The following is a 288358-nucleotide window of genomic DNA, read 5'->3' on the forward strand; positions in this document are numbered from 1 at the left end:
CAGTCTATTACAGGTTAGCATAAGAAACTGAGTCAGTTTTATCACATGCAACCGAAAGCACCTTTGTTAACTATCATCCTGGTGCTTTTACCTATTTTAACACGCAACACACTGTTTAGTAATTATAATTGCATGGTTATTGTATTTGTCCGTATCCCCCACTGTAAGCCCTTTATTACAGGACCCACACTTGTTCACCATTTGGTGCCCAGTACCTAGCATTGTGCCTGGCCAGCATTGGGCAGTCAATAGATACTCAACTGAAATTACATTTCTGCCTTTCTTAAGTCCTCCCATCACTCAAACTCTTAGAGTCCAAGTCATTTGTGGAGACTTCCACATCAAGTGAGAGAATCCATGTAAAATGTCCAGCACTGTGTGCAGCACTGATGTGTGAGCAAGCTCTCATCAGAGCTGCATCCTTCTTGCCCCTAATTCCTTGAGTCGGAAGTAATATCTCCCTCCTTTATCTCATTTAATCCAGTGCTTATACTGGAGTTATTTGCATTTTTCTTTTAAATTTTCAAATATTATAAATGCCAAGAAGCAAGGACCTGGCACGGTGCCTCATACAAAAGAATCTCCAGTTGTAGAATATCCAGCTGAATGCATAATGATCAATACTTTAGAGGTGACATAGAAGCTGGTGGTCTGTTATTAGCTATGGGAGTCCTCATGTTAAGTGAGCCATGGGGTACATCCAGAGGAACCTGAAAAAAGGGGAAAGCTGAATCATGCGTTTGCAGAATGTATGGATGAATGCTGTTTAAAAATCTAATTAAGCTGTGACAACTGACCATGGCTGAAAAATAGCTGTGATTATTCCCTATCCCCAACATCTCACTACTTGGTAAAGACTGTTAACTTGTCCAAACTGAATACTTGGAATTAGAAATGAGGCACAAGGGAAGTGTAAGTCAGAGTTCATAATGCCTTCAGTTCTGATAAGGGGAAACTGAATGTTGCCAAGAGGCTGGAAGCTCTGGGTCCAGAACTAGGTTTCCTACCTCTCACAATTGGCCTCATACCTTTCTTTGGCTGTATATTCCATATGTGGTTAGTATAGTCTGACCGGTTAAACCTTCTGATAGAATGTAAACTCCAAAAGGCCAGGGACTTGGTCTGTGTTGTTCAGTGTTCAGTCTCCCAATACCTGAAACAGTGTCCGATCACTATGGGGCTGTAGGAGGAACTCTGTTGAATTCGTCTCTCTACTGGAGACATTTACTGGCCATATACTGGATACAGCTTTTTTACCTTTTATGTACCTTGCTGAAATATTTATGTGCACAGATTGCCTTATCTGATCCAGATGTTAAAAGAACTTTCACATCCAAGTCCCATGATGTCAGTGAATTCCAGTATCTTATTCACTAAGGTAACTCTAGTGCCCCAAACACTGTGTCAGTATTTATGGAATGAATGATTTAAGTATTTGTTGAGTGAAGCTTAAATTGAGCAAAGAAACGGAAGTGAGTGGCTCAGATTTAGTAAGAACACTATACTACATTTGTCTGAACAGTGTTAGAGTTTACAAATGCTCTCATAAATACCCCCTCATTTGAGTCTTGCAACAGTCCTTGAAGCTTTATTTGGTAAGTTTTATAGATGAGCAAAAAGGCTCAGAGGAATCAAAGGGATTGTCTAAGATGGCATAGCTTGCAGGTTGGAACTGAACCCAAGACTTGACTCCAGTTTTCTGATCGTTCTGCTTTTTCATGGAGACCAATAGAAGGTGAGACAAGGGTAATAGAAAACAACATTTTATAATTGGAACTGTAGAATCTTGGAAATGGAAGTGGCCTTGTACATCAACATTTCCGAACTCCTCCCTCATTTTTCAAAATAGGAAAGTAAGATTCAGAGAGGTCCTGTGATGTATCCAAAGGGACACCTCCAGCTGAAGAAGGAATTACACCTTAGCTGGCTCCTCCTCTTACTGCCTCTGGTTTGTCCTCAGGTTTCACTCTCAGCTGGAGAGAATGGATGGAGCTTGCAGGAGGCCAAGCTGCCCTCTGCTTCCCTGCATCAGAGCCCCTGGAAGCCTCTGGAACTCCAGCCCCTCTGGAAGCCTCCAGCTCTGACAGGAGTGTGGCCCTGGCTGAAGGTTCTTCTGTCTCCCTCTTTCTGTCATTTCTTTTTCCTTCTTTCTTTTTTTTTTAAATTTTTTTTCAATGTTTTTATTTATTTTTCGGACAGAGAGAGACAGAGCATGAACGGGGTAGGGGCAGAGAGAGAGGGAGACACAGAATCGGAAACAGGCTCCAGGCTCCGAGCCATCAGCCCAGAGCCCGACGTGGGGCTCGAACTCACGGACCGCGAGATCGTGACCTGGCTGAAGTCAGACGCTTAACCGACTGCGCCACCCAGGTGCCCCAACTTTTTCCTTCTTTCTTAATTACCTTGCAGGTGAAGGGTGAGAATTGTGGAAGAGGCATCTAGCCAAGGTTCCCTGCTCCCTCCCCTGGTTTTGATAAAGGCTGCCGAGAGTTAGTAAAAGTAACCTCATTTCACTCTCCATTTATTTACTGGCTTTGAACTGTTCACAACTCCTAACCTAACCTAGTTTTGTTTTTCTTTCTTTCTCTGATGCCCTCTGCTGTAGACCCTGCATACTGAGGGTTTGCGTTGCCTGGAATCTAATGGAATCTTGCCTCTGTCCAGTAGGAGTGACTTTACCAGGCCTTAGAGAAGATAATTCCATTGATTGGCCTTGTACGTCACTCTTTATGAGTGAGAACCTGACAAACAAGAGCACAAGCCTCAATCTTACCAGTAATCAGAGAAATGCAATGAAATGCCATTTTTCAACCATCCAATAGGCCAAAAAAAAAAAAAAAAGATAATATTTTTTGCTGGCAAGAGGGTGAGAAAATGAGCACTCAGATATTGCTGCTGTAAACATGAATTGCTGTATCTTTTGGGAATGCAGCCTACTATCTATTAAAAAAAAATACAGAGATTACATTCAGCAGTGTTATTTTTGTTCATTCATCCTGTGGAAGTCAATGTTCCAGTTTGTAAGGTCATGTGTTCAAGAAAGTTTACCACAGCATTATTTATAATGGCAAAAGCCTAAACACAATTTGAATTTCTGTCAGGAAGTGTGGTTTATCTGTAGTACAGAATATGTCGTGCAATTATTTTTTAAAAACGGAATTAGGCTTCCTTGTGTGGACTAAGAAAGCTGTGTTATCATGTGAGTATAGTAGTAATAGTTGCAGACTAATATTAATGAAATGGTCTTACATTTTGGGGAAAATAAATCTTCATACGTGTGTCTACATGATTACATGAGTATGGAGAAAGAAGTGACAGGATACCATCTCAGCTAGACTTGTTACAACAAACATGCATTGATACTGTGATTTTTTTTTTTAATAAAGTGAAAAAATATGAGAGAATGAGTTTGAGAGATAGAAACTAGATTATAACCCATCTGTCTATCCCTTACAACTTGTGAGAGGTTTGGTCAGTTACCTAACCTCAGTCCTCATCGGTAAAAAGGAAATAATATCTACCTCAGTGTGTTTGATTAATGGACGTATACAAAGCATGTCTCACATTGTAATCCTTCTGTTTCTTTTTCCTTCTACACGAGCAGTTTGGAGTAGAATATTAGAACACACATAAAATGTGTTGGCAATGTTACCAGGCTGTATTATCCCAATGTTCTCAACTTGACATGGGCTTACCAAAGAGGTGGATTAGTGCTTCTCTGGGAAAAAATATCCAGGTGATAATCTCTCTTTCCCTCCTTAATCCTTACAGAAACAAAATAAGAGTAATGCATGATGTTGTCTTGGCCCTCTGGGGGTTATTTACCTGGAACCTCAGTCAGTAACCCAGGTGAGAAGTAGGAAGGGGTGAAGGCCTCTGAATAGCCAAAACAGATGTTCTAAAGTTCAGGCTCTTACTGGATCATTTATTCTTATTTTAGACAACCCCAATAAGCTTTTCCAGCCCTAACACATTAGTGAGGACGCTATGACAGGCAGCACCCTGACAGCAGCCAGGAGGGACAGCTGGTCTGAGCCCAGGGGTGCCTGGAAGATACAAGGACTGTGCAAGCTGGATGGTCTGGAACCAGGCCCTGTTTTCACAATGCATAACTTATCTTCATGGTGGTGATGCTGAATTATTAGGGAGAAATTAATTCATGCTTAACATAATATTTTTAGAATTCTTCATTTACTTAAATAATCTCTATACCCACCATGGGGCTCAAACTCATGACCCAGAGATCAAGAGTTGCATGCTCTTCCTGCTGAGCCAGCCAGGCGCTCCTCATCCTTTATATGATCTTATAAATGCCCTAATTAGAGTGTAATGCAGTCCAGAAGTATTACCACCAGAGATGATTAAACTTTTTCAGCTTTGCTGCTTAAAAGGTAAGTTTTGGGGGTGTCTGGGTGGCTCAGTTGGTTGAGTGTCCGACTTCAGCTCAGGTCATGATCTCATGATTTGTGGGTTCGAGCCCCACATCGGTCTCTGTGCTGACAGCTCAGAGCCTGGAACCCACTTGTGCTCGGTCTCTCCCTGTCTATCAAAAATAAATAAATGTAAAAAAATAAAATAAAAAGTAAGTTTTGGTTTCCTATTAGTGACAGAATATAACAGAGGTCTTTATACTGTGAGGGCAAGATAGAAAGCTGCATAGTCAAGAGTGACAGGCATTAGAGATTGTTCAAAAAGGATATTGACCTGGAATAATGGAATGATTTCCTACAAATGAGTTATTTGCTTTTTTGCTAAAATACGGTCCACAATCTATAATCCAAAATCCTTGGGACCTGGGGGGTTTTGGAACTCAAAATTTTTCAGATCTCTTGAAAGGTAGCATGTATATAACATTGTATGTTATATAATAGCCCCAGCAGGGTTTAACTCAGCAAATCATAATCAAACATACTAATACTTCTACAGTGAAACATCCATTAGGACAAATAGTATGTAGTTTATGTAAGTAATAATAAACCAGTAAATGAAACAGTGGGATAAAAATAGATTGTAAATACTCCAATGTTATTTTTTTTTAATTGTTTAATGTTTATTCATTTTTTAGAGAGAGAGAGAGAGACTGAGCATAAGTGGGGGAGAAACAGAGCACACAGAATCCAAAGCAGGCTCCAGGCTCTGAGCTGTCAGCACAGAGCCCGACGTGGGGCTGAAACTCATGAACCGCAAGATCGTGACCTGAGCTGAAGTTGGGTGCTTAACCGACTGAGCCACACAGGCAACTCCTAATACTCTTATTTCTAAGAAAACATTTTATAAGTCTTTTAAATATGCCAGTTCAGATTCAGCTAAATATGCCTGTACATGTGCAAACCATGAACATCTATTACATCTGGTTGTCTGAGCATCCAGAGGAGAGGAACCTCAGTGCCTATTGCTGGCAGCAGGCTAAAAGGAGCTGGGTTACCGATGACATCAGGAGCTGGATCAAGGGAAGCACTCTAACAAGGGCTTCTTTAAAGACTTCTCCCATGTCAGATGGTTAATTAATTTAGGTTTCCATTTAAGCAGTTCCTCGTTAATTACAAAAACCAACATAAACTCACGTTCATTGATAAATGTGCATGGTTCAAGGCCAACTACTGACACACCACACATTTTCACCATATCATTTAGGTATTTTTTCCCACCTGTTTACAATTTCACGTTCATCATCACCATTATCCTCATGATTACCTGTATTTAACATTTTTTTAGTGTTTATTTTTGAGAGAGAGAATGCAAGCAGGGGAGGAGCAGAGAGAGAGGGGGACAGAGGATCTGAAGCGGACTCTGCACTGACAGCAGTGAGCCCAATGTGGGGCTCAAACTCACGATCCGCGCAATCATGACCCGAGCCAAAGTCTGATGGTTTACCGACTAAGCCACCCAGGCGCCCATGATCATCTACATTTAAAACCGTTTCACATACCCATTAGGTTGGCTACCATTAAAAAAACAGGTATGGGTGACGATGTAGAGAAATCTGAGCCCTTGTGCACTGTTGGTGGGAATGTTAAAATGATGTAGTCACTGTGGAAAATAGGATGACATTTTCTCCAGAAGACAGAATCACCACATGGTCAACAGTTCCATACAGTCAGATTTCTGGGTACTCAGAAGAATTGAAAGCAGGGTCTCGGATATATATGCACCCATTTTCATAGCAGCATCATTCACAATATCTAAAATATGGAAGCAACCCAAGTGTCCATTGATGAATTGATAAGCGAAATGTAGAACATACAATGGAATGTTAATTAGCCTTAAAAAAGAAGGAAGTCCTGCAATATGCTACCACATGGATGAGCCTTGGGGACACTATGCAAAATGAAGCAGGCTAGTCACAATAAAGATAAATACCTTATTATTCCGCTTATAGAAGGTACTTCAAGTAGTCAAAATAAAAAACAGAAATTTTAATAGTGGTTGCCGGGGGTGGGGGGTGGGGGGTGGGAGGGAAGAATAGGCAGTTACTGTTTCTAGGTATAGAGTTTCCATTTTACAAGATGAAAAGAGTAATGGTGAAGCTTAGTGGCAAAGGTTGCACAACAATGTGAACGTATTTAATACCAATGAACTGTGCACTCAGAAATGGTTAAGATGGTAAATATTACATGCATTTTTTTAATGTTTTCTTTACTTTTTGAGAGAGTGTGAGCAGGGGAAGGGAAAAGAGAAAGGGACAGAAGATCCAAAGCAGGCTCTGCACGGACAGCAGAGAGCTCGATGTGGGACTTGAACTCCCAAACTCTGAGATCATGACCTGAGCTGAAGTCGGACACTCAACAGACTGAGCCACCCAGGCACTCCAATTTTATGTGTATTTTGCCACAATTATAAAACTTTTGTGCACACAAAATCTTCAAAAACACTTCAGCAATTTTCTCACTCAAGACGTACAACAGGAGGACCGTTCGCAATGAGGAACATTCTTTGATGTCAGCCTAATACTTTTAGCTGAGCTGACAAACTTTTGGCATAAGGTGGTCTTCTCATTAGTGATATGAAATCCTTCAAAGTTTTTATAGATTTGGTTTCAAACATCACCCGAAGCCAAAGTCCATGCCAAGCATTTTCGAAAATCAATTTCTATTTTTGAAGTAATCTTAGATTTACAGACAAGTTGCAAAGACAGCACAGAGTCCCATGTGTTTGGCACCCATCTTCTGCTAACATTAAATAACCATGGCACATTTGTCAAAACTAAGAAATTAGGGGTGCCTGGCTAGCTCTGTCAGAAGAGCTTGCCACTCTTAAGTTCGGTGTTGTGAGTTTGAGCCCCATATTGGGTGTACTTAAAAATAAAATATTAAAAAAAATAAATAAAAATAAAGTTTACTCAGATTCACTAGTTAACATTTTTTAAAAAGCTAAGAAATTAATAATGGCACAGTACTATTTACTAATGTCCACATTTTATCAGATTTCACCAGTTTTCCGCTAATGGCTTTTTTTTTTTTTTCCTGTTCTGGGATCCCGTCCAGGACATTTCACTACATTTAATCATCGTGTCTCCTTTGCCTCATCAAGTCTATGGCACTTTCTCAGTCTTTCCTTGTTTTCCACAACCTTGAAACTTTTGAGGAGTGCTGGTCACATATTTTATAAAATGTCCCTCGATTTGAGTCTGTCTGTTTTTATGTTTCTCATAATCAGTGTGTGGTTATACATCATATCAATGCCAAGCATTAAAGAAAATTTTTTTTGATGTTTATTTATTTTTGAGAGAGACAGAGTGTGAGTGGGCGAGGGGCAGAGAGAGAGGGAGACACAAAATCCGAAGCCAGCTCCAGGCTACTAGGTGTCAGCATAGAGCCAGACATAGGGCTCAAACTCACGAACTGTGAGATCATGACCTGAGACGAAGTCAGATGCCCAACTGACTCAGCCACCCAGGAGCCCCATCAATGCCAAGCATTTAAAAATATATAATTTTTTTTTTTTTTTTTTACTGTTTATTTTTGAGCGAGAGAGAGAGAGAGAGAGACACGGAGCGTGAGTGGGGGAGGGGCAGAGAGAGTGAGGGAGACACAGAATCTGAAACAGGCTTCAGGGTCTGAGCTGTCAGCACAGAGTCCGACACCAAGCTTGAACTTGGGAATAACAAGATCATGACCTGAGCCAAAGTCGGATGCCTAACTGACTGAGCCACCCAGGTGCCCCTAGCATTTTTAATAGTAATTTATCAACATCATTCCAAGCTTTAGTTAACTGTATTAATGGCATCCCGAAGGCAGGAATGCTCCAGCCCCAGGAAGTCTTTTTATTTCTTTTTTTAAGATTTTATTTTTAGGTAATCTCTACACCCAACATGGGGCTTGAATTCACAACCCCAAGATTAAGAGTCACACGCCTCCACCCACTAGCCAGCCAGGCACCCCCTCCAAGAAGTCTTTGACTCTGAGGCCCTTATTAACTGCAGCAAGCAAGCACCTAAGACAGTTTTAATGTTTTAGGTGCTTTTGCTTCATCACAGAGGATACGATTGCACATCAGCATCACGAGAAGTTATGGCGGTTGTGGGGAGCACCTCTGTAGGAACAGTAAAACTTCACAGGCCTTCCTGACCAGCCTGCCTTCAGGAAGTCCCACTCCTGCCATACAGTCATTATTGACCAGTGGGAGGATTTCTCTGGTTACCGTGTTTTGTTTGCATAGAAAAGCCCAGGGAAATTATATACACCTTTTGAATATTTTGCCTGTTGCTCTTTCTCATTCACTGGTCACCCGCCAGTGTTATTGAGGTTTTTCCAGGAATGCAGCTTCGGGAAAGAGCTGTTTCATCAGCATTGTCCATTTTCTCAAGAAAAATGTTTTACTCAGATAGGATTTTATCAGATTCATTAATATAATTTTCCGATGCTTCCTGATCATTAGAAGCTTCTCCCAGCTGATTTGCAGATTATTTTACACAACGATGCCTCTTCAAGTTCTGTAGCTACCTTGATGAATGTTCAGACGTACCTTCAAGGTGCAGTTCCTCAGGGTATGTTCTAGCTGTATTCTAGTTACATATTCACTTTCACTCAAGCAAAACGTGGTCAAGATCTTAAATTCTGGGGGGGGGGGGGGGCAGCTGGCTGGCTCACTCGTTAGAGCATGTGGCTCTTGATCTCGGTCGGGGTTGTGAGTTCCAGCCCCACATTGGGGGTAGAGATTACTTTTAAAAAATCTTACATTTTTGTCCTATGCAATGTTTTCTTATTTTTATTGATTCTTATTCATCCATCAGTATAAAACTTAGCTTCTGTTTCTTCAGCTCATATGTAGTAATGACTCTAGTCCATTATCTTTAGTAAAATGCCTCACAAACACATCAGGATCAAGCTTCTATAATAACTTCACTCTCTGTGCTATTGTGAATGAGAGGTGCTTCTTTTCTTCTTTTTGTCTTCTCACTATTACCAGAAAGGTGTCTTTGACTCTGATGTTTCATGGTTACCAAAGAACAACAACAAAAAAAAGGCAACAGAATACCAGCACTCAGCAGATATTTTGAGAGGGATGTTGTGACAGCTGAGTCTTTGGTCAGTTCAAGCCTGTTTTGCTGCAAAATAAGTTTTGGTGCCAAACTTATGGGATAACTTTTGGTTTTAAGAGCTTTTCAGATCATAATTTCAGATAAGGAATTGGGGGCCTAATTTTTTTGCAGAGAATTTTTTATGCAGTGGAAGAAATATCAGTTTCCTGATATATGAAGAAATGCTTCCTGAGCACTGAGGACAGGGACTCCTAATTTTTTTAACCAGAGACCCCTTTAGTCTTGGAACAATGTATACATAATGGTCAAAGGTTCTGATTTCCGTGGATAACCAGCCTAATCACACTGAAAGGTTGTCATTTATAGGAAGAAACATTTTGACTGGCATACCAACTCAGGTTATACAGAAAATATATTGGCTTTATATTGTAGTTTAAATTTTTTTAATGTTTATTTATTTTTGACAGACAGACAGAGTGTGAGTGGGGGAGGGATAGAGACAGAAGGAGACACAGAATCCGAAGCAGCTCCAGGCTCTGAGCTGTCAGCACAGAGCCCGACGCAGGGCTCGCACTCACGAACTGTGAGATCATGACCTGAGCCAAAGTCGGATGCTTAACCGACTGAGCCACCCAGATGCCCCTGTATTATAGTTTAAATATATATTGAACATAACACACATTCCTTTTTACTAATCTTGCTGGAAGTCCGAGGGTGTTAGGCTGCAAACTTCCACATATGTGTCAGGCTCTGCACTCAGAAATAAACGTATGGCCCTTACTGGTGCCTGGGTGGCTCAGTCAGTTAAGCGTCTGACTCTTGATTTCAGCTCAGGTCATGATCTTATGGTTCATGGGATCGAGCCCCCCATCGAGCTCTGTGCTGGCGGCATGGAGCCTGCTTGGGATTCCTTCTCGCCGTCTCTCTCTGCCCCTCCCCTACTCTCTCTTTCTAGATAGATAGATAGATCTCTCTCTGAAAATAAACATTAAAAAAAAAAAAAAGGAAATAAATGTATGGCCCTTAAAAGTACAAAAGTGAGTAACATAAGAACTCACACATACAAAGGTGAGTCATAGGTGTCCATGGTTCAGGACTTACAATTTAGAATGAGACCTGAATAGAACCCAGATCATGTCATCATAGGGCAAAACGCAAGTAGAGATAAAAGGGGGACTTGAGAGCAGTGAGTGGTGAAGAGTTTTCCCAGAAGAAGCAGGGAAGACCCGTCGGAAGTGACGCCAGTACTAGACCTTGTAGGATAAGGGGGATATGGGGGATCCCCCTCCCCTGACACCTGTCAGTAATACATCTAATCCAGCTGCAATAAAGACAGTTTCCCATTCTGCCTTGCAGCGAGGGGAGGCCACTGACTGATTTTGAGTTAGTGCAATGTAAGCAGAAATGGGGTATATAACTTAGGCATGAAAGTGTGCTATTCCTCACAAAATAGCAGAGGGAAGTAGCAAGATCGGTATAAAAAAAGAGAAGAAATAAAGCCTTGTGCAATTTCTTAGAGCCTGATGCAATGCTTTTCTCTCTGTGATTTCCCAATAGCAATTCAACACTGAATCTGAGGTGGTCCTAACACAACAAACAACACAGAGGCAAGCCAGACCCTTGTCCCGTGAGATCAGTACCACTCAACAACTAGAAACGTCCTTAATAGAACCATTGTCCACTAGTCCACCCGCCCAAGGGGAGGGCCAGTGCCCTGCCTCATAAATGGCCCAGTCCCTTTTCTATCCCACTGTCATCCTGTCGGCCACTTAGGTTTTATTTAGTATTTACATGTAAAAGAATTACTACAGAATAGGCCCAATTTCAGCTTACTCTACCTATTAAACAACAGCCACAAAGAATGGACGCAGAAGACAGATCACTGGACAGTGTAGTATCAGCTTATAAACTCCTGTGGTAAAACTTAACCCCACTACAATAATCTAAGGATTGCAATCCTCTGGTGCCTACCTTTTCCAGAGTATCCCGTATGAGAGCGGCAGAGGCATTTACTAACATCTTTGCATTAGCCGCACATCCTCTGGTACTTTAACACCTTCCTGGAACACCATTCCTGGAACTTCAGCTACAGCAGAGGCGTTGCTATGGTATACAACAGGAACCCACATCTCCCAGTTTCCAGATTAGTGTATTTTCCTCCAATATAACAACTGAGAGAAGTAAAAGTAAGCTCTGTCAAAATTTGACAATGAAATGTATAACGCTTTTGGTCTGAAATGGATTATTTTTGTGTAATGACAAGATGGTTGAATTATAAGTATATTGACAATGGCACCCCGCCCCCAAACTGGCTCTAAAATAGAAAATGCAAAAGGGATGTCTGGGTGGCTCAGTTGGCTGAGTGTCTGATTCTTGATTTCAGCTCTGGTCATGATCCCAGGGTCATGGGATCGAGCCCTGCATCAGGCTCCACACTGGGTGTGGGGCCTGTTTGGGATTCTCTCTCTGCCCCTCTCCCTGCTCATGCACTCTCTCTCTCTCTTTCTCTCTCTCTCTCTGAAAAATAATAACAAATAAGCAAAAAGAAAATGCAAGGATAAAAAGGAAAAGAAAATGCAAAAAAAAAGTAAATAAATAAGTAAAGGAAAAGAAAATGCAACCACAAAGAATCTCTAAGAAAAAATTTAACGTATCAACACTATAGAGATTTTAGAAAACATCAATAAGTGTAAAAATTCTACTTAAAAAGTAGGGCAAAAATTCAGTTGCAACATAAAAGTAGGTCATCCACTCTTTGTCAAATCTTCCCCTAAAGTTTATAACCTCATGTGTTAATGGTTTACCAATCCAATTTTATAGCAAGGGTATAAGAAATAATTCTTAAGTTTATTCACTTTCCTTTAAGAATATACATCAATTTTGGGGTGCCTGTTTGGCTCAGTCGGTTAGGTGTCCGATTTCGGCTCAGGTCATGATGTCTCAGTTCCTTGAGTTCAAGCCCTGTGTCAGGCTCTGTGCTGAAAGCTCAGAGCCTGGAGCCTGCTTTGGATTCGGTGTCTCCCTCTGTTCCTCCCCCGCTTGCACTCTGTTTCTCTCTCTCAAACATAAATAAATATTAAAAAAAAAAAAAAGAATATACATCAATCTTGTTCTCATGTTTGCTACTTAAGTACAAGGTATCAATCAATAGCAGCCTCTCTGTGCTAATAGCAATCCCGTTACCCCCACCCCCACCCCCACCCCGGGAATTTCTGCAGCACTCTGGGGCTGCAAATGGACATTCTCTAGCACATGTTGTTGCCAAACGCTTTCTTTGTCATATGTTTTAGGATCAGCAAAGCTGTCTCTTTGTTTCTTTTCAGTTGTTTTTTAGTTGCAAGGCTTTCTAACTTGCTCTGGATTACTGGATAAATATCTGTAATCTTTCTTCCCCCCCCCACCCCCCCCCCCGCCTCAGAAAAAATATTGCCTGACCTGTAAAACTCAAGAACTTCTAAGCATGTTGGACTCCCCTCCTGATCACTGCCATCAACATGATCCAGGCTCATCTGGGAGAAGCCACTCTTCTTCGTGTTCCCTGGGGCCCAGGCTTGGTTTGAAGCAGGTAACCCTGGCCTGGGCCTCCCAGGATTTCCAAGGCAGTGGTGACAGGGTAGGTCCTGGGAGGCTGGCTGAGAAAGAAGTTGTCCGGGGAAGCCACCACAACAGGCTCTATTAGTGTTATTTTAGAGGCTTTGTTTGTCACAGATAAAGCCTGGTCAGCTCTTTAATTACCAATCCATTTTTCACCTTTGTAAACTTCTCTAGAGGCTATTTTTAGCCTATGAGATAGCTGTATAAAATATCACTTCATTGATTTCTGTATGATGATTTACTCTTGAATATAGTTTTCGAATGTTTCTTTGACACGAATAATTTTATTCCTGTAATTCATTGTTCAGAGCACCCCACATGGAGGTTGGTAGAGTGTATCCTTTTTCTGTCCCCAGGCCTGCCCTAACTAAAAAGCCTCCTTTTCCTATCCTCTTCACCCCCACCTCTATTACACACAGTTCTGTCCTCACAGGACCCCCAACACCCTCCTCTCCAACGCATACTCCACATTTTGCCCCAGGGGGGTGTTCAGTAAATGCCGAGCAACTGATAACATCCATCTCCCTTTTCATTCCTTATATTTGGATAGGAGATTAATTTTAATTTAGTTAAACATTAAATTTTATGCAAAACCACCAGGCCAGGGTGTATTGAAGCAACTTTAGGACATATTCTCTTCAGGTAAATCATTCAACATCAAAAAAACAAAAAACAAAAAAAAGTTCAAAGTTTTATTCCTCTTATAGGAAACAAACCCCTCACTTCTTGTAGGAATCCCTTTGGTTCCTATCCCTTTGAATACGTAGTTTTAGCTTATAGAACTTGAAAATAAAATATCACCCCACTAGATGCACCAGCATAATCATTTGAATAAAAGCATTTAAAATACCCATCACTTTCCTCCTTATCAAATGGACCCCATAATTACTGATTGTTACTTATTCTCAAGTAAGAAATCGAGTACTTGGGAATGTCATTTGTTTGGTGTAGTCGCCATGATTTGCCCTATCATTTTCAGGGAGACCAGGCATTCATATCTTTGTGTCCACCCACTGCTTTTGTCTGTACTTAGTCCATCCCAGCGGCAGAGAGGATCCTGTAAGACCTTTCAAGAGTGATGTCCCCTCTTCCCAATCCACCAGGCCCCCCGACCGGTGCGGAACAGTACTCGGTCTCCCACAGGCCAGTGTTCTGCTTCTGCAGACATCCTGAGTTCCAGATGGTTTGTATTATCTGAGTTCATTATCCACAATCAACACTATAAACCAGTCAAGTTAGCGACAAAGTCTAAAATACAGCAGTGAATTTAAAAATAAATAAAATATAGTAGAGAAACATTCAGAAGTCTACACTTGGAGCAATATATTAGGACCAAAATTTCTAAATAAAATGGAGCTGATTCAGGAAGTATCCACGGAGATGATAGATAGATAGATATTTTTTTAATATACAATTTCTTATAGCCTTACTTTGGCAGGTCACACTCCAAGTTTAGAGGAGGTAGCCAAGCAAGAAGGATGAATCTTAATAGTCCCGTTTTCAAATGAAAACGCGAGTTAAGGTCATGTTGAGGATCTGCTAAGTGCAAGACACTGGCGAAGATCCAGTGAGTGACCACCACCTGTGGCTAAGCTCCAAGAACCCCTAAGTGAAGCAGAGATCAGCTAAGTGTTCGCAGAGATCAGCGTGCTGCCCAGAGAAGGGCCTCATTGCATCGGGTCTCACTGCATCTAAGATACCACGAATTGTAAGAAAGCCCGTTTTATGTGTCACTAAGAAAGAACAAACAGTCACTTATGCTATGGCATGCCACTGACTGTGGGACACATGTGGATATCACAGGTGTTAAAGCGAGAATCAATGTGCATCTTAAAAGTGGTGGAACACGGAAGTTTCCACAACAAGGGGAATGGAAGGAAAGAAATGTAGACAATTCAGAGGGAATACAATATACCTAGGAGGAAAAACAGATTTTTAAAAAACTTTTTTTTTTAATGTTTATTTTGAGAATGAGAGAGAGGGAGCAGGGGAGGGGGAGAGAGAGAGAGGGAGGGAGAGACTCCTAAGCAGGCTCCCTGTTAGGGCAGAGCCTGACACGGGGCTCAAAGTCACGAACCATGAAATCAGGACCTGAGACGGAATCAAGAGTCGGACGCTTAGCCAACCGAGCCACGCAGGTGCCCCAGGAGAAGCAGATTTAAACAAGAGCAGCAGATAAAAATTTTGGACCACATAACACCAGATGTTAGGACATTGCAAGTCAAATTTAGTGAGCTCCAAGCACCCCTTCTACTGGCTTACGAGACAGCCCCTTGTGTCCCTCTCCCAGGATCAGGCAAGAATGCCAGCAGATGGTACAATAAAAGGGGGGGGGGCAGCTGGAGCTGGATCCCACTGTGGCTGCCGTCACTGCCAGGCAGCCCCACGTTGCAGGAGCTCCAGTGCCCTTCCAGAGCTCTGCCTCCCAGCTCTCAGCCCCTTGCCCTCAGAGAGCTGTTGCCTCAAGGGCTGGGTTTTACACTGAACAGCCTCTGCCAGCAACCCACAGCAACCCCCCATTTGGGGTACCACACTCAGTGGGGGCTGAACCTCCATAAACAGAGGTCTTTCACTCCTGTCCCTGCTCATGGTCTCAGCCACGCTCCTGGGCTCCCAGCACTCACCTCTACCCATTCTCTAGGGCATACACAGCTTAATCCTGGTCAGTGAGGCTGAACTAAAAGCTCTTTGATTGCTCTACTAGGAGCCAAGAGGGCATAAAGGGAACCCAGCCCAAATCAGTTTAAGCAAAAAGAGAAATCTTACTCACCTACACAATAGTCCAAAGGTAGAGCTTGATCAAGGCAGTAGAGTGTATCACCAAGCAGGGCCGTCTCTCCTTCCCTTCTTCACTTCCTCCACACGGGCTCTGCCCCCAAGAGCCTCCCCGTTTCTGGGCTGAGAGCATGGTTGTAGTTCTAGGTTCAGGTGTTCCTTGACTGAAGTCAGGTGGAAATGGGCCTCAGACTCTCTCTCTCTGCAGGCTCAAAAAGAATCTCAAATGCATCTCATTAGCTTTGGGTAGCTCACAATCCTATCCATGGGCTCACCGCTGTGGCCAAGGGGAGTGCATTTCTGCCAGGCCAGGCCTCATTCATACACTTACTCCCAGATGTGGGAACGTTCAGGCCATCTGTAACTAATGTGGATCATGGCAGGAAGAATAGAGGATCCCTAGATGAAAATAGGGATGCTACCATCAGAAGGAAAATGGTTGAGAATTTCCACAAAACAACCTATCTCTGCTTCACTCGATGTTTTCCCTTGTAGACGTATTCTTCCTCTTGATAACATCCTCCAGTGGTGTGATGATGGCTGCAGTAAGGGAAGGGTGCCACAGGAGCCCACGCAGGCTTCTCCCTTGCCTTTGTCAGAGAGAAGACACAATCATCTGCTGAGAGATCAGGACAGCTTTGGGTTTGAGTGGTCTCTCAAAGTGTGTTCCCTGGACCCACAGCAGCAGCCACACCTAGGAACTTGCTAGAAATACACATACTGGGGCCCCAACCCAGAATTACTGATTACACACTTTGGAGGTGGGACCCCGTGATCTGTGTTTGAACGAGCCCTCTAGGTCATCTTTTTTTCCCTCCAAGTTTTTATTTAAATTCCAGTTAACATACAGTGTAGTATTAGTTTCAGGTGTAGATTTTTTTTTTAATTTTTTTAATTTATTTTTTATTTTTTATATATTTTTTAACGTTTTATTTTTATTTTTGAGACAGGGAGAGACAGAACATGAACAGGGGAGGGTCAGAGAGAGGGAGACACAGAATCGAAACAAGCTCCAGGCTCTGAGCTGTCAGCACAGAGCCTGACACGGGGCTCGAACTCACGGACCGCGAGATCGTGACCTGAGCCGAAGTCGGCCGCTTAACCGACTGAGCCACCCATGCACCCCTGTAGAATTTTTTAAAATAATTTTTTAAGTTTATTCATTTAATCTCTACACTCAACATCGGGCTCGCACTCACGACGCATGCTCTTCCGACTGAGCCAGCTAGGTGCCTGTCAGGTGTAGAATTTAGTGATTCACCCCTTATATATAACACCTGGTGCTCATCACAGCAAGCACACTCCTTAATCCCCACCCACCACTTATTTAGCTCATCCCCTGCCCCTACCTCCCCTCGGGTAGCCATCACTTTGTTTTGTATAGTTAAGTCTTTTTCGGTTTTCCACTCTTTACCCCCACCATGTTCGTTTCTTTTGTTTCTTAAATTTCACACGTGAGTGAAATCATATGGTATTTGTCTTTCTCTTGACTGACTTATTTTGCCTATCATTAGACTCTCTAGCTCCACCACATTGTTGCAAATGGCAAGATTTCATTCCTTTTTATGGCTGAGTAATATTCCATTGTATATATATACCACGTCTTCTTTTTCTATTCATCAGTCCATGGACACTGGGGCTGTTTCCATAATTTGGCTATTGTAGATAATGCTACTATAAACACAGGGGTGCATGTATCCCTTCAAATTCGTATTTTTGTATCCTTTGGGTAAATACCTAGTAGTGCAATTGCTGGATCATAGGGTAGTTCTATTTTTAATATTTTTTTAATGTTTATTTATTTTTGAAACAGAGAGAGACAGAGCATGAATGGGGGAGGGGCAGAGAGAGAGGGAGACACAGAATCCGAAGCAGGCTCCAGGCTCCGAGCTGTCAGCACAGAGCCCGACTCGGGGCTGGAACTCACAGACCGTGAGATCATGACCTGAGCCGAAGTTGGACGCTCAACCGACTGAACCACCCAGGCGCCCCTATTTTTAATTTTTTGAGGAACCTTTATACTGTTTTCCAGAGTGCCTGAAGAGCCCTCCTGTAATTCTGATGCTCACTCAAATTTCAGAACTGTTTGGTTAGAGCTTTGCTACTCAAAATGTGGCCCATGAACTCACAGCATGGACATCACTTGGGATCTTATTAGAAATGCAGCATCTCTGGGCGCTTGGGTGGCTCAGTCGGTTAGGTGTCTGACTTTGGCTCTGGTCAAGATCTCATTGTTCATGAGTTCCAGCCCCACATCTGACTCTGTGCTGACAGCTCAGAGCTTGAAGCCTGCTTCTGATTCTGTGTGTGTCTTTCTCTGGCTCTTTCTCATTCAGGCTTTGTCTCTCTCTCAAAAATAAATAAGCATTAAAAAAAAAAAAAAAAAAGAAATGCAGCATCTCTGGCTCCACCCTAGACCTACTAGATCTGAATCTGCATCCTTACTAAGATTGCCCAGATGGTTCGTTTGCACATTAAAGTTTGATAGCATTGGACTTGGGGGCTCGAAGAGAGTAGAGAAAGGGAAGTGCATAGAGTTGATCAGAGGCATGCAGAATGGCCAAAGAATGGCACTTGAGCTTGTATACCCTAAGTATCTCATGGTCCTGCTCCCCACAATTGTGTGATTTTGTACAGTAGCTCTTGAGCAGCTCGATCATAGGAACAAAGTCCTAGACTGAGGTTGACATGAAGTCATGTCATGAAGTCATGACATGAAGTCATGTTAGAAAGATGAGATTCAGTTGAGCATGTAGTTGTGGGAATGGCCAAATGGTGCAGAAAGAGGTGTAGACTGAATGGGGGGATGGTGGCCACAGAAAAAGTGGGTGGGAGCCTGAATATTTCTAGTAACTTGAAGCAAGTAAAGTGGGAGAAACAGCTACATGGAGGAGTAGTGGTACTGGGTTGACCCAGTAGTGGTACTGGGTTGACTGAGGAAGGATCTGCCCCCATGTTCTCTGGGTCACTGGCAGTTGGCTTTCTTTGTGACTGTAGAATTCATAGCAGCTGTCTCTTTCAAAACCAGCAGCAAACTGCTTCAAGTCCGTGACCCCTAGAGTCTCTTTCAAAGAGTTTGCCTGATTGGTCAATCCCATCGATGAGAATCTCTTTTTTTATCTTGAAGTCCACTGATTAAGGCTGTGATTACATCTGCAAAATCCCTACCTTTGCCATAGAATGTAACCTAATCTAGGAGCAACATCCCCTTTGTCATATTCTACTGGTGGGAAGCAACAGGTTCAGCCCTCACTGAAAGGGAAGGGATTGGTTGTAGAAGCTGTAACTTACACAGGTCGTCTTAGGTGGGTGTCCACCACAGACTGTGAGAAACCCGGCTCTCATTTTCTATCACACATTCACTGTTCAGTCCTGGTATACACACAAAATAATGACATAATTGCTATGTCTCACTGCTATGTCTGTGAGAAATAGATCTACTAATCAGAGCAGGTTATTTGTGCAGTTTTGTCCCAGCTTTACATACCTGGTCAAAATACTGACTTCCTGTTGCTTAGTTCTCCCCCGCCCCTTTCCTTTCAGTGTGGTTATGTACTCATTTCTAATAGGTTCAATTGCCCTTGCTTCACTTTTGGGGTTCTTCCTCTCCTCCAAACACCCTGGTTGATTTTCATTTTTTATTGGGAGGTATTGGAAGCATTTCTATAGTTTTTTGTTTGTTTGTTTGTTTTGTTTTGTTTTGTTTTAGCATTTCTATGGTTCTAAAAGCTGAAATTGTACAAACGGGGATGCTCAGAGAAATGAGGCACTCCCTCATCCTCAGTGATCCACCTCCTCCCTTGTGTCCAACTCTTTTTTACCCATCCTCTGTAGGTGACCAGTCTCTAGCTTCTGGCTTATTCTTCCAATATTCCACACAAATAGATATGTGTGTGTTTTCTTACATTCTTTCTTACATGAAGGGTAACTTACTATACTCTTTTGCACTTTGCTTTTTTTTTTTTTTTCATTTAAAAGTCTCAGAAATCAATCCAAATCAGTTCGTAGAGGTTATCCTCATTTTTTATTTGGATTGATATGCATAGACCTCCATTGTGTGGATGTGTCATAATTTTTCCTTCTATTTTTAGCACTTAATATTTATTTTATTTATTTATTTATCTATGTACAAGTTAGTTAATATACAGTGTAGTCTTGACTGCAGGAGAACCCAGTGATTCATCTCTTACATATGATACCCAGTGCTCATCCTGAAAAGTGCACTCCTTAATGCCCATCATTCATTTAACCCATCCCTCCACACACCTCCTCTCCACCAACCCCTCAGTCTGTTCCCTGTATTTAAGAGTCTCTTATGGTTGGCCCGTCTCTGTTTTTGTCTTATTTTTCCATTCCTTCCCCTATATTTATCTGTTGAGTTTCTCAAATTCCACATACAAGTGGAATCATAGGATAACTGCCTTTCTCTTATTTTGCTTAGCTAATACCCAATTCCATCCACGTGTTGCAAATGGCAAGATTTCATTCTTTTTCATTGCCAGGTAGTATTCCATTGCATATATGTGTCACATCTTTTTAATCCATTCATCAGTTGATGGACATTTGGGCTCTTTCCATAATTTGGCTATTGTTGATAGTGCTGCTATAAACATTGAGGTACATGTGCCCCTTTGAATCAGCATTTTTGTATCCTTTGGATAAATTCCTCATAGTGCAATTGCTGAGTCATAGGGTAGTTCTATTTTTAATTTTTTGAGGAACCTCCATACTGTTTTCCAGAGTGGCTGCACCAGTTTGCATTCCCACCAATAGTGCAAAAGGGTTCCCCTTTCTCCACATCCTCTCCAACATCTGTTGTTTCCTGAGTTACTTTTAGCCATTCTGACTATTGTAAGGTGGTAGCTCATTGTCATTTTGATTTGTATTTCCCTGATGAGTGATGTTGAGCATCTTTTTATGTGTCTGTTTGCCATCTGGATGTCTTCTTGGGAAAAGTGTCTATTCATGTCTTTTGCCCATTTCTCCACTAGATTATTTGTTTTGGGGTGTTGAGCTTGGTAAGTTCTTTATACATTTTGGATACTAACCCTTTATCTGATAGGTCATTTATGAATATCTTCTCCCATTCTGTCGGTTGCCTTTTAGTTTTGTTGTTTCCTTTTCTGCTCTTTTTGTCTTGATGAGGTCCCAATAGCTCATTTTTGCTTTCATTTCCTTTGCCTCTGGAGACATGTCAGGTAAGAGGTTGCTGCCTGTTTTCTCCTCTAGGATTTTGATGGTTTCCTGCCTTACATTTAGGTCTTTTCATCCATTTTGAATTTATTTTTGTGTATGATGTAAGAAAGCGGTCCAGTTTCATTCTTCTGCACGCTGCTGTCCAGTTCTCTCAGAACCATTTGCTAAAGAGACCTTTTTCCATTGGATATTCTTTCTTGCTTTGTTGAAGATAGTTGGCCATATATTTGTGGGTCCATTTCTGGGTTCTCTATTCTATTCCATTGATCTTTGTGTCTATTTTGGTGCCAGTATCACAATGTTCTGATTAATACAGATTAATACAGATTAATACAGATTAAAGTTCAGGATTGTGATGCTTCCAGCTTTGGTTTTCTTTTTCAGCATTACTTTGGCTATTTGGGGTCCTTTGTGTTTCCATACAGTTTTTAGGATTGTTTGTTCTAGCTCCGTGAAGAATGCTAGTGGCTTTTTTTGATAGGGATTGCATTGAATGTGTAGATTGGTTTGGATAGTATTGACATTGTAACAATATTTTTTTCTTCCAATCCATGAACATGGAATATTTTTCCATTTCTTTGTGTCTTCTTCAATTTCTTTCGTAAGATTTCTATAGTTTTCAGTGTACAGACCTTTTACCTCTTTGGTTAGGTTTATTCCTAGGTGTTGATGATTTTTGGTGTGCCATAATATTTTCAATCATTCTCCCCTGTGTAAGGATTTAGGTGGTTTTCAAGATGCTGCATTCACAGACAATGCTGAAATGAATAACCTTCTGGTAAGTACAAAGGAACTAGATAATCTTTTTTATTTTTTAATGTTTATTTTGAGAGAGAGAGAGAGAGAGAGAGAGAGAGAAAGGGAGGGGGAGAGGCAGAGAAGGAGGGAGAAAATCCCAAGCAGGCTCTGCGCTGTCAGCATAGAGCCTGACTTGGGGCTCCATCTCGTGATCATGACCTGAGCCAAAATCAAGAGTCAGATGCGTAAATGACTGAACCACCCAGGCACCCCAGGAGCTAGATAATTTTTTAAAAAAAAATTTTTTTTTTTTTCTCAACGTTTATTTATTTTTGGGACAGAGAGAGACAGAGCATGAACGGGGGAGGGGCAGAGAGAGAGGGAAACACAGAATCGGAAACAGGCTCCAGGCTCTGAGCCATCAGCCCAGAGCCTGACGCAGGGCTCGAACTCCCGGACCGCGAGATCGTGACCTGGCTGAAGTCGGACGCTTAACCGACTGCGCCACCCAGGCGCCCCTAGATAATCTTAAGCCACATGTCAAACTGAAACTTTGACATGCCCATCCCCACAAAACACCTTCACTTCTAACTTACCTTACAGAATCCATGTAGTCACTGCCTTTGAGATGTGAAGGAGCTGCTAGATACCTCAGTCACTCCTTTACCTTAAGTAGGCCTGGCAAACACTTCTCAGCAATGACTACTCACCTGCTGTTCCAGGGTTGGGTCTTTCATTTCAACATGCTCTTTCCACCTTTGGGGTGACCCCTCTTCATTCCCAGTCGCAATCTTTACCTCTTTCCACCTTTGGGGTGACCCCTCTTCATTCCCAGTCGCAATCTTTACCTCTCAGCTCAGAGTCTCAGAAATGATAAAAATCTGTCTTGAAATAGGCTAGTTCTAGAATGAAGAGCTTCCCCAAGGATTCATTAACATGGGAGATATTCTTTGGGTTGTCTGAATGTTTACTGGCCTAATTAAACTAGAGCTCCACAATAATGGTATTAATGGACACGAGGAACGTTCATATTGCCCTAAAATGTTTGCATAAGCTTGTGTCTGTATTTAACTGGGAAAGAGCCATTGAGAATTCGCCAACCTAGCTTTACAAAGGCTAAGAACTAGTGTATTAAATTCTGTATTAAATTCTCTATTTGGGGACACCTGGGTGGCTCAGTTGAGCATCTGACTTCAGCTCAGGTTATGATCTCACGGTTTGTGGGTTCAAGCCCCGTGTGGGGCTCTATGCTGACAGTTTGGAGCCTGGAGCCTGCTTTGGATTCTGTGTCTCCCTCTCTCTCTGCCCCTCCCCTGCTCACGCTCTGTCTCTCTCTCTCAAAATAAATGAACATTAAAAAAAAAATTTTTTTTTAATCTGTATTTTTTTTTTTTTTTTAAACACACATTGGTCGGAAGGAAAAGGTACTGGCTGGAAGTCATTCTCAAATTCATGTTCACTTAAATGTTCATGCATTTCAGGTGAAAAATTTTAACATACTAATTTTATACAAGTTTCAAAAACAGTATTTAAAGTGAATAGTAAACATACATTCTGGGCAAGTAAAACTAAACAGCAAGTAATTTCATTCAGTTGTATCTAGTTTTAAGGCTGATGACCATAAAGATAAAATAAGAGAATCAGACGAATGTGAAGTTAAAGAACATTTTATTTACTGACAGATTAAAAACCACAACTCCAAGTAGTGCAAAACGCACCACTGAACTCAATTACAAAGAACTGGTGTTAATACACAATGTTTAAGCAATGCTACACTTATTTTTGGCAAAGTGCTGTATTGTTTAGTCTGTGTATAAAACTGACCATCTATGAACCAATCAGTATAAAAAATTCTATAAAAACAAATTTAGACAGTGGCTCAAGAAAACAAGCTGCCATTTATGCATAGATGATGTACAGTATGTAATCTAACCAAATGTCCCTTTTGAGTTTTCAAGTTGAAAAAAATTTGTGTTTAGGAATACATCAAGAAGGCACATAGTACAATCTACAATACTCTTCAGTCTCTATAACTGATGCCCTGTCTTTGAAAAGCAAATGTGTTCACAATTTTACTTGAGACAAAAAAACCAAGCCACTCAAAAAAATAATAACAACACACAATTACTGATTAAAATTCCAAACTTCTGGAGGAAAATGCAACCAAAAAGCAAGCAAAAACCACTCATACACATCAAGCTCAGATACACACACATCTAGCTCCCCAAGTACTGATTTGGTTTTTAGAAGTCCATCTAGAAAACAAATACTAAAACTTCAGGCAAATACAGAGCAAAATGGGGCATTTAACAATTATACAATTAAAAAAATATGTTGTAAGGAAAATTCTAAACGATATATAAAACATCCACTGAAGCTGCCTTCCTTTGAATAGTAACCTCTCCTCCCCCATAAAGGATACTGTTGCAAAGAGAAAGAAATATCCTTATCTGTATGCTTTCCGGTCCCTCTTTCTCCACCCCAAACCACTGTAATTGGTGTCATATTTCAAGTGAAATCGGTACATGGCAAGGCTGACACCACCGAATTAGGTAGGTTTCCTAAATAAAGCATTTCATATAAAATTTTCAGCATTAAAATAAGTAGATAAGGATGCCACTGATAATGCATCAACATGGCTGATGACAGTGAAGCCATCCATGAGAACAGCCCAACTTTTAAAAGAATTTAGCCAGCATGAATGGGCATTATAAAATGAAGATAGTTTTAAGGTAACATTACAAACATGCTAGTGTCTCCAGTACAAGGAGCAGTCTCTTAACCGATTCTAAAATCAAAGATACTTGGAAACTCTTAAACTTTCTCCACTAACCTATTTAAACTTAAATGTTTGTCTTCTAGTTGGAGTCCTTCATTTTTTTGTTTGTTTGTTTACAATTCAAAGAAAAACAGGATAAGAAAGACACTTTTTTGTTCTTTTTTTCTCAAGATATAAAAAAGACAATATATTTCCTTGAAGAAGAGGATAGTGAAAACACTTAGATTCAATGAAGATGTAAAGATAACAAACCAGTGTACTACATAGATTTGAGAAGGAAAAACAACAGGCGATGCTGAACGCCCTCTCAAGTTTTCAGTAAACTGCGTTCTCACTAGAATCAAAGCACTGATAAAACAGAGAAGGTATGTAAACAGGAACAGCCTGCATGGGAACTGGGAAAATGCACAGGAAATTAATGTAGAAACAGTTCGCTGGAGTAGAAAGTCAAAAATCCAATCACTGTGAATCTTTCTGTAAAAAAAATCCCCCACCTGCCCGGCCATATAAATGCATTGCCACAGAAGATAAATAATGCAGGGTTAATCTTCAACTCACAGTGCAGTACATAATTAGTGGAGAAAGAAAAAGTAACAAACATAGAATACACATTATAAAATGTTTTATTAATGAAAACACAAACTTTGAGAAACACGGTGCATTATAAAAACTAAGGGACTCATCCATGAAGCACTCCTTGTGCATCACACATTCCAGACTTTTTCCAAGTAACGTTCTATATATTATCAGTTTAGAAGTAGAGCACTAAATTCGGAGGGGTCTTATTTCTCACTGCTTGAATTTTTAAGAAATATGCACTGAAGCACATTTATGTAAACCACTAATATTTACAAGAGCAAAAATAATAATTAACTTATAATAAATTGCATTTTGGCCATGTTTCAAGGAATACTTAACAGGTCAACATCATCCCGGTACCACACGTAGTAGATGCCTAACAAACCCCTAATGACCAAGAATTTCAAATGAATTACGTAACCACTTTCTTCCATTCTAACATGTGCCAATTTAAGACAGAAAACTTAGATACTGATACAAAAACCACAGTATGATATGACAGATGGCATGATAACCCTAAAAAAAATCCCAAGCCTGAAAGTATTTGTTTTCCAGGTATAAACCATAAAAAACTAGGTCCAGAGAAGGCCAGAAAAAAAGTCAATAACTGACAGAGATGTAGATGTATTTCAGGTATCAGGAAATTTGAAAAATAACGGTAAAAAAAAAAAAAGAAAAAGAAAAAGAAAAGACCCTAGCTATGTTATACACAAATCTGTTCATGCTGCCAAACAAATTCTCATGGCTGAACTTCTGTAGCTTGTGAGGTACTAACAACTTGCATGTAATATATGAAAAAAGAGACCCCCACGTAGTCAGAGGCTTATATCCAGAAAACATTTAGCTGGTCTATTTTCAAGTTACCAACATATGGCCCTAGAGACAGACACGATGTAAAACATACACACCTTCATGAAAACTCTACCTCACCTCTCAACTCTCGTAAACACAAGTAGTAACAAAATAACTTCTAGCTCAGTTTGACAAAACTTTACAGACTTGGCCCCTAATTAGAAAACAAATAAATAAAGGGGTGGTTCAAATGGAAAGGGAATAAGGAAAGCATGGGGTCTAGACTCTTGTTCTAAAGAGACATTCCTGGCACTTCGTCACAGCCAGTGGAAGAACCACCTATCGCCACCATCTGACGATGCTGTGTGACCTCTTCCGCCTCCAAACTTCCCAGCCCTGGTCAGAAAAGAGCTCAGCTCTTCACTTGAAAAGTCTCCCATAGTTCCCTGCATCCAGCTGCTACAGGGTTATTAGAAAATATAATACTTCACATAACTATATGCTGCTTTTTCCCTTGAAAACCTTGTATAGACATGTATTCACTTAATTAGGGTTGCAGAGGCATTGGAAAAATAAGCTCTTGGACCACAAAGGTGATACTACTGTTTGTCAGTAGAATGTGCTTTGGATTGTCTATGTTTAGTTTAGTTTGAGAGGAAATTGGTGAATATGGATGGCTCAGCAAAACCCATCACAATCGCTAAAAAAATAAAGTGACCGGCTAGAGGTAAGACAGATTTTCTCTAAATGATAAATAACTGGCCTCCATGTGACTCAAGCCCTGAACCCTGGCCTCATTAGCACCAACACTCTGAAGAACAGTTGTGGCCCCACCCCCACCATCAGATTCAGTAGAGAGGCCCCTGGAATTTCACACAAGGTTCAGTCCTGGACAGCCCACTTCCATCAGTACACAGTGCGCACAACGACCGTGAGGGAGGTAAATACTACTACTGTCCCGTAGGTGGAGGAAACAGAGGCCAAAGTGGTTAAAGATTCTGCCTGAAGCCCGAGTTAGAGAAAAAAAAGAGAACTCAAGGAAGCCAACCCGTCACTCTTCATCTAGATGCTAGGAAAAGTTGTCACCAGGAATTCCTTCTCAGCCTCGCTTGCCACTCAGCAGGGCAGGCTCCACGGCAGATGATCCGTCACCGTATCAGAAATACAAAGCCTACCTCTTTTTCCTTGGACAGTTATAAATAAGAAGTCACTAAAGTGCCTGGACAGGTACTTCTGAATTTACAGCTGATGTGAAGTGCCAAGTGGGCAGAGCCGGCAGGAAAGAATCCACACAAGTCAAATGGTGGACTAATGGGGTAGGTGGAGACATACATTTTCCCAAACACAATTTCACAGATCTGACGGATCCCCTCTGCATGTGAGACAGCGCTTCTGTCCCACGATCCTTGTAATGTCTCTGTACCACGTCACACAGTCACATCGGAATTACTGAAAGCACTGTTCACTAACACTTGATGTACCTGAATTCCAAAATGAACTGTATGGCTAATCTGGAAAAAAAAACAAAAAAAAAACCAAAAAAAAAAAAAAACCTGTACACACAGAAATATATCAAGTTTTCTTTCAAGAGAAAGTTCAGCCATAATTCCATTATATCCATGGCAACTATCACCTGTTAATGCTCATGTTAGTGTGTAACAATGTATTCGCTATATACAGAAAAGATTATCAAGTACTGGTCAATAAAGTGTATGGCTGACCCTGAGAATAAATTTTTGCTTACTTGAAATATTGATTAATACAAAATAAAATGAAATTGAAAGATGCCTATCCTCATACTTGGGAAGAAATGTCTTTAGAATGCTAACTCATATACACCTTAATAGATTTAAAGACATCCCCAAACACCAAACACTGTAACTGTATTGATATGTTTCCAAAAATATTCTGAAAGAATTTACAAAAAAGTAAATGTTAAAAGCAAGGCATTATGTGATACACAGCATGTAAATCTGGTTTTCAAGATAGTGTCTAAACACATTGATAAAACTATGTGATTGGTCATCAGTTGGCTGAAACAGCATCTTCATTGTCCGTACACACACATCCACACACATATGCACAAACCAAGAGAAACCAATCAACCTTGAAATTCTTAGTAATTGTACTGACGTGGGCAGGGCTGATGGACGGCCCAGCCACTGTGCTTGACTTGCCTAGAGTGGCAGTCCCTGGTAAGATTTTGGCGACGAAGGCTATTTCTGTTTAAAGACTGTCTTTCACTATGTTCTTTTATCCACTGGGAAGGGCGAAAGCTCTTGGGTTGTTCCAGAAAAGCTGTATGAGCAGCAAGAGCTGCAACATAGCAGTGAATGTGCTGCCCCATCTCATCCTGAGCTTCCACTCTGAAACAGAAAAACACGAGGATGCATTCAGTAACAGAGTACGTTATTCATGAACTTGAAGAAGTTACTTAGTGATTCAATTTGCCACAGTGATTTGTGGTTGAAAGAGATCTTACTGTCTGATGGCTGACAGACAAGTTTATATTTTGTGACCACAATGACTGATAATGTTAGAAAGGAGAAGCCACCTTTTCACAGAAATATGCCATATAATCCACAGCGGGGGTTGGGGGGGATTAAGTAGACTGTCTTTTAAAAAGTGCTTTACATTTTGAGTGAATTTCAATTATGCAGCATTAGATAAGTTTTTCTGTGAGGAGAACTAACATTTACTGCATATCTGTATTTGCAAATATAATGTATTTAATTCTCGACATAATCTTAAAAGGAAAACATATTAATTCTCAAATTTTACTGATCAGGAAGCCGAGGCTCAACGACGATAAGGTCACAACTACTACCTCATACAACCAAGATTCTAATACAGGTCTTACTCCAAAGACTGTTATGAAGCAGGTTGACACTGGTGAACTATGCTAATTGCACCTTCACACGTTTTCTGTCTCTAAGTAACAGTTCCAGGAAATAAGCTGCAGGTCTGTATGTAATAGAAACATGCATAGAAAATTCTACTCATTTAACATTTTTATAGATAAAAAGCTACCTGCTTACTATAAAATTTATATCACAACAGGGCACAGTTTGGAATGGCATTTGCATAGAAATGTTACAAAGACCTGAGGAGAACATATCTTAAAATCCGGCTACAAACCATGTGGTTATTATCTGTCTTATATATTAAAAGCTAATTTAATAGGATAGATGTAAACTAAATTAACACATAACATGAAGAGTTTTAAGAGTTTTAGGGTTATTTTACACAACACGGGCAGTTATAAATTGTGGCTATAATCACTAGAGGAAAATGCTATCATTTTTTAAACATTTTTAAAAAAATAGTAGAATTAAAGGGGGTCACATTAAGAAACTAATAGAAAGAAGTTAATACAAAGAGAACAGTTTTTAAAAGGTGGGCATTTTGAGTTCTTAACCTTCCTGTTCAGACTGATAACACATATCACACAGTCTCAAAGGGAATATACTTACTCTGTGCCAGTGAGTCTTATAAGCAGCTTTTCCTGGCCCTACAAATGTTAAATGGTGAACTATTAAATCACTAGTAAGATTTAAAATGCTACTTAATTTTACTGTTAGGACATGGTGCATTTTCTATATTAAAACTGGCTTACTATGGGTCATTAAAGGCACATGTATTACTTGAGATTATGATAGCACATAAACCTTCATAAACAATACTTATAAGGTCAAAATGCAGGGGCGCCTGGGTGGCGCAGTCGGTTAAGCGTCCGACTTCAGCCAGGTCATGATCTCGCGGTCCGGGAGTTCGAGCCCCGCGTCAGGCTCTGGGCTGATGGCTCAGAGCCTGGAGCCTGTTTCCGATTCTGTGTCTCCCTCTCTCTCTGCCCCTCCCCCGTTCATGCTCTGTCTCTCTCTGTCCCAAAAATAAATAAACGTTGAAAAAAAAAAAAATAAGGTCAAAATGCAATAAAACACACACTCTGAAGCCCATCTACTGTAATTATGAAGCACCTTATTCTTACATGCTTTATGTAATGCTTTATGGTAATATTCCCAAGGATAGACAGGATGAAAGCAATCTTAACTTCTGAAAGACATGATTTGTTTCCTGCTCAGAAAATACAGATATTTACTACATAGCCATCCTAATGTTGGTAACACCTGATCTATCTTGATTTAGTGGGCTTTTGTAAATAAGAATTTTAAATCCAGAAATAAAGATGTTAAAAACATTTAGTTTTTATAAAACTAAGATAGTTTGCAGTACTTTCCTATGTTCAGAAAGAATTCATATAAAGTTAAGGGTATTCTTTTGATCCTATATACATGGAAAAGCACGTATTTGTTTAACTTTCTTACATGTTATACCAAAACATATAACAAGATATAAAAACAAACAAGATACAGACAATGAACATAATGACTGCATCAAAACCTCAAACACATAACCAGACGCAGCGCATGGTCTTGGACTGGATGCTTGTCTGGGCAAACTAGGTGAAATATTCTGGGCTCTGGTGCAGAAAACAGAGTATAGTTTGGGTAGTAGATGAAATGAAATTTTACTGGGAAAAAAAAAGGTGCAGACCATTGCCTAAAGAAGCAGATTACACAACTATATACGAGTATATACAACTTGATCCCTTTAGGTTAAAAATGTGTGTGTGTGTGTGTGTGTGTGTGTGTGTGTGTGTGCGCACGCATGTACAAACTTGTGGGCATATAGAGAAAAAACCACCTGGAAGGATACACTCTAGGGTGTTAACAGTATCCATCTCTAGGTAGTACAAGTGTCTTTTTAAATTTTTTAATTTTTACATATTTGCATTTTCTAACTTCCTGCAATGCATATGTACTGCTTCTGTAATAATGTTATTTATAAAGTGCTGTATATACATACACACATGCTTTAAACACTGAGAAGTAAGTACACAAATCCCAGTAAGTTTATAGTGACTATGAATCATGGGAAACTCTTGAGTCCAATTCCACAGAGGTGAGATCAGAACCAGGTGGGAAGGATTTCTAAGAACTGAAGAAATTAATTTGAATAGACTATATGGCAATTTAATCAATACCATGTCTAAAAAATCTTATTTTAAATTTTTGTTGAAATGCCTGAGACACTGATCTCTTGATAAACTTACAGCATTGAACAAAGTGCCAGTTAAAGTAACATTTCCCATCAAAGATCTTACCCAGTATAAAGCCTGGGTAACTATATAAGCAAATTATTTTTCAATTTGGTAAAGGATATGTTTATCCTCATAGAAGATGATGAGATTACCTACAATATTAAGACTTATGAGTGCAGCAAACTCTGGAAAAGTTAAATTAATGAGCTGCCTGGGTTTTGTTTATTATCTGGCAAACAGGAAATAGTAGAAGATATACACAATGATCCAGTTAGTCAAGGTAGAGCCTGGACAATCTAAAAAGAGGCCCTTTGGATTATAGGACTAACTACAGGAACATTCTGAGCTGCTCCAAAGATTCCAATTCACCTGTAGCCTTCACAGGTATTTAGGGAATTAAGTCGGTACCAACATCACCAAAACATCGTAATACCACAGGCACAGCCCACTACCATGCATCATGACTAGCCAGAATTCGAGCTGATTAACAAGGCCATAGACTTTATTTTAGCAGGTGGGAGCAATCTTGAAAATGCTCGCTGGATAAAGGTGACAGTATTTCTGTAAGTTTGCTTGGGAACATGTCAATCTTTACTGGCAAGGTACTCTCTCCCTGAACCTTTCCAAGCCCTCAACCCACCTGCCATTCAAACAGAGCCTTTCAGACCCCTTGAACTCCACACAACAAAAAAGTATTGTTTGGGTATGAAGCCTTTCCTCTGTAAGACAGAAAACTCATACTTGAGATCTGTCAGGTTTTTGAGGTTAAGTGCCATTTGATGCAACCCAGCTAAGACCACTTGGAAGAAAATAAGAGTTTTATTTTAAGATATACTATTCTTGTTGAATTTGATACACCAAATAACTCAGTGTATAAAGTGCCAGAGTTATATTCTAAGACACTTAGCAGAAATGCTAGTCTTTTCTTTCTGGTCACCAGCAGAGTACTGGGGTGTGTGTGTGTGTGTGTGTGTGTGTGTGTATTTAATGTTTATTTATTTTTGAGAGACAGAGACAGAGAGTGGAGGGGTGGGGGCAGAGAGAGAAGGAGACACAGAATCTGAAGGAGCCTCTAGGCTCTGAGCTGTCAGCACAGAGCCCGACACGGGGCTCGAACTCACAGACCGTGAGATCATGACCTGAGCCGAAGTCGGCCGGCCACTTAACCGACTGAGCCACCCAGCCGCCCCAACCAGCAGAGTACTATAAATGCAACAGTTCTGCATTATATAATTGGGGCTGTGTTCTAATGAATTTTTTTGAAAATGTAAAATGAACACTTTTTTTTATACCATCCACTACTTTGTGCACTATAGACATGCCTTCATAAATCTCTAATATTACTCTGCATCTTCTAAAGAATTAGCTTCAAGTTGTAGTAGAAACAAATGAAATGCATGCCAAACAGACTGCCCATGGACAGAATAAAATACAGTTGGCCCCTGAGCAACTCAGGGGTTAGGGGCACCAGCCCCTGTGCAGTTCAAAATCTATGTACAACTTTGGACTCCCCAAAAACTTAACTGCGAACAGCCTACTGCTGACTGGGAAGCTTACCAATAACATTAACAGCCAATTAACACATATTTTGCATGTTATATGTATTACCTGCTGTGTGCTTACAATAAAGTAAGCCAGAGAAAAGAAAATGTTAAGAAAACCATAAGGAACAGAAAATACATTTACAGTACTGTACTGTGTTCATAAAAAAAAAAAAAAGAAAGAAAAAAAAAAAAGAAAAACAACTCTGTGTATAAGTACACCCATGCGGTTCAAACCCACGTTGTACAAGGGTCAGCTGCACTTACAACGTACCTGGGGCTACTTGGATTATGAAATTCATCAGCCCCACAGCTGGCCTCACTGACAGCAGGGCAGGAGTTATGCACAGCATAGACAGACATGCTGGGATGTTCGATGAGAAGGTTTTCCATAGGACTGGTTTCCACCTTGAGAGTGGTTAATCCACCTGCAGTAAAACATGGGGGAGGGGTGATAAACCAGCTCTCCTCCATTGGACAGGACTCAAATTGGAGGAAGCAGGAATCGCTTGTATCAGCCAAGCACTCAAGAGATGCAGGTAAACAGGAAAAGACTGAAGGGTGCTCAGTAGGTGACTCTTCACTGATGTCTTCTTCTTCATCTTCTGCTGCTGAGAAACCAGTGCAAGTGTCTACATCACAGTCCACATACGTTGGTGAAGTCCCACGGGAGGACGGGCATCACAATGACAGCAGATTGAGAGCACAGAAAAAGAAGAGATGATACTGTTAGCTGATGTTCACATTTCTCCTTTCATTTAGGTCAGACACAAAAGCATTTACATTCACTCAATGATTATAAAAGAACTTCTGAGCACCTAGTGTGTGTGTATGTGTGGTGTATCACTGCATCAGATGTATTACGGTGGCTTTGCAGGAGATGATTTTTCTATCCTGCTAAAGTAAACATGATGAGCAATGTGGGTTACAAGGATTTCCTATTAAAGTGCATCTGATCTGAGCAGGGTATGAGAGTTGCAAAACTGGAAGATCTGACGTCAATCAATTTCACTGACTGATTATCTGGCACAGAATGTTTCCTGCAATTATTTTAGACAAATTCTTGCTTATTTACTTTAAAGGCTTAAAAACCTTCAGAGTTACTGGTTTACTTCTGCAAAAACTAAGATGCAAGAGTTTCCATTTTTGCTGTGATGATTAACCGCTGAGAATACCTTACCTATGAAGTCAACAAGAATCCATTCATCATCTTCTTTCTCACTAAATTCTGGTTCTTGATTGGAAGAAGTATTGACTTCACCCACAAACATTTTATTCAGTCTCTGGAACATCGTTAAGGCAAGATTGAGACTTTGGCGGGATGTCTTTATAGCTGAGATTTCAAAACACTGTCTTCAGTCAGCCTGATGGCACGACAGGAGATTAAAGTGCACGAGGTGCTTATTCAACTTAGGTGGGAAGCAAGAAGAATCATTATCCCTAAAATAAAACAGGAAAAGAAGGTTATTTCAAATCAGTATATATTTATATAATATGTGTGTGTGGTTTTCAAAGCATGTGCCCACACACACACGTGCACACCCCTCTAGAAGAAAGCTCATGCCTCAGTCTACAGTTACAGCCGTTCCCTTCCGGCAGGCATCAAACACAAGAAATGCAGTACCTTTCATCTATAAACCATTATGAATTGAGTTCTCAATGCAACCTGTGAACATCTTACATGTGAAATGAAAGGCTCTTTTCCACATCTGTGCTTTTATAAGGGATCAATCTGAATTATGTATTTCAAGGTGACATACTCCTTTCCTGTAAGAAGAGAAAAACTAGATACTAAACGGTCTTGCTATATGATATTCAACTGCCCCAAAGCTGCCAAAGGAAGGCTGCAGCAGGACCAGATGTCTGCCATGTTTCCCTGGCTCATTTTCTCTTCTGTTCTGTTCTTCTACAGGGCTGCAAGCAGACCCAATTCCATTTAAAATCAGTAGGTACAGCATGATTTGGCCTTCAAAACAATGTCTACAGCTGGCACAGGGAAATTTATACTGTAGAAAACTGAGGACGCCAGCAACTAGAACTGGAAACCATTCACTGCGTGGTGGCAAGCAGGAAGGTGTTGTAGTCAGTGTGCCTGGGTTCAAATGCTGTCTCTGCTGCTTACGCTCTGTGAGTTAGGAAGTTACACTACTTCAGCTGGCAATAGTTCTACCTCATGGAGTTCTGTGAGTTCTAAATGAGGAACTCCAGGCTTGTCTGATCTTATTCCAGAAATCCAGATTTATATATCCATTTCTCCCTGGTTACTTGATAGGCATATCAATCCTAACACATACCAAAGAGAACTTTTAATTATTTCCCCACAAACTTACACTGTCCTTCTTTCTCTTCTCAGCAAGGAGAAGCAGCAGCACCCAGCGGTTACCCTTGACTCCTTCCACTCCCTACCCAACCCCTCAACCAAATTCTTACCAAGTCCTGTTGACTCTAGCTGAGCACGTGCCTCAAATCTGCCCACTTCTTGCCACCACTTTTATCCTAGTTGAAACCAATCTGGTGTCCCTTTGGACTTTGCCAATCACCACCTCCTAGATGGTCTCCCTGACCCCACTCTTGTGAAATGAGATAATGCAGGCAACCTACTTAGCAAGGCACTTGGCACAAATTCTCAGTCAGTGTCAACTATTATTCTACAAATATTTACCGAGTACGTATTATGCATCAAGCAGAGTGCTAAGCACAGGGGAAGACAGGTAATGTGATGAATGCCATGGAAAAGTACTGAGTGTTCCTCAGATCTACACAGGTAGACGTCAGGAAGGATTCCTGCAGTAAATTACTTTGATCTGGAGTGGTTGAGAAGATCAAGAATGGAGGAAGGGGGAGAAGGAACACCGGAAACCTGCAGATGAGTGAGAATGTGGCACCTTCTGTATGGCTGAAGATACAGATGTACAGGTGTGCGAGTGTGCTAGGGGTGCTAAGCAGGAAACAGATCCTGTAGGACCATGTAAGCCAGAAATGAAAAGTCAAGGATGACCCAGGTTTATGGCTTGGCCAACTGGGGAGATGGCGGGACCATTTAGTGGAAGAGGCATACTGCAGAAGGCATAGGCTGGGCATCTTGGACATGCTGAATTTGGGAATCTGCAAGTCATGAACCTGGAGATGTCTAATAGACTGCTGGATATAGGGCTCTGGAGTTCAAGGGCACGGTCTCAGGTGGGGGCACTGATTTGGGAGTTGTCAACAAAAGGGAGTGACAGAAACCATGAGTAGAGACCATCCAGGGATAGTGAAAAGCATCTTCCTAAATGATACTCTTTCTCACCAGCATCAGCCTTGAATCTAACTTCAGACTCTTGACATTTCACTTTCTTTTATTTATTTATTTTGAGAGAGAGAGAGAGAAGGCGAGCACACACACAAGCATGTGTATGCACACGAGTGGGGGAGGGGCAGAGAGCAAGGAGACAGAATCTTAAGCAGGCTCCGCTCTCAGTACAGAGCCTGATGCGGGGCTTGATATCATGACTCTGAAATCATGACCTGAGCCAAAATCAAGAGCTGGATGCTCAAGCAAAGGAGCCACCCAGGCGCCACGACCCTTCACTTTCAAACAATCATCATTTTTAGCAGTACATGTAGTTACAATCTGTATTTGATGAGATTCTTGGTTGAATTCTTCATGTGCAAATGGGAGTGCTACAACTGTTTGGCATGCTACTACGAATGTGTAATACTACAAGTGTGTGTTCAAATAAATGACATCTGAGCACTGTTGTGGTCACAATCCATCATCATCAGCCATTAATTATTAAAAGAGAGTCAACAGGAAATGTTACTTGCATAACCAGTCTTCCTGAAAGCCTTCTGGAAAGCAGCAGGGCCAAACCATGAAGGCTGGAGCTCTAGTACAGAATTCAAATTCAGCTTTATGTTCCATGTAAAAGAAATTAGGAGAAAAGTGGGCTTGTGTAGTTTGCTGGACCTACTGTAGTGTAGGTGATGAGCTACCACAAGTTCTGACGTATGTAAAGGTTTTGAGCATGTTAAGCGAGGAGGGAAAAAAAGATACTTAAAAAATCCCCCCTTATCTTAAATTACAAAGGCATACATTGGTCCCAAGTACAATTCTGTGTGTGCTGAAATAGTTGAGAGAATAATCCCAGTTCTCCAGAGTATAGGGCTGACTGCAGGCCCTGCATCAGCTAGGAAGGTAGAGCTGCTGGGCAGGAAGCAGAGCACCTCACAAGAAAACCCTTGCTCATCCTGAATGAGCAACTTGTCCCCCAAGAGCGATGCCACACCAGGGTAACTTAACAGGGCTCAGGCCAGTTAGGTGGCAGCGAGAAGGCAGAGAACAATGCTGGGGCCACTGTGGTCGGGCAGCTAGCTGCAGGTTCCTGACTGCAAATTGCGCTCCTCTAGCTCCAGCTCCAAACCCATGTGATGGAAGCCAGCTTACGCCTGGAACATATACAATTCTGCCACAGGAAAGGTGTCTCTGGAGGAACTTTCCACAGGGCAGCACAAGTCAATCTTCTTTTGGTTTCCTGAAGTAGTGGCTGCCTTAAGATATCCCCTATTTCCTGCAAGAGCAACCATCCGTGGGTGGGCAGAGTATTCAGGAGCCCAGCCAGGCAAGGGAAGAGCTCATTCTCATCTGTCCTGAGTCAGAGCTGGTATTTACATGACACACCTTTTGAAGCCTGAGGGCAGGACACAGAGTCGTCTTAGGGAAGGAGTGCTGGCCTGGGCCCCTGCAGTAGGGGGTTCTGGCTTTCCCCCTACCACAGGTGGCTCAGACTAAACAATTTAGCCCTCCTGAGCCTCAGTCTTACCACTGGAAAAATGGATCACATCTTTACTCTCTCCACAGACCTCTAGCACAATGAAGAAGTGGGGTTGGGCTAACTATGCAAAGTTCCTTTACCCTGCTTTCTGTAGGTGTCACAAAGGACAAGGAGCTGTTGGGAGAGACCCCAACATGCTAGAACGGCTCATGAGGTGGCTGCAAGGCACCCTGGGTGGATGAACACTTGAAATATGACTTGTATGACCAAAAAACTGAATTTCAAATTTAATTTAATTTTAACCCATTTAAAATTCAAATTTGGAAGTTGACAATTGAGCTATTTTTGGAAAAATTTCAAGTATGTTCAGAACAATTGATTAAGCATGTCCAATGAAATTTTTATATGTGAATTAAGATGTGATATAGGTTAAAATATATACCAGAGTATATTTAAATTTTTTTTTAAATCTTTATTTATTTTTCGGAGAGAGACAGAGTGTGAGCAGGGGAGGAGCAGAGAGAGAGGGAGGCACAGAATCAGAAGCAGGCTCCAGGCCCTGAGCTGTCAGCACAGAGCCCGATGTGGGGCTCAAACTCACGAACCGTGAGATCATGACCTGAGCCAAAGTTGGACGCTCAACCGACTAAGCCACCCAGGCGCCCCTACCAGAGTATATTTTAAAGACTTAATACCCCCTCAAAAAGAACATAAGATAGCTCAATAATTTAAACAGGGTACCTAGGTGGCTCAGCTGGTTAAGCAGCCAACTCTTGTTTTTTGGCTCAGGTTCTCACAGTTTGTGAGTTGAAGCCCCACATAGGCTCTGCACAGATAGCATGGAGCCTGCTTGGGATTCTCTCTTTCCCCCCCTCTCTCTGCCCCTCCCCTTCCCTCTACTCTCAAAATAAAGCAATATTTTAAAAAATTTAAACATACATGTAATTCACATTACATATTATACTGGACAATGCAGTTCTAGAAAAATCTCTCCAGAATCTTGAGAGCCTATCCTGCTGACGGCCCAGGGACCGTCCCTCTCCAGTCACTGCTATTCTTCACCTTGGCTCCTGCCCAGGAATGGAGGCTCTTGATGGGCCTGGTTCTATGTGAAGCCGTTAAGTCAAAGCAGAACTTCAGACTTCAGTCTTCACTACATGTCACAGACTTTTAAAAAAATTTTAAGTTTTTAAAAGGTAAACCCCCAACATGGGGCTCAAACTCATCCTGAGATCCAGTTGGATGCTCTACTGGACTGAGTCAGCCAGTCACCCTGTTGTGGACTTGTTGATATTTACAACTCTAGGGCAATGGATAAAACTAAAATGAAAATTCCAGAAAAAGAAGGTGTCCCAAGAGGACAAATTTACAGATAAAATTCTGGAATTCAGCAAAGAGGGAGGGGCAAAGAAAACTGGTAAGAGGGGCAAAGAAGTACTGCTGTTTGAGGCATGTGCAAGCTTTCCACATGATAACTAACCAACATCAGCCAACCTGCCAGGGCAGTTTCATCCCAGTGGAGAAAAGAAACAAAGTATCTGGGCACCAGCATTTTAAGAAGGCAGCTTTGTCCCTGTCACTCACTCACACACACACACACACACACACACACACACACACACACGTCTTTTTCCTTATAAAATTAACTACATTATAGGAAGTTTGGAAAATAAATAAGGAAAACAATTATTCCACTGCCTTGTTACAATCACTGTTGGTGTATTATGCATTTCCTTCTAGCTTCTTCTACACATAAGGTTTCTTTTTACCATAAAGTCTAGTGAAGACACAATGCTGTTTCCTGCTTTGTTACTTAACATTTTATCATTGTTTTTCATATTATTACATGAGTTAGAAATGCTCAGTGGGCAGAAAGGTGGTTTAATACCTTTAAGTTTAATACTTAAGAGGAAGAGCATTCTAGTTCGAGAACTCAGAAAAGGCGTTGCTAGTCTAGAAGAGCTTGTTAGTATAATTTATCTTATTTTTGAGACAGGCAAACAACCAACAGGCAGTGTGGCTCTGGAGTTACCCTGCTGTGTATGAAATCTTGGCTACGCTACTTGCAACTTGTATGACATTAAGATATTTAGTAACCTTTTGGTGCCTCAGTTTTTTCATCCCTAAAATGGAGAAGATAGTGCCAATGTGAGGATTAAGTGTGTATCCCTTAGAATAGAGCCTGCCACATAGCAGGCAGCCAGTAAGTATTAACTCAGAATATGAAATATAACTTGGAATATTTAACTCCATTCCATGCCAGCTGTGTGACTGTAAGCCATTTAGCATCTTTGGGTCAGAATGCCTTTATCTACAAAATGTTTATATAATAATTACAGCTACAATCTACTGAATACTTGTGATATATAACAGTGAGTTGAGGTACTTATTTGTCACATTTTACTAATAAGGAAACTAGGCTCAGAAATTAAGTAACTTGCTTGAGAGTGATAGAGCTGGTCAGGTGTGGAGCCAGCAATAGAGCATACGTCTGTGTGGTTCCAAGTGTCTTGCTTTTCCCTGCACATCATTTTGCTCAGGCTCCTTCCAGCCTCAACTCCGGCTCTATGAATTTCAGAGAACAGTGCTTTTGAGTTGGTTTTGGCTGCCAGTAGGCGGCTCCAAAAACAACATTTTTACATTAAAAAAAAAAAAAAAACAAAACAACCCACAACTTTGATGATCTAACTTCGAACTATGTGTACAGTTGTGGCTTCTTGACAGTTTCGAAATATCAGGTGGCTGAACCAACACGTCTTCACTGAAAAGCAGCCTCAAAATGATTTTTCTCTTTATATCCCACCCTATTTTACAAAAATAAATACGCTCATTCAATTTAAAATTTATTTTAAACTGCAGAAAAACCATGCCAAGAAAGCTGCCCTTGCTTGCTCCACTCCTACTCCGCCTATTCAACTGGTCACAGGGAGCTTTTCCTCTCAGGGACCCACCGCTGTCTGCCCTGAAGGCTGAATGCCAGTGGACAAAGACAGCAATAAGCGGTAACTCCTAGCCCGTTAACCTCAAATTTTGAAAGTAGGACCATTCCCAAGAGAAACAGGAGGGAACAATTGAGTGAGCAAACAAGCGTTCACAGAAAAGAACAAAAGAAGGGATGAAAAAACAAAAGAGACCTTGGTCATATAAATTAATGAGGTCTTGGTTCCAGATAGGAGCTCTTAAAAATTATGCTGCATATTCAGAATTATAGTGGCTGTGACTTAAAAATCAAAAGCTTCCCAGGGATTTTCACATCTGCAATGAAAAATGTATTTCAATTACCACGCAAATGATTTCAGGATCTGGGGGTACCTCATTATTACGACTGTTCAATGACCCTATGGGTCACTTTCTCCTCCCCTTTTCGGAAACTACTCTGCATTCAGAAAAGGCTCTTTTAGCAACAAATGCCCAAGTTCTTGGAAGTTACAGATGGAAAGGGGCTCTTCCTTAACCCACTCTAATTTGGAATTGGCACAGAAGATGACGAAAGAGGTAATTGCGAAATACAATACAAAATGAGGAATGCCCACATATAAATTCATCTGCAACTTTGAAAGAGAAAACACCGTTTCCTTTTAATTGGCTGTGTGGCCTCGAGTAAAATAACTTAATCTCTCTGGGCCTCGGGTTTCCTATCCACAAGATAGTAAAGCCTACTTCAGAGGGTCTCTGCGAGGAGCAACGGAGATAATGCACGTAAAGCCCTCGATGTCGTATCTGGCACAGAGTAAGGTCCCAATCGGTGTCAGCGACCAAAACGATTAGGATTTTACTCCTGACGGGCAAGTACAGTGTCCTTTCCACAGGTGCAATCTCATATAGTGATGTGTAAGATCAGGCAGGGTCAGGGGACATGCGGCGGACAGGCGGACACCTGGGACACTCAGGCGCTGGTCGCTGGGCAAGAAAGGGGGGTTCCCCGGCGCCGCAGGACCCTTGGTGCTACCACCGGGAGCGAGCCGGTGCCGCGAGGGCTGGCGGAGGAGGCGAGGAGCGCAGGGCCGCCGGGCCGGCGGAGCGGGGCGCCGAGGTCGCTCCTCTCGCAGCCCACGACGCCAGTCCAACGGCCGAGTGCCGGAGCAGGAGGAGGAGGAGGAGGAGGAGGAGGAGGAGGAGTAAGGGGAGGAGGAGGTCCCGCCGCGGCCAAGAAAACAGGCCAAGCTCGCGGGAGGAGACAGAAACTGAACACCCACCCGCCGCCCAGCTCCGGGCTCGTCCGCCTCCGCCCGCACCCGGGGCCTCGGGCCGGCCGCCGCCAGGGGAGGAGGCGGGAGGCGCGGAGGGTGCCCGGCCCGAGGCCCGCGGGACGGCGGGAGAGAGCGGCCCGGGGCGCCGGCCCCGCCCGCACTTACGTGGGCCCCACCGGCAGCGGGGACCGGCGGCGAGGGAAGCGGGCGCGCCGCTCGGAGGGGACCGGCGCGCACGGGCGCGGGGCTCTGCTGAGGTAGCTGCGGCTCCCCGGCCGGCGGGCGCAGAGCGCGGAGCGCGGGGCGCGGGGCAGGTCCGGCGGTCGTGGTGCTGAGCGGCTGGCCGCCGGCCGCCCGTCTCGCTCCTTTTGTTGTTGTGCAGCGCTCGGAACAGCTGATCGGCCGCTGCGCCCGCCCGTCGGGCCCGCCCGCCCGGCCGCCCCGCCCCGGGGCCGCGCCAGGCCCGATCCCACCAATCGGCGGCGCGGGGGGCCCGGGGCCGCCCTGCGAGAGGTTGTCACTAACGCACGTGACCTGGCGCCGAGCCGGGCGACGCTCTCAAGTTAGAAACAAGCCCGGGCAACAAAAGCCGAGGGGCGAGCGGAAGGGAGGGCGAGAAGGGTGTGAGGGGGTGGGTGCCGGCACTGGGGCCACTGGGAGGGGAGGGGAGGCCAGGCGGGCCTGGGGGCGAACAGAAATGGGAACCCGCGGGAGTGTGAGGAGAACGGGAAAGGTGAGAGGAAGAGCCCGACCCCAGTCGCCTGTCTGCCCCAGTAAGGGGGCAGGGGCCAAGGGGTTGGGGCACTGAGGGACACAGCAGTTTTTGCTGTGAGCAGAAAAAAAAAGAAAAAGGGCGTTGAGAGTGATGGAGGCCAGAGACCCCAAGAGGCCTGTTCAGGCCAATATAGGGGTAAAGCCTTAGACATGGCTCTGTAAAGGCAGCTCCAGGCCCGCTTCTTGGCCTTCTTGGGAAGGAAAGTCTGGCTCTAGGTACAGGGGATGCTGGCCCCCTTAGCCTCCTTTTTGAGCCAGGCCCAGCACCCTGTGGTGACTGACACTGGGAGCTGACCGAACTTGCCTGCAGGCTCAGGATCCAACCTGCAGGCAGGCAGAGCAGAAGAGGCCATGAGACCAAACCTGAAGGCAGTGAGGTCAGTGATCTGGCCAGGCTTCTGCTCCAGCAGACTTGAAGAACCCTGGAGGGAGGAGAGCGTGGAGAGCTGCTTCTTCCCTAGGCTCTGCATCCACGCTCGCCAGTGACCCACGGAAGCTCTGACCTCTTACTGTTGTCATACCTGCATACCGTTGGCATTCACATGGGGCCTACCTGCTCACCGGTTATTTATAGTGAGAAGAGAATGAAAGGGTGAGCTGACAGATGCTTTCCAAATCAAAGTTCTGTATGCAGATGGATGGATTAACTGTGTCTGGCAGAGACAAGGGAGTCATGTTGATGCATCTCTTCTCTCCTGGTTCCTGTTTGGACTGAGATGCAATTCTCTGACCCAGGGCGAAATTTATAGCAACTGCTCACAGGTATAATCATACAGTGTCTGAAGGGCTCTCACCCTTCTGACTCTCACAAGAATCCTGGTTTTAAAGGATGTAACTCAAAGTTCAGGGGATTTTCTGATACCCAGAAGTAATAACAAAAATAAGGTGGCCATTTGAACTTTCCTCAGGAGGTAGACTGAGGCTGTAACTTGGATTGGACAATCTCATGGAATTGAGTATGTTTTAGATTTTAGGTTTTGGCAAATCAGGCTCACCCCAATATTTTCTAATATCATTGCTATCTTTGGAGCTCCATAAACTCTTGCTCCTTCTTAGGAATCCATGAAGAGACTATCTCCCCATTCAGAATAAAGGCACGATAATTCTAAAGGTCTAATTTGTAATTTGAGACCTACCTTTTCCAATCTGATAAGGTTTATCACTGTTAAAGAAAAAATGTGAAAGCATACAATACTTTGTTATGATGGAGAAAACAATGTGAGGTAGATGATGCTTCCAAAGAGGGTCACAACAGTATTTCTTGCATCATGAAGTGGAGACTGTTTTTCTTCCCCTTGAATCTGGGCTGGACCTGTGACTGCCTTGACCAATAGAATGTGGCAGACATAATGTTTCTAGCATGTCTAAGACCAGACACTAAGCAAACCTGACAACCTCTGCTTTGCATTCTGGGGAAAGCCTGCTACTGCATAAGAAGAGAACACCATGCTGCGAGGAAACCCAAGCTAGTTATGTGGAGAGGCCACATGGAAAGAGAGACATGCCTGGCCAGCCCCTAGATTATTTAGCTCATGGTACCTGAGATCCTAGACATAGGGGTGAAAAAGCCCTCTAGGAAGTTCCAACTCCAGCAGACGCCACAGGGAACAACGATGAGCCATCCTCACTGAGCCCTGTCAAACTGCAGAATCACAAACAAATAAATGACTGTTGTTTTAAGGCACTAAATGTTGGCATGGTTTTACAAGCAGCAATAGATAACCAAAATGCAAAGCTAAACAATAGGAAGGCCCTTGGCAGACAGATCAACCTTCTCTAAACTCCACAAAGTAGAATTTAGGGGATTAAAAAAAACTTCTTATCTCAGGGGTCATTTGCTTTTTGTTTACCCTCTCACTGATTTGTAATCTCCCCACCCAGTGCTTGTTTATCCCAGTAGCGTACCAAGGGGGTGAGAGAGGGGGTGTGGGAGAAGTCTGCCCCTATGAGGGAGAAGTATTCTATCCCTGTACATTGTTTGGAACTGTTGGAGCATGAAAATAATAAAAAGCAAACTGACTTTTACTTAGTTTTATTATTGTTTGAAAATTTTCTACAGACAAGAACACACACAGAAATTTTCTGCTTACTCTCTGCACTGGGAGTGGATTGCTCCCACTGACTCCCTCCTCGGGTATGCCACTGGTTTACATAGATGCATGCGGTCAGGCTCAGGAGTAATGTCATCTCCACAACATAGAGCTGTCTGAATACAACCAAACTGTCAAATCACACAGCTGCACACCAGCTTCTCGTCTGTCTGCTGACAAAGACCCAGCCAGGTTCCCTGCCTGGGCCGACCCAGTGAATCCAACCATCCTTTAATAGGCAGGATAATTCTCAGCAGGTTGCTATAGTACCCACGTCCAGGCTGACTCCCTGCTGTGGGGGTGACCCTTTCCCCATCTGTCAGAGTCCTCCTGTCTGTTTTCCATGGAGCTCAATACACTCCCTTATCTACCCCAACAAAAGGGATTCAACCTCAAGTTTTGTTGTGAAGGACCATGGGGCAGGGCCACATTTATGCCAACATCCAGAAACAATACAGTTAATGCCCCTGCCTCCTGCTTACAAAGGCAGGCTGTGGCCATTGCCCTGCCAGTTGCTTCAAGGCTGCTAAAGAATGTTGCTTCCTATCAAGCCACAGATGGAGAACCCCACTGGGTGGCTACTCAGGGCAAGCTCAGAACAATAAAGCAACAAGTCGCCCAGTCTATACTGAGGAGGGTCTGAAAGTGAAGTCCGCTCAGGCAGTTTACAATCGGTCCATCAGCAAATGCAGCCTGTTGGGCTTGTATCGTCCATCCAGCATGCTGTCAAGTGTCTGGGAAAGACAGAGAGTTTTTGTTTAATTGCATTTTAGAAGAGCAATCACTTGGAATTCCAGTGAAATCTGTTCTAAGAGAAGAAAAGAAAGGGTCTCTCATGGTCTCCAGAAAGCCTGAAACAGAGGGAAGCCAGAGGTTTGGTGCTCTACTTTCTGAAATAAAAAACAGAAAACAAACCTAACTGGGATGCCCTTACCATCTCAGGAAGAAGTCAGAAATGATACCAGGGCCATAGGTATTAACAGCTTTCCAAGCCCCTGGAACCTTATAACTCTTGCATATTCATTTTTTTTAACCCTATATCCTACCTATGTTCACATGGTGATTAGAAACAAAATCCTCAAAATGAAAAGAGCCTGTGTTCTGGCTGAGGCACCAGAAAGGAGAAGCGAGGTGGACCTAGCCCATTCAGCAGCCAGTATTTGGGGAGAAGAGCCCTTGGGGCTGTGGTGGCATAGGCTGGATTATGAGTGATCGATGACAGTCTCCCAGACACACAGTGCTCTCTCCAGTTCCTCTAAAGTCCTGAATTTAAAGGCTTCTTAGTTTTTAGGTGAATGCAAAAATAAGTACTCAATTATTTTAAACTGTATTAAAACTTAGCTGCAGAGCAGAAAGGGAATCATCCTTATGATGATTATCCTTAATCATATCCTTAATACATATGGCCTGGATACATGATACAGAATGTCCCTGTATATACCATCCCAGCCCTAGGGAGCCGCAAAGCCCTAGGGACAAGTTACGTGGGGTAGACCCAACCGGGTGAAAGGGCAGTTGCAGTGGCTACCTGTGTGAGTGCAGGTCAGGTCTTCTACAACTCCTGCTGCCAAAGCTAACTCTTCACTCACATGCCTACTTCTGGGTCACTGCCCAACTGTTGCCATGTGCCAGAGGCAGCCCCAGGTGGGGTCTGTAGCCATGAATTGCTCTATTATGGGGACAGCTTGAGTAGAACGTGTCTTTCTGCTCTTCTTAAAAGGATGATGCGGGGGCGCCTGGGTGGCGCAGTCGGTTAAGCGTCCGACTTCAGCCAGGTCACGATCTCGCGGTCCGTGAGTTCGAGCCCCACGTCAGGCTCTGGGCTGATGGCTCAGAGCCTGGAGCCTGTTTCCGATTCTGTGTCTCCCCCTCTCTCTGCCCCTCCCCCGTTCATGCTCTGTCTCTCTCTGTCCCAAAAATAAATAAAAAGGTTGAGAAAAAAAAATTAAAAAAAAAAAAAAGGATGATGCAGATAATATGATTGGTACTTACATAAGCTATACACCACTTACATAGTCTTCCTATTTAAGGAAACTTGTTTTTGGGTTATTCTTTTTGCTGGAATTAACTACCTTAAATATCTACTACATTTTGCAAGATTAATTTATGTTCTTAAATGTCCAGATTGTTCATGGCTTTGGCAAAAGACCTAAGCATGTTGATAATCTGAGGCAGGAGGGTTTTTGGTTTCTGTTCTTTTGGGGCCTCTTCTGCTTTAGTTCTTTTTGGTAGGAGTAGCCATTTCTTTCCCTTTGTAGCTCAGGAAGAGGGAATACATAAATATATAGACCTGTAGTGGTTAAGCCCCATCCACCCATTCATTCAGGTCTATTGTATTCACAGAATCCATTCATTCCTCCAATAATTATTTAATGAGCACCTAGTTTATGCCAGGCACCAGAGACTCAGTAGTGAACAAAACAAAGTCTCAGCCATCAAGAAGTTTCCACCTAGTGGAAGAGAAACAATAAGCAAGTAAATATATAATGTAATGAGTGCTGCAAAGAAAAACAAAGCTGGGTAAAGGGTTAGAGAGGCTGGTGGGGACATAGGATGGTCAGGCAGGCTTCTTTGATGAGGTAGCAACTTGAGCAGCCAGAACAGGAGGGCAGACATGAGGGGAAAGGGTAGCCTAGGCAGCCAGAAGAGCCACTGCAAAGGCTGGAGGCAGAAGAGTTTTTGTGCTCGAGGAATAGCACTGTTCTTGAACGAAACAGTGTCAACTGAGAATTGGGTGTGATCTGGTATCTGTTGGTTACCTGAGCAGACCCACAGATCTGTGAGAATTTTAAATTCCTTTGCAGTCTTTTGGGTTTCTGCAACACTTCCAGAAAGGCACATAGGTCCCTAGGAAGTAACTTTTCATGTTTACTATAGCATGGAACTAAATTTCAGAGCCCGGAGAACAGGAGTCATGGAATGGGCCTCAGGTAATCAATTACATTGCATGCTGGGAAGGCAAAACCACTTTGGAGCATGTGGTAAGCAAGAGGAGGAAACTGGGAGGTTCCTGCTCCATATGGGGACATTACTTACCTTCTGAGTCCCTCAGTGTCCTCAACTGGAAGAGCAGGAAAAAAATACCAACTTGGAGAGACAATGAAATGTCTCTGGGACAAGTGTCTGGGACATTAGGTGTTCGATAAATATTTGTTTTCACCAGCACACAGACCTTTTTCTAAGGACTTTATTGTAAGGGTTTTGTTTCTAATCACCTTGTGGAAATAGGATTTTTTTTTTTTAAAGGAAAAATCTAAAGCTTAAAAGCTTTAATAGCTTCTCAGAACTTGAGCCTAAAAAAACCCAACAAGGTTAAGGACAAAATGCTCTCATCTTCTTTAATAAGTCTATACAAGCAAGCCACAGAGGTCTAGACCCATGTTTGAATTTGTCCCTACTTAACCTGCATTTTGTATTATCTGAACGTTTAAAGCCACACTTTGGAAAATAAGCCCTTCCCCAACACACACCGATACCCCTGAGTTACTTTACCTGCTCAAACACAAGTGCAACTGAAACCAATCAAGCCTGAAGGCCATACCGTCCATAATTAAGAATAGCATTTAAAGTGAGAAGCAGCTGTTTCTCATGGTTAAGAGTGCTAGTTTTGGAATCAGACCTTAGTGCAAGCTCTATGACCTTGGATTTGACCTCTCTTAGCCTTAGTTTTTTCATTTTCAAGTGGAGATAAGATTGTCTCTACTAGGTGGTCCTGAGGATTAAATGAGATCATGCATATAAAGCATTTAATATAATGCTTGACACTATAGTATGAGGTTATTAAAATGTTATAAGGGTAACCTGAGAGTACTGAGTTCTACAACCTTTAGGAGAGTGATATGTGAGACAGTGGGTCGAGAAGGTGAATTTTGAGCCAAGCCCTGAATGATGTAAAGGAGTAAGTAAGCTCTGTGAGGCTCTATCCAGTGACTAGTAGTAGAGGCAGAAGGAACAGTAAGTGTGTGCATAGAGGGCCAGCAGTGTGGCTGGAGGGTGGTGAGGGAGGAGGGCAGTGGAAGATGAGGTCAGAAAGGTCATGAGGAAATGTGCAAGCAGGGATGAGAAGTTTGGATTTCATTCTAAATGTGATGGGCCATTAGAGTTTCAGACATGTTGAGTTTGAGATGCTCTTTGGAAATCTAGGGGGCAATTGCATATTCTTGTGGGCAATTGCATATTTGAGCACAGAGCTAAAGGCACAGGTAGGGGCTGGTAACATAAATGTGTGACTTACCAGCTTTTAAATAATATTTAAAGCCACAGAATTGGATGGAATGACCAGAGAGAGGATCTGAACAGAGAAGAGGGCTGAGGCCTGGGCCTAGGGCTCTGATATTTAGAAGAAAGAAATAAGGAATATTAGCGGAGAAGACTGAGAAGTAGCAGCTGATTAGGTGAGAGAAAAATTAGAGTGAGGTAACCTGGAATCTAAGTGCCAAAAATGCCTTTAGAAAGGAAATTGGGACTGAGTGTGGAGAAGCCAAATATGATTAAGGACAGTCAAATGGTCTCTGGCTCCAGCAAGATGGTGGTCAGTGGTGCTAAGAGTATCAATTTGCTACGGCCACCATAACACAGTGCTGCAGAAGTGTGACTTAAACACCAGGCATTTATTTTCTCACGGTTCTGGAAGCTGGAAGTCCAAGATCAAGGTGTTGCAGGATTGGTTTCTCCTGAGGCCTCTTTCTGTGACTTGCAGATGGCTGCCTTCTCCCTGTGTCCTTGCATGGACTTCCTTCTGTGTTGTCTGTGTCCTAGTTTCTTCTGGTAAAGATGGCAGTCAGATTGGGATTGGGCCCAATCAGACTGTCTTGGTTTAACCTAAACCTCTTTAAAGGCCTTGTCTACAAATATAATCACCTTCTGAGGTGCTGAGGGCTAGGGCTTCCACATATTAATTTTGGGGTTGCAGGGGGGGGTCACACACAATTCAGCCTGTACACTGGGCAATTCTTTTTTTTTTTTTAAATTATTTTATATAATAGCGTGAACAGGGTAGGGAGGCAGAGGGAGAGAGAGAGAGACTTTTTTTTAAAGTTTATTTGAGAGAGAGAGAAGGAAAGAGGGAGGGAGAGAGAGAGAGGGAGAGAGAGAATCCCAAGTAGACTCTGTGCTGTGAGTGCAGAGCCTGACGTGGGGCTCAGTCTCACGAACCACTTCATGACCTGAGCTGAAATTAAGAGTGGGCACTTAAGGGACTGAGCCACCCAGGTGCCCTGAGAGAGAGAGAGAGAGAGAGAGAGAGAACCTTAATCAGGCTGCACTCTCACACGGAGCCTGATCCAGGGTTGGATCCCACCACTCTCAGGATCATGACCTGAGCCAAAATCAAGAGTCAGACAGTCAACCAACCGAGCCACCCAGGTGCCCCTAAGCAATTCTTTTTTAGGAATTTTGTTGTGAAGGAGAACAGAACAAAGGATTAAGGTGGAACTAAAGACATTCTCTCCAAATGGGGAGACAGGGAGGTTTTGTATTTATTTTGGGTTTTTACTACGGGAGAAGTTCCAGTCGCTGGTATTGCTGGTGAGAACGGCACGATAGAGAATCTGAGACTGTGGCTGCAGGAGAGAGAGGGTTATTTCAGAAGCAAAGTTCTTGAATACCAGAGAAGGGATGGGATCAAAAGGTGTTAAATGACTTACCCAGGTCACTAACTTGTGAAGGGTAGGGGTTGCACTTGATCCCAAGGATCTTAACCCCACAACACACAGTCCCACTGACTACATTTCAATACCCGTTCTTGGGAGCAGCAATAACCAGAACAATCCCCTAGGAAGGAAGGAGAGTAACACAACAAAGGAAACGTGTTCACGTATGGAATTATAGCTGTCCTGGCCACCTATTACCACTTGCAGGGGTGAGGGAGGTTGTGAGGGGTTCACAGAAGGGGAAGGAGGAGAAACGGGTGAGGCTCTATTTGACTGATTGATGAACGAAAACACCCTCAGGAAGTCCAGTCCCCAAAGTGGTTGGATATTTCTGATCTGTGCCCTGGAATTGGCCTATTTATCTGGACTAAGCTTGGCTTCAGGTCACCACCAGTTTCAGACAGTTACATCATCAGCCTTCCGTATGCAGATTGCTACCCTCTTTCACCAGAGCCAAGAAGCATGTGGCTTTGTGATTTTGCTTCTACAAACTCTCTTATCATAGCACTTGCATGCTGGTTCCCAGATGTTAAACAAATCAATCAGTAAATAAACCTTGGCCTCACATTTTGTACGGACAAATTTAACACACACACACACACACACACACACACCACACAGTGTCTCTTAGTGGCTGCACAGCCTCCCAGTCACAGGATCTCTGCCTGTAAACACTTCATTCTCTTTTGCTACCTTCCTTCCTTCCTTCCTTCCTTCCTTCCTTCCTTCCCTCCTTCCTTCCTTCTTTCCTTTTCTTCCTTCCTTTCCTTTTTCTTTCTTTCTTTCTTTCTTTCTTTCTTTCTTTCTTTCTTTCTTTCTTTCTTTCTTCTTTATTGAGCTACAACTCACCTGTTACAGAATCCACCCATTTGTAGTGTACAAGTCCTTGTCTTTCAGTGTATGTTTTTTGTTTTGTCAACACTTCATTCTTGACACTGTGGTTTTCACTTCAGCGGACAGGTCAATCTCCCGCTGTTGGGATGGCTCTGCTATTTCAGTCACAGCAATAACCCAACCTAAGGAGTTTATCTGAAGGCAAATGTCACTCTGTGACTTCCCTGGGGCCTAGTGAGCAGCTGATGAACCATCCCAATTCACCGATGAAATACAGTGCTGGTTGCATGGGCGACTGCTGTGGAATGAATAAACATGGAACTGAATGAGCAGGTTTTCCTACAGTGAGGGACGGACAATCTACTTGGTGCTCAGACAATGGCATCTCAGTATTTTTAATCCAAATGGTAGAACACCAAATCCCTTACATTTGTCTCATATCTTCTTACCAACCCTTTCCCTTAAATACTCCATCTCATTATCCTCCAAAGTGTTTGTTTTGAAACCACGAATGTCCTCTTTCCTCTCATGGAAACCACCTGTAGCAGCAACAACTGGGGCTGATGCAAACATTTGTTTTTGATAACAGTGTATTTTGAACGTCTGTGGTTTCAATTTCTATTTTCGTCCTTTACTGTCGTAATTTTTTGATCTCTTCATACTTTGTACAGATAGTTTTGCTTTTCCCAGGCTTTTCTACTCTGCTGAATACATCAGTTACATAAACTGAACTCAGAACTTCTAAATTTCCAAAATCAGTACCGTTGTCCCATGACTTACATTTTTCAGTATGTTTTCATCTGCAATATTTATTTTATTTTTTAAAGTTTTTTTTTATTTTGAGAGAGAGAGAGAGGGGAGGGGCACGAGCAGGGAGGGGCAGAGAGAGAGGGAGAGAGAGAATCTCAAACAGGTTCTGTACCATTAGTGCAGAGCCCGATGCTGGGCTCCAGTTCACAGACCATGAGATCATGACCTGAGCTGAAATCAAGAGTCAGATGTTTAACTGACAGAACCACCCAGGTGCCCCTCATCTGCAATATTTAAATTGGTCTTCACAACAATTCAGTGAATAAAGTTGGGACAACCTTTATTATTCCCATTTTATAGATCAGAAAACGGTGGTCTCCTGGCTGGCCTGTAGCAAAAATTATATTTAAAAAATGGGCGAGGCACCTGGGTGGCTCAGTCGTTAAGTGTCTGACTTCGGCTCAGGTCATGATCTGACAGTTTGTGAGTTTGAGCTCCAAATCAAGCTCTCTGCTGTCAGCATGGAGACTGCATCTTTGGATCCTCTGTCCCTCTGTTTTGCCCCTCCCCTGCTCACTTGCTCTCTCTCTAAAATAATAAATAAACATTAAAAAGAAAAAAAGGGCGATTTCAATTCCAGTCTAGGACTTTTTCCTTACCATACAACTGGCCATAATATAGGACTAGGGTTCTCCAACTTCAGCTGAATCGGAATCATTCAGAGGCTCATTACAGCACAGAATGCTGGGCTCCACCTCCAGCATTTGTGATTCCATAGGCCTGGGGTTGGGCCCAAGGATGTTCTCATTCACACCCTTGCTCCTCCACTTTCTCCCTTGCCTACCCCTCCCTTCTCAGTTTTCCTTGCAGCTTGGGGTGGTCATGTGACACAGTTCTGGACAATAAGATATAAGCAGAAGTTTTCTGGGAAAACCTGTGTTTTCCTGATGCAAAGGGTTATACTTGGCTCTTCACCCTTCCTAATTCTTCCTGCTTAGAACTGATATGTGATGCTCAGAGGTAAAGTAGTCATCTTAGGACCAACACATTAAAACCAGCAGGATAGGGATGCTGGGTGGCTCAGTCAGTTAAGCATCTGACTCTTGATTTCGGCTCAGGTCACGATGTCACAGTTTGTGAGTTTGAGCCCTGAGTCAGGCTCTGTGCTCTGTGCTGAGAACACTGAGCCTTCTTGAGATTCTCTCTCTCCCTCTCTCTGCCCCTCTCCTGCTCTCTCTCTTTCAAAATCAATAAATAAACTTAAAAAAAAAAACCCAGCAGGATAGAAAGATATGAAGAAGCTTTGTGTCTGACAGTTCTGAGTTGCTTACCTATAGACTTGTTTCTGTGTGAGAAAAATAAATCTCTATTTAGGCCACTGTAGTCAGGGTCTCTGTTACTTGCAGCCAGATGCATCCCTACCCAATACAGAGGAACGGGATAGAATGGTGCATGAGAGTCTAGGGAACCGCATGAGAAATGACGTTTAACAAGCATTTGTGAGGCCTTGTTCTTCAGCTGACACTGTGCCAGGTGAATGAGACATGGTTCCTATCCCCAAAGTGTTCATACTCCAGGTGAAAAAGCCACAGGGTAAATACATGAATAACAATACATTGTGACAAGCACAGAGGTATGAGCAAGATCCTGTGAAACCCAGAGAAGGAACCCTGCCTAGGGAGGTCAGGGGAGGCTCCCAGGAGGTGACATTTGAGCAAAGCCCTGAAGGATAAGTAAAGTTCTGCCAGGTAGAGAAGAGAAAAAAAGCTTTCTGGGCTTGTGTCCCTTCTCACCCCTATCCTTCAGGCCCAGAGGCTGGCCTAGCTGGGTGGGGGCATGCTGGAACAAGCTGCTGGCAGAGTCAATAGCTCTGCAGGAAGCTCAAAGTCCAAAGAACCAGGAGGGAAGTTGTGAGGGTTGGCCAAAACCCCTGACAGCAGGTCTAGGGAGCCAGAAATCTGGGGCAGAAAGACAAGAGCAAGAGATCACAGGGCAAGTGGGGAGGGGCAGGGCAGGAGCCCAAGAAGATGGGTCAAGGCTTGCTTCTCAAGGAAGAAATTCTGAGCACTAAATACCCCATTTCATTTCTTATCATTCAGCTTCATTTCAGCCCCAGGCCCTATCTTATTAGGCTTGTATGAAATTAATCTTAGTCCTTCCTGGGGCTTTCCCCCACACCCACGGCTGTGCTAAAATCCTGGTGTGCTATTCAGCCTGCAGGGCCCTGCACCACTGTCTCAATGACACAAAACCCTGGCTGTAGAATCCATTCTCCTTGGTGTATCATGGGTAATCCCACCAAGTGCCTGCTATACCTTTTGGTGCATCTAGAAAGCAGGGCACAGGTTCCCTGATGCTGGTGGGTCCCAGAGACCTCTTTCCTCTCCCCAGGCCCAGGCATCTCATCTTGGTTTTAGGGAAATACCTCCCTCTGGCCCTGCTTCCTCCAGGGGCACACTCTCACCTATTCAGCTCAGTGGGCTTAGGGCTTGGGAAATGCAAGCCAGGAGGGCAGTGTCTCCAGGCCAACTCTGCTGTCCACCTGCCTAACCTCCCCTGAGACTAAGAACAGATTCTTTTAGAATGGGTGGAGGAAAAGGGGGAAGTGCAGGGAGTAACGTTTTAAACTTTCAAACTGTTATTGGGCCACCTATTGATGGTGACGGTGTGGTTTAAAGGATCAAGGGTGGAACATACACATCCCAAAAGCTGTGAAGACAGAGTCAGGAAATGGCCTAATATGTCTGGAGAATGGTGAGTTCCTGGGGAGAGAGGAGCAAGAAGCTGAATGGGATGCGATGGGACAGCCTCGGATGACCGTTTCTTGAATCTGGATTTTATTCTGTAGGCAACAAAATTCAGGAGAGGTCCATAAGCTATGCAGAGACAAGATCCTGTTTTGTTTTGTGTTTTGTTTCCCAAAGGGACAACTCTGATAGAAAGGTGGAAGATTACGTTGTGAAGAGCCTATGGTTGGCCATAGAAAGAAGCCAGGTAAGGGCTGGTAAGAGTAACACTGGAGATAGAAGAGCACGATCACAGTTGTAGGATAAAATCAACAGAATCTGGTCACTGATTGGCTATGAGGGAAGGATGGGGACCGACAGAAGCTGAAGAAGATTCCGAGATTTCTATCTTGGGAGACTGGGTAGTTGGTGAAGACATGTACCTGAAGGTAAGAAGAAGAGAATGGACATGGGTAAGGGGTGGAGATGGGTGACAGGAAGGAGAGAATTAAAGGTATTTAGGGCTGGTTATATGACAAGCACTGTTTTACATATATTTGTTTCAAAAAAACCCTATGAAGTAGTATTACTATGTTCATTTCACAGGTAAGAAAACTAAGGCTCAGAGATGCCGTTGCTCACTCCAGGTTACTCAGAGTTGTGGAGTCAGGATTGGAAAAGATATCTACCTGACACCACAATCCATGCGATCCCCCCAATGCTTCTAAAGTGCCATCCAGTGGCGATATCAGGAGTCACTTGTGACTCTGGGTCTGGAGTCTGGAAAATTGGCAGGAGGCACAGGCATCAGTTTGGGAGTCTTTATTACATAGAAGTCATGGAGATTCTTGAAGTCATGGGAGCAGATGAGGTCAGCTGGGAAAGGTGTGTGCATGAAAAGAGAAGACAAGGACAGATTCTGGGGAAGTTCATATTTAAGGGTTATGTCAGCTATGCTATAGAGAACAGAAAAAACAAGATTAGGATTTGTATTTCTCTCATCACAGAAGTTCTGAGGTGGGGTTCTCAGGGTTAGTATGTTGGCTTCATTAGAGACATAGGCCCTCTGTTTTCTTCCACCATATTTAGTGTGTGTGTGTGTTTCATCCTCAAATTTGCTTCAATCATAAAATGGCCACATCAGTCCCACCATCACATTTCAGGCAGTAGGAGAGCGGAAGAGGACAGCCAAGTGAGCCTCTTTTAAGAATGTCTTTCCAGAAGACCCACCCCGTAATGTTTGCTTACACTAGCCAGAACTCAGTCACATGCCCTATCTTCAAAGGAGGCTGGGAAATGTAGTTCTTTAGCTAGGCCCCTTATTCCTTTAAGCAAATCACGTTCTCTTGATAGAGAAGAAGGGAGAATGGAAACTGCATACACAACTGTAATTTCTGCCATTAAGGGGGTAGGCAGAGGAAAGAAAAAAAATAAAGAATATTTTGGGGCAGGGGAGAGAATGATGCTATAAAAACTGTAATAGTTAGGATGCTTTTCATTTCAAAGAATTGAGAACTCAGCCCAAGCTAGTTTAAACTTTGCTCAAGTAACCAAAAAATTTCCCAGGTAGGCCAGGTGTGTTCCCTGGGTCTCTGACTCTGCGAATGTATTTTCTTGGCTCTGCCCTCTCTGTATTGGCCTTGCATTCAGGATGGCTTAACAAATGGTAATTAAGTGGCTGAAGTAGTTTCTGGTACTCACATAGGCATACCTCACTGTCCTGAGCAAAACAGACCGTCTTCCCAGCACAACTGAAATTCATTCATTCATTCAGAAAAATCCTAAGTAACTACTGTGTGCCTTTTCTAGATGTTGGGGATAATGTGAATAAAACAAATAGTAATCCTGCTCCATTGGATCTTGTTTAGTCAGCTACTACTGTGTGACACATTTCTCCAAAACCCAGGGCTTAAAACAAACATTTATTATTATTATATAAATAATAATATTTATTATTATGTTTCTGTGGATCAGGAATTTGGGCATGACTTGGGGACTCTGGGTGCCTCTGACTTGAAGTCTCACATAAGGCCATAGTCATCTCAAGGTCTGCTAGAAGAGGATCTATTTCCCAGCTCACTCAGTGTAGTTGTTAGCCTCATGTCTTCCTGGCTGTTGGCCAGAGACATCAACTCATTGCAATGTGGGCCTTTCCAATGGGCTAGAGGTCAAGAAGCAGGATAGCAGTTAGTCTTTTGTAACTTACTCTTAGAAGTGATGTCCAATCACTTTTTCCACATTCTGTTTGTTTTGAAATAAGTCACTAAGTTCAGCTCACACTCAAGGGGAGGGGATTATCTAAGGGCAGGAATACTGGGAGGTCAGGATCATGGGAAACCACTTTAAGGTTTCTACCATAGAGCTATATTCTAGTCAGTGGAGAGAGACAATAAACAATATATACATCATATGTAAGTGACAACAAGCGCTATGGAGAAAAATAAAGCAGAGTAAAGGAAGGCCTCTTTCATGGGATGACATTTGAGTAGAGACTGAAGCAGACGAGGCAGCAAGGGTATCTGTGGAAGAGCATTTCAGGTAGAGCGCAGAACAGGTGCAAACCTCCTGAGACAGGAGCATGCTTGGTTATCTTGACTGACTCATACAACCAAGTTGGCTGGAGCAGAGTAAGCAAGGGAGAAAATAGTCAAAAAGGTGAGGTGGGAGACAGATTATGTGCCGACTTACGGGATGTGGTAAAGACTTTATTGGAAGGTTCCAAGCCGTGCTGTGACACCTCTTAAAAGGCTGTGGTATGGGGAACAGATGGTGAAAGGACCAAGAGAGAAAGCAGGAAGACCAGTTGAGATTCTACTGCAGTAGCCCAGGTGATAGATCTTGGATTGGGTGGAAGTGAAAAGTGATTGGATTCCAGATACATTTGATAAGATTTTCTAATAGACTGGAGATTTAGGGTATGACAGAGTGGAGTCAAAGATAACTCCAAAGTTTTTAGTGTATCTATAAGGTTGAAGTTGCCTTTTGCTGGGATAGGGAGGACAAGTCTAGGAGAGTAAATCAAAGATTTGACTTTGGTCTTGTGGCCACGTGTGAAGTTTGAGATGCCTGTTATATATCCTAGTAGAGATGGTGCAGAGGAAGTCGGGAGTATGGAGTTGAGGGGTGAGGTCCCGGTCGGCAATGGAAATTTGGGAGTCACCAGCATGGAGTTGGCATTTATAGCCAAGGACTAAATGAGATTAATCACCTGGGGAATAAGACTTAATGAACAAGAGGAGACATCTCTCAGAACCTTTGGAAATGGGAGGATTAGGAGGATAAGGAGGGTCTGGTGAAGGGGACTGAGAAGGAGCAGCCCATGAGAAACAGCAGATGATGCTAGGGAGGTAAAATCAACAGGGTACACCTGGGAGGTCACGGGGAGAGGTGCTCTCCACCTTCCAGATGCTTCCAGGTCACGTGGGGGCCATAAGATTTCAAAGGTCGTAGAAGATCATTGGTGAGTTTACAGAGAACAGCTTGTAAAGAGTCCTAGACTCAACAGCTGGATGATGGTGGATTTTGGAAAATAGTGGAGTTTAAAAAAGCAACCTGGGTATGAGCTTCTCTTCCAAGAATTTCTTCTTTTTTAAAAGTTTATTTATGTACATTGAGATAGAGATAGATAGAGCGGGGGAGGGACAGAAAGAGGGGGAGGGAGAGAATCCCAACCAGGTTCTGCACTGTTAGCATGGAGCCTGACATGGGGCTCAAACCCATGAACCATGAGATCATGACCTGAGCCAAAATCAAGAGTTTGATGCTCATCTGTCAGAGCCACCCATATGACCCTCTTTCAAGAATTTCAATGTGAGAAACAATAGAAGTACAGGGGAAAAGCACTTATTAAGTTATACAAAGTAGAAAATCTCTATATCAATAAACAAACACTATAGCATTAAAACCCAGGCCACAGAAAGAGGGAAATTGTTTTCAGAAAATATGATAAGGTTTAGAATCTTTAAAATGGAAAAAAAAAAACTTGGGGCACCTGGGTGGTTCAGTCGGTTGAGTGGCCAGCTCTTGATTTCGGCTCAGGTCATGATCTCATGGTTCATGAGATCGAGTACTGCATCAGGCTTTGTGCTGCTGGCACAGAGCCTGCTTGGGATTCTCTCTCTTCTTCTCCCTCTGCCCCTCCCCCGCCATTCGTGCTCTCTCTGTCTCTGTGTCTCTTAAAATAAATTAATAAACTTAAAAAATTTTTTTTAAATGGAAAAAAACTCATGCAAATCAGTAAGAAGAACATTAAGACCCTAATAGGCAAATGGACAAAGGACACAAACAGACAATTCACAAAGGAGGAACTATAGCTAGTAAACAAAGATAGAGAAAAATGTCTGGCACCATTAGCAAGGAAAGAAATACAGACTGAAACCACAAGATGACGTGTTTTAAACTATCAAATTAGCAAAAGCTGTTTATTCCCTTTAACCCGGCAATTCCAGTTTAGAGAATCCTAAGAAACTAAGCCATACTGCAGACGAAAGAGCTGGCCACAGTTTTATTTACAACAGTAAGAGGAAATAATCCAAATGCTGAACATCAGAAAAATGGCTTAGAAAATTTTGGTACCTTCACACAAATGTTAATATTAATCACATGCACACCACATGCACACACACACAAAAATGGGAAGAATTTATGGTAACACAGTATCTTAGTGCATTTGGGTTGCTGTAAGAAAATACCAGAGACTAGGCTCTTTAAAAAAATTTTTTAACGTTTATTTATTTTTGAGAGAGAGAGAGACAGAGCATGAGCAAGGGAGGGGCAGAGAGAGAGAGGGAGACACAGAATCTGAAGCAGGCTCCAGGCTCTGAGCTGTCAGCACAGAACCTGATGCAGGGCTCGAACTCACGAATCGAACCGCAAGATCATGACCTGAGCTAAAGCTGGATGCAAGTTGGACGCATAACTGACTGAGCCACCCAGGCGCCCCAAGACTAGGTTGTTTATAAACAATGGAAATTTATTTCTTACAGTTCTGGAGGCTGGAAGTCCAAGATCAGGGTGCCAGCATGGTCGGGTAAGGGTCCTCTTCAGGTCGCACACTTGTGATATCTTCACATTGTAAAAGAGGAGAGCAAGCTGTCTGGGGATTCTTTTATAAGAACACTAATCCCATTTATGAAGGCTCCACCCTCATGGTCTACTGACCAAAGGCCCCACCTCCTAATACTACCACCTAGAGCATCAAGTTTTCAACATGTAAATCTGGGGTGGGAGGCTCAATTATTCGGATGATAGCACACAGGAAAATGCCTGTATCACATTAATTGAAAGCAAAAAGTAGGATTGCAAATTGTACATACTTTATATGCTCACCCCTGGGAAAAACATTTATAGAAGAAAGGAGACCTATCAAAATGTTCCCTCCAGGTCTCTCGGGAAGACTGGCTACCTTTCTTTCTTTGTTGTCCACTGTGCTGGCTTCCACGTGTCAAGTCCTGGGATTACAAAGATAATTCAGAAATTTCTGCCCTTGAGGAGTCTGCATCTAACCAAAACTTAAAAAACAAACAAACTGTTCTTTGGGAGTAAATAATAAAGTCTCAAAAGGTATGAACATTAATTGGGATCCCAAAATATCAGAGCAAAAATGAGCCACCAAGTGAACACCAGCCACATAGCTGGCCTTCGGGGGCCCTGCCTAGACCCGCAGCCCTAAGGTCCAAGTGATCGGGTTCTGGGTGGGCAGTCGCAGCTGTCAGTTGAGTTCTTCTTGGAGACCCCAGCGCTGGAGTTGACGTGGCCCTGACCCCCAAAGGATTGAGAGTCAAGGAATAGCTAATGGAATTGGAGGATAGAGCTGAAGCTTCCAAACAATACGTGTTATCTAATTTCCTGTAACAGGTTTGGCGCAATCTTGCCTCCACAGGCCTTTGCTCAAAAGCACTTGGGCAATAACGTATGGGTCATTGTTGTCCTTTCCTTTCCTCTGCGGTTGCTTCTCTATGCTACTGATTTGGCAAAGACTGGCTTTGGAGGTTCTTGCTGTGATGTCAGGGTCAGGCTGGTGGGAATGCTTCTGTTTTCGGGGTTCTCATGGATGAAGAGCGCAGACAGCCATAACTTCTATTTCTCTAGTCCTTTATGTGTATTTCACATATGTTTTTAAAAATTCTGACTCACCTGAAAATTGAAGAATGGTGTTGTTAGTTGTGAAACCAACCAGCTATTATTTATTTTCTGGCAAGTGTCACCTCAACCTTGCTTCCCCCACGTATCAAATTGCAGCCATTTGACAAATGCTAAATAAGAAAAATAGTGGCTCTGATAGCATCAGGGAGAAAGCTCTCCTGGAAAGCTGTTTTCTGAAAAGATGAAAGAGGTTATTTTTCAAAATGATTAAGTGATTTTTAGTCAATAGCATGCAAGACAGATTTAGAGAACAGAGACGTGATCTTTAAAATTGGTCATAAAGGTCAAGCTAAAGGAAAATGAGCTTCTAATTACAAAAATAAGTACATTTAAAAAATTCAATTCTCAAGAGGAATTCTCAGGAATTGCCATTGTAATTAGGATTGCACTGTTTAAAGACAAACTGGGTTCAAATCCTGGCTTTGCCACTACTAGCTGTGTGACCTTGATTGAGCAAGTTACTTAATTTCTCTGTGTCATCGTTTTTTCCTCATCTGTGAAATGGGGACAATTATAGGACCTACCTTATAAAGTTGCTATGAGAACTAAATGGGTTAGCATTCATTTTTTTAAATGTTTATTTATTTATTTTGAGAGAGAGAAAGAGAGTGTGCACTCACACAAGAGGGAGAGGAAGAGGGAGAATCCCAAACAGGCTCCAGGCTTTTAGCACCGAGTCTGATATGGGGCTTGATCTCACGAACTATGAGATCATCACCTGAGCTGAGATCAAGAGTTGGGTGCTCAACCGACTGAGCCACCCAGGTGCCCCAAATGGATTAGTATTCATAAACAGCTCTGAGCAGCACCTGGTATATGATACCTGCTATATATGTTGCTTGTTAAACAAAAATATTAATAAAATAAAAGTAACTGCTGATTTTTTCTTGCTATCACTTGTTAATAAGGCAATCATCAGAAGTAAAAACTAGCATGTAAAATAGTTCTGTGGCAAAATACTGAAGTATTCATTTATGTTTCCTCTTTCTCTAGGCATCCTTCTCTCCCCCTTTCAAGCAGGGAGCCAGGCTCGCTCACGCCTGTGGCTTGAGGGATTCTTGCGGGTTGGGAAGTCCATGGGCGCCTGAACCCAGTAGCTCTTCCATTCTTTAAGGAAAGCCTAAGCCCAGTGAAGTGACAGATGATGCTGAGTGTCCCTGGAGAGGTGGAGGTGAGTGAGGAATGTGGGTGCAGGAAGACATTTCCTGGAGGAGCCCTATGAGCTAGCATGCCCCTGCAGGGCCCCAAGTGGTGGCATCCTCTCAGAGGGATGGCTGTGCTGTGCTGCAAGGAAGGCACACCCTTCCTCCCATGCCTCGTGGCCCAGATAACCTTTTCAACAAATGTTGCTAGAACAATTAGAAATCACAGACCCAAACCAAAAAAGAAACCCCCAAATCTTGGCCTATGTCTCACACCTTACACAAAAATTAACTCATGGACTTAAATGTGAAACTACAACACTTTTAGAAAAGAACATAAGGAGAAAAATCTCAGAATCTAGGATTCTCTGACTTGCACCAAAAGTATCATCTGTAAAGGGAAAAATGGTTAAACCAAACTTCATCAAAATTACAAACTTGCTCTGAGAAAGACCCTGTTAAAAGAATAAAAAGAGAAGCTACAACACAGGAGCAAATATTTGCAAATCACATATTCCACAAAGGACCAGTATCTAGAATATAAAAGAACTCTCAAAACTCAACAATAAAAAGTAAATCGTATTATAAAATGGGTAAAATGAAGAAACACTTCACCAAAGAGGAATACAGATGGCAAAGAAACACATGAAAAGATGTTCAACATCATTAGCCATTATGGAAATGCAAATTAAAGCCACAGTGAAATATTGGGGCACCTGGGTGGCTCAGTGGGTTAAGCATCCAACTTCGGCTCAGGTCATGATCTTGCAGTTCGTGGGTTTGAGCCCCCCATCGGGCTCTGTGCTGACAGCTCAGAGCCTGGAGCTTGCTTCGGATTCTGTGTCTCCCTCTCTCTGTCCCTCCCCTGCTTGTGCTTTGTCTCTCTCTTTTTCTCAAAGATAAATAAGCATTAAAAAAAATTAAAAAAAAAACCCAGTGAAATATTATGTACACCTATCAGAATGGCTAAACAAACAAACAAACAAACAAAAATAGTGACAATAACAAATTCTGATGAGGATGCAGAGAAACTGGGCCACTCATACATTGCTGGTAGGAATGTAAAATGGCACAACGACTCTGAAAACTAGTTTGGCCATTTCTTTTAAAACTAAACATGTAACTATCACATGACTCAGCAATTGCACTCCCAAGCATTTAGAGAAATGAAGACTCATAGTCACACAGAAACCCACACATGAATGTTTACAGGAGCTTTATTTGTAATAGCCCAGACGTCTTTCAATGTGTGAATGTTTAAACAAACTGTGGTGCATGGAAAACTACTCAGTAGCAAAAGGGAACAAACTATTGATAAAAGCAATGCCCTGGGGCACCTGGGTGGCTCAGTGAGTTAAGCGTCCAACTTCATTCAGCTCAGGTCACGATCTCATGGTTTGTGAGTTTGAGATCTGCGTCGGGCTTTCTGCTGTCAGCACAGAACCTGCTTCGGATCCTCTGTCTCCTTTTCTCTCTGCCCCTCCACTCTCTCCTGCTCTCTTTCTCTCTCTCAAAAATAAGCACTTAGAAAATTAAGAAAATAAATAAAATCAATGACCTGGATGAATCTCCAGAGAATTATGCTGAGTGAAAAAAAAGCTAACCCCAAAGTTACATACTGTATCATTCCATTTATACATTCTTAAAATGACAAGAATGAAATTATGGACAAGAAGAACACATTAGAGGTTGCTGGGGGTCCTCTGCTGGGGCCAGAGGTGGGTGTGGCTATGAAAAAAGCTTCAAGAGGGATCCTTGCAGCAATGGAAATGTTCTGTATCTTGACTCTTTCGAAGTCAATATCCTAGTTCTGATCCTGTACTAGAGTTTTGAAAGATGCTATACCATTGGGGGAAACCGGTAAAGGATACCGGAGATCTATCTATATTACTTCTTATAATTGCATATGAATCTACAGTTATCTCAAAATAAAAAGTTTAATTAAAAAATCTTTGCAAGGAGTGTCTTGATATACTTCCAAATAGAAGTCTCATGCAGATTAATATTTTATCAGCAAGATCCCAGCCCAAGATCCTTCAGAGGCAAGTTTATCGGTGGATGGAACTATCTTTTTCAGAGGGTCTTTGTAGACTGAAAGTGCTAATGGTCCCTCCCAAACTAAATTCACTCCCTTTATTGTGGATAAAATGAAATCCAGTGTATATAAAAACATCTGGAGAAAGTTGTATAAATCCAGATATTTTTACACCCCTAAAAATAGATATCCATAGGGCATTATAACTATGTGAAACATATGTGCATAGCAAGAGCACATGCTTATAAATAGTTTGGAGAATATTACAGATCTCACCTGTGTGTTTCAGCTCTCAGGTCCTAGAGAGAGAACAGCTTCTGGTTAGTAACTGAGACTTGGTTGTAGGGATTCCTTCAGAAGGGCAGAATGACTGACCTTGTGTACCTCCCCTGTGCTAGGGGCTTTACATTATCTAGTTTAATCTCTAGCCCTATGCTAGGAGGTGGGCGATATTATCACCAGAACAGGTACTGAGTCTCTGAATGCCTCAGTGAAGACATTTGCCTCAAGCATTGACCTGAAATTGAAACCCAAGGCATTCAAGGTCCCAAACGAGTAAGTGGAAGCCAGGAAGTCAAACCCAGGTTTGTTTCCAAAATTCTAGTTCCTCACTGCTGTCTTTCTGGCCTTCCAAATTTACTGTGTGGGGTGCTTGCCAGCCCCACCTGTGTCATGCAAATACTAAATTGTCCGTAGGATAGAGCAAGCCTTTCTCTGCCCGCCCTGATGCTGCTGGGGCCAGCAGAGACAGAGAGGGGGGATGGGTGGGATGGAGGGTCCCCTTTCATCCACATGCTGCAGGTGGCTTTCTTGAGTCTATTTTCCCCATTAAAGCTGTCCTAATTGATTATTTTTGCCAGATTTTATCTTCCTAGGAGGGAGGTGTGGGAGGAGAAAAGAGTAGATGAAGGCACAGTGAGATGTCTACTGAACTATTCCTTCGTTCAAGGCTTCCCCATTTGTACCCTCACTGAAAGTTCCAGGTGTGCCTCCCAGGCCCTGAGTTTGAATCCCACCAAGGCTCAGGCAAAGGGGAGCCAAGGCAGTTAGAAAGAGCACACTTTCACAGTACTCCTGTGACCTGCAGCTGCTGGTCTCCTAGAAACTTTTTTGTTGCTCGTGTTTGCTAGACTTTTATATGGTGCTCTTTTGACTGTATTTACAGGATCTAAGATTGGGAATAGAGAAAGAGAGGGAGGGAGGGCTTGGGGGAGGAAAGAGGCAGAATGAATGCTGGGACATGGCTCATCTGAAGGGACTGCCTTCAGGTCATTTCCAGTCAGATATTCAGGTTATTAATTTTTTTCTGTCTACGATTTTATTTTATTTTATTTCCAGCATCATTAGCTGATTCTTTCTTAGGATCATGTGTTGTTGTTTTATAGCCTCCTGTTTTCTTTTTTTAATGTTGAGTTTTGAGAGAGAGAGAGAGAGGGATAGAACACAAGTGGGGGAGGGGCTGAGAGAGAGGGAGACAGAGGATCTAAAGCGGGCTCTGTGCTGAGAACAGACAGCCCAATGAGGGGCTTGAACTCACAAACCACGAGATCATGACCTGAGCCCAAGTTGGACGCTTAACCGACTGAGCCACCCAGGCGCCCTAAGCCTTCTGTTTTCATTTCATGAATGTGATTCCCTACTGGATAGCTGAAATTAACCTTGCCTGCACACTGGAATCACCTGGAAACTTTAAAAATACTGATGCTTGAGTCCCAAGAAATTCTGACTTAACTGGGGATTGGTGAAGTCTAGGGAGCAGTTAAATGTGGTCTGGGGAGCAGTGGGTATCTTGATCTGCAAAAGCTCCCGGGCTATTCCAGAATGGAGACTGAGAACTGTGTCTCTGAGGATCTGAAATCCCTAATTTTCACATCCTCATTGTTCTGGTATCTGTGTTTTCTCAAGTGCAAGGTCCTCCTTTTGTGGAGGTTTCTGTCTCTTTTGGATGGTGCTGGCCTTTTTCAGAGGCTGGGTGAGCTCACCTGCTACCTGGACTGTATCTCTGCCTCCACCCTGAGTCCACTGTGGCCTGGCTATGTTAATGCCCATGTGGAGGTTCCAGGATGGGGGGCCTCAGCTCCTCACATGGTTTCCCATCTCCCCTTCCTTAAGGAATGCTGCTCAGCCATTATGGAGAGGGGCCTTTCTTACTTCCAGGAGTGGCTATATTGTTTTTACTGTTCTCCCTCCGTCCCTTCCTTCCTTTTCGTATCTTTAAAATTTCTTCTCAGGGTCTTATAAGGAGGTAGAGATTTCAGCATGAGTTTAGGTCACATTCTTAAACCTGATGATTTTACTTTTTAACTTTACACACTTCTGTGTTATTTGAATTTTCCCCCCACAAACATATTACTTTTGTAATAATCTTTTGAAATATATTTTTAAAATATTTATTTATGTATTTTGAGAAAGAGAGAGGGAGAGAGCTCGGGCAAGCATGGGGGTGGGGGGCAGAGAGAGAGGGAGAGAGAGAGAGTCCCAAGCAGGCCCTGCTGCTGTCAGCTCAGAGCCCAACATGGGGCTCGATCCCATGAACTGTGAGATCATGACCTGAGCCAAAATCAAGAGTCGGACACTCAACCGACCGAGCCACCTTAAAATATTAGGTGCTCCTTAAAATATTTTTATAAAAAGGTGCTCCTTAAAATATTTTTATAAAAAGGTGCTCCTTAAAATATTTTTATAAAAAGTTATTACACTCATAAAGTCTATGTAATAATCTGGAAAGATGTTTATGATATAATGCTAAGGAGAAAAGTAGAAATATGTGTAGGAGGATGACAATAATGTAAAACAAGGCAGTGACAAAAACCAAACTTTATCCATGGAAAACAGACTGGGATGAATATATACATATATATATATGTATGTGTGTATATATATATATATGTGTGTGTGTGTGTGTGTGTATATATATATATATATATATATATATTTATTTATTTTATAATGCTGGGGAAGTCGAACTACTCATGTTGAAGGAGTTTAGTCCACTGCAGAAATTGCCCATGTTAAGAAATGGTTTGTGAGAGATACCCAAGCTCAAAGAAGCTGACTGGGGTACCTGAGGAAGGTGTGCCTGTGGTTATTGTCAGAAGAAAACTAACATTGTCACCTGATACCTTAACTGTATTGGGCATGAAGCCATAGTTTAGTTGATCTTTGTTTACCTCTATTCCCATTTTTTTCAGCAAGAGTGCCTTTTATTGGTTTGGGCATCCATCCTTCCATAGCCCATGAAGTGTCTGGGGCTCCACCTTTGCCTCAAGAGGAATAGCACATGATCTAAGCCCACGCCAATCAGCATTTCACATTCCTCTTGCCTCATGATTGGTTCAAAGGTGAGCAAGTAATTTAAGCGAGTTAAATTGAAGCCACTGTAAAGAGGCTCCTTTTCTTTCATGTTGTACTTGGACCTTGTGGCTGCAGCAACTGTAGCTGTAGCCATCTTGCTTCCACGTGGAGCCTGAGAATTACGCAGTCCATGGAAAGCAGCAAACCATTTGAACCCCAATCTGGCCATGGTGAGGCCAGATCTTCTGCAACTTAGATTTTCAGTAAGCCAGGTGAGTTGGGCTCTTAGATGCTTATAATCAAGATAGTTTTACAAACTGTGCTTATGGAGATTTGTTTAAAAAAAATTTTTTTTTAACATTCATTTATTTTTGAGACAGGGAGAGACAGAGCATGAACGGGGGAGGGTCAGAGAGAGAGGGAGACACAGAATGTGAAACAGGCTCCAGGCTCTGAGCTGTCAGCACAGAGCCCGACGCAGGGCTCAAACTCACGGACCACGAGATCATGGCCTGAGCTGAAGTCGGATGCTTAACCGACTGAGCCACCCAGGCACCCCTATGGAGATTTGTTTTAAAAGGAAGACTAGAAAATAAGAATTGTTACCTTTTTTCAGTGCTTTCTTAAGAGAGTTGATAAGAGCTCTGTTTCTTGACCTCCACCCCTATTGGTTGGACAGATGTATCCCTCCCATGCAGAAACAGTCATTTGTTTGCTTAACCTAGCATGATGAAAATATTGCCGCATGGCATCCCACTCCTATTTCTGATTCCAGATTTACCCAACTATCTTCTGCCCTGTGATTTAGTCCCTTGACTGGGTTGATATTCAGGTAGGTACCCTCCCATTGTCCATGAACATACTAGCATTACATGTGCTTGGTCAGCCTCCTATGAATTTGGTTAAGCAAGTAGTTGCTAGAGTTTGCATAAACTGGAAACCTTGAGATTCTGGCTGCAAAGCTGAGAAGAGTCCCAACTCACTGGTGACCCACAGTAATACAGAGGAGCCAACCAACTTAAGACTCATTATATCTCTAACTTTAACAGGCTCATTCACATCAAGAGAAGATTCATAAAGGCAGAGTGTGAACATTCAGTCTTGTGGTTCTGACAACACTAGTCGGCTCTGGGACATAGCACACCTGGATTTCCTGGCACTGCTTTCAATACAATCTTGGGCAGGTCACCATCTCCCTCAGCCTCTGTTTTGATTCTCCTACTATAAAGTGGAGATAATAACAATTTTCTCATGGGGTTGTTGCAAGAACTAAGTAGAAGAATATACAAGAAGCCTAAGCACAATAAAAGCTACTTAGCAGCGGATTTTACAGGAAGCTAATGAATCTTCATAATCTGCAGGCCAGGCAGTCTGCATCCAAAGGGTGTCCAGGGCCCAGGGTTTATTCATTCCACCTGGTTCCCTGAACTTAGCTGGGCTGAAGAATCACCAGAAGGTTCTTATTAAAGTGGAAATTCCATGGCTCATCTCAGAGCTACCAAATTAGGCTCTCTAGAGGAAGGACTTGGGACTCTATTCTTGGTATTCTTCCCAAATGAATTTGGTGAGTAGGTAGATAATTGCTCTTCAACTTGTGGCCTCTGGTATAGTAAGAGTTCAATACAAGTTGGCTAAGATTGTAATAATTGTTTTTATTACAATAGAGACCTCAATCTTGGGTTTCACAGAGGAGGCAGAATTTAAACTAAGCCGTGGAGGACAGACAGAACTTTGTAAAAAGGGAACAAGGGAGGAAGCTCTGCTGTGTATATCTTCTACAAAAAAATGTGATAAAATGCAACCTCTGTAGTTCCTTTTATATGAACTGAAAGACACATTTACTGAGATCACATAAAGAGTAAAGTTGTTATCTCACCTAAAAGAATTTTGTTTAATTTTGCCTTTGGTTAACTATTGTTGCCAAAATTTGGTGTCAGCTGAGTCAAAGGTCTTTTCTTTTTTTCTTTTCTTTTTTCTTTTCTTTCCTTCTTTCTCTCCCTTTTCTTTTCTTTCTTTCTTCCTCTCTCTCTCTCTCTCTCTCTCTCTCTCTCTCTCTCTCTCTCCCTTCTCCTCTTTCCTTCCCTTCCCTTATATGAAAGCTCTCTAGCTTACTTAAGCAAATGTGAAACCATCGCACTTGGAACCCACCTGACAAAGACCCAACATGGCCACAGAAGTATCTAATCAAAAGAAAAAAGTACATATCAACAATAAAGAACATTTTAAAAATGTTTATTTTGAGAGAGAGAGCATGCAAGACAGGAAGAATGAGCAGGGGAGGGGCAGAGAGAGAGGGAGAGGGAGAGAGAATCCTAAGCAGACTCCTCGCTGTCAGCACAGAGCCTGACATGGGGCTCTGTGACCTGCGATTATGACCTGAGCTGAAGTTGGACACTTAACTGACTGAGCCACCCAAGTGCCCCTCAACAGTGAAGAACTTTAACATCATTGACGAGCTGGCACATGTTCATACTCTGCATTGGCACTTTTTTCCCAAAAGTAAATGGAAGAATAAAGCTTCATGACTCATTGAATCTGGGGAAGGAAAGAAGAAAACCCTACCAAAAAGACTGCAGATTTTGCGTCTGAATTGAATGGAAATTAATTTCCCATGTGTAATATTTGAATATCTACTATACTTTCTACTAAATACATAACCATAAGCTTCAAAGGTTCTGAAACATGGAGAACCAATTAGTTTTTAATTTTACTTTTGGAAATTCTAAACACACACAAATGTAGAGTAGTGTAATGAATTCCCGTGCACCTACCATCCAACTTCAACAACTATTAACATGTTACTAATTTTGAGAAGCAGGTTAAAAATTGATAAAAAAGTGCTTATAAGTTAAAGAATTTGAAAGGGTGAAAACAGTCACTCCAATAATTTGGGAGAGGAAAACAACTGCTTTTAGGTCAACTTCCTAAATAATTTGTGCAAGAAATATTTTTATAGTTAAAGCACAGTGTAAAACAGAAAAAGACAATGTTAAACTTTTAGTGTGGCTCCTTTGTGCAATATCACTTCACTCAAATCCCCTCAAATACTATAATATGAAGAGAAACTTGTTTTCTATTAAATTTCCTTCTTCAGCTCAGAGGGCAAAACAGTTCAATTCAATTCGCCAGAATTGTTGAACCTTTGTAGACCCTTTGCTAGACCTTGTGTCGGGGAATTTCCCCATGCTATGGGAGACCAGAGGAAAGAGTTGCAAAGAATGACCAATTATTTGGAAGGCTTTACTGAGACAGTGGTGTTTGAGTGGCATCTTCAAGAGTGGACTCTATGTCTAAAAGCAGATGGGGAAGGGGACAGAAGCCCAGGCTGAGGGAACTGAATGTGCAAAAGATGGGAGGCAGAAAGGCATAGGGTGAATTTGAGGGTGTGGTACATTACAGACTTTGTGATGAAAAGACCATTTAAGAACTGGAATAATCTTAAAGGTGACATCATGGAGTAAAGCATTGGTTATGTCTGCTGATAGACCTGACTGGTCACCTACTACCTTGGCTGACAGTGCTGGTTGCCAACCCAAGAGCCATTCCCATCGTGTTTTCCTTGCTGGTAGAGCTGCCTCCCTCTCTAAAGGCTAAAAATTAACCAGCCTCTCTTGCAGCTAGGGGATGGCCACGTGATCCAACTCTGGCAAAAGAAACCTGAAAGGAAATCTGCAGGTAGACTCCTGGAAAGAGTTTTCTCCCTAATAAAAAAAAGACTCTAAAGCAAAAACTTCTTTTTGCCTTTGAACACAGTTACATGACACTGAGTTTTAAAGCTATGGCAGCCATCTTGTGTCCAGAAGGCACAAGTTCAGGATGAACGCCAAGACGGTAAGGATGGCAGAGGAGGAAGATGGAAAGTGACTCAGACCTCAAAGACATGTTACTCTACATGTGCCACCCTATGTTTGGAACTCTATGTTGTATGAAATAATACATTTTCCTTATTGTTTAAGCCATTTTGATTTGCCTCGCCCCTGGGTTAACATCAGCCCAGAAGACAGAAAAGAAGTTACTCTCCTACTTAGATTATTTCTCCTTATTACAGCCTTTTCTTACTTTTAAAATTTGTTTAGAATATACAAGTATATGTAGACAGCAAGAACAATTCTTCTGTAGTTTTGAAAAACCTCATACCAAGCCAAATCATGCATGACAAATAAAAGGGCTTATGGGAAGAACAGAGTTAAGAACAGGCACTCAAAATCTTACGAAGTTTGTAAGCAGAGCCCTAATAAAAATAACCATCCTAATAAATATCCTGGCACACTTCACTCTCCATTCACATTTGCAACCAAACACTTGGCCTTTCTTTGCAGCCTGTATCCTGGCACCCCTGTTTCCTCCTTAAAGGCATTTGCTTCCAAAGCAGATGCTCATCACCATAATTAAAAATACAATCTAGTTGTATTTTTTACAACTAGAGATGAGGGTCCTTAAAGGCATTTGCTTCCAAAACAGATGCTCATCACCATAATTAAAAATACAATCTAGTTTTCTTGGGGCTCAATTGGTTAGGCGTCCAACTCTTGATTTCAGCTCAGGTCAAGATCTTGGGGTTTGTGGGTTCAAGGCCCGTGTTGGGCTCTGCGCTGACTGCACAGAACCTGCTGGGGATTCTCTCTCTCCCTCTCTCTGTTCCTCCTCTGCTTGCTTGCTCTCTCTCAAAATAAATTTAAAAACTTATAAAAAATACAATCTAACTTTCTTGAATCACTTTATTTAAACATAAGAAGGGTCTTCATAATTTGCCATCTGCACTGCCAACTTCCCCAGACGGCTTCAGGCAGTGGAAAATGCAGCGGTTCTTGAAGCCACAAAACCAGCCCCTATAACCACTCAAGGAAGGCACTGATGTGGGATTTTCAGCTCTTTCCTTGGGGTCCTCAAATATGATGAACACTTCCTCTTTGTGAGAAGGTTTGCCCTGATCATTTCAAAATACTAACATACTGGAAAAGTTGTGTATGAACCAACTGCATTTCTGTGTCATGTTGATATTCACCTGTCACATGTGAGCCAGTATCATTAAAAGAACACCTGTGTGGTTAAAATGGTAAATCTTAGGTATATTTTACCACAATTAAGAAAAGATGCTGGGGCGCCTGGGGGCTTAGTTGGTTAAGCATCTGGCTCAGGTTCATGGGATCGAGCCCCGCACCAAGCTCTATGCTGACAGAAAGAAGTCTGCTTGGGATTTTGTCTTGGCCTCTCTCTTTGCCCTTCTGCTTGCATGCATGCACACTCTCTCTCTCAAAAAAAAAAAAAAAAAAAAAAAAAAAGACTAACTGGGCACATGAAACAGACAAATTGAGGACTGGAAAGAGTTCTCATTTATGTGGTGGTGTCTCTCAACATTTACTTTGTTAATCGTTAAAACCGACAAACTAAAAAAAAAAAAAAAGGAACTCCATTGTGAACAGATGGTGCTCCTAACACTCCTGTACCCATCACTCAGCTTCAGAAATTAAACTCCTGATACCATTGAGTTCCTTTGCCTTTCCCTGAAAGCACTGCTTCTTTGTCACCTAGGAGTAACAACTATCCAGGATGGTGTTTACATTCTGATGTATTTCTTTACTGTATTTCTAAATTTGGATATATCCCTGGGGACATATAGTTTTAAGCCAATGTAATCATACTATATGCAGTATTCTTCAACTTGTACTGGTTATTCTCGGTTTGTTCGCCCTTACAGATGAACAAGCAAATCAGAGATGCATTCTTCCTAGTACTGTATTAATATGCCTTGATGTTTTGCTCCTAGTCTCTTTCAGAAATTATAGTAGGACATTGTGAGATAATAAAAACTATACACTGATCTCTGCTCTTGGTTCCTGACACAGGGCTCCTGAAATCCTTGCAATTTCCTGGGTGATAGGAGTGTCTTTTATTCTAAGAAGGCAACCCTGGGTGCCTCCAGGTTGAGGGCTGGTCACCAGAAACATCGAGCCATGATTAGAAGTTTGGAATTTTCAGCTCTGCTCCCCTCCCCCATTCTTTTGAAAAGGGAGAAGGGCTGAAAACAGAGTTAATGACTCATCATGCCTACGGTGATGAAGCCTCCAAAAAAATCCCAATAGTACTGGGGGTGGGGGTGGGGTTCAGAGAGGTTCCAGGCTGGTGAACACATCCATCCCGGGAGGATGATTTTGCACCACAACTCCATGGAGACAAAAGTTCCTGTGCACAGGATCCTCCCAGATCTTGCCTTATGTATCTCTTTATCTGGCTGTTCATCTGTATACTTTATCATATCCCTCAATAAACTGGTAAATGTAAGGGTTTCCCTGAGTTCTGTGAGCTGCTCTAGCAAATTAACCAACCCCAAGGAGGGGGTCACTGGAACCTCCTATCAATAGTCAGTAGTTCAGAAGCACAGGTAATAACCTGGGCTTAACAACTGGCATCTGAAATGAGGGTGTGTCTCTGGCTAGATAGTGTCAGGATTGAGTCAAATTGTAAGACATCCAGCTGGTGCTGGAGACTTGCTTGTTGTTGTGGGGGAACCCCTCCCCCCACACATTTGGTGACCAGAAGTGTCAGAAGTGAAGTGTTTTGTGTGAGTAGTAAAAGAAACACTCAGGAGACAGACTGAACTGAGGGTTTCCTCCCCTCCCACAACAGGAGGGAAAGACCAGGTTTTTCATTTTAGACATACACTCACTCCTCTCCCTTGGAGCTTCCTGCCCTGAAGGAGGTCTGCTGTCCAAGAGCTGATTTCTGGGTCTCGTTATGTCTCCAGCCACGCCAGGACAGAGCAAACCATTAGAATAGGAGGTGCACTGGAATTAGAATATGTTTAGAATTAGTTCTTAGCACACAAATATTCATAAGAGGAGCAGCAGTCACTATTGACTGGAATAGTTCCCGGCTGGCAGATGTACCCAGATTTAAGCTGGCTAGCTAACTGAGTCCTGGAATAGGAAACCCCAAGAGAGGAAAGCTGGAGACAGAGGGGAAATGAGAGATGAACTGCAAAAAACTCACTGGGCTTGAAACATCAATTTGGTATTCTGCACAGTAAATTCTGACATTTTCTTGTTTATATCAGCCTCCTTCTCTTAGCCTGGCTTACTACGCTGGTATTTAATTGTGATGTTTCTGAGTTAATTTATTCAATGTTATTAGCCTTACTATATGCTATAGACTAGATATTTGTGTCCCCCCCCAAATTCATATGTTGAAATCCTAATCCCTAATATGATGGCTTTTGGAGATGGTGCCTTTAGAATGTGATTAGGTCATGAAGATGAAACCCTCATGAATGGGATCAGTGCCCTCACAAAAGAGACCCCAGAGAGCTCTCTTGCCCTATCATCTGCTGTCTGAGGACACAGTGAGAAGATGGCCGTCTACGAACCAGGGAGTGAGTCCTCACCAGACGCTGAATCTGTCAGCACCTTGATCTTGGACTTCTCTGACTGCAGAACAGTGAGAAATTTCTGTTGTTTATAAACCACCCAGTCTATGATGTTCTTTATAGCAGCCTGAACAGATTTTCACAGTGTTGTGATTAATGTATTGAGACTGTTTTCCTAGTAGATCCAGGTTAGAATCTATGCACTGTTTCACTTGCATATACAGTATATTGATTTTTATATCATAGAGCGTTGGTTGACAGTTTACACAAGACTCACCACATTACTATATGTTACAGTAAAGTTATCTGGAGAGAATACAAAAAATGATTTGGGCTTACCATTAGAGAAACCATTTGTAAAACTCAAGTAAAGCTTATCAAGGAGTCTGGATTGGTTTTGTTTTACACAATATGGGATGAAGAAATGTCAGTGGAGCTCATTAAGGCCAGATGCTCTGGCCAAGCTACTGAAAAACAGAAGTTGGCTACTCTTGGAATCTGATCTAAAGCTGGACAGATTTGCTTTGTTATAGGGTCTTAAGTTGTTTTCTTTTAAAATTGAATAAAATCTCCATATACAGAAATAATTATTATAATGTAGTAGCCTCCACTAGAATATCTCCCCACCAAGTGCCTCATCTAAGTGTATAAAACTAGTGGGTAGACAAGAGTAATTGGGATGAATTTCTTAACATTTGCGTATGTGGCCTGTGGATTCTGGAGCCTGTGCCTTGGCAACTGAAGTTGAATGATGATGGTTGTTGACCTCTGATGTACTTCTTTTTAATCAGGAACTTTTTTTCTCAGTCTTAGCTCTCACGGGCCCATTCTAATGACCGATGGCTTGTTCACAGACAACAACATAAAAGAGAGACATAGAAAAAGAGAAAGGGACAGGGGCAAGAGTGAGAACTATGTTCGGCAAAGGACCATTTTTTTATTGACTTTTCTTTTTTCCCTGGAAATTGGGAAAAACCTGTAAAAGGCAATAGCAAATAGTGAGGAGGCTGCTGAGGTGATGGTCCTAGAATCTATGTTGCATTTCTTTTTTTTTTTTTTTTTTTTAATTTTTTTTTCAACGTTTATTTATTTTTGGGACAGAGAGGGACAGAGCATGAACGGGGGAGGGGCAGAGAGAGAGGGAGACACAGAATCGGAAACAGGCTCCAGGCTCTGAGCCATCAGCCCAGGGCCTGACGTGGGGCTCGAACTCCCGGACCGCGAGATCGTGACCTGGCTGAAGTCGGACGCTTAACCGACTGCGCCACCCAGGAGCCCCCTATGTTGCATTTCTTAGCTTCATTCCCTACTGCACAATCTGATTGATAAATATGTTTTAGATAGAAATGAACATGTACTTTTAAGTTATGGGACCTAGTGGATTTTCTGGAATGAGCACTGGATTGGGAGCCAGGAAACCTGGCTTTGAACGATCCAATTATCTGCATTAGTTTCTTCACATATAAAATGAAATACTCCAAAGTATAAAATGAAGTGAAATACACCATCTATTAATTAATGGATAAATAAAATATGAAATATCAACATAATGGAATATCATTCAGCCATAAAAGGGAATAAAGTACTGACACATGCTACAACATGCATGGGCCATGAAAACATGATGCTAGGTGAGAGAAGCAAGACACAAAAGGTCATATTTTATGATTCCTTTTTAAGAATATGTAGAATAGACAAATCCATACAGATAGGAAGCAGATTAGAGGTTGCCAGAGGTTAAGGATAGGAGGAAATGGGGTGTGATTATTTAATGGGTACAGGAGTTCTGGAATAATGAAAAAGTTTTGAAACTACAGAGAGGTGTTGTTTATACAATACTGTGAAAACCCTAAATGTTACTGACTTTATTATTTTTTTTTTAATGTTTTTATTTATTTTTGAGACAGAGAGACAGAGCATGAGCAGGGAAGGGGCAGAGAGAGAGGGAGACACAGAATCTGAAGCAGGCTCCAGGCTCTGAGCTATCAGCACAGAGCCCGACGCGGGGCTCGAACTCATAGACTGTGAGATCATGACCTGAGCTGAAGTCAGACGCTTAACCGACTGAGCCACCCAGGCACCCCTAAATGTTACTGACTTTAAAGTGTACTAAATGTACACTTTAAAATGGCTAATGATGAGGCGCCTGGGTGGCTCAGTTGGTTAAAGTGTCCAACTTGGGCTCAGGTCATAATCTCACAATTCAGATTTGAGCCCTGCATAGGGGTTTCTGCTTTCAGCACAGAGTCTGCTTCTCCCTCTCTCTCTGCCCCTCCCCGGCTTGTTCTCTCTCTCTCTCTCTCAAAAATAAATAAACATTACAAAAATAAAAGCCACTGAATTGCATACTTTAAATGTTAAGTTGTATGGTATGTGAATTATGTCTCAATAAGGCTGTTATTTAAAGAAAGGAAGGAAGGAAGGAAGGAAGGAAGGAAGGAAGGAAGAAAGCAAGCAAGCAAGCAAGCAAGGAATTTCCACCCAGCTCAAATATGTGGTGAGGCTCAAATGAGTTGTTTTCCAAATAAGAAAGGTATTTCAAACTATATAATGGTGATTATTTTTAGACTTCACTACTTCCTTCAGCTGGAAGCTGATAGGCTAAGGGCTCTCCAGTGACAACTGGCACTCGTGCAGATGGAGAGACAGAGCTCTGGCTCTGAAGCCTGAAGATCAGGTGAGAGGGAGCAGTTTGAAGTTTGGGAGTGGTGAGGGAGAGAACTACAGCTGGACCATAAGCTCCTTGAGGTCAGGGATTGCTTCTCTGTCTTGTTCTGTTGCAAGCGCAGTGCTTAATACGATGTCTGGCTCAATACATACGAATGAATGAGAAAATGAGCAATGAATAAGTAGTAAAATTAATGAACTGAGGGTCCCTGAATGAAAACAGTGAGATACTGCCCAGCCAATAAACCATTTCACCAGCCAACACATTCAGATGTTTGCTTTGATGCTGACAGTGGATTGGGGGGGGGGGGGGGGGGATCTGGGTGTCATACTTAATCCATTACCAAGGGAGTGCTAAGTCTCTTTCAAGTGTTGCAGATCACAGTGGTTCTTATTTCCCCTTAAGACCACAGAGAAGGAAAGTTTTATCCTACATTGACTTTAGCAGTGTCATAGCTAAGATTGCTTCATCTTCTATTAGTTGTCATGAGCCAAGGAGAGGCTGGTCTCCAGAACAAAAGCACCACAAGGTGTGGTCTAGTCATGCTGGGAGTACCAAAGGCCCGTGGGCCAAGCCCGGATGTCAGCTTTGCTGCAAGACAAAGGCAAAGTATTCATAAGGTAGTTTGGAACTAGGGCAACAATTTTGTGCGGTCCTTGCATTGTAAGTCACTACAGTGGGGACAGGAGTCACCTCAGGAAGAACCGACTACTCTATTATTCCATCTTTATCAGAGAACTGAGACATGGAGAACCCTCCACTTTCTACTATGGGTTCTGAAGGTTCCCCTCTTTTTCACTAAACTTGAAAAAAAAATCCTTGCCATTCAGAGAGTTCTAATTAGAACCCCTCTGAAGGACCACTCAGGTCTTACACATAAATAACAACCATGAATATGTAACCAATGGACTTCAGGATGTGAACTACTCAGAGTAAGAGCTACTTCATTCAAGGCTTGGATATTTCCATTTAGAAAAGGATTCTGGCCTAAGAGAGATTTCCTTATGACATGGAAAAAAGGACACAGTTAAGAAAAGATCTAGAACACTCAGTATAACTTAACTGGGAGCCAAAACCTTCTTGTCGTTGGATGAACTCCAGACTTTTCCATTTATGCTCAGACAGTAAGTCCTTTCTACCCAGAAGACTTGTAGCAGTGATAGCAGAAGTCTTAACCAGGAAGGGACTTTTCTTCACCTTTTATTTCCCTTCCTTTATCTCCAGGCTTTCTTGGACCACATGTACAGGAGCTAAACAGCACAAATGCAAAACTTCAAAAGCTTCAAAAACATTATTTGCCTAAGGAAACTGTATATACCACATAAAGTAGATCATCTTTCCATCCCCTCCTCCACTTATTGCTTCCAAACCAGACATCTAAAAAGCCAGGAAGCCAACAAAGGAACAAATAAACAAACACAAACCACCAGTAAAACCAGCCCCTCTAATAAAAAAACATCTCTCAATCTCTAGCCCCTTGTATTTGCATAAACATGTTAAAATATGTTTGGCTATTACTTTTGATTATTCTGCCTTTGATGTCATTTATTTTAGATCATAAATCTGAAGACCAGAGGCCTGTGTTTATTTGGGGAACAGTTTGAACGATGTTACAGCATGGACTTTGGAGCCAGGCAGAGCTAGACTGGAATCAGGCTCCTTGTTTACCAGCTGCCTAAACTGATAAACAAGGCAAGTGACTTAGTTTTTCTAATCTTCATCTGTAAAATGGGGATAATAATACTTGCCTTAGATTTGTTATAAGGATCTAATAACATTGTATATAAATGGGAAAATAATCTAGGATGATCCTCTGTCCCTATCTACACCCTTCTCTCCAGGTAACCAATTCTATTTGCTTCTTATCCCTTTGGAGTTTATTTATGCAAATATAAGCAAATTTAAAAATACATATATTATTTGTATACTTATAAATGTATTCTTCTTTTGCCTACTTACTTACATAAAAGGAGCATACAACTGTTCTGTATCTTATTTTTTTCATTTAATCTATCTTGGAAATCTTTCCATATCAGTACAAGAAGACCTTCCTCATTTTTTAACAGCAGGATAAGATTCCATTGTGTGTCTGTAGCACAGTTTATTTAACTGTCCCTTATTGGAAGACACTTGGATTATTTCCGACTTCCTATCATAAAGCTGTAGTGAATATCCTTGTACATAGTGCCATTTTGTATGGGTGTGCGTAAAGGATTTATGCATTTGTAATGTTTTTTAAACAAGTTTATTAAAGTGTAGTTAACTGCATTTATAATTTTGATTTTTTTTTATTGCCAAATCGCCCTCCAAAGGGGTTCTTCCATTTTGCACTCCCCAGCAATGTATAAGAATGTGCACTAAACTCCTGGAAGTCTGTACTTCCAAAAGGTAGGGGTAGAGGGCCCAGAGAGGACTTCATTTTCTTTCTTTAAAAATTATATGAGAGAGGGGCACCTGGGTTGCTCAGTTAAATATTCAGGCTCTACACTTGGTGTAGAGTCAGCTTAAGATTCTCTCTCTCTCTCTCTCTCTCTCTCTCTCTCTCTCTCTCCCCCCCCCCACCCCTCCCTAGCTCATGTGCCTGCATGTGCACTCTCTCAAAAAAAAAATTAAAAAAAAATTAAAATGATTATATGTTAAGAAAAAATTTACATGTAGATATATCCTTAATGTAAAACATATCAAGCAGTAGAAATATACGGTAAAAATGGAAAATTCTCCTTGGTGAATTTCTTCCCTGCCACCCATCTCAGCCCCTCTCACGCTGCAAACTATTTGGTGTGTCAATTACCAATTATCAAATCCGATGGCCATTTCCCAGCCCTCATCCTTCTTGAGATTTCCAAAGATCTCTTGCCAAGATTCTCTTTTTCTTTGGCTTCTGTGACACAAACATTCTTCTAGTTCCCTCATATTTCTCTGATCCTTTACCATTTTCTCTGGCTTCTCTTTCTTCTCTTGCCTTGAAAAACAGGCTTAATAACATGTAATATTTATTTAATGCCAATGATGCACAAGAACAACAGAATTCCAGACCACAAGGAACATAAGGTCTTGGAGGGTGTGGCAGATTGTCAGATAAGCTATAGCTGCAACAATTCTTCCGGTCTAAGTGCACTAGTCTGCTGGGCCTACTGTAACAAAATACCACAGATCAGGGGCTTAAACAGAAATTTATTTTCTCACAGTTCTGGAGGCCAGAAGTCCAAGATCAAGGTATCAGCAGGGTTGGTTTCTTCTGAGGCCCCTCTCCTTGGCTTGTAGAAGGCTGTCTTCATGTTCACATGGCATTTGTCCTTCTATGTGTATCTGTGTCCTAATCCCCTCCTCTTACAAAGACAACAATTATATTGGTTGGTGCTCACCTTACTGGAAAGGACAGCAAAATGACCTTGGAAAGGAGCATGCTAGTTGGTATGAACTGATCCTGCTGTGCTCCCCCAAATTTGTATGTTGAAATCCTAACCCCCAGAACCTCAGGATGTAACTGTATTTGGAGACAGGGTTTTTAAAGGGGTAATTAAGTTAAAATGAGGTTTTCAGGGTGGGCCCTAATCTAATATGACTGGTGTCCTTATAAGGGAAGGAGGTTAGGACACTGGCACACACAAAGGGAAGATGATGGGGAAACACAGGTAGGAGAAGATGGCCACCCACACACCAAAGAGAGGGGCTTCGGAAGAAGCCAAGCCCACTGACACCCTGATCTTGGACTGCTGGCTGCAGAGCTGTGAGCAAATAAACATCCGTTGTGTAAGACACCTGGTCTGGGGTACTTTGTTATGGAAGCCATAGCAAATGAATATAGAGGATCATGCCATTTGCTTTGCAATAAGTCTGGAAGATAACTTGTTTCAGAAAAGAATGTGTGTTTGAGAACATTAATCCGAAAAGGCCCATCTCAGGGCTCCCTATGTGGAGTCCATCCTCCATGCTGAGGAGAGGAACCAGATGCAGCACGAGGGAGCAAGTTCCCTGCTGCTTTTGCACACAGCTCTGGGGCAGGCCCTGACCTGGGGCCAGGGTCACCCCTGCCAGGATTTCAGCAGGCACTTCAACAAAACAGAAAGAGGGAGGGAGGGAGGAAATGGAAGAGACAGGTTTGTAATGTAATGTAAAAGGGAAAACTATCTTTTCTTCCACAACAGGTATGCTTGGAACACCTCAATGATACTCCTAAAGTAGGATGTATTTTGACTCAGAATCCTTTCAGTGACTTTAACAGAGGATGTTTTGCTAGGTTTTAAGAAGTATGCAGATCTCCACAGTCATTCTTGTTATAACATGTAGAGTAGCTGGCTCTCAATTAGTTGTTTTATTAAAAGGATTCACAGGGTTACCTATTATTAGTGTATATTATTTTTCTCAATGCTTCAGACACTTGGGCATTTATTTTACTGTTGTCATAGAAACCCAGGTCTGTAATAAGCAGCTCTTTTAATTCTCATAATTAGCCTTATATAAAGGAATATTTTAATGAGGTGAAGAATTTGGAGAGCCCCATCAGAGGAATGCAGGAAGAAGAACCCTATTCTCCAAATGCTTACAAAATTAGCTTAGATTCTCCTTTGTTACCATTGCCTTCTTTGACAATTGCTGAGTGTTCATTAGTCAGGCTTTCCTAAGGACCTGTGGTTTTCCATAAAGGTTGGAGGTTTGCTTATTTCTGGGCAACTGCAATTCCATTCATCCCAGTCTCCCCCTTACACCCAGGCTGTCCTGTTAGACGGAGAGGCAACTTCTCCTTTTTGCTGTAAATCAGAAAAAGTCTAGGTTTATCTTTAAGTGTCACAGACGATACAGGCTTTTTTTTTTTTTTAAATCAGTCGAGAAAAAATAATTATGTCTTTCTACATGTGGGATATTTGGAAGCCATGAATCTTGTCTTTTTTTTTTAATCTTGTCTTTCTTATATTCACTGCTTATAAAAGTATTTTGGAGGAATATTTATTAATTAATTTTCATGACAGGTAACCCATGCACACAGCACAAAAATCAAGAGGCAGAGTGAAATAGTGTCCTTTCTATGCCTGTCCCCAGGTGGCAACCACTGTTACTTAGTTTCCTTTGTATTCTTCCAAAGCTACTCTCTGCCACCAAACACACACACACACACACACACACACACACACACACACACACACTGGCAGCATGTTATCCACACTGTATGGCATCTTGCTTTTTCACTTTCTGCTGAAAAATTTGGATGCTTCAGTTTGGATGCTATTCTATTTTATTACATAAAGAACTGCTTTGTTCTTTATAAAGGCTTTGCCCTGTAATTATTTGACAGTCATGTACTAAGTGCTGCAGCCATTGTGTGGGGCCCTGGCATATGAGGTAAGGACCATGAAGTCCCCATTCTCAGGAACCCACACTAGTAGAAGAGGTGACTACCTGTCTAGTGAGCAGCACTGTGATGAATCAGGTGGAACGGGAGGGGGAAACACCTGGTAGGGAGTCTGGATCTGCTCAGAAGGATCACAGGGGTTCACAGGGGAGAGGCTTCAGTGGCATCTTGAAGAGAAAGCCAGGGGCCCACAGGTAGACAAGGAGAGCAAGTATGTTTCAGGTAAAGGAAACAAGAAGTACCAGGTCCTCTAGAGCAGAAACTGGCATGACATTTTAGGGAACTGAAAGTGGTTTGTTATGGCTGGGGAGCAGGGTGTGTGTATAAATTAGACCTGACCAGTGGCTCTCCAACTTTTTGACTGCAACCCAGAGTTAAGAAATACATTTTACATCACCACACAGCATGTGCAAAACGGAAACAAAATTTCATGAAACAATATCCTCATTAAATGTACTGTTTTTTTTTTCCTACTGAATTCTTTTTTTTTTTTTTTTTTTAATGCCAGCTGTGATTCACTAAACTAATTTCACAAACCACTAATAGACACTATCTGCAAGTTGGGAAACTATGGACTATAGTGTCTAAAGACTCTGTTGACTAAACAGCCTTTCCCTAATTTATATGACTGTGAACACTTTTTAAATTAGAATAGAATGACAAGAGTAAAGAAGCTTATTTGGAAATTCATTTGGCACCTACAGCATCTTAGACATTGTGCTATGTGCTAGAGGTACAGGGTCAAGGAAAAATAACATGGTCTCTACCCTCACAGAACCAAAATTTGGTCTCACAGATGAATTATGTGCTGCAATAACTTAAAAATGTGCATTTTAGTTTAACAGTAAAACATGCCTATTATAAAGAAAAATTCCAACTATGTAATAGTTGAAATAGTTAATCCCCTTTTCTTACAAGAAAAAAAAATCCTTAGGTGTGATATTGCCACTGTGACTATAAAATGTCATATTTTGAGATGTATAATGAAGTATTTTGGGGTGAAATGACATTTAATGTCTAGGATTCACTTTAAAATATCCTAGCCAAACCAAGAGGGAGATAGGAAACAAGACGGCAAAATAAGATGCTTATTGGAGTTAGGTGAAAGATTCATGGGGGATTTTTTTCGGGGGGGGGTTATTTATTTATTTTGAGAGAGATAGAGTACAAGCAGGGGAGGGGCAGAGACAGAGAGAGAGAGAGAATCTCAAGCAGGCTGTCAGCGCAGAGCCTGAAGCGAGGGCTCAAAGCCACAAAAGTAAGATAATGACCTGAGCTGAAATCAAGAATCAGAGGCTTAACTGAGCCACTCAGGTGCCCATGGAGGATTATTATACTTGACTTTTGTGTATGGTGGGAAATTTTCACAATAGAGCCTATAAAAAAAGAAAATATGACATGATGTAGAATGTGGTTTATAACTCAGGTTTGGTGTTTTATACTAAATGCTAATATGTGTTCATTTTTTTTTTATTTAGATATAAGTAAATTTTTCAGTAAATATAAGTAAATGCACCAAAGGGATGATGGAGTCCCAACAAACCATTCAAAGCACTAAGCTTTTCCTTCACAAAGTGCCCAAGAAGCTTCTTCTAAAGAGCAAGCTTGTGTCTACAGAGCACAAAGTAAAGCAAAATCATATAATCATCTGATGACAGGGAGTAGGGTGCACAATTCAGATAATTCAGTCTTTCCATGTATATTCTGACCTGAATTGTTCAGTTTGGCTGTTTCAAAACTTACAGTGCTTTAATAATTGTACATTCTTGGGGTGCCTGGGTGACTCAGTTAAGCGTCAGGCTCTTGATTTTGATCTCAGGGTTCGTGAGTTTAAGCCCCACATCAGGTTCTGCGCTGACAGTGCAGAGACTGCTTGGGATTCTCTCTCCCCTGTCTCTCTCTCCCTGCCCTGTTTGCTCTCTCTCTCAAAATAGATAAATAAACTTAAAAATTTTTTTTAAAAAGAAAAAAAAATCCTCTGGCCTTTTTGTGCATAAAGTTTCTGTATTTATTTCACTAGGGTAGAAGGACTAAATTTCTGGTTGGTTGAATCTCTGACCCATTGGGAACTGTTTTGGGGGAGTGTGACTTAGTTTCCCAGAGTTTGGTCACCCTTCTATGATGGTTAATTTTATCAACTTGATTTGGCTAAGGGAGACCCAGACAGCTGGTAAAACATTATTTCTGAGTGTGCCTGTGAGGGTGTCTCTGGAAGAGATTAGCATTTGAATCAGTAGACTGAGTAAAGAAGGTCACCCTTGCCAATGAGGTGGGGATCCTCCAGTCTACACTGAGGGTGTAGAGGAATAAGAATGGAATAAGGCAGAGAAAGAATAAATTTGCTCTCTCAATTTGAGCTGAGACATTTCTCTTTTCCTGCCCCTCAGATACTGGTGCTCCTGGTTGTTGGATTTCTGCCTCACCCGGGACCAACACCATCATTCCCCCCATCCCCAGCCCCCATTCTCAGGCCTTTGGACTCAGACAGAACTATGTTGCCAGCTTTCCTGGCTCTCCAGCTTGCAGATCAGGCTCCATAATCACAGGAGCCAATTCCTAGGATAAATCTCCTCCTAATATCCTACTGCACAAGGCATTCCTGGTTCCGTTTCTCTGGAGAACTCTTGACTAATACGCCTATCTTGAACAATAGGTCCAATCAAATTTCTGATCAAATGCAGAAAAGTTGAGGCCCTGAGCCTCTGGTGCTTCACCCTGGTAATGCCACTTTGTGATGACACCCTGCTGAGCAGCCAGCCGGCTGGTCTCTCCAGATCGTAACTGCAACAAGGAGAGCTTTCAGGTGACTGAGGACACCGAACAATGCTCTTACTGCTGAGGTGACATAATCACTTTGGGCATATTTGTCAGATGCCTTTTGCCTGATTCTCCCAAGGCTATCCAGAGATTAGACTAAGATTCCAAGATTCTGGCATAGACTTCTGCTTCAATTTGGCTGTCCAGATGGACTCTTAAACCTCTGAAGGAGCTGAAGAGAAAACTGTGAGGAAGTTGGATATGATCACACCTGAGGGAGAAGGTTTGATTTAAGTTGCTCACCATTCCTCCAACAGATATTCCCTTCCCAGAGTGTCTGCAGATTGAAAGCTTCAGGGTGGTGGTGCATGGGGGCCACAGAGTTGAATGAAGTTCCGCCACCATATTTAAGATAGAGCCGGAATAGTTGGAACAATGTAAGCTTCATCAGTGTTCTCTGGAGAAGCAGGGCATTAAATTAAATTAATCAATTAAGTTATTTAATTTTTTTAAAATATAATTTATTGTCAAATTGGCTTACATACAACACCCAGTGCTCATCCCAACAAGTGCCCTCTCAATGCCCATCACCCATTTTCCCCTCTCCTCCACTCCCCCATCCACCCTCAGTTTGTTCTCTGTATTTATGAGTCTCTTGTGGTTTGCCTTCCTCCCTCTCTGTTTGTAACTATGTTTTCCCCTTCCCTTCCCCCATGGTCTTCTGTTAAGTTTCTCAAGATCTACATATGAGTGAAAACATGGTATGTGTCCTTTTCTGACTGACTTATTTCACTCAGCATAATACCTTTCAGTTCCATCCATTTTGCTGCAAATGGCATGATTTCATTCTTTCTCATTGCCAAGTAGTATTCCATTGTATATATAAGCCTCATCTTTATCCATTCATCAATTGATGGACATTTAGGCTCTTTCCATAATTTGGTTATTGTTGAAAGTGTTGCTATAAATATTGGGGTACATGTGCCCCTGTGAATCAGCACTCCTGTATCCCTTGGGTAAATTCCTCGTAGTGCTATTGTTATTATTATAGGGTAGTTCTATTTTTAATCTTTTGAGGAACCTCCACACTGTTTTCCAGAGCAGCTGCACCAGTTTGCATTCCCACCAACAGTGCAAGAGGGTTCCCGTTTCTCCACATCCTCGCCAGCATGTGTTGTTTCCTGAGTTGTTAATTTTAGCCACTCTGACTGTGTGAGGTGGCATCTCCGTGTGGCTTTGATTTGTATTTTGAAGCAGGGCATTTTATAGCAATTGTGTTTATCTAGGGTTACACATATACGGGGAATCAGATTAACTTACTTGTATTTAATTGGAAAGAAATTTGGAGACAGTGAAAAGAGGATTTACTGACTCCTATGGTTGCTAATGTATATTTGTGGAAATGCCGTGTTTGACTTTATTTGTGAGTGGTTTTATATTTCCAGTATATTTGGTTCCTGATCTACTTATAAAATGTTTCTGAGCCTGTTCTGCATTCTTCTAACACTTCCTGATAAAAATATCTTTTGCTCTCAGTCTAGAGCTTTGTTTCTCCGGAAGGATATATGTTACTTTCTTTCTTCTCTATTCATTTTCTATTCAGGCCAAGGCAATTCCCATTATTTGTTGAACATGTGCTGCGAGCGCCTCAGAGCAGAAACTGAGTCTCACTGTCTTTCTTTTTCCCCTCTGTGCACATGGGAGAGCAATGAAGAAGAGTTAACTTTTATTGAGCACTTACTACACAGACTTAAGCCCTGCATCCAGTGTATTTATTATCTGGTAGGGAGAGATGGCCAAGAATGCAAACAGCCAAAATAAGAAGCAAAGTCTGTAACAGGCCACTAGGAGTCACAGTTAGAGTTCTGAGAAGGATCCTATTTGGTCTGAAGGTTTAGTAAAATTTTTATAGATGGATATGAAATTGAATTGGGCCTGGAATGATTGTTAGGATTTCAATGTTTCTTTCACATTATTGGTCACCCTTTATGCAAGGTGCTGGGATTCAAAGTCTATGTCTAGCTGAGGACTCATTGAGACTCTTTTGGGAGCAAGTAAACAAAACCAGCTCATGCAGGCTTAAGCAAAAAAGGCACTTGAATGGCTGGTACAATTGTGAGTTCCAGGAAAGAAGGTGACATCAGGTGGCATCAGTCAAATAATGTGATCCCTGCCTGGGTTTCCGTCCCCCCCCAGCCCCCCATTTCAATTGGCTTCCTTTATGTGGAAGTGGTTAGAAGTCAAGGTGTGGAAACTGGCCACAGACAACTTCTGGATGACATCATCTCAGCTAGTAGACCTAAGAGAGAGAGATCTTTTCACTTTCCACGTATATGATCCTGAGAAAAGATGCTGATTGGCCTGGTTTGGGTCATGTGCCCACAACTATAGCCTGATGGTCCTGGAGCCGCACTGGGAGTCATGCCAGATCCAGATGAGTGAAGAAAGGGCAATTATCTAACTGCACGGTAGATCTGTTGCCAAAAAAAGAGAGGGGCCATGGTAGAAGGGATGTTGGGCAGATGAGTACAGCAGATACCCTTGACAAATGTAAACAAAAAAGTTAGAATAAAATGTGGCAAGGGCTGTAATAGACATGTGCATTAAGTACCATAAGAATGCTGCTAAAGGAGTGTGATTTATGTCATGGAAGAGGACATTCCTGAGGGAGTAAAATACATAAGCAGTGGACAGAGGTAAGAAAGCAATGGAGAACTTATAGTCCAATTTGGTTCACTATTGGGTAGGTCTACCAAGAGGAACAGAAGGGACAGAAGATGATGGGGAAGGTTTTGGGAATATGTCTGAAGTGGGACACATTTGGACCCCACTGGGGAAGGCTTTTAATGCGAGCTCAGTCTTTACTTAAGTTGGTGGATTCAAAGGGAGGAACGTGATTGAAATTGTACTTCAGGGGCGCCTGGGTGGCGCAGTCGGTTAGGCGTCCGACTTCAGCCAGGTCACGATCTCGCGGTCCGTGAGTTCGAGCCCCGCGTCAGGCTCTGGGCTGATGGCTCAGAGCCTGGAGCCTGTTTCCGATTCTGTGTCTCCCTCTCTCTCTGCCCCTCCCCCATTCATGCTCTGTCTCTCTCTGTCCCCAAAATAAATAAACGTTGAAAAAAAAATTTAAAAAAAGAAATTGTACTTCAAAAATGCTCCCCTGATAAGTGTGGGTGGCATACAGTAATGCTCTCCACTTCCTAACCCCTCACACCCTGTTGGCCACTCCTCCCCCACCTTCAGAGCCCTGGGCCCCCTGGTAACTTCCCATGGCTTCTGCCTCTTCAGCCTTCAACTCTCCTGCACCTTCAATTTTGTACCATCTGGGGAAACCCTAACTCAGAGCAGGCCCCTCCTTCCATGCTCTCTCCAAATCTGACTCCGGTAGCTGAGCAGTGCTGGAGAAAGTCACCTATCACTGCAAGACAACCCACCTTCACTCCTCATTCCCTTTCCCACATGCTGACTTCAAACCTTCTCCACTCTTTTCAACTTCTCTCCTTCAGTCTCACCCCCCTGCTGCCCCCAGCTGGTGGATCTCACCTTCTACTTCACAAGAGAACTGAATCCCCAATCGCCCTCATCTCTCCTTCTCTTCCTTTTGCTTTTTAGGAGCAGTTCCTCTTCCTGTCTCAGCCCAGACACTGAACCCATGCTTTGGACTCTGCTGCTCTGCCTCAAGCAAGTTGCCCTTAGACGATCCCTTCATTCTTCTGTGATCAGTATCTTCCCCAAAACATCAAAAATATTCAATTCTCTCATCTTATCAAACTTCTTGACGGACTTAGCTACAACCACCCACATTTCCTCCTCTTTTACTTACTCCTCAACCCACCCTGTCTGATTTCTACTACCATATTTCCATTGATCAGTTCTTGCTAAGGGGATCAGTTCACTTATTCACCTTTAACATTCTTAATTAACTACTTTCTCCTTTGATAAACTTTCTTTTCCTTGACTCCATGAGGCCACACTCTCTTGCTATCTTCCAAACTCTCTAGTCATTATTATTTTTTTGTGGTAAAACATACATAACATAAAACTTGTGTTTTTAACCATTTTTAAATATACAATTCCGTGTCATTAACAACATTCACCATGTTGTGCAACCATCACCACTATCTCTTTCCAAAACTTTATCACCCTGAACAGAAACTCTGTTCCCATTAATACATAGCTTCCCATCTCTCCCTTCCCTAAACCCTGCTAGCTCCTATGAACTCGCCTATTTTAGATACCTCATGTAGGGGCGCCTGGGTGGCTCAGTCGGTTAAGCGGCTGACTTCGGCTCAGGTCATGATCTCGCGGTCCATGAGTTTGAGCCCCACGTCGGGCTCTGTGCTGACAGCTCAGAGCCTGGAGCCTGTTTCAGATTCTGTGTCTCCCTCTCTCTGACCCTCCCCTGTTCATGCTCTGTCTCTCCCTGTCTCAAAAATAAATAAAACGTTAAAAAAAAATTAAAAGAAAATAGATACCTCATGTAAGTGGAATCATATAATTTGTCCTTTTGTGTTTGGCTTATTTCACCTATAATGTTTCCAAGACTCATCCATTTTTAGCACGTAAGAACTTTCTTTCTTTTTATGACTGAATAACATTCCACTGTATAGGTATACTACATCTGTTGATATACCTTTTGGCTTTTGTGAATAATGTTACAATGAACATTGGCATACAAGTATCTGTTTGAGTCCTTGTTTTCAATTAATTTGGACATATACCTAAGAGTGAAATTGCTGGGTCATATGGTAATTATATGTTTAGCTTTTTGAGGAAACCCCATACTGTATTCCACAGTGGCTATGCCATTTTCTGATCCCACCAGCAATATATGAGGGGTCCAATTTCTCCACATCCTCACCAACACATTATTTTACATTCTATAAATTATGGTCATTATATTAGTTTGCTCAGTCTGCCATAACAGAATGCCACATATAGGTGCCTTAAACAACATACATTTCTTTTCTCACAGTTCTCAAGGCTAGAGGTCCAAGATCAAGATGCCAGTAGGGTTGGTTTCTGATTAGGTCTCTCTTCCTGGCTTGCAGACAGCAACTTCTCACTGTGTCCTCACACGGCTTTTTTTCTGTGCATATGCAAGTAGAGAGAAGGTGTCCCTTTCTCTTCTTATAAGGACATCACTGCTATTGGATTAGGGCCTCACTCTTAGTACTTCATTTAACTTGAATTACCTCCTTACAGGCCCCATCTCCAAATACTGTAACATTGGGGGTTAGGGCTCCAACATACAATTTGGGTGGGGAAACACAAATCAGTCCCTAACAGTCATCCTAATAGGTGTGAGGTAATATTTCATTGTGGTTTCTCTAGACATTTTTTTAAATCTCCTTTGATGATTCAACTTCTTTGATGAATCTCGTTTTAATGTTGTAGGTGTCAAGACTTGTCAAGACTTGTCCAGAAGCCCTCTCCTCTTCTCATCCCATACTCTCTCTCTAGGCCATTTTGTTTTCCCTTATGATTTCAGTTACATGCCAATGAGTCCTAATTTTAAAATGGAGGGGCGCCTGTGTGGCTCAGTGGGTTGAGCATCTGACTCAATTTTGGCTCAAGTCATGATCCCAGGGTCTTGGGATTGAGCCCCTACATTCATTTCTACACTGAGCATGGAGCCTGCTTGAGATTCTCATTCTCTCTCTCTCTCTCTCTGCCCCTCCCCACCACTGGTGTGGTTAAAAAGAAGTTAACCACAGAAGTTAAAAAGAAGAAGAAGAAGAAGAAGAAGAAGAAGAAGAAGAAGAAGAAGAAGAAGAACTCTCTTCTGAATTCCAGACTTCTATTATCAACTCTATTCAATATTGGGATGCTTTATGTGTTGTCTATGTGTAAATAAACTTTTGTAGTGCTTACTATGTGCCAGGCACCATTTTAAGTGCTTTAGGTTCAGCTCATTTTCTCCTCATGACAACCGTATGAGAAAGGTCATATTATTCCTAGTTACAGGTGAGGGGGCTGTGGCTAATAGATTTACATTAATGTGAGTGTGCTCCCGTAGCTGGTAAGGAGCACAGCCTAGCTTCAAACCCAGGCAGATGGCTTCATAGTCCATGCTTAACTACCTTGTGATGCTGTTTCTCAAATAGCCCCTTAAACTCAGCTTGTCCAGGGTCAAAGTTCTGATTTTCCTTCCTGTATTAGTTTCCTAGAGCTACAATCACAAAGTACCACCAACTGGGTGGCTTAAAAAAACAGATTTGTTGTCTCCCAGTTTTGCAGGCTACAAGTCTGAGGTCTAGGTGTTGGCAGGGCTGGCTCCTGCTGAGGGCAATGAGGAATATTCTGTGTCATGCCTCTCTCCTGGCCTCTGGTAGCACAGGTATGCCTTGAACTATAGATGGTGTTCTCCCTGTGTCTCACATGGTCTTCTCTCTATGCTTGTCTCTTTCCAAAATCCACCCCCCCCCCCCACCTTTCAAAAGGTTATTTGAGAGAGAGAGAGAGAAAGAGAGCAGGGGAGGAACAGGAAGAGAGGGAGACAGAGATAATCCCAAGCAGGCTCTGTGCTCTGTGTAGAGCCTGAAATGGGGCTTGGTCTCAAGACCATGAGATTGTGACCTGAGCCAAAATCAAGAGTTGGACGCTTAAGTGACTGAGCCACCTAGGTGCTCCCCAAATTCTCCTTTTAGTAAGGACAGCAGTCATTTTGGATTAGGACCCACACTAATGTTAACTTGGTTACCTCTGTAAAGACCCTATTTCCAAATAAGGTCACATGCTGAGATACTGGCAGTTAAGATTTTAACATACCTTTTCTGAGAGGACACAGTTCAACCGATAACAGTCCCCAAACCTGGCCTACCATGTTTTCCTAGCTCAGTGAATACCTTAATCATTTGCTCAAGTCAGAAACCTAGGAGTCATCCTGGCACTTCACTCTCCTTCCCCCACAGCCCCACCATGTCCAATGCACTGCCAAGTTCCGTTATGGCTCCTAAGTCACTCTTCATATCTTCACTGCCCTCCATCTCCATTGCCACCATGATAGGTCGTGCTCTCATTCTCTCTCACCTGGACTTCCACAATAGCCTAGAAGTGGTTTCTACCCACCCTCCAATTCAATCTCTATGTTGTAGCCAGAGTGATCTTCCAAACCAGTTCTGGCATCTGACTGTATCCACCCATCCTCATTCCCTTCCTGAATTAAAATGCTTTGTTGGCTTCCCACTTGCTGTTAGGATATAAACCAAAATCCTTAACCTGGCCCATGAAGCCTCCCATGATCTGCCCTGGCTGCCCTCCCTTGCTCCACGCAGGCCACAATTCCCCTTCCATCTTGCTTCTGGAGGAGCCTGGCTCCCTCCCACCACTGGCACTTTACCCTTCCATCTTCTGTGCTTAAATGCTCTCTCCAGCCATTTCTCTCCTCTTTCTAATCTCCTTGATCTCTCAGCTCCTGTCCTTTTCTCTGGGAAAACTTCCCTGGCTCTCAAAGTTGGTTCAATTTCCTTTATTATACTCTCTTATTGACCTGTGTTCCTTTTCTTCACTGCTTTTCCTTCTGTTTGAATTAGGCTCATTCTCAGTGGCCTTCACCAAACTGTCAGCTCCACGAAGAAAAGACCTGTTCTGTTCATTACTGTAGGCACTGCGCCTGTCGTGGACTACACACATTCAGTACGTATTTGCTGAGCAAATGAATAGATAGAGAGTTGCTTATTCTTCATTTGCCCTTACCCAATCCATTCCCTACTTCTCTGTACAGGGAGGCTGACCCTTGCAGATTGCAGATCTGATTCTGTTTGGCCGTCTGGCTTCTGAGTTGGAGCAGAGCATGGCTCCAATAGATCACAATGGCAGAAGAAGAGAGACATTTCCCAGCTGCTTCCTTCCATGGTTGTAGCTCCTAAGGGGCAGGCAGCTCTGGAATATTTTGGCCCTAGACATGGTTGTAGTTTCCCACTGCTACTAGTTTCCGGATGTCTCCCTATTGCTTAAAAGAATTCTTTACCTTGCCCACAACTCTGTGAGTAGATCTCCCGTGACCCGGCTAATAACATAGAAAGACCAGTTAAAAGACTACTGTCCAGGCAGTGAGGGCCGGTACCAGATACTCAAAAGAGAAATATGGGGAGAGGTATATGATAAATGAATCCTATACAGTTTAGTAACTGATTCCATGTATGAACTGCATGCTCTCTGGGGCCAGGAATTGTATTTCATTCATTCTTTAACCCCAATGCCTAGCTCTTAGTACATGCTCAATAAATAGTGGTGGAATGATTGTTTGGAAGGGTCAACAAAGGTTTAAGCCTGTGTGATTTCCCTTAAAGAAAGGGGAAATCAAGTCAACTTACAAGCAGTAAACTAACAGTAAGAATGACACAGAAAGATACTGTAGAAATAGAATCATTTTTAGGGTCAGATGGATCTAAAGCCCAATTTTCCCACCCAACCTCGGGCAAATGACTTGACATCTCTTTTTGAGGTCAGTTTCCTACTTTGTAAAATGGGAGTAAAACTCTCCAACTCATAGAGCTGCTATGAGGAATACTTGAGATTATATATTCAGAGCATACACCCACCCTGAGTGAGACCCTCACCAAGCTAGACATCTTGAGGTGTGACACAGAGACCCAAAGACATCAGGGACATTCAGAGGGTTTCTCTTGAAGTATATTTCAGGTCACCATGAAACAAACCATTAGTTGTGGCTGTTATGCTCCTTCCTGGAATACCACTGCAGATTTAAAAATCTTCCTCAACCTGCCCGCTGTGGAATCCTAGAAAGTTACAGCTTGTGCCATTGTTCCTCAGTAGCTTGCATTTTAGCTCTTAGAACTCTGGGCTCTTCAGAGTGGGGCTGACGCTATGAGCCTTTCTCCTTTTATTGTGCTTTTACCTTAGGTACTTGTGTTAACACCAGTGGGAATACATTAACTCTGTAGCAGAGATGGAATTCAGACTCAAACCTTCCTTTCACCTTTGGTGCCCTTTATATCTTTTTCTCCTCTATTCTTCTCTGAATTCCCTTGGTCAAACCAATGCTATGGGTCTCAAAGATATAATTTCCCAACTGGACAGCTGCCTTCATATTTTAGTCTGTTAAGAGGTCTCAAAATGGTTGTTTCTATTACTCTGTACTGAATTTGCTGAAAGAACCATACATGCTTCCCCAGGAGACAATGCAGTTATGGGGATTGGGCAAACAAGAAGTTCCCTTTCAGAATATTTGTAATTCAGATAATGACCTCTGTTGACCTGCTGCCCAGGATTAACCTTCCCTTCTAAGTCATGACAGTTGACTTTCTTATCATTCTAGTTGTCACTCCTTTCTCCTTTAAGACATCTCTGTAAGACCTGTCTTTCAAAGCACCTCTATCTGTCAAGTTTTATTTCAGCATTCCAAGCCTCAGGTGTCCAAGAACACTGGTTCATCATGCAGGCTACTCTGGTTGAATATTCATAGCTTCACACACGTGCTATTTCTATAAGTTTACCAAAGCAAGTTAGTGACTTCATGCAGAGAAAGTATGCTTTAAGGTGCAGATATTATGTATCTGAAATATGTATTAACATGTGGAAATAGTAAGATTGAAATACCCCTTAAAATTCACAAAATCCAATATAGAGGCAAAAAAAAAAAAAAAACCCAACAAAAAAATGTTGCAATGAGTTTTCATTTGAAGCATACCATTCATTCTTTCCTGTAACCTCCTTTTCTGGATTTCTTAGTCTATAGTTTCTTAGGTTTATATGCAAATACTCTTGTTTAAAAAAAAAAAAAAAAGAAAATACTCTTGCTACCTCATGGAAATATTTGCATTCTAACCAAATAATTTCAGAACTTTTCAAAGGCTGAAGATCCGTTGCCTCCATTATTTTTGAAGTTCCTAGTATAGTACATTTTTTTAAATGAGGTTTGAGGGGCGCCTGGGAAAAAAGAAAAAAAAATGAGGTTTGAAAATTACTGTGTTTTGAATGTTTACATTTTTAATAATCAATGCCTTTAATACAAAAAAAAATTACAATACAAAACAGTTGTGCTAGTCAGAAGAAAATTTAAAGATTTAATTTTTAGAAGCTACTTTTAAAAGTTTGTTTGTTTGTTTGTTTGTTTATTTATTTATTTTTGAGAGAGAGAGAGCAAGCGCATGAGGGGCTAAGAGAGTAGAGAGAGAGAATCCCAAGCAGGGTCCAGGCCAATTCAGGGCTTGATCTCATGAACCATGAGATCATGACCTGAGCTGAAATCAAGAATCAGATGCTTAACTGACTGAGACACGCAGGCACCCCAAGATTTACTTTTTTAAATCTATAGTATACTAAAGGTGATATAGTTTAGTCAGGGATCTCAATTTTAAATTTGGATGAGGCTGTCTTATTTCAATCCCATCAGCATATTTTTGTGTAATCTCTTTTGGAGGTAATGTCAAAAGCCTAAATGCAAGCCCCTTTATAAATGTAAGGACTGGGCCAGATAGCTTTCCAGCTCTGTGCCCGCTTCTTCTCCTCTTCCCTTCCCTCACCATAAACTGAGAATATTTAATCAATAATGGGGAAAGTACATTATTATTTAGTAATACATAGCGAATTAAAGATGATGATCATCAGGTCTTATCCATTACCAGTTGTGTAAAGAAAAACCTTGAATAATCCTAGCTTGGGAAGTGTAACAAAGGGCAAATTCTAAGACCAGTTTCTCCCCCAGATGCTGAAGCCTAGGCTTTTCTTTCTTTCTTTCTTTCTTTCTTTCTTTCTTTCTTTCTTTCTTTCTTTTATTGAGAGAGAGGGGGAGCAAGTGAGTGAGGGAGGTGGGGTGGGGGAGGTGGGTAGAGAGAGAGAATCCCACAAAGGGCAGAGAGAGAGAGGGAGAGAGAAGTGGGGCTCACCCGAAGCAGGGCGCATGTTCACCCGAGGCGGGCCTTGAACTCACAAACTGTGAGATCAGGACTTGAGCCAAAGGCAGATGCTTAACTGGGTGAGCCACCCAGGTACCCAAAGCTTAGGATTTTCTTAGCTAACTTTTATAGTATTGGTTTGATAAATCTTGTTTAGATCACAAGCTCCTTACGAGGAACTCTATTTATCCTGAGCTGTTACTAAAAACAGTAATTAATGTTATTGGGTAGTTCCCATTTAAACTGCTCAAGATTTTTTTTAAAGTTTATTTTTATTTATTTTGGGAGAGAGAAAGAGAGGAGTCACACGTGCAAGAGAGCTGGAGGGAGGCAGAGAGAGAATCCCAAGCAGGCTCTGCACTGTCAGCCCAGAGCCTGACTCAGGGCTCCATCTCATGAACTGGGAGATCATGACCTGAGCCGAGATCAAGAGTTGGCCACTTAACTGACTGAGCCACCCAGGCACCACTCAACTGTTTAAGATTTAAACAATTGTCCATTTATGATATGGGCTACACTAACACTTACACATACATATTATAAATGTGGAAATATTCTGAACTCTGTGCTTGTGAATACAGATGCCATCACTGTTAGCCAACATATAATACATACATACAAGGACACATAATAAAATACTGTTCACTCAAATGACTGCCTTTGATTTGGAAATGCTCTGTCTCAATTTTAGTAGCATAGGAAAGACACTCAACCATCTGTGTGTAATTTGTAGCTGAAATGACCCTTTCCTGTAGATGAGTTGGCTGTTTCATGGTATAGTTGGAAAACTATAGAAACCAGGGATAGTTGGACTTAGATCCTTAGCCATCTTGTCCAGGGAACTACTGGGTCAGTGGGGCATGGGAGAGAGAGGGTGGGTGGTGCAGGAGAGACCCTCAAAGCAGCAGCAGAGAAAGGTCTGGGGACCAGAGTCATCCTAAGAGGCTAAGAAATCTCACTGTAACCTCATCTGCTCCAGGCCAGCTGGGGCAGAAAGTGGATAAATGAAGGTCAAGCAGCCTGGGTCTGAAGTTGAGCTTCTCCTTTTTGTAAAGGAGAAAGAGCCAAGTGGAGATGTAATTTCAGCAGAGATCACACAAGAGGGCAGAGAACCGAGCGTTTAGAGAATAAGAGGAATTGATATGTATTATTTCTCTATTACACACCCAGAAAAATGATTTTGAGTGTTAACTTCCCCTTAAACATATTTAAAAGCTTATTAAACAAGTAATAACTATTTATTAATGTTATTTTAAAACATTTAATGCATTTTTAAAGTAATTTTTCTTCTTAACAAAGAATGATCCTCCCCACAAAACACACTGTATTGAGTTAATATGACTGCAAATTCCCCAGCACATAGAATAGACCAGAAAGGCGAAGTGGTCTTATGCATTGTTTTTCTGAAAAAGAAAACAGAATTGTCCTGTTTTTGTTTTTAATGTTTATTTCTTTTTGAGAGAGAGAAAGAGAGAGAGGGGGAGAGAAAGAGCAGGGGAGGGGCAGTGAGAGAGGGAGACACAGAATCCAAAGCAGGCTCTAAGCTCTGAGTTGTTAGCAGAGAGCCAAATGCGGGGCTCGAACTCACGGACTGTGAGATCATGACCTGAACTGAAGTTGGGACACTTAACTGACTGAGCCACCAGGTGCCCCTGGAATTGTCTTTTTAAGAAATACAATTGGGGGGGGGGGGGCCTGGGTGGCTCAGTCAGTTAAGAGTCCAGCTTCGGTTCAGGTCACGATCTCAGGGTTTGTGGGTTCGAGCCCCATATCAGGCTCTATCTATGCTGACAGCTCAGAGCCTACTTGGGATTCTCTCTTTCTCCTTTCTCTGCCCCTCCCCCACTCACACTTTCTCTTTCAAAATAAATAAATAAACTTAAAAAAAAAAGGAAATACAATTGGTAAGTTGAAAACAATGAAAAGGAAAATATATCCATTAGAAAAAAGAGACCCTAATGATTGAACTTCTTGTTCTCCTTTAATAAATGCTAGTTTCTCTAGGTGGGTGTTACCACCTAGAATGACAGTAATCCTGAATAATGCAAACACAGGTATAATTATTTGGAACATCAACTGTTTTAACTAACATGGCTGCAAAGTTGTTTTGTGTTGTTTGTCGTCTGCTTTTGTAACTGGAGATCTAGATTATAATTTTCTTTTTTTTTAAATTTTTTTTCAACGTTTTTTATTTATTTTTGGGACAGAGAGAGACAGAGCATGAACGGGGGAGGGGCAGAGAGAGAGGGAGACACAGAATCGGAAACAGGCTCCAGGCTCTGAGCGATCAGCCCAGAGCCTGACGCGGGGCTCGAACTCCCGGACCGCGAGATCGTGACCTGGCTGAAGTCGGACGCTTAACCGACTGCGCCACCCAGGTGCCCCTAGATTATAATTTTCAAGGGCTCTATGGATAAATGCTCCAATGTAAAGTGAGGGACTTTAATTGGAAGACACTTTAAGATCTTTTCTTATTCTAAAACTAGGATTCTACTTTCATAAAATTTAGAAAGTTTTGTAGCAATATTTGTAGGTAATTTTCCCCCAGAATTTCTTTCATTTCTCTCTGACAACAAAAAAATGAAAAGGAATATGTTCCTGAGGGAATCTGCGACTGTTTGCTCAGACAAAATCAGCCATCATTCAGGGTTACACAGTGATTGTGTGGTAGAGAACAGATTGGCAATTATTTGGTTTTAAATTCTGAACTTGAAATTAAAATGAGAAAAAGTTCCATTAAGTGTCTTAAAAACCCCCACTGGTGTGAGTCCGTCTACAGTTGCAAATGAGGGTCTTTAGCTGTGCCAAGTGGGCTCTCCAGGGAGCAGGTGCTGAGATGGGGAAGGGGTGGAAAAGGCTTCTGGAGAAGTAAAAGGTGAAGACAAAGGGGAGGCAAGCCAGCTTGGGCAGAGGGAGCCCTCCAACCCAGGCCAACTTGACAAAGGCTTTGCCAAAATCAGAGATGCTCAAAGCACAGCTTACATGGTAAAGAGCCCTTTATCTGGCAAAAAGATCCAGCTCTTGTACAGGGCTTGCCTCAGGCATTGCTGGGGACTTCCCTGGGAAGAGCAGAACCCCTCCATACCCCCCTCCAAAAGCAAAAACCAAAAAACACCAAAGAACAAAAAAACAAACCTACAGCAGATCCTGAAGGAGGTATAAGCTGGAGGCTATCAGTCAACCTATGCGGCTCCCAGCTGGTGGGGAGGCGGGGGTAGAGAGGGATACCAGTGCCCTGTGCTGGGTGAGCCTCCCCTCACTCTCAAACCTCTCAAATCTCACCCATTTCCCTGACCGGCATCTTCTCCCTTACCCTAGAAGTCTACTTTCTTCTCACTTTTTAAAAAATTTTTGTTTAATGTTTATTCGAGGGACAAAGAGCTTGTGGGAGAAGGGCAGAGAGAGAGACACACACAGAATCTAAAGCAGGCTGCAGGCTCCTGAGCTGTCAGCACAGAGCCCCTTGCAGGGCTCAAACCCACAAACCATGAGATCACGACCTGACCCGAAGTTGGACGCGCAGCCGACTTAGCCACCCAGGCGCCACTCTTCTCACTTTTCTTTCCACAGAGCGGTTAGTACGATAAAAATAATTCTTCTTTCCTAGTGAGAGGAGTCAACTTTTATATTCAAAGAGGCTCACCTACTACCTGGTCTTTCCCCTGGCTATAAATATGAAATATAAAGCTGCTCCCTTAATATGAGAAAGTGGTTGCGGCAAATTCTTGCTCTAAATAGGACTTTCTCCTTTATTTTTTTTAAATGTTTATTTTTGAGAGAGAGGCAGGGGAGGGGCATAGAGAGAGGGAGACAGAGAATCCGAAACAGGCTCCAGGCTCTGAGCTGTCAGCACACAGCCCCATGTGGGGCTCAAACTCACAAACCGTGAGATCATGACCTGAGCCAAAGTCAGATGCTCAACTGACTGAGCCACCCAAGCACCCCAGGATTTTGTCCTTCTTCTATTATTATTATTTTTACCAGTTATTTATTCTTGAGAGACAGAAAGAGACAGAGCGCAAGGGGGGTGGGAGGGGCAGAGCAAGAGGGAGACAGAGAATCTGAAGCAGGCTCCAGGCTCTGAGCTGTCAGCACAGAGCCCGATGCAGGGCTTGAACCCACAAACCACGAGATCATGACACGAGCTGAAGTTGGATGCTTAACTGACTGAGCCATCAAGGTGCCCCTCTTCTTATTATAAACACAAACAACTAAGGATGGCAAAAACAGAGAGTGACATTTGGGAGCAAAAGCTGACAGGTTTACTGCCCTGGATACACTCCCGCCCTTCTGACTTCTTGCCTTCTCAGCTTTGGGGCTTAATGGTTTACCTACACCAGAGACTGAGTTAGGGTAGCAGTGGTAGAAGCTGAAGAATCATTTTCTTAAATATTCACAACTAAATCCCTAAAACAGCATTTTGAGGAATCTGACTACATCCCTTGCCTCTACTTGCCATTTGATAAATGTTGATTGTGCTATTTAATTAATTCTGTAGAGAACAGGAATTTTACTCCATAAATTCAAAAGTACAAGAAATAGCATATTCTTGATTTTTTAAAAACCAAATGGGCACCCCTGTGTCTTTCCTGTATTGAAATTTGGGAGTTTTATTGATATGTATCATTTTGAGGGATTCTTTTATAGGATAGATTCTTAAACATGGGATTTTTAGGACAGAAGGTCAATAATATTTCAAATCTGAACATGCAGTTCCATACACTGCCCCACACCCAGAAGTATGAAAGTTCCTGATTATCTACACCCTCACCAGCCTGGAAGTTATCAATCTTTTCAACTTTTGCCAAGCAGATGGGCAAAAATTCAATTTTGTTATTATTTTAATTTGCATTTCCCTGGCTACTGGTAATAGTGAGCAACTTTTTTAAAAGTCTATTTATTTATTGAGAGAGAAAGAGAGAGAAAGAGAGAGAGAGAGAGAGAGAGAGAGAGAGAGAGAGAGAGAGAGAGAGAGAATCCTAGGCAAGTTCTGCACTGCCAGCACAGAGCCTGATGTGGGGTTTAAACCATGAGCCGTGAGATCATGACCTGAGCCAAAATCAAGAATCAGAGGCCCAACCGAATGAGCCCCCAGGGATCCCCCAGGATGGAGCAGCTTGTAACGTCTCTACGGCACCTGTACTTCCTTTGGTCCACTGGCTCATTTGTCTTCTTACTGATTTATAAAAGCCTTATGTAAGTAAGGGCTCTTTACTCTCTTTTGTGTAGTATGCGACAAATATTTTCTTTTACCACTTGTCTTTTGACTGTCTATGGGCTAGCAAAGACAGAGCCTCCTGCCCCTCAGCTCACAGTCCAAAGGGGGCATCAGATGAAAGATGGATAATAATAAGACCACTTGACAAAGTTATATACAGATAATATATCACAATAAATGCCACAGGGAGCACTTCTAATATCTTCAGCAGGCAAAACTTGTTTTCATGTTAAAAAAATGCTTTTTAATGTGTAATGAACACAAGGTAACTCCATTGATGGCCACTGGCATACTTTTGTCATGAAGTCAGGCATAAAGATCACTACTTTAAGATTTTGCAAGAACTTGACCACTTTTAACCTCATTCAACTTCTACCACTTCTCACATGTCCTCTCTCAACCTACCACCCCCAAATTCCATTCTTCCTCCAAGTGTTTCTATCCAGTCTTCTATTTTCAAAGTAATGTGATAGAGATTTTGGATAGATCTCCAGTGAGTCTTAGACTCTGAATATGCACATCAAAGAAACCGGAGAAGCCTTAGTGTCTTCAAATACTTGACTTTGCAAAGAGAAGTTTCAGACTTTAATATTTTTAAATTGGAGAATCTATTTTCTTGTTTAGTATTCACTTGTTTACCAAATATTAGATAGCATACCTTCTATATGCTTAGGCACTGTTTTAAATAGTGTGGATGTAACATTATATCCACATGTTCATGGAATTTACATCTTAGTAGGGTGAGAGAGAGACATTAAATGATAAAAATAGGGGCACCTGGGTGGCTCAGTTGGTTAAATGTCTGACTCTTGATCTCAGCTCAGGTCATGGTTTCACGGTTCATGGGATTGAGCCCTGTGTTGGGCTCTGCGCTGAGAGCATAGAGCCTGCTTGGGATTTTGTCTCTCCTTCTCTCTGTCCCTCCCTCACTCTCTTTCAAAATCAATAAATAAACTTAAAAAATGGTAACATAGGGGCGCCTGGGTGGCTCAGTCGGTTAAGCGTCCGACTTCAGCTCCGTTCATGCTCTGTCTCTCTCTGTCTCAAAAATAAATAAACGTTAAAAAAAAATTAAAAAAAAATGGTAACATAAGTTTATGTCAATGGTGATACATACTATAAAGAAGAATAAGACAAGATAAGAAGAGTGGTATGAGTTGAACTGTGTCCCCCCAAAAGATGCTGAACTCCCAGTACCTGTGAATGTGACCTTATTTGCAAATCGGATCTTTGCAGATGATCAAGTCATGATAAGGCCATTAGTGTGGGCCCTAATCCAATAACAAGCGTCCTTATGAAAGGGGAAATTTGACACAGAGAGACATGTACAAAGGGGGAACATGGCATGAAGATGAAGGCACAGATCTGGATTATGCTTCTGCAAGCCAAGGAACATCAAAGATTGCCAGCAAACCACCAGAAGCTAGCAGTGGGACATGGAATAGGTTCTCCCTCATGGTCTTCAGAAGAAACTGACTCTGGGGTACCTGGGTGGCTCAGTCAGGTAAGTGACTGATTTTAGCACAGGTCATGATCTTGCAGTCCATGAGTTTGAGCCCCATGTCAGGCTCTGTGTTGACAGCTCAGAGCCTGGAGCCTGCTTCGGATTTTGTGTCTCCCTCTCTCTCTGCCCCTCCCTGGTTCATGCTCTGTCTCTCTCTCTGTCTCTAAAAAATAAATAAACATTTTTTAAAAATTAAAAAAAAAAAGAACAAACTGACTCTATCAACACTTTAAACTCAGACTTCTAGCTTCCAGAACTGTGACACAATAAATTTCTATTGTATAAGACTTTTAGATTGTATTTTGTTATGACTGCCCTAGGAAACTAATACCAACAGGGATATTCAGATTTTAGATGGGGTGATGAGGGAAGTTTCCATATGAAAAGAGAACAGAATACAGTCAAGAAGGTAACTGGGAGAAGCATAGACCAGACAGAGGGAAGAACAGGTGCAAATACTCTCTGGTGGGAGCACATGCGTGGCAAGTGTAAGGATCACCAAGGTCAGGTTTCCTGATGCATTGTGAGCAAAGGGAAGGAAAGGGGGAGGTTAGAGATAAGGTCAGACCACATGGGGACCAACTGGCCATGTGTGGACAGTCGTCTTCTTCCCTGGGAAAGAAGAGAAGCCATTAGAGGGCTGTGGGCAGAAAAATGCCATCATCGTTGTCAAAAGCAGCACATTCAGTTTTCTCTTAAAGAGAAAACAAATTCCAAGTTCCTGATTTATGGTTTCGCTTATGCATCTGTTTTAGCCAGGACTCCTGGGGTTGCAAGTGACACAGAATCAACTCAAACTCTCCTAAGCAATGGAGGGAAGTTATTAGCTCGTATAACCAAAAAGCTCATGAGTAATTTAGGCAGAGCTGTGGATAAAACCTGTCTCATCAATAATCTGTCTCCTTTTCTACTTCTTTCAATTCTCCTTTCCTCTGTGTTGACTTTATTTGCAGGTAGGCTTTTATTATTATGTGGCAAAAGAACTGCTAGAGGCTCTAGACTTTCATGCTTCTTAGTATTAGAAATCTCAGGAGAGATTCTTTCTCTCCTACCATTCAAACAACCCCTCAAAGAGTGCCGTTGGCTTCCTTGGGTCATGAGCCTTGTCCTACAATAATCAGTGGTGGTTTCTAGAGATAGTTCTCTGACTAGCCTAAATCACATGTCCACTTCTGTGGCAAGGAAGCAGACACACAGATTGTACTATCTAGGTAGATGAGGTACATTTACCAAAAGAAAGAGTTATGTCAGGGCCACAAAGTTGTACAGCTTCAGAACTCTTATTCCTGTCCGAGTCTATGAATGGGACTCACTGCAGCGTACAATCCCTGAGAGAGCATACATGGTGGTCCCTGGTTCTCTAACCTAAGGAATGGGGAAAGGAAGCTGTACATGCAAAAATAACAGGCATCCCCTGTTAGATGTAGAAGGCAAAAGTCATGAGCATCCACTGATGTAGTCCATACGGGTCAACATTCCAGGAAGAGAGCAGGATGGAGAGGAGAAAGAACAGATCTCACTGGAAAGGTCAAAAGATATTTTGCCAGAAGTCTCTACAGGATTTCTACCAACCTCCAGGTATTTAGCTGGTATTGTGCTACCTAGATTGATCCCGTTCTTCTTGACCATATTTCATAATTCATAGATGCTGGATATGTATTAAAATATGCCAAAGTGCCTATCTGCTGATTCATGGGATACCCTGACAACTAGACAAGTTGTGTCAATTCCTGCTTTTCTAGTTTCAGAGTTATTTGCTGCTTTATTCCCCCTCCCCAGTCAACTCCTAAAAATGTACAGTCCAATTATACATACTTGGAACAACTCCCTAATTAAGTAATGAGATCCTTAAAGAAAGGCACTTTTGTCATACTGCTATCACCTCTATTACTCATCTTGGTTTTTAAAAATCTTCTAGAAATTTTGAAACATGAAAAACACCATGGAGAAAAAGATAATGTCTTTCCATATATCCACCACCCTGATTTAGAAAATGTTAATATTTTGGGGCGTCTGGGTGGCTCAGTCAGCTGGGTGTCCGACTTCTGCTCAGGTCATGATCTTGCGGTCGGTGGGTTCGAGCCCCGCATTGGGCTCTGTGCTGGTGGCTCGGAGCCTGGAGCCTGCTTCACATTCTGTGTTTCCCTCTCTCTCTGCTCCTCTCCCACTTGCACTCTGTCTCTCTCTGTCTCTCAAAAATGAATAAATGTCAAAAAATTTTTAAATAATTTAATATTGTGACATTTGTTAAATAAAATATCACAGATAGAGTGTAAGCCTTCTTGTCACTTCTCATTACCTCCTACTCATTCATTCATTAATGCCGTCATTCATTACTTTCATTTTAAAAAGATTTATTGAGGGTGCCTGGGTGGCCCAGATGGTTGAGCATCTGACTCCAGCTCATAGGTCAGGTCATAGTCTCACGGTTTGTGAGTTCAAGTCCCACATCGGGCTTGCTGCTGTCAGAGTGGAGCCTGCTTTGGATCCTCTGTCCACCCCCCCGCACCTCTTCCACTCTCACTCTCTCTCTCAAAAATAAACATTTAAAAAAAATAAAAAATAAAATAAAAAGATTTATTGAACAACTATATACTATGTTATAACACCATGGGATAAAAACAAATAAGATTGAGACCTACTTCCTTTCCTCAAGGTTCTCCCAATCTAGTAATGATATCCCCCAAACGGTTGATAGTCTATTTTTAGTAGGTGGGTGTGAACATATAAAAGGGGGATGGACTAAAGAAATGACAGCTTCTGCATTGAAAAATTGACAATATAAGACCATAGTGGAAACCAAAGAGTGAGATGGATAAAATTCCAATTGCATTAACATAGTGACCACTTTGCCTCTTGTTTCTGATAGAATTGTATGGTAAATGCCCTTTTAGCAAATGAAAAACCTGCCACCAAATAGTTATTTGACACTGGTCAATTTTTATTACAGTTTTTGGTGCCTAGTCCATACTGAGCATAGAGACAGTATTAAAAGCTCAAAAAAAAAAATCAATAGATAACTTTCAGGCCTAAAATTGTATAATTTTATACATTTCAAAAATTGTAATTGAGGAGAAAGAACTAAATACACTACACTGAAAAGCATAATACAAATTCTTCTTATTCATAATTGACAATAAGTTCTCTAAAATCAGGTAACTGTAAGGCTTGCCTATTGAATGAGTAGTGGAAACTTTTCACAAGGGAAACTACTCTTTCAAGCTTGAATTTCTTCATATTCTGCCATTCTGCTGGGTCTGGTTTGCCTGGGTCTGCAATCGGGAAGACTGCAAGCCTATGTAGTGTCTTGTTGCAAATTAGGAAGTACCCCTTCTGGGCTCAGACAGCCCTGCCAGCTAGTGCCTCTGTGTGAAAAACTAGGCTCCCTTTCCGCAGAGACAGCCCCAAACCAGCCCACACCAGCCCCACTCACCACCTTGGCCCAGCATGTTTGTGCACTGCACACTTTGTACAACCAGGTGCCTTGTTTCCAGTGCCAAAAGACATGGCTTTCAGCACACTACACCGAACACCTCCCAAGGCTGGGCACTTGGCCAGGCACTGGAAATAAAAGGGGGAGTAAGACAGAGTCTACCTTTGGTGTCTGGGAAGAGGGCCAAATAAACAGATCACCACAATAAGACCTAGTACAGTGATCAAGGAGAAACATAAACAGGATCACAAATGAAGGAACCACTGATTCTTCTTGGATGGGGCTGTGGTCAAGGAAAACTCAGAAAGGAAGAGGCTTCTGCACTGGCGTTCATAGAATGAGTAGACGTTCATGAGGTGGGAAAAGAGCATTAGGACACTGATGACAAGGGTAAGATTGAGAGTCTCTTCCTGCACCCCTGCTTTCTCAGGAAAGCACAGGGCTGCAGCTTTATCACTTTGACCTAGATTTTGGGTCCCACCATTTTTGTTGGGTTTGTCTATGTCTCTTTTTGTCACTGAAGTGATCCAGACAAGCTTAGCAGTGAGGCTTGTATAAACAGTGTAAAAAACAGTGTTCATTTGCCAGGACTGTCCCTCCACATAGTTCTCTTGGGAGTCTGCAGAGGCAGGAGGTGGCTGGTCAAAGGCCAGGGATTTGGGAACATGGCCAAATGGCCTCCTTGAAGATATAGCACACAAGGACATTCCAGGAAGAGGGAGCAGTATAATACCACAGTATTTTGTTTGCCAGATGGAAATATCCTAGTGACAAACATATTTAATTTGGCTGCAGGTGTGACCCATGATTATGCAATAGAATTGTGGATCAGCTAGAATGTAATTTTTCAAAGACCTAGACTGCTTATTTCCCTAGAAGGATCAGTTACTTTTGCCCAGAAAAGCTGTTCTAAGCCCACAGACTACATTTCTAACTCTAATGAACCTTTCCCCCTGTTGGCCTGTGCTACTGGTTGCTAGAAGAATCAGGAGGAAGCATGTGTAGAGCATAGCTCCACAGAAGCCACTGTGACTCTCAGAAAAACAACTAGGTGTGTGTCCTTCTGGCAGGAAGTTAGAGAGGGCTTCTCTGGGTCATTAAGGGAGAGTGGTCATATGCAGTCATCAGACTGACTGTATAGGGTGGGGGCATCAGAGGCCATCACCTTTATTTCTTCCCCTATGGTAGGGACTCTGATGTTGCTGTGATGTACTAAAACGACAGTGTCCCCTGAACCTGTTTGTGGAGTTCAAGGAGGACTAGAAGCTTCACTGAGCACTGTTCTGCACAATAAGGATATCAACAACAAACCTGCTGACTGTGTTTTTACTGATTAGTTCCAAACTAGCTATTCCAGGCCACACACTCATAAACTAGGTTCTCCTTTGATGACCCCTGTGTTGAAATACAAGGAGGTGGTGAGTTTTGCAGCACCAGCCCTCAGGAACTGCCTGAGAGCCCTCATTGCAACAATCTGATAACAGCAGAGAGCACTGAGAAATACCTCCCCGCCCATGTTTTCGATCCTCCAGTGCTCCAAACATTCTTTCTGAGGCTCTCACTGACTAGGGAATGGAAAACCTTAGCCCATACTAGTACCTAGGTAAGAGTCATCAATGAGAACAAGAGACAAACTCAAAAACACTTTGTAAACAAAAGAACATTCCTACAAAGTAGGCAGGCACATTAAAATATGGCATGTTAAAAAAAATAATAACCAGACCAAGGATATGTTGGCCTGTATTTAAGGACCCTGCAAAAGGGGATCACATGTCAATGAATATCACTGAGAAAGTATCATAAAGACTTCACATTCTTCAGCTTAGGAATGTGAAAAAGATAACCCCATCCCAACAGTTGCGTATGCCAAAACTACAGGAACCATCATTTATTTCTCTTCTCTCCACTACTTTTCCCCATCAGTCTGTCAGCAAGTCAATCTCCAAATTATATATTGATCTGTCCACTTCTTTTTATGTCCTCTACCATCATCTCAGTCCAAGCCACAATAATCCCTTGCCCAGACAACCTCAATATCCCACCTACTGGTTTTTCTATACTCACTTTGTCTCCCCTCCACCTCTGATTTCAGTACGGGAGCATCTTTCTGAGCATAAACTAATGGAAGAAATTAAGAAAGTAAGAATTATATATATTTGACAACAAAGAAAGCTTAGAATCTTGAATGTTAAAAAACATCACCACACAAAGCCCTTAGCAGAAGTGAGAGGGTTGGGGCAGAGAAAAAATTTACTTTTTACTATATTATCACTTATTACTATACTTTCTATATTATTTCTGTATTATTTAATTCATTCAGTGAGTACGTATTTTAAAACTTCTTTTTTTTAATGTTTATTCATTTTGAGAGAGAGAGAGAGAGACAGTGCAAGCAGGGAAGGGGCAGGGAGAGAGGGAGACAGAATCTGAAGTAGGCTCCAGGCTCTGAGCTGTCAGCACAGAGTCCAACGCAGGGCTCAAACCCATAAATGGCGAGATCATGACCTGAGCAGAAGCTGGACGCTCAACCGACTGAGCCACCCAGACGCCCCTCAGTGAGTATGTGTTTTAAAATAAAAAAAATTGACACAAAAAAACATATTATAAACAACAAAAAATAAACAAAGTGTTAAAGTAGTTGACACAAATATAAGACTTAATAGATTTGAGAGCCTTAATATATAAAATCTCATACAAATCAAAAAGAAAAACATTAAGACCATCAGCATTAAAATGGGTAAGGAAAAAAAATTATACTTTGAAATAAACTACTAGGTTTTTAACAAAAAAACAATGAGTAAGGATGTTGACAATAAATCACTAGAAATCAAATACAAATACGTAGTAAACAAAAAATGTCCTATTTCACTGATGATTAAATAAATGAAAAATAAAAGTGAGATATCACTTTTGACATGTTAACATAGGAAGACTGTTAAAAAATTTAATAAATCTGGGGCACCTGGGTGGCTCAGTTGGTTGAGCATCCAACTTCAACTCAGATCACGATCTCATAGTTCATGAGTTCAAGTTCTGCATCTGGCTCAAGTGCTGTCAGTGCAGACCCCACTTGGGATCCTCTGTCCCCACTCTCCCCTGTACCACTCCCCTGTCTCTCTCTCTCAAAAATAAATAAAAATAAATAAATTAAATAAAATAAAGTTCACAGCTCTGTCTAAAATTCTTAAAAAGAATTAATAAATCTATCACTTTCATCCACATTTTGCGGGAAGATATAATTTCTTTGGTAAGAATTGTGACAATGTCAGACGTCTCAAAAGTTCACAGCCTTTGACTAGTGATTTTACTTCTAGGAATTCATCACAAGGTAATAATCACAGATATGGACAGAGATTCAACTACAGTGGTTCATCTAAGAATTATTTATAAAATCAAAAATTGGGGAAAACATAAGGATCAAATAACAAGAGCACAGTTAAGTCAATGGTGTTATCAGTAAGATAAGTAATAACATTGTCATCAAAAATGTTTATGAAGGCTCAATATAATAAAAATACCTATTTTTGTAAGTTAGATATAAATTTAACATAATTAAAAAAATAACTTCAGAATTTTTTTAATAGAAAAACTGATCTTAAAGTTCAAATGGAAAAATAAATAAGAATGGCCAGGAAAATACTGGCAAGGGAAAAAAAGCAATGAGAAAGAACCAGTATTACCAGATATATATGAAAACATATTTTAAACTTGCAATAGGTAAGAGAGTACAGTGCTAGAATACTAATAGACAAATGGAAGAGTATACACAGAAAACACATACATTAGTTCATTCCATGAAAGAGGAAGCATCTCAAGTCAAAGGGGGAAAAGGTGGACTGATGAATAAATGATGAACTAGATAGAAAGAAAAAAGTTGGATCCATGCTTTGCAACATTTATTTCCTCCAAAACAAACAAAAAGCCAAGAAAGAAAAAAAACTAAAAGTTAAAAGTATAGAAGTACTAGAAGAAAACAAACAATAATTTAAAAAAATTTAATGGGAAGGTCTTTATAATGATGATTCAAAATCCAGAAGCATTGAAAGTAAATATTGATAAAGTCTGACTAAATAAAAATATATTACAAAATTTCTACATGGGAAGATTTTACAGAAAAGTCAAAGCCACAACAAACTGGGAAAAAAAGTTGTGATCTATGTGCCAGACATAGGACTAATCTCCCTCATGTACACAGAGCTCCTACAAAGTAATACAGAAGGCCTGTAGCCTATAGAAAAGTGAGCAAAGCTTATGAAAAGACAGTCTACAGGAAATGATATAAGAATAATTCTAAAACTATGAAAAAATGCTCGTCTTCCCTCTGAATAATAGAAATGTAAATTAAAATTATACTGAAATACTACTTTTTAACTTATCCAATTGGCAAAAATGTCAAAACTTTTGAGAGAACTGGGTTCTCTCACATCTAGTAGGAGTGCAAAATGCCATAAACCTTATCAAGGGAACTTAGCAGCATCTATCAAAAACACAATTTTGACCCAGAAATTGTACTTCTGGGAATTTATTTATGCATTAGCATACAAAAGTAATGTACAAAGCTAATAATTTCAGTGCCAGTTGTCATAGGGAATGAACAGAAAAAAAACAAGTGTCTCCCACTAGAAGACCGGTTAAATTAACCAGTATGTACCTATAAAAAATTGGTGAAACTCACTATGACCTTCTATGGAAATACCTATAAGAGAAATTATGCTAATGTCATAATGTGAACAATATACTATCTTTTATATGAAAAGGTGGGGAGAGAGTAGAATCTATGTTCATATTTGTATATATGTATGTAAATAAAGGAAATGACACTGTATTAGTATTCATGGCCATATAATGAATTATCCTAAACCTTAATGGGCTAAAACAACTGATATTCAATACCTCAGGGTTTCTGAGGGCCAAGGATCAGGAAGCCGCTTTGCCGGGTGCCTCTGGGGAGCTGTGGCACAGGGTCTCTCATGCAGTTGCAGTGAAGTTGTCAGGGTTGCAGTTCATCCGAAGGGGCTGGAACATCCACTTTTAATTTTCTTTTTTTAATGTTTAATTTTTGAGAGAGAGACAGCGCGCATGAGTGGGGGAGGGGCAGAGACAGAGACACGCACACACAGAATCTGAAGCAGGTTACAGGCTCCAGGCTCCACACTGTCAGCACAGAACATGTCACTGGGCTTCAACTCACAAACTCCGAGATCATGCCCTGAGCCAAAGTCGGACGCTTAACCTACTGAGCCACCCAGGTGCCCCAAAACTAAACAGATGCTTCAATACAGAGAACAAACTGGTGGTTGCCAGAGGAGAGATTGGTGGGGGTAATGGGTGAAATATATAAAGGGGATTAAGAGGTACAAACTTCTGTATAAAATAAATGAATATAGAGATGAAAAGTACAGCACAGGAAATATAATCAGTAACATTGTAATAACGTTGTATGGTGACAGATGACGACTATACTTACCGTGCTGGGCACTGAGTAATGTACAGAGTTGTTGAATCACTATATTGTAGAACTGAACTAATATAACACTGTATGTTAACTGTGCTTAAAAACAAAAACAAAACCCAACCAGCTCAGCTTCAAGGGGGTGGGGAATAGACCACCTCTGATGAGAGTAGCTGCAAAAAATCTGTGGCCATATTTAACACAGGAATATATTACTTATTCCAAAAGAATAAAAATGTTTATAAGTAAATCTTAATGATATGGGAAAATTCATGTTATACTGTGATAAGCAGAGAGCAAAACTGTATACAACTTATGATTTATATCTCTACCACCATTGTCTCCTGGCTTCCCTGCTGCTTCCCTGACTACTCTATTTTTAGTATTTTTTCCTGTCTCCACTAGAGATAATGGCTCAACTCAAAATGCTTAAATAGTAAGGAATATGGATTCTTTCACATAACAGAAAGTTAGGAGGAAGGCAGCTCCAATGGCCAAAATGCATCTACTGCTAATGTCAGCAGGGCTCCAGGGCCAGGTCAGCATTTCAGCTAGATGCTCCACGCTAGTTTCCCTCATGGCTGCATGATGGCTGCTTCAGTCACGAGCATCACATTCAAAACTGACAACATCCAGAGGAAGAAGGGGTATGTGTCTTCCTTGTGTCTCTCTGACCCCTCATCTCTTCATTTTGAAAAATTTTAAATGTACAGAAAAGTTGGGAGTGGTACAATGGCGACCCATATACACTCTACCTAGATTCAACAACTGATGACATTTGCCACATGGCACAATTGCTTAACCTCCCACCTTCACTCTTTTTCCTGTATCATTTGACAGTAAGTTGCAGACATCATGACACTGTACACCTACATGATTCAGCCTGTATTTCCTAAGAATATATATGTCTCCTAAAGATCCACAACAACAGCATACTTAAGACAAATTAACAGTAGCTCCCTAATATCACTTAATATACAGTCTATGTTCAAATTTCCTCATTAGTCCCTAAACTGTATTTTATAGCTTATCTTTTTCAAACCAGAATCCAATCAAGTTGCATACACTGCATTTGGTTTTATATTTCTTTGGTCTTTTTTTTTTTTTTAAGTTTATTTATTTTTGAGAGAGAAGAGAGAGAGACAGAGTGCAAGCAGGTGAGGGGCAGAGAGAGGGGGAGACACAGAATCTGAAGCAGGCTCCAGGCTCTGAGCTGTCAGCACAGAGTTCAATGCGGGGCTCGAACCCACGAACAGTGAGATCATGGCCTGAGCTGAAGTCGGACACTTAACTGACTGAGCTGCCCAGGTGCCATGATATTTCTTTGGTCTTTTTAAATTTAGAACATTCCCCCAATTCATTTCTCATGACATTGTGTTTTTCTTTTGAATTATTCTGATATATTTCCTCATGATGCCATTTATCTTGTTCCTCTTATCTTTATATTTCTTGTGAACTTCAAAATTATATGTAGAAGCTTAATTAGATTTCTGTTAAACCTTTTTGGCAATAATATTTCATAAGTGAAATTGTATATTGTACCTTTATTACTGAGGCAAATTTCTCAGAAGCCCCACAGTAGACTTTTTCTTAAGTGTCATTGACCAGAGCAGGGAAACATGCACTGGCCTGGACCAATCACTGGTGATGGGAGTGGAAATACCATGCTTAGGTTCTTTTGTAAGATGTACGTCTGTGGGCTGAGGATGGTACCTGGCTCTTCTAAGGGAGGAAGGGGAATACATGTACAAAAAGGGTTCTGCCAGGTGGAGGAAGCAGGAAGCATCCTTTCTCTGACGCCTTCTGTGCATCAGTAAGTTCCGCTGGTGCTACCTTCACCACGTGATATTCACCCACTTTTCTCCATCTCCACTGCCACACCTGTCCACATCCCCAACAACACTGGCCCAGGCTCCAAGCAGAAGCTCCTAACCGGTCCTCCTGCTTCCAGTCTATTCTCCAAATACGCACCAGAGCTGTCTTCTAAAATCTGAGTTTTTGGATTAGGCCAAACCCCTGCTTTAATCCCTCCAGGGCCTTCTTCGTGCACTTAAAATCCTCAATTCTCAACTTGGCCTACAAAAGATCACAGCACCAAGGTTCCTGCTTACCTCTCCATTTTCATGTGGTCCACCCTCCTGCACATTCGGTAAATGCCAGCTACAAGGCTTTCACTCTTTGAACGCGCCGGACCCTTTACTGATTCGGGGCTTGTGCACATGCAGTTTTCTTTTGTGGAACACCACCCCCACCTCCATGCACACACACACTCTTCGCCTGGTAGCAGAATGCAGTAGTTATTATGGGCTCGCATTGTGTTTCCCCCAAATTCATATGAAGTCCTAACGAACCTCCAGTACCTCAGAATGTAACTGTTATTTAGAGATAAAGTTTTCAAAGACACAATTAAGGTAAAATAAGGTCATTAGGGTGGGCCCTAATCCAATGACTGGTGTCCTTATAAAAGATAATATGAGGACACAGATATAGAGGAAAGAGCATGTGAAAACACAGGGCGAAAGTGACCATCTACAAGTCAAGGAGAGAAGCCTCAGAAGAAATCAACCCTGCTGATACTTTGATCTTGGACATCTAGCCTCTAGAATTGTAAGAAAATAAACTTCTGTTGTTTAAGCCACCTGGTCTATGGTACTTAATTACAGCTGCCCTAGCAAACTGACAGAGCAGGTAAGCAGGTAGACTGGAGCAACCTTCCCAGATGTAAATCCTGACTCTGCCAAATACTAGCTGTGTAATTTTGGGCAACTTACTTAACATTTTCATGTTTTGGTTTCCTTTTCCATAAAATGGGGATGACAACAATAGCACCAACACAGTGGCAGCCATCCAGTTTTCCCTAGACTGAGGGGTTTCCCAGGATACAGGACTTTCAGGGCTAAAACCTGAACAGTCCCCCTGAACTGAGCATGGTTGTTGTGAGACAGAATATGGGCAGCACACTAGAAGAATGCCCAACACGTGGTAAGCACTCAATAAGTAACAGGTTTGGCACTATTATTATTATTATTTATCATATTTCAGATCTCTGTTTAACTGCACTTTCTCAGAGATACTTTTCCTGATTCCATAATCTGGATTAGGACTCACTATTAAATTTTTTCATAGTATAAAGTTCATTTTTTTTTGTTAGTGGTACCCCAATATCCATTCTCCTCATTTTCAGTAATAATAGGACCCATGATTTCTAACTGGGCACATGGCTGGCTGGAATAACAACTACTTCCCAGCTTCCCTTGTAGAAAACTAAATTCTGACTAATGCGATATGAGCAGATGTGATACATGCAGATTCTGGCTTGTACCCTTAAAGAGCAGGAGATTCTTTACCCAAGGAAGTTGTGCACGGAATTCATGGAGTCGGTGAACTGGAATGGGAAAAAAATTACATCTGTGTTTTCATGAATGGCTAATGGAAATTTAGCATTTGCTTCAATTAGGAATACAGGCAACGAAGCATAAAAGTATTAGCAGTAACTATGATCTTGTCACCAAATGAAATCACAGATGTTTTCATATCACATAATAGTTTTATAAATATCTAATATATCATGTTCATCACCACTATGAAATTTGAAATTAGACTCACTGCAAGTCTTATTAGTTAATGCTTAATGAAGCACATGCATTGCTATATGCCATGGCATAGAAATGACTTCTTTAAAAAAATTTTTTTTAACACTTATTTATTATTGAGAGACAGAGAGTGAGCAGGGAAGGGGTAGAGACAGGGGGAGACACAGAATCTAAAGTAGGCTCCAGGCTCTGAGCTGTCAGCACAGAGCCCGATGCAGGGCTCGAACTCACGATCTGTGAGATCGTGACCTGAGCCAAAGTCAGTCACCTAACCAACTGAGCCACCCGGGCGCCCTAGAAATGACTTCTTATTTATTTAATTTATTTAATTTGAGAGAAAGACAGCTAATGCTCCCTCTCAGAAGGAGAGGGAAAGAGAGAGAGAGAATCTTAGGCAGGTTCCACACTCAGCACGGGGCCTGACATGGGGTTCGACCCCACAACCCGAGCTGAAATCAAGAGTCAGATGCTCAACCAACTGAGCCGCCACCCCCCCCCCCCCCCCCCCCCCCCCCGCCAAACCAAATGACTACTCTCTTAAAGAGAAGGGCATCTTGCCCCTTCTGCTTTCACTCTTGCTGCTGGCTGCCATGTGGAACTAGCAGTGGGCCATCCTGGACGTACAGGTGAAGGCTCCACTCCTCAGATGGTAGAATGAGCAGACTGCAAGAGCCTGGGGCTCAGCGATCTTGGAATCTCCAGACAACCTGAGACTGCTTGCACCCAAACTGCCAGAGGACTCAATGTCTACTTTGTCTGCAGCACTGTTATTTTGTGTCTTAATTTGAGCAGCTGAACTCATAACCTCATTAACACAATAGCAGTTATCACATTTTGTAATTATATATTTATTTGTGATGACTTTTTGTGTAACTGTCTTTACTACTAAAGAATAAAGCTCGGGGCGCCTGGGTGGCTCAATCGGTTGGGCGTCCAGCTTTGGCTCAGGTCATGATCTCGCGGTCCGTGAGTTGGAGCCCCGCGTCGGGCTCTGTGCTGACAGCTCAGAGCCTGGAGCCTGTTTCAGATTCTGTGTCTCCCTCTCTCTCTGACCCTCCCCTGTTCATGCTCTGTCTCTCTCTGTCTCAAAAATAAATAAACGTTAAAAAAAAATTAAAAAAAAAAAAAGAATAAAGCTCTTTGAGGACATGGAACATGTCTATTTGCTTACCCTAGAATCCTGGTTCCTGGTACGGTGTAGGAACATAATAGACTTTCAATAAATGCTTTAGAATGAATGAAATAATAGCATAATAAATGTTTATGACCATGTTTGGCTATTCAAATAATATTATAGAGGCAATATATAAAAACAAGCAAAAAGCCTATTAACAGAGAAAAGGTTAGATCTAATACCAAAATGTAAACAGTAACTGTTTGAATTATTGGTTTTAGCATGACTTTTCCCCCTACATTTGCCTATATTTTCCATATTTCCTTTAATCATATATATGTATAGCATTAAAGAATATGTGTGTGTGTATAATTAAAGAATATAAAGTATATACATATATATCATTAAAAGAAGTCTAAAACATATAGGCAAATATGTGTATGTATGTATGTGTATATATATATATATATATATGTATATACCAGACTGACTTTTAACAGAAGGAATGAAACTCACTTCTTGGCAGAGGCCATGAAAAAAAATGAGAGGGGGAGAAATATTATGGGACAATAAGGCATAGCTCTTTAAAAATATAGCAATCGGGGCGCCTGGGTGGCGCAGTCGGTTGGGCATCCGACTTCAGCCAGGTCACGATCTCGCGGTCCGTGAGTTCGAGCCCCGCGTCAGGCTCTGGGCTGATGGCTCAGAGCCTGGAGCCTGTTTCCAATTCTGTGTCTCCCTCTCTCTCTGCCCCTCTCCCGTTCGTGCTCTGTCTCTCTCTGTCCCAAAAATAAGTAAATGTTGAAAAAAAATTTTTTTTAAATATAGCAATCAACCACAGGACAATCTTTATTGAGCTAAAGCTTGGAAAGAAATGTTATTATATTTCATCCATAATTACACAGCTGGAACATCTCACCATGGAGAGTCATATATTCAGAAAGGATATAGTGAGCAACTATCACAACTAAAGGCCAAGTTAACAAATTGTGCCTCTGTGGTTATTTACTTTTAAAAGTCAATTTTGGAGTTAAGCACTGAGCTTTTGCCTTGATTGCAACCTTGACTGAATGAAAGTGTATGCCTATTTCAAATATATTCATTTTGATATCAAGTAATTAGACTAAGGAAATATTTTATGTGCTCATAACTCTAAAAAATTAATTTCAACGGGCACCTGGGTGGTTCAGTTGGTTGAGCGTCTGACTCTTGGTTTTGGCCTAGGTCATGATCTCATGGGTTTGTGGGTTTGAACCCTCTGTTGGGCTCTGCTCTGACAGTGCAGAGCCTGCTTGAGATTTTCTGTCTCCCTCTCTCTCTGCCCCTCCCCTGCTTGCTCTCTCTCTCTCTCTCTCAAAAGAAATAAACTTAAAAAAAAAACATTAATTTCAAGATTAGCAAGTAATAGATGTTCTTATGTTAGTTGGTGACAGTGTGTTATCCACAGCATAATTTTAAAAGTCCTCAATTTTTCCTCTACTTCCATTAATTGGAATTCTGCCTTAAAGTTTATGTATCTATAGGCTCATAACACTTTTAGTATGCATGACTTTGATTTGCATTAATTTGTTATTACTAGAAATGGTATTTTTCAATACAGATTGATTGGCCTGGAGGTGAGAAAACTAAATATGTCCATCAGACAGATATGAAACTGGGTAATGGAAATAAAATAGAAGATAAGTTAATAATAGCTAATGGTAGCTGTTAAAGAATAGTTTTTAACAAAACTGTAGAAACATAACTCTCATACAGCTATAAAATGAAGACATGTCAAAAACTTGATTTAAAGAGTGCCTGGCTGGCTCAGTCAGTAGAGCATGTGACTCTTGATCTTGGGGTTGTAAGTTTGAGCCCTATGTTGGGTGTAGAGATTACTTAACAAATAAAATATTAAAAAAATTTTTCATTTAACTCATTAGTTAGTGTGGGAACCAGTAAGACGTTGCCATCAATTCAAAGAAATAATCAAAGTACCAGACTATATGGGCAGTCAGGAATGCTTAAGTAAATCTGCTTAACACATACGAAACTGATCAATATCCATAGAATAATAATCAACTGAAACTCCTATGAACATAATTTGTATGTTTATGGACAAGAATAATGTGCACTGTTGTCAATATTCTGTAACTTAGATAAATGTAAAATAGCTCAAAGATGATGAAAGGCACCAAGAACTCTTAAACTCAAATAACCTGAACAATGTCTAGCTTACCACTGAGACACAATCGTTTTGCTCCTTTTAAACTCTTTTGTTTTTTAATTTTTAAATTATATTTTAGAGAGAGAGAGAGTGTGGGAGCTGGGGAAAGGGGCAGAGGGAGAGAGAATCCCAAGCAGGCTCCAAGCTCAGCATGGAGTCTGATGCAGGGTTCGATCCCACAACCCTGGGATCATGACCTGAGCTGAAATCAAGAATTGGCCACTCAACCAGCTGAGTCGCCCAGGTGCCCCTAAAAAGTCTTTCTTAATGTTTTCTGTACATAGCTGACTTGTGTTGAGTGCTATTTACAGGCGAGACACTGCCTAGATGCCTTAAATACATCAACTCATTTAATTTGTACAAGAACCTTATGAAGTAGGTTTTATTATTATTTCCATTTCATAGGGCAAGTATCTGAGGCACAAGAAAAGGTAAATCTGTCACCAAAGGTCACAGAGATAGTAGGAAGTGGGACCAGGATCTGAATCCAGGTTTTGTATCAGCTACAAAACCAAGTATGTGAGTATGTAAAGGAAAAGAAATTGATGGACCTGATCAGTCACATTACATTAGATATAGAAGAGGGAAGACAGAAGGATGACTCCACAGTACTTCCCCTGGTTGTGAGAAGGGAATTACTGTCCAGTTAAATAAAGAGACTAAAAGGGGGAGTTAGTGGACTTTGAAGTCATGGCAAGATGTCCAGATGGAAAATTCCAGCTGGGCAGGAGATCAGAACTAGAGATGTAGATGCATGATTTTTTTTTTCTTTTACATATCAGGCTAAATTGTGGTATCAAAAACACTAATAGTGTGTGTCTGTCAGAGCTAAAGGGAGAGAAGAGAACATTATGAAGGAGGGACTGAGGTCCTGCATAGGCTGCAGAGGCAGTCTTGGCAGTAAAACCAAAGCAGGGTTAATTGGAGAGAGTTGGTAGGACCATGCAACAGGGTACACTCCTTTGGGTTTAAGGAGAAACATTAAACTGGAGTCACAAATGCAAATAGGGTTGAGGCTGAAAAGTAAATAGAGGGCATATATCATGGAAGGGCTTTATCCAATGAGTAGTAAAGGCTGTCAAGCAAGCAAGGATCATGATCGGATGTACACTTTTTTTTTTTATATGTTATGTTTATTTATTTTTGAGAGAGCGAGATAGAGTGAGAGCAGGGGAGGGGCAGAGAGAGGGAGACAAAAATCCGAAGCAGGCTCCAGGCTCTTAGCTGTCAGCACAGAGCCCAACGTTGGGGCTCGAACTCAGGACGGTGAGATCATGATCTGAGCCGAAGTCGGACGCTCAACCGAGTCACCCAGGCACCCCCGGAAGTACACTTTAGAAAGAACCAGCCTGGCTACTGCATGAATAGACCGGGCAAATCTGGGAGGCAGGAGGTATCACTGGGATCCAGATGTAGGCAGAGATGGATGGCTTGGACCAGGTCAGGTCATGGCAACTAGACCCAGCTTTAATATTTGAGAGACTGCGGGTAAGAGTACCAAAGGAGGCTCACATACTATGTGAATACTGAAAAGTTATAAATTAAGCTAGTAAACTGTCAAATAAAATATTCTCTATCCTCCTACCTTGATAAATACATCTTCAGAAGGACCCGGAAGGAAGGAGGAGAGACAGCGTGGGGTCCGCCGATTTCGGCGGGGCTTTTCTGGAGCCCACAAAGCAGAAGAGCGCGGCGGCGACGACCCAGATGCAGAGGAGCACAGCGACACCTGGCTCCCTTCCGAGCGGCGTCCCCAGGCCGTCAGCCCGCCGCTGAGAAGTGGGCGGGTGGACCTGAGGAGGCGTGGCGGGGTCGGAGGGCACGCGGCGTCGGTGTCATGGCGGCCTCCGTGCTGGGTTCCACCTGCGGCCCGCTGCGGCTCGGCGTTACCGGCCTGTGCCGCCGCCGGCCGCCCCGGGGCCTGTGGGCTCGTGCGCGGCGGCTCCCGGGGCTCGCGGGGTCCGGGCGGAGCGTGGCCGCGGCCAGCGGATCGGGCGCCTCGGGCACCGACCGCTATTGCTTGGAGCTGCTGCGGTGAGCGAGCCCGGCCTGCGCTGGCAGGTGGTCCGGGAGTGGCCCGGAGGGACCCGGGTGGGCGCGGCGGGACTCGGGGCTGGCCGGGGTGAGCCAGTTGGCGGGGACTGAGGCCACCGGAAATTTCGCGTAGGCCACGAAATCGTGGCAAAACTTCTCGTCTGTCACCTTGACTGAACCTTAATTTTTACCTAAACCTATTGCATGCACAGCTTTGTAAAAGTTTGACGGACGACTAGTAATTTTTACCTAAGTGAGTTCTTCTGTGTCAGGCACTATGCAAAGTACAAGTAGTTTACTTAATCTTCTTTACAGATTGTGATGCACAAATGTAGACCTACCGTTTAGGGTTATGAGGATTAACGCATTTAGAACAGTGCCTGGCACAAAGCAAGGGCACAGTTAGTACAGTATAAACCATTATTATCTTATTTAATGGATGAAGATACGAAGGTTTAGAGAGATAAGGGAATTTACCAGAGGTTGAGTAGAATAGTCTCATAAAGTTAGGGCCTAATGACAATTTTGTTCAGCCTTGATAACACCGGAAGGACTTGGCGCATGGCAGTCGCTGTTAATCATGCGCGGAATCATTAGAAGAATCAGGTCACCAGGTGACCTAGTGAGTCTGGGCAGGGGCCAGTTTTGGAATTATGCCTGACTGCAAAGATCAATGGCTTAGCCTCTGGTGCCCTTCTGCTGCCTTTGACTTATAACCTTGGTGAAAGGCTCAAAAAAGTACCTGGTCTGAAGAACTTCTGGGAATTGCTAGAATAATTAAGCTACCTTGGATTTGACTGGACTAGTAAGTCCAAATTTTTTATATTCAATTTTAGCAAAATGTAGCATAACAACAGAATTCTCATGCATTTCAGCATTTTATTTTGTTTTTAATCACTTTCTAAAATAATGTTTCTGCCCTATTTGTGGATTACTTACAGGGGAAACAAGATAACAATAGTGGAAATCAGAGCAATAAGCCAAAATTCCTAAAAAGTTACACACATTTTTATATATTTTAAAGTATAATTTTTTGATAAGAAACACAAGTTATCAAAATGTATACTGCCCATATCCACTTACTTGTTCAGGGTAATTTTTGACACCAGGAGCGTCCTAACTTCTCTATCCAGAGGTGAATAATCACTCTTCCTAATTTCTTATGTATTACTATATAGAAGTAATAGTATCATCACTATGTTATAGTATATGTATACATAGTTATTATACTATTCTTTTAGTAATAGTTTATGGGTATCACATGACAGTTTTCTCAAATATGTATTCACAAATGGGCAGATACTTTGTCTATGTAGATATTTGGGTGGAATGGAGCCTTCTGACTAGTGATTTATTAAAAAGCCTGGATTTCACAGGCATACTTCATCTGCATTTATTAATCCTAGGTTCATCATTTGGGAAAGTTGCATTAAAATTCAGCTATTTGCTCTTTTGTAAATTTCTACACCTACGTTATAGCCTGGTTATGAGGGTTAAATGCGATGACGTATGTAAAAATGCTGCACATAACAAACGCACAATAGTAGTTTCATTCAAAAACAAAATGAAACTTGAAAGGAAGACTGCACTTTCTGGCTTCAGATTGTCCATTAATCTTTGAAAAATTTGGCCTCTGAAATTATTCATGCGAGGTTGTTTTGGACACGCATCTTATGCAAGGCTTCCAAATATTGGAAAAGATACCAGGCCAGAAATTCAGGTTAGCCATCCAGAGCTCTGCTAGGAATCTAGGTTCCTGGGAATATCTCAAACCTAATTTACATAGGCATCTTGGGGCTTGTTTCTGAGGAACCCCAAGGCTGCCTCAGACTTTGGAATTAGTGCTATAAAGGGGTAAAGAGATGTTAGTGAAGATGTCTGACAGTGCACCTGTTTTCTTTCTTTTTTTTTTTTTTTTTTTTTTTAATTTATTTTTGGGACAGAGAGAGACAGAGCATGAACGGGGGAGGGGCAGAGAGAGAGGGAGACACAGAATCGGAAACAGGCTCCAGGCTCCGAGCCATCAGCCCAGAGCCTGACGCGGGGCTCGAACTCACGGACCGCGAGATAGTGACCTGGCTGAAGTCGGATGCTTAACCGACTGCGCCACCCAGGCGCCCCAGTGCACCTGTTTTCCATCCTCCCTCCACCTCATTGGAGAACCACTTTTTTGTGCTTCAGTGGCACAGGTCCATGGAAATAGCACAGCAGTCCTGACAGCAGATATGCTTATTTATCATATGTCTGTCTCTCCCTACCAGACTGAGGTCTATACCTATCTTCAGTGTCTAGACAGTGCTGGCGCATAGCGGGCCCTGAATAAATGTTGCAATTAGTGAATGAATGAAACGCCCTATTGCTGTATAAAACCGTCATAGTGTGGCATTTCTATCTGAAAGAGTTCAGTAATTAGACCTTGGTTGGCTACTTAAGATATCCTTGTATACCAGTAATCAGTATTTATAACACTGATCCTGAGTGATGAAAAAATGGTTAAGTAATCAGTATATCTTGCTCAATATAAAGAAGTTGGTAATATTGTTAGAAAAATTTCCAACCAAAATTAAACACACACACACACACACACACACACACCACAGAACACAACAACTTTACAGAGAAACCCTTACTTGTGTAGAGTATCTTATTTCCCAAAGGTTGTTACCATACTAGTATATCTTCATTTTTCATTTCCCTGTAAGAAACCTGATGTACTTCACATATTGGTTATTTTTAGGAGATATTAAACAGGTAGGTTATCAAGCCTCATTTTGGAAATTAGGAAATAGATGTGGCGGATATCACTTCTGTCAGCTAATTGGATAGAAATTAAGATTGTAATCTTGATTGCTATTCAGTGTTCTCTGTTTCATATTAATTTCCGAGTGTTTTAAACACTTTTGACGTTCAGAGACTTTTAATATTAAAATTTAATTTTAAAACATATCTATATGGGGGTGCCTGGGTGGCGCAGTCGGTTAAGCGTCCGACTTCAGCCAGGTCACGATCTCGCGGTCCGTGAGTTCGAGCCCCGCGTCGGGCTCTGGGCTGATGGCTCGGAGCCTGGAGCCTGTTTCCGATTCTGTGTCTCCCTCTCTCTCTGCCCCTCCCCCGTTCATGCTCTGTCTCTCTCTGTCCCAAAAATAAATAAAAAAATAAAAATAAAAAAAATAAAACATATCTATATGTATTTAAAAGTATAAATTAGGGGCGCCTGGGTGGCTCAGTCAGTCGAGTGTCCGACTTAAGCTCAGGTCATGATGCAGTGTGTGAGCTCAAGCTCCGCATCAGGCTTGCTACTTTCAGTGCTTAGCCTGCTTTGGATCTTCTGTCCCCACCTCTCTCTGTCCCTACCCCACTTGTGCCCTCTCTTTCAAAAATAAATAAAACATTAAAAAAAAAAATTAAAGTATAAATTAGAGAGCTGTTTTGCCCACACTGTCCATTTTGTAGCTGAAACCACTCATGGTGAGATTTTTTAGTAGAGCTGTTTTGTGATAGCAGGGTCACTTGTTGTGATCCCTTCCTTTTGTTTACGTGGAAGTTGGAGGAAATTGTGAAGGGTGTGGCTAGAAGAGGTTTAAATTCTGTTAGGAAGATAACAAAAAGTGAACCAGTTGAAATCTGGGAGTAGTCTAAATTTCAGCACCTAAACTCCATGGAATCAAGTTGGACCTAACTTTATTTAGTTTACTGTTTTATAGGAAATAATGTTATAATAAAGTTCCAATGTATTATAGTGAAAGTAGCCTTGTCAATAGGCAGTCATCCTATGATGTATAGATAATAAGGACTATGCTGTTTTAAACTTTTTATTTTGAAGTAATTTCATTACTTTTTTTAAAAATTTATTTATTTTGAGAAAGAGGGAGAGAGAGTGGGGGAGGGGCAGAGAGAGGAAGAGAGAGAATCCCAAGCAAGTCCTGTGCTGTCAGGGCAGAGCACCATCCCTCTCTGAGCTTGATCCCATGAAGGCGAGAGCGTGACCTGAGCTGAAATCAAGAGTCAGACACTCAACTGATGGGAGCCACCCAGGCGCCCCTGAAGTAATTTCAAATTGACATAGAAATTACAGAAATAGTACACAGAGATCCAGTATACTGTTCATCCAAATTACCTCATTGTTAACATTCTGAACATTTCAGAATAAGATGTGGACATGATGTCCCATTACCTCCCCTTAATATTTTGGTGTGTCTCCCTTCCTTCCTTCCTTCCTTCCTTCCTTCCTTCCTTCCTTCCTTCCTTCCTTCCCTCCCTCCTTCCCTCCTTCCTTCCTTCCTTCCTTCCTTCCTTCCTTCCTTCCTTCCTTCCTTCCTCCCTCCCTCCCTCCCTCCCTTCCTTTCTTTTTCTTTCTTTCTTAAGTTTATTTATTTTGAGAGAGAGAGAGAGCCAGAGCATGAATGGGGGAGGGGCAGAGAGAGAGAGGGAGAGAATCCCAAGCTGGTTCTGCTCTGTTAGCACAGAGCTTGACGTGGGGCTCAAACTGATGAACTGTGGGATCATGACCTGAGCCCATAAAATGCTTAACCAGATGCTTAACCGACTGAGCCACACAGGTGCCCCTAGTGTATATTTCTTAACCCAGGGTTCCTCTCCCATATAATTATAGTACAATCAACAAAGTCAGGATATTAAAATCGATCCAGTTTACTGTCAAATCCACAGACTCCATTCAAATTTTGCTGATTATTCAATTATGTCTTTCATGTATCTAGGATCATATACTACATTTAATTGTCAAATCTCTTTACTCTTTTCTAGGCTGAAACAATTTCTCAGTCTTTCCTTATTTTTCATGAGTGTGACATTTTTTTTTGAAGAGAGCAGGCCAGTTACTGTGTAGAATCTCTCTCAGTTTGGGTTTATTTAATGTTTCCTTATGATTTATACCTTTTTGGCAGGAATATTACAGGAATATGCTGTGCTTTTCTCACTATCATTTCAGGAAGCACATGATGTTGATTACCTTATTTCTGTGGTGTGAACCTTTTATTACTTGGTTGAGAGGGTATCTTCTGGGTTTCTCCCTTGTAAATTTAGTTAATGAGAATATTAGTGTATCTTGGGCTCGGAGATTACACTGTGTCTCTATGTGAATATGGATAGTTAGCATTTACCTACATGTATCTGTCTACTTTCTCTTGTTTAAAAAAAAGGAAAAAAAAGGGGCAACTGGGTGGCTCAGTCGGTGAAGCGTTGGACTTCAGCTCAGGTCATGATCTTGTGGTTCATGGGTTGGAGCCCCGCATTGGGCTCTGTGCTGACAGCTCAGAGTCTGGAGCCTGCTTCGGATCCTGTGTCTCCCTCTCTGTCTGCTCCTCCCCCACTCGTACTCTGTCTCTCAAAAAATCAAATAAACATTAAAAAAAAAATAAAGAAAGAAAGAAAAAAAAGTTTAAAAATGGGGTTATAGAAGGTCAGCAAAGGGTGGGTTTGAGATTTTGGGTGGGTTTAAGTGGGCATTTTGGCAACATGGCTTCTCCTTTGGCATGTTTATGATGTTTAACAGACATCCTTGCAGTTGAAGACACTTTTATTTTTATTTTTTATTTTCTTTTTAAGATTTATTTCTTTTTGAGAGACAGAGAGAGACAGAGCACAAATGGGAGAGGGGCAGAGAGAGAGGGAGACACAGAAGTCAAAGCAGGCTCCAGGCTCTGAGCTGTCAGCACAGAGCTGACGCGGGGCTCAAACTCATAGACTGTGAGATCATGACCTGAGCCAAAGTCGGATGCTTAAACGACTGAGCCACCCAGGCGCCCCTGAAGATACTTTTAAAATAAAATTCTCTCCTAATGATGTCTTGAGCCCTGCCACTCGATGGGAATCAGCAGAACCTGTAGGATCATATTTGGAATTGACATTCTCTATTGTCATTTTGTTCCTGTTTATTTTTAAATTTTCTTTTTGTTTCACTGGAAAGGAATGATGATGCTCAGTTTTAAAAGGTAAAAGTGTACAAGTTGCTTTGTTACAATACAACTAAATGTGTACACAAAGGAAAAGAAAGAATGTTAATTGGTAATACGTGTTTTGTGAGGAGATACTTCACAGCATATGTAAATATTCTATCAAACTTTTACCCATTTAACATTTTAAGACCTTTATTGATGATTTTTGTCTGACTCAATTACTTTGTTGTCAAATGATGACTTAAAAAATATTTCATCATGTCTTCTAGACTTATCAGTTGGCATTGTATGGTTGTCAGGTTTTTCCCTTCCCTTCCTATTCATTCATACATTTATTTATATTGGTATGGGCTTATGGTGTTCTATTACAATGTTACTATCATTATTTTTTTGATGCTCAGATTGACTCAGACTTGGCAAATGGGAACTTTGTCAGGTCAGTTTCTTTTTCTTTCTAATTATTTTTAAAATCAATTAATTAAATTATTTTTTATTTTTCTATTTTTGAGAGAGAGTGAGAGAGAGACCATGAGCGGGGTGGGGGAGAGGGGCAGAGGGAGACAGAGAATCTCAAGCAGGCCCCATGTTTACTGCAGAGCCGGATGGATGCAGGGCTTGATCCTGTGATCCTGGGATTATAACATGAGCCAAAATCAAGATTTGGACGCTCAACCGACTGAGCCACACAGGTGCCCCTGTCAGGCCAGTTTCTTTGTTGTTTTGACAAGTCCCTCTACTCTGAACGTTTCATTACTTTCTGCTCAAGAAGATGTCTCTGGCCTATCTGGTATTTTTCCTGCCCCAGCCCTGGACTTAGTCATTCCTCCAATGAGCCCTCGTTTCTTTCAGTAGAGAATGGTATTTAGAAACCAAAGGTCTAGGTGTTAGGTGTGTTCACTGATACTGGGGGCTTAGGAGAGATCATTGCTTCCACGTTCTCTCAGCAGATTCTGCTAGGAAACATAAATATACACACACACCCACACTCCTATATTATTTTCTGTTTTTGTGTCTTATCTGTGTCTTTATCTGTGTATTAAAGAGGTGCCTGGGTCGTTCAGTTGGTTAAGTGTCTGACTCTTGATTTTGGCTCAGGTAATGATCTCATGGTTTGTGAAACTGAGCCCCTTTTTGGGCTCTGTCCTGCCCATGTGGAGCCTGCATGGTATTCTCTCTCTCCCTCTCTCTCTGCCCCTCCCCTGCATGTGTGCACTCTTTCTCTCAAAATAAATAAATAAATAAACTTAAAACAAACAAACAAACTGTGAGTTCATACCATTACTTGCTGGGAATACTTTCTTGAGTAGTCCACCTCAGTAGCTCATTTGAATTCTTACCAAAACCAAAGTGACTTGGAGACAATTAAAATTATAAGTACTATAGGGGCACCTGGGTAGCTCAGTTGGTTGGGCATCTGGCTTCAGCTCAGGTCATGATCTCCCAGTTTGTGAGTTTGAGCCCCGTGTCAGTCTCTGTGCTGACAGCTCAGAGCCTGGAGCCTGTTTCAGATTATGTGTCTCCTTCTCTCTCTGCTCCTCTCCCACTCGTGCTCTGTCTCTCTCACTCTCTTTCAAAAATAAATAACACATTAAAATTTAAAAAAAATTATAAGTACTACATAAGTAAAAATAATAGAGATTATTTCTTTTTAACTGGTCTGGGATTGGGAGCAGATACATTTTTGTAATTATAAAGAAATAAGTAAGAAATTTCAGGCCTTTTTTTTAAAAAATTTTTTAACGTTTTTATTTATTTTTGAGACAGAGAGAGACAGAGCATGAACGGGTGAGGGTCAGAGAGAGAGGGAGACACAGAATCGGAAACAGGCTCCAGGGTCGGAGCGATCAGCATAGAGCCCGACGTGGGGCTCGAACTCACAAACTGTGAGATCGTGACCTGAGCCGAAGCCGGACTAATTCTGGTCAGCGTTTTTTTTTGTGTGTACAGTTTAGAACGTTAAAAGTAAGGGTCTTTTTTTTTTTTGCTTATTTGTTATAGGAAACGAGACTATGAAGGCTATTTGTGCTCCCTGCTGCTCCCTGCAGACTCCAGAAGCTCTGCCTTTGCACTGAGGGCCTTCAATGTGGAACTGGCTCAGGCTGGTATTAAATACTTTCAAAAATTATTTGCAAAAATGGTGAAAATATTTAATGCTGAACAATAAAGAAATATAGTTATAATTTATATGCTGGATGTGTTTAAGTTCTCCGCTGGTGATTTCTTTGTCCTTCTTCTAGTTAGGCTTATCAATTAAATTCCAAAAATAAACTAGCTAACAAACTTAACGATTCTGGAACTACCATTCTGGAATTTTAATTTCTTTTATCTAAGGTTATTATAAAACTATGCAATTAACATTTATGTTTGTCTGTTAGTTGAGTAGGTTAATCACAGTCCCACTGTTTATAGCAGTTTTCAAAGCACTTTTTAAATGACGTTTTAGCTTTAACGTGAAGTAGGCAATAGAAGTAATTATAGCAAACCCAGGTCTTAGATCATACTAACTCGCTTTTGTCTAAAAAATTACAAAGGAAGGAAAGAGCCTTCTTTTTCTTAGAATGAAAGATCATGGGCTGACGTAACATGAATTGGAGGATGGAAATGTGGGAGTTGAAGTGGTATGGCTTTGGTCTTCTCAGTAAATTAGATGGAGGGCTCAGACATTAAGAGTGAGGGAGCAGGGGAGGGTTTGAAATCTCAAAGGAAGTGCAAATTTTGGCAGGGCTTCTCCAGTGGATAGGATAGGAAGTGAGCTAGGAAGGAATGAAAGGATGTGAGTAGAGCACTGAGGCACAACTGAGGTGAGACACTGAATCTGCAGACAGTCTGATAGATTCTGGCTGTATTTTTGTTGGTGTCTTCTAGATGTCATGAGTCCATTTTTTTTTTTAATTTTTTTTTTCAACGTTTATTTGTTTTTGGGACAGAGAGAGACAGAGCATGAACGGGGGAGGGGCAGAGAGAGAGGAAGACACAGAATCGGAAACAGGCTCCAGGCTCTGAGCCATCAGCCCAGAGCCCGACGCGGGGCTCGAACTCCCGGACCGCGAGATCGTGACCTGGCTGAAGTCGGACGCTTAACCGACTGCGCCACCCAGGCGCCCCGAGTCCATTTTTTTTTAACCTCATCCTTTTTCAGGCATAAACTGAACATCTGCATCTTCAGCACAGTGTAGCAGTAAAGAGTCCCCATTGTGATCTTCCATTATCGCTTTACAGTGATTAAAGTTCCATTTTTAATGAACAAACCATTAGGGTTCTCCCTGAATTGTCTGTCACCTTGTAGGAGTGTTTTGCTGCTGCTTTACACACACAGTCTTGTTCGTTCGTTCGTTCGTTCGTTCGTTCATTCATTCATTCATTCATTCAATAAGTATTTGATTATCTCAGATATGCTAGGTACTGTTTTAGATCCTGGAGTATAACACTGAATAAAACATATAAAGCCCATGTACTCAAGGAACAAAACAAGTACTGTGTAATGTATCAGATAGAAGCAAGTACTATGGAAAAAAAAATTAAGGGGGATGGGGAAGGCTTGGTGTTGCAGGGGCTCTGATTTTACAGTGGTCAGGAAAAACCTGAGAAGGTAGCATTCGACCAAAAATTTGAAGGAGGCAAGGGAGTAAGGTATGTGAGCAAAGACTATTCTACACAGAAGGAACAGGAAGTACAAAGGCTCTGAGGTGCAAATGTACCTGATAAAAGGCCAGTGTCATATAGCAGATGAGGGAGGAAGGGCATGGGAGGTTAGGTTAGAGGTATCTGGGACCGAAAGGCAAGGTCTTGGAGACCAGTGCAGTCACTTTGGCTTTTACTCGGAGATGGGAAACCATTGGAAGGTTCTGAGCAGAAAAGGACATCAAAGCTTGGTCACATTTTTAAAAGATTACTCTTTTTTTTTTTTTTTTCTGATTTTATTTATTTTTTATTTTTTAAATATGAAATTTATTGTCAAATTGGTTTCCATACAACACCCAGTGCTCATCCCAACAGGTGCCCTCCTCAATGCCCATCACCCATCCACCCCTCCCTCCCACCCCCATCAACCCTCAGTTTGTTCTCAGTTTTTAAGAGTCTCTTATGTTTCGGCTCCCTCCCTCTCTGATTTTAAAATCGATCTTCTCCTCATCATACTATACACATGTGTGTAGGTGTGTGTAGTCCATAGTTCATGTTGCTGAAGTTGATTGGCTAAAACTTCATTTTGAATTTTTCCATTTCTGCTTGTGTATGATGTTGATTTATTACCTTCTTCTCTTGTGTTATCCTTCTGGTTTGGTATCACATTGGTACTAGGCAGCTAACAGTTTTGTGGATGATTTCCTGCTTATTGGTTTTCTGTTACATTCATTTTGACTTACACAGTATGTATTATTTTATTCTTAGGTTTTTCAGTTTTACATTAGTATGCCTTTTTTAGCTTTTGAATTGAAAAATGCTTTCCTCTTTTTCCTCAGTCTTCATTCTTATTTCTTTTTCCTTTTTTTTTTTTATGAAATTTATTGACAAATTGGTTTCCATACAACACCCAGTGCTCATCCCAAAAGGTGCCCTCCTCAATACCCATCACCCACCCTCTCTTCCCTCCCACCCCCCATCAACCCTCAGTTTGTTCTCAGTTTTTAACAGTCTCTTATGCTTTGGCTCTCTCCCATTCTAACCTCTTTTTTTTTTTTTTTCCTTCCCCTCCCCCATGGGTTCCTGTTAAGTTTCTCAGGATCCACATAAGAGTGAAACCATATGGTATCTGTCTTTCTCTGTATGGCTTATTTCACTTAGCATCACACTCTCCAGTTCCATCCACGTTGCTACAAAAGGCCATATTTCATTTTTTCTCATTGCCACGTAGTATTCCATTGTGTATATAAACCACAATTTCTTTATCCATTCATCAGTTGATGGACATTTAGGCTCTTTCCATAATTGGCTATTGTTGAGAGTGCTGCTATGAACATTGGGGTACAAGTGGCCCTATGCATCAGTACTCCTGTATCCCTTGGATAAATTCTTAGCAGTGCTATTGCTGGGTCATAGGGTAGGTCTATTTTTAATTTTCTGAGGAACCTCCACACTGCTTTCCAGAGCGGCTGCACCAATTTGCATTCCCACCAACAGTGCAAGAGGGTTCCCGTTTCTCCACATCCTCTCCAGCATCTATAGTCTCCTGATTTGTTCATTTTGGCCACTCTGACTGGCGTGAGGTGATACCTGAGTGTGGTTTTGATTTGTATTTCCCTGATAAGGAGCGACGCTGAGCATCTTTTCATGTGCCTGTTGGCCATCCGGATGTCTTCTTTAGAGAAGTGTCTATTCATGTTTTCTGCCCATTTCTTCACTGGGTTATTTGTTTTTCGGGTGTGGAGTTTGGTGAGCTCTTTATAGATTTTGGATACTAGCCCTTTGTCCGATATGTCATTTGCGAATATCTTTTCCCATTCCATTGGTTGCCTTTTAGTTTTGTTGGTTGTTTCCTTTGTTGTGCAGAAGCTTTTTATCTTCATAAGGTCCCAGTAATTCACTTTTGCTTTTAATTCCCTTGCCTTTGGGGATGTGTCGAGTAAGAGATTGCTACGGCTGAGGTCAGAGAGGTCTTTTCCTGCTTTCTCCTCTAAGGTTTTGATGGTTTCCTGTCTCACATTGAGGTCCTTTATCCATTTTGAGTTTATTTTTGTGAATGGTGTGAGAACGTGGTCTAGTTTCAACCTTCTGCATGTTGCTGTCCAGTTCTCCCAGCACCATTTGTTAAAGAGGCTGTCTTTTTTCCATTGGATGTTCTTTCCTGCTTTGTCAAAGATGAGTTGGCCATACGTTTGTGGGTCTAGTTCTGGGGTTTCTATTCTATTCCATTGGTCTATGTGTCTGTTTTGGTGCCAAAAAGATTACTCTTGATATTTATTGAGAATAGACCATATACCACCAGGATCTGAATACTAAACATTACTAAGAGACCCACCCACCACCAAGACCATTAACAAAAATAACTTTTCATGTGGAAATAATTGCACACACACAAAGGTAAGAATAGTACAAAAAATACCCATAGACCCTTTCGTTAGTATTCTGCCACACATGCTTTGTCGTTTTGTCTATATATTTCATTCTATGAATCATTTTAGAGTATCTTCACTACCCATGGCCCTTATCCCTTTAATCTTGAGCATGTATTTCACAAGTGAGAATATTCTCTTATGTAACCACAGTAATCAATTTGAGTAAATTTGGTGTTGATACAATGTTTAATCTGTCTGGTTTCCAATTTTGTCAAATGATCCAATAATGTCCTTTATGGCATTTTTTCCCCTTCTGTACAGGAGCCAATCTAGGATCATGTATTGCATTAATTTTCATATCTGTAACCTCCTTTAATTTGGAACATTTTCACAGCCTTTGTCTTTTATGACATTGACATTTTTAAAATAATACTTTTCCTTTTATTTTTTTATTTTTAAAATACTATTAAAAATTAGAATGTTTCTCATTTGGAGTTGTTTTGTTTTTTGTCATATTATGCATTCCTAGTCTAATACTACCAAGTGATGTATGTCCTTTTCAGCAAATCATAAGGAGGTATGAAATGTCCATCTGTCTCTTATTGGTGATACTAATTTTGGTCACAGTCAAAATATTAATATTTTTTCCTTGTTAAATGTGAGTAGACATTTTAAGACCATGGTCCTCATCAGAATTTACCTCCTAGATAGTCAACAGGTACATGAAAAGTTGCTCAGTACAACTAACATCAGGGAAATGTAAATCAAAACCACAGCAAGATACCACCTCACACATGTTAGAATGACTGGAATCAAAAACACAAGAAATAACAAGCGTTGGCAAGGATGTGGAGAAAAGGGGACCCTTGTACACTGTTGGTAAGAATGTGAGCTGGTGCAGTCACCATGGAAAATAGTAAGGAGATTCTTCAAAAAATTAAAAATAGAACTACCCTATGACCCAGCAATTCCACTTCTGGATATTTATCTGAAGAAAATGAAAACACTGACTTGAAAAGATATCTGCACCCCCTTGTTCGCTGCAGCATTATTTACGGTAGCCAAGATACAGAAGCAACCTAAGTATCCGTTGATAGGTGAATGGATAAAGAAAATGTGTAAATATACAATAGAACATTTTTCAGCCATAAAAAAGAAGGAAATCTTGCCATCTGTGACAAGTTGGATGGACTTTGAGGGCATTATGCTAAATAAGTCAGACAAATATATGATCTTACTCATATGTGGAATCTAAAAAACAAAAAAATCCCCAAAATTCATAGATAGATTAGACTGGTGGTTGCAGAGATAGGGTGTGGGTGTAAGAGAAATGGGTGAAGGTGATCAAAAAGTATAAACTTCCAGTTATAAGTAAGTCATGAGGCTGTAATATATAGCATGGTGACTATATTATATATTTGAAAGTTGCTAAGAGAGTAGATCTTAAAAGGTCTCATCACAAGAAGAAAAGGATTAGTAACTGCATATGGTAATGGAGACTTACTGTGGTGATCATCCACAATTCATATATCAAGTTATGTTGTACACCTGAAACTAGTATATGTCAATTCTGTCTTGAAAAAAACCCTTACCTCCTAGATTTAGCATGCATTGGTTACTCCTGCCTGAACCTAACAAGGCCATTCTTAATCAGTAGTGGGGAGATGGTATAATAATTTTCTTTTTAAAAATTACTTTGTGAATGAATGAATTTATTTAAATGGACATACAGTAAAAGTCACTTTTTGTGGTGTACAGTTCTATAGGTTTTGAAACATGCGTAGAGTCGTGCGTTCACCATTGTGGTCATAAAAAAAGAACAATTCCATCAACCCAAAAAATTCCCTCATGTGCCCCTTCGTAGTCAACCACTCCCCTCCCCCATAATCTTTTGCAAGTCCTTCTGGTTCTGTTATGAGTTCTGAGTGTGCACAGCATAAGATACACTACTTTTTTTTTTTCTTTTTTAGAGTTTGGGAGTGAGGGAGAGGGATCAGATGAGGGAGGGGTGGAGAGGGAGAGAGAGAGGGAGAGAAAGAGAGAATACATAAGCAGGCTCTACGCTCAGCATGGAGCCCAATGTGGGGCTTGATCCTGGGATCATGACCTGAGCCAAAATCAAGAATCAGACGCTCAGCTGACTGAGCCAGCCAGACGCCCCTAAACTACCACTTTTTTGAGCCATAATTTCTCTATTTGTAAATGGGTATATTGGTAATGACCCTGTGGGTATGTAGTGAGGACTGAGATCAGATAATCTCTGGGACAGTACCTAGCAAAGGGCCTGGCACTCGTAGACATTTGGTAAATGTTTACTTCCTTCACTGCTTCCTCTAGAAAGCCCCTGGCCCTATTTCCTAGGTTCATCTCCAGACTTACACATAATTTTACCATCACTAATCTAATGAAGATTGTTTTTCTTCTCTTATGCTTACTTTTAAAAACGTTTTTATTATGGAAAATTTTTGAATATATATAGAATTGGAGAATGTAGTATAGTAAACTTCCATAAACCCATCACCCAGCTCCACATGTTACTAGCTCATGGCCAATCTTGATTTTTCATCTCTCTCCCCACCTACCCCATCCTCACCTCCAAGTTATTTTGAAGTAAGTCTCAGATAAATTTTTCCATCTGTAAATATTGCCATATGTATCTCTAAAAGATAACTCATTTAAAAAATAACTACAAAACCATTGTCCAACATTAAAAATTTAGTAATTCCTTAGTATCATTAAACATCTAGTGTTCAGATTTTTCCTAGTTGTCTCTTTCTCTTCAAATCAGGATTCAGATAAAGTCCACATACTGCAACTGGTTCATCTATCAAATTTCTTTTAATCTAATTGTCCGCCCCCCCCCACTCTTTTTCTTGGCAATTTATTTCTAGAAGATGATCTCCTATTTTTGAATGCAGACCTTGAAAATATTGGAAGTAGTTTGCAGTTTTATTTAGGAACCTCTTAATGACAAGAATTTGATTGATATATAACTTCAAGGAAAAATTAAGACAAATATACAGAGTTAAACTTCGTTTTTGGCTGAATCATGTGGTTATGCAGTCACAAATACTGATTTTGAGACTGTGAAGGAAGAGTGCATTTATTAAGGTTTTTGAATGCTGTTTACAGGTTAAGGACTCAGTCTCTGAGAAAACAATTGGACTGATGCGAATGGAGTTTTGGAGAAAAACCGTGGACGACATATACAGTGACAACCCACCCCAGCAGCCTGTGGCCATCGAGCTGTGGAAGGTAAAAGCAAAATGCTACTTTAAAAAAAAAAATTTTTTTTTAACGTATATTCATTTTTTGAGAGACAGAGACAGAGTGTGAGTGTGGGAGGGGCGGAGAGAGAGAGGGAGACACAAAATCTGAAGCAGGCTCCAGGCTCTGTGCTGTCAGCACAGAACCCGATATGGGGCTCGAACTCACGGACCATGAGATCATGACCTGAGACGAAGTCAGACACTTAACCAACTGAGCCACCCAGGAGCCCCACAAAATGCTACCTTTAATTTGTAAGTGTTATTTGCACATACTTAAAAAAAAATTTTTTTTAATGTTTATTTATATTTGAGAGAGAGACAGAACACGTTTGGGGAAGGGGCAGAGAGATGAGACAGAATCTGAAGCAGGCTCCAGGGTCTGAGCTGCAAGCTGTCAGCACAGAGCCCAACGTGGGGCTTGAACTCATGAGCAGTGAGATCATGACCTGAGCCGAAGTCAGACGCTTAACCGACTGAGCCACCCAGGCACCCCTTGAGCATACTTTTTGATGCATACAATTTGGCTAGTGGCTATGGGGAATCTATCCTGAAAAAATCTTAGGCTCATGTAATGTTCAAAGCTGTTAGTTTTGATAGGAATTTTAAATCATCTGCTAATAACCTGCACAGATCTTTACTGAATTTCTTTATTAAAGGAAAAAAAAAAAGAATCTGGTCCCTTTGTGTTACCAACTACTTATTTGTTTTCCACATATTTGGTTGTAGAAATTAAACACCATACATTTTAGAAAATGTTTTATTTATTTTTAAGAGAGAGAGCACGAATGGGGAAGGGATGGGGGTTGGGGGGCAGAAGATCCAAGGCAGGCTCTGAGCTGTCAGGACAGAGCCTGATGTGGGGCTCAAACCCATGAACTGTGAGATCATGACCAGAGCTGAAGTTAGACGCTCAACTAGTGATCCACCCAGGCACCCCAAACCCCATACATTTTGAAGCAGTGGCAGGTTAATTGTTCTATCTGCCCAGCAGCTCCTTATTCTAGTGCTCCAATCCATTCCGTGGGCTGTAGAAAAACGCATACTGATCTTTTGTGAAGGGAGACTTGCGATCACCATTGTCCAGACACAAATGTAAAACTGCCTTGTTGCATATTCATTGATGAATTTTAAGTATTAGAGAATGGAAACTTATGGGCTGGAGAATTATTCGGACAGCTAGATGTATACAGTGAATAGTTTCACATTAAAGCAGTTATATGGATCCCTCATTCATAAACAGCCACGCAGAGTTCTGAAATGTGCTGCACCATGACTGGAGGAAGGGAACTAGGTGCCTTTTGTCACTGATCTGTGTCCCCACTGTAGTGTGATGAGTGCTAAAAGACAGGTTCTGTAACGGAGCCACAGACAGGCCTGACAGGGGTGCCCCTCTTCTCAGGTCTGCACACCAGCAGAGGCAGGCCCCGTTCCTGGTCCCCCGACTGACTTCACAGAGCCCCAGTAAGGATGGAAAAAGCCAGGCCCTCCCAAGTCTGGGACTGAGAAGAAAAAGTGGATGGGAAGCTGTGAGTATTAGATTAGTTGTTTATCTCTGTTTACCTCACTTTAAGAACCTCAACCTTGGGGACTCCATTTAGAGAAAAATTTTCTCTAAAATCTAGAAAAACCATTCTTTTACACTCAGACATCCCCGCAGTGGGGGTTTATGCTAAGGCTTGCATCCTTAGAGGTTCCTTCAAGACAAATTTATCTTGTCTTGGCCTCTCTCAAAAAAAAAAAAAAAAAAACAGAAGACCCATCTGAATTGTAGAATGTTTACACATGTGCCAATTGATCCGATTTTAATAGCTCTTTAAATGTTGATGATTGCTGTTGACCAGCTTTCTGATATGACCAGTGTTGAAGGTTAATATGAATATTTGAAGAAGCAGGTGGTGGTCATAGCAGATGTCTTGATTGCATGTTTACCCTTCCACACTCTGCTGGAGCACATGCTTTTTGCACACTGTCCAGTAAAACTTTTCATTGGTTCTTTAGAGAGCATCAGGTTCTTTTAGAAGATTAAGTGGGGAAAGAGTGACAGTGTATTGTGCAGGGAGAACTCTCCTGCCACAGTGATTCATTAGTGCTTTTAGGATGCAAGATAATTGCATATCTATAATTACATGTGTATTTCATATGGTTTTCTCCATTTCTCTGTGTATTAGTGTTAGTTGCAAGCTTGAACTTATGTTTATAGCCAAGGTTTTTATTCTGTTTGGCTTCTGTTTTAAAAATTGTTGATATTTTTTCAGCAGATTTTCAGCTGCTTATTAAATCCTTGTTGTTTTTTTTTTTACCTTGATCTCTGATTTCCTCCAGAATCAGACAGAAGAATTATATTTTATGGTCAAAGAACTATAGCTGTTATGGTTTCAGCCTTGAGTAAACAAAAATCTGACTTTCTACGGTTAAATATGTATTTAGTACTTTTATGTGCCAGGAATGGTACTTGATGGTGGTTACAAAGATCAAACATGCCTTGCCCCACTCAGACATGTACAAAATAGAACAAGATCAGGACTCTGTAATGACTGAGGAATCCCAAGCTGATTCCTGGGACTGGGGAGAGGCCTGCAGGGAGTCCTGCCATGTAATAGCAGCAGTGCTGAGAGCTTTGCAACCAACACTGTGCAGCTCCTTTAGCTTCTGTTAGTTCCTGGAAGGCAGAATGGGCTCTGTTCTCTGTGCTTCCAGTTAGTATCATTAGTCATTAGTATCAATGATGTCTTAGAGTCTTAGATGGAGTATAGGATATTCCTGAGACTTTGTTTCACTACCATATTTATTTTTTCTTCCCTTTTTAAAAAATTTATGTATTTTGAGAGAGAGAGAGAGGGCGCAGAGGAGGGGCAGAGAGAGAGGGAGAGAGAATCCCAAGTGTGCGGAGCCTCATGCTGGCTCAAACTCCTGAACTGTGAGATCATGATCTGAGCTGAAATCAAGAGTTGGACACTTAACTGACTGAGCCATCCAGGTCCCCCTGCCATATTTATTTTTTATGAAAATATATCTTACTTATTGTTGACTTGGCAAGAAAACAATGTTTTTAAAACTTATTTGGAAATAATTTCAAACTTTTAGAAAGGTTGCAAAATTTAAAACAGTACAAAGAACACTTGCATAATCTACATCCAGATTCACCTGTTGTTAACATTTTTATCCTGTTAATGATTTGTGCAGTGCCCACATACAAGTTCATGTGTGCTCTGTGTGTGTGTGCATTTTCACACTCATAATTTTTATCTGAATCACTTGAGTATAAGTTCTATACTTCATGGCCCTTCATCCCTAAATACTTTAAGTATTTCCTAAGAATAGGGATATTCTCTTATGTTATCTGAATAGCTACTAACTTTTGTAAATTTAACTCTGATGTAACATTTTTATATAATTTTCCATTTATATTCCACTTTTGTCAGTTTCCCCAGTAATGTCCACAATAGTATTTTCCCCTCGAGTATAGGATCCAGTCTAGGATCATGTATTAGTTGTCACGTCTCTTTCTCCTACTTTAATCTGGAACATTTCTGTAGCTTCTATCTTCTATGACATTGATTGATTTTTTTTTTTAAAGTTCATTTTTATTTATTTTGAGAAAGATACAGAGAGCAAGCGGCGGAGGGACAGAGAGAGAGAGAAGGAGACAGAATCCCAACCAGGCTCCACGCTTTCAGTGCAGAGCGTGATGCAGTGCTGGAACTCATGAACTGTGAGATTATAACCTGAGCCAAAATCAAGAGTCAGACACTTGGAGTGTCTGGGTGGCTCAGTCAATTAAGTGTCCGACTTCACCTCAGGTCATGATCTCACCATTCGTGAGTTTGAGCCCCGCATCAGGCTCTGTGCTGACAGCTCAGAGCCTGGAGCCTACTTTGGATTCTGTGTCTCCCTCTCTCTCTACCCTCCCCCGATCATGCTCTGTCTGCCTCTCTCTCTCTCAAGAATAAACATTAAAAAAAATTTTTTTTAATTATCAAAAAAGAATCGGACATTTAACCAATTGAGCCACCCAGGTGCCCTGTCATTGACAGTTTTGAAGAGTATAGCCTCCTTCCCCTGCTTTTTTAGAACATTCCTCATTTGGGAATTGTCTGATGTTTTCTCATGACTAATTCAGTTTATACATGTTTGGCCAGAATACTGCAAAGGTGATATGTTCTTCTTAGGGTATCACATCTGTTGGCACACTTTGTCCATCTGTTCTTTGTTGGCACTGTTTTCATCACCTGGTCAAGATGTTGCTTGGGTTCCCAGTCTGTAATTATAATTCCTCTCATAAATTAATCAACTTTAAGACTATGCACATATCCTGCTCCATGTCAGTTTCTTCCTAAACTTAGCATTCATTGATGGTTCTTGTCTGATTCAGTCTTTATTTGTTATGATTGCAAAAAGGTAATTTCCAGACTCTAGCACTCGGTCAACATTACTGGTTGGCACTTGGCATTCTAATATAAGGAAGAGCTCTCAATCTCTTATATTTGTTTATTGATTATTGCTATGAACTCATGAATTCCTGTTTTTTTCCAGTATTTTATAATTCATTACTATATATGATTATTTTGATGTTCAAGTTGTCCCAGACTTGGATAGTGGGAGTCTTATCAAACTGGGTCCTATGTCCTTATGACATGCATCCTCATCACTTTTTGGGACACTTTGTATTTTCTGGCACAGTAAAATATTCTAGGATCACCTTGAATCTCCCCTGCCTCTGTTTCTCCAGAGCCCCGTTTCCTTCGGGGGGAGTGGAACTGGAGACCAAGATCTGGGCACTAGCTGTGCTTTTTCCTACTGGAATCTCTATTTGCTAAGATAAAACTGTACCCTACAGATTATTTTCTTTGGACTTTTAGTTACTCTTTTCGTGTGGAGAAGTGGTTATTTTCACTAAGTAAAATTTTTGTCCTATGGAAAAAAGTTTGTGTGTAATAAATAAGCATAGAAGTCAAGATGAATCACATAACAGAAGCTTGTTATTTAATTCTTGTTTTGTTTTTATTTTTAAAGTGGAATTGTTAAATTACTAATAGCATAAGAAAAAAAGTCTAGTGGAAATGTTTTGGACGTATTATCTATACTTGGAAATGTTTTGAAATGTTTTCTAGGGACATTTTCTTTTCCCCTGATACTTTAACATAGCTATCTGGTGATAGTTATTACAAGTTTCCTTACCTAGTTTTGTATTTGGTTTGTTCATTTTCAGGTCTGCTGAAGTCATTTCTAGTACTTTCTCAAAATTTACAACACTCTTGTTTTTTTCAGGCTGTCAAAAGACATAATCTGACTAAAAGATGGCTTATGAAAATCATTGGTGAAAGAGTAAGTTGAAATTGCTCAAGTCGTAAGTGTTTTCTTCCTTTTTATCTGTAAGCTAATTCCTCAGGGAGGAAATGTTTTAATATGTGTATTACATTCTGGAGGAAGGAGATTTTAGAGAACTGTCATTGTATCCATTCTCTATCATTACATGCGCTCATTTCAGCCCCCTGCCCCTGCACCTTGAGTCAGACAGGCAAACACAGGCACCTAGGCAGAGACGGGTATGCGCACCCTACCCCCACTCTACTATTTTGTTTGGTTTTTAAATGGAAATGTTTGGACTTATACAAAAGTAGAGAGAATAGTGTAATATACTTTCATGTATTTGTTACCCAGCTTTAATTAGTTATAAATACATATCCAATCTTGTTTCATCTATATTCTACCAACTCTTCTCATTAAATGCCACTGGATTATTTTATTTTATTATTATTTTTTTGCCACTGGATTATTTTAAAATAAACCAGCATATTATTAGCTTGGAAATATATATTGTATCTTGAAAAGATTTTTAAAAATGCTTTTAGAAAACATACCCACAATAAATGATCATACCTTAAAAAAATTACAGATAATTCCTTAATATCATCAAAACTTGAGTACTCATACACATACCTTTATGTACACGCAATATTTGGATCTCTGTCCAGATAGTTGAGGGAATAGGAAAGTCTGATGGTTCTATTCTAGTGAATGGAATGCTATACTATGTTCTAAGAACTGAGTTCTACTTCCAACCAGGCATACAAATTACTCTCTGGCCTGGGCTAATTTATGTAATCTTTCTGACACATGGTTGGCTCAGTGTCCTCATTGGCCTGATATTTATCACATACTGTTGTCATGAAAATGTGAGTTCACTTAGTTTATTTGGATATAGCCTATTAATAATCATAGGCTATAATAATTACAAACCAAAACAGGAGATAATGACTTGAGCATTTAAAAGAAATAGTTGTTGGGGCACCTGGGTGGCTCAGTCAGTTAAGCATCCGACTGCGGCTCAGGTCATAATCTCGTGGTTCACAGGTTCAAGCCCCACATCAGGCTCTGTGCTGACAGCTCAGAGCCTGGAGCCTGCTTTGTGGATTCTGTCTCCCTCTCTCTCTCTGCCTCTCCCCTGCTCGTACTCTGTCTCTCTCTCAAAAATAGATAAAGCCTTTAAAAATAAATAAAAGAAATAGTTGTTGGCCTACAGAGTTAATTAGCACCAAGAAGATCTATTTTTGAGGTGTTTTCTGTTTTTATGAGGTAAAGACAATTAGAAAATTCAAGACAGAGATAACTTTTTGGTTTAATGGAAAATAACATTTGGCATTTGTAGGGAGGGATATTTAAGAGTAAAAGACTAGGCTCAAGTCTCCCACATTGATCTTTAGGTTTAGTGCAATTCCTCTAAAAACTCCAGCTGCCTTGTTGCAGAAATTAACAAGCTGATCCTGAAATCCATATGGAAACACCAGAGACCCAGAATCGCTAAAGCAATCCTGCTAAAGAAGAAAGCTCCAAAGTTATAGTAATCAAACTGTGGATTATTGGCACAGCATCGGCATATAGATCAATGGAACAGAATTGAAAGTCCACAAATAAACCCATAAATTTATAGTTGATTTTTTTCATAGGGGTGTGAAGATAATCCAATGGGTAAAGAATAGCCTTTTCAACAAATAACATCAGGACGACTAGATATCTGCATGCAAAGAATGAATTGGATTCCTATCTAACACCTATCTAATACCATATGCAAAAACTAAGTCAAAATAGGTCAAACACCTAAATGTAAGAGTTAAAACTGTAAAACACTTAGGAGAAAACATAGATATAAATCTTTGTGACTTCAGGTTAGGCAGTGATTTCTTAGATACGATATCAAAAGGATAAGCAATAAAAGAAAAAGCAGGTAATTGGACTTAAACAAAAATTTCAAGAAAGTGAGAAAGCAGTCCATGGAATTGGAGAAAGTATTTGCTATATATATATATATATATATATATATATATATATATATATATATTTGATATATATATATATATTTGATAAGGAATAAGTACCTAGAATATGTAAAAAAAACTCTTAAAACTCAACAATAAAAAGACAAATTACCCAATTTAAAAATGGGGAAAGGATTTGAGTAAACATTTCTGCAAGGAAGATCTGCCTATGACCAGTAAACACCTAAAAGGATGCTCAACATCTTTTCATTATGGAAATGTGAATCAAAACCAGAATAAATTACTCCTTTACACTCATCAGGATGGCTATAATAAAAATATGAACAATAATGAGTGTTGGTGAGGATATAGATAAATTAGAAACTTTCATACGTTGCTGATGGGAATGTGAAATGGTATAGCTGCTTTGAAAAAAATTTGGCAGTTCTTCAGAAAGTTAAACATAGAGTTACCAAAGACCCAGCAGTGTCACTCCTATATTTATACCCAAGAAATGAAAACATGTGTCTGCACAAAATCTGTAACAAATGTTCACAGCAGCATTATTCATAGTAGTCCAAAAGTGGGAACAACCCATAGTCTACCACTGAGTGAATAAAAACATAGTGTGGTATATCCATACAATGGAATATTATTAATACTTTCTCCAGTTAAAAAGAATCAGGTACTGATATGTGCTCCAACATGGATGACCCTTAAAAATGTGCTAACTGAAAGAAGCCAGATACAAAAAACTACATATTGTATCACTGCATTTTTATCAAATGTCCTGAGCAAACAAATCCATGGAGACAGAAAGTAGGTGAGTGGTTTGTTGGGGGATGAGAGAAGGGAGAAGTGGGAAGTGACTGCTTAATGGATACAGGGTTTCTCTTTGAGGCGGGAAAACAGTATGAGATTAGATAGTGGTGATGGTTGTACAACTTTGTGAATATACTGAAAACCACTGAATTGTACATTTTAAAAGGGTACATTTTACAGTATGTGAATTATGACTCAATTTTTAAAAAATGTAAAAGATTGGACATAATTTTTTTCACCTGAGATCATTGCTAGTGCCATTTTCTTCTGATTAAAAAATAGAAAGGAAGGGGTATATTTCCTTGGCAGTAGGGTCTTTGTGGATGTATTATTATAAAAGTGGCTAGATGTTCTTAGCCTGAGATTTACATTTTTCGGTTTCTGGAATATAGTGTGATCAGGTAAAGTAATCACCCCCGTTACTTTATGGAGCTTGGTTTCTTTGGGGTGGGGCCTGGTTATGATCTCCTTTCCTTTTCTACACACCTTTTCTTTATTAAAAACATGGGCTTAACAGTTAAAATGTATAGATTTGAATCCTATCCCCACCATTTACTAGCTATGTGACCTGTGGCTCCATTTCCTCATCTGCAACATGGAAAAAGCATTAATTCTTTATTTTGGGGGGGGGGGGGAGGTTTCTAGGATTAAAAAGATAATGTCTAAAGTGCTTAAGTCAGAGCTCAGTTAAGTCAGTGTCTCATGATTCCTTGGGCTTTTGAAGGAATTAAAAATTAAGCTAATCCCATGTCTGGGGTGATTTGTGCATTGAGATTATTCCCAAGGTATTCTTTTGAGGGGTGATTTGTAATTACTGAATGTGTAGGACTTTAATATTTTAATTTTATTTTAATCTTATTGTGTACTAAACAATATATACTAATTATTTGTATTCTTTATTAATTCTTCAGGGCAAAAAAACGGTGCTTTTCTTTATAAAATATTGATAATTCATCAAACTTTGTTTGCATTTTGTTTGACTATAGGAAAAAAATTTGGATGACAAACCATATCGTAATATCCAGGAACTGGAAAACTATGCTGAAAACACTCAGAGCTCTCTTCTTTATTTAACACTAGAAATATTGGGTAAGTCTTTTTTTCCGGTGTTATAATTATGTTTTCAAAGAAAATACCTCTCAGACTTCACTCTTTCATAATCTGACAGTCTAATTGGTTTAACACGAAGGTTTTCTTCACAGCATCTGTAAAGGAATGGTTTTTTGTTTGTTTTTCTTTAGCAAAAAGGGGAATATATATATCTTTCTTTGGAGTGCAGACTAATCAAAATACTCAGGCTCTCATAAAAGTACTTTAGCTACCTCATGGGAATGCTGTAATCAATAATCTGGTAATTACAGGTGATTTTTCTTTTTCACGTGTCTCCTACAATTTGGAAGACCTGGGGCCTGACTCTTCCTTCCCTGTCAATAAAACTTCCCCGTGTAAGAAAAAATAAAAAGTAGAAAATATAAAACTGCGTTTCTCAAAGTTCTTGCAAGACTTTTCTTTCTCTGTCCTCTTAAAAATAAATAAAACAAACAAATTTAGATGATCCTTTTCCTCATCTACTTTGTTTTAAGTTGGTGAGGTCTTATTGTAATGAGGAGATTGTTTGGATCAAGGACAATGCCCTCTCTTTTGAAGAAGGTAATATATCTTTATGTCACCCTAAAGGAGTAACACAAGTCCCTATTGAGATTCCCAGGCTCATTCCGCCTGTATGCCCGGTGACATGTTTGCCAACACAATGAAAGGAGGGAGCAAAGAGCAGACGGTTTGTCAAGCGTATACTTAAAATGAGGTCATATGGAAATTGCATTGAGGAGAAGAAATGGAAGACTTGTAATGTTTTTCCAAGATAGCTGATTAAAATTCCAAATGTGTTCTCAGTGTTCTGTAGTCTGAGGAAAACACTTTCATTTAAAAGTTGAGGTTCGGAAACCTGTTCAGTGGTAAACAGTCAGCTTGTCTTTGTGCCCAGTTTTGCTCACATAAGTCTTGTTTTTTCAGATATAACACACAAGATAAACACCTACTTGTACATGTTTAGGTGATTTCTCCAAGCTGCCTCTATTGATTTGTTGTGCATGTAAGCCATGTTGCTTCATTTCTAAAATCCTAGGTGTAAAGGATCTTCATGCAGATCATGCCGCGAGTCACATTGGAAAAGCGCAGGGCATTGTCACTTGCTTGAGAGCAACGCCCTATCATGGTAGCAGAAGAAGAGTGTTCCTTCCCATGGAAATTTGTATGCTGGTAAGGCTGTTACTTGTTTCCTCTAATAATTTACTTCAGGAACATGGGGAGGGACATTATCTCTTGGTTCTTTGCTTCATCTGTTCAAGTAACTGCTTTGAAATGAATGCTAATTGCTTTTTTGCCCCAGTTATCACATCAGATTTTATCGGTCGGGCACCTGAGATGAGTGGTGGGTCCATATGTTTCCTTGCTTGTATAATTTTGTTCTACCCGCAACTGTTGTTAATTAACATCTTGTCGCATATTCTTCTAGGAGTGTGTGTGTATGTGTGTCTGTAGGTGCAGACACAAGTGTGTGTACATGTATTTTCAAAAACAAAATAAACATTGTACTGTAGATTCTATTCTGTCACCTCTTGTTCTTGAACTAAGGTAAAGTGTGCTTTTAGATTCCTAACGTAATGTGTATTTTCCCACACAGCATGGCGTTTCACAAGAGGATTTTCTACGGCAGAACCAAGCTAAAAATGTGAGAGATGTGATATATGACATTGCCAGCCAGGCACACTTGCACCTAAAGCATGTAAGTAGGCTCTCTGCCAAATTATTTAGGAAACTACTATTTCTAGATGTGGCTATTCCTTGAGCATAGTCAGGGTTCCTGGTCTTTACTCCATTTCTCATTGAAATCCCAGTAGATTTATCTCAGGCACTCTTGAAAACTTTCTCCAGTTTTTTATGGTCCCCCTGTCTCCCTCTCAGCAGATGAACACATCCTTTACCGAGCAAGCCCAGCCTCAGCTTCCTCGGTGAGCTCCTTTGTGCTCTGTGCACCCACCAGCTCTCACTCTCAGGGGACAGGCTGTCTCTGCCCTGCCAGGGCTGATGGCTCCTCTCCCAGGAGCTCATGTCCTCAGTGTCCGCAGCTGGCCTGATAACTCACCCCTTTTCTAGGCAGCCTTCGGATATTCTGTGGCACATTTCCCCCCTCCCGGTTAAACTTTAGTGAGTAAGTGACTACATTCATTGTTACCTCAAGGCCAGCAGGACCATGGCACCGTTCGTTGTGCTATCATTTCACTTCCATCCTGCCTATTCTAATAATAGGCATCACTAAATAATCTCCTTATTGCCACATTAGGGGGCACTTAAAACTCTCATTCATGCTAACTCTTTCTGCTATTGACATCATAGACGTTTTTGCTCCTTGCAACTTTCTTTTCTTTTTTTTTAATTTACATCCAAGTTAGTTTTTTTTGAATTTTTTTTTTAATGTTTATTTATTTTTGAGACAGAGAGAGACAGAGCATGAACGGGGGAGGGTCAGAGAGAGAGGGAGACACAGAATCCGAAACAGGCTCCGGGCTCTGAGCTGTCAGCACAGAGCCCGACGCGGGGCTCGAACTCACGGACCGTGAGATCATGACCTGAGCTGAGGTCGGATGCTCAACCGACTGAGCCACCCAGGCGCCACTACATCCAAGTTAGTTAGCATATAGTGCAAAAATGATTTCAGGAGGAGAATCAGGTGATTCATCCCCTCGTGTTATATAACACCACCTTGAAACCTTCTACTATCTTCTTCCCTTGGTTCTCTGACTTAGCCTCTAAACTGGTTCCTGATTTCTCCTGCATATCACTTTAGGTGTTTTCCTAACAGTTAGTTCTTCATCTTTTCTCAATCTGTACCTTGTCTTCTGTTGACTCCCCCACACTTCTTTTTTTTAAAGATTTTATTTATTTATTTTTAATTTATTTTTAAGTTTATTTATTTTGAGAGAGGGGAGGGGCAGAGAGAGAGGGAGAGAGAAAATCCCAAACAGGCTCTGCATTCTCAGCACAGAGCCCAGTGCGGGGCTTGAACTCATGAACTGTGAGATCAGACCTGAGTCAAAATCAAGAGTCAGCCACTTAACTGACTGAGCCACCCAGTCAACCCTTTAAGATTTTATTTTTAAGTAACCTCTACACCTGATGTGGGACTTGAACTCACAACCCTGACATCAAGTCTCAGGCTCCAATAACTGAGACAGCCAGGTGCCCCCTTCTCCCCTTTCTTGAAACTATGTCCTTCATCTGAATCGTGCTATTCCTTCCTGATTCTCCTAGAACCATTACTTCATTTTAGTGTCTCCTGAAAACTTGGTGGAAACTTTTTATCTCCCTGATTCTCATGATGCTCTTTCTCCCTGGTTCTTCTTGTGAACCTTTTTCTTTTCCATTTGTTTGTTTGTTTTCTGAGCCTCAGTGGATCCTAAAGACCTTGTCATTTACCTGCAAACCTCAGGTCCCTTGTACTTGCTGTTTTTCTGCTTGGAAGATGTTCTTCACCCCCAACTCCTCCACTCCCAACCTCATAGGCAGCATCAAATATCACCTTATCAGAAAGATTCTTCCTGGCTACCTTATCTAAAATAACAGCCTCCTTTTCCGTCCCCTCAGTCCCTTTACCTGGCCTCGCACTTCTCACTGCCTGACACAGAATGTAAGTGACTTTGGTTCTATGCTGCATTCTTCAACATCTAAAGTGCGTGGTACATTACAGGCACTCAGTAAATTTCTGTGAAATATTAAGTAGGTAATCAGATTGTAAGCTTTTTGAGGGCCAAGATTCTATATTAATCTTTTTCTGAATTTTCTGAAGCATAGTTCTCTACCACAATGGAGGTATAGGTAAAATACATGGAACTTTAGATGAGAAATCACTTAAAACTAGCAGAGTTTTAGATAAGGTCTGAGAATACAACGGAATCATAAATGCAGGAATGCCCTGAGTTGGAACCTGACTAGTCCCAGTTGATGGACACTTAAGGCATCTGAAAAATACAGATTCCCAGGCCTTACCCCCTGGTGATACAGTAAACCTGGGATGGGGCCAGGAATTAAAATTTCCAAATGATTTTAAACACCAGGCTTGAAAACTACTGGTTTGTAGGTTATGTGAAATAGGATCCTGGAACACAGGCTTGGAAGGGTGGACCGAAGGAAGATAATAGAGTTCGGGAAGATTTGAGAGGCACTGGAGCACAGTGGATGACAGTGCAGACTCTGGAACCAGAATCTGACTTTCAGTCCTAGCTCTGCCATTTCCTAATCTCATGATCTTCACCTCTGCGCCTCACTTTCCTCCTCTGGGAAAGAGGGTCATATTAGGGTTGAACTCAAAGAGCTGTGATTTGGATAAATGAGTTAATGTGTATAAGACTTTATAACCATGCCTGGCATATCATAAGTGACATGTGAGTGGGCTCCCTTCATCATCGCCACCATGAAGTAGAGCAGTGACAGTAGTGTTGCACATTAGAGAACCTGGCCAGCAGTGTTTGAGACGAATTTGGGGGGTGGGAGATCAGTTAGGAGGCTTATTTAGGAGAGAGAGAAAGAAGGTCTGACTTAGGGTAAATGTTTAGATATGTTTATATAGATTTATACACACACACAACAGAGGAGGAATCAACTAGACTTGACGGATTGGGTGGTAGCAGGATCGGGAAGAGGGAAGGCTGCACAGAGTTCAGGTTTAGGTGATGATGGTGCCGTTCAGAGACTACTGTGAAAAGCAGCGGTGTGCTGGTGCTAACCAGGAGCCTCTGGGGCAGCTGTTGGACATCTCTGAATTTAAGGGGATTTGAGGCCACTTAGGGAGATGGGCTATTGAAGACTGCAGGATTGGGACTTTGAAGGGAGGTCAGAACTGGAGATAAAGATTGGGGAGTCATCCACATAGAAAGCCTCTGGTTAAAGTTCTAAGTGTGGGTGGTGTTGCCCGAGGAGAAAGTACATCTAGACATGAGGACCAAGGGCAGGACCCAAGGCCCACCTCCACTTCTCAGGTAGAAGGGAAAAAAGGGCCAGTTACTAAGAAGAAGGAAAAGGAACTAATGGCCAAAGAAGTACGTGCACTGAGAGTCAGTGTCTTGGAAACCAAAGGAGGAGAAAATTCTAAGAAAGGGGAATATTAAAGTTTTGCATGCTACAGAGAGGTTGAAAAGATGGGTATGGCGGTTAGTAAATTTTGGGTGATCTTGAAAAGAGCAATTTTAGTAGATGGTTGAGGGTAAGACCAGAGTGCAGGGGGTTAAGATGTCAGGAGGTAGAGGCAGTATCTGACCATGTAAATGAAGACCTGCAGTGAGCTTGGTGAGCGCAGGATGATGGGCATCAGCGTGAGTGGATCAGGGCTTCGTGGTCCAGGGTAGTAGGGAGTCAGGTGGGATAGAAGAGGTTGGAGCCAAGATGTAGAAGCCCTGGGATTCCAAAATGAAGAGATAAGACTTGGTGTATCAAGGGGTTAAGTTAAAGAGAGTAAAAATTAAAATAAATTTAAAAAAATGTTAAACAGAAAGTAAAATAATTCATTTGGCAGCCTGTGTAAACTGAATTAAAGGTCGAGAACCAGGCAGGAAGATCAGTTAGGAGGCTCTTACATTCGTGTAACCAGGAGATACTGACGATTGAAGCTAGGGAGGTGCAGGGACTTCTTAATGCAAGTATTTCCTCACTCACCCCTCACCACAGAGTTGGAGGGCCAAAGTTGTGGGTGTTATTAGGCAGCTGGAAAAGGCCAAAGCCAATCCGTAAGAAAGAATGAGATTCTTATTAAAGTACCTTTTCCGGAGTCTTTTAGGCTTAGGAGATTAATTTTAATTGGCAGGAGAGCTATTTTCTGACCTTTCAGAGAAGCCCTAACTGTGTTGTTAAACTTCTGGTATTGCTTTGTGTTCACTTTCAGAGGGAGAGTGTTTATCTCCAGAAATATTTATGTTTGAAACCGGTTTCCTTTTGTCTTCCTTTGTAGGCTAGGTCCTTCCACAAAAGTGTTCCTGTGAAAGCATTTCCTGCTTTTCTTCAGACGGTAAGTGGATTAACAGAGAAGGCTGGTTAATTACTGAAGCAGATGTGTACGATCTCTTTTTCTGTTTTATAAAGTTCCCAATGAAGTTCTTTAGTTTGGAGTCTTTGTGTTTGCTTCCCTCCCTTAATGGTGGGTTTTGTGAGTTACATTCAGCTTTTGATTACGGTCATGCCTATAGTTCGCAGAGGCGGGTGAGTGGAGTCGCCAGACTCCATAGGTCTATACAGGTGTGTGTGTGCGCGCGCGCGCGCGCGCGCGCACACACACACACACACACACACACACACACACACACCACTAGCCAGACTTTCCCTTTGAACCAAATCCTAATTTGTGAATGTCCAGTTGAGCTCTAATTATGAGGTCACGTTTCACCTGTATTTAATGGAATCTTCTCCTAGTTGTAAAAACTAAATTCTCAGAATGGAGACTTAGACAATATAAAAATAATAAAAGAAAATAACAATCACCTATCATTCTGGGACCCAGACATAACCACTATTTATTCTGTTCTTTTTTTTTTTTTAAATGAATTTCTGTATATAGTTGAAATCACACTTTACATGTCATTGTCTTACTTATCAAGCGTCTAGCCACATCATTAAATATATTTGTAACTACAATATTTAATGGCTATATAATATTCTATCATATGTTTGTACCTTGACTTCATTAACTATTCCTTAAATTGGATATTATAAACTATTAAAAATGAACATAGAATTCTTAGAGATGGACTTAATGTTACAGAACATTATGAATAATGTGAGCTCTTTTTTCTAAAAAAAAAAGACAGCATGTGAAAGTACATCAAAATATCTTCAAAGTTTTTTTCTTTCCTTCTCTTTAAAATTTTTTTCTTTTTTTTTTTTTTTTGAGAGAGAGAGAGAGAGAGTGCATGAGCAGGAAGGGGCACAAAGAGGGGGAGACAGAGTAGCTGATAGCAGTGAGCCTGATGTGGGGCTTGAACTCATGAACCGTGAGATCATGACCTGAGCCGGTCAGATGCTCAACTGACTGAACCACCCAGGCATCCCTCTTTTAAAAATTTTAATGCTACAAATGAATCTGATATATCTATATATGTATGCATGTGTTATAAAGCCTAACATCACAAATACCCATGAACTCACCACTCAATCCAGGAGCTAGAATGTCACCATTAAATCCCACTCATGTGTTTTCCCCCATCTCATCCCCCTGCCTCTGCCTGCCTCCTCCAAGTAGCTATCCTGAATTTTGAATTTATTAACCTCTTTCTTCTATTCCACAAAGGCTTTTCCCCATTTTATATATTCCTAAACAATACATTGTTTAGTTTTATTTTTGAGCTTTATAAAAATGGATCATACCTGTTTATGTCTTCTAGGTCACACACGCACACACACACACACACACACACACACACACACACTCATCCATATTCATCTAGCTATAGTACACTCATTTCACTGCAGTATATTTCATTTTGTGAATAGTATACCTTTTTTTTTTTTTTTTTTGGTCAGAGACCTTCTAGATTGTTTCCAGGTTTTTTGCTAATATAACACAAAGCAGCTGTGCACATTCATGCACATATCTCCTGTTATATACAAGTTTAGGGTTTAAAAAGTAGATGCTGAGTTTGTACGTATCCTCATCTGTCTTTAAGTGTATAGAAAAAAAGTCTGGGAGAAAATACAATCCTTCTTGTTGTCTTTTGGCTCATAGTCCAGAGAATCCACAGCAGGATCTCTGTTGGATCACACAGGTTGTACTGCAGACATTAGGGGGAGCTGTGCATGTGGACCTAGAGGGCAAGAGGTGCCTCTTAGGAGTTTGTGCAAAACCAAGTGGATTCTCTGTTAAATAAATAAATATTTAATAAAATAAATTTTATTGAAATAAGATTAAAAGGTACAGATTAATAAAAATAACTGAAAACCATAAAATAAAGAGCACTGTGTTCCATCCTGTTCCTCAATCCTCATGAAAGCTGTATCGAGTTTTATGTGACGGGGGAGGCATGGGGTGATATTTATAGGGACCTGTGATGGTTCTCCCAGGTTGCAAATTGTTTTCTAGCAACATGGAGACCCATTAAATTTTTCCACAAAATAAGTTTATAAATGAACAACTTGAGCTCCTCATTTCTGTGGGAGTGGGGTGGAGTGATGGCATTCACTGTCCTTGACTGAAACACCCCTTTTGTTTTCTACAGAATCTAGTAATAAGACCTGACAAACAGTAATTTCTCTAATCTTTTACACATTTCTCCCATAACCGTATAAATTATGATCAGAATTGGCTTGGTGTTTCTAGTACTAGCTCTTTGATCCTGTTTTACTGGCCTAATAGAAACTTCTTAGAAAATGCCTTTGGGGCATCTGGGTGGCTCACTTGGTTAAGCATCTGACTCTTGGGTTTCAGCTCAGGTCATGATCTTTTTTTTTTTCTTTTAATTTTTTTTAATCTTTATTTACTTTTGAGAGCGAGAGACAGAGTGTGAGCCAGGGAGGAACAGAGGGAGAGGGAGACACAGAACCCGAAGCAGGCTTCAGACTCCGAGCTGTCAGCACAGAACCTGACACGGGGCTTCAACTCACAGAGCATGAGGTCATGACTGAGCTGGAGTCTGATGCTTAACCAATGAGCATCAGAGCCACCCAGGCGCCCCATTTTCTTTTAAAAACTTAATTATTCTATGATCTAATGACCATTATTCTCCTTTTCCAGGTTGCCCTGGAGGACTATTTAAAGAAAATTCAACAGGTGGATTTTGACATATTCCACCCATCTTTACAGCAGAAGAATACACTACTACCATTATCTTTGTATGTTCAGTCATGGAGAAAAAGATATTAAAATAATTTTATGGCATTGATCTTTACTTTTATTCGTTTTACAGAAGTATACTAGTTACGGTTCTTATTTACAAATAACAGGAGGTGTTTACTTAAGAATTTTTAGGATGGGTGTGTGCAGCTCACAGGCTTGATGAGATGTTGCTGGGGGACCAGAGTGCCACAACACTGCCCAGGCTCTGCCACAGGCATCAGGGCTGTCACCAGCAGCCCAGACAGTGTCGGTGTCTGCTGTGCTCTGTCAGGTTGGATCCCCCAGGAGGGAGTGTGGTTTGAGCTATACTGATGCTGCAGGCCGTGTTCAGCCACCAGGGGGCAGGAGAGTTAACGTCTCCTCCCTGCCTCACCGCTGGAGAAGAGCACAGGGGCTCAAGGTGCACCCAGCTTGCGTGTGGAGCAGCCACAACTCGAGGGGCCAGTACAGCTGGGGGTCATGAAGAGCGAAGTTAATATTCGAGGAGTGTCAATCACTATCGTGAGGGCTTTATCTCCCTAACATTTCGTCTTTACGACTCTGTGAAAATTTACCATGATAAAAGAACTTCTTTAAGGTAAGCTAGCTGGCTGTCAAGAGCTAGAACCCTAATTTGACTTTAAAAAGCTGACTTGAAAGTTCACTTTTTTTAACCCCGCTGCTTTACAGTCTGTCCCTCAGCGTTATGACCAAAACTTCATTAACAAAATGTGTATTAATGTAAAGTATATTACCAAAATTGTATTGAGCATTCATAAAGGGGATACTACATTTTTAAAAACTAGTATACTAGCTAAGCTACTAAGCTTATAAGCTCTGGCTGTATACTTTCATCCATGTTCTCATTTGATTTTGAAAAATAGAACTAAGGATTTTTAGGGGGTAATTAAAAAATATTAATCATAAAATATATACTAACTACAAAAAACGTAGTTGTGTGCACTCGCTGGTCATTGGAAGATCTGGACTCTGAGTCTCTGACTGCAAGGCCAGGGTTATGCCACAGTTTCCTTTTCCCGCCCTTTCAGTGGTCCTGTCTCCTGCCCACTCACACCTCTGGTGTTCCGTCCCTCCATCTCATCTCTAAACCTTCGGTTGGAATTAGTGCCTACTTACATTGTGAATCAGTGATGGCTTAACATACTACATTTTTGCAAAAAAAAACTCAAACCGAGAGCTGCTTGAGCACAAGACTACATTGTTTTATTCATCATGGAGTCCCACAGCACCCAGAATGGCTTCTGATATAGAGTACGTAGAGAATAACAAGTGTGTGTCTGTGTGAACATGCAAGGTGGTTGTATATGTGAGTATACTCTTGACAGTGATGCTGAAGGAATATCCTTATAGTTTGATTCTGTGACTTTAGAGCTTTTTAGCTTATCTACAAGCGGCTAGTACAAGGAAATGGGACACGTTCCTCTTGGGATTCGGAATGGCCCAGAGCTGAAGAGTTCATCAGAGACATTCTTTGTTAGGAAGCATTGCCTGTGGGTCTTCCCAGGTCAAATCTGGCAGCAATCGTCTACTAAGCATCTTGGTTCCTGTCTAAGTAAGGGTCTTAAAAAGAAGGGTTTAAACACGCAAGTGGATTACTGGATTCCTTATTGGCTCAGAAACCAATTTACTATTAGGTAAATAATTTCAAAATACTCTCTAAGCCATTTTAAATTTGATGCTTAGAAATTTGGATGAACTCAAGTTTGCAGTCTCCTGGAGATTAAAGTGGGGTCTTACTCAGTGACATTTACCGTACTATTAACTTCATGGCAGAAAAGACACTCCCTTAGATGGTGCCAACATTGTTTTTCACTTTTCAAATTTCTGGGATTTTTTTTTATTAGAGCATTGTAAAGGAGTCTGATACATTTTCAAACCATGTAAGATGTATTTTGGTATTGAACAGGTGGAGAGCAACAGATGACCAATGTTAAGTATAAATTACAGATTAATCTCAATGTAGGTAAAGTTGCACATCGTCATAAAATACATTCTGAGTAGTTCCCACTCAACTGGCAGGACTCTTCCTCTCTTTTTGATTAAATGTCTCCTTTTGACAAGATTAAATTACTCTTGAGAAACGTAACAGCAGCTAACACTCAGCGGAGCCCGAATTTGGACAGATGAAAGCTCTGTACCATTATGCATTAATCTTCACAGAGTTACTTCTCTGTATTTATTTTCCAAAGGATAAAACTGCCTCAGAGATGTTCAGTTCGAGGTCACATAGCCATTATAACTAGAGCTGGATGTCAAACCCACATTAGTTCATTGCCAAAGCCCACAACCCATGTATTTTTACCATTCTTGAGACTGTAAAATAAACGGCCAAGTTTAAAAGCTCCAGGGCACGACTTTTTCAAAAAGGAGTATTATTGTATGTATTTTAGGTACAGATTAGGTTAAAAAGTACGGTTACATAAATTCCAACTACAAATTAGGTGAGAGAAATAAATAGGCAACTGGAATAGATACTAAGTGCTGGCCATGGGGTCTATACAGGAGAGACACGTTGCCACTTTGGAGGTCAAAAAGGTCTTCCAGAGAAGGTAGCATGTGACAATGTCAGGAAGGTTGGGTAGGACCCAGAGTTTGGGGAGGGGTGTAGCTGTAGGGAGGTCCTGGCTGAGGCGGCAGTGGGAACACAGGCCAGGAGGCAAAACGGATAGCCTGTGTGAAGACCCAATATTTTGGCTTTAACTTAAGTAAAAAAGAACAGAATGTAATGTCCAGAGTTCTCAGAAAAGTCTGTGAATAAAATGTGGCCACATCCTCTGGTACAGTGAGACATTCTGAATGAAGATCAAAGAGTTGTGAGTTTGTATTTTGCCTGTTTCACCAAATCCCTACGTGCCCTTGGATCTGTTTTAGCTCTTATAAATAGGATTTCTCTGAAGACACTGGCCTAATAACCTTGCCCAGAAAGATCCACAAAGTTGTAAACATTATGCAGTTATTGAAAACAAAACATTGTCCTGTTTGTACCTGTAAGGAGGACTGAGCAAGAAACCACTAACACCCAGAATTGAGAAGGGTAATGGCAGTGGGTTGGAAGGAGGGGGGAGGAGCTGGGGAGTGAGGGAAGAATCCATTAAGTAACTGGCACTTCAACAAGGCCTGCTTTCTCCTCTGAGAAACATATTTCTTGGCTACCTAAAAAGGTATTTCTAAAAAATTCAGACCCTTCAGATCAGAAAGAGGGTGATAATCAGGGAATGTCATTACATTTATGGAACAATGGATAGATGGATGTGAATTTTTCCATCAAATCGGTATATACCAGGTAAAGGGGTTTGTTCAATAAAAGGGATATTTGGCACATTAAATATGTAAGTCATCTGTAGTATAAGCTGAGTAAAGACATTTTACAAGTTTAGATACAGAGCAGTATGGTGTTTTCAAGCACTTCTTATAAGAGTGTGGGCTTCTTATAAGAGTGTGGACTGCCTGGGTTCAAAACCCAGGTCCACCACCCTGATAGCTGTGTAACTGCAGCGAGTTACATGAACTCCAGTGTCTCAGTTGCTCCATTTATAAAGTGGGCAAAATTATATCTATCTCAACAGTTGTTATGAGGAGTGAATGAATTAATAGACGTAAAGTGCCTAGAACAATGACTTAGGTGTTCTAAATAAACATTAAATGATGTGTCCGTAATATACAGAAGTCACACACCGGCATCCCGAACCAAATGAGGCCGGCAGGCAGGGCCTCTGAAAAAGAACAAGACACTGAATGCCTTTGGGCAGAATGTGTACTCTGCATCCGGCCTCAGTCCCCAGGACAGGGGTCTCCCACCCAGCCCGACTCCTGTGTCGGTGTTACTTGCCTGCTCTCTAAGCAGTCGTGCTTGCTGGAGAATTTGTGGGTGGTGGATTAATAACAAGGGAACGCCAATCTGAGGCTGGCTTCACAAGCAGGCCCACTTTCTCCCCCAACCATATGGTAACTGTTGTTGGTGCATCTGTCCCTCGCTCAAAGTTCTCTGAGTGCAAGACAATGTTTTATTCATCTCTGTGTCCCCAGAACCTCCCATAAACCCTGGTGCCGCTCCATGCACCTTTGTATCTGAATGAACATGCTGTGGCATAGGGGTGATGGGCGCTGAGGGGATGTGAACACGATGGGGCTCGTATGTGCAGGCCGAACTGGGGGTGCGTGTCAAGGGCGTGGCTGCTGCGTGGTACACAATGGCGTTCAAGAAACAAGGCTGTTGGGCACCGTGCAAAGCAGGGTGTGAGTGAGGAAGGAAAGATAAAGAAATCACAGACACACTCAGGTGTCTGGATTTTAAGAACGGGCACGAAATTTGAAAATAAATATTTCGCAAATGGTCCATAATACATGTATTTTGTGTATATGCACACGGATATTATTTGCAGTATTACTAGTGTAATCATTTCTTGGATAAGGAGTACCTTTGAGTCAAATATGAGATACAGTGTCTTTATTCTTAGTTGATAAGTCTGAGGGGACCTTTGATTACCTGTACAAATACTGTTTTCCTCTGAGTCACCCTTTTCTCATTAAACGGTCCTGTTTGGTGTACTGTGCACTTTCCCTTTTTATTTTTAATCATGATTTATCTTCCCAGCTGCTTAGTTACATAATAATATCCCGTGTGTTTAAAACACAGGCCTACAGGTTGAATTTCTCAGACAGCAAGTTAGAACCACAGGATCTCTTTTACGGGTGCTACAAAGATTTTTTAGGAAGTCGACGTTAACGATTTGAGGAGCTATTTCACCCTCTTATATTAATTCCTTGCTGCAGTGGTTTTATCCTGTATTAATCTTGTAGGTTGACAAACGAGTTGAGAAAGTTCTCATTTCAATGAATGAACATAAAGACACTTCCTCCATTCCTTGTGAGCTCCTCCATATGGCTGTTAGAAATCTGTTTCAGTCCTGGTTTGGAAGAATGTATAATGTACTCTTTCCTGAGACAGATTTTTTTTTCCCCCTGAGATTTTTTTTTTTTTTTTTTTGGTAACTATTGTGTTTGTTTTTTTACACAAGTAATGTACGTGTGTTCACTGCAGAAATATTGGGAAAAAAATAAATACAAAAATATAAAGGAAAAAAATTTTTTTTTCAACATTTATTTATTTTTGGGACAGAGAGAGACACAGCATGAACGGGGGAGGGGCAGAGAAAGAGGGAGACACAGAACCGGAAACAGGCTCCAGGCTCCGAGCCATCAGCCCAGAGCCCGACGTGGGGCTCGAACTCACAGACCGCGAGATTGTGACCTGGCTGAAGTCGGACTCTTAACCGACTGCGCCACCCAGGCGCCCCTAGGAAAAATATTTTTAAATTCAACTATAATTTTACCAGGTAAGAGATGACTACCATTAACATTTTGGTCTATGTTCTTCCAACTTCTTCCTTGGCATACAAAATATACAAAATTGGTATCTTCTGTGTGTTGTTTTTAGTCTGCATTTTAGTTTAGTGATACAATGTAAAGTAATACAGTGTAAAAAGATATTAGAAAAATATTCTTAATTTTTATTCTACAGAACATTAGTGGGAGTATGTTTTCTTTCTTATTTTGCAATGATAATCTAAGTTGCACCTAGGGAGGGCCCTCTGCCTCCTGAGGTCAACCTTCCCTTTTTTAAAAAAGCTTTCTTTTTAACATTTTTATCTTTTTATTTTTTTAAATATTTATTTTTTGAGAGAGCACCCGTGGGGGAGGGGCAGAGAGAGGGAGACAGTGACAGGATGACAGCAGCAAGCCTGATGTGGGGCTCAAAGCCATGAGCCGCAAGATCATGACCTGAGCTGAAGTCGGATGCTCAACTGACTGAGCCACCCAGGTGCCCTTTAAATTTTTATTTTAGAAAGAGAAAGCGAGCAGGGGAGAGAGAGAGAGAGAGAGAGAGAGAGAGTGAGAGACAGAGGATGTTAAGCAGGCTCCACACAGCATGGAGCCCGATGAAGGGCTCGGATCCCACAACCCTGGGATCATGACCTGAGCCTAAATCAAGAGTTGGACATTCTGGGGCACCTGGGTGGCTCAGTCAGTTGAGCGTCCAACTCTTGATTTTGGTGGTTCATGAGTTCGAGCCCCGCATGGGCACTGTGAGTGCAGAACCTGCTTGGGATTCTCTCTCTCCCTTTCTCTCTGCCCCTACCCTGCTTATGTTCTCTCTCTTTCAAAATAAATAAATAAACTTTAAAAAAAAAAAAAAGAAGAGTTGGATGCTCACCCAACTGAGACACCCAGGTGCCCTTCAACCTTTCCTTTAATAACCAAATAAAGTGGTATAGGACATCCCATGGGATGTTCCTTGAAAAGCCAGCATAATAAACTTTGTCAGTATTTGTAAGATTTCCAGGCTAGAATGGAACACAGGATTTCTATACTTCTATCACTTCTCCATACAGTTTCATTTGCCTTTCAATTTCTTTCCGTATTTTTAAAACAATTTCTTTTAATATTTTTGTGTTTTGATATTTTCACATTTAAACCACATGAAATGAATTTGAGGCAAGATGTGAAATATGGATCTACAGACAGTTGCCCGATTGAACCAATACCATCAGCCATGCTAAGCATATACTCAATATCCAAGTTGAATCTGAAGGGTAATTTAAATAATTTAGAGGAGGTCACTTTTTAAAGGAATGTTCTAACTTTGTTAAAAATAAAAGATGCTTTGAGAATTGGGCAGTCACTCTCAACACATTACACAGTTCTAAATCTCCTTGACTATTTTCTTTTTTTCTTGTGGTCTTGGACAGGTACAAAGTAAAACAGGATTTTCATTTTGTTTCCTGACGAGTTAGCTCAGTGGTGAGCCATTGTAAGAGAAGTGGCATGCTGGGTGCCGGGCTTGACCAAGGAATGTGAGACAGATTAACAATAATTTAGCTCTATCCAAACGAATGTTCACTTAAGTAAAATTTCATGATTCATTTAGTGTGGGTGGAGCTGGTGCCCATGAGGACCATTTTCCCCACTCAAGGCATCGTCTCCTTCTGTGGGAGTGGGACCAGTTTCCATTACTGGTTATGTGAGGAGATGCTTGTGGGATCTGTTATTTCTGTGATGTTTAGTGTGTCATATAGATGGAGACCCCGCCCAGTTGTTCAGCTCACCTTTTAAACTAGTTCTGGGGGCACGAGTTCTTATTCTCTCCAGCTTTTTCATGAGCGGGCCTCTGTGTGTGTGTGGTCGTGGGGGGGGGGGGGCGGGGATGGTGAGCAATAGATGACACTTGTGTTGCCTGAATGTCAGAGGCAAAATTACACCAGTATGTGCCTACAATGTGTGGGCTCTGAAGGAAAAACCCAGCTGGGTCCTGGTGAGAACTGGAGGTGAAAGACACTTATTTTGCTCCCGCCAGAGGAAGACTTACTATTGCAACTAATCGCCAGTGCAGCTACAGTGGTCCTGGCTCATGGGATGTTCCTAGAAAATACACCTAGGAGGATGGAGAAGCAAGAAGGAAGAGGAAATTGAGGCAGGCATGGATCTGAGGGATGACTGCTTCCCGGAAAGGCTGCTCTCTTGTCCTGACCATGGAGCAGTCCACTGAGAGGCCTGGGCCTGGTTCTGCAGTTGTCCAGAATGCCCAGCGCATGGAGAGGTTGTTTTCTGGCGCAAAGGGCACTTTCTTGTCGCTGGTAAATTTTCTCCCGTAATTAAATGGGAAAAAAAAAAAAGCGTCTGGTTCTTCCTCCATCTTTTTCCCTCTTTGTTCAAGGGAGAAAGGAGAAGCGTCCTTGTCTTGATTTTTAAATTTTTCAATCTTGATGCAAACTCCCCAGATGGGAGGTTTTTTTGTTTAGTTTGTTTTTTTCCCAGTGACATTTCTGGGATATAACTCATTAGATAAGTGGTAGCAACTTAAATCACTGTTTACGTTGACATGGCACTTCCTGGTGGGAGTTTTATCTTCCCTGAACCAAGGAAACCACACTAGGGAGAAGAGAATGTGGTTAAATGTTGTGTGACCCTATCTTAGGGATAGACCTCTTAATTCTGATTGTGAACATCAGCAATTTCTTCGTGCACATCATTGAGTACATCCAGTGGTTCCAACTCCTCATTGTCTACACCTGGAATGAGGTGCCCAGGGAGTTAAAAAAAAAAAAAAAAAAAGATTTGTTAGTCACTCAGCAAACTGGATGCTCTGTTAGGGGCTGGGGAAGCAAGGATATCTATGGTGCCACAGCACCCCTTGTCATGCCAACAGTTTGGTTTTATGAGCCTTCCAGCAAATTCTTCCCTTTTGCTTATGCAAGTTTGAGAGTTGAATTTCTGTCACTCATAACCACAATAGCCTGGCCAACTGAGGGGCTGAGAGCCTGAAGGAATGAGATATATGTGCCATATCCTTTGCTGAGTTAAAAGGCACAACCGTCATCTTGCTGCTATATGACAGTGGGGACCAAGTGCGTGCTTATGAGTCTGTTTGCACGCACAGAGATAAATGACAAACTTTCATCATAGCCACTGTACATGCACTTTAGTTAAGGTAGGAAATTGCCTATAGATGTTGAATGTACCTAGTATTAGGAAAGAGAAGTTAGGCTAAATAGGGGAGCTTCCAGTAGAGCAACATTTTGGCCAATCATTTTTTAAAACATCTGTGAATGTGGGAACATCTTTGGAAATCCAGATTTTCATCATTTTGGTTTTCTTAGAGTGCCTCCCCTGTCTTGGGTTGCTGCCCCCTATTTGGGAGAGGAAGAAAGGAGTTATCAGTTGTGGCAGATAAGATTCAGTCAGTATCAATTCATAATGAAAGTGAAATAAATTTTATTTTAAATCTTTGCTTTTGATGAACTAACTCCAATATAAACACAATGTGTATATCTAAATATTTAAAGGGCCAATAGGTCTGATTAATGGACTTTTTAAAATTGTGAGCTTTGGTCATGACCCTATCTTGGCATATATTCCATGGGCAACTGAAAAGACTATGTATTTTGCTGTTGTTGGGTGAAGTGTTCCACAAACGTCAATTAAATCCTGTTACTTGATGATGTTTTATAACCTTGCTGATCCTGTCTAGCTGTTCCGTCAGCTGTAGAGAGAGGCATGTTGGATTCTCCACCTATAACTGTGGATTTGTCTACTTCTCCTTTTCATTCTATTACCTTTCGCTTTACATATTTTGTAGCTGTTTGGTGCCTCCATCATATTTAAGATTGCTATATCTCCTTGGTGGATTTAATCCTTTAGTCACTACATAATATGCCTATCACTGGTAAATTTCTTCACTCTGAAGTGTACTTTATTGATATTATAATAGCCACTCCTGTTTTCTTTTGATTAATGTTTGCATATTTTTTTTCTATCTTTTTACTTTCAACCTACCTATATTGTTATATTTAAGTGAGTTTCTTGTAGACAGCATTCAGTTGGGTCATATTTTCTAATCCATTTTGCCAATCTCTTTGAATTGATGGATTTAGATTATTTACATTTTTGAATTATTTTTATTTATTTATTGAAGTATATAGTTGATATACAATGTTATATTAGTTTCAGGTGTACAGCATGGTGATTTGATAATTCTATACATTATGCTATGCTCACCAGGATAAATGTAGTTACCATCTGTCACCATACAATGTTATTACAATATTATTGCCTATATTCCCTATGCTGTAGCTTTCATCCCTGTGACTTATTTATTTTATAATTGGAAGTTTGTACCTTTAATCCCCTTCACCTATTTTGCCCCCTGGCTCCAACTCCTTCCCCTCTGGAAACTACCAGTTTGTTCTCTGTATTTATGATTCTGTTTCTGTTTGTTTAGTTTTTTAGATTCCACACAGAAGTGAAACTGTATGGTATTTGTCTTTGTCCTGTCTTATTTGATTTAGCATAATACCATCTAGGTCTATCCATGTTGTTGCAACTGGCAAGATCTCATCCTTTTTATGGCTAGTTCTCCATTGTATGTATATACCACATCTTCTTATCCATTCATCTATTGATAAATACTTGGGTTGCTTCCATATCTTGGCTATTGTAAATAATGCTGCCATAAACACTGGAGTTCATATGTCTTTCTGAATTAGTGTTTTTGTTTTCTTCAGGTAAATACCTACTAGGAAAATTACTAGATCATAGGGTATTATATTTTTAATTTTTTGAGGAATCTCCATAGCTTAAATCCTTTTACATCTTTTTGGCTTCCCCTGCTTATAAATGCTTTTAAATATTTCCTCTATATACATTTAGAGGCACAAGAGACAGTGTTATAATTTTTGCTTTAACCATTAAACATAATTCAGAAGCTTAAGAGGAGAAGGAAATGTATTTACTCATAACTTTTACTTTCTGTTGTTCGTTCTCTCTTTGTGATATTCTGAGACTCCTTCCTTTTTCATTTCCTTTTTGTTTGGAGAACTTCCTTTAGCCATTCTCTTAAGATAAGTCTGCTGATGACAAATTCATTTAGTTTTTCTTCAGCTGATAATGTCTTGATTTTCCCATTTTCTCTTTCTTTCTCTCTTTCTTCCTTCCTTCCTTCCTTCCTTCCTTCTTTCCTTCCTTCCTTCCTTCCTCTCTTCCTCTCCTTTCCTCTCCTTTCAAGTAGGTTCCATGCCCAGTGTGGAGCTCAATGCAGGACTTGAACTCACAACCCTGAGATCAAGACGTGAGCTGAGATCAAGAGACAGATACTTAACCAACTGAGCCACTTAAGCACCCCTCCCTGCATTCTTGAGTGATATTTTCACTGGACATAGAATTCTGGGTTGTCAGTTTTTTCACTTCAGCACTTGCAAATTGTACCATTTCCTTCTGGCCTCCATGGTTTCTGATGGGAAATCTGCTATCATTCAAATTGTTTTTGTTTTGTATAAGGTATTGCTTCTGACTGCTTTCAAGATTCTTTTGTCTTAGTTTTTAAAAAAATCAGCTCTAAATTTAATTATACTCAGCAGGCATAAAATTATATTGAAACAAATAGAAGTACAAATACTATATTCAGTTTTGAGAAATTTGACGTGGTATGGATTTCTTTGGTTTATCCTGTTTCTGATTTGCTTACATCTTGAATCTGTAGGTTTCTGTCTTTTGCCAAATTTGGAAAGTTTTCAACCATTATTTCTACAAGTATTTTTTCAGCTTTGCTCTCTTTTTCCTCTCCTACTGGGATTTGGATGACACAAATATTAGACTTTTTTGTTATGGGCCCACAGGTCCCTGAGCCTCTGTTGTTGTTGTTTTTTTTCTTTTCTTTCCTTCTTTTCTTTCTTCTCTTCCTTTCTTCTCTCTTTTTTTTTTCTTTCCAGTCTGTTTTCTTTCTTATTCATATTGGGCAATTTCTATTGCTGTATATTCCAGTTCATAGATTTTATTTTTCTTTGGTCCCTGAATCCTGCTATTGAGCCCGACCACTGAGTTAACTTTAGTTACTGTATTTTTTAGTCCTTAAGTTCCCATTTGGTTCTTCTTTATATCTTCTTATTTCTGTACTGAGACTATATTTCCTTACTCAGACTTTCAATTTTTTCACATTCCAAGCATGTCTGTAATTGGCTTTTTAAGACGGCTTTTTTAGAACCTTTGTCAGGTAATTCTAACATCTCTGTCATTTTAGTGTTGGCATATATTGATTTTTTTTCTTCTGAGAGTTTTCTAATATTTGGTATATGAGTGGTTTTCAATTGAAAAGTTGGGCATTTTGGATATTATGAGAGTCTGGATCCTACTTAAACCTGTGTTTTAACTGGCTTAAAAAAAATTTTTTTTAACGTTTATTTATTTTTGAGAGAGAGAAAGAGAGCATGAGCAGAGCAGGGGAAGAGAGAAAGGGAGACATAGAATCCGAAGCAGCTCCAGGCTCTGAGCTGTCAGCACACAGCCTGCCACGGGGCTCGAACCCACAGACCGTGAGATCATGACCTGAACCAAAGTCGGGCGCCCAACCAACCGAGCCACTCAGGCACCCCTTAACTGGCTTTTCTGATGCCAATCTGGCAGAGGAAGAGAGGAGCACTGCCTTGTTACTGCCAAGGTCAGAGAGGAGTCCACATTCACCACTTGATCTGAGTTCACACTGTTAGGGGCTCCTAGTTACTTCTGGGCAGCGATGGGATTTCTAGATCCCACTGGGCATCTACTCATACATACCACCCTGGCTGGGAGGGGCAGAAGTGCCTTGTTACCGCTGACACCACAGGAAGGTGGCCTAATTATCCCTGGGCAGTGGCGAAAGTCCTAACTCTCCACTAGGCCTCCTTTGACACCACTCCAACAGGGAGGGGGAGGAGTCCCTTGTTACTGCTGTCTGTGGGTGGAGTTCAGATTCCCCATGTGGTCTCCACTGACACTGTAGTGGCAGGGGCCTTGTTACTGTCATGTGAGGATAAAAGTCCCAGCTGTCTATGGCCTTCCCTGATAGCACCTCAGCGTGTGTGTGTGTGTGTGTGTGTGTGTGTGTGTTGCAGTTGGAGCCCTTTGATATAGCTTGGTGAAGCAGGAAGTCTAGGCTCCTGATCCCCCTTTTGCTGCTGTGGGTGAGAGTGGGGCCACTGTTCTTCCTGTGGTTTTTAGCTGGAGCAAGTAGTTACTGTCTAAAAGGTTTTCGTCTTGTTAGGCTGCCCCTTTCCTGGACTTCTGCTTAGAAAGAATAGGCCTGTGTTGGGGAGTTTTTGTTTGCTCCTGTTGGCACTTCTAGGTTGCCAGCTTCTTAAAGCTAGAAGTCTGTGTATATGAAGCTAAAAGAAAACTCAGAGGACTCATTGCCAGGTTGTGCCTTGGATCCCACAGTCTCTGGTCTGGTTGTCTTCTCTCCACCTTTCAGAGTCTTCTCTTTTTTTTGAGAGAGAGAGATAGAGAGAGATGGTGCAAGTGAGGGGCAGAGAGAGAGGGAGAGGGTGGTGTGGCAGGGGGAGAGGTATTGAGAGAGAGAGAGAGAGAGAGAGAGAGAGAGAGAGAGAGAGAGAGAAAGAAATGGGGCTCACCCAATGTGGGACTTGAACTCACGAACTGAACCGTGAGATCATGACCTGAGTCGAAGTCAGATGCTTAACGACTGAGCCACCCAGGCACCCTCAGAGTCTTCTTATGTCTTATAAATAATGTCCAAGGTTTTTAGTTGTACTTAGTGGGAGCATTAGGAAACAGCACATCTAACTCCATCTTCCTGGAAGTGGAAGCCAAGACATAATTTAAAAATATTAGTTGGCTTCATGTTTTTGGAATTGTCCAGAGACCTATTTCCCATGGTATGCTAACCTCCCCCGCCAGAATAGTGTCTGGCATACGGTAGGAGCTTCATAACATTCAGTGACTGAATCGCCACTTTACCTATGAAAAAATTTAAGGAATTAAATAATCTCTCCCAGGTCTCAAGGCTGGCTAGTAAATAGGAAGAATGGAGATTTGAACTAGGGCATTCTGATTCCAAAGCCCAGGCTCTCAGATGCATCACTAGGGCACTTGTGAAATTCAAGGCCCCTTTTGTTCTCTTAGGACAAAGGACAAGTGAGAGGGAGCCTCCACTTGAGACAGCAACAAAGTGACAACATGACACTTTTCTAGTGAATTAACAATGTCCTTGCATTTACAAGAAAATGTCCAGTGCTGTCATCTCTTTTTCCTTCCATTCGCTGCCAAATTTCCTGTCTAGTGTCCCAATTACTCCTTAAGTCCCGTGCAAATGGGATTCCACTGCAATTTCTCTCCTGCGGCTACCCTTTCTTTTCAGCCCCCAAACCAAAAGCCACAGTGTCTTCCCAATTCTCACCCTTTTAAATCTTTCTGCGGTGCTTCCTAACGCTGCTCACCACTTCCTGAACTGTATCCGTAGTCTTGGCTCTCACGGACCTCTACTTTCTGGGGTCACCGTTATCCTGCTGCTTGCTATCCGTCTCCTCCTTCGGCCCCATCCTTTCAATGGTAGTCTCATCCTCAAATTGCTTACCCAAGTCCATGGCTTCAACAAGACTGGCAAATTCACTCACTCACTCACTCACTCACTCACTCACTCACTCACTCATTCCTTTCTTCAGTGTTCATTTATTGGGCACCTGCTGAGTAGCAGCCACTGTTCTAGAGCAGGGAACAAGGTAAGGTGGCCATTCTCAGGGAACTTATAATCTAGAGGAAGATACAGAGCGTAACAAAGAGCAACAAGTCATGGACTTGTCACGGACTTAGTTATGGAGCCAGATGCCATTTCAACAATACTAATCAAACCTGTAAACTTTTGTGTGCATCACCACAATGACTTATTAGATTCTAAAATTACTGAGGGTAAGAATTGTGTTATTTCCGTAAGACCAATGCTACCACCTTATATTTATTTATACTATGGTTTGCTTTAAAGATGTGCTTTCACATAGCTGGTGATTTTAAAACTCCTTTGAATTATTAAATATTTTTTTCTAAGAACTTTATTTACAAATACTTCAAAGTGGTTTAGTGTGTGCTTGATGTTACACAATGACTTTGAAACCTGTCCAGCCACAGCCACATACCAGCCACAGTGTCTGGGGCAGACTTCACTTCTCTCCACTTTGTTTATTCTTGTCCCAGAAGCTCCTTAACTCGTGAACCTCATACCCACACAATGACTCAGTTCAAGGCAGGTGTCTTGAGGGTCCTCTGTATCCTAAGGAGGGGAGGGCCCTTTTTTTTTTTTTTTGAGAGACACTAAATATAGAACAAGAACGTGGCTCTAGAACCAGGCAGCTTGAATTTATGTGCTGGCTCCTTCACTTCCCAGTGTTTGACCCCCAGCAAGTTATTTAACCTCTCTGTGCCTCAATGTTTTCATCCATAAAATGGGGTGATAGTGCCTACTTCCTAGAACTGTTGTGAAGATTAAATGAGTTAACACTGGCACTTAGTAAGTGCTACATGCATGCTGGCCATTTTAATCTATCCATATACATACCTATCTCACTTTGAGAGAAAACTGGGTCGCTATATTTTATCTGTTGGTATCTTACAGACATTAAGGTTTGAATCTTGGACTTTTATATCTTGGATGCCTAAATGATTTCAGGTTATCAAACAAATAATTTTAAGAGAGGAAATACATTTTTGTCTCTTTCAACTTCAAAGAATGAGCTTCTAAAAATAAGTGCTGAGTTTCTACTTTAGATTATGAAAAAAAGATACATATACATGTACACATATAGACATATATACACATATCTATATATAAACAAAAAAAAGCACATAAAAATCCATGAATTCAGAAGCTATATTTAAAATAAATAGGCCAGATGGCAGGTAATTAAGATACACTAAAACTGTTAATGTCGCACATAAGGATTAAAATGTATCAACAATCAGAGCTGAGCAGAGAATTTCTGGTGTCATAATTTGCTTCTATAGCACTTTGCTGTGTAATTCACCTGCAATTAAAAGCAGAAAAAGCCTCTCCCACTCTTCTCCTTTTCTCAGGTCTATGATTTGGAAGCATGTTTCCCATGACTTTTCCCCCCTCTAATCACTCTCCCTATATTATTTGTCTAAATCAGAGGGAGAAAATAACAAAGCAACAAGCAGTAAAAAGCAATTTCTATTACAGGGAAACAAAACTGGTGATAATCCAGATCCCTTAGAAGTGAAATCTACAGGGGCGCCTGGGTGGCTCAGGAGGTTAAGCGTCCGACTTGGCTCAGGTCATGATCTCGCAGTGTGTGAGTTTGAGCCCCGCATCGGGCTCTGTGCTGACAGCTCAGAGCCTGGAGCCTGCTTCCGACTCTGGGTCTCCCTCTCTTTCTGCCCCTCCCCTGCTCATGCTCTGTCTCTCTCTGTCTCAAAAATAAATAAAAACATTTTTTAAAAAATTAAAAAAAAAAAAGAAGTGAAATCTACACTCTGTGGTCAGTAAAACCAACTTGCTTTGCGTCTGTTAGCACCCTACGGTCATTTGAAAGCCTAAGGCAGACTTCACCAGCACAGAGCCCCCATTAGTCAGCCAGCGTCACAGTCTCCCATGCACACCACCACAGGTTGTCCTGGGGGCTCCGGGCCTGCAGGGGAATTCAAGAGGTTGGCCATTCACCAAGGCGGACCCAACGGCCTTTGCAGCCTCTCCACGAGAGCTTCAAGAGTCCTGCATCCTGTTCAGTGGGCACAGGGAAAATGGCTCCCATCCTAAAAATAGCCAGCCTGGCTCCATTTGGCTGTAAGTAGTTCCTGGCAGAATTCCTGCCAGGAATGAGTTTGGATGGTTGGTGGAGAGGTATCCCTCCTACTTTCAGAGGTGGTGACTGGGTGGCCTGTGGGAATCTTAAGGGAAGTGGGCTAAAGCCCTTCCTGGTCCCTGGGCTTGGCTCCAGCAAAGCCCAGAGGCACCTCAGAGCCAGCTGTGACTAATGCCAGCCTTACGCCCGGGCCTTGTTTGAGGCTGAGGAATGAGCTATATTGGCAGCGAATTTGGTGCCAGTCACGAGGGGTTTTCTTGCTCCTCACATCCGCTTCTTTCAAGTCTTCTTTCATTCAGCACAGACTGGTTTTATCTTCAAGGGAAAGGAGTAACAAAAGATGCCGGTTTCCACCTCAGCAATTTTTAACCCCTCTTCCCCAGAAGTTAATCTTTGTATAAATCTCTGCACCGGCACAATGCCTTCTCAACGCTCAATAAAATGATAGTTTCCTTTCCTTGCATATGTCCTGCCTTCCCCATCCTGGCCATTTGCTAAGACCCAGGGCCTTCCTGCTGGGCTGCCCCCACTTTGCAGCCCCACCTGGACCTGCCCAGGGCTGCTCCCCCTGCTAGAACCCTCTCAACCCTCATCAGAACTGAACTATCCTTTGTCCCACTCCCTAAACAGCTTAATTTTCATGTTGAAGCCACGGTATCCTTTATAGTAATCTGTATTTTATAGTACATTTTGAGAGCCATTGGGTATCTGTTAGTACTGAGTTAACCTTGTGCCAGAGGCCTTCGATGCCAAATAAAGCTGTGATTGATGCTGAGATTTTGGAAGTGTCTGGACAGTTGGAAAAGGGGAGCTCAGTGGACTGTGCTTCTCAGCTCACAGGTTTCTACTATTAGGGCTCAGAAGCCCTGACCAGCATTTCCTTTTAAAGAGAGACCTTTGTGATGGGCCCAACCTCTTGCCAGAACTTTCCAAGACAAAGAACTTGATGCTCCTGGCTCTGCAGCAAGGCAGAGCAAAACAGCCAAATGGGCATTACCGGGACACAGGTGACCACGCTGTCTTGATCTACCAGCCTGAGACCAGGCGTGTCTGCCCAGTAGTGGCCTGTGCTGCAGGATGGAGTGTCCACAGGTTCTACCATGGAAGGCCCCAGAACAAGGGTGACTACAAATAACCTTCACAGGCAGCAAGAAAGCGGTACACGGCAGTGAGGACAGTGGGTAGGAGGCACTTGGAAGAAGAGCCCAGTCCCAAGTAGTGAGGAAAAGCATGGTCTTGCACACGCACCCCAGGCTGTGTTTCTGTACTTCTAGAGGACAACCCTGTTTCCTCCTCCCAGACTTCCAGAGCCCCTAAGAGGAGAGAGGTGGGGGCCCTAGAGGAGAAACCAGCCGGCTGCTTTCTATGGAAGGCGAGGAGGGGTGAGCAATGCCCCTGCTCCCGTGGGCAGCTCCGAGGTGCGGACACCAGCGTGGTCCCAGAAGAGCCCCCAGGTGTGAGCTGGCCATCCCACTTCAGCCTTGCTCTGCCTGCTCTGACAGCTCTCCTGCCCAGGAGAGTCTCTTTCTCTGCCCGCCCCTTCCATGTTGCCCTTTCTCAGAGCCCTCTCCTTACACTCCTTCTTGCTGAGTCCATCCACAGTCATGGCTCCGTCTAACACCTTCTCTGGGCATCTTTTGTGTAACATTTAAAATAAAAAATGGGTCTGAATCTGATCAGGGCTTCCAATTTATAGGTCATACAGGAGACAGAGGAACATGTTAAAGCACACCAAGAGCATGGAAAACTCTATGGGCAAAGAATTCCATTTCTTCAAAAATAAAGGGAGAAGATGGGGGGTGCGGGGAGAGAGAGTCCACATAGTAAAAGAGACTTAAAAGCCTATCAAACAATCCCAATCTACGGTCTAAAATGAATTCTGATTCAAATAAACTGGCTTTTTTTAATGGAAATTTGAACCTGACTTGATATTAATAATATATTACTCAATTTTTAAGGCATAATAATGGTATTGTGCTTATGTTTCTTAAAAAAGAGTCCTTATCTTTTGAAATTCATACTGAAATATTTATTACGAAAGATATGATGTCTGGAATTTGCTTCAAAACCAGTGCAGGGAGAAGTGGGTGCAGGTTGGGAGAAAACGAGATGGACCATGATATCATCATTGTCAAGGCTGGGTGATGGGAACACGGGTGCTCATTATGTTCTTTCTACTTTTGCTTATTTTTTAAGTTCTCTATAATAAGAAGTTAAAAAATAGAAAGAAAAAAGGAAGAAAAGGCTGTGTTCCAGCTAATTAGTCTCAATCATTGCCAGGGCTACATACAAGTATGTGAAGATAACCTGAGAAGATTTTTGTTACTGACTTGTGTGGCTTTTCTGGTGCCCTCTGACCCCTAACTGGGTTGATCTTTGACCTGTTTTTTTTGTTTTGTTTTGTTTTTGAGGGAGAGAGGGTGCAAGTGAGCTAGGGGCAGAGAGAGAGAGAGAGAGAGAGAGAGAGAGAGAGAGAGAGAGAGAGAGAGAGAGAGAATGAATCCCAGGAGGGGCTGAGAAAGAAAGAGGCAGGGGGAGAGAGAAAAAGTGGGGCTCACCCAAAGTGGGGCTAGTGCTCACTCAATGTGGGACTCGAACTCACATACTGTGAGATTGTGACCTGAGCCAAAGTCAGATGCTTAATGACTCAGCCACCCAGGCACCCCGTCCAAATTCCCCATTTCTATTAATGGTTGAGTACTTCCTCTGCTGCTATCACAGACTAGAGCCAGACTATTGAGCCATCTTCAACTCCCCACTCTTCTTCTCTCTGTATATCCATTTAGTCAGCAGGTTCCATGGATTCTTCTTTCACAGTGTCCCTCAGACTCATCTCTTCCTTTTCACTCTTATAGTGATCTTCCAATTCCAGGTGTGGGTTCTTTCTGTTCTGTGTGCCTTTACTTTCTCATGAGCTCCTGTCCTTAGTGTCATCCTTCCAGCCATCTCATTACCCTTGGCCATTAGAGAGTGCCATTAGATCAAGAGCCTCAGGTTTAGTCTGAAGCCAAAAGAGGGGGAATCGTGATGTAGCCATTGCAAGGTGCCTGACAATCTCAAAGGAGTCTCGTTCAATGGAACCTGGAATGATGTTTATCAGGCAACCAACAAAAAGGGCTCCACACCTCAAAGAGTCTAACATGTAAAACATTATTTCTCAATACATCCTTCACCAATTGTTGACACGTGCATAATACCCCAGACCTGGTTGATCATCAAGCAGAATTCAAGGTCAAAAGGATTCCATTCAAGTGGGTCAACAGACAAATGAAAGAACTCATATGACAGAAGGAAGATCCAGAGATTTCTGCTAATTTCTCTAGTATGCTCTATAGTAGGGCAATAATACATCAGGTTTTCTAAACCAAGGACATAAGATTTGACAAATCATTTTCAGATTTGTTCGTTCATTCATATGAAATTTGTACAAAAGTGTACAAAAATCATATTGTTATATACTTAAAAATCATCTTTATTGAGGAAAACTTACATTAAATGAAATTGGAACCGTCCAGGAAAATTCAGGCTATGGGGTCACCAGGGCCAAACAGCCTCAAAATGCTTGAAAATAAAACTAACTTCTTTGAGGCTCCCAAAGAGAAGTCAGCCTAGATTAGCACCCCCTTCTTTTGAGGAGGGATTTTTCTCCTTCCTAGGTCAATCATAAGCATCTCTTGGGGCAGGGGTGGGTAAATGAACCAGTGTTTCCCTAGAATTTTCTAATTGGTTCTGGTAAGGAAGGGTCCTCTGTCTTCTTTGGAGGAAATTAAGGATGTAGCCATTCAGGTTGTGGGTCTTGTGCAGCCAGCCAGCCTGAAAGAATGAAGCCAACATAAGAGAGATTTGAAGGACTGGAGTTCTTGGTTCCAAGCATGACTGAGGCCAGCTGCATCCCTACCTCTCTAGTTACTTGGGCTTAGAAAGCATTTGGTTTTAACTGGTAGCTTTAGTCTTTTGTTTTTGTTTTTAATCAATTACCATAAGAGAATCTCTGACAAACACAGATCAGTGATAGCGTGAGCAAGGCAAGGTAACCACGTGAAATCAAAACAATAAAAGAAGAGAGCCACTTGCTGGGGTCTCCTGGAAGGCAGTAGAAAGACTTCAACTCTTTAAAAGTTTTAAGCAAGGGTAGTGATCGACACCTCCTAGAAAATGACCTTGTCATGTCATAAAAGGAGCTGCTGATTTTATTTGAGAGAGAGAGAATGAGTGTGCATGTAAGTGGGGGAAGGACAGAGAGAGAGAGAGAATCCCAAGCAGGCTCCATGCTCAGGGGCTCAGCGTGGAGCCCAACACTGGGTTCAATCCCACGACCCTGGGATCATGACCTGAGCCAAAATCAGGAGTTGGACGCTCAACTGACTAAGCCACCCAGGTACCTCTAAAGGAGTCCATTTTATTTTATTAAAAATTTTTTTTAATGTTTATTTATTTTTCAGAGAGAGACAGAAAGACAACATGAGCAGGGGAGGGGCAAAGAGAGAGAAAGGGAAACACAGAATCTGAGGCAGGCTTCAGGTTCTGAGCTGTCAGCACAGAGCCCAACATGGGGCTCGAACCCACAAACTTTGAGATCATGACCTGAGCCAAAGTCGGACGCCTAACCGACTGAGCCACCCAGGTGCCCCTAAAGGATTTGATTTTCAAATGAGGCCTCAGTGATACTGTTACCTAATGTTACATCATGAGAAAGATCAACCTTTGACCAGAAAGAAGCAGGTTCCCCCTCCATCCCCTGCATAATTCACAATTTTCTCAAATTCTTAATAAAAGTTGCATATCTTTAGGCAAAAGCTGTCTAATGCCAGATTTTTCACTAACATTAAAATGCCATTTGCCTCAAGTTCTTCCTCTGCTCAAGACTTCTCAGGGCAGCTATGTTGGTTGCAGGGTAATTTCCAGATGCCTCAGTTGGGCACTCAGGGCTTCCAGAAATGGGCCTGACCTTCAACTTCATTTCCCACAGCTCAACAAAATAAACATCTTATAGTGACCGTGCTATTCTCTGCATCCCTTCACTCTGGTCATGCTCACGCCTTTCCACAGCGTGGTTTAAGCTACTGACTCTGAAACCAGTCTGTGGTGCTTTGTTATGGCTGCCCTAGCCAACCGACAGAGAGGGCTAACATCCGGGGAGGAAGCAGGGCAGCAGGTACAACAGAGACTGGCAAGCACTATGCCAGGAGGCGCATCCACCTCAGCTGTGGGGAACTTTCTCAGGGGGAGTTACTCTGGGTTGTAAAGCTCTTGAGAAGTGCCTGCCTTTCCCAAGGAGCCCAGGGGCAGTGGTCTTCCTATTTCACCTTCCTACTTCCACCCCATACAACCAGGTTAAGCACCTTGGAGCCTGTGTCAGGTGCATGCCTGACCCAGGGAGATGAACTTCAGACAGTGGGCCACTGAGCAAGCCCATCTCCCTTAGCAGGGGGAGCCGGTGGGGTGGGGGGAGGAAGCCGAGAGCTACTAAAGGAGACCACAATGGCCACTCATAAAACAAACTGGTGAGGCGCAGAAGAGGTCAGAATAAGCAGTCAGGCAGGCAGAAGGAGCCAGTGGAGAGAACGAGAAGTGGAGGCAGGAGCCATAGGTGCGTGGAGGGGTCTCTGAGCAGTAGGGAGCTATGAGGGTTTCTGCTGGGACCGGTTCCCCTGAGGCAGGCACCTCCCCTGCTGCCATGGAGCCTATTAGCGTCTTCATCTCCCAGGAATGGACGGGAGAGGACTTCCTGTGAGGCTAATTACTTTTAAGACATGGGTCCCTTTTCATGACCTTCCCAGATTCAGCACACTGAAGGAACTAGCTGGAGGATCGGAGAGGGGAGGCAGCGGCCAGGCCATCTGACTCACCAGGCCCTTCCCACCCCTTCCTGTGCCTTCCCTCTGCCCGGTAGGCATTTCCTTCCTGTCCCATCCTTTGCAGGGAGCATCACCTCCCCTGGGTGATCTTCCCAGACCTGGGGCAGCACACATCTTCCCTTGTACCTTGGTGTGTCCCAATTGCGACTATTTTGATAATCTGATTAATTATTAGTAATCAGTTAATTGTTGTAGAGCATAAGCTCTGGGGGCACAGAGTCCACTTTTGCACTTAGTATCCCCAGGACTTAGCACAGTGCCTGGTACACGTAGGTTCTCAGTACATATTCATTGAGTGAAGGACCGATAGGTACTCATTATGCACATAAGGAAAGATGAGGCGATTTGCTTAAAGTCACACATCCAACAAGTGACCTGAAGAGAAAGTCAGATGGATGTGATGTAACCAGCACTTGGGTGTCACAGACTATCAGTCTGGAGTTCTCCCTTGTCCAGCAAGAGAGCAGACACAGAACTGAATACAAGAAAGGCTAATGTCTGGGAGGAGACAAGAGCCCCGAACAGGTGTTTTGTCTCTGTATTTATTGAGCTCACAAGATATTACCCACATGGTGAACGAAAGAAAACAAGATCTTACACACATGGTGAATGTGAAGAAAACAAGATCTTACACACATGATGAATGTGGAGAAAACAATCAGACAGTAATCATAACTTGTATGCGTAAGAAGCAAAGGGTCTGGGGGGGGGCAAGTGGATTTGTAATCAAAGTACAATAGTATACTGGTGTCAGATGGAAAGTAATTTCCTGCAGGTGATATTACAAGTTACTTGTGATTCCATTACAATATCTCACTACCTAACCTTGGGCACTTTCCCCTGTGGTGGTGGCTTTCCACCCTAAGCTTTTTTTCTGATCCATTTATGTAAGTAGAACCCATTTCCCCACACTTAGGCAAACACACAGGCACACACATTCCCCTAAACCCCCCAAACCCTGCTGCGGACCTTTCCTCAAAAGAATAGAATACATTATGATTAATTAACTGACCGACAGGGGCAGAGAAACCAATTCTTGTAAATGCACTTGGGTGCCTATCGTGGGAGTGAGCTTTTATAACCAAACTTCCACAGAAATAGAATTTGAGAGAGTACTGGGGAACAGAGGGAATATATTTAGAGGCTGTTTTCCTTTTACAGATCTTATTTTTTTTTAATTTTTTAAATCTTTTATTTATTTTTGAGACAGAGAGAGACACAGCATAAGCAGGGGAGGTGCAGAGAGAGAGAGAGAGAGAGAGAGAGGGAGACACAGAATCCGAAGCAGGCTCCAGGCTCTGAGCTGTCAGCACAGAACCCGATGCCCGCATCAAACTCACAAACTGTGAAATCATGACCTGAGCCAAAATTGGACACAACCAACTGAGCCACCCAGGCGCCCCTACAGATCTTATTTTAAATATAGTATATAGGCTCAGGTCCAAGTAATTCTGGTTTAGATCTACTTGATCTCTACACTAAAAACTGCACTGCTTGGTCCTGAATCACACTTGACAAATTACAATACCATTTGACAACTCCATAGTAGCATTTTGGCCAAAGACAGATTTCTGACAGCCCCTAGTAACTGGGATCAGATTTGCAGCACAAAAGCCTATTAACTGTCACATGAAAATTGGACAGAGATCTGCTATTTTGGTAAACTAATGCCTGCCTTCAGGATCATCCAGGGTCCACTTGACCCATAAAATTCCCTTAGATTGTGTGATTCTAAGAATGAGAAAAACTTTAGATTTTGATCTGAGTTCAAAAACTTTCACCACTCAAAAGGAATCTGGGGCTATCTTTTCACATGCCTTTTCATTCCATACTTTACAAAAGACCTGAAGAATGAGAAAAATCCTATGAGCCCTGGCTCAGAGAATAGCAAGAGAACTAGACACTGTCACTAAGGTGATGGAAAGCTTCATCCAGAAGGTTCATAAAATCAGACAGGCAGTGGTTGGGAATGGAACCCTCTAGATGCCATACAGGCCTCTCAAGGTAGAACACAGGTCATCTTTGAAGAGTACTGTACCTGCATTCCTATAGACCTCTTTAGAATCTTCAACATTATTAAAAAGATTTGAGGGACAAACATGGAAATCAAGAGATTAGGTAATTTAGCTAATACCCCTGTATCTGGTTCTACAGGCTCTGCAGATTGGGGCTGGAACCTGTTTTCTTGGCATAATTTTGAGTAAATTAGTTCTTGGTTTAGAAATGGATAACACACCCTGATCATAATCTATTCTACTACTACCTGTCTGTGTTGCAGTATTCAAATGTGTGACCTCCAGAGATCAGAAGCTAGTGCATAGCCATTGCCCTATCACATGAGCAACAGTTGATTGGGCAACAGAAGGAATGAGAAGCTTCCTTTCATCTGACTATAGGTTATGTTCTCTGAACTGCCTTTAGATCAACCCAGATTATGGGGAAGATCTGGATTTCACAGAATACTGTCCTATGGACTGACATTGTCTGCTCTCAGCCAAAATGGGACTGAAAGAGAAACACCTGACTGATACTTAACAGTAAAAACCAGCTCAAATCGAAAAAGAAAAAAAGCAGCCCTACCTTTAACCATGCTGGGAGGACAGACAGATAAGGCCGGCTGCAAAATAAACAGAAAATATTTTTCTGTCAAGGCTGTAAAATGTCTCAATAACCCTCTCTGAGTGCTAATTGATTCGTATCAATGACGCTCCCAGACCTACCTTGCTATTTACCTTTATCACCGTGGATAGCCCACTGCTCAGCCACAAACAGCACTCAATTCTCAGTTAATCTCAGCTTCTCCTAATGCTGCCTGAGAACCAGCAGTCAATCTGGAAGTGGCCCCTTCTCTTACACTGTCCTCAGAATCCTGAGGAAAGATGCTTCCCTCCTTCCTGTGGTCCTCTGGAGCACCCTCCCTCACTGCAATCAGGTCAATACACCCTAATGTCCAGCCACAGGAAGTCCATGGCTGTAAGGTGGTCACGACCATCGCCTGAGGGAGGGGTGTGCTATCTTCTGGGTGAACAGATGGTCGTTTTTGCGGGGTTACCAGGGGCCAAATTTCATGCTTACACCTTCCCCTTTCTCCTTTCTACATTGTTTTTTCCTGTTTCTGGCTGCTTCTTACACATTTGTAGGAGTCCATATTTCTGCTATCCAGACGCTTCATCCCCATATCTGATACTTGGTACTTTTTTTTTCTTTCTTGTTGTAAGACACTCTGTTCCCTTTTATATTTCCCCTAGACCTTTTCTTCATTCTATCATTTGGCTATGACAATTGCACTTTTCTGGCTGCTGTATTATTTCTCAGCCTTTGTGTCCTTGACCTATGCCTTTCATTTAAACTTCTGTGCAGCCATATGACTGCTTGCTGTTTAAAACCTTTCGTTGGCTTTCACCTTAAGTGTTTTTATTTTAAAACTTTTTAAAAAATGTTTTATTTATTTTTGACAGAGAGAGAGACAGAGCATGAGCAGGGGAGGGGCAGAGAGAGAGAGAGAGAGGGAGGCACAGAATCCGAAGCAGGCTCCAGGCTCTGAGCCGTCAGCCCAGAGCCTGACGCGGGGCTTGAACTCACAGGCTGCGAGATCATGACCAGAGCCGAAGTCGGACGCTCAACTGACTCAGCCACCCAGGCTCCCCAAGTGTTTTTAAAACATTTAAAAAACATTGCCTACCATTCTGTACTTCCTTGAAAAGAGATCCAAATATCCTTCCCTTGCCCTTTTATTTTACTTTGCATTTCTTTCTAACACACAGTCGCCAAGTGCTGGGTAACGCTGACCACCCTCCCCCTCCCCCCTCCGGCCTTTGAGGCCCCCATTTCCACTCTTACCACAGTATCCGCAGTGAGGCAGCGTCTTCCGATTTGGATTTCACAACCTCCAATCTTTCTTGCACATTCGGTTCAGGGCCGGGGAGTGGCACACACCCGATTACAACAAAACGCCATTTCTCAAGACTCCCCTCGTCCAGCTAACTGTGGAAAGTCCAGCCTCGCCCCGGAGCGTTGGGAGACGAAGGCCGAAGGCCAACGCTCACCAGCCCTCCCTCTCGCCGCAGGGCGGAGTATCTCGTCCGCACGCGGGGTCTTATCGCAGGTGCCTGCACTTGCCACGCGCAGCGCCCCCTGCGGTCCTCCCTGCTGCAGGAGCCCTAGAGTCCAGGGCGCCCACCTGGCTTGACGGCCTCTACCCGCTGTGATCACTCTCTCACCTCGACTGCAGACTGGCCGATCCTGGACCCCTAGAGCCCTGCCAGGACTGGAGAGGGACAGGCATGTACATTAGATGGCGTCCCAATGTGACGCCTCGCCCATGCTAGGTTCTTTCTAGATTCCCTCCGGAAAATGGAAGTGAAAGGTTCAAAGTCGTTACCTTCCCCCAAGTGGTGCAAGAGCTGAATATTCTTCTATTGTACACTGTCTGACTGGTTCTGCTTCTTTCTACCCCGACTTCACTCAGTTCCCACCCCCACACCACCCCCCCCCCCCCCCCCGTAAGTCTCCCACACGTTGTAAACCCACCAGGATGGGTCTGCAGTGGTAGCTCCTCTCTGCCAACTCCCCTTGTTCACAGTGCGCTGGAGATTCTGGCTCTACTACTCACACAGTGACAAGGCGTTGGCTTCAGAAATCGGGCATGAGGTTATTTTCAGCCAAACTACCTTCCTAAAGATCCCTCTAAAATTCCCTTCCGGTGCCACTTTATTTAGAAGAAATGTACATAGGTTATCAACTATTTAGGAGAGAAAGGAAGGGGGAGTTGTCAATATTCTTACTTTTCATATTTGATAACAGAATTTTTCCCTCTACAATTTATATCTCCAACCATCCTCTTAAACCTCAGAACTTTAGTGCTTTTTTCCTGGATGGAAGCAGTCGTTCTCAGAAAGTTCCAGCATGGCTGTGCCCCACTTGCTCCTTCAAACCCCGGTCGTACCCTTCCATGGGAGAAGTGGGATGTGGCACAACCGGCAATGGGCACCTGTCTTCCAAGCTGGTGGTAGTTCCTATCTTGGGGGTGGGGCAAGGTTAGTCAGCTCACAGCCTGGGGATCATTTGCGCTTGTTGAGTTCAGTGTGGGGTCAGCTGGGCTCAGAATAAGCTTCTCTATCGTGTGTGCTTTTTGTGAAAATATTTTGAAAAATATTCTTCTTTTTTAAAGTTTATTGATTTGCTTTTGAGAGGGAGAGAGCAAGCAGGGGAGGGGCAAAGAGAGAGGGAGAGAGAATCCCAAGCAGGCTTCACACTGTCAGCACAGAACTGGATGCAGGGCTCGAACCCACAAACCGTGAGATCATGACCTGAGCTGAAACCAAGAGTCAGATGCTTAACTGACTGAGCCACCTAGGTGCCCTGAAAAATACTATTCTTCTTCTTCTTCTTCTTTTTTTAACGTTTTATTTTATTTTTGTGTGTGTGAGAGAGAGAATACGAGCAAGGAGGGGCAGAGAGAGAGGGAGACACAGAATCTGAAGCACAGAGCCCGACGTGGAGCTTGCACTCACAAACCATGAGATCATGACCTGAGCCGAAGTGGGACACTCAACCAACTCAGCCACCCAGGCACCCCTGAAAAATACTATTCTTAATTAACTTCACAATAGTGAGGACTGTGTTTTGTGTTTAAATACTGGCTGCCACTTATACTATTGTGCAGTTTACTGTACTTTCCTACTGGTTGGGCAAATATCTGCCTCCCTGGTCCCCCTGATGATGGGCTCTTCCCAGCCCTTCCTCTGGGATGTCTTCCCCTACCTCCTGTGTCCCGGGCACAGTGTGAGGGCTCCAGGACCTTGTGCCTCAGCAGGTGTCACCTTCTGATTGGTGTGGGAAGCTCTTGTTAGGTATTTCAGATCACACTCGAGTCTACCCACCGGCCCCCCCCCCCTTGCCCAAATAACCCATTGTAGTGGGGGAGAACTCCCTGCACAGGAAGCAGCCCTCTCTGTATCACATTGGAGTTTTCCATCTAGAGGCCCCATCTCTAGAATTTCTCATTCCTCGCCTACTTAAGTAGCATGGTTGTACCCGCTACTGAAGTGTTATGATGTTAATATCCTTCTCCTGCTCTGCCTTTATCTCATGTTCTACTGGTTTCTCTGGTTCTATGCTTCAACATCTCTTTTCTGGGAGACTTGACATTTCTACAGTGAACCTCTTATTCTTATCCCATCTCACCTTTCCCTTGTTAATTCCCCTGGGTGGTCTCCTCTCCCTCCTTTTCCTCCTCTGCTGGCTTGAGACAAACTTGAATCACGGTCCTCTCGTTTCCTCTTAAGAGCAATCTTCTCCCACTTACTATTTCTTGCTGCTGCTCTTGTTTATTGCTTACTGTCATGAAAGTCATCTGTCCCATCCTCCCAACACCCACACCAAGCTGAGATCTATCTTCTATGTTTTCTCCTGGAAGCTTTTCCAGGAAAACTCCCCATTCTCTTATGTATGCCCCCTCCCCGAAATTCTTCCCTTCATTCTTTTGGACAAATGAAAATAACTCATTTGTTCCTCTTCCCCTTTCTTTCATATGCCCTTTAGCGAAGCCTGACTCTGCCCATCTCCTTCTAATTTTGTCATGCTCTTGAGCAATTTGCCTAACTGTATTTTAGCTGTAAACAACTGGTCTTGTTTATCTTTCATGCTTATACTTTCTCACTTACATCTAGACCAGTGTTCCCAACGTCACATTGCACCCAAGAGTTTTGAATCACACCTGTGTGTCTTCTACTGTGTCTAAATGGAATTATCTAGCATGTGGTTAACCTCAAATTCCTCTTTTAGTTTTTTTTTCAGTATATGAAACTTATTGTCAAATTGGTTTCCATACAACACCCAGTGCTCATCCCAAAAGGTGCCCTCCTCAATACCCATCACCTACCCTCCCCTCCCTCCCACCCCCCATCAACCCTCAGTTTGGTCTCAGTTTTTAATTTATTAATTAATTTATTTATTTATTTTTATTTATTTTTGGGACAGAGAGAGACAGAGCATGAACGGGGGAGGGGCAGAGAGAGAGGGAGACACAGAATCGGAAACAGGCTCCAGGCTCCGAGCCATCAGCCCAGAGCCCGACGCGGGGCTGGAACTCACAGACCACGAGATCGTGACCTGGCTGAAGTCAGACGCTCAACCGACTGCGCCACCCAGGCGCCCCTGGTCTCAGTTTTTAAGAGTCTCTTATGCTTTGGCTCTCTCCCACTCTAACCTCTTTTTTTTTTTTTTTCCTTCCCCTCCCCCATGGGTTTCTGTTAAGTTTCTCAGGATCCACATAAGAGTGAAAACATATGGTATCTGTCTTTCTCTGTATGGCTTATTTCACTTAGCATCACACTCTCCAGTTCCATCCATGTTGCTACAAAGGGCCATATTTCATTCTTTCTCATTGCTACATAGTACTCCATTGTGTATATAAACCACAACTTTTTTATCCATTCGTCAGTTGATGGACATTTAGGGTCTTTCCATAATTTGGCTATTGTTGAGAGTGCTGCTATAAACATTGGGGTCCAAGTGCCCCTATGCATCAGTACTCCTGTATCCCTTGGGTAAATTCCTAGCAGTGCTACTGCTGGGTCATAGGGTAGGTCTATTTTTAATTTTCTTTGACATAGTTTGATTCTGTACTAATCATCTCCAGGCTAGACCCCAAGCTTGGTCAAGCACCTTTTATTAGGCTCATAAGGCCTTTTAAAGTAAAAAACTCTCCTACATCCATCCTTATGTGTAGAAATAATATCCAAAATACAACTGATCCTTGAACAACATGGGTTTGAATGCATGGGTCCACTTATATGTAAATTTTTTTCAATAAATATATGGGAAATGTTTTTGAAGATTTGTGAAAATTTAGAGAAAGTTACAAACTGTGTAGCCTAGAAATATCGAAGAAAATTAAGTATGTCATGATTGTATAAAATATGTATAGATTCTAGGCTGTTTTATCACTACCATAAAATATACACAAATGTCTTATAAAAAGTTAAAACTTATGAAAATTTATGCACACAAACACCGATTGTACATGTTGCTATTCGCAGTTGAGAAAATATAAACAAACGTAAAGATGTGGTATTAAATCATAATTGCATAAAATTACTGTGCTACTACAATAATTTCATAGCCATCTCCAGTTGCTGCTGTTGCACTGAGCTCCAATGTGAGTACCCGTTTAAAAAATCATGTGACGCTAATCATCTCCGTGGAGAGTTTCTTTCCAGTGATTGTGTATCACCGTAAACACTGATCTCTCATGGTTCCCACATATTTTTCATCATGTGAGGACAGTACCATAAACCTGGAATAACATCCTGAGACCCATGTGAAGTGCCACTAGTGATGCCGCAAGTGCTCCCAAGAAGCAAAGTTGTGACATTACAAGAGGAAGTTGAATTGCAAGGTACGTACCATAGACTAAGGTCTGCACCCTGCAGTTGCCCACCATTTCAAGATAAATGAATCCAGCGTCAGGATCATTGTAAAAAAAGAGAAGGAAATTCATGAAGTTGTTGCTGCAGCTATGCCAGCAGGTGCAAAAACCTTGCACTCTTTGCAAAATACTGTTTTATTTTATATATTGAAAATGCAGCTATCATGTGGGTGCAGGATTGCTAGAAGAAAGGCACACCTATGGACTCTAATATGATTCGAGAAAAAGCAAAGTCATTATATGGCAACTTAAAGCAAAAGAAAGGTGGAAGATCTAAAGCTGGAGAATTTAGTAAAGTAAAGGATGGTTTGATAATTTTAGAAAGAGGTTTGGCTTTAAAAATGTCAAGATAACAGGAGAAGCAGTTTCTGATGACCGAGAGGCAACAGATGACATCCCAGACGCCAATAAGAAAACTGCTGAGGACAAAAGACACATGAAAAGATGCTCAATATAACTAATCATCAGGGAAATGTAAATTAAAATCACTATTACCTTACACCTGTTGGAATGTCTAATATCAAAAAGACAAGAAATAACAGATGTTGGTGAGAATGTGGAGAAGGAACACTTGTGCACTGTTGGGAATGTAAATTGGTGCAGCCGCTGTGGACAACAGTAGGGAAATTCCTAAAAAAAATTAAAAATAGAAATACCATATGATCCAGTAATTCCACTACTGGTATTTACCCAAAGAAAATGAAAACACTAACTCAAAAAGATAATGCACCTCTATGTTTATTGGAGCATTATTTACAATAGCCAAGATATGGAAGCAACCTAAATGTTTACTGATAGTGAATGGATAAGGAGATGTGGCATATTATATATATATAATATATATTTATATTTATAAATATAAATTTATTTATATATATTTATATATATTATATGTAAATATATATTTATATATAAATAAATATATATATAATAGAGTATAACTTGGTTATGGAAAAGAATGAGATCTTGCCATTTTGAGAACATGGATGGAACTAGAGAGTATTATGCTAAGTGCAATATCTCAAATACCATATGATTTCACTTACAGGTAGAATCTAAAAACCAAACAAACATTTAAAAAAGCAGAAACAAGGGCGCCTGGGTGGCTCAGCCAGTTAAGCATCTGACTTCAGCTCAGATCATGATCTCATGGTTTGTGAGTTTGAGCCCTGAGTTGGGCTCTGTACCGACAGGCCCTCTCTTTCTGTCCCTCCCCCACTCATGCTTGTGCTCTCTCTCTCTTTCTCTTAAAATGAGTAAATATTTAAAAAAAGAAAAGAAAAATATATAAACTTAAAAAGAAGAAAAGAAAAGAAAAAAGAAAAGAAAAGGGCGCCTGGGTGGCTCAGTCAGTTGAGCACCTGACTCTTTACTTCAGCTCAGGTCATGATCCCAGGGTTGTGGGATGGAGCCCCGCATCAGGCTCCATGCTGAGTGTGGAGCCTGCTTGGGATCATCTCTCTCTCCCTCTGCCCCTCTACCCATACACCCCATCCCTCCCTGCTCTCTATGTAAAATAAAATAAAATAAACAAAACAAAAAAGAAAGAAAGAAAAGGAAAAGAAAAGAAAAGAAAAGAAAAGAAAAGAAAAGAAAAGAAAAGAAAAGAAAAGAAAAAAGAAAATCACTGAGGAGAATCAGGATATCTACCTGAAAAAAATTTTAATGCAGGTCAAAGTACCCTATTCTGGGCGGGGGGGGGGGGGGGGGGGGAATGCCACAAAGGACATTTATTAGTAAAGAAGAGAAGCGAGCACCAGGATTTAAGTCAGGAAGGGATAGGCAAATGCAAATGTAGTTTATGGGTTTATGATCAGGACTGCCCTTATTTATAAAGTTGCTAACCCCTAAGCCTTGAATGAAAGAGATAAAACACAAGCTATCAGGTATTTGGTTGTACAACAAGAAGGCATGGACAACGAGAAACACTTTTCTGTATTTATTCCATCAATGCTTTGTCCCTGAAGTCAGGAAGTACCCTGCCAATAAGGGACTGCCTTCTAAAGTTGTTTTGATATTGGACAAATGCTCTGACCGCCTAGAACTCCATGAGTTCAAAAGTGAAGGTGTTTACTTGTCCCCAAATATAACGTTTCTAATTCAGCCTTTAGATCAGGGAGTCGTGAGGACCTTTAAAGCTTATTACATATGGTACTCTGTGGAAAAGATTGTCAACACTACAGAGGAGAACCCCAACAGACAGAACAGCATGAAAGTTTGGAAGAGTTACACCACTGAAGATACTGTTGTTACAGAAAAAGCTATGTAAGCCATCTAGCTTGAAACAATAAATTCCTGCTGCAGAAAACTGTGTCTAGATGTTGTGCATGACTTCACAGGATTTACAGCAGAACCAATCATGGATATCATGAAAGAGATTGTGGATATAGCAAAAAAAAAAAAAAAAAAAAAGGTGGAAAGTGAAAGGTTTCAAGATATGGATCTTGGAGAAATTCAAGAGCTAACAGACACCACACCAGAGGAACTAACAGAAGAACACCCAATGGAGATGAGTTAGTCCAAACCAGGGCCAGATGATGAGGAAGAAGACGTACAAGAGGCAATGCCAGAAAACAAACTGACGTTAGACAAACTTGTGGAAGGGTTCTGGTTATTCAAGACTGCTCTTGACTTCTGTTATGACACGGACCCTTCTGAGACATGGGCACTGAAACGAAAGCAAATGGTGGAAGAAGGATTGGTACCATATAGAAATATTTTTAGAGAAATAAAAAAAGTGAGAAAGTCAGGAACTATGATGTATTTCCATAAAGTTCCACTCAGTGTGCCTGCCTCACCTGCCTCTACTTCCACGTCTGCCACGCCTTGTGTCTCTGCCACCCCTGGGAGAGCAAGACCAACCCCTATTCCTCCTCAGCCTATGTGAAGATGAGGAGTATGAAGACCGTGATGATGATCCACTTCCACTTACTGAATAGTAAATAATCATCATGCTGTATAGCTGAAAAACCTATCTGTTGTGTATGTGTGTGTCTTTGTGTGAAAACCTGATAACTGTCCAGCAAGAACTGTATGAGACATTTTGGTGCCATCATCATCATCACGCCTAAGTATTCATTGTGGAGAACATCGTGTGCCAGACTTGTATGGAAGTAGATAGCTTATCCTCACATAGGCATGAAGTGAGTGATAGTTAATAGAAAATAAGTAATATGTTAGTTATCTTACTGTTTTATAACCTTGCTTTCAGAGAATTACATTGCCATACAGTGTGCCTCTCTCATAATTGGAGAAACTACACATCAGCCTGTTATCACAGGCAAGTGGTTTTTTAAAAATGTAACAATGCTTCTAATACTGTATTATAAATATGATGGCAATGTCATATGCCGTAAAACGTTTGTAACCATTCATTAGTGTATAAACTAGGCTACTGTGAAGCAATCCTACTGATTACAGTGGGATACCATAGAGCAATCATATTGCTGCTTCTTCACTATCAATGCATGAATTGTTGTATTTGTAAATAAGAATTTCTTTTTAATATTATCTTTTCATTTTTGATGCCCAGCGTTAACAATAATAATAGCTACAGTGTTTTGTATCATATGAGACAACATTGACATAGGTAATGACAGATGATTCATCTTGTAAACAGAAAATATAAACTTATGGTATTGATAAATATGGTACAGTACTGCAAATGCATTTTCTCTTCCTTATGCCTTTCTTAATAATTTCCTTTCCTCTAGCTTCCCTTGTTGTAAGAATAGAGTATAAAATACTTATACAAAATATTTGTTACTTGACTTTATTTTATCCATGAGTCTTTTGGGCAACAGTAGGCTGTTAGTAAAGTTTTTGGGGAGTAAAAAGTTATACACAGATGTCCCACCACGTGGGGATCGGCACCCCATCCTCTGTGTTTGTTGTTCAAGGGTCAACCATATATTAATTTACACCTTCTAGTCTAGACTCTACAACTTGCTTTGGTTGGAATTAAGATAATTTGGCATTTCAGCAACTGGCCAAGTGAAAACTGCTTTTAATATTTGCCATCGATTCTTTCTGGTTTTAATACCTTAAAAGCTACTACAAAATATTCTAAGTCACAAGAGGTATTTCTAAACCATTAGATGTAAAACGTCAAACTATCACTGTAAACTTGATGTTACACTGATGCTTCTCTATAATGGAATCTAAATCTTAGGAAATCATTAACAATTTTATAAGTCATTTGTTTATACATCAGATACGCTTTTTCACTCCTTTATTCATGCAAAGCAACAAGGAAAAACCTGACTTTTATTAGCACAGCTTTTAGTTTCTCTACTGGCAGATTTAGATAAAATAGCCCCAAGAACTGCTTTTAAAAGACAGAAGCCTTTAAAATTGAGTCATTACACTCCAAAATATGCTTTATTTATTTATTTTTTTTTTTTTTAAATTTTTTTTTCAACGTTTTTTATTTATTTTTGGGACAGAGAGAGACAGAGCATGAACGGGGGAGGGGCAGAGAGAGAGGGAGACACAGAATCGGAAGCAGGCTCCAGGCTCCGAGCCATCGGCCCAGAGCCCGACGCGGGGCTCGAACTCACAGACCGCGAGATCGTGACCTGACTGAAGTCGGCCGCTTAACCGACTGCGCCACCCAGGCGCCCCCAAAATATGCTTTATTATACCAAGTTAAAAATAAACTGGTTTCAAGAAAAGCCAGCTACTCAAAAATATAATCTTTTAACCTCACTGCCCTTGCTATAGCAGTTTGCTCTCCTTCTTCTATTTCTTGACACACTGCTCTGTATAATTACGTTCATTTATTTCGCAACATTCCGTTTGTACATGCGAATACCGAAGTTTCTATTTACATATTTTATTTTTCTGAAACACACCATGGTGTATCATATTGGCTCAAATGCGCAAATGTAGGATTGTATGTAACAGTGGCCACTTATTTTTCCTAACACAGAAATACATTTTAAAGTAATTTCTAGAGAACTGAGTGCTTCAAATCCACTTCAAGCCCTTTCACTAAAACTCTCTCACAATTTAATAAATTTCATTCATGAAGTCCTCATCCAGACTGAGGTCTAAGTCTCCTACCTCAAGTTTACTCTATGTCAGGGTCCTACCACTGTTAAAACAAGTTGATGTGCGATTTACTTGTAAGTTATTATTTTTTTAATGTTTTTATTTATTTTTGAGACAGAGAGAGACAGAGCATGAGCAGGGGAGGGGCAGAGAGAGGGAAACAGAATCTGAAGCAGGCTCCAGGCTCTGAGCTGTCAGCGCAGAGCCCGACGTGGGGCTTGAACTCACAGTGTGAGATCATGCCCTGAGCCAAAGTCGGAAGCTCAACCGACTGAGCCACCCAGGCACCCCAGATTTACTTGTAAGTTAAACTAAAGCTCTGAAAATAACTTTACGCCTTTACTTTTTAACCATCATTAAATAAGAACAAGTGGGAACCAAGTTATCTTGGGAAACCAAACACTTGGGTGTTCTGACAAATGTCAACTGACAATGGTTTCCAAATCCCCTGGGGTCTTAGGGTGAAGTTAGGATGAGTGAGGGGCGGGCCTGGTTCCTGGTTTCCAACCCTGCCTCCGGACCTCTCCTTTTATCTGTCTTATTTGTATACGCTACCAGTGTATTTTGCCTGCTTGCTCTTTTTTCTCTCCTCCACCTCCCTTTCTTTGTTAGGAGTTACATAATGTGCAGTCCTTCCCTTCTCCATCTGCACAATTCAGTCCTACAGACGTTAGGTGGGCCAGAACAAAGCAGGGGTCTGTGCAAAGGAGCAGCTGGTGAGGGGTGTCAGAGACTAGAGGAGGGTGTGTGGAGGGGGTGTGATGGGTGGGGGAGGGCAGATAGCCTGGTGCAAGGAGTCAGAGCCCAAAGACAGCAATGTGTCCACATGGGGGGAGCAGCTTGGCCTGGTGGTTGGAACCTGAGCAGAATGAGAGAGGGTATCCTTCCATGGGAGCAGCATAGTTCTCTATCCCAAGCATGGTGAAAAGGTCATTCACACAGGAGGAAGGCTGGGGGCCTGGTGTCAAAGCTCAAGCAGGGTGAGGAGGGTGCTCAGGTATGAGGAAGTCAGAGACCTCACAGGGTGAAGTGTCCTTGTGTGCGGATGGCTCAGAGTGGGATGTCAGAGATAGGCAGGGTGATGAGAGTATCCCCACAGAAAAGGGGTCCACTAATGAGGACTGGAACCCAAGTGTGGAGGGTATCCATATGTGAGGGCAGCCTAGAATGAGGTGTTAGAGAACAATCAGGATGAAGACATCCACAGAAGGGTGGAAGTGGGGGAGGCCCAGCATGGGGTATTAGAGCCTAAGTGGGATAAGGGGGGCATCCATGATAGGAAAAGCCTGGTATGAAGCATCAGCACCTGAATGGGGTTAGAGGTATCCATATGAGAGGTAGCAGTGGTGATGAGAGACAGGTTACATACAGGGAGACTGATCAAATAATTTAAATATACTAAAGCTAATGAGAACCAGTCTTTTACTCTCAGAGAAGAGAAAAACCCTATAGTGTTGTTATATTTGGAGTATCAGTATGAAGTCATAATTTCAATAGAGATAGGTAGAAATCTAGATTTCTATCTACACACACACACACACATCTAGATTTCTATCTACGCACACACATACACGCACACACATACACGTTCCCTAGATTTGTCTCCTAAACGGGCCTGGGGGTGGTACTCTTCCCAAAGCAACAGGCACACCTACTGCCCAGACCTTGGCTTTAAAGCACTCTCCACTAAAAGACACAACAGCTCTTTGGAGAAATGGCCAATTCCTGGGTTGGGGCAGGGAAAATTCAAGATGAGTCTAGAACATACTATTGTAGCAAAAATGTAAAGGACTCAAATGATGATTTGTCAGTAGACCACAGGAGCCAACTTGCCACTGACCAAATTTAGGGACAATAGGAGCATCAAAATAAATTCTGATAATAAAGGGTAATGAAGTATGGTTCCTGGGCCAGCAGCAACAGCAGCACCTGGAAACTGGTCTGAAATGCAAATTTTCAGGTCCTACTCTGACCTACAAAATCAGGAACTCTGGAGATGAGAGTCTAGCAGTCTATGTTTTCACAAGCCCTCCAAGGTATTCTCATACACTCAAGTTTGAGAACCACTGAACTAAGAAACCATGAGTCCATTAAAGAAATGAACAAAATGAAAGTTTGATGAGGAATATAATTTCTACATAGTCTCCAAAGTATAACTTCACAAAATACTTATCAGAAAAAGTGACTTTATAATGAAAAAGTCTAGCATATACCACCCAATGAAGTGATCAAAGTGAACATAAGTAATGGGACAAATTGAAATTGAGCACACCTGACATGATGAGGAAACACAGCTTCTGTGATACTCCTGCTACACAAATGCGTAACTGAATTTAATAATAAGGAATTATCAGACAAACTTCCACTGAGGGTCATCCTAAAGATCACTGGTGCATCATCTTTAGAAATATCAAGATCATGAAAATCATGAGAATCGTGAGTTTAAACAACTCATTCTTTTCCACAGTAGTAGACACATTAAAAGTGCTCAATACATGTTCATGAGGTACAAAGTTTGCCTTAAGTAGCTCTGGAATTTTGGTTTCTTCAAGTCATCAAAATATTCCTATAAAATATATAAAAAATTTAAACTTAACAGTTTTACCCTATTACTTTCACAATAGTTTATCTTAAGTCATAATAGTTTATCTTGGGGTGCTTGGGTGGCTTGGTTGGTTAAGCCTCCAGCTCTTGGTTTTGGCTCAGGTCACAATCTCACGGTTCATGAGTTCAAGCCCCCCAGTCAGGCTCTGTGCTGGCAGGGAAGAGCCTGCTAGGGATTCTCTTTTCCTGTCTCTGCCCTGCTAGCTCATGCTCTCTCGCTCTTAAAAAAACCACACACACACACACACACACACACACACACACACACACACACACCAAAAAAACAAAAAACAAAAACTTAGTTTATCTTGAGACATTCTGATAGTAATTGGAGTACAAAGCCAAATATATTTTAAGGCAGCTCCATATAACAATAAACCATGTCATCAGCATATGGAGTATTTTTCTGAGTCTGCCCGCAATACATCCAAAAGGTTTTACCCTACTGGCTTGAAACAGAAGGCTGATAGGAACGCACTGCTGTTTCACTTGCCTGGAAATTTGCTAATGAATGATTTAATTTACTAGGAAATCATTTCCAACTCTAATTTTGGAGGTAATATTAAGGATATGTCCTGGGTATCAATAACCAAGAGTCCTAATCAGACTCAGAGTTAAAAGAAAACACTGGAGTAAATCTTCATGATCTTATGTTAGGCAATGACACCAGAAGCGCAATCAATAAAAGAAAAAATTGATAAACTGGACTTCATTAAACTCTTGTGCTTCAAACAATACCATCAAGAAAGTGAAAAGACAACTTACAGAATGGGAGAAAACATTTGTAAATGGTGCTTTTGATGAGAGTATCGTATTCAGATTACATAAATAACTCCTACAACTCACTGGTAACAACCTAGAAAAAAGGATGTAATAGACACTTCTAAGAAGACATGCAAATAGCCAATAAGCACATGAAAAGATCTACACTGTCATTAACCCTTAGGAAAATGTAAATGAAAACCAGAGAGACTTCACATGCTGTAATCAGAGACAGCAGGTGTTGGGAAAGAGGAACCCTCCTGTACTGCTAATGGGAAAGTAAAATGGTGCAACCACTTTGGAAAAGTTTGGCGATGCCTCAAAAAGTTAAACATAGAGGTAACATATAACCCAGCAGTTCCATTCTGAGGTATATACTCAAGAGAAAGGAACACAGGTCAACACAAAAACCTGAACACAAAATGTTCACAGCAACATTATTCATAATAGCCCCAAAATGGAAACAACCCAAATGTCAACTGATGAATAAATACAGGACATCCACATCATAGAATATTATCCGGCAAAACAAAGGAAGAAGTACTCATGCTTAATACATGAAGGAAACTTAAAAACATAAAAAGTGAAAGAAACCAGTCACCAAAGACCAAATAATGTATGATTTCATTTGTGAAATGTCTAGATAAGGCACATCTACAGAGATAGAAAGTGGATTAGTGGCTGCTTAGGGTCAGGGGATTGGGGAAGGAACAAGGAGAGACTGCTAACGGTGCAGCATTTCTTTTTTATGGTGATGAAAATGTTCTGGAAATAGTGGCATGGTTTTAGAGAATATACCAAAAGCCACTGACGTTTATACTTTAAATCAGTTAATTGTGTGGTATGTGAATTATATCTCAAAGCTGCTAAAAATAAAGAATAGTAAAGTATGTATTTTCTTTAAACACTAAGATAACAGGAGTATACAAAGTCTGATTAAAGTGGTACTTACTGCTACTTTGTTCTTGAAAAAACCACTAGAGAATACTGCAATCATTTTAACTAGTATAAATAATGTAACAATAACAGTTTGGATGCTGTATTTATACCTACAAATATGCTTTACTAAAAGTAGAAACTAATGCAGTGTGACAATTCTGTATTTGATAAATTTCAAATCAAATGTTAGCAATATTTTCAACCAACTTCCTCTAGTCTTCAATTCTTGATAAATTAAAATGACAGGGTTATCATGCCAACCAATTGTATATATGAGTACACTGTTGTAAAAATTTTCAATTAGTGCAGATACCAAGTATAACGTAATTTTTAAGAAATTTTACTTGATATTTAAGAGAATGCCACTGATAATAACCTTTACAAAAATGTACCTTTAAAGTTTAGAACACCCAACACTAAATCTATGGAGCCTGACAGAACAGATAATTAATAAATGATCTAAAATAAAGTTATATTTTTTATTTGAGAGAGCAAGCACACGTACAAGCGAGGGAAAGGCAGAGAGTGGGAGAGAGAGAATCCCAAGCAGGCTCCACCCTGTCAGCCTGCAGCCACACAGAATCCTATAAATTGTGTGTGAGATCATGATCTGGGCCCAAATCAGAGTCAGACGCTCAACCAACTGGGCCACCCAGGTGCCCCAAGGCTTTCTTTCAAAACTAAGTTATTTTAGGGGTACCCGAGTGGCCCTTGATTTTTGGCCCAGGTTATGATCTCATGGTTCCAGGGTTCGAGCACTTTGTCGGGCTGAGTGTGGGGCCTGCCTGAGATTCTCTCACTCCCGCTCTTCCTCTGCTCCTCTCCCCTGCTGGCGCACAATCTAAAAATAAAAATTTAAAAAAATAAAAAATAAAGCCTTAAAATTACCATCAATAAATTTCATGCATTTTAATCCTAGACTTCACTCTTAAGTTTTATTTATCTTGTAAAATGTATAGCAATCTAATACGTGTGGATGTGTAAATCATTGCTATTATACGCTTTAAAGATACAACAAGTATTTGAGAACAAAATTAGCCTGAGAGAAAAGAGTGTGGCTAAAGTACTAGAACCTTTCAAGAATCATTAGGTATACAATTGAATACTTATAATTGAATATTACAATTCAATATAAGAATTTCAGCCTGAAGGTAATAAAGATATAGAAACAAAATGACTGTAACTATGGACATTTTATGTACTGTAATAAGGTGTATTCAATTTAATATTTTTGGTTGGCATCTATGGAATCTTGCTTCCTTTACATCAAAAGTTACCAATTTGGTTAATGTACTGCAGGTACAGTCCAAGTAAATTTTATTCAAGAGGAATGGCATGAGAAATAGGCACCAAAGATTTACAGAAGCTTTAAACATTACAGAACAAATTCTGGAAGAAAATACATCTTGGATTCCATTTTGCATGTAAACTCTATTAAAAGGAGGGAAATTCTGTTTACTGCTCTGTCCCTAGTGCTTAGAACAATGCTTGGCACATAAAAGGTACCCCACAGCTACTGAAAGAGGTAAAATATGCAGAATATCATTACCTTAGAAAGGGAGAAAAATCTTCAAGTCACAGTATGCAAGAAACAGAGAGTTAAGTTGTAAAATATTTTTTATTGTAAAAACAGAGTCAACAAAGGTTGACAATGCAAATGTCATCCCAGATTTCCCCTTGGTTCTTGAATTTGCTGGGTTCCTATGTACCAGAAAGTCTCCATTAGCACTTCTCAGGCTTCATGGTCTTTTTGAGATATGTTGATTAATTATACTGCAATTATACTGTATATATTGCTTGGAAACAAATGTCCATATGATATTAAAACAAACAAAAAAAACTGTTGTGGCTTTGTTTCACATTTCCTACAGGGAAATCTATGTATCTCAGATGCTTTCACAATCTAACAGTAAAGTTAGTGCCTTAACCAAACCCAAAAATTCTCCGTCACATTACTGAATCAAACAGTCATGACATCTGCAATATATCCAGATTTAAATATTTAAAAACACAGAAGTTTGGAATTTAAAATAAACTTTAGGCTGATTTCTTCATATTTGAAAGACTGTAGTTATTTGCAGCATACAAATGGAGAGAATAGTGCAAAATGCATCAAGTTTTATATGATAAATATACTTTCAACCTAAATGGCTGCCTCAAAAGCAAAAAGTGAAAAATTACTAATTCTCAAAAGCAATCTAGGCTGACTCAATGAAGTTTACAATTTAGAAAGATCAACTGCTACTCTATTTCTATAGATTGCAAAATGATTTCAGAAACAGATTAACATATAATTGTTTTACAAAAATAGAAGTATCATTTGGGACTTTACAAAACTTTATAAAATATAACACTATATTTGCAAATTCAAGATAGTTTCACACTGAAATAGACAATACTTCCACCAATATAAGTCTAGTCAAACTTAACTGGTCTGTCTTCATCATTCTTACACATTATTTCTTCCAAGTCTTCAACCCAAGTAGATCTATGCTGTATCGTGGGATTTTTTTTTTTTAAGAGATTGTTTAATTTCAAAAGTTTTGTAAGATTTTCCATTCTAGAAATAATGTTAAAGCAGATGAATTTATACCTACAAATATGCTTTACTAAAAGTAGAAACTAATGCAGTGTGACAATTCTGTATTTGATAAATTTCAAATCAAATCCCTAAGAATGACAACCTATTAATTTAAAATATATATTTGACAATTTGGTACCTATAAAACATAAAAATATAATCACAACTATTTTATGGAAAAATATTCATATAGAATGAAGAAGCTCTAAAGTTATTTGTAGCTTGCAGATGAGAAGTATTTTCTAATTATACCCATTCATAAACGCTCATTTTATCACCTCAAAGAGCACCAGTGTATTTTCAAAACAAACTAAAAGTGAGAAGGTAGGGGCTTATTTCATTTAACAGTGCTATTATGATAAGGCACCACTTGGTATACGAAAAAGCCGAACAAAGTATTTTCAAATCACGTTTTTTTGTTACTGGTGTCTTAACCATTACATAGAATGGTTAGGAAAAAAGCTAATAATATTAGCTAACTGCGTTATACAACTTTTTCCATCATTTTTTGCTTTTAGTATTTCCATATAACAGAACATATAGTAAACATCAATGTAATACATGATCTGTTAAAAAAAAATCTTTTCTCAACCTTCCAACAAAATAATCTAAAATTAAACAAGAATAAGAAACCAAAAATTTATCTGGTAGATTTGCAAAAGTCTATCCCTGTAGAAGAGCGGGGAGTTGGGTGGGGGTGGGGGGACAAAATGACAGGACCTATTTTCTATGGAATATATCGAGGCACATAGGTTAAAAGATTCTCAGGCAAATTCACGGCTAGAGCAAAACTGAGAGAAAGCTCAGAATTCTATGTTCTCCCAGAGCTGATTTCTCAGGTAGTCACACCCAATTAAATATTTCAAAATATGTCCTTAGTCACTGCTATCATCATCATCATCATCATCAGATACATCATTTAAAGGAGACTTCAATGATTGACTGTAAGAGTCTGATCTAGTAGGCTGGCACGTGGCCATGTCCCCGGTGGAAAGTAGGTCATAGCAGAAGTCACAAATCCGCACAGGCTTAGAGGACTGGCTTGGAAGAAGAAATCTCTTTTCAGAGCAGGGCCCACAGACAACAAAACCACATTTGCGGCAATGGTGACGACGATTAACAGGTGTGAATTTTGCTTTCTGACAACGCATACATACAGTTGCCTCAGAGTCAGGAACCCAGACAGCAGCATGTTCATTACTGGGTGTCTTCCCACTTTTGGAGAGTAAGTCAGTAACACATTTGTTTATGTGATTCATCCATTCTGATTTCTCAGTGGCAGTGGCAGCATAAACTGCAAATGATTTAGTTGGTGTCTTGATAAGCCATCCATTCCTTAAGTCCCCCTCATCTTTGATGGAATCAATAGTGACATTTTCCAGGGGAATAATATGTTGTTTGTTATATTTTTTCTTCTGGATGACAATATTGCCATATACAAGAATATCATTAAATAAGAAAAATTGCCTTGCTTTGGGCTTTTTTCTGCACAACTTAGTCAATACTCCTTCTCCAATAAGAACCCTTCCTGGTATAGTTAAGGGTTGACCAGCTGCTCCAAAACAGTTTTCTACTATATTTATACGTCTAGTATTTGCTTCACTGTTTGCCAAGCGATCCACCATCTTCTGTTAGTAGCCTTTGGGGGCGGGGGGGGGCGGAAAAAGAAGAAATTAGCACATAGAAATTGGAAATTCATGTAAGTTAAAGATTATATAACCTAAATTTAACAAATCCATACTTTTACTTATAGGCAAAATACTCCAACAAAATTGTTTCCCTCTAAGAAAATCACAAAGCATACAAAAAAGGTTAACCATCTCAATATAGCACTATACTACTGACTTAGGTACTTATAAAAAGCATAAACTTCTTACAGACATAAAGGAATAAGCAACTGGATGATAAATAGAAGTCCTCTCTGCAAAATAATAATCCCAGTCCCATGAAATTTAATCTCAGAGGGGTTCTGAAGAGGACCAAATTCTGTAAAAACTAGGAGAAATTAATTAAGCTATTACCATTGAGCTAAGGCCTTATTCCTTTCATCTGGATTACCAGACTGTCTCCTGATGTGTCTCCTTGCCTTTGGTCTTGCCCCATAAATCAATCTTCAGGCAGTGATTTCTCAAATGCAAATCTCACCATGTCATTATTCAAAAGAACTCCCTTTGATCTACAAAATGCAGAATTTTTAGCATAGCATATAAGGCTGTTCATTATCTTGTTCTTGCTTACCCTCTTAGACTCATCAGAAGTCACTCTTCACCTCAAACTTGTTCTAAGAATATCCTACTATTTACAGTCCATTTCATCACATGTACCTTCTCTTATGCTGTCGTATATCCTTTAATACTTACTACTCACAGCTAACTCTTACTGATCCTTCAAGACTCAGTTTAGGTTATATCTAATTCAGAAGTCTCCCTTAAACTCTATTAGACTAAATACATTCCTCTATGCTCTTTACATTCCATGTACCTTTTGGTTTCATTCTTACCAAAGGATGAAATCTGTCTCCTTCAAAGGCTGCAATGGAACCTAAAAGACAGAGGCTATCTGATCTTTATCTCCGAAAATGACACCCTCCGGCACAGCAAAGGTGCTCAAAAATGTTGACAAGAACATTTTGGTATTTCATATTAATCTAATCTTAAATGACCATAGATTTAATCTCTAGATCCAATACTGACTTCATTCAAGTCCTTGAGTTGTGCCCTATTTCAAACTTACTAACCTAATACTACCACAACCAAGTCATATTAAAGAGGAGCATTTAAAGTTTAAAGATTAAGAACACAGTCTAAATTCCAGTATTCAGTTCATAAATTGATGATACTGTACCCCTTTTTGGTCTCCATTACAAAGATTCTGATTATTCCTGAATTTGTCTCTCCTCCAATCTTGGGTCCTTATAAAGCTCTCTTGCCCTCCACAAGGGTAGGCTCTGCCCTTAAAGTTGTTCCAAAGAATTTATATGATAATGCATGGCTCCAAACTGTGATGACTTCTTTTTCTAATTGCAGCAAATGTGCCAACCAATTAAAGGTCTACTGTTGTATGCACAGTGCGTCACAGGAGAGGAAATAAAAACACCTCATTAACACTAAAAGAGTCTCAATCTCATTCATAATTCAATGATATACAACACTAGGATATCTTTTACTAATCCGATTAACACAAATTTTTTAAATTTCCTAAGATGAAGTACTACTGAGGATACAGGGAAACAGGCACTCTTGTACACTACAGAAAATATGTATACTCAGTGATCTAAGTATTTTATCAAAAGAAATTCCAGTCGAGCGCATAAACATATGTGCAAGTATATCCAACATAGCACTGTTTGTAACACACACAAAAAAGTTGGAGAAGCTCCAAATGTCCACAAGAGAAACTGGCTGAATAATTTATGATACACCCATAATAATATGCTAAGTATATGTTAATAATGAGATAGGTCTAAACACAGTGATATGGGAAAATGCTCAAGATATTTAGGTGGGGAAAGAGTTGAATGTCATAATCTCATTTGTTTCAAACATATACTGTGTTTCATCAAATCTAAGATACTATAAGACACATCCTCATTTTATGTGCCACTGAAAATGAAAATGCTGACAATTACATCATGGCATACCCCTGATTATATGACACCCCAAATTGAGACATCAGTAAAACATGTTCATCTTTACACACAGTGAAATATGGTTTAACATATAATCATAGGCACTTATAAATATGTAAGCACACACATAGAAAATAAAACTAGAAAACTATATAATGTCAACAATGGTTACTTATCTCTAAGAAGTACAATTATAGATAATTTTCATACTTTACACTATCTTCAAACATTCAACAAGTATTTATTTTGTTAATCACTGATCTAGGTGCAGGAGAAAAAATAATACACAACACATGCAATGTCCTTGCTCAAGGCTTACATCCTAGCTGGTGAGAAGGGAAACAGAAAACAAAATCGAGAACCAAGTTGTAAATTTAATGTACTGATTTTTTAAAGTGATTTTTTAAAAAAATGTTTCAGAAAGACAAAGACAGCGTGAGCAGGGAAGGGTAAAAGAGAGAGGGAGACAAAGTAGGCTCCAGTCTCTGTGCTGTCAGCAGAGAGCCCAACGCAGGGCTTGAACTCACCAACCATGAGATCATGACCTGAGCTGAAGTCGGATGCTTAACCGGCTGAGCCACCCAGGCACCCCTTAAAGTGATTTTTGAAAAAACAACTAAGAAGCTACTCAGACTAGATGGTCAGGGAAGGCCTTCCTAAAGTGGTATTCTTTCAGCTGATAAGGAGGAACTAGATACACAGACATGAGGCATGGAGATAGAGAAGTATATTTCAAGCAAAAGAAGTAACTGAAGGTGCTAAGGCAGAAGAGATTGGTGCTTTTAGAGAACTGAAAGTATCTATTTATTCCCATCTAAATCAACTGCAGATTTTACTTCTTTGGACATACAGATATTAATCAGCTCAAATGCAGTGCAAACAGGTTTCCTATTATTGCTACTACTGGAATTAATACCATCCAAATTTGTGCAATACTTTTTACATTCATTATTTTCTGACTTTAATGGTCTCAAATTCCTGTGAAGTAATTAAACAAGTTTTTACATCTTCCAAAGAAGCATCTAATAATATTTGCTGAAATGTGAGCTGAAGGAGAAACTAAGGCACAAAGACAGACATTCAATAATGTCCAAGGCAAAACAGCCTGGAAGTTATTCTACTCATTGGGAGTCCAAGCACCCAGCTGAGCATTGCATGCATTACTGTATATCCTACTCAAGGCAACCTTACAATAGAAATGCACTATTAGCTCCATTTTATAGATGGGTAAACAGATATAAAGGAGTTAAGAACGCTGTCCAAGGCTGTCACAGAACTGGGGCTCCAATGTGTTTCCTCTGTGCTGTTACCAGTATATTATGGTACACTAATTATTCCTTAAGGCTCCATTGATTCTACAAGAATTAAGAAAGCTATTGCTAACCTTTGGACCTTCACTGCAAACCCTAAAAAAAAGAAAGAAAAGAATACCAACTGGAGAAAAAATAACCTGAAAGGACAAGTCATACTTTATTTAGCCAGTCTCCTGAATGGATCATTCTTCAAATTTTACAATTTTAAGCCTGAATCTCTGTTCATAAATCTTGCCCCATTTAAGAATGAAGAAACAAAAGAGATGTTTGGGCATTATTAATTGATATTTGGCTAGAACAAATAGCTTTCAAAGTTTGACAGTGACCCACATAAAAAATACATTTCATACTGCAGGATTACAAATACATACTCATAATTCTTCCAACTATAAATAATGTATTCTGTTATCTTCATTTATTTTAATGATAGTTGCAGGCCCACTTGATTGAGTTCACTAATGGATTGTGACCTATATTTGAACAACAATGAACGTAAAGACCTCTCCATTATCCCTGTTGGTCCTAAAATATTTCTGTATGGACATGAAGAAGGGAAGCACTGAGCTAAAAAACCCAGGAATACACAAAGCCCTATGTGCACAAGCACACACACAATACAGAAGTAGTTGGGTATCCAGCAGGGACAGCACATAGAGGGATGGGAGAATAGGGGGAAGTCACCAAAAGCAAAATCAAAGTACCACTTTTTGCTGGATTACTGCTAGGTACCCCAAAGCAAGGTTCTTTGGTAAACTGGATTAGGGTACTACCCTTTCACTCAGGGCCTAAACAGGGCCTCTGCCTTCCCCCAAAGGCCAAATTCAAATTTACCAAGAGCACAATGAGGTGCCTCAAGCAGTAAGAACTCTTAAAGACTTTTGTGAGAATAGAGAATGTAAGATTACTCAGTCAGCCAAGGAAGGAGTCCTTTGCATAACTTACTCAATGAGGGGCACAGAAAAAGGAGAAGACAACTCTAAGACGTGGCCTAATTAAATTTTTATCTACTTTTCTTAGGAAGGAATACCACTGACTATAGGGAGAGTTAGGAAGAGAGCTTCCCCACCCTCTGGCAGAGATGATTTCTTTAGAACAGTTTCCAAGAAATAAAATTACTTGGTCAAAAGGCATGAATATTTAAGGCTGTTACCTTTTACAAAATTTCCATTCTGAGAGGTAACACCGATTTACCAAGCAGCACATGACTGTACATACCTAATCTTGTCTCACATATTTTTCCTCAAAAGTGTCAGCAAACTAGATACCAAAAATGGCATGTCACTCTATTACTTTCATTTACTTTTTTTATTTAACATTTATTGAACACTTTTTAGATGGCATTCTTATTCTCCTCTCAGAGCAGAGTCTACTGAAGGAGAAAGGCAGTAAACGATTCTGAAAGGTGAAGTGCAATGAAGGAAATCAGCAGGGTGTCAAGATACAGGGAAAAACTCATTTACTAAGTAATTCAAAAAGGGTTCACTGAGATGGTGCAACACACTGAGTCTTAAAGGATAGGGAGGTCAGCCATGCAAAGGACTTAATACTACGGGCAAAGGTCCTGAGACAAAAAATAATATACTACTTTTTTTTTTTTAGTATAACTTACTGTCAAGTTTCCTAACATACAGTGTATACAGTGTGCTCTTGGTTTTGGGGGTAGATTCCCGTGATTTATCGCTTACATACAACACCCAGTGCTCATCCCAACAAATGCCCTCCTCAAATCCCATCTTTTACTTTTACTTTTAATTTAATTCAGTGTTTTATTTCAGAGCTACCTAGTGAAGCCAACCACTTTCTAAAGTGTTTATTAACCACCCATATTTCTAAGCTTGTATATTTAGGAATTATTCATTTGTATGAGTGTTTCACACATAAAGGCTATTAACCCATTTATTTCTTTGCTTTTCCTAGTATATTAAACTGTATTTTATGGTGGTTGACACAGAGGCAGTTTTATTTCTTAAACTTAGACATTTCCCTTTTTGAAATTACATTACTCCTAAGCTCTCCTTATCCAGATATCAGGTGCACCTACAGGTTTCATCTGCTATTAGAAAGTAGAGCCTTCCCAGGAAACCTTTTGTAAACTGAAAAGGCTAAAAGCAAAAAAGCAATTCCCATTAATTTATATGGAAACATTTTTGGGTGTTCCCAGACCAAAAAAAACCCCCCACTTTTAGGCTTTTCTGATACCTTAGGACAAATCTTGCTAATGGATACACAAAAATAAATCAAGATAAAACACAGATGCATTACCTAAGACACAGTTCAAAACTATGGTGGCTTGATGCAGAGATGCTGAACTCCAGGAGAGGAGCTTGGTGGTGCCACTGTCACTGCTCGGGGTATGTACTAACTCTACAATGGCTCACTGCAAAACAAATATTATTTTCTTTCTTTTCTCATTTCTTTTCTCTTTTTTCTCTTCTTTCTCTTTCTCTATTTTAAATGTTTATTTTTGAGACAGGGGAGGTATAGAGAAAAAGGGGGACAGAGGATACAAAGTGGGCTCTGCAATGACAGCAGAGAGCCCAATGCAGGGCTTGAACCCACAAACCGTGAGATCACGGCCTAAGCCACTTAACCAACTCAGCCACCCAGGTGCCCCTATTTATTTATTTATTTATTTATTTATTTATTTATTTATTTAAATTTTTAAGGTATCTTTACACCCAATGTGGGGCTCAACCTCACAACCTGGAGATCAACGGTTGCATGCTTGGGGTGCCTGGCTGGCTCAGTCAGTAGAGCATGCAACTCTTGATCCTGGGTTCATGAATTTAAGCCCCACATTGGGTATGGAGCCTAGTTAAAAAGAGAGAGAGAGAGAGAGAGAGAGAGAGAGAGATGGATGCATGTTCTACTGACTGAGCCAGCCAGGTGCCATAAAATAAACACTATTTTCACTTGTTTCACCTTTTTTTGTAAAAATAAAAATCCACCTTGGGTTTCTTTCAGCCAGTGAACAGAAGTACTAATGTAGGTCTTTCATAAAGTTCAAAAAGTGGGGGATACCTGTATTTATTATCTATGTTTACGATATGAACTTTACACGTTTAATTCTGTTATCCATCTGAAATTTATTCTGACATAGGTAAAAATTCCTTCTTTCTTTTTGAACATTTGCATTCTAAAAGAGCTAGCCAACTGCTTTAGAATGGCCAAATACTAAGTGACCTCAGGTTTCCTCACTTGTAAATGGTAATAATAGTAGCAACAGCTTTGTCAGGAAGAGGATTAAATGATAATGCATATAAAATGTTCAGCAAGTAGTCAAAAAGTGGCAACATTTATTAATGGTATTAATCTAAGCTACTGATTTACAACACCCTCTTTACAGTGAACTTTTATATATTCTAACATCTGCTTCTGGGCTGTTTGGTCTAATCCATTATCCTGTTTTCTAATTCTTATGTGATTACCATGCATCTGGTAGGACTAGTCTAGGCTATCCTCATTACTTAACCTTTTAAAAACGTCTTACCTAATCTCCTGTTTATTTGTCCAGGTGAAATCTACTAGGAGAGTACTTCCCAACCATAGCTGCACACTGGAACCACAGGAAAGCATTGACTTTCAATATACTGGAAAAAACCAACCATCTCAATCTACTAAGTTCAAAATACCCCTCTTATTATATTTTAAGCCATTTTATGACTAAGTTATAGAAATAAGAATAAAGGAATAAAAAAAAGATTTTAAGAACAATCTTTATAAGACTTTAAACAGCAAATTTCTTATCCCACATTTGTTATTGAAGCTATATATATCCAAAAAAGCAACTAATTGCTCATAAGTTATAACACCTGAGTCTATAATATATTCATTTCTTTTGTAAAACATTTAAAAAACTATTTTTGGGAGACGGAGAAGGAGAGGGGGAGGGGGAAGAGGGGGGAGGAGGGGACGGGGGGGGGGGGGGGGGGGGGGGGGGGAGGGAGGGAGAGGGAGAGAGGGAGAGGGAGAGAGGGAGAGAGGGAGAGAGGGAGAGAGAGAGAAACAGAGTGACAGAGTGTGAGCTGGAAAGGGTCAGAGAGAGAGGGAGACAGAATCCAAAGCAGGCTCTAGGCTCTGAGCTATCAGCACAGAGCTTGAGGCAGGGCTCAAATCCACGAACCTTGAGATCATGACCTGACCCAAAGTTGTTGGCTTAACTGACTGAGCCACCCAGGTGCCCCTGTAATATATTCATTTCTGTCTTCAGTACTGTTTATTTATTAATTCTGAGTTGGAAAAACCTCATCTAGAAAATCATCTGAACACTCAAGAGATTTCACTATAATGATTTGCCAATATTATTAGTTTAAGTATTGCTGTTTCTTTACACTCATCTTCTGACTAGTTCTGAAATGCCTACCTCTTCTGATTTTTTTCTTTGCAGTTAAAGATGGAAAATTAAAAATTAAAAAATCTAAATTCTCAAATATGTTAAATGTAGGCTTAAAACAAACAAAAGAATAAGAAGGATGAATATCTGCACACTGTTTTTGTATCTTTTTGAAAGATGATGCAGTACTTTCGGCAAGGCCATTATAAAACCAAAAGATATGATAGGACACCAAAATAGTTAAATGCTTCAAAATGCAGAAAAGCAAGATCATTAAGATCCCGTATAGAGAAAAAGAATCACAAGCAGGCTTCAGGCTGCATGTGGAGCCCAATATGGGGCTTGAACCAGGATCCTGGGACCATGCCCTGAGATGAAATCAAGAGTCAGATGCTCAACAATTGAGCCACCCAGGCACCCCTTATTTTACTTTTTATTAAGTAATTTTCTTTTTGTTTTGCAGATCTCTAAAAAATAAAGGTTACAAAACATCAATTACTATGATAATTGAACTGCTTAAAATAGAAATTCAAAAACCAAAATGGAAGCCAATGGACTAATGATAAATACAAAGGGTTACAGAAATACTGATTCCTAGGTCCCTCCCCCAAAATAAAATATTCTAATTTTATTGGTCTGGGGTATGAAAGGTATGGCTGGACACTGGAATACTTTAAAAAGCTCCCTGGGTAACTCTTTATTTTTTATTTTTATTAAAAAAATTTTTTTTACTGCTTATTTATTTTTGAGAGAGAGAACACAAGTGGTAGAGGGGCAGAGAGAGAGAGGGAATCACAGAATCCAAAGCAGGCTTCAGGCTCTGAGCTGTCAGCACACAGCCTGGGGATGTGGGGCTCAAACCACCAACCGTGAGATCACGACCTGAGCTGAAGTCAGACGTCAGAAGTCAGACTGCTTAATCAACTGAGCCACCCAGGCGCCCCTCCCGCAGGTAATTCTAATGTGCAGCCAAGGTTTAGGACCATTTTTCAATTACAATAACTAAAGAACAAAATCCACTAAAATTTTTATGGACTTCATGCTACAACCATATGTTAATTTAGAGTAAGTTCCCATCTTCCTTTTTCTTTTTTAAGATTTTATTTTTAAGCCATCTCTACACCCAACATGGGGCTCAAATTCACAACCCCAAAATCAAGAGTCACATGCTCCACTGAGCAAGCCAGCCAGACACCCCAACATCCTAAATTTTTATTGTTCCTAGCCAGGTTGATAATCTCTTTTCCTAAGGTTTCAAATCTTCCTTGGTAGCCCAATAATTTTGTAGGTTTCTTCTAACAAGAGACATTTCTTTAGTAGGTTCCCAGGTATTTCATGCTTTTGTTGCTATTTTGAATCTAATCTTTTCCCCATTGTATTTTCTAATTTGTTATTATTACTATTGATAAGAAAACTACTGATATTTCTCTTTTTCTCCCCAATGCCCAGCCATTTCACAGAAATTTATAAATTCCCAGTTTTCCAAATGACTTCCCCTTTGTCTTCTTTTTTAGCAAACAGCGTCTGGCAGCGCTATTTCATAGTTACAAAGGGAAGAACTAAGGCAAAAGTATAAAAAACAAAACAAAACAAAAAAAAGAAAAAATTATAAAAACAAAAAAAAACCCTTTAACTTTCATAAAGCCAGATTTACATACCAATTAAAAAAATTAAACAATCCAAAGCTTCAAGTTATCTCCTTCACAACTGCAGACAAAAACTACATTTCAATTGTTCAAGCTCCACCTTAGTCTTTGGTTACATCTTGTTTCTGAATATGCTCTTCAGTGGAGGTCTACCACCTGTTAAAAATGTAACACTAGAAGAGGCAAAATTTCTTCTAAAAAAAAGAGAACACTACTTACAATGGAGAAGAGAGCCCAACAGTCACAATACTATGGCCCAGTTCTCAATGAAAATCAAAACTTATTATCTCATCTTTGCAGTTAAGTTTAAAACAAAAAGTCATCTAATTAATTTCCTACACATACCCATGACATCTGATATCAGTGAACTTCAATATTCAACTGTGCACTATAGTTGGAAAAACTAATAAACTATGAACCAAAAGACCTGGATTCTAATCTCAGCTCAGGCACTAAAATGAGAGATTTCATAAAAATTACCTAACTGCTTAGGGTGGGGGCATACACCATTTTACACACACACACATTTTAAATTTATATCCAAGTTAGTTAGCAGATAGTGCAATAATGATTTCAGGAATAGAATCCAGTGATTCATCCCCTATGTATAACACCCAGTGCTCATCCCAGCAAGTGTCTTTCCTAATGCCCCTTGCCCATTTAGCCCATCCCCACCACAACCCCTCCAGCAATCCTCAGTTTGTTCTCTATATTTAAGAGTCTCTTATGTTTAGTCCTCCTCCCTGTTTTTATATTATTTTTGCTTTCCTTCCCTTATATTCATTTTTGTATCCACATGTTTAATTCCACATCTGTTTAAATTCCACATGTGAGTGAAGTCATATATTTGTCTTTCTCTGACTTATTTCGCTTAGCGTAATACACTCTAGTTCCATCCACGTTGTTGCAAATGGCAAGATTTCATTCTTTTTGATTGCCGAATAATACTCCATTGTGTGTGTGTGTGTGTATATACACACACACACACACACACACACACACCACATCTTCTTTATCCATTCATCTGTCGATGGACATTTAGGATCTTTCCATACTTGGGCTATTGCCAATAGTGCCGCTATAAACATTGGGATGCATATGCCCCTTTGAAACAGCACACCTGTATCTTTTGGACAAATACCTAGTAATGCGATTGCTGGTTTGTAAGGTAGTTCTATTTTTAATTTTTTGAGGAACCTCCATGTGGTTTTCCAGAGTGGCTGTACCAGTTTGCATTTCCACCAATGGTGCAAAAAGGTTCCTCTTTCTCTGCATCCTTGTCAATATCTGTCATTGCCTGAGTTTGTTGATTTTAGTCATTCTGACTGGTGTGATGTGGTATCTCATTGTGGTTTTTTATTATTCTTTTAATGTTTATTTATGTTTGAGAGAGAGACAGCATGAGCAGGGGAGGGGCAGAGAGAGGGGAGACACCAAATCCAAAGCAGGCTCCAGGCTTTGAGCTGTCAGCAGAGCCCAATGCAGGGCTTGAACCCATGAACCATGAGATCACGACCTGAGCCTAAGTCAGACGCTTAACTGACTGAGCCACCCAGGCACCCCCTCATTGTGGTTTTGATTTGTATTTCCCTGATGATGAATGATGTTGAGCATTTTTCATGTTGTCTGTCATCTGGATGTTTTCTTTGGAAAAGTGTCTATTCATGTCTTTTGCCCATTTCTTCACTGGATTATTGTTTTTTAGGCGTTGACTTTGATAAGTTCTTTAGTTTTTGGATACTAACCCTTTGTCCAATATGTCATTTGCAAATAACTTCTCCCATTCTGTCGGATCCCTTTTACTTTTGCTGATTGTTTCCTTCACCGTGCAGAAGCTTTTTATCTTGACGAGGTCCCAATAGTTCATTTTTGCTTTTGTTTCCCTTGCCTCCAGAGACATTCTGAGTAAGAAGTTGCTGTGGCCAAGGTTAAAGAGGTTTTTGCCTACTTTCTCCTCTAGGATTCTGATGGCTTCCTGTCTTACATTTAGGTCTTTCCTCCATTTTGAGTTTATTTTTGCATATGGTATAAGAAAGTGGTCCAGGTTCATCCTTCTGATGTTGCTGTCCAGTTTTCCCAACACAATTTGCTGAAGAAACTGTCTTTATTCCACTGGATATTCTTTCCTGTTTTGTCAAAGATTAGTTGGCCTTATGTTTGTGGGTCAATTTCTGGGTTCTCTATTTTGTTTCACTGATCTAAGTGTCTGTTTTTGTGCCAGTACCATTCTGCCTTGATGATTACAGCTTTGTAATACAACTTGAAGTCCAGAATTGTGATGCTTCCAGCTTTCGTTTTCGTTTTCAGGATCGCTTTGGGTATTTGGGGTCTTTTCTAGTTCCATACAAATTTTAGGACTGTTTGTTCTAACTCTGTGAAGAATTCCAGTGTTATTTTGATAGAAACTGCATTGAATATGTAGATTGCTTTGAGGAGTATTGACATTTTAACAATATTTTCTCTTCCAATCCATGAGCATGGAATATTTTTTTCATTTTTTGGTGTCTTCTTCAACTTCTTTCAACTAGCTTGCTATAGTTTTCAATGTGTAGCTTTTTCATCTCTTTGGCTGGGTTTATTCCTAGTTATTTTATGGGTTTTGGTGCAAATGTAAATGGGATCGATTCTTGGATTTCTCTTTCTGCTGCTTCATTATTGGTGTATAGAAATGTAACCGATTTTTGTGCACCGATTTTATATCCTGCGACTTTGCTGAATTCATGGATCAGTTCTAGCAGTTTTTTGGTGGAATCTTTTGGATTTTCCATATAGAGTATCATGTTGTCTGTGAACAGTGAAAGTCTGACTTCCTCCTTGCCAACTGGGATGCCTTTTATTTCTTTGTGTTGTCTGACTGCTGAGGCTAGGACTTTCAATATTATGTTGAATAACAGTGTTGAGAGTGGACATCCTGTCGTGTTCCTGACCTTAGGGGGGAAGCTGTTTTTCCCCACTGAGAATGATATTAGTGATGGATCTTTCACATATGGCTTTTATGATCTTGAGGTATGATCTTCTTAAATTTTTTTTTTAATGTTTATTTATTTTTGAAGGAGAGACAGACAGAGTGTGAGCAGGGAAGGGGCAGAGAGAGAGGGAGACACAGAATCTGAAGCAGGCTCCAGACTCTGAGTTGTCAGCACAGAGCCCGACGTGGGGCTCAAACTCACAAACTGCGAGATCATGACCTGAGCCGAAGTTGGACGCTCAACCAACAGAGCCACCCAGGTGCCCCCTTGAGGTATGATCTTCTATCCCTACTTTCTTGATGGTTTTTATTATGAAAGGATGCTGTATTTTGTCAAATGTTTTCTCTGTATCTATTGAGAGGATCATGTGGTTCTTGTCCTTTCTTTTATTAATGTGATGTATCATATTGATTTGTGGATACTGAACCAGCCCTAAATCCCAAGTGTAAGTCCCACTAGATCATCATGAATAATTCTTTTAAAGTATTATTGGATCTGGTTGGCTAGTATCTTGTTGAGAATTTCTGTATCCATGTTCATCAGGGAAATTGGTCTATAGTTCTCCTTTTTAGTGGAGTTTTTATCTGGTTTTGGAATCAAGGTAATGTTGGCCTCAAAGAACAAGTTTGGAAGTTTTCCTTCCATTTCTATCTTTTGGAACACCTTCAAGAGAATAGGTGTTAACTCTTCCTTAAATGTTTGAATTTCCCTGGGAAGCCAACCAGTCCTGGATTCTTGTTTGTTGGGAGGTTTTTGATTATGGATTCAATTTCTTTACTGGTTATGGGTCTGTTCAAATTTTCTATTTCTTTCTGTTTCAGTTTTGGTAGTTTATATGTTTCTAGGAATTTGTCCATTTCTTCCGGATTGCCCATTTTATTGGCATATAGTTGCTCACAATATTCTCTTATTATTGTATTTCTGCAGTGTTGGTTGTGATCTCTCCTCTTTCATTCTTGATTTTATTTGGGTCCTTTCCTTTTTCTTTTCGACCAAACTGGCCAGTGGTTTATCAATTCTGTGAATTCTTTCAAAGAACCAGCTTCTGGTTTCACTGATCTGTTCTACTGGTTTTTAAAAATTTTGATAGCATTGATTTCTGCTCTAATCTTTATTATTTCCTGTCTTCTGCTGGTTTGGAGTATTATCTGCTGTTCTTTTTCCAACTCTTTGAGGTGTAAGGTTAGATTGTGTATCTGAGACCTTTTTTCTTCTTTAGGAAGGGCTGGATTGCCATATATTTCCCCCTTATGACTGCTTTTGCTGCATCCCACAAGTTTTGGGCTGTCATGTTATCATTTTCATTAGCTTCCATGTACTTTTTAATTTCCTCGTTAACCCATTCATTCTTTGATAGGATGTTCTTTTTATTAAAAAATTTTTTTAATGTTTTTATTTATTTTTGAGAGAGACTACGAATGGGGGAGGGTCAGAGAGAGAGAGGGAGATACAGAATCTGAAGCAGGTTCCAGGCTTTTGCTTATCTGGAAAAACTCTCTCCTTCAATTCTGAATGATAACCTTGCCAGTAGAGCATTCTTTGTTGAAAGTTACTACTACCTTTCGGCATTTGGAATACACTGTGCCACACTCCCCTCTGGTGTGTAAAGCTTCTACTGAAAAATACGCTGACAGTGCCTTCTTTTGTTACCAGTTGTTTTTTCTCTTGCTGCTTTTAAGGTGCTCTAATTTTTTACATTTTACTTATTTATTAATTTATACTTATTTTTGAGAGAGAGAGAGAGAGAGAGACAGTGCACTTGAGTGGGGTAAGGGCAGAGAGAGAAAGGGGAAGAGGATTTGAAGCAGGCTCTATGCTGATAGCAGAGAGCCTGATGTGGGGCTTGAACTAATGAACAGTGAGATCATGACCTGAGCTGAAGTCAGATGCTTAACTGAGCCACCCAGGTACCCCGAACATTTTAATTACAATATGTCTTGGTGTGGATCTTTTGGGGTTCATCTCATTTGGAACTCTCTGGGCTTGCCTGATCTGAATGTCTGTTTCATTCCCAGGTTAGGAAAGTTTTCAGCCATTAGGTCTTCAAATAAGTTTTCTCTCTTTTCTTCTCCTTCTGGGACCCTGATAATGCAAATGCTATTCTGCCTGATATTATCCAATAGGTCCTTTTAACTATCTTCATTTTTTAGAAATCCTTTTTCTTTTTGCTGCTGTGGGGGGGTGAGTTATACACTCCCCTGACTTCTAGACTACTGATCCCTTCTGCTTCATCTAGTCTGCTGCTGAATAGCTCTAGAGTATTTTTTCAGTCCACTTATTGTATTCTTCAGTTCTGTGACTTGTTTAGTACTTTCTTCTCTAGATCTGAAGTCTTCACTGGGTTCATTCTTCTCCCAAGTTCAGTGAGCATCTTTATGACCATTACTTTATCAGGGCAGAACCCCCTGGCTCCTCAGGGAGAAGCTCCATTTGTGAGATCCATCCCAACTGAGGGTTCCCGCAATGAGGGCGGAGTTTTTGGCAAGACTGTATCTCTGTCTTTTCTACCTGTCTCAATGTGGTCCTTTTAACAGTTTGTTGCGAAGGAGTTGTTTGGCTAGTTTTCAAGTTTTATTCAGAGGAAACTATTCCATAGGTAGCTGTAGATTTGATGTGTCCATTGGAGGAGGGAGTTCCTATGCCAGCATCTTGAACACTCTTCCACAACATATTACAGAAATTAGTAATGATTTTTTAAAAAGTACATTTCTTAGATAAGAAAAAGAGGGACAAGCTTTTGTATTTTAATTTTAAACTCATATAAAGCTGAGTTGAAAGGAACTGAAACCAAAATTTTATTTATTTATTGTTCTTTTTTTTCTTTTCTTTTTTTTTCAACGTTTTTTATTTATTTTGGGGACAGAGAGAGACAGAGCATGAACGGGGGAGGGGCAGAGAGAGAGGGAGACACAGAATCGGAAACAGGCTCCAGGCTCCGAGCCATCAGCCCAGAGTCTGACGCGGGGCTCAAACTCACGGACCGCGAGATCGTGACCTGGCTGAAGTCGGACGCTTAACCGACTGCGCCACCCAGGCGCCCCGAAACCAAAATTTTAAACCACATATAGAGAGAAGCCACAGTAATTTTTTAAGAAGTCTCCTCTAGGCACCAAATCTGCCCATTACTGAAGAGCAAACTCAAATGCACTATTCTACAGGCTTAGCCAGAAAAAGAAAAAAGAAAAGTTAACATGTACTCAACACCTATACAAGTGTTAGGCATTTCCACATTTTACTGTTTTAATGATCTAAATTTTGTTAAATGGTAATTATATACGTTTTACAAAAAAATAGAGTCATGTATAAACAATTTTCCCATGGTCTCACAGCTAGTTTTTATAAAAATGCAATTTTTTTCTAATATACATTGTTACCTTCAGAAATAAACATTATAGAAATATTTAATTTATGTGAACCTTATTATGTATTTGGGGAAAGCACCTGAGGAAAAGAACCGAAATATGGTAATAAGTATTAAAATGCTAAAAGTAATCATTCAAATACTATAAGGGAATAAAAAGTAAAAGCTGTGACTACTTTAGGGTGTCAGTAAAGGCAATTTCAAACAAGTTAGGTTTGGTAGAGAAATTCACCATGGTGTGTAAGAACTAAGTCATAGTTGAGAATTTTTAAAAAATTGGAAAAACAGAATAAAGACACTGGGAGTTACAAAAGATCTTTAGAAAAGTTGGAGATAGAGGGAAGAATATGGACCTCAAGTTTTAAACAAGACCTCCAGACTTTAACTAGCATTTAAGCCATATAACCCAAGGCAAGATTAATATTCTTTAACTATACTATAATCAGGTTAACTCCTTATTCAAAAACCAAAGGTTCCCTGGCCAACCAAATCAAATCTAAAATCTTTAACCTGGCATTCAAAGCCCATCAGTCATGCCTAAGCTTGTCCCCAGTCTATTTTTCTAGTTTTACCTCTTTCTTTATGTTCTATTATAATCAAACCAGATTACCACCTGTTCCCAGAATATACTCTGGCTTTCTCACCTACCTCTGAGCCCAATATGTGCCCCTCTCCCCTGCCATTCTGAAATCTTACCAATTCTTCAAAATGTAGTCAGCTCAGTAGCTTCACACCCAGAGATATTGTTTCATCTTTAAATTCTCCTATCATTTTATCTGTACCACTTCATGGCACTTTATGTTCTATCAGGTTTCATAAAGATTTATATACTTACTTTTCCCTAAAATATTTGGAGGTTCCTAGAAGCAAGAATATTATTTCCTACAATTTTGTATTCCCCAAAACACTTACAAAAATGCTTGCATATATATGCCATCAATCTGTACTGAGGTGAGTATAACCAGCAGTTAAAAGTGGCAGAAGGGGCGCCTGGGTGGCGCAGTCGGTTAAGCGTCCGACTTCAGCCAGGTCACGATCTCGCCGTCCGTGAGTTCGAGCCCCGCGTCGGGCTCTGGGCTGATGGCTCAGAGCCTGGAGCCTGTTTCCGATTCTGTGTCTCCCTCTCTCTCTGCCCCTCCCCCGTTCATGCTCTGTCTCTCTCTGTCCCAAAAATAAATAAACGTTGAAAAAAAAAAAAAATTAAAAAAAAAAAAAAGTGGCAGAAGCTTTTCAACCTGGAGTTTGAAGAAAATCAAAGACTTCATTTTTGACATCTGTACTAATATTCACAGAAAACAGGAACCACACCCTATACATCAACTGCTTCACTAGACCCACAGATTTTAAATTTACAAGCAAATGTTCAGGTCCATTCAGCTAGCATCTAATTATAAATTCTAAGTATTGAGCATGGCAGATCCTGTTTTAAAAAAATCTCAATCTCATGATAATATATAAAAATTATTTCTTCTCTTGCCAAGAAGCACAGCTGTTTAGTTAGCAAACAAAAAATGATGATGTGTGCATATTTTTACCATCAACAAAATCCAGATAAAAAAGTGCATCATTTCAAAAAGTATTTGTACAGGGGCAGCTGTACAGTGCTGACTGCTGAAAACAACAACAACAAAAAAAAAACCCACCGTATAATATTGAAAAACAAAGCTAGTAAAGCTCAACTAAAATACTACTGTGGAGTTGATTATTCCATCACATCCCTAATAAATTTTCTTTAGTATTTTTCAAAGCAGTTATAATCTGCTCACCACATTCAAGGCTTTATGCTTTGTGTCAGAGGGAAAGAATGAATGAGATGCTGGGAATCAAGACACGTTACCACAAAATTTTAATGAAAAGCACAATAAGATAAATACTGTGATAAAAATAATAAAGTGGTAAGGAAGCAAAAAAGGAAGAGTGAAGATATGGCTTAAAGAATGTAGCATTTGAACACTTGAAATAGGTGTTAACAGTATGTGGAACCTCAGAAGGTAAAACAATGGTAAAGGCACAAAGCTCTACAGGAAAATATCTGTTTCAAAAAAAAAGTCACATGTGTGGTACCTGAGTGGCTCAGTTTGTTGAGCGTCTGTCTTCAGCTCAGGTCATGATCTCACGGTTCATAAGTTTGAGCCCCACTTTGGGCTCTGTGTGGACAGCTTGGAGCCTGGAGCCTGCTTCAGATTCTGTATCTTCCCCTCTTTCTGCCCTTCCCCCGCTCCACTCTGTCTCTCTCTTAAAAATAAACATTATAAATAAGACAGAAATTCACATGTACATCTGCAGCAGAGGCTAGACAGAGACATTTAGTAGAAAAATGGGGAGAGAAAAAAATAAGACTACGATGAGTTTTTGTTTGTTCCTGACAGTTTTTTCTGAAGCTTTTGGAAGGAGTGGTCTGATAAGAATTGATAAGAGTGAAGTTTGCAACAGAAAAAGAATAGAGATCAGGTCCAGGATTGCTATGACTGACTAGATATGGAAGAATAAAGCTGAAACTAACTCCACAGATTTTTGGTCTAAGCAGCGAGGAAGCTGGTAAAACTAGTATTAACTTTCAATAAACATGAAGTAGTAGCAAACACTTATTGACCCTTACTTTGTACAAAGTAGTGATAAAAGCAGCACTCAAGGGGCGCCTGGGTGGCGCAGTCGGTTAAGCGTCCGACTTCAGCCAGGTCACGATCTCGCGGTCCGGGAGTTCGAGCCCCGCGTCAGGCTCTGGGCTGATGGCTCAGAGCCTGGAGCCTGTTTCTGATTCTGTGTCTCCCTCTCTCTCTGCCCCTCCCCCGTTCATGCTCTGTCTCTCTCTGTCCCAAAAATAAATAAACGTTGAAAAAAAAAAAAAATTAAAAAAAAAAAAAAAAAAGCAGCACTCAAAACTAGGGGCGCCTGGGTGGCTCGGTCGGTTAAATGTCTGGCTTTGGCTCAGGTCATGATCTCACGGCTTGTGAGTATAAGCCCTGCATTGGGCTCTGTGCTGACAGTTCAGAGCCTGGGAGTCTGCTTCAGATTCTGTGTCTCCCCCTCTCTGTGGCCCTTCCCCGCTCATGCTGTCTCTGTCTCTCAAAAATAAATGCTAAACATTATAAAAATAAATAAATAAATAAAGGAGCAGAGGAGAACAAACTAAAAATATTTTTAAAAAATTAAGAGTGATGAAGCCCAGGGCCAAAAAGTTTAGTTGGGAGATAACTGTAGACAGGGGGAACATCTAGAAACAACTCTATAATGACTAGAAATTCAAGCTGGGCCTTAAAGCAATAGTAGGTCAAACTATTTGGGGGAGAGGGAGAGAGGAAGACAAGGGGGACAATGATGTACAAACATTTTCCCCAGAGAAGAAACAGTTGAGTCCATAATAGAGGGGGTAGGGCCAGGAGAAAGTACAGTGGTTGAATAGAAATCTGGTAAGATAGGGAAAAGCAAACAGCCAAGAAAAGGAAGTATCAGATTGAACAGTTTAGACTTTATTATACAGGCAACAGGAAGATTAAGGCCTTCAAATAGGAAAATATCAATCCATATACAAAAGCAGTACACAGGATGGACTGGAGAGACTCCTGAAACTAGGCTGAAGGCAAACAAAAAAACCCAAAAACCCAGAAAAGTAACAAAAGCCTGAGTCACGATAATTAACAGCAGAAGGGGAAGAGAGAATTAGTGAGGTATAGAGGACAGGATTTAGAGACCAACTGAATATGTGGATGAAAAGTGAGTGAAAGATGACTTCAAAGGTCTAAGCATAAGCCACTGGCAGGTGCTTGTTTTGCTTTAGGAGGGACAAGAAATCAGTTTGGGACATATTTATCTTGAAGTACCTTCAGCATATCCACAAGACAGACATCTGCCAGACAAACAGAAATGCTAGGATGAGCAGGGAGCTCCAGGACTAAAAAGATGGAGTAGTCATTCATGTAGAGATATTGACTGATACTCCGGAAGAAAGAAGAGTGCAAAGGACTGACCTCTCAGGAACACCTAGAGAGAAGCAAGAGAAGGGGAGAAAAGAGAGCACAAAGCACCTTTTCAACATAATTGCACATGTCTCACAAGCCTCACAGACTAAACAACCTTATTGTGCCAAAAGGCCACAATAAGCAGTGAAACATGTGGACAAATCGAGGACTAATGGTAATGTATAATAATAAAATACTTCAGAAAGCAATGCCCTTTGACACTGGAATTTTTAATCACAGAAATTTATCCTGAGAAAGAAACTCTTGAGGAGGGCAGGGGGAGGGGCACACATCTGTGCATAAAAAAATTTCCCTCTGGCATTAACTCTAATAGTGAAAATGGAATCTAAATTCCTAGCCATAGACAGGAATGGTTAAATGTAACATGAAAAGCCAAATATCTTAAAAGAAAACATTTACCACATAAAATTTTAAAACTTCAACATTGAAAGGAAAAAGCATTAATGTTAAGAAAAATATCTGTAACCTATGACAAAGGGTCAACATTTTTAAGATACAAAGGGCCCATGTAATTAAATCAATAAGAAAAAAGTAAAATATCCCCAAAGAAAAATGGGTAAGATACAAATGGCAATTTCCAAAACAAATAAAAATGACCAGTAAATAGAAAAATTCTCAGTGCTAATCAAAGAAATAAAAAGGGAAATGATGTATTATTCACCTCTCCATGATATGGGGAAAATGGGCACTCATATTCTTGACAAAACACACTGGAACAACTTTTCTGAATGCCATTTTTGGCAACAGAAGCACTTTAGAAAGTTTACACAAAAAATCTATTTCCAAGTATACATGCAAAAAAATTTAAATCATTGTACAAAGTTATTCACATACTGTGGCTTTGTCTTAGTAATGTTGAAAAGTCAGAAATAACCTAAACATTCAACAATAGGAGACTGGTTAATAATGGCATTATCTATATAATGGATTTTTTTGACAGAACAGAGATTAATATTTAATGTGGAAAGTTGTTAAATAAGGAAGTTTATTAAATAAAGGTTTCTAAACAGCACATATAAACTTTTTTTCTTTTTAAGTCTAGAAAATACACATCAAAAATTTAGTATAGGTTATCTCTGAGCACTAGGGTAAAATATGCTTATATTGCCCAATTGTTATTTTTTTAATGTTTTTATTTATTTTGAGAGAGAGACAAAGTGCGAGTGAAGGAGGGGCAGAGAGAGAGGGAGACAGAGTCCAAAGCAGGCTCCAGGCTCAGAGCTGTCAGTGTGGATGGAGCCCAATGCGGGGGCTCAAATTCATGAACCGTGATATCATGACCTGAGCCAAAGTCGGACGCTTAATCCACTGAGCCCCCCCAGGCACTCCTGTACTGCCTAATTATTTTTATAATGAACACATGTTCTCTGATTAAAAAAAAAAAAAGAATAAACCTTCTTAAGTAACAAAACGCAAAGAACATGTAGAAAAAATCAGGTGTAAAAAAAATGCAAAGTTATAGGTACAATTGATAAAAAAAAATCTTTTTAATCCCCCCCCCCCACTACTGTTAAATTAAACAAGTATAAAGAATTAAGGATAGGGGCACCTGGGTGGCTCAGTCGGTTAAGCGTCCGACTTCAGCTCAGGTCACGATCTCACAGACTGTGAGTTTGAGCCCCACGTTGGGCTCTGTGCTGACAGCTCAGAGCCTGGAGCTTGCTTCGGATTCTGTGTCTCCCTCTCTCTCTGCCCCTCCCCTGCTCAGGTTTTGTCTCTCTCTGTCTCAAAAATAGATAAAAATATTTTTTTTTAAAATTAAAAAAAAAAAGGATAGCTCCACTTACAAAAAATGTAAAGAAAAAAAGATGAAAAAGTTGATACAAAGAGGAAAATAGAAAATTCACATCACAAAATCTTAATCGTATTAGAAGGAAGCATGTTCATCTCTAAGAGTCAACAATTTCAAGATTGGGGTTAGCAACCTGAGTTAAAGTAAAAACACAACAGAGAAAATGAGTCAACTTTGGGATGAGAAAAGGATTAGAAAGCAACTAGTACACAGGCAGCTGGAAAAGAAATATTTAACAGTTACCAAAGCTGTGACTTTTATCAGGAGTGCTAGGCAGAAAAAGGAAATGGCGGTATTTACAGGTTGAAAATTGACCAGTTATACACAGCAAAGGTCAAGGAGAAGAATGTGAGGTGCTAGTGAGTTCACAGAATATGAACTACAAGGTTCAGCACTGGAAAGAAGGAAGAAAAATAACAGCCTGGGAGGTGACAACGAGGACACAAAGCTGGTTCATCAGGTATGATGGAAAACAGAAACAGAAACACGGGCTCTTGAATCATCATCACCTCTGGTGATTTTAAGACTTGAGGTAGTTAAGGATGATGACAAGGTTAAGTAACTCAGTTATCCACGTAGGTTACTGATGTAGAGTAGAGGTGAAGGTCACTGGAGTTAGTGAACTGTAGTTAAAAATGTGGCCCACCTTTATGGTCTGAAATGACTATAACTGTTACTTTAACCTCTGTAATGCTTTACTTTCCTTTGACTCAGATACATCCTTTTCAGCCTGAGAGATAGGAATCTGGGTGGCACTTAACTTCTCTCTGCATTTTATTCAACCACAAAATGAAGAGAATAAGGAGATGGGATAATGAATTAAATCAGTGATTCTCAAACTCTGACCGAACATTAAAATCACAGGTGGTTTAGGGCGCCTGGGTGGCGCAGTCGGTTAAGCGTCCGACTTCAGCCAGGTCACGATCTCGCGGTCCGTGAGTTCGAGCCCCGCGTCGGGCTCTGGGCTGATGGCTCGGAGCCTGGAGCCTGTTTGCGATTCTGTGTCTCCCTCTCTCTCTGCCCCTCTCCCGTTCATGCTCTGTCTCTCTCTGTCCCAAAAATAAATAAACGTTGAAAAAAAAAATTTAAAAAAAAAAAAAATCACAGGTGGTTTAAAAAAAAACAAAACAAACAAACAAACAAAAACAGACAAAACTACCTATGCCTGACCCCAAACCCAGTAATTCTGATTTGTTCTAGGGTGGAGTTCAGGCATCAGTATTTTTAAGAAGCTCCTCAGGGAATCCTAATGTGCCGGCAAGGCTGAGAACTAAACTGCCTATTTCTAAAGGTTGCTTCCTTTTAAAATTCTATGATTCTATGTAAATGACAGCCACTTTGTTCATTTGCTAATATAACTTACTATCATGCACCAGGCACTTTCACAAACATATTTTAGTAGATCCTCACAACTCTTTGAGGCAATATTTGTGTCCATTTCAAAAATGAGTCCAGTGTAGTTTAGAGAAATGAAGCAACTTGTTCAGGAGTCACAAGCTAGTAAGGAGGAGAGCTAGAATTCAAATTTGTTGGTTATTTGTTCAAGTCTATCATATAAGCAACCTGCTTTCTCTACCACTCACAGCAACTACTTGAATGCCTCCCAAATTGAGCATACCAGTTTGTGGTTTATGGATCAATTGGAGAGAAAGTTACTTTGGATGGGGGCAGAAAACTGACCCCAAATTCTACAGTAATTTCATTATAGAATTACTAAACACCTTCACCTAGAGAGATCTGCAACTTGAAACAGCACTCTGAAAGTGTATCTACATATATACTTTATTCAGTTAAGCCAACAAGAACATTGCTATTAAGCATGCAGCTGGCATACAAAGCCAGTTCTCAAAGATAAGCTTATCAATAGAAAAGCAATTTTTAAATGCTTTGCATTGAGTAAGGCATTCTAAACCAAAATTTTAAGACAATTCTGAAAAATTGACAGAGAAATGAGAGTTGCTCTACCAAAGAGCTTCAATGTATAAACATGACCTTCAAATTTATCAGGCATTATCTCTATTTTACACTTTAAAATGATTATTCTTTTGCTGACACACTGCTTCTTCTTTGTTGATTATACTTCAGCCCATTATCTACATGAAAATTTCATAAACATTCAAGTTCTGTATCCTTAGGCCAAAATTTGAGTTAACAAATTCCGAAAGAAAGAAAAAAAGAAAGAAAGAGGCATTAGAGAAGATTTAACTTCTATGCCCATGGAAAGGGCAATTTAATAAGAAATTCATGAAGTACATTTATATGGGACATATGTGTCTTCATCCATTCAAACCTTTACTGAGTGAGCATCTGCTGTGTTCTCGGCACACTGGGGATGAAGACGTAAATCAGATTCCGTGCGGTGTCTGTGGTCAAGGAGGTGCCAAGACAGATCAATGTAATATTTATTGGAATGCAATGTGGTAAGTGATTTATTCTTGGGGAGAAAAGGGGGGTGTGGTAAGGAGAACAGCATAGGAAAGGTTTCAAAAAGTTAGGCTCAAGTGAAATTTCACCACAAGAACCCCTGTCAGTCAGCTCTCTAGGAAATAAGTATACTGAAGAACTAAAATCAAGAAGAGCAGCAAAGACAGAGGAGACAAGGTGGACAGAGATTGCTCCACAACTGTGAGTTATGTATTCTACAAAGTTATGCTATAGGAAAAACAAGAAGGCTTCAGAATCCTAAAGACCTCAGTTAAATACCAGTATGGTTGCTGGATCTGTGAAGTTAGTTAAGTCACCTCATTTCTAGGTTAATTCTTCATCCAGAAAAACAAATGTGTATAATGGTGTTTACTTGACAGTGAAGCAAAACAAAAAGGATTTTTTTTTTTAAGAACTAAGGAAATTAGCAACCAAATCTGAGCAGAAACTATCTTTACCTCTAGATTAAGAAAAGAAATTTTCCAAGACATGATTTAGGGTTTATCTTACTTGTGGTTAAGAGTCCCCTCAGTTCATTTAACAGAATTTTAAAGCTAAGATGCCTCTGTTTAAAAATATCAATTTACATTCATTTACTGGGGCAATTCAAGCTGAATCTCTGATGTCTTGGTGAGTACACCAGTTTTATTTTTTGAGGCGATCGCATGTGCTTTCCAATTAAGGACAGAAACTTAATACCATTCACCTCCAGCGCCGTCAGGACCCAAATAGATTAAAAATAGAAGCCTTCGTTAATACTGAATTAACCTGAGGACCCCGTGAGCCACGAGAATACAGAAAAAAAGGTAGATGCTCAAAACATGGCAGGCATGCATCTTTAAAAAATGAAAAAGAGAAAAAAAACTTGTAATGGCAAGATCACTTCAACTTACGACACATGCCTGTAAGTCTCTCAAAGTTCATAAGTCTTTCTTTAGTCTCCTCCGTAACGTACTACAAAACACAACAAAGAAGCTATTTAACAACTTACATACTTTGTGAGTCTTACAAAAGGGCTTAGTTATCTGTAACCTTAATACTACCATTGCCATCGCACACTCACAAGTGATTGCTATGATGAAAGAACACACAAGGGAATTCAAGCAACATGAGCAGCAAGCTGTTGGGCCTCCGTAACATTTTAAAAAGAAAAAATAAATTCGGCAGAAGACCATACAACTTTAAAAGACTCGAAATAAACAATGCGTTGGAGCCAACGCTTCTATCCGAGCAAATCCTGCGGTGCCGTATTTTGCCAAGTCACATAAAAATATGCTGTTCAACTTACAACGTCCCTGATGCCCAAACACTGCAAACTTTTCGGAAAGAAAAACGTTGGGGCCCCAGGACGCCACCGGCCGCGAACCGGACCCCAGTCCTCACGCCCCGCAACTTCTCTTCACGCCGGACCTCGGGGCCCCGCTGGCGCCTCGGCCCGCCCCCCGCCCGCGGTCCCGCGGCCCCGGCAGGCACCAGCGCTGACCCTCCGGACGGCCCCCGAGCCCGCGGGCGCAGGCGGCGGTGTTCTACGGGCGGGCGAGGCTCGCTGCCGGCGCCCGCGGGCCAACGCCAGCGCGCGGGGAGCGGCCGGGGAGCGGCCCGGGAGCGCCCCGTTTCTCATAGACCCCAACATGGCGTCGGCCGCCGCCCGCGACGACGACACCTCCCCGCGCCGCAGACGGCCCGGAGACCGCGGAGGCAAGCGCCGGAAAGTTTCGCTTCTCCTCTCCCGGCCCGCCAGGGACGGGCGCACAACCAACCTCGGGCTTCACCTACCCGGCCGGGCGCGGGCGGCGGCGACGGCAGCGAAGGTCCGACTCCTCGTCGTCCCGGGCACCGGGCGCGGACTCTGCCCGTTCCTCCGTCCCAGTCTCCCAGGGTGTGTGCAGCCAGCGGCCCCGCTCAGTCGGCGCGATCCGGACGCGGCGGGCGGGCGGACGACCGGCACAGCCGCTCGCAGGTGACTCCCCCGCCCCTCCAGTCGAACCCCACAACGGCCGCCGGGGCTGGCCTCTCCCCTGCGCGTGCACGGGCGCGCCGCCGCCCACACGCCAGGCGCGAGCGCTCGGGCACGAGCACACCCACACCACTCACTCCCCCGCCCTTTCTTGCTTGTTCCCTCGCCCCGCCCGTGCGGCCCGCGCGACGTGCTCGAGGGGGCGGGGCCTCTGCAGTGGACACACCCACCTAGGCAGTCCGAGGCGGAGGGTTCGTTCCTTCGCCCTGTGTGCGGTCAGGCTCTTCGGAGCTCTGGGGTGCACGTGGGAAGGCTTACCTGTTTTGCGTGGCTCTGGCACTCCTTTGGAAAGGATTGTTCATCTCTTTACGAGGTTCTTGGGAAGAAGGGAAGGAAGGCTGGGTTCCCTTTCCCCTACCACGAACGGGCCTCCCCAGGGAACTTAAGAACTTTCTGCAGGCGGGAAAGAAAGGCTTTGTAAATGTAGATGCGCAAAGGCGTCCGGGCGTACGTCTGTTTGCTAGTTCCGCTTAGCACGGCGTTCCTGCCCATCACATGTTTCATTTGCTCTCCCTAAAGCCCATACCTCTTGAAACCGAAAGAACTGCGGTTACAACACCTACCCCATGTACTTTGCACAGCTCTTTAAGGGCTTGCCTTTATTGCTTGCCTTAGAACTCTCGTCTTCCCAGAACTTTTCTCTGACGCTGCAAAACCTCATCTACCTACTTCAACAGGCTTGGAAACAGTGATGATAGTATATAAGGTTAACCCGCCCTTCCTCATACCGCAGCAACTGTTTGCTAAGCGCGCTGATGGGTACGTGGAGAGATATCAAAGATGTCTGAGAATGGACAAGGAATGGGGGAAGGGGCCTGCGGCATACTCAACACAAAAAGTGTGTAGGTGTAAATTAGATTTGGGTATTATTTCAAGAATATTTAACCTTTGTTTGACAGTTCTTGAATTAGAGCCGCCAGCATCCGAGCTGCACATAACTGAGCACCCACCAAGGGAACATGAGCAGGCCTTGATCCTGATCCGCTTTCTTTTGACGTGGGTTTCTATCATCTTTAGGTCTTCGGCTCCTATCCTCTCCTATTTCAACATCTCAGAAACAAAAAAAAAAAAAAAAAAATTTTTAAAATTAGTAGCTAGAACAAAACTACCAAGGGTGAACTTTAAAAATTTTTTAATGTTTTTATTTTTTATTTTTGAGAGAGAGAGAGAGACAGCTAGTGGGGAGGGTCAGAGAGAGAGGAGGGCACAGAATCTGAAGCAGTCTCCAGCCTCTGAGCTGTCAGCGCAGAGCCCAATCTGGGGTTCGAACTCACAAATCACTAGATCATGACCTGAGCCAAAGTTGGAGCTCAACCTACTGAGCCACCCAGGTGCCCGCCCCAAGGATGAACTTTTTTTAATGGGGAAACTTTTAGGATCATTACACAAATCTTCACATAGCTGTGGTTGTGTTTGTAGACAAGTACAAATGTCTCCAGGACACTTGTCTCGACCATCACCCTATCCCACCTTCATTCAGCCTCATCCCTCTACGTGCAAAGCACATTTCAGTGGGGAAAAAGATGGGCTTGATCATCTCCAAAATCTCTTTAAATTTTGAGATTAGGAATTGCTGTGTCTAGTCACCAAACATTTTTGGTCACTCAGCCATCAGTGAACATACTTGCCCTCTCTCCATTCCCAGCGTACTTATTTAGCTTGACCTAAAATGCATGGAGTTAGAAACTAAAAGAACTGTAATGAAAGTATCTACGTCATAGTCTCATTATGAAGATTAAATGAGTTAATATTTGTAAAGCATAGTGCCTGGTACATGGTAAGTGCTATGTAAGTGCTAGATAAAAATTATTGTATAGGATGTATATTAATTGCATATGTAATAATGTATGTAATATATGGTATGCAGATATACATCTATTATTATATACCTAGTATACCTATATTAGGTACATTATAAAACATACACACAAAAAATCAGAAGTAATTATGTAAAACATTGTTTGTGTTTTCTTTCTGCACTCTGCGTGTTCTGTACCTTCCCTGGGTTGTAGCACAACCCTCTTTGGACCTCACTGATTTAGAGCTATACTGACAAATATGGTAGCCACTAACCACTTGTAGTTATTAAAAATTCAGTTCCTCAGTTCCACTGACCACATTTCAAGTACTTAATAGCCACATGACTACTGGACAGTGCAGATATAAAATATTTCCATCGTTGCAGAATGTACTCTTGGATAGCACTGATAAAGCTGAAAGAAACAAGGGACTAAGGCAGTAGGATCAACTTGTGACTAGGACCTGTAACCATGGCACCTTGTTCAAATCCAGTGATAAGATCTTTCTCTGAACCTCACATCTCCTCTATAAAATGGAAATAAAAATGGGAACTACCTCATGGACTGCTGAGCAGAGGAAATGAGATAAGGTATGTAAAGTCTCTGGCAGAATACTTAAAACATAGAGGAACTTGAAAATATTGGTAAAATTTGAGTTTTACCCAATTTGATAAACCTGAAAGGTTTATTATTGTCCTTGATTCTAATGGGTAAGTTTTTCAAGGATATTTTTTTTTTAATTTTTTTTCAACGTTTATTTATTTTTGGGACAGAGAGAGACAGAGCATGAATGGGGGAGGGGCAGAGAGAGAGGGAGACACAGAATCGGAAACAGGCTCCAGGCTCTGAGCCATCAGCTCAGAGCCTGACGCGGGGCTCGAACTCACAGACCACGAGATCTTGACCTGGCTGAAGTCGGACGCTTAACCGACTGCGCCACCCAGGCGCCCCAAGGATATTTATTTTTTAAAAAGTTAAGAATTTGGTAAACTTTTAGTTGTAAAGAGCATTCAGGGGAGATGGCAAACACCTGGATTTTAATTACTCCTTGATTTCTTTGTTCTCCCCACCCATAGGCCCTTGTCTTCTCCCAGTTGTGCCCATCTCAGCAAAATGGCACTGCTACCCTCAAACCTGATGAGTCATCACCATCTCATCCTCTTTCCTATCTCCTTCATCCAGTCTCTTTGCTTCTAAAATATTGTAGGATCTGCCTGCAAAACACCTCATCTGAAATCCTCTCCTCTCCTTGTGTCCCCTCCACAGAGGGACAACACAGGATTGTTCAACTTCCCCACAGAAAGCCTTCTATGACTCCCCATGGAGGCTGCAATATGCAGTTGTACAGGTTGTAGTAGAACAACCCACCTTTTGGAAGACTGCCTTTCACATTGGAACACTGTAAATTTTTTTTTAATTTTTTTTTAACGTTTATTTATTTTTGAGACAGAGAGAGACAGAGCATGAATGGGGGAGGGTCAGAGAGAAAAGGAGACACAGAATCTGAAACAGGCTCCAGGCTCTGAGCTGTCAGCACAGAGCCCAATGTGGGGCTCGAACTCACGGACCGCGAGATCATGACCTGAGCTGCAGTCGGACGCTCAACTGACTGAGCCACCCAGGCGCCCCAAAATTTTGTATTTATTACAAGTATTCTCTGGCAGATTTCAGTGAAGTGCCTTGTTCTACTAAAAGTATTTTACAACAATTTCCCAACAAGATGGAAATGCTTTGAGAAGTGGATGCTCTTTTCTAATTTGCCCAAAGGTGCCACATGAGGTAGGAACATTTCTATTTCACTTTGAACAAAATGCCAGTTGATCACTAGGTCCTATAAACCCCAGCACAATACAACCTCTGCCATTCTCTCCACCATAAAATAATGCCAAGCTCCACCAAATTCCAGTCATATTGATCTCCTGTTGTTTTTAAAATATACCAAGCTCTTTTCTGCTAGGGGACCCCCTGTCCTGGCCACTTCTCTACCTAGAAAGTCAAGCCCATCGCACCCCACCCTTCACATAGCTGTGGCTCCTTATCTTTCAGTTCTCTGTGCCCTGAGAGAATGCCCCTGTTATTCTGGGTTACAGCCCTGTGTTTCCCTCATGGCACAAATAGATCTCCCTGGAGACAGTACGCTCCATGAGGACAGGGAGTTCATGGTCTTCTTTGTTCTATCCCCAGCTTCTCCATGGTCAACTTAGCACTATTGCCACCCCTCTGTGCGCTGTGGGAGAAAGCTTAGAATTCCATTTTCCAGGAGACTTTTCCTTAAATGTTTCCAGGTTAAATCCCGCCAATGGAGACACATGTGTGAAATTTGAAAAGCAGAAGAAAAGGAGAAACCATTATTCTCCAGTACAGCTTCAAACAGGCAGCTCAGATCAGAGGGGACTGTTTCCATAGACTTCTGGGAAAATATCAGACAAACCTAAAAACATAATATTCTGTTTTTGAAAGGGGTGGTGGGGCTGTATTCTTAAAAAGGGCAGTGGAAATGTTCCAGATTAAAAGAGGTGAGGGACTCCTGGGTGGCTCAGTCTGTTAAGCGTCCAACTCTTGGTTTTGGCTCAGGCCATGATCTCACAGTTTGTGGGTTTGAGCCCCACTTTGGGCTCTGCGCCGATGTGTGGAGCCTGCTTGGGATTCTCCCTCTCCCTTTCTCTCTACCCCTCCCTCTGCTTGTGCTGTCTCTGTCTCTCTCAGAATAAATAAATAAACAAACTTTAAAAATAAATAAATAAAATAAAAGAGGTGAAAAGACATGGCAACTAAATATAATACCTGACCCTAGACTAGGCCCTCTAGCGGAAGGGGAGAACGCTACAAAGGACATTATTGGGCCAATTGAAAAAATCAGAATATGAACAGGAAAGTAGACAAAGGTATTATATTAAATTTACTGTCTTGGTCATGTAAGAGAAAGTCCCTATTGTTAGGATATACACACTATTTAGGGGTAAAAGACCATGAGGTATATAATATACCCTCAAATGATTCAGAAAATATTTCATACATAACATATAATGTAAATATTACCTCTAAAAGAAAGAAATCACTTACATAACTGATAAAGCAAATGGAGTAAAATGTTAGTAGATGAATCCAGGTAAAGAGTTTATGGATGTTCTTGCTATAATTTCTGTTTGTGCAAACTGTGAGTTTGAAATTACCCCCCCCCCCAAAAAAAACCATTTAAAAATATATATATAATAAAGCACTAAAGAAACAATACTAAATAATTCAAAACAAACTAGGATAGCTATCTTAAATATCCAGTCTCAAAATAGGTCCAGACTGACAGCAACATGATTAAAAAACAGTGTACTTTATGTTTTCTAATTCCTCAGTGAACAAAAAGTGAATTTTTTCTTCTTGCAGAAGGCAAGATGCTCCCTGGCTATAATCTATCATACACAGTGGGTCTTTCTAAACATTTAAATATGGGATGTTTGTGGCTTTGCTCGCCACTGTGTCATACAAACTAGTTTGGCACAATCACATCCTGGGCTGCAGGAAGTAGGAACAGATACTATGTTCCTTATAAAACTTCATTATGTGAAGAGAATAATCCAAGTTATAACCACATCCCCCAATTGCATCATTGTCTACTTTTTGCTTTAAAGCAAGAAGGCCTCGTGATTCATGGAAATGTAGTTCTATGCTATTTTATTAGAGAGCCTTATAGTCATGTCTTAGAAGATCATTTAGAAATGTTTTCCGATTAAATGACAAAGAAAATTCTCTCAAAAATATTGCAAGACAGTAAAATGATCAGTGGTTGCCAGACATTAGGGGGAAGGGAGGGATAAATAGGATTTTTAGGGCAGTGAAACTTCTGTATGATACTATAATGGTGGATACATGTCACTATATAATTTGTCAAAATTTATAGCAGGGGGGAACTTAATATAAACTATGGACTTTGGGTGATAAGGACACGTCAGTGTAGGTTCGTTGACTGTAACAAATGCACCACTCTGGTGCAGGCTGTTGAGAGTGGTGGAGGCTTGCTTGTGTAAGGGCAGGAGATTTATGGAACTCTGTACTTTCCACCCAATTTTGCTGTGAACCTAAAACTGCTCTAAAAAATAAAATCCATGCAAAGGGAAAAAAATATTGCATATGTCTCTTGGAAAGGTTAGAATTTAAGGCTGGGGAGTTGAGAAGCTTTTTGGAAGGAATTTTAATTCATTTCTTGAAAGATTTATTGTAAATTGTATTTCTCGACTACTGCGCTTTTAACGATCTGTCAAGCTATCTTACCTCAGAATCAAAAAATGACATTTTTTATTATTATTATTTTTTATTTTAGAGAGAGCATGAGCAGGAGAGAGGGGCAGAGGGAGAGAGAGAGAGACTCTTCAGCAGGCTCCACACTCAGGGCAGAGCCCAACACAGAGCTTGATCCTATAACTCTGGGATCATGACCTGAGCCGAAATCAACCGTGAGCCACCAAGATGCCCTTCAAAAATGACATTTAAATTTGAACACAGAACTTTATTAATATAAAAAAAATAAATTTTCTTGGCAGAAATTTGATGTTGGGACACCTGGATGGCTCAGTCAGTTGAGCATCTGACTCTTGATTTCAAATCAGCTGCTGATTCCAGGGTTCTGGGATTGAGCCCCACGTTGGACTCTGCCCTGCATGGAACCTGCTTGGGATTCTCTGTTTCCCTCTCTCTCTGCCCCTCCTCTGCGTGTGCTTTCTCTCTCTTTCTCTCTCTCAAAATAAATAAATAAACTTAAAAAATTTTTTTTTATCTTGATCTTGGGAGTTTTAACATATGCATCTAGTATACATCAAGAATCCTGTGAATTTTTCCAACAGTGGATATAAATTGATCAGGGATTTGTCTCACTTCAAACTGAGTTTATATATTTCCAACAGGGACATCATGTCATATTGGAAACTAAGGAACTAGTTCCATGCTCATCTCTGGTTTTCTAGAAACATAAGGCTCAACACCCCATCCTGAAATAAATTCCAGGTAGGATAGTAAATTACATGTAAAATATGGAAACTTTTGTATAAAAGGGACATGTAAAATATACAACTACATTAATTTTTTTAATCTTTGGTAGAATTATACATGATTCTTTTTATGTGTTTTACCAATATTCTACAATAAGTATGTATTGTTTTATTAAAAAAAAACACAAGGCATAATCATGGGTAAGTTTTTCAATGAAGTAAAAATCATATTCAAGTACTCTATACACAAAAAGGCACAATGTCTGCTTTCTTCTGTAGAAAATTCCTAAATTATTTGCACATTACCTTCCCTGCCAGTTGAGTGGAATTATACAACAAATGCCTTATTTCTCAACATTAACTCTTGTAAATGACAAAACGTTGACCTCCACAAGCAGTTATTGAAAAAGTTTACCTTCTATAAACTAGCTTAAAATAAGTATGGAAACTGCAAAATGAGAATACTGTATTATGTTTTTAAAAGTTGGTGCCAGATTAAATAAAATTCAACAGAAACTTTAAATCCAAATATTATTGAAAGAATCTATTTTAAAAAGCAATATACTTTTCTGGAGTAGTAGTATAAATAGGTCATTCATACTTTTATAGAAAGGGAAGACATTTAAGCATGATTTCATTAAAAATTCATTTTCAAATAAAAATAAAAACTTTCATAGTTTGAGGCCAGATAGACCTGGGTTCAAATTCTGATTCTACAACTTATTAGCTTATAACCTTGTATAAATGGCTTAACTGTTCTGTTCAATTTTCTTGTTAGTAAAATTGGTAAAAATGGGAAAATAATCCCCTATGCCCTAGGATTATAAAGATTGGGGCTAATATAAGCAAAGCACATAGCAAATAGTAGATGCCTGGAAAATAGAGGGTCTTAAATAAACAGTGGATGTGGTGGTAATGTTATAGTACTAAATGTTGTTGCTGTTGAAATTATTAATAAAATATAAATTTTATCACTTATGTGACAAGGCAGGAAATAGTATATTAAACCTTGACATGCCTGATTTATAGATCTCTGGCTAGTTCTTGCAAAGGTCCTTCCTTCATATCTGTGCCTCTTTAGTGACTCTTCATACACTCTAGATTGACAACAAATGAAGAATGTTCACACGCAGAACAAATCCTATGAAAACAAGCCATCATTCAGTTGTAACCACCCAACTGCACTCCTTACCTAGTCTCCCTCTGGCTCTGTATGGAGCAGCCCCCAGCACCCATCTCAGTCCCTGACTTCTATCCAAACCCACCCATATGTTTCTTCACTTCTTAGCCCAAGTTCAGCCACCAGGCACGGTGGGTGCCAGAACAGGCAGGCATGGCCAAATACAACAGGGCCCCTGGTTCTAGAAGAGGGGTGAGGTGCCTGGACCAAGAGTACTCTGGAGAAAATGTCCAAAGTCTTTGCAGAGTAGTAGCCCTGCTCTGCCTCATTTGAGCCTCAGCACATACAATCACTGTTTATTGAACTATGACTCACACATAAGGAAACCCGAATTTGGAAATGAAACTGAGTGGCAAGGCAGGAAGCCAGCCAAGAAACAGGGAACACAGTCAAGAGACAGGCTTATAGCCAGAGACCATAGGACGTGGTGCAGAGTACTATTTCTAAAGCTGGGGTCAAAACTCCTAAAGGTTAGAAAGAACATTTTGATCTGGAAAACACTGAATAGCTTTTTAATGATAATGCAAAGGTATGAATGGTCTCTTCTGCCATACAGCACCTTCTTTCCATATTCTCCAAGTACTGAACCCTTTTACTGTCTTTTTTTTTTTTTTCCATATCATCTCCAGCATATCTTTACCTTATTTTCTCCTAGCTTCCGCCTTCCTGTGTGAGGAATCCTGACACACATTCTACTTTCCCGGAAATGGAGTGTCATGTATATGTATAGAAACATAAATATGCACATCGTGGATTTGAAAACCAAAATAATCCATGGACATCTACTTGGTGATAAGGTTGGGGTGGAAATATAAAATAGAGTAAATTAGTCCTATTTATAAAGCAATTCATTAACTTATAAAAATATCTATTGACTGCTATGAGTTAGATATTGTTCTTAGAGTTGGGGGTAGCATGGGGTATGGAGGGAAATCAGACAAGAACTATGTTTTTAAGGAGCCTAGATTCTAGCAAGGGGAGAAAGCACAGAAAATAAGATAATTACAGACAGTGATAGGTGCAGTAAAGGAAACAGACACGGTAAGTACAATGACATCACCGAGGAGTGTTTAGGGTGGGAGGTGTTTTATCCCCATAATATTCATCAACCCTACCACCACTATTACTGGTCTTTGAGAAGACTACTGATAGTCTCTCAGTCTAATGTAAATTGCTATGTAAATGAATCTTCAAGACACGTGTCATAGCCCTTCCCACCATCCCACATTCTCAACCAGATTATTTATTGTCCCTAAACTATTCTTCAATAAAAGTTCTGGAGCCATCACAGAGTACTTAATGGAAAGTGACTGGCTATTTTAAATAGAATAGTCCATACAGCTTCTCTAAGAAGACGACAATCGACAAGACAATCGAATTGAAAGATGAGAAAGAGGCAACTCCAGGAAGAGGTAGAGAAAAGTGTTCAAGGACAGGAAGGAATGCAAAGGCCCTGAGGCAGAAAGAGTTTATAGTGAACTCAGAGTAGAGAGATCAGTGTGGCAGAGGAGGAGCTGGTGTTAAGAGCTAAGTGAGGTAGGTAGAAGCCAGAAGCATTCTGGGCTGAACCAGAGGGGCCTGGCTATAAGCAGGAGAGTGACGCTATTTGATTTACAGTTTTAACAGATTTAACTCAGAATTGAAAACAAAAATGGAAACAGGAAGACCTCTCAGCAAAACATCACAGTAGCTCAGGGGAAGATGATGATAGCATGGCCTTGTGGGCAGCTTTGGAAGGAGAAATGGACAAATGAGGTATACCTTGGAGATAAAACAGGTAGGACTTGCTAACTGACTGCAAGAAGGCAAGGGAATGGGAGGAATGCAGAGTAACTGCCAGGTTTAGGTGTAAGCAGTTGAGCATCAACTGGGATAAGGATGTCTAGGAAAGGAACTGGTTTGAGAAATGGAAGGAGAATCAAGAATAATTTGACATATTTGGTTTGAAATGCCTATTCCTGATCACAACTAGTGATGTCAAGTCTAGAGTAAGTGGAGAGATCAGGACTAGAACTATAAACTGGGGCACCGTCCACAGGAAATACAGTTAGGGATGATGTCAAGAAATTTATTAGGATAAAACCTTATAAAATCAAGGATCTAAAGATGAATGAATATAATTTATCAAAAAGAAATAATGCTTTATGCACAAAGATATTTATGGCAGCATTATTTATGACATTAAGTAAAGGGGGAAAACACTAAATGTGTATTTCGAAGCAGTTGAGTGCTTTATCAGTGAAATATTATTCAATAATTTAAAGTCTTGAGGCATCAAGACTTTAAGTCTGGCTGCATCAGTCTGTAGAGCATGTGACTCTTGATCTTGGGGTTGTAAGTTGGAGCCCCATGTTGAGTGTAGAGATTACTTAAAAATAAAATCTTCAAAAAATAATAATAATTTAAAGTCTTTACTAAGACTTCTGTATAAGAAAGGGCTATATTTATATTAAAATTCTAAGTGGGGAAAAAAACACTATAAACTTATCCACATGGCATGATCACTATATTAAAATATGCATAAAAGGTAAGAAGGAAATATGAAAGGTTAATCATGGTCATTCTTTTTCTTTGGACTTTTTCATATTTTCTATCATTCCCATTCTGTTTGATAGCTTAAGTGAGTCTTATACTAAGGTAACAGACAACCCCCCAAATTTCTATGGCTTCACACATAAAATTTATTTTTTGCTCATCCCAAGTCCACTGTAGGTCAGATATAGCAGATAATAAAAGATGGCCACTATCAATATTTACCCTTCCTGTACCATATGCTACTCCCTATATCAAATGTAGGAGTCCAATTTCCCTTGCTTTGAATCTGGATTGGTTTTGGTGACTTGCCTTGATCAATAGAATATGGCAGCAATGATGGTGTGTGACATCTGAGGATAGGTCATAAGAAAACTTTTAATTCCTCCTGGGTCTCTTGGGACACACACTCTTGGGCTGCTTGCTCTCAGAACCTAGGACCCATGCAGTAAGAAGCCCAAGACATACAGGTGCTGTGGTTGATAGCTCCAGAGCACCCAGTTGATAGCATCGATTCTAACCACTTTGGACTACCAACTCAGGTGAGTGGTCAAAAGACTGCAGATTTAGCCAACAACTTTCTGCAACAGTATGAGAGACCCCTAGGGAGAATGGTCAAGCCGAGCCCACTCAGCACACACAGAACTATGGGAGGTAATACAAAATTATTGCTTTAAGCCAGTAAGTTTTAGAGTTATTTGACACACAGAAATTGATAACCAGAGTATGTGACTACTTACTTTCCAAGGAAGCTGCTTTGCTCTTGTGCCTCCATCATCTCAACATCTGGCCATCATTATCATCCTAAAGGAGAAGGCAGAACTAAAAGTTTACACAGGACCTTTCTCTACCTCAGCCCAGAAGGGACAGATATCATATAGGCTGCCTATAGCCTATAGGTCAGCACAAGGTAAACAAGGAAATATAGTTTCTTGGGTATGTGGCAAGGAGAAAAAAATGATATAATGTATACTATGACTTTACATTACTTTCACTTTTTAATTGTAAAATATTCTAAACATAACAAAAGAGTACAAAGACGAAAAGGCATCCATCTACTCACTAACCAGACATCAAACTCTTACAACCACACAAAAAAAGCCTTATTAAATGGCTCTGGAGAGCTTTCTGTAGATGTTGGGTGATAATTGCTGAATCTAACCCTTCAAAGGATGTCGAGTTCAGACTCCTTAACAAACCCCTTCACTATGACTACTTTTCTGGATAGTTTGCAATTTTCCTCCCAACACTCCATACAGGATATTGGTTATTTTTCCCTCCTTGTATCCATATACTCCTCTTTTGGTAAAACATTGCCCCCATTTTCTTTTGCATAACCATTTCTACCCCATTCTCAGCAATACAGTTTACATGTGATTAATTCTCCCTCTGCTCCAGGGATGAGCTTACTTTTGCCCAGCATGCTACCCCATATTCCTGGATCCAGTAAATGGTCTCATTCCTGGAATGAAACCCAGGAGTTTATTTGATAATTGAAGAAAAAGATGTTCTCTGTCCTTCTGACATGAACAAGGAATCATATGACCTCAGAACTATTGACATTCATCTTGCAACCATGAAGGAAGTCTGCCTGGGGGTACAGCTTCCATAGTAGAAGCCAGAACAGAGAGAGGAAAAGAAATGAGGCCCTTGACACCATCAAGACTTATCTCTATGGCCTGAATCATCTCTGGCCTGAACAACCTCTTGCCTTTTAGGTGAGACAATGAATTTCTTTTGTTAAATCAGTGTGAATTGGATTTTCTGTTGATTTCAACAAAAAGAATGATTGTTATTAATACCAACAATGATCCAGCCACCCTGCACTACCTTCGGTTCTCTAGAATATGTGTATTTTCACTTCAAAATAAGGTGAAACTGAGCCGAAAATATATTGAGAATAGTTACCACAAAAAGAGTGGTCCGGGCCCCTGTTGTTATGGTTGCAGAACAAACTTATCACCTGCAGCATCTACGAAATATTTTAAAAAATCAAGAACATCTCATATTTTCAGCTGTTGAGGAGTGTCATTCCTTAAGTGTCATCCCTTAAGTCCACAAGTTGACTTGTGGACATCAGTAATTTTAGGGCATCTGTCTGGACAAATAACTATGGGAAGCTCTCTGAGGTCCAAGTTTCTCTCAAAACTATCTGTTGAGAGGTGCTTGGCTGGCTCAGCTGGTAGAGCATGTGACTCTTGATCTCAGGGTCGGGAGTTCAAGCCTCATGTTGAGTATAGAGTTTACTTAAAAAACAACAAATAACAATAACAACAGCAGCAGCAACAACAAGCTATCTGTTGAGCAATTGGGTTTGATGCCCATGAGAATAAACTTTGGCACAGTGTAAAGGCCTTCATCTGAGGCCTGACAGCTTGGATATGGAAAGTATGTGGACAGAAAAATTCCTGTTGAGTCAAAGTTATGCTTCTAACTTCCCAGTGTGGTCATACGAATGGGGAAGTGTGTGTCCCTTCAAGTATATGCAACTCAGCTCCAGCCAGTGTGACTGAGTCAACTCGACAGGGTTTCAAGGTGACATAAAAGGGGAAAATGGAAAAACGTTTTTCAATCAGAGGAGCCAGACCCTCCCTTACCTTCATATTACAATTCTCTCATCTTTTCACCACATTTGAACAGCTAGAGAAGCCTCCAAGAAATGATGATATAACAACACTTAAAAGTTGCCAAGGTGGGGTGCCTTGGTGGCTCAGTTGGTTAAGTGACTGACTCTTGATTTCGGCTCAGGTCGTGATCTTGCAGTTGGTGGGATTGAGTCCCACGTTGGGCTTTGTGCTGACAGTAGGGAGCCTGCTTGGGATTCTCTTTCTCCCTCTCTCTGTGCCCCTCCCCTGCACACGTGCACATGCACAGCCTCTCTCTCTCTCTCTCTCTCAAAAATAAACATGAAAAAAAAATGTTTTTAAAGTTGCCAAAGGGAGACCTTCCAGAAATAGTGTAGTAAATGAAACACATGTTTTGTAGTCTTCTCTGCCATACAAATCCATCTTTTCTTTTTTTAAAAAAATTTTTTTTTAACATTTATTTATTTTTGAGACAGAGAGAGACAGAGCATGAACGGGGGAGGGTCAGAGAGAGAGGGAGACACAGAATCTGAAACAGGCTCCAGGCTCTGAACAGTCAGCACAGAGCCCGACGCGGGGCTCGAACTCACGGACAGTGAGATCATGACCTGAGCTGAAGTCGGACGCCCAACCGACTGAGCCACCCAGGCGCCCCCAAATCCATCTTTTCTTGAGTCACTGTATATTTTTCCCTCTCTCCTTCAGCCCTCTTGGTGTAAACACATATTGAGGGTTTAAGATGAACTTTTTAAAGTTCAATAGCAATGATGGACAAGGCAGATCTAGTGAACACAAAAAAGAATTTTTGAAGACTTAGTCATTTGGTAAGATGAGCACACGCTATGACAGGCTCTACAAATGCAAGGCTATCTTGATATACACTTTTGCTGATTGCAAATCTCAGAAGAACATTTACAGTAGCTTATTTGTAACTTCAGATCTAAGTTGCAGCACGGGTGTCAAAGTCAGTTTTAGAAATCTCCATGGGATATTAAAGAAATAAAGATATTTTTGTTTGCTGTTGCTATTTTGGTCTCAGAATAAAAAGAATGTAGGAGAAAGTAAAAACATAATTAACACCTGTATTCCCAGAATGAAAAAATTTGATTATAGAACAGTGGTAGAAAATATATACAGAAAGTTGGCGAGATGACTCATAAGTACAAGCACCAAAATAGCTCAGCTTTTGTATACGGTGTGACAGATCTGCCAACAGCTAACTAATGTAATAGAATAATGAATCACTTGAGACTAGATTTATTTTAAAATCCCTGTGAGGCACACCTACATACGTAGTACCAGAAAAGGCCACCGACTGTCAGCAAACATGGCCATCATAATATGGGGGGTTGGGGAGTAAAAGCAAGGAGGTCATGCACTGGTAAGTTCCATGGTACCAGCTGCTCTTCACTTTTAAGTCGGCTCCCCTCACTTTCCCTCCACCTGTCTGTGCAGGGAGCACTGAGTGTTCAGTGGTTAAGCCCCAGGGGCCATGCCTGTGGCTGAGGCTGAGGTAGGTCTCCTTGGTTCTCCTTTTTCTCTACTACAGGCCTCGGGCTGCTGAGGGCCCTTCCCTCTTTCAAGGCAACACTACCCATTCTATCTCTGGCTTCACTTCTCCACTCCAAGGCTGGAGACACAGGTTGGCTTGTTTTACCCAGTCTGCGCATCACTCACATAAGCGCATGTGTCCTTTCCGTGCCAAGGTTTCACAGGGTCAGCTCAGGGAGGCGGGAGGGGAAAGAACCGGCAAATGTGGGGAAACCTCAGGCCTCAGGGAATCTTACCAAGTTCCCGCCTTTGGGGTTCTGGCTGTCATTCCCAGCTTCCCCCAAAGTCCTTCAGCCTTCCGTGTACTCTGAGTTCTCTGCCATGGTTGTATCCCGAGCTTGGAGCTCACCCCTCCCTGGGGTACCAGTGGGAGAGTGCTCCACACCCCTGCTCACTTTCCCCTGGGGTTGATGCATTCCTTGGCTCTGAGGCTCCAGCTGGGACCGAATGATGAGTCAACTTGTATCCCCTCTGATGCCATTTTTCTGAAATAAATAATTCCTGTTTCTGAGCGTCCCAGACTGGATGGCACTTCTTTCCAACTATTCTCTACTCCATAGAGAAATGACTGTCTCCATGCATTTCCTCAGCTGCTCCATAACAGAACTCAGAGTCAAGCTGCCTGGCTTCCAGCCCCTACTCTGCTACTTGCTTGCTAACTAGTGACATACAGCACATCACTGAACCTTTTTTAGTCTCAGTTTCCTCACCCATCTAGTTGTGGTGTGGTTTCAAAGATATAGGCCACTTAGCACAGTTCTGGGTACACAACAAGAATTCCCATCGGGACTCTTGCCAATATCTGCTAGCCACGATCCAGCACCTAAAGAGGTAATGCCTGACACAGCAGGGGCCTCCTGGACTTTGCTCCATCATGGCAGCCAGCGTCCATTCTGGCCGGTCAGCACCGGTTGCTTTTGTGTTGAAAGCAAAGTCACTCAGAGAAGTGTGTACTAACAGGTGGTTAAAGCACAGGAGAGGTGAGACAGGAACCACAACCGGAAGCGTGGAGGGATGGGAAAGAGCAGGATGGAAAGGTGTCTTTTGTCTGTAGTGTGATAGGCAAACAGGATCTTAGTGGCTTACAGAACAGAGAAGTGTAGGGAAGGTTGTTGTAGTATTGTCTGTGGCTGCCATAACAAATGACCACAGAAAGGGTTTTAAAACAACAGAAAGTGACTCTCTCACAGTTCTGGAGGCCAGAAGTCTGGATTCCCTTTGAAGGTGTTGGCCAGGTTGTACTCCCTCTGAAGAGAATCATTCCTTGCTTCTTCCAGCTTCTAGCATCTCCAAGCTTTCCTTGGCTTCTGGCAACATAACTCCAATCTTTACCATTTGTCTTCACATGGCCTTGCCCCTGTGCGTCTCTGTGCCTCAAATCTCCTTCTGTCTTTCTCTTAAAAATTTTTTTTAATGTTTATTTATTTTTGAGAGAGACAGAGTGTGATCGGGGGAGGGGCAGAGAGAGAGGGAGACACAATCTGAAGCAGGCTCCAGGCTCTGAGTCGTCAGCACAGAGCCCCACGTGGGGCTCCAACTCATGAACTGTGAGATCGTGACCTAAACCGAATTGGCACTTAACCAACTAAGCCACCCAGGCACCCCTCCTTCTGTCTTTCTCTTATAAGGACATCTGTTGTTGGAGTTAGGGCCACCTCAATGCCAGGATGATCTTATCTTGAGATCCTTAATGTAATTATATCTGCAAGGACATTTTTCTTTCTCTTTTTAAAAAATTTATGTTTGTTTAAGTTTACTTACCTTGAGAAAGAGGGAGAGAGCACATGCACACACAGAGCATAGGAGGGGCAGAGAGAGAGGGAGAGAGAGAATCCCAAGCAGGCTCTGCACTGTCAGCCCAGAGCCCCACACAGGGCTCAGTTTCATGAATCGTGAGATCATGACCTGAGCTGAAATCAAGAGTCAGACGCTTAACCAACTGAGCCATCCAGGTGCCCCAGGAACTTTTTTTCAAAATAAGGTCATATTCACAGGTTGTAGGGGTTAGGACTTGAACACATTTTGGGGGTACCACTATTCAACCAACTATAATTATGTACTAAAGCAGAGATCTTTGCACACAGAGGGCACTTAATAAATATTGTGGTTGATATATGTCTACAGATTTTCAGAAGACTAATTCTATGACATCAAAGAGGGTAACGTGGGAACCTCGGCACTTACTCAGAAATGTTCCTCAGCACCATTCTTCTGTTCTGGCTCTAGGGGAGAATCAGTTTTTTCATTTTATCAGCTTCTTGAGGCTACCTATTTACATCTTCTTTCTCTGACCCTGGCCCTCCTGTTTCCCTTTTATAAGGACCCTTATGATTATGTTGGGCCCACCCAGATAATCCAGGGTAATCTTCCTGTTTCAAGATCCTTATTTTATTATATCAGCAGAGTCTCTATTGCCATGTACGATAATATAATCAGGCTCTAGGGATTAAGATGTGAACCTCATTGGGGCCATAATTCTGTTGACCGGAGTTGGCAACTTGGGTTTCATCCTAAGAGCCCAGAACTCAGTGGTGGGTTTTAAGTAAGAGAATGGAATCAACAGAATCAGGATGGCAGAAGCAGAAGAAGAATCACACTGGATTGCAAGGACAGAAGTGTTAACCACGACCAGAGGATTTTTAAAGTTAACATAGAATCACTCTAGACAATATTTGATATCTGGTTATGTGTAGGATAACTGGTACATAATAAGTTTTTCTTCTCTCAATCTGGGTTTGGTCTTTTTAAATTAATTCTTTATGGATTTTATGAGGCCCTGAGTCCCAGGACACCTTTGGTTATTGTTGGAGGTAGCCAGCTGGGCAAGGTGGACCCGGATGACTATTCAGAATTCAAGATTCTATGCCCACAATGAGTACGAGCCCAGGTGTACGTGTGCCTGGGAGAATTCTGCTTTAGCAGGCACGGGTCCACAACACCTTATCAAGCATTGTCCAGTAGAGAAAGATATTGGAATTGCTTCAAGGGTAGGGAAATGGCCAAAGAGCAATAGGAAGGAATGTCATAAAAGATCCAAGGATGTGGACTGTGTTGATTCCTAGAAATGCTTTATTAACACTAAGTGAAAGAGCACACAGAATTGTCCACACTGATTATATGCATATTTAAGGGATGTGAAAATTAATAAAGATTTGAATAGAGTTTTAAGCATTCTCTGAAGTTTGGGAAGTTCATTCAAACATGTCAGTACTTCTGGCAACAGCTTCCTTTCTCTGATCTTGCACAGAGTCAGTCAAAGTTGCCTGGAAAGCCCTCTAATGATTCCTTTTGGCTTGCCTCTTCCTTCTCCTATCTTTGCTGGGTTTCTCAACCCATTCCACTCTGCTTTAGCTCTTTTGACCCACCTCAGTGCTACTTTGTTTAGGTGACCCTGCTAGAATAAAACTCCCGAGTTCATTATCTGTCTGTATGTATGTCCCCAATCTGAGAGTCTTGGTTCCAACTTCATAGCCATGGGTGAGAACCTCAGGCTCCCTGCCCAGGCTACTCTGGGTCAGATAAGCAGGGACAGCCCACCAGGCTTCACCTCCAAGTAGGGGATTAGAGACATGGGATAATAATTCCTTTCTAGGGATGCCTGGCTGGCTCGGTTGGTAGAGCATGTGACTCTTGATCTAGGGTTTGTGAGTTCGAGTCCCACATTGGGTGTAGAATTTACTTAAAAAAATAAAATCTTAAAAAAAAACAATAATTCCTTTTCAGAAACTCTTTGCCTGAAAAAATTACAAGTTATTTACTAATCAACATAAGGAAAACTGCATTCAGCCAGAAATTTTCCATAGCAACACAAATTATAGCACTGACACTAAACATTGGGATCCAGAAAGGATATTAACCAATGGCATCTTGATAAAGGGTTGGGGTGGGAGGGACAATCAACCCTGAAGAAGGTCAAAATGCCCTTCAGGACACTGAAAGACAATGTAGTTCTGATGTATAATTACCCATTATATTAAACCATATAGTACAGGAGAGGCAGAATAGTGTAAAGATTTAAAAGCACAGATTCTAACTCCAGATTTTCTGGGCTCAAATCCCAGCTCTGCCACTTACTGGCTGCCGCTTTCAGAAAAGTGACTTAACAGCTCTTTATTTTAGTTTCTACACCTGCTCAATCAGAATAATAATAGCCTCTACCTTACTGGGTTGTTTTGAAGATTACATGAATAAATGTATAGAAAGCACTTAGAGGGGCACGTGGGTGGCTCAGTCAGGTGAGCATCCGACTTCAGCTCAGGTCATGATCTCGCAGTCTTGTGAGTTTGAGTCCCACGTAGGGCTCTGTGCCGACAGGTGGGAGCCTGGAGCCTGCTTTGGATTCTGTGTCTCCTTCTCTCTCTGCCCCTCCCCCACTCGTGCTCTGTCTCTCAAAAATGAATAAATGTTAAAACAAAATTAAAAAACACTTAGAACGGTCCCTGGGACATAGCAAGCACTCAACACGTATTAGTTTTAATTTTACTGGAATGTGTCCAACACTCTACACCACTGACAGTGGAAACTGCTTAAGCAGCCCGTCTGGCGTCTGAAGTAAATGGCACCCATGAATGATAGATACATAACAGAGCAATGAAATTGTGTCTATTGATACAGAGTTTCGCAAAGGCATCTTAAAAGTTGCTGGGTAGGGACCCGAAGCATATTCTGTCTGGCGTGTGGTTTTTTGGTTAGGCAAGATGCTAATGGGACCACAGCTGTAGAGTTCAATATGTTCATTCTGTCCCATGACCCCCAAATGAGGCCTTTGCTTCTCTAACCATCTCTGAGGTATATGCCACTAGTCCTAAGGATGCCTGGCCACCATTATTTGCTACTATTGGGCTAAGGGCGCCATTATTGGAGAAACTGCCCCAACTCCATGGGCAACATTAGGATCCCCTTCCTGAATTAATAAGAATGCATTCTATCATCATTCAGGGTGCTGGATAAAGGCAATTCAAAGAAAATAGAGAAAAGTAGAATTGTTATAAAGACCTACTGATACACAACTTCAAATTATTTGGAAGTGTAGCAAAATATTCCATGAGAAGAGGCAGAGATGGCCCTACCTGCATAATCTTGGATAAGTCACTTTTATTTCACAAATTAAAGTTTGTTTCCTTATCAGCAAAGGGAGTAGGGAGGTTGCAGACAGTGACCTAGATCAGCTTTATTGGAAGACCAAATCCTTTCTTACCTAGAACATGCAGAATCTCACATGACACATTAGAAACACTATCCTAGAGGGTCTGTAGTGAGGAGCATCTCATTTATAATGCCCCCAGTGCACCAGCAGCAAAGTTCACCTGGCTCAGACAAGGCTTTTCTCCTCAAGTCTCACACAGCTCATCCTCCCCTTAGCCTGTCCCAATGTTCTTGGGCCTAGATGCCATGTACATTTATGATATTCAAATTTGCAGACTCAAAACAATATGAATATGAATATTTATGCATGAGCTTGGAGCTACAGAGAGGAGAGCCCCTAAGAATTCCATGTTGGTCTGGGAGTCATCTCAAGCCTCTGCTCAATTCTCCTGGGTCCTTTATTTTGCTAAAACCTGAGTGATGGTCTCTGGTGTCATTTAATGCCCTATCTGGGTTAATCTCACTGCATTCCTTCTTAGGCATTCTCCACTCCACAGTCTCCACTTAGACAGTCACCTCCATGTAACTGGTTTCCTTTTCTGTACAAAATAGTATAGCAATTTCTTTACAGTGGCTGCATCATTTTACATTCCCATCAGCAAAGCACAAGGGTTCCAATTTCTCCACATTCACACCAACATTTGTGGTTTTCTATTCTTTTGTTAATAGCCATCCTAATGGATGAGAAACACTAGCAGATGTTAAGATCATTTGAGTGGGAGGGCTTGTCAATACTACCTAAGTAGACACTTGCTGCCCAGACTATTTAATACCACAGTCAGGGGCCATCCTGGTCCCCTCAGGTTTCCTTGGGACTGTCCAAGCTCTTAGGTCACAAATCCAAATGACCCAGGGCATGTGGTTATACACTCCCAAGCTCCTCCTATTCCTTAAAGGCAGACTCAATCTGTCCCACACATTTGTCCTTAATGACTTCCCTGGTACCTTCAAAAAACCCAATAATTTGTATTACATGAGCTTTTCTTTTAAAAGCACTTAAAATTTTTTTTAATGTTTATTTATTTTTGAGAGACAGACAGACAGACAGAGTGCAAGTGGGGAGAGGCAGAGAGAGAGGGAGACACAGAATTTGAAGCAGGTTCCAGGTTCTGAGCTGTCAGCATGGAGCCTGACACCAGGCTAGAACTAATGAACCTCTAGATCATGACCTGAGCCAAGTCGGATGCTTAACTGATTGAGCCACACAAGCACCCCTTAAAAAAACACTTTTTAAAATCAACAGCTTTATTGAGATATAATTCAATACCACAAAATTCATCATTTTAAAGTAACATTCTTAAAGGCAACTTTCTGTTTCCTAAGGGTGATTAACATGGTTGCTCCCACATTCACGGTCCCTTTCTGGAAGAGGAGTATTTTGTGATAGAGCAATAGTGTACTGTTTCTCAGCTAGATGCCTGTTTACAGGCATGGCCAGCTGTCTTGGTCAGGGTCCTTTGGTTGATTGAAACAAAGAGTCACTCAAATCTTTAGAAAAAGAGCATTTATGATAAAGATATTTGTTAACAGAAACTAGGAAGCCATCAGGAACCAAAGCTACTTTTTCTCTCTTTTTCTTGGGCTACTCTATCTCTGTCTCTGTTTCTTATAGCAACATTGTTTCTCTGTGTGCATCTGTTCTGCTCAAAATTTGACTTGCTGTTACCATTTTGTGTCCCCAATTCTAATTTGTCTTCACTCTTTCTAGGCATCCTTTCCTTTCCTGCTCCTATTACTAGCAACTTTATTCTCTCAAAAGAGAATTCTGATTGGCCAGGCTTATCTTGCCCAGCCAGACCACAGGGTAAGTGTTGACCAGCTAATGCAATGCTGTTCTGGAATCAGGGGCCCACACTGGTCCAATTTTCTTTGCCATGAGTGGGGACTGAAGTCACAGCTGTTGCTGTAATGTGAAGAGAACCCAGTGGAAACTACACACACAATGGGGTAAGTTACAGGAGGGAAGCCTATGGTTAGGAAACACAAATCCTGTTTTACAATGGGCAGTAATAATACCCTTTGCTCCTGAGGAGACATTATCTTTTATTATACTGGACTGTAAACATGACTGCCCTTTGCTCTGCAGGGAGACACTATTTCTATATTCCAAGGCTATTCACTGTATAAACATCCTTAGATGAGGCTAAGAAATATGATCTAGAATAAAGGGAGGTCAGTACCTGTCCTTGCAAGCCATACAGAAACACCGAAGATCCATGAAGAATTGCCTCCCAACAGTAGTTACCGGCAAATCTCTTCTCCTCACTCTGTGTGTGTGTGTGTGTGTGTGTGCGCGCGCGTGCGCGCATGTGTGTAAATACTGTGAAGATCATAGGATTCTATTGGGTACGCTGTTATGGGCTGTTCATGAATTTTTTTCAAAAAACCAACTCTTGGTTTCGTTGATCTGCTCTACAGTTTTTTTAGATTCTATATTGTTTATTTCTGCTCTGATCTTTATTATTTCTTTTCTTCTGCTGGATTTAGGCTGTTTTTGCTGTTCTGCTTCTATTTCTTTCAGGTGTGTTGTTAGATTTTGTATTTGGGATTTTTCTTGTTTCTTGAGATAGGCCTGGATTGCAATGTATTTTCCTCTCAGGATTGCCTTCGCTGCATCCCAAAGCGTTTGGATTGTTGTATTTGTTTTCATTTGTTTCCATATATTTTTTAATTTCTTCTCTAATTGCCTGGTTGACCCATTCATTCTTTAGTAGGGTGTTCTTTAATCTCCATGCTTTTGGAGGTTTTCCAGACTTTTTCCTGTGGTTGATTTCAAGCTTCATAGTATTGTGGTCTGAAAGTATGCATGGTATGATTTCAATTCTTGTATACTTATGAAGGGCTGTTTTGTGACCCAGTATGTAATCTATCTTGGAGAATGTTCCATGTGCACTCGAGAAAAAAGTATATTCTGTTGCTTTGGGATGCAGAGTTCTAAATATATCTGTCAAGTCCATCTGATCCAATGTATTATTCAGGGCCCTTGTTTCTTTATTGACCGTGTGTCTAGATGATCTATCCATTTCTGCAAGTGGGGTGTTAAAGTCCCCTGCAATTACCACATTCTTATCAATAAGGTTGCTTATATTTGTGAGTAATCGTTTTATATATTTGGGGGCTCCGGTATTCGGCACATAGACATTTATAATTGTTAGCTCTTCCTGGTGGATAGACCCTGTGATTATTACATAATACCCTTCTTCATCTCTTGTTACAGCCTTTAATTTAAAGTCTAGTTTGTCTGATATAAGTATGGCCACTCCAGCTTTCTTTTGACTTCCAGTGGCATGATAAATAGTTCTCCATCCCCTCACTCTCAATCTGAAGGTGTCCTCAGGTCTAAAATGAGTCTCTTGTAGACAGCAAATAGATGGGTCTTGTTTTTTTATCCATTCTGATACCCTATGTCTTTTGGTTGGCGCATTTAGTCCATTTACATTCAGTGTTATTATAGACAGATATGGGTTTAGAGTCATTGTGATGTCCGTAGGTTTCATGCTTGTAGTGATGTCTCTGGTACTTTGTCTCACAGGATCCCCCTTAGGATCTCTTGTAGGGCTGGTTTAGTGGTGACAAATTCCTTCAGTTTTTGTTTGGGAAGACCTTTATCTCTTCTTCTATTCTAAATGACAGACTTGCTGGATAAAGGATTCTTGGCTGCATATTTTTTCTGTTCATCACATGGAAGATCTCCTGCCATTCCTTTCTGGCCTGCCAAGTTTCAGTAGAGAGATTGGTCACGGGTCTTATAGGTCTCCCTTTATATGTTAGAGCACGTTTATCTCTAGCTGCTTTCAGAATTTTCTCTTTATCCTTGTATTTTGCCAGTTTCACTATGATATGTTGTGCAGAAGATCGATTCAAGTTACATCTGAAGGGAGTTCTCTGTGCCTCTTGGATTTCAATGCCTTTTTCCTTCCCCAGATCCGGGAAGTTCTCAGCTATGATTTCTTCAAGTACACCTTCAGCACCTTTCCCTCTCTCTTCCTCCTCTGGAATACCAGTTATGCGTATATTATTTCTCTTTAGTGCATCACTTAGTTCTCTAATTTTCCCCTCATACTCCTGGATTTTTTTTATCTCTCTTTTTCTCAGCTTCTTCCTTTTCCATAATTTTATCTTCTAGTTCACCTATTCTCTCCTCTGCCTCTTCAATCCGAGCCGTAGTTGTCTCCATTTTATTTTGCAGTTCATTGATAGCATTTTTTTTAGCTCCTCCTGACTGTTCCTTAGTCCCTTGATCTCTGTAGCAAGAGATTCTCTGCTGTCCTTTATACTGTTTTCAAGCCCAGCGATTAATTTTATGACTAGTATTCTAAACTGGCTTTCTGTTATATTGTTTAAATCATTTTTGATCAGTTCGTTAGCTGTTGTTATTTCCTGGACGTTTTTCTGAGGGGACTTCTTCCGTTTCGTCATTTTGGATAGTCCCTGGAGTGGTGCGGGACTGAGAGGCACTTCCCCTGTGCTGTCTTGAATAACTTGTGTTGGTGGGCGGGGCCGCAGTCAGACCTGAGGTCTGCCCCCAGCCCACTGCTGGGGCCACAGTCAGACTGGTGTGTACCTTCTCTTCCCCTCTCCTAAGAGCAGGATTCACTGTGGGGTGGCATGGCCCGTCTGGACTACTTGCACACTGCCAGGCTTGTGGTGCTGGGGATCTGGCGTATTAGCTGGGGTGGATCGGCAAGGTGCACAGTGGTGGGAGGGGCAGGCTCAGCTTGCTTTTCCTTCAGAGATCCGCTTTGAGAGGGGCCCTGCGGCACCGGGAGGGAGTCAGACCCGCCGGGGGGGATGGATCCGCAGAAGCACAGTGTTGGGTGTTTGCACTGTGCAAGCAAGTTCCCTGGCAGGAACTGATTCCCTTTGGGATTTTGGCTGGGGGATGGGCGAGGGAGATGGTGCTGGCGAGCGCCTTTTTTCCCCCATCAAGCTGCCCTCTGTCCTCGGGGCTCAACAACTCTCCCTCCCGTTGTCCTCCAGCCCTCCCGTTCTCCGAGCAGAGCTGTTAGCTTATAACCTTCCAGATGTCAAGTCCCGCTTGCTGTCAGAACACACACCGTCCGGCCCCTCTGCTTTTGCCAGCCAGACTTGGGGGCTCTGCTTGGCCGGCGGGCCGCCCCTCCGCCCCGGCTCCCTCCCGCCAGTCTGTGGAGCACGCACCACCTCGCCGCCCTTCCTACCCTCTTCCGTGGGCCTCTCGTCTGCGCTTGGCTCCAGAGACTCGTTCTGCTAGTCTTCTGGTGGTTTTCTGGGTTATTTAGGCAGGTGTAGGTGGAATCTAAGTGATCAGCAGGATGCCCGGTGAGCCCAGCGTCCTCCTACGCCACGATCTTCCTCTATTCCGGGCTGTTCATGAATGTGAATGTGGACATTCTAAATTCTTTTCTGCATGATGGTTATACCATTATAATAACCACAGCCATGCTTAACTGCACAGGTAACATGCCTATTGTCATTTTATTCTTTTAAGAATTATAGAAATAGACCAGCCTTTGCCTGGGCCCTTCTAGGCTCACTTGGTAAGAGTTGACTAGTCCCACCTAAAAGAGTACGGATGGGCATCCACCTACTGGAACCAGGCCACCCAGAATGGCAGGGAAGGCACCAGTTATAGGGGGTCTCGCACAGGGGTTATACATTTAAATGCCTACATTGGCCAGGCAGGTAAGTAAATGAGTGAGGTGGCCAGTTGTAATAAATGGGATTCGTGTGGACTACAGCAAACAGGAGAGATCATCCTCAATCTCAAGGTGGCAGCCGCTACTCAGGTCGAGCTGATCGTTTCATTGTGAGAATGAGGGTTCTAAGTCACTTATTTTTTTTCACCCAAAGAAACTGAAATGAGATTTGTACGTGATATCACCCCGTCTTTAAATGTTGCAACCAATTCAAATTTAAAATACTGCAAGTGCTGTACCCCAATGTTTATAGCAGCACTCTCAACAATAGCCAAATTGTGGAAAGACCCTAAATGTCCATCAACTGATGAATGGATAAAGAAATTGTGGTTTATATACACAATGGAGTACTACGTGGCAATGAGAAAGAATGAAATATGGCCCTTTGTAGCAACATGGATGGAGCTGGAGAGTGTTATGCTAAGTGAAATACGCCATACAGAGAAAGACAGATACCATATGTTTTCACTCTTATGTGGATCCTGAGAAACTTAACAGAAACCCATGGGGGAGGGGAAGGAAAAAAAGAGAGAGAGAGAGAGAGGTTAGAGTGGGAGAGAGCCAAAGCATAAGAGACTCTTAAAGACTGAGAACAAACTGAGGGTTGATGGGGGGTGGGAGGGAGGGGAGGGTAGGTGATGGGTATTGAGGAGGGCACCTTTTGGGATGAGCACTGGGTGTTGTATGGAAACCAATTTGACAATAAACTTCATATATTGAAAAATAAAATAAAATAAAATAAAATACTGCAAGTGCCCAGAAAATAACCCATAGGAAAAGTGGTTGGAACTGACAGAGCCCCATTAAGGAGGGAGCCAGATCTGACAGATGCCTGGTCCTCCAAGGAGGTAGCTAAAACTTCAGGTAACCATAATCTTAATGGGTAAACCCAATTAACCAAGCTAGAGAGTGTAGATGGGACTCTGCTAGAATTACATTCCTGTTCTCTTGCCCCACCCTCACGTATTCTTCCCAGGGGAAGAAGAATAGTTTATTTTGCAGGGGCAGGGAGTGTTTAGAAAGAAGACTTGTGGGGCACCTGGGTGGCTCAGTTGTTAAATATCTGACTTCCGCTCAGGTCATGATCTCACGGTTCATGAGTTCAAGTCCCACACTGAGAGAACACAAATCCTGCTTCTGGTGAACACAAGCCCCACTTGGGATAAAAACACAAGCCCTGCTTTGGGTGAGCCCTGCTTTCTCTTTCTGTCTCTCCCTCTGCCCCTCTTGGGATTTTCTCTCTCTCTCTCTCTCTCTCTCTCTCTCTGTCCTTTATTCACTTGTGCCCCCCCATCAAAAAAAAAAAAAAAAAAGAATTGTGCATATCTGGATCAGCTCACTCCTCTCCTCTTTGAGATTTGTCTAGCTACAAAAAACACAAGATTTGGTCTACTCATCTCTGTCTATGCCATAAGTTCATAAGTTTTACAGTTGCCAGTTCATATGGCCTGAGGGGCAGGGAGGTATGTAGGGTCCTGTGGGCTGTTTAGTGCTACCAGAGATGGTGACAGCCCCTGAATGGCATTTGATATCAGCCTTTCTCCCTAATAAAGCTAACATGCTATACTGCATCCCACTGGCTCTTGAGCCTATTTGTCAAGTTTTTCTAAATGTGAGCAGGAATAAAGGTGTGGCATTTTAAAAATCCCTTCTAACTCAAATAGACATTATTATTGTTTGTACTTTACCAAGGTGAAAAAAGAGAGGCATTGACTGATTGAGATCTTTGCCCCTAACGACCATAAGTGTGGTTTTGCCTGCTTATCAGCCACTCCCTCTTCTGGATCAACAGCTTGATTTTACTTGGAACTTTCTCTGTACATTTGATAGGGGTGAGGTTGACTCACCCCTACCTCCGGGGGTAGGATATCTCAGGCCTGGCCAATCAGGGCAACAGAGCCACCTGGATACTGTGATTGGTTCAGGAATGAACACATTCTTGTGTTACAAGATCTTGATTAACCTTGTGTTAGACTTGATTAACCTTGATCCAGTGTAGTATTTGGGAGAGTCTTCTCTTCCCAGCTGAGTCACCTAGAGGAAGAGATAGGAACTTGGAGCTGCTGGCAGCCATCTTGTTACCATGGGAGAGTGAGCACAGAGCTTGAAGAAAGGAAAGGAATATAATGGTTGTTTGCCAGTTATCAATTTATTGTCTCTTAGCCCCAGATTCAACCCCAATTTATTCAGCCCCAATTTATTGTCTGCTCTGCAAAAATGTACATGGGCCCTCAAATATTTTTTCTTTAGTAGCTGTCATAATGTTATACTTCATCAGCATCTACACTTTCCCCAGCATCCTAAGAAGATGAATTTCCAGCAAATTCCAGGGGGTAAATTTCCAGGAAGTTCCCCTGAAACAGCATGAGAGCTACTCCTCTGCCAATCAGTGAAATAGAGCTGTGATCTCTCCAACAAGGTCTGGATCTCAACTCAGGGTCAGGGGATGGGAATGGTTGGCTCTTTCTTGGGTACTCTATCCCAGCCCCAGGGGGAATATTGCTCCTTATATGTGCTACTCCTGCATTTTTTAGAATTCTCTTTATTTCTTGAAAGCCAAGAAATAAATTGTTATTCCCATCCCTTGTTATAGTTAATAATTCTTTAAAGTTTCCCTGTTCAATGTCCACTCTCACCACTGTTGTTTAACATAGTGTTGGAAGTCCTAGCATCAGCAATCAGACAACAAAATGAAATTAAAGGCATCAAAATTGGCAAAGATGAAGTCAAACTTTCCCTTTTCACAGAAGACATGATACTGTACATGGAAAATCTGACCAACTCCACCAAAAGTCCGCTAGAATTGATACATGAATTCAGCAAAGTTGCAGGGCACAAAATCAATGTATAGAAATTGGTTGCATTTATATACACCAATAATGAAGCAACAGAAAGAGAAATAAAGAATCTGATCCCTTTCGCAATTGCACCAAGAATCATAAAGTACCTAGGAATAAACCTAACCAAAGATGTAAAAGATCTGTATGCTGAAAACTATAGAAAGCTTATGAAGGAAATTGAAGAAGATACAAAGAAATGGAAAAATACTCCATGCTCATGGATTGGAAGAATAAATATCATTAAAATGCCAATACTACCCAAAGGAATCTACACATTCAATGCAATCCCAATAAAAGCTGCACCAGCATTCTTCTCAAAGCTAGAGCAAGCAGTCCTAAGATTTGTATGGAACCACAAAAGACCCCGAATAGCCAAAGTAATACTGAAGAAGAAAACCAAAGTGGGAGGCATCACAATCCCAGACATTAGCCTCTACTACAAAGCTGTAATCATTAAGACAGTATGGTATTGGCACAAAAATAGATACATAGACTAATGGAATAGAATAGCGAGCCCAGAATTGGACCCACAAATGTGTGGCCAACTAATCTTTGACAAAGAAGGAAAGAATATCCAATGGAAAAAAGGCAGTCTCTTTAACAAATGGTGCTGGGAGAACTGGACAGCAACATTCAGAAGAATGAAACTAGACCACTTTCTTACACCATTCACAAAAATAAACTCAAAATGGATGAAGGACCTGAATGTGAGACAGGAAACCATCAAAACCCTAGAGGAGAAAGCAGGAATAAACCTCTTTGACCTCAGCTGGAGCAATTTCTTACTCGACACATCTCCAAAGGCAAGGGAATTAAAAGCAAAAATGAACTATTAGGACCTCATGAAGATAAAAAGCTTCTGCACTGCAAAGGAAACAATCAACAAAATTAAAAGGCAACCTACGGAATGGGAAAATATATTTGCAAATGACATATTGGATAAAGGGCTAGTATCCAAAATCTATAAAGAACTCACCAAACTCCACAGTTGAAAAACAAATAATCCAGTGAAGAAATGGGCTGAAGACATGAATAGACACTTTTCTAAAGAAGACATCCAGAAGACATCCAGATGGCCAACAGACACATGAAAAGATGGTCAATATCACTCCTCATCAGGGAAATACAAATCAAAACCACACTGAGATGCCACCTCACGCCAGTCAGAGTGGCTAAAATGAATAAATCAGGAGACTATATAGATGCTGGCGAAGATGTGGAGAAACAGGAACCCTCTTGCGCTGTTGGTGGTGCAGCTGCTCTGGAAAACAGTGTGGAGGTTCCTCAAAAAATTTAAAAATAGATCTACCCTATGACCCAGGGAGGGGGGGGGGGAGTTACAGAGAGGGAGGGAGGGAGGCAAACCATAAGAAACTCTTAAATACTGATAACAAACTGAGGGTTGATGGGGGTTGGGGAGAGGGGAAAGTGGGTGATGGGATTGAGGAGGGCACTTGTTGGGAGGAGCACTGGGTGTTGTATGGAAACCAATATGAAAATAAATTATATTCAAAACAAAGTTTAAAAAAAATAAATAAATAAAATTTCCCTGTTCAAATGATTGTGTGGCTTGTTTCTCCTGATGGGACACTGAATGACACAGATGGCAAGTGAGACCTTGCCCTAATGGCATTGGCTGGGCCAGAACCCTCCTCTTCCTCTGGACTTTTCAATTAGTAAATCAATACTTTTTTTCTTCATTTGAGCCATTTTGAGTTGGGTTTCCTGCCTCTGGCAAGTTGAAGAATCTCAATTATGTGAGCCATAAAAGGAGAATGAACAGTTAAAAGAATAAGAAATATCTACCTGGATAATAAAAGTCATCTTCTTAGGAGGTAGTATGAGAATTATTTACATTTTCACTGTGTGAAAGAAGAATTTAAATGTTACAGTCAAGGGGCACCTGGGTGGCTCAGTTGGTTAAGCAACCGACTTGATTTTGGCTCAGGTCATGATCTCACGTTTGTGAGATTGAGCCCCGTGTTGGGCTCTGTCCCCTGCTTCTCTCTCTCTCTCAAAATAAGTAAATACACTGAAAAAAATGTTAAGGTCAATTCTAATTTTATGACCATAATGTAATTTGTCATCTGATGATCAAATTAGGACCAATGGGTGGAAATTAGAGACAAAAATATCTGTTCGTCATGACGACCTGAGGAAGAACTTTCCAGGAATTCATTGTTCAGAGTGGAATGAACGGCCTCATCCACTGTGAGGGCCTGTCCTTGGAGGTGTTGGGGGACAAGGGGTGATAACCACTGTCAGGTAGGCTATGGAAGAGATTATTGCATTGGGTGGGAAATGCACTTAATGAACTGAAAGATCCCATCCAAATCTAAGATTCAACTTTTAAGTTTGTGGAAATTCCTTAGTCCAAATCCTATTAGACAGTCCTAGTGAAGAGAAAACCAGACAAGGGTAACATTGTACATTATGTGAATCACTTGGGATTGGAGCTTTGGGTCCTGCCAGATGCTATCATCAGATGCAGAGAAAATGGGCCAAGTCGCCAGATAGGGGGTTTAAATACACTTCTCTGCCCTGCTAAGAACACAATGTATTGCATAAAAAACAGGAAAGCAATTACTGTAAATAAAATCATTCTGAAAATAAGCATATTAAACACTTGGCTTTGATTTGGCTTAAGCATATTTACCTGACTCAGATTGCATAAATGAGTAGGTAACTGAAAAGTGCTCCAAGATCCGGCTTCACCCAAAGTATGGAACATTAAGCTGGGAGACAGCCAACATGCACTTTATTCCTGCTTTTTATAGTGACCTTGGGGCAAGGGAGGGAGGGGTGGAGGGGAAGAAGAAAAAAACTCAGTGTTGCTGAACTTTGGCTTGTCCAAGTACAAGAATCAACAAAACAATAGTTGTACCTACATTACAGAATATGTAAAAGTGAAACAGGAAATGCCTACAAAAATAGAAAACAATGTATTCTTCTATGGACATAATTGATACAGTGACTCAGAAGATTTTTTAATGCAAAGATTTCTGGTCATAAATTATACTGAAAGCTGCATTATTGGGCCAATATTTCCCAACACCTTCTGAATTAATATAACTTTTAAAAATACCTGATCCCAAACTAGCCAGTTATTAGCATACAATATAAATTGATTTAACATATATGAAAAACACACAGAAAGTGAAACTAAAACCTATAGAAAATCAGTACTCAAAGGTACAAGATATTCAGAAAGTCAAAGGCAACTTTGCATCTGACCTTATATGAAGTAATCCTCTAAACCAAACATTTCAGCAACTCAGACCATTTCCTTTTCACTATCAATAATTTTCATTTCCTTTTCTTTAAGAGGAAAAATAAATGCAACCACAACTCTGTCAGGGTTTTTGTGGAGGCAAACTTGCTTTCAAGTTTAACTACTTGCTTTGTCCTTCTGTTTACTATTGTTCCCTCAATTTATATTTTGAATATCGACTTGAGAAGGAAATCACTGTTAAAACCTAACTCTTACGGATATCCTCATTTCGGGAACTTTTTGCAATTGCCAATTTATTTCTCACACAGGATGAGGAACAACAGGAATTGATTAGGAGCTGAGAAGGGTAGAGACTGCCTCTGGATTGAGCCTTTACAATGTAGCTTCCCTGATTGGTTAAAATCAATTTCTAGATCAGACAGGCTCATCCACATTCAATTCATCCTAATGCTTTATGTACGATTGAGGGGATCATTCTCTGCAGCCCAGACCAATGCAAAAGATCCCACACTCTTGGAGCCTCAGAGGGAGAGGGCTTGGGAAAGCACATTTGCAGATATTCTCCAGAAGCCTAAAGCAATGAGAGGGGTACCAGAGAAAGCATTAGAAGTCAAACTTCTACTAATGGAAGGTTAATTATTTTACAGGCACTTGAAGTTGCCCAATTATAGGAAACACTTTAGAAATGAGACAGTAGAAATGGGGTGGTTAGGAATGAGAACCAAACACCAGGGAGGGGGCGGGTGGCCCCAGAAAGCCCCAGAGAGAAAGCGGGGGCTCTGTAACCTGGGTAGAACATTCAAGAGGCTGGTCTCCAGGGACCATCACTACAGGAGCTCTCCTCTGCATTTAGGACAGGGAAAGTACTAGGAACTCTTCGTCATCAACCCCTGGCATGAACCATAGAAGTTTTTGGCCAGGCAGTGGAAGTCATGGAATGGAGAGAATGTGGAGGCAGGGATGGTGAGCATGGCCATTTTTGTTGGCCAATCGGAAGCCTGGGAGAACCGGTGGCCACCCATAAGAACATGCCCTGAGAGCAAAGCCAGCTTTCAAGGAAACTAGATTTCTCTGGATTGGGGTGGTGCTCCCATCACAGTGGAAAATAAGAACAGAGTCCTCAATGGTACTGAAGACTTTGAGGTCTGTACAGTGGAGAACAGATCTAGTTGAAATCTACCATTAGCAATGGCTTGTTTTAATATGCTTGGAACATGGCTGATTCAGCATGGGTGTATTTTCTAAGGTTGAAAGGAAAAAGACACTTCCTTTCATAGTGCACGGTCCTGGGGAGGGCTTGGTTTGTTGGGAAATGAGGCCCTAGGAAGAAACAGGCTTTTAAGATTCAGGGATTTTCCCTCACCTAGGCCACAACTGTAAATTTTGCTCTTTCCCTCAGGAGAGGCGCTCTAGACCCAGGGAAGGGAGTGACGCAGTGCCTGCTCCACAAAGATCCCAACACCACACAGAAAATCCCATTAACACCTTAACAGATGAGCCAAGGGGTGATGGGAGTGGGATGGGGCCTCCAAAGAAGACTGTCCTGTTTTCCTAGTCTCATGTCACAATTGAAAATTTTTCTTCTTGGTAAGTGTTTTAGGTTAAAAGTAACCACCAGCTAGGTTTTTCTGCATTTAGTTTAAAAAAAAAAATAGTGGAAGTGAGGCCAAAAATTTTATAACTCTCCTAGGAAAGATAGTGTTACAGAAAACTATAGGTTCCTTTATGTTTTATAATCCTCTCTTTTTCTATGTAAATAATTATACTGGGAACAAATGTAGAATGTTGGCACAGGTGTTTATCATGTTAAGATGGCCTCAGAAAATTCACTTAGATTAGGTAAGTACTTTTCTTGTTTCTGTTCTAACAAGTGTAGCTTCTTTATCAAAATCAAACGAGAAGACACTGCGTGACAGCATTAATCTTGTTTTTCTAAAAAGATTTCTACAGCTGTTAATTTTACGGAGTTACTTAAACACTCTACAGAATGTCGCTTACTCACAAAACTTTAAGTATGCATATGGACAATTTTAAAAGAAAATGGAAAAAAAAAAAGGAAGAGACATCCATATAGAATATATTACAAAATGACATTGACAAGACTATTAATGAGGGATACAATATTCGTTAAAAAGAGCAGGGCACAAAACTCTATATACAGTATAATTTTAATTTTAAATAAAAACTATGTGTTCGATTAAAATCATAGAGACAGAGAGTAGAATGGTGGCTGCCAGGAGCTGGAGGGAGGGAGTTAGTGATTAATGGGCACAGAGTTCCAGTGTGTTGAGGGGAGAAGTGTTTTGGACATGGGTGGTGGTAGTATCTGCACAGCAGTGTGAATGTACTTAATGCCACTGAACTGCACACTTAAAACTGAGTAAAATGAGGGGCGCCTGGGTGGCTCAGTCGGTTAAGCTTCCGGCTTTGGCTCAGGTCATGATCTCATGGTCCGTGAGTTCGAACCCCGCGTTGGGCTCTGTGCTGACAGCTCAGAGCCTGGAGCTGCTTCGAATTCTGTGTCTCCCCCTGTCTCTACCCCTCCCCCACTCACACTCTGTCTCTCAAAAGTAAATAAACATTAAAGAAAAAATTTAGGAACTGAGCAATATGATAAATTTTATGTTATGTGTATTTTACCATAGTTTTTAAACATTATTCAATTTTCAAAACTAGAAGAAAATACAACAAAATACCAGGAGTTGTTACTTCGCGGTGGTGAGATTACAGACAGTTTACTTTCTTTATGCTGTTTTGTATTTTCCAAATTTTCTACAATAAACATTTTTTAAATTAAAAAATAGTTTTAGGGGCACCTGGGTGGCTCAGTCTATTAAGCATCCAACTGTTGACCTCAGTTCAGGTCATGAGCGCTTGGTTTGTGAGATTGAGCCCTGAGTCGAGCTCTGAGCTGACAATGCAGAGCCTACTGGAGATTCTCTCTCTTCTGCTCTCTGCCCCTCCCCCACACGCATGCTCAAACTCTCTTCAAATAAACAACCTTAAGAAAAAATTTTTAAACACCTGTCTTCAAATTCCAGTTTTCTCAGATTTCTCAAATCATCCATTTACTTTTCAACTTCCTCAAGATTTCTCAAGTGCAGCTACTAGGTTTTCTTCTTCTTGGGACACAATCTGTCTGATTTCCCATTAAGATTTTGCAGAATTAGGAAATCACATATTCCAAATATTCCAACAGAGCTCAGTTTTGGTCTCATACTCAGAACACCAATATTTAACTCAGAAAGCGCGGCCACTGCACTTACGAGGTTTTTCAGCTGCCCCATAGCCACGGCTCACCTAATTTTCTCTGCATTTTCTCCCTCTGTGGTCTAAGAAGCTGTGGTCCATGAGGTTTCACACCTTTCCCCCTGACTGCAGCCAGTTCATTGTTTCATTGTTCAGTGCTCTCTACACCTCTTCCCAATTCGCGGAACACTCAAGATGTAGCAATGGACACTAATTTGAATTCTTCAATCTGTTAAGAAATTCACTCTGGGGAAACAGAAGAGACTCCAGATCAGAATATTCCCACTAAGGCATCAGCTGCTCTCACCTGTATAAAACCCTTTATAAACAAGGAGCTATAGGAAATAAAGGACTGCCTCTCACCTTTTAAATGTTTCATAGCAACTGCAGACAAAGGGATTCAGAACCGACCAGAAATCTCTCTCAAACACCTGCAACAGCAGCCTCTTTTCCAGCCCAGCTCTAGACTTCAGGAAACAAAGTAGGTCTGTACACCATCCTCTGCTTCAGTCGAGGACTTGATTTCAGAAAACAAAGTAGGTCCTGGTAATGTGCGCAGCCCTCAAGATCCCTAACAAGCAACAGGTGAGTCCCCACTTGGCAGGATTTTCCAAAGCACTCCACAGTCATCACATCCTAGGCTTCCCAGTCTGTGACTTTAAGTTCTAGAAATTAGTTCTTTAAGAGCACAGCGACTTCGAAAAGCTTAATTTTCAACTAGGAGTCAACAATATAGGCAGAAGATGGATTGTGCACAATTATTTAAATAGCTATAAACTGCCTGGCTAGCTCAGTCGGTAGAACATGAGACTCTTAAATGACTATATAGTATTCTACATCTTCTACTGCTGTTGAACATTTAGGTTTTCCCATTTTTTTTTTTCCTTTTACCAATTAATTATCCCGTTATCAATAAGTAGTAATTATGTATTTTCATTGGGAGCTTCCCTTTTTTTTTTTAAGTTTTTTTTTTTTTTTTTTAATTTGTTTTTAACAGAGAGAGAAACAGACCATGAGCAGGGGAGGGACAGAGAGAGAGGGAGACACAGAATCCAAAGCAGGCTCCAGGCTCCAAGCTGTCAGCACAGAGCCTGACGCGGGGCTCGAACTTGTGAACTGTGAGATCATGACCTAAGCCAAAGTCAGGACGCTTAACCGACTGAGCCACTAGGCGCCCCAGGGAACTTCCCTTCTGTAATGCATCTGTTATCTAAGCTCATGTTGTATATATGTGAATAGCTCAATTTAACATCCCTTTATATTAAAGGCTGTGCTATGTGTTTTGGGGGCAAGATTTACCTAGACCGTTAAAATTGGCTTTCTCTCTGGCATGGGTCATCGTTTGCAGACCCCGTTGACCTCACTGCCTAGGATGGAAACTAGAAATGCCTTTAAATCATAATTGGTAATTTTTTTCGCCTCTAGGCATGCTATTCTCTTCATAGCAACAACAGTAATAGTGATTCCATTAATAACAATAACAGATCATAGCAACTATCACTTGATGTTGCTTCTAATGACAGGCCCTATTCTAAGCACAATTATTAAGTCAGTTAATTCTTCTGTCAACCTTGTGAGGTAGGTATATTAGTATTGTTGGATAACTTGTAAGGACAGCGACATAGTTTACACATCTAATAATTGGCCAGCCCATGATATGAACCCGGCCAGTTTGGCTCAAAGTCATGCTGCTATGTCTAATCTGAACAGGCTATACAAAGTCGGGGAAGTCTCTGTGGGTATTTGAGGGAACTACTGAAGATTTTTGCAAATGAGCAAAACTGGCAAATTCTTATTCTTACGATAAGCCTCAGCTCAATATCCTCACCTGTCTTTTTTACTTAATTGTTGATTTTCTGGGGCTTCTTCAACACTTTATGTTTGTTTTGCATCCACTGTGTTTATCGTAATGTGTCTATTTACCCTACTAAATGTAACATCCTGAGGGAAAGGATCGCAGATTGCTATTTTAGAAACTTTGATATTCAATCAAACACACTTATTCTTTTATTTATTTATCCACTTATTGGGGGAATTTAGCTGCTTTTCCATAATCTCCATTATTCTCTACATCAAATCACCCCAAATCAATCCATGATCTAAGTGGAAACAATGTGCTTGCTAAAGCAAATCAGCCTGAAGGCACATCCTTCCATCCTGCCCTAGACTGAAACTCATCAACTGCTTTTATGTAGAAATGAGGTAGCTACTTCTGTGTTCTGTAAGTTCATGTCAACTACACAGCACAATGTCTGGCTCATCCATTCACCTGGATGAACCATCATGTAGCCCATTGAGCAAGTACTTTCCACCAGGCACTGTTTTAGGCTCTGGGATTATAGCAGTGATCAGAACTAAAATCAAAGGTAGTGAAGTTCCTGCCCTCATGAAGCTTTTGTTCTAGTATATCACATCATACAATGCCAGCTACTATAAATTCTATGATGAAAATGAGGTTGGTGTGACAGATGGAGAGAGGTGGAGAGGGCTCCAGTTTTGAACCCCTGCTAATATACATAACTGGTACTTCAGAAATTTTGGAATGAATGCATGTTACAGCTCAAGATAGAGATGTAGTCTCCTGTTCCAAGCTAGAACCAACTATTAGGTTATAATTCTATTCTGTAGGCTGAACATTTGCTTACATAACCTATAGTTGAAAAAATAAAGTTGGCCTCTAGACCAAGAGGAAGCTAGGCCCTGCTGGGAAATATGTCAGTTGGATTCAAGAACTTTTGCTCACTTACTGAATTCAAACAGAATGATAACTTTTAGGATCAAGTTTATATGCATTTTTAAATTAATGAATTGTTGGGGCACCTGGGTGGCTCAGTCGGCTGAGCGTCCAACTTCAGCTCAGGTCATGATCTCACAGTCTGTGAGTTCGAGCCCCGCATCGGGCTTTGTGCTGACAGCTAGGAGCCTGGAGCCTGCTTCTGGTTCTGTCTCCCTCTCTCTCTGCCCCTCCCCTGCTCATGCTCTGTCTCTCTCTGTCTCAAAAAAATAAAAATAAAATAAAAATAAAAATAAAAAAAATAAATGAATTGTTAAGATTTCCCTTTGTGGATTACTGAAGACAGATTTATCTTGTCTGGCATGACAACGAGAAAAAAAATTTAGGAGTGAAAAAATTAGGCATGCTGGGAATGGTCATAACTGGGATGTTAGCAAAATGCAGCACAGTCAGGGCTTATTCTTATTTAAAGTCATTCTGTGTCCTAGCCTGTCATCAGATGAGTGGCTTTGAAGTCTGCTGCCGCACTGATTTGTTTGGCTTCCAAGGATGGCCACTAATTAGGATATTATGTATCTAAAGAATGTAGCTCTTTCCAGGCCTTTGTGAGTTCTTAGAACAGTGAACCTTGAAAGGAAAGATTGAGATGGGCTTCCTGGCTTGAAGTTTGGAGAAAACCCAGCTCCAAAGTGACCACTTTCCCCTGCTGTGCTCTTCCTTTAGCCCCTCCCTCTCTCCATGCCCTGCCTCCCAACAGAACTGCACTCATCTGCTAGTCTAATCTGCTTGTGTTGTGTTAGAGTTGCTTTCTCATGGCTCTTTCTTAGGCTTTTGTGGGACTCATAAAGCCGGGGTTTGTTTTGTTCATTACTTTTATCATCAGCACTTCACACAGTCAGTGCCTGACATATAGTAGGTGCTCAATAATTGCTAATTGAATTAAATGTGATAAAAGTATCCACTTGAACATCCTCTCTCAGGAGAAAGATAAATGTCTCCTGAGCCTGTATACATACATTATTTTCTTGAAGCAAGTGTTGCAAGCTTAAAGGAAGTGCTACAGCTTGTTGACATTTTAATTCATCCAGTGCCAGGGTGCCAAGGAATGCCAGGCGGCTTGTTCCTGCTCAACAGGCCAGCTCTGTGGGTGTGACAGGAGAGGCGGCTCTCCCAGCCTTGTGTTCCAAGTGCCAGAAGGAGAAGCCCATGGCAGGGATTTCCCTTTGCAAGGCATCTGGGCCTCTTCACAGTTCTGTGCTCTGCCTTTGCCAAGCAGGGGCCTTTTCTTGATTTTCGCATATCTGCAAAAGAAGATTCAGCAGGTTTTTCCTTTTCAAAGTGCGCTTTGGAAATGACAAAAGCCATCCTACCCAAAGTGAAGAATGTCTCTGCTACTCATCATTACCTCTTTCCTGATTTCTTACCTCAGCTACTCAAATCCCCCCTCAAACCAGTATAAGAATACTAAGTTTAGGCAGACTTCGAATTGCTTTCCACTGCCTTGCAAAACTTTGGAAAAGCTTTGCTACTGACTTCCCTTTGGGAACAATTTGGATCTGTTTATTTAAATTTCGAGGACCTGCTTCTCTCTTTTCCGATGAACAGAGAAACCAAAACTTGCCTCTTTGTTGAAGCCCTATGGCTGGTTTTTAGGTAGGCAGAGGGTAAGACTGATCAGTTGGTAGCTTCAAAAAATATGGCACGTTAAAGGGATCAGGGATGTGTATGGAGAAAAATATCATTTTCTTCTGGTGACTACTAACATTTTAGTCAGTATCCCATTGTAGGCTGTATGGCTGAAGAAAAATTCAAGATCTTAGAAATCTCTCCCAGATGTTATGGTGATCAGAATTTAGAAAAAAGGAACTTTGAAAGTTGGTATCACTATTGTTTCTAATGGCAAAAAAAAAAAGAAAGTTGGGAACTGGCTTTTTAATAGGATTTCCTTATAGTAAGGCTTTATAAAGCATGATATGGGTATGGTATGTTTCAGTAAAGGAAATAATGTAATATTAAAAAATACGTGGCCTGGGCATGGAGTAATCTCTTTAAGAGATGTCATCCATGGGACGCCTGGGTGGCTCAGTCGGTTGAGCGTCCAGCTTCGGCCCAGGTCATGATCCCACAGTTCCTGCGTTTGAGCCCAGCCTCGGACTCTGTGCTGACAGCTCGGAGCCTGGAGCCTATAGTCTGCTTCTGAGTCTGTGTCTGCCTCTCTCTCTGCCCCTCCCCTGATCGCACTCTGTCTCTGTCTCTCAAAAATAAATAAATGTTAAAGAAAATGTAAAAAAAAAATTAAAGAGATGTCATCCATAACGTCGACTCTAGGGAAAATCTCTGGTCCTTTATCTATTGATTTTTTTTTTTTTTCCCTTGGGAATTCTGTTTTATTTATTTATTTATTTTTTTCTGAAATTTATTGACAAATTGGTTTCCATACAACACCCAGTGCTCATCCCAAAAGGTGCCCTCCTCAATACCCATCACCCACCCTCTCCTCCCTCCCACCCCCCATCAACCCTCAGTTTGTTCTCAGTTTTTAACAGTCTCTTATGCTTTGGCTCTCTCCCACTCTAACCTCTCTCTCTCTCTCTCTTTTTTTCCTTCCCCTCCCCCATGGGTTCCTGTTAAGTTTCTCAGGATCCACATAAGAGTGAGACCATATGGTATCTGTCTTTCTCTGTATGGCTTATTTCACTTAGCATCACACTCTCCAGTTCCATCCACGTTGCTACAAAAGGCCATATTTCATTTTTTCTCATTGCCATGTAATATTCCATTGTGTATATAAACCACAATTTCTTTATCCATTCATCAGTTGATGGACATTTAGGCTCTTTCCATAATTTGGCTATTGTTGAGAGTGCTGCTATGAACATTGGTGTACAAGTGGCCCTATGCATCAGTGCTGCTGTATCCCTTGGATAAATTCCTAGCAGTGCTATTGCTGGGTCATAGGGTAGGTCTATTTTTAATTTTCTGAGGAACCTCCACACTGCTTTCCAGAGCGGCTGCACCAATTTGCATTCCCACCAACAGTGCAAGAGGGTTCCCGTTTCTCCACATCCTCTCCAGCATCTATAGTCTCCTGATTTGTTCATTTTGGCCACTCTGACTGGCGTGAGGTGATACCTGAGTGTGGTTTTGATTTGTATTTCCCTGATAAGGAGCGACGCTGAACATCTTTTCATGTGCCTGTTGGCCATCCGGATGTCTTCTTTAGAGAAGTGTCTATTCATGTTTTCTGCCCATTTCTTCACTGGGTTATTTGTTTTTCGGGTGTGGAGTTTGGTGAGCTCTTTATAGATTTTGGATACTAGCCCTTTGTCCGATATGTCATTTGCGAATATCTTTTCCCATTCCGTTGGTTGCCTTTTAGTTTTGTTGGTTGTTTCCTTTGCTGTGCAGAAGCTTTTTATCTTCATAAGGTCCCAGTAATTCACTTTTGCTTTTAATTCCCTTGCCTTTGGGGATGTGTCGAGGAAGAGATTGCTACGGCTGAGGTCAGAGAGGTCTTTTCCTGCTTTCTCCTCTAAGGTTTTGATGGTTTCCTGTCTCACATTTAGGTCCTTTATCCATTTTGAGTTTATTTTTGTGAATGGTGTGAGAAAGTGGTCTAGTTTCAACCTTCTGCATGTTGCTGTCCAGTTCTCCCAGCACCATTTGTTAAAGAGGCTGTCTTTTTTCCATTGGATGTTCTTTCCTGCTTTGTCAAAGATGAGTTGGCCATACGTTTGTGGGTCTAGTTCCGGGGTTTCTATTCTATTCCATTGGTCTATGTGTCTGTTTTGGTGCCAATACCATGCTGTCTTGATGATGACAGCTTTGTAGTAGAGGCTAAAGTCTGGGATTGTGATGCCTCCTGCTTTGGTCTTCTTCTTCAAAATTCCTTTGGCTATTCGGGGCCTTTTGTGGTTCCATATGAATTTTAGGATTGCTTGTTCTAGTTTCGAGAAGAATGCTGGTGCAATTTTGATTGGGATTGCATTGAATGTGTAGATAGCTTTGGGTAGTATTGACATTTTGACAATATTTATTTTTCCAATCCATGAGCAGGGAATGTCTTTCCATTTCTTTAAATCTTCTTCAATTTCCTTCAGAAGCTTTCTATAGTTTTCAGCATACAGATCCTTTACATCTTTGGTTAGATTTATTCCTAGGTATTTTATGCTTCTTGGTGCAATTGTGAATGGGATCAGTTTCTTTATTTGTCTTTCTGTTGCTTCCTTGTTAGTGTATAAGAATGCAACTGATTTCTGTACATTGATTTTGTATCCTGCAACTTTGCTGAATTCCTGTATCAGTTCTAGCAGACTTTTGGTGGAGTCTATAGGATTTTCCATGTATAATATCATGTCATCTGCAAAGAGCGAAAGCTTGACTTCATCTTTGCCAATTTTGATGCCTTTGATTTCCTTTTGTTGTCTGATTGCTGATGCTAGAACTTCCAGCACTATGTTAAACAGCAGCGGTGAGAGTGGGCATCCTTGTCGTGTTCCTGATCTCAGGGAAAAAGCTTTCAGTTTTTCCCCGTTGAGGATGATGTTAGCTGTGGGCTTTTCATAAATGGCTTTTATGATCTTTAAGTATGTTCCTTCTATCCCGACTTTCTCAAGGGTTTTTATTAAGAAAGGGTGCTGGATTTTGTCGAAGGCCTTTTCTGCATCGATTGACAGGATCATATGGTTCTTCTCTCTTTTTTTGTTAATGTGATGTATCACGTTGATTGATTTGCGAATGTTGAACCAGCCCTGCATCCCAGGAATGAATCCCACTTGATCATGGTGAATAATTCTTTTTATATGCCGTTGAATTCGATTTGCTAGTATCTTATTGAGAATTTTTGCATCCATATTCATCAGGGATATTGGCCTGTAGTTCTCTTTTTTTACTGGGTCTCTGTCTGGTTTAGGAATCAAAGTAATACTGGCTTCATAGAATGAGTCTGGAAGTTTTCCTTCCCTTTCTATTTCTTGGAATAGCTTGAGAAGGATAGGTATTATCTCTGCTTTAAACGTCTGGTAGAACTCCCCTGGGAAGCCATCTGGTCCTGGACTCTTATTTGTTGGGAGATTTTTGATAACCGATTCAATTTCTTCGCTGGTTATGGGTCTGTTCAAGCTTTCTATTTCCTCCTGATTGAGTTTTGGAAGCGTGTGGGTGTTCAGGAATTCGTCCATTTCTTCCAGGTTGTCCAATTTGTTGGCATATAAGTTTTCATAGTATTCCCTGATAATTGTTTGTATCTCTGAGGGATTGGTTGTAATAATTCCATTTTCATTCATGATTTTATCTATTTGGGTCATCTCCCTTTTCTTTTTGAGAAGCCTGGCTAGAGGTTTGTCAATTTTGTTTATTTTTTCAAAAAACCAACTCTTGGTTTCGTTGATCTGCTCTACAGTTTTTTTAGTTTCTATATTGTTTATTTCTGCTCTGATCTTTATTATTTCTCTTCTTCTGCTGGGCTTAGGCTGCCTTTGCTGTTCTGCTTCTAGTTCCTTTAGGTGTGCTGTTAGATTTTGTATTTGGGATTTTTCTTGTTTCTTGAGATAGGCCTGGATTGCAATGTATTTTCCTCTCAGGACTGCCTTTGCTGCGTCCCAAAGCGTTTGGATTGTTGTATTTTCATTTTCGTTTGTTTCCATATATTTTTTAATTTCTTCTCTAATTGCCTGGTTGACCCACTCATTCGTTAGTAGGGTGTTCTTTAACCTCCATGCTTTTGGAGGTTTTCCAGACTTTTTCCTGTGGTTGATTTCAAGCTTCATGGCATTGTGGTCTGAAAGTAAGCATGGTATAATTTCAATTCTTGTAAACTTATGAAGGGCTGTTTTGTGACCCAGTATATGATCTATCTTGGAGAATGTTCCATGTGCACTCGAGAAGAAAGTATATTCTGTTGCTTTGGGATGCAGAGTTCTAAATATATCTGTCAAGTCCATCTGATCCAATGTCTCATTCAGGGCCCTTGTTTCTTTATTGACCGTGTGTCTAGATGATCTATCCATTTCTGTAAGTGGTGTATTAAAGTCCCCTGCAATTACCACATTCTTATCAATAAGGTTGCTTATGTTTATGAGTAATTGTTTTATATATTTGGGGGCTCCGGTATTCGGCGCATAGACATTTATAATTGTTAGCTCTTCCTGATGGATAGACCCTGTAACTATTATATAATGTCCTTCTTCATCTCTTGTTACAGCCTTTAATTTAAAGTCTAGTTTGTCTGATATAAGTATGGCTACTCCAGCTTTCTTTTGGCTTCCAGTCGCATGATAAATAGTTCTCCATCCCCTCACTCTCAATCTAAAGGTGTCCTCAGGTCTAAAATGAGTCTCTTGTAGACAGCAAATAGATGGGTCTTGTTTTTTTATCCATTCTGATACCCTATGTCTTTTGGTTGGCGCATTTAATCCATTTACATTCAGTGTTATTATAGAAAGATACGGGTTTAGAGTCATTGTGATGTCTGTATGTTTTATGCTTATAGTGATGTCTCTGGGACTTTGTCTCACAGGGTCCCCCTTAGGATCTCTTGTAGGGCTGGTTTAGTGGTGACAAATTCCTTCAGTTTTTGTTTGTTTGGGAAGACCTTTATCTCTCCTTCTATTCTAAATGACAGACTTGCTGGATAAAGGATTCTTGGCTGCATATTTTTTCTGTCTAGCACCCTGAAAATCTCTTGCCAATTCTTTCTGGCCTGCCAAGTTTCAAAAGAGAGATCAGTCACGAGTCTTATAGGTCTCCCTTTATATGTGAGGGCACGTTTACCCCTTGCTGCTTTCAGAATTTTCTCTTTATCCTTGTATTTTGCCAGTTTCACTATGATATGTCGTGCAGAAGATCGATTCAAGTTACGTCTGAAGGGAGTTCTCTGTGCCTCTTGGATTTCAATGCCTTTTTCCTTCCCCAGTTCAGGGAAGTTCTCAGCTATGATTTCTTCAAGTACCCCTTCAGCACCTTTCCCTCTCTCTTCCTCCTCTGGGATACCAATTATGCGTATATTATTTCTTTTTAGTGTATCACTTAATTCTCTAATTTTCCCCTCATACTCCTGGATTTTTTTATCTCTCTTTTTCTCAGCTTCCTCTTTTTCCATAACTTTATCTTCTAGTTCACCTATTCTCTCCTCTGCCTCTTCAAGCCGAGCTGTGGTGGTTTCCATTTTGTTATGCATTTCGTTTAAAGCGTTTTTCAGCTCCTCGTGACTGTTCCTTAGTCCCTTGATCTCTGTAGCAAGAGATTCTCTGCTGTCCTGTATACTGTTTTCAAGCCCAGCGATTAATTTTATGACTATTATTCTAAATTCACTTTCTGTTATATTATTTAAATCCTTTTTGATCAGCTCATTAGCTGTTGTTATTTCCTGGAGATTCTTCTGAGGGGAGTTCTTCCGCTTGGTCATTTTGGATAGTCCCTGGCGTGGTGAGGACCTGCAGGGCACTTCCCCTGTGCTGTGGTGTATACCTGGAGTTGGTGGGCGGGGCCGCAGTCAGACCTGATGTCTGCCCCCAGCCCACCGCTGGGGCCACAGTCAGACTGGTGTGTGCCTTCTCTTCCCCTCTCCTAGGGGCGGGATTCACTGTGGGGTGGTGTGGCTCGTCTGGGCTACTTGCACCCTGCCAGGCTTGTGATGCTGGGGATCTGGCGTATTAGCTGGGGTGGGTAGGCAAGGTGCTCGGGGGCAGGAGGGGCAGGCTTAGATCGCTTCTCCTTAGGTGATCCACTTCAGGAGGGGCCCTGTGGCAGCGGGAGGGAGTCAGATCCGCTGCCGGAGGTTTGGCTCCGCCGAAGCGCAGAGTTGGGTGTTTGCGCGGAGCGAGCAAGTTCCCTGGCAGGAACCGGTTCCCTTTGGGATTTCGGCTGGGGGATGGGCGGGGGAGATGGCGCTGGCGAGCGCCTTTGTTCCCCACCAAACTGAGCTCTGTTGTCAGGGGGCTCAGCAGCTCTCCCTCCCTTTGTCCTCCAGCCTTCCCGCTTTCCGAGCAGAGCTGTTAATTTCTGACCTCCCAGACGCTAAGTCGCGCTTGCTGTCGGAACACAGTCCGCCCGGCCCCTCCGCTTTTGCAAGCCCGACTCGGGGGCTCTGCTTGGCCGGCGAGCCGCCCCTCCGCCCCGGCTCCCTCCCGCCAGTCCGTGGAGCGCGCACCGCCTCGCCGCCCTTCCTACCCTCTTCCGTGGGCCTCTCGTCTGCGTTTGGCTCCGGCGACTCTGTTCTGCTAATCCTCTGGCGGTTTTCTGGGTTATTTAGGCAGGTGTAGATGGAATCTAAGTGATCAGCAGGACGTGCGGTGAGCCCAGCGTCCTCCTAAGCCGCCATCTTGCCGCAACTCCCTTTATCTATTGATTATACTGTTGCATATTGTTTCCATGTCACAGATAACAAATATTCTCCAGTTAGCATTGGTAAGAAGACCATCACTGAACTGGACGGGTACAGAAATTCCCACACTGGAGAAGCAAGCAAGTGGGAAGGAGATGGACTTTAGCTTCCTTCAGAACCAGAACTACAGCCCAGCCCATGCTGTTGTAGACTTGCAGCAGGACCTTGTTGGTTTCATATAACCCGTCTGAGTCTTAGTTTCTTCATTTGAGAGCTGAGGTCAGTAATACCTTGCAGAGGGATGCCTGGCTGACTCAGTCGATTGAGCCTCCGACTCTTGGATTCGGCTCAGGTCATGATCCTGGGGTCGTGAGTTCAAGGCCCCTTTCCGGCTCTGGCTGTCAGCATGGAGCCTGCTTGGGATTTCTTTCCCTCTGCCCCTCCTCTGCTCGTGTGTGCACTCTCTCTCTCTTTCAGATAAGTAAATAAACATTAAAAAAAGAAAATATCTTGCAGAATTTTGGGGTAGGCCCTAGAATTCACAAAGCTTGAATACTCATGCTTGGCATGCAATAAATGTGCAAAACATGTGGCTATCATGATTTGGGAAACTTCTCATAAAAATGCTATAAACATGATTGGGAGCAAATTTTTTTTTTTAATTTTTTTTTTCAACGTTTATTTATTTTTTGGGACAGAGAGAGACAGAGCATGAATGGGGGAGGGGCAGAGAGAGAGGGAGACACAGAATTGGAAACAGGCTCCAGGCTCTGAGCCATCAGCCCAGAGCCTGATGCGGGGCTCGAACTCACGGACCGCGAGATCGTGACCTGGCTGAAGTCGGACGCTTAACCGACTGCGCCACCCAGGCGCCCCAGGGAGCAAATTTTTGGCAGTAGTTTATACCTGTATTTGTGTCAAGATAATTCTCTAGCTCAAAAAATTAAGTACAGAGATTTTACAGTCTCGTGAAAAGAAATTGCAAAGCAAATGACTTCACATCTTCTATAGAAAAAGAAATTATATGCCAGAAATACCCAAACAGAGGACATGAGATTATCAAGGGAGAGTGCAATGGAAAGATAATGAACTTAGCAGTGGAGTTGAGGGTATTTGTAAGACAGTGATTAATGTGATGTGTCATAGAGTCTTAGTTTGACAGGGAGGGAAGTAAAAATAGGTTGATAGAAAAGGAGACAGCAGAGGAGTCAGGATCCTGAAAGTCTTGCTGAAATAAAATACAGATATGGTGATGGTAATTGAAATGAAAAGTGATAGTTTGTGATCAGAGTAGGCTGTTGAATTTAAGACTTCATAGGTAGAACAATTCTGGGTGATGACAAGGTTTAGGAGGTGGCCAGGGGAAGGGTAGCTTAAGTGGCATTGAGGGGACATTCTTTTGAGACCACAGAACCAAGATCTTGAAGCTATCCGGCATAATGGCAGGATTTGGTGTGGAAAGGAAGATTGGGCAAAGTGCCAAAGGCTCCTAGAATGAGGAGGAGGAATGTCTGGAGGTCAGCACTTTGATGTTGACAGGATGTAGTGTAAAGGCTAGTTTAGCATTAGCCTGACTGGGTAAAGGAATTGTGTTATCTGAAACTGACATTGGGGTTCTCTCAACTCCTGGGTATAGTTTGTGGGGTAAGGGAGAATGAATGGCATCTCCTCAGGAAGATTGCCAAGGAAAAGTGGTGTCCTTGTAGGGATGAGCTGGGGTTTGTTTAGCCTAAGGAGGTGGAGGGAAGGACACAGTGATGACATGATTATGGATGAGAGAAATTTTAACATGCAATGAAGCTGTATAGGGCTCAGGTAAAGGTTACAGAGAGAAAGGAGCAGTATGAAGTTGATCAATGGCAAGGAAGCTCAGAGCTCTTTGGGCGTTAGAGTAGGCAAAGAGATGACCAGGGCTGTCAGGGAGTGGGAAGGGCTCACCTTTTGGCCATTGCTCAAAGATAATAGGAATCTGGTGCTTGGAAGAACTGGTGAGCTGTAAGTGTTCCAAAGACACGAGTTCAGAAGTCCTTCAGCTGATGGGAGAGCCATTAAGACTCAGGTATTTCTGGAAAAAAGCAGCCTTCTCTGGATTGGAGAGGGTAGATTTTCCCGATGAGGGAAGGGTATGGTCTGAGGCACAAGAGGGAGTTTCACACTACCAGGGACCAATGACTACATAGTTCAGTGGGGCTGGGAGACAGTGTTTGTGGAAGAGTGACTGGTGGGGCCCGCAGGGCCTTACAGCGCCTGCTCAAGTGTTTGTAAGCAGAGATGTGCTGTGATTAGTTACGTGATGCCAGTGGGGACAGTGGCTGAATGCAGACTGTGGTTGGGGGGAGCTCCAGAATGCTGAGGTTCTGACCCTTGCTGCACTGACTCCATCCCACCCTAAATAGGAACAGATTTTTCTGTACATTTTGCTTTTTCAGGACCTACGTGACCTACGCGACCTACGTGCTTTTGTCAGGACCTATGTGACCTACGTGAACATGCAGATGTAGTTTGTTATCCTCCCTTCTTGTAAATGGTGATTATTAACTGTACTATACCTCTTGTAATTTAATCTAAGACCCCAAACTCACTAAAAACCAAATATATGCACATCATTGAAGCTGCAGTGACCTCACCACCTGAAAATCCTTAAATGAGACATTGTTATTCTTGATTTATGAATTTATTCATGCCTGGACTTCTTTAATTAAAAATCCAGGGGTAAGTAATTCAGAAACAAAAGGCAGACTAAATAAATAAAAGGTAACTGAAGTAAAAATCTAACTAGAGACCCAAGGCAGGATTTGAGGCTCCGAAGTGCTACAGGGATCAATAAACTCACACAGTGACTGTTAGATGTGCTATTCTCAGAGTCATCCGCCATTTGGATGTTTAAACATTCTGAATTCAGTCTGGGTTTCTCCACGATTGCTCAACAATTAAATATTAACTCATCACTATTTTATTCCTTTTGCTGTTTTGTAATAATAACAGCAGGAGTCTGTACAGGTTTGGAAGTTCAGTCATATGACCCATAAAGGACAGCTCATTTTGCTGACCTTATTATCAATTTGTCCTAAGATGTTCTCATGGAATACCAGGGCAATAACAGAGACTGTTTTTCTTATTTTACGTGCATGAGGTACAACTTTTTTTTTTTAATGTTTATTTATTCTTGAGAGAGAGAGAGAGAGAGAGAGAGTGCGAGCAGTGGAAGGACAGAGAGGGAGGGAGACACAGAATGCAAAGCAGGCTCCAGGCTCCGAGCTGTCAGCACAGAGCTTGATGCAGGGCTTGAACCCATGAACCGCGAGATCATGACCTGAGCCAAAGTCAGACGCTCAACCAACTGGTGCCACCCAGGTGCCCTGAGATACAACTTTTTTAGCCTGCATGCGGTATATAGGGTAGAGGCTATGTACATGAGTATATTTGTGCAGTGTGTGTGATCTTATGTCTGAGTGTGAACTGGTCTGTCTTGGGTAATATATCCAAAGTTCATTCATTGGTCAGAATTTGAGATTTAGAGTTCTTTTTAACTCTAGCTTTTGCCTGCTATGTGGCTCGAGGTGAACACAATAATAGAAGTTTGTATCTGGAAGGGCTTAAGGTCATCTGACCCACTCCTGTGTGTCCAGATAAGGAATGTGAGATGCAAGGTGATGACCTACCTGAGGCCGTGAGACAGGGGCCTGCCGACAACCCAATTTCCTAGTTACTTGGTGGTATTTGCTAATTGGAATGATTGAGGTCCCAGTGTAATTTTGGTAAAGAATTCTGAAATGAAGGTGTGTCCTTTAAAATGAATGTTTTAATGAAGAGAACAGAGAGCAAGAGATTCATCGTTGATATTGGGTGTGGCTTCTCCTGACACATGGTTCTAGTGTTTGGGGACAGCTGGGTAGGAAGTAGAAGGACAGCTGCCCCTCGAGTCCATCCATCTGTGGGGCTTACATTCTACAATAGCACATGGGGGCAGAATTCCAGCAAAGTTAAGGCTCCTTCTGAAAATCCTTCAGGAAGAGACCAGCATACAGCCTCAGGAAGACAAACACAGCGTTTCTCCAGTTTAGGAACAGGTGGCTGTTTCTTCATTTAAGCACCAGGTGAAGCCAATGGCTTGCATTTGGGGCCACGGTGTACCCCAGACACATATCTTTTTAAAAAAAAATGTTTAATGTTTATTTATTTTGAGACAAAGAGTTCAAGTGGGGCAGGTGAGGGGGACAGACAATCCAAAGTGGGCTCTACACTGACAGCAGAGGGTCCGATGAGGGGCTAGAAATCACAGACTGTGAGATCATGACTTGAGCCAAAGTTGGACTCTCAACCGACTGAGCCCCCCAGGACACAGTAGTGTAAACTCTAAGACACAGAAGGCAGGCAGAAGCAGCCACACTACATAAAAACTAAAAACTATTTAAAGCCTTTTTTATTGAACTGTATAATTGAATTTAAGTATTTTAAGGCATATTTGCCCGTTTGATGCCACCAGAGACTATGATTTTGTTGAAACCAATTAATTCTAAATGAAAGTCAAATAAATGAGATGATCCTCTCGATATTCTTCTCTCTCTCTTCTCCTATGCTTCCCTTTCCTTTCTTTCCCCAAATTTAGCTTTTTTTTTTTTTCTGGGAGAATTCTTGTAACCACCCCTTCCCCCCACTAGCTGTATCTTGCTTAGAAAATGATACCCACTTTCTATGACCCTCTATTTACTCCTTTATCTCTCCCTTCGCCCAAGCTTGTCAACTACAGCTTGTTTATCTTCTAGGGTAAGGGTTTTTTATTTTTTTCTAAAAAATTTTTGAGTGTTTATTTTGTTTGTTTTTAGGGAAAAAATATTTGATGGCTTCCCCTCGCCTTAATTTTTTTTTTTTCAGTTAATGCTAATTTCCTAGCTGGTCATTTATTGGTTGTATGACTGAATACAATTTTCTTAACCTTTTTAAGCCTGTTTCCTCTTCTGTGAAATAGGAGTAATAATAGCACCTTTCTGGTAGAGTTGTTTTTAAGAAGCCCATGAGATAATTAAAGTGCTTAGCTCGGGAAATAGCAAATGTTTAACTAATGGTAACTATTAAGATTCTCAGTTTCTTGGGGGGTGGTGCCTGGGTGGCTCAGTCGGTTAAGCAACTGACTTGGCCTCAAGTCAGTTGCTTGGGCTCAGGTCATGATCTTATGGTTTGTGAGTTTGATCCCTGCGTCGGGCTCTATGCTGACAGCTCAGAGTCTGGGTACTGCTTTGGATTCTGTGTCTGCCTCTCTCTGCCCCTCACCTGCTCTCTCTCTCTCTCTCTTGAAAATAAATAAACATTAAAAAAATTAAGATTTTCAGGTTTTTAAAAAATTAATTTATTTATCTTGAGAGACTGTGTGTGACTGAGGGATGGGCAGAAAGAGAGAGAGAGAGAGAGAGAGAGAGAGAGAGAGAGAAAGAGTCCCAAGCAGGCTCTGGCCTATCAGCACAGAGCCCAATGTGGGGCTTGAACCCATGAACCGTGAGATCACAACCTGAGTTGAAGTCAAGAGTCAGATGCTTAACCGACTGAGCCACCCAGGTGCCCCAAGATTTTGAGTTTTAAATTTAACACTTGTGGGTGCCTGGGTGGCTCAGTCAGCTGAATGTCCAACTGTTGATTTTGGCTCAGGTCATGATCTCACAGTTTGTGAGTTTGAGCTCCACATCAGGCTTTATGCTAACAGCACAGAACCTGCTTGGGATTCTCTCTCTCCCTCTCTCTCTGCCCCTCCCTCCTGCTCTCTCTCTCACAATAAATAAACATTAAAAAATAATAAATTTAACACTTGTATTTTAAGTTACATCAAATAGCTGCTGCCTGAAGATAAAAAAAATGGTTGGGCTATGAAACTATTCTGAATAGGGAGATCTCCCCATAGATTTTTTTTTTTTTTAGTCTTTAATGAACTTTATTTTTTGAAGTGTTTTAGGTTCATAGAAACATTGAGTAGAAAGTACAGAGTTCCCATGTGTGCCCTCTCCCCACCACTCACAGACTTCCCCATAGTAATCATGGGGCATCAGAGTGATACCTTTGTTATAATCAATGAGCCTACATTGGCTTTTTATTTTTTTAACTATACTATTTGCAAATATAAATTTTTCTGTAAAGTGGTCGTCCTGCCATCCCTGTGTTCCGGGAGCCCTCCTAAGGACACCCTTTATCCAGCATGTTAGGATAAGGTATCAGGTCAGTGGGGCCCAGCTGTGCATTAACTTTCATTAACTATTCAAGATGCGGGAGTTCCTTGGAATTGGAAGGACTGGTAAGAATAGTACACCCAGTGTGTCCTGTGTGACTGCCTCTTTTCTTGTCTCTTCTACTTCGTGAAGTTCTTTAAGGGCCTCAAAATGCAAGCAGCTCGCACCCAACCATGGGGTGAGAGACAAAGCCAGCTTCAGAGAAGCCAGGGTTTACGCTGAAGGGACGTGGGCAGAATCTGCCAACAAATAATAACACGAAGCCATTCAGACCGAGTTCTGAGTGGGAGTGGTGAATGAGTAACGAGCATCCCCACCAGCCCTCTTCGTTCTGCCTGAGAGCACAGAATAAACGGTGCCCGGGTGGGCCGCTCCCCAACCTCCAGTGACTGTTTCCTGAGCTGGCTGCCCCAGCGCCTCTTCCCTTGCCAGCCTGCAGGCACAAGTTTGGGGAGCCAGGCAGGAAGATTTGGCTAAGCATTAATTTTCAAGTCAAGCTCTGCCCAGATTAAAGAGGGGACGAGGAGACAATAGTACGTGGCTCTGTGTCTGGATGGTTAGCACAGTTTTTTAAAGTTTATTTATTTTGAGAGAGAGAGAGAGAGAGAGAGAGAGAGAGAGAGAATGAGCAGGGGAAGGGCAGAGAGAGAAGGAGACAGAGGATCCAAAGTGGGCTCCAAACTGACAATGGACAGCCTGATGCAGAGCTTGAACTTGTGATCCCTGAGACCATGACCTGAGCTGAAGTCAGACGTTTAACCAACTGAGCCACCCAGGTGTCCCTGGATGGTGAGCATATTTGATGCTGATTTCTTTTTTTACAAGGTCACCACACTTTAGTTGCAGAAATTATAATTTCTTCTCCCCAAACTACCCGGTGTCTTAAAAATTAATAGAAGTGGAATTTGAACCCAGGATGTGAAAGTGACTCAAGAACAAGTTCCCAGAGAGCCTTTTTTTAAAGTTCATTTATTTATTTATTTATTTAGAAAGAGAGAGAGAGAGAGTGTGTGTGTGTGTGTGCACGCACTAGTGCATAAGCAGAGAAAGGAGCAGAGAAAGAGGGAGAGAGAATCCCAAGCAGGTTCTGTGCTGTCAGTGAAGAGACAGATGAGGGGTTTGATCCCATGACTCGAGATCACGACCTGAGCCAACATCAAGAGGTGATGGATCAACTGACTGAGCCACCCAGGTGTCCCCCAGAGAGCCTTCGGATAATCTTTGTCCATTAATTTACTAGAAGAGTAGAAAAACATCATAAAAGCAAAGGGTAAAGAGGAAATTTTTGTTTTTTCCAAAGTTTTCCATCTTAATGTCTATTGTCAAATGTTACATTTGTCGAGAAATGCATTATAACCTCATTTAAAAAATAATCTGAGAGGCGCCTGGTGACTCAGTCGGTTGAGCATCCGATATCAGCTTGGGTCATGATCTTGCGGTTCGAGGGTTCAAGCCCCACATCGGGCTCTGTGCTGACAGCTCAGAGCCTGGAGCCTGCTTCGGATTCTGTGTCTTCCTCTCTCTGCCCCTCCCCTGCTCATGCTCTGTGTGTCTCTCTCTCAAAAATGAATAAACATTAAAAAAAATTTTTTTTTAAATAATCTGCTTAATGAGCAATTCTCTTGGAGTAAATTGAATGACTTTTAGAGATGTCTAAAAAGACAGACTGGCAAGGACAGTGTTCTTGAAGGTCTGGTGTTGCTTTGTACTCAACCAGCAGAATAAAGCCCTGGCAGAAGATACCTCACCTTCTCTCTTTCACTTAGGCAAATTGACTATCTGGTTCCCAGGACTTGGGAACCCCCGCCCCCATCTGGGGCTTAAATTATGGTGCCTGATCTACGAGCTCATCTAACCATGGATGTGAACGGTTTGACTGAAAAGTTGATTTAAATGTAGGTTACTGAACTTTCCTGGTGCTACAAAAGCTCATAATTTGTTTAGTCCTTACATTCAGGGAAACTCCTTTAATGAGTCTCATTTCACGTTTATACACAATAGATGATCTTGGCTGGAAAAGACAGGAAGCCCCCTGTTCAGGCACCTGCCTGTGTGGGGGGAGGGGTGGTTTGTCCAGCATAGGCCCCCTCTTTGGAAAACCCTCCTATTCTCTAACTACCAGGATCTGCTTTTTTCCCCATCAGCTTTCTCAGCTTTCTCTTACGATACTTTATCTATGTTTAACTATGGCAGTAAATGGCTGTTAAAGGTTAAACATGAATATATAAAGGTGTACCCTCACTCCAGTCTTTCCTACTCCTTTCCTGGTTATTTTTTTTCTTCCTTAGCATCTACTACCATCTAACACACTATTTATTTTGTTTACACACTGTGTTGTCTCTCTTGCAGAAGTTCAGCTTTATGAGGCCAGGGCTTTCTGTTTTGTTTGTGTTATCTCCAGCACTCGAAACAGTGCCTGGCACATAGTAAATGCTCAATAAATATTTGTGATGAACAAATAATGGCAGGCCATATCGCTCAAGCTGTTCACACCTCTTAGATCAGTGTCACTCAGAGTTGCTAAATATGAGACGAGAGGGGATATGGTTGTCATCACGGTCAGCTTCCTGGGTGTGCTCTGTGCAGTCGCACAGACCTGTGCTCAGAAGGGTCCTGTGCTGGATTTAATGCTCTGCTGTCACTGTGCCAAAATTCCTAATAACTGTTTTCTTTGAACTTCTGCTTCATAAGTGAAGTCCAGCGGGACAATGGAGGATGCACGTGAGAGACAGACTTACACAATATGAGGGTTCAATGCCATTCCTCACCATCCCATTTACATATAATGTTCATGATGCCCTCAGAGCACAGCGTTCTGGTGGACCCACGATGTACAGGAGTTCAGTGAGACTCAAGCAGGTGCCAGATTGGTAGGTGATCTCTGCCTGGGTGAGCGGGAGCTCTAACAGCCTGGGGGACTGTACCTTTTTGTTTGAATCAGGACTTGCTTTGAACACACAAAGAAGGCGAGAAACACGAGTGAATAAAGGACTCTTATCGTATCCTTTGGCATTTCTGTTGGTACTCCGTTTTGTATTAAGTGAAACAATATTAGCTGAGTTAGTTTTGTACAACATTTCCACTGTTAAAAATGAAATACATATGCAACTACCAACTCTGAAATAGAAACTTTGTAAAATGCTCTTATATTTGCGTTTAAAACTGGCATTGCACAATATGAAGATGAACAGTATAATTCATTCTAGTACTTTTCTTTTTAAAGTTTATTTTTTTTGAGAGAGAGAGCAAGCGAGCGTGTGCAAGCAGGGGAGGGGCAGAGAGACGGGGGTGAGGGAGAGAGAATCCCAAGCAGACTCCATGCTGTCAGCCCAGAGCCTGAAGCAGAGCTCGATCCCACAAACTGTGAGATCATGACCTGAGTCGACCATGATCCAGCCGGGTTAACTGACTGAGCCACCCAGGCGCCCTAATTCATGCTAATACTTTAAAAGTTTACTTTTCCTTTGCTAAGAACAATATTAAATAGCAAATTTAAAACACCCATGGAAGAAAGGGAAAAGTTTTATATTTCAGTACCTTTAACAGCACTTTTCCCTTGCTTTTTGAACAAGGGGCCCCAGGATTGGGGCCCACAAATTACGTGGCCGGATCTGTTTGTCATGGCTACAGTTGAGCACTTCAATCCACACTGTCAAATTCTGGGACTATGTTTCTAAAATAAAATTGTAAGGACAGGAAGCCCAACTTACCAACAGACTGCATTCTACTTTATTTTATAAGCCAGCTGCTTGGAACTTGGCATGTATTTTCTCATAGGAACACTGTTTTGAAGAGTGGTCAGTCTGCCGAGCTAGCTCTCAAAAACCTACTGAAGCAGTAATATGGCAGATTGCTTTAGTATATTTGAATTATTGGATTAATGTAGCTGAAGACTATTAGTGCTGTTTGCCAAGTATTGCCCTGCAGGTTTGCACTGAACAGTTGGGTGGGAATTCTGGTTGGTTCTAGCCGTTAAGCTGTGAGTACTGGCATGTGCCACTCAGGGCATGAGCATTTAATGGACGGGATGAGGCCCTCTGAGGTGCTTTTTCCCATCTGTTATAGTGACTGGCGATATTCCAGGGATGACTACTCCATCAGCCTGGGGCCCGGTGAGGGGATAACATGGAACAGAGCCCAGTTCCATGGCATGGAGCATTACCGGAGCATAACCTGACCTACTCTGATCGATAAAATCATTAATCAGAGTTCTTTAATTGCAAGCACTAGAAACCAATTACAGCTAATTAAGGCATAAAGAGATGTGTTAGATCCTGGGGCAGCTCAGAGGCTTGAAGAAACATCCAGATCTTAGGCGGCAGAGCATCTCGAGGACTCTCAGTTATTTATGGGCACATACCAACATAATTCAGCTCCTGTGGTACTCCCCACAAGAATCAGATTTCAGGAAGAAAGGGCTGCATTGGTTTAGTCTGGGTCTGCCCCTCCGCCAGCCAGGAAAAGGGACCATAATGGACAGGCCTAGTAAGGACTGCCCCTAAAGAAACAAGGAGATGTTTGTCTCCAAAAGCAACAGATGTCCATCATAACCCCACATGGCCACTATTGGAGCAGCCTTGGGGGATGGGTGGAGAGGAAAGAAATGTGCCTGGAACACTATTTCATAGGTTGGGGTCTGTAGTTTGGGGATGCTGAGACATGCTTCATGTCTGAACATCACCGCGGCTGCTATGGGCTTTCCTAGCTTTGAGGCCAGTGCTTCTCAACCCTGGCTGCACACCTGGCAGAGTTGGGAGGTGGGGTGGGGAGAGGAGAAGGTTCTGTAAAAATAACCAATGCCCAGGGACTTCTCCCTGAGGTTATGATTTAACTGTCTTGTGAGCCTGGACATCAGTTTATTGACAGCTCCCCTGGTTAAGCGAACATGTAACCAGGATTACAGAGTGGATCTTCTTTGAACCCTTAACCTGGCCAAGCCCCACCATAAACACTTGGCCACTACCTCCCAGGGGTAGGAGGGCTATGTGTGGGGGTATTCCTCTCTCATGGGTTTATTGTCTGAAAAGTAGTCAAGTTGCTTATTCTTTCTCTAGAAGCTCAAGATAAGTTTCCTGCAGTGTCTTAGTCCCCCTTTATTTACCAAGTGAAATTTTAGGCTTGTTGCTGGAACAAATATACTGAGCTACTCAGTACTCAGAGGAGGTGGAAAACAACCAGGAAGATTGGGCTGGAATTCCTTCATCCTTCTGTTATTTCTTCCCCTGCTGGGGCTGCCTGGTGACCCCTCTAGGGCTCCTCCTACCCCCAGTCCCTGCCTGGAAAGAAAAAGGGACAGATAAAAATACTTCAGCTGTATATCCCCAGGCCACAACTAAGTGGTGAAGTCACACCTCTGGCCCCTGGTTGCAAAGTCTTGCCAAGGTGCATGGATTCCTTCAGTGGCCTGAGCCAACCTCCCTTTGGCTGGAGCATGAGACACCCTGGGAGCAGGGACTTGTTTTATTTTTGAATTGCAATTATCACGAGATCAATCACTGCTGCATCGCTTCCTCTCTTTTATCTTGACTTAGTGTGTTTCATGTTGGTTCCACTGTCCCCTGTCATCCAGCAGAGTGCTGAGGAAGAAGTGGCCACCCAGCTTTGGGAGTCATTCCAGAGTGTGAGGCTCATAGTTCCTTGCAAGTTGTAGGTGGAGGCATGTGTGGGCACAACCACTTGGCAGAGGGCCTCTGTTGTGGGAAGGAGGAAGTGATAACTCTAGACCCTTCCGTGTGACTTAGGGTGCCACCTGGCACCAGCCAGCTGGAGAGGATGACAAGGAAAGCATCATCCTTTGGGTAGGAAGGAGTCACCCTCCAGGGGCTTACTGGTCACAGCAGTAGCCTGTGCTGCTCCTGTGGATACACTTGGGTATATGCCCAGTGTCCCTGGCATTTTCCCTTTGCTTGTTTGGCCTCTTGGGGACATTCTTAAAATATATTCATGAACCCTGAAGAAGTCGCACTCAGTCTGCTTTTCTTTTTCTTTTTTATTTTTTTTTCAAATTTATTTATTTATTTTGAGAGGGGAGGAGCAGAGAGAGAGGGAGAGAAGTGGAGGGAGGAAGGGTGAGAGGGAGAGAGGGACATAGGGAGAGAGGGAGAGAGGGAGAGAGAGAAAGAGAGAGAGAGAGAGAATGAATCCCAAGCAGGCTCTGCCCTGTCAGTGCAGAGCTTGACACGGGGCTCTAACTCAGGAACTTTGAGATCATGACCTGAGCCAAAACCAAGAGTCAGATGCTTAACCAACTAAGCCACCCAGGCGCCCCATCAGTCTGTTTTTCTTTTATTACATGAGGGGGATGCCCTCTGTTATTAAAATTCTGAGTTCCTGTACATTTTCTTAGAATCATTCCATTTCAGCAGTAGAAGGATATTTGACATCATCTGATTCTCCCAAGGGAAATTTTCACCAGAAAAAGTTTGAAAACTCTATCTAGAAATCTCAGAATCAGCAGTGTAGGTCTTAACAGGGAAGTGGTGTGGTATAGAAACAAATCTTTGATGAGGAGTAGCCAGGCTTCTGACTCCCATGCTGACTGTTGACCTTAGGCACTGTCTCTGTGTTAACTTACCTATGACCTAGGAGAGGTGGGCAATCTGGTGGTGAAGGACATGGGCTTTGGAGTCAGACCTGAATGGGGTTAAGACTTGCTTCAACCAGTTATGAATATGAGTAACTTGCACGAGTAACTTGACTTTGTCCAGGCCTCAGCTCCCTCATTTGTATCAAGAGGACTTAAGAATTTGTGCAAATTTGGGGTGCTTGGGTGGCTCAGTCGGTTAAGCATCCGACTTTGGCTCAGGTCATGACCTCGTGGTTTTTGAGTTCAAGCCCCACATCAGGCTCTGTGCTGACAGCTCGGAGCCTGGAGCCTGCTTCGGGTTCTGTGTCTCCCTCTCTCTCTGCCCCTTTCATGCTCATGCTCTGTCTCTGTCTGTCAATAATAAATAAACATTAAGAAAAAAGAAGAAGGAATTTATGCAAATTTGCATTTACTTAACTTCCTTAACTCTTCAGTTCCCTTGGCTGTAAACTGGGGGTAACAATTGTGCTTAACCTCAGGGTGTTGTTGGGAGGATTAAATGATACAAGGTTTTTGATACTTAGGCCAGTCCTGGGCACCTAGTGGTCCCTGGCAAAATTAAAGCTGTTTACATCAGGAATGAGGGTACCTGCCTTGTCTCCATTGTAGGTGGTTTTTTTGGATCAAATTAAGCATTGTTTTCAAAAGCACTGGGAAACCTGGAGATGGACATACATACAAGATGATTGTTTGGAAACACTGTTTTACTGTCTCTTTAAGGCTAAAATGTTTGCTTTCTGAAGGAGCATGACTTCCACTCAATATTCCGTTTGTTTTTCATGAACAATTTTGTGAGATATCATAAAAAATGTGAAATCAATAGTTTCTAAAAGCTTGTTTTTGAGAGCTTAAAAGGCAAGCTAGATTTCCAGGACATGCTCTATTAGTTCATTCCGTTCTATATTGTATTTTTAGCCAATCTATTTCCTTTTTTTTTTTTTAATTTTTTTTTCAACATTTATTTATTTTTGGGACAGAGAGAGACAGAGCATGAACGGGGGAGGGGCAGAGAGAGAGGGAGACACAGAATCGGAAACAGGCTCCAGACTCTGAGCCATCAGCCCAGAGCCCGACACGGGGCTCGAACTCACGGACTGCGAGATCGTGACCTGGCTGAAGTCGGACGCTTAACCGACTATGCCACCCAGGCACCCCTAGCCAATCTATTTCTATTTATCTCTGTCTCTCTGTCTCTGTTTCTGTCTCCCCCCCCACCCACTTCTTTCCTCTTTCCCTCTCTTCCTCTCCCTCTGTATTTCTTTCTGTCTCTCCTGACTCTCATATAAATGCCCACAGGCATCTCTCATCTTAAAAAATTAAGAAAAGCATCAGCAAGGGGCACCTGGGTGGCTCAGTCGGTTAAGTGTCCAACTTTTGATTTCGGCTCAGGTCATGATCTCATGGTTTGTGAGCTCAAGCCCTGCTTTAGGCTCTGTGCTGACAGCTCGGAGTCTGCTTGGCCTTCTTGGGATTCTCTCTTTCCCTCCCCCCCACCCCTGCCTCTCATCCCCCACTCAAAATAAATAAACTTAAAAAAAAAAAAGCATCAGCAAATAAAATCCTCCCTTTTTTCCCCCTCTCCATCTACGGCCCCATCTCTTCACATCCCTTCTGTCCAAATACCTGGGGAGATAATGGAGACTTTTCATTCCCTTATCAGTTCTACCCGAGGACATTACAGCTTTTCACATTGTACTATTTCTAAAATTGTGCTGTATCTTATGTGTGTTCCAATAAAATGTTTTTTATAGATGCTGAAATTTGAATTTCCCATAATTTTCACTTGTCATAAAGAATTATTCTTTCAATTTTTTAAAACCATTTATTGATGTAGAAACTATTTTGGGCCCTCGGGCCAATCGGGAGCAGGAATTCAGCCCTAGTTTGCCAACCCTGGGGCTTTTAAACCTGTCAAAAGAAATTTGCCAGCCAGGCAGAGGACAAGCTCTATCATGAGTGTCTTAGCATCTGTACATATGAGAACTTGGCCTGACGCATCTGCTTATCAGATGTGCACTTCACTGACTTATTTACTTAGATGGTACCTCACGTGACTGAATTTTAACTTTAGATTCTTAATTATTACTTCACATCTTCAGAAAGATCACACAATGACATGGCATTGAAATGAAAGTTCAGAAGATGGCTTGCGCATGCCAGGTGATGGAAATGAAACAGTAGAAATGGCCAAGTCCCTCAGAATACATCCCCAAATTTTCAAAATTCCGAAAAGTTAGAGTAATGGACACTTTGTCAAAAACTTCTGGTTTGGCTTTCAGGTGAAGCCATTTAATTTCCATAATGTGGAATCCCATGAAAAAAAGCAGAAACGCCAAGGGGACCTAGAAAATGCAAGCAATTCTATGATTTATCCACAGACCTTGAATTTATACTCTTAATTTTATAGGGATTATAGAAGTCAAAGTCACAAGTCCTGGTTATGGAAGGTGGGATGCCTTTGCATAATCTTGCAAAACTGCCAATGGCCAAAAATAATTTCCAAGGCTCTTCAGATGTTGAATACAAAGCAGGCTTTGACTTAATTATAACATAATATAATATAATATATCATTAATATAATGAAGAAAGTGACATGTTGGTATTTTGACCAATGTATGCTATTGATAGTTGAAAAATTTATGTAATTTAAGCAGAATTAGAGTGAGGGGAGCGGTGCCTAGGAAGAAATATACGGAGGAGGTCACTTTCGGGGTCTGGCACAAGTGAGAGTGAGTGCCTCCTTACATTTTGTGTCCTATGTACCTCATTTGTTCCACCCTAGATTGGCCCTGAGTTTAAATATAGCTTATTATTTCTTCCTCATGAGAAATCCATGGTGTATCTTACAGTCCATGGTGCCTTAGAATCAAGGAAGCACAGTGGTTGAGGTTCTCCCCAGGGGCCGGGGTTCTGTCCCTGCCTCCTTATGGGGCCTCCTTGGCCTGGCTGCCTTGATGTATCTTTTCAGCCTGGGAGGCCAGTAGGCGCCCTAACTCTGTGTTCTCATCACACCCTGTGTTTATTGTTCTATGGGTCCTGATCTCAATGTAATTGTGTTCTCAAAATCTGTCTCCCCTCTAGACTATGAGCTCTTTGGGAAGAAAAACTCTTCATCTCTTTATTTTGCCATGGTCGATAGCCGTGTCTGGCAATACTCAGCGAATGCCAGGGCTGTGAGTGCATAAAGAAAACTGTTGAATGAGTAAACATTTTTCATGATAGAGGTCAAATAACGTTTAATGCTTGGAAGACACAGAGAATGCAAAATCTGACCTCGCAGAGCAAGTTGTTTTTGAAAATAATCTTCTTTAGTCTGGCCAACTTGAAATTATATCATGACCCTGCATTGGAAAATCTGAACTTTGACCTTTTCAGATGATGAATATGCATTATGATCTACGAACTCAGAGCAATGACCAAACTCTTGGCCTCCAAATGCTGTTGAGGGAGACAAGGGCAGCTTGAGATCAGGATTTGAGTAGTGGTGGTGTTATACCTTCTGTACGTGGCCCAGTGGCAGAGTCAGTAAGCTATGACATTCTTTGGGGATGGAAAGTAAAATGAACTTCTTTGCTGGCGGAACTACTAATTTTTCTACTCTAACAGTTTGTATAGTCCCCTGGTGGCTTGATAAAATGTCCTCAGAGGCTAGGGGACCCTGCTGGGCCAAGCCCTGCCCTTGCCTTCAGTCTAGAGCTAACCTGATCATCCAGATAAAGAGAATACATTTTTTTACTTTTTAAGACTCACACCTCCAGCAATTTTTTTTTTTTAACAGCTCAAGAAAGTTAGTCAAAATGGGTGCAGTACTTGAGAATCTTTGGAAGAAAGATGCCAGTATCTACATACTAGTGCATAATATAAGGCTGCGGGTACATTGTATAAGTCTGCAAGCTGTTTAAAATCCCTCTTGTCCCGGAATGCCTGGGTGGCCAAACTGGTTGAACACCTGACTCTTGATTTTGGCTCAGGTCATGATCTCATAGTTCGTGGGTTCCAGCCCTGTGTCAGGCTTTGCGCTGACAATGCAGAGCCCGGTTGGGATTCTCTCTCTCTCTCTCTCTCTCTCTCTCTCTCTTTCTCTGCCCCTCCCCCACTCACTCTCTCTGTCTCTTTCTCTCTCTCCAAATAAAGAAATAAACTTATAAAAATTAAAATAATAATAATAATAATAATAATAATAAAATCCCTCTTGTCCCATTAAAGTGAAGATGCTAACTTCCTAAAGGAAGCAGAACTTCCTAATTTTGCTGAGATCCCTAGACAAATTGTCTGATTTATATAAAAAGGCATAACTTATACCTGACTCCAGTTTCCAAAATGTGACATTCAGAGATGATAGCCTTCTCTGACCTACCCTCCCTTAATAGCCACAGAATCTCCTGTCCATTTTGTCCTGAGAATACTTTATATCTGTTTATATTGGCTTCCTCTAATTTGAGAAGTCCTGAGTTGGTAGCACTTACAAAAGTAATTATGTAAGCATGTATATTTATATTTTTTGGTCAGCAGGGTGGAGGCCTGGACAGAAATGGGGAGGTGCTGATGGCTGGAGAGATTCACAACAAGAGAGAGAAGATAAAAATCCTATCTCATTCCCCCTTCTAGAGATAACTGCTGGCAGAATGCCATTCAATCTCTTTTAAAGGCATGTATTTAGAACATTTTGTTATAAAAATAATACCCAATTAGCATAGAAAATGAAGGGAAAAACCCTGTGATCCCAGTATTTAGATAACCACTGTTACCATTATGCTGCCCTTTGTTTTTCTGCCCTGGATATGAAGGCAAACACTGAACATGCATTACAGCTTTTGCATTTTCCCAAACAAAAAGCAGAGCACAAACTTTACTTGTTCAAGACAGAAACGATAGCACACAGCATATGCACACATATCCCACATTTCAAACTTATTTATAAACGTGGATGAAAAATATCAAATAAAATATTAGCAATAGAATATAACTTAAGAAATGTACTATGGCCAGGTGAAGTTCATCCAGGAGTGCAGAGATAACAATATTAGGAAATCTATTAATATAATCAGTCTTATATAAAAACTTCTTATGATCGTGATACTGAAAAGTCATATAAAAATTTATAATGTGATTTGTAAAAAATCTCAAACTGAATTATGCTTAATTAGACAGTTCTGTTAAAGTCAGAAAAAGAGGGGTGCCTGGGTGTCTCAGTGGGTTGAGCATCCCAACTTGGGCACAGGTCATGGTCTCATGGTTCATGAGTTCGAGTCCTATGTAGTGTTCTGTGCTGACAGCTCAGAGCCTGGAGCCTGCTTCCGATTCTGTGTCTCCCTCTCTCTCTGCCCCTCCCCTGCTCATGTTCTGTCTCTCTCTGTCAAAAATAAGTAAACATTCAAAAAAAATTTTTTTTAAAGTCAGAAAAAGACATGTGTCACTGTCATCTCCTTGTTAAAAAGCGCTTGTCAACACAACGAACAAGATTGCTAAACAAGATGTCTAACTATTGGAGGTAAGGAGGCAAAATAATCTCCGTTTGAAGATGATGTGATTGCCTACTGTGAGAATCATTAAAATATTTTTTTTGGAAGTAACACTCAACAAATGGTGGCCATCAGTACTAGTAATAAAACTATTGGGGTTTTTTTTGGTGGTGGTGGGGATTAAAAGAAGTAATGGATATAAAGAGTTGTCACAATGCCTGGTGCATACTTATACCAATACATGAATACACTAGTATGTTGGTTAGTACATACACACTATTTACTATCATCACTGCATTGTTATTATTTGTGTAGCATTCAAGCATTCCACGTATGATCTTAAACCACTGGGGTGCAAAGGCATCAGTTATGAACTGTGGGCAGGTGCCACTGGGGCATCCCTGCCTGCCTGTGTAGTGTTGCCCACAGGGACCCAGGTGAACTTGGTCTATGTGCCTGGGCTCCACTCTAAGAACTGAGTCTCCTGCCTGGGACCTGTCTTCTCTGACTATAATACTGTGGGACCCCCCCCTCCCGCTTCCCCCTATGGCTCAGGCCAGCCATAACCCTTTCTCACCCTGCAAACCCCAACCCACTAAAAAGTAGGGTGAGAGATCAAGGGCTGGAGTTTCCAGTACCACCCAATTTTTCTGAGCTGTGGTACATGAAGCAAATCAGGTTACTTCCCAAAGTATCCCTTTTCTCATCTGTACAATAAGGTCAATGTAACTTAATCATCGATTCCTCTCAGGGCTGAATGTGGATCAAATGAGAGAATATAGAGACAACTTCTGGT

General features: G+C 41.4%; 3 protein-coding genes and 2 long non-coding RNA genes across 12 annotated transcripts; 1 reads left to right on the plus strand and 4 right to left on the minus strand.

Annotated features, from left to right (window-relative positions):
• Positions 1 to 23435: 23435 nt before the first annotated feature.
• TP53INP1 (tumor protein p53 inducible nuclear protein 1) lies at positions 23436 to 41911 on the minus strand. Of its 2 annotated transcripts, XM_043601410.1 has the most exons (5): positions 41686 to 41905; positions 33757 to 34016; positions 32851 to 33208; positions 29408 to 29445; positions 28192 to 28300 (listed from the first exon to the last, which is right to left on the minus strand). In XM_043601410.1, exons 2-4 carry the CDS (start codon positions 33866 to 33868, stop codon positions 29424 to 29426), a joined length of 492 nt encoding a protein of 163 aa, XP_043457345.1. In that variant the 5' UTR covers positions 33869 to 34016; positions 41686 to 41905; the 3' UTR covers positions 28192 to 28300; positions 29408 to 29423. The 2 variants fall into 2 exon arrangements, with proteins under 2 accessions (XP_043457344.1, XP_043457345.1); XM_043601409.1 differs by lacking the exon at positions 29408 to 29445 and having other exon boundaries at positions 23436 to 28300; positions 41686 to 41911.
• Positions 41912 to 59292: 17381 nt separating this feature from the next.
• LOC122495622 lies at positions 59293 to 120312 on the minus strand. Of its 2 annotated transcripts, none has more exons than XR_006300514.1 (5): positions 120066 to 120312; positions 111009 to 111154; positions 108180 to 108233; positions 85402 to 85555; positions 59293 to 60480 (listed from the first exon to the last, which is right to left on the minus strand). It is a non-coding gene; the product is annotated as an uncharacterized LOC122495622 (long non-coding RNA). The 2 variants fall into 2 exon arrangements; XR_006300515.1 differs by lacking the exon at positions 59293 to 60480 and adding an exon at positions 73561 to 73745.
• NDUFAF6 (NADH:ubiquinone oxidoreductase complex assembly factor 6) lies at positions 120309 to 153685 on the plus strand. Of its 4 annotated transcripts, none has more exons than XM_043601411.1 (9): positions 120309 to 120514; positions 128428 to 128527; positions 135555 to 135677; positions 140960 to 141016; positions 144756 to 144858; positions 145895 to 146028; positions 146453 to 146554; positions 150770 to 150826; positions 153542 to 153685. In XM_043601411.1, exons 1-9 carry the CDS (start codon positions 120318 to 120320, stop codon positions 153668 to 153670), a joined length of 1002 nt encoding a protein of 333 aa, XP_043457346.1. In that variant the 5' UTR covers positions 120309 to 120317; the 3' UTR covers positions 153671 to 153685. The 4 variants fall into 4 exon arrangements, with proteins under 4 accessions (XP_043457346.1, XP_043457347.1, XP_043457348.1 ...); XM_043601412.1 differs by having other exon boundaries at positions 120403 to 120514; positions 128428 to 128531; XM_043601413.1 differs by lacking the exon at positions 128428 to 128527 and having other exon boundaries at positions 120413 to 120514.
• A 1395-nt stretch (positions 153686 to 155080) lies between these two features.
• On the minus strand, positions 155081 to 180112 carry LOC122495623. 2 transcript variants are annotated; one of them, XR_006300516.1, is made up of 3 exons: positions 179481 to 180112; positions 178221 to 178257; positions 155081 to 155203 (listed from the first exon to the last, which is right to left on the minus strand). It is a non-coding gene; the product is annotated as an uncharacterized LOC122495623 (long non-coding RNA). The 2 variants fall into 2 exon arrangements; XR_006300517.1 differs by lacking the exon at positions 155081 to 155203 and adding an exon at positions 172912 to 173595 and having other exon boundaries at positions 179481 to 180111.
• Positions 180113 to 195027: 14915 nt separating this feature from the next.
• PLEKHF2 (pleckstrin homology and FYVE domain containing 2) lies at positions 195028 to 223331 on the minus strand. Of its 2 annotated transcripts, none has more exons than XM_043601415.1 (2): positions 223232 to 223331; positions 195028 to 197648 (listed from the first exon to the last, which is right to left on the minus strand). In XM_043601415.1, the coding sequence occupies exon 2, from the start codon at positions 197632 to 197634 to the stop codon at positions 196885 to 196887; it is 750 nt and encodes a 249-aa protein (XP_043457350.1). In that variant the 5' UTR covers positions 197635 to 197648; positions 223232 to 223331; the 3' UTR covers positions 195028 to 196884. The 2 variants fall into 2 exon arrangements, with proteins under 2 accessions (XP_043457350.1, XP_043457351.1); XM_043601416.1 differs by having other exon boundaries at positions 223216 to 223314.
• Positions 223332 to 288358: the final 65027 nt, after the last annotated feature.

Source organism: Prionailurus bengalensis, chromosome F2 (assembly GCF_016509475.1).
Source record: "Prionailurus bengalensis isolate Pbe53 chromosome F2, Fcat_Pben_1.1_paternal_pri, whole genome shotgun sequence".
Classification (NCBI taxonomy): Eukaryota; Metazoa; Chordata; class Mammalia; order Carnivora; family Felidae; genus Prionailurus; species Prionailurus bengalensis.

Coding starts and splice junctions, on each gene's coding strand:
- TP53INP1 (XM_043601409.1), bottom strand. CDS start 33,868: ATGTTCCAGAGACTGAATAAAATGTTTGTGGGTGAAGTCAATACTTCT. Junction 33,209..33,756: donor GATTCTTGTTGACTTCATAG/GTAAGGTATTCT, acceptor ACTGTGATGTAG/ACACTTGCACTGGTTTCTCA. Junction 28,301..32,850: donor CATAATCCAAGTAGCCCCAG/GTACGTTGTAAG, acceptor TTTCTGTTTCAG/AGTGGAAGCTCAGGATGAGA.
- NDUFAF6 (XM_043601411.1), top strand. CDS start 120,318: ATGGCGGCCTCCGTGCTGGGTTCCACCTGCGGCCCGCTGCGGCTCGGC. Junction 135,678..140,959: donor TGGCCATCGAGCTGTGGAAG/GTAAAAGCAAAA, acceptor TGTTTTTTTCAG/GCTGTCAAAAGACATAATCT. Junction 150,827..153,541: donor TTCCTGCTTTTCTTCAGACG/GTAAGTGGATTA, acceptor CTCCTTTTCCAG/GTTGCCCTGGAGGACTATTT.
- PLEKHF2 (XM_043601415.1), bottom strand. CDS start 197,634: ATGGTGGATCGCTTGGCAAACAGTGAAGCAAATACTAGACGTATAAAT.